Consider the following 288,358-nt stretch of genomic DNA (forward strand, 5'->3'; position numbering starts at 1 on the left):
GCTCGATTAAAACAGATTTTTTTTTTGGGAACTTCAAACAAAAAAAACATGCGCAAGATAATGTATTGACTGGCTCATTGATCATGGCATTTATATCTTATCTGTCTGGTGAATGCAAGTTTGCTGTGCATTGATCTGCTCTGCCGTGGACTGACACGGTGATGGGTGGGGAGTCAATTATCGGATACCACGTGACATGATCAGAGAGTGTCCCCTAATCAGCAGCTCCTGCTTCAGCACAAACACGAGATAAGGTTATCACAATCGCACTCCTATACCTTTAATCATGCAGTTGAGTGATTATAGGGCAAGTGTGCATATTAACTACACATTAAAACCCCACGGCGTTGCATTGGTCCTTCACTTAATCTATCTAAATTATAGCTCTGAGAGAAATAAAAAGTGACCACCGATGCAGTGTCGGCAAAGAGATCCCAGTGCATCAACTGTGTATTTAAAAAAAATACATGAGTATAATATAGAACATTCTTGATTTGAAACTTTCGTGACTGCAGGAATCCATACTCTTTGTTTTTTTCGGAAAGCATGCTTTCCCACCTGATGATGGACGCTTGTGTTGCGCTTGAAACGTCGTGATTCATTTTTTTTAATACCTACGTGACTTTACCGAAAAAACAAAGAATATAGAACATGTATCACTTTAATGACCAGTTCCAAAACTATAAAGCCTCAACATACTCTGGTATAGTGAATGCAGCATTCTGTCGATACAATATGCTCAGGGGCTTGAGGGCTCATTACATCGGTTATATTCTGTTCTTGCACCATGGCAGCAATATGTTCGGGCGTGAATTGCCAATGTCAAGGTCTGCTGTTCACAACAAGGGGGCTTCAGGAGAGAGTTTGTGTCGTGTTGCTGTTCCTCCTCTGTTGAAGCAGCGCCAGACGACCGTGGTTTACCATATGGTCCAAAGTTTGGGTTGCATGGACACAATCGCACGACTGTCACTTAGCTTTAATGTACGTCTCCGTGTATCGCTCCGAGTCCCTATAGAGCACCAATGTGACTCTTTGCGTTTCCTATACAGTTGCGCCACCGTGGCTTGCCTTGAATCTTCCAGTTGTGCAGGGGGTGTGCACATTGGCACGTTGTCCTGATGGGTATGATGGTTACACCGGTGTCTTCGTGGAGAAATGCCAAAGCCAGGAGGTTTGCGATGTTTGCGTCTCCAATGAGGTGTTTGTTAATGTGGACGTCCGCGTTGTTGGTGGGGCATGGTAGCCGGCCTCCTTCTCACGGTGGCGCCGTCTGTTATGTGTTCGTGTTACCTTAAAACAAACACCTAATAGCGGCATCTGGTTTCGTTAACTTGAATCCAGATATGATCGCTTACCTTGGTGAGCCCCCTCACCTCCAATGCTGTCGTGAAGCCCAGCGAAGGCGCATCCGAGTGCAGCCCCCTGGATTTTATTTCACGGATTAACATTCACTCTGTGCATTCCACTTGCAAATCCAGCAGATGGCACCATATTCCTTTGCTGTGAGGTTTCAATCATTCAAAACACCGAGACACCCTCTTCACAAAGTGTGAGGCCAGGAGGGTACAACAACCACAATATGTAGTATCAGAACATCTGTTTAACGAGTGCACCTTCTATTAACTGCCACGTGTCTATCGTGATGTTGGCCACACACATCGTATACATTTTTGAGATCCTCAGGCTTTCACCAACATGGCTCAAAGACTGTCAGAAGATGTGGAAGATCGCTCAAAGCCTCTCCGTTTTACAATGCGTACGCACTTAAAGAGTGTATTGCAAGACGTGCAATCACGCAGTGTAAACTGTTATTAAACACACACCAAACAATGCTAAAGACAGCCGATGGAAGATATCTGGCTTTGAAGTTCACAGCCAGCTCTTGAAAGCTCACACTACATCATATCAGCCAGCTCTGGCTTGGTTCACATCAAAATTATCCTCTGCTCTGATTGCCAATGTTTCTGGGCATCCTAAAACCTCATTTGAAATCCTCTAAACTTCCTGCTGCATTCACAGAACCTGTCTCTCTCCACTACCCCAGCAGCAGTTGCCCAGTGCGAACGACTCCCCTCTAATGTTTCTGAAAAGGTATGAAAAAGGTATGAATGCATGCTTGTTTCTGATTCTGCCTTCTGTTGCTTGTACCGACCCTTGACATTTTCACCACCACCACCACCAACCCTTGACATCTCTCCAGTCATCCCAAATAACGTCACCACCATTATTTGCAACCTACATTCTTGATTCCTCTAGCGACGCTGACTCTCTACCTGCGCTACCTCATACATCATAATAAGATCGCTTATAGCCTCCATTTCCTCTGGTACTGGTCTCAGAGCCCCCAAGACACATGCCACCACTCCCATCCCAACAGCCCCTACGATGGTCCCTCGATATTCCTGCAAATATCCATCCACCTCAAACCTCCCCCTCCTTGGAACATTTCTAAAAAGGGGTCACCGATAAAGACCTCTCTAAACACCCTCCCTCCAGTCTCCACGACCCAGTACAACCTAGTGTCCGTCAAGTCATTATGCTTAAACTAACATTCCACGTGTGCTAAATGATATTCTCTTAGCAGACCATGTCCCCCTATCAATATTAGGTCTCCTTGTTCGCTATGCCGCTTTGAAAACTCCATCTTCGTTGAGCATCTTCTGCCGAAATCCGCGGTCAATCGTTGCTCAGTGGGAAGTCGCTCTTATGTGCTGCCCCCATAATTTGGAACTGTCTACCTGGCCACTGGTCTTCTTGACTACCTGTCCCTGTCGAAGTCCAAGCTCAATACTTGGTTATTCTCCTCTGCCTATGACGATGCCAGTGTATTGCCTATTTATTCATGTGAACCCTAGATGTAGTTACACTCGATAATTATTTGAGTTAAAATAAAATACAATACTGTAAGCATAAAGGACAACGCCTTTGTAGAACTTCATAGCAACGCCTTGCACAACCATGATAGCAATGCATGAACATGGATCAACGCAGGAACTTCTACACAAACCCAGCAATTGTGAGGCCCTCGGTTATACAGCTGTTGTCACGTGAGTATACTATGCGTATGTATGTACTCACAGAGGACTGTGAGCGCTGGTTACGCTCATGACATGGAAATAGCATGCGTTTCGCATTGCTCCGTGTCAAAATGTTAATGCTTTTGACCATGAAATATGCAATAGTCAGAATTCTTTACCATGAAACATGAGTCTGGCTTCTTAGTATAAAGTGGGAATGCCTGCCATAGGTTGCAGAACATCTTGCATTTTGTCACTTGTTCATTAATCATTAGATTTTAGCTGCAAAATGGTTGTTCCATGCAATCTCAAGAATGATTCTTTCCAGAATAACCTACAATCATTAGAAGTAGACTCCTATCCCACAAAAAAATACTTTATATGAACATCTGGCCCTTTAATGATTAATTATGCTTTAATGTCTATGCTTATTCAATCTCTGTTAAGATATTGGAAATGAATCCTAATGTATGATTAAAAGTAACTGTTATAATTAATTTGATGCTGTAAAGCAATACTTTATTGGTTCGAATTAATACAACTTCAATATAAAACGTTCTTCCTAGTTCAAGAAGTAAGTAGAATACACTATGTCCATCGCAGAGTGTGTGCAATTGGCATCCCCTTGTGAGTTTATACGCGCATTACGAGTCGGCCTACCAGTCACAGTGTATGGATGTATGTTGAAATTATTTTTCACCGTGGGCAGCGAACCGTGCCAATCGGAGGTGCGGAAAATTATCTAAGGCGTGCACCATGTTGTGTGTGCTGCCTACACAGTGACTATGGAAAAGGCTGTCGTGACCCATGCGACATTGGCATGCCGTCTACGGAACATGTGAGAAACACGGAGGAGGTGCCAGCAACGTTTTAAAAAAAACATCCCTGTGCAGTCGTAGCAAGTGAGTTTGAACACAAAGATATTGTTATTGAAATTAGGCTGTCATAGTTCACATGGACTGATTCGTGTAACCTTATCAAGTTTTGGCACACCATGAAAACAAGCTTTGTTTAATGATAGGTAACTAAATAATTTATTATTACCCTGTACAAAGGAACATGGCAAAAGTAGAGAAAGGGATGCAATGGTTAACTACTATCGTCCAAATGAATCATAAAACAATATATCAGGGTCAAATGGTAATGTTTGGTGACCGTTTCCATGGGGGCTAGTGATGTTTGTTGAACTTCATTGCAAGTGTGTAAGTTCACCCAGCCTCCTGCTCTGGTGGATTAAGCAGCGCACACTTCCCACATGTCAAGCAGGTTTCAGATACTTCCGAACAAACACGATGCCATGCAAATACAGCAAATCTTGCCTTGCTACATCACAATTCATGGGCGTGCACGACTCTCACGGTTAGCGAGATGTTAAATACCTCGCCTGTCATGCAGGAGTTCGTGGGTTCGATCCCGACCCCGACGCCTGCTGTATACGTGGAGTTTTTCGCGTCTTTCTCCCCGTCGTCGCATGATTTTTATCTCAGGGTCCTCCGAGTTTTACCCTCCACATTTAGAAATATGATAAGCCACTTCGTTGAGCTATCATTTATGGCCAGGTCGCTTCTGGAAAAGAGCTATATAGCTCAGTGGACCTTACCTGGTAAAACAAAAGTGTAGTCAAAAATATAGTTTTCTAGTTTTTTATTTATTGAGAAATTGATAGCCCAATGAAGTAGCTTATCATAATGTGGACATTTATAGCAGCCAAATACTATAAACATGTTTCTAATTGTCGAGGGAAAACCGGAGGACCCGGCGATAAATCCACGCGACCACGGGGATAAAATGCAAACTCCAAATATACAGGCATCAGGGTCAGGATCGAATCCACAACCTCCTGCATACCAGGTGAGATAGTTAACATATAACCACTGTGGTGCCAATTTGCCCTTCAGCTTCATTTGACTTTGCCCTTCAGCTTAAATTGTCCACACACAGGTTTAATTGTAGCACATTTGCCGATAGAGAAACACTTGCTTTTACAGTTAAAGTATACCCACTGTCAAGCAAGTGTAGAGGTGTAATTGTGTAGATGTGTACAGGTGTAATTGTGTAGATGTATGGGCACGGATGGGAAACAAACACAAGGGGCGGAGTTAGGGCTGTACACGGAGGAGGTGCTCGCACCGACGTCCGCACCTACATCCCCCACGGGCCCCTCCCGGGGGCCGAGTGCTATAAAAGGTGGTGAGCCGGAGGGCTCGAGGTCGAGTGTTAGCTTTAACCAGCGAAGAGTGAAGACCAGCTAGAATAGGCCCCGGAGCTCCCCTGGCTCGCTGTCCTTGTCAGGACCGACCAGGGCAAGCCGGTGGCGTGGCCCCGAGAGCCCAGACTGACGTTCTTATAAGAGCCGGTCTGGAGACTCAGGGTGCCGGGATCCCAGCTTGACCAGGGCTGGGATAGGTAGCCTCCCCTAGCTCCGTAGTGGAGGACTCGGGCGTAGGTTAGCGGGGTTAGACGTTGTGTCTCCCTGATAGACGAGTGAAGGGGACGATACCCCTTCAAGAGTTGTGTGTACCCGTTACTGTACACGAGTTGGTATTAATAAATAAGTGTGCCTCCGACCCCGTCGTCAAAGCCTCCTGAATACTTACTACACAAGTTTAGGGGTCAATTAATTGTCAGTTACAGAAAACCTGTCTTGACTTTGGTTCAGCAATCCTTCAAGTCAAGACCATAGGTTGTAATGGTGTGGAGGGGTTTACAAGGCAATATACTTAAAATCGCTGTCACTGGCAAGGGCAATTATGTATGTTTACACATTTCAAAGTGTCACTCTTCTCTTCGTCACAACATATGCATTTGCAAAAGTATATTGTATAGGCACATATGTTGCCTACATGGTGTTACCTGCAGCATCATTGCCTCCCATTCCCATTTCCAACGTCACCCTGCCAATTCTAAGCTCGCTTTTACCTCAAACTGTCGGTGGCAAATTCATATAAATCCAACTACTGTATATAGTTACACAACCTCAAGTTAACGTTTTTACAATAATGTGAGAAATAACTTAGATTCTGTACAATGCGCTTTGATACGGTAATCCCGACAGGAATGGGCTAGGCTTTCGACTGGTGGTTTTGGGATACGTTATCAGAAACGGTGAGATGAAAGCTAGATCCAAGTCCAAACACACTTTGGGAAGGAAGCAAGACTTCAACAACACCGATTGTGATTCACTTCACTTGAGACACAAACATCCTTATCCTTTGTACAATCAAATACTTTTACATGTTTTGCTATTCCACTTGCACGGCTACCAGACGTATTAATCCACTTAGGTAATTTCCTCGTATTGTTTCAATGTTAAAACAGCAATAAAGTGTGCAGCTCTTCTCACCCCTCTTTGTACAACACGTGCACTTTAGTGAAATGTATTTGCTATACTGTTTCCCCGACTATGAAAGTGCCATTCCACCACAGTTACATAAAGGCCACCACTGGTGCACTGTATACAGTTTCAGCATTCCTTGACAACAAGAGAGCATCCCTACGTCCACATGTCAAATTTGGCAGTAGAGACGATTAATTTGAGTAACACGTGGCAACATTTCCCTTTGCACACCACCACATGATTCAATTGAATTTCATGAGTAAGTGCTCGAGCAGCAGCTGTGGCTTCACGATATGCATTGACCCCTCACGTTGATCTGAACGAGGTCTATAGAACACGTTGCCTCCTTCACCACCCCAAGCAGTCAAATGCACATGAGAAAGAGTGTAACCGTTGCCTGACGTCGTGATGCATACCTGGAACGTAACATCGTGGATGTGGGATTGGTGGATAATGCAGAGATGGAGCTAACACATGTGTAGTGACATCGGGGATGTCACTATATGGTGCCGGCTCGGGAGGGCCGTGGCGTGCGATATACTTACATCGCGGACAGCACCGTATGGGTTGCTGTGTAGGCTGGCTCTAGCACAGCACGGCGTGCGATGCACCGTCATCGCCTACACCCCGTGGGTGGGTGGGATAGCGCAGGCACCACGCATAGCGTGTAGTGCGGGCCCCCACAAGGGGAAGCGGGAGAGTGTCAGCCCAGGGACAGGGTTGCCCCGGGCCATGGCACTCTGGTTGATCCCGTAGACACGTGATCCGCAGTGTCCACTGAGAAGGCCCCAGGTGGGGGGGGGGGGGGCTACGGGGTGATCACGTGTCCGGGGAGAGCTCTCGAGGGGAATCGAGAGGGAGCTAGAATGCTCGAGAAGGTGGGTGGGGCCGAGGGCAGAGCGGCCTCGACCCGGGAGGATATAAGGTGGGTCCCTGAGAATCTGGAAGCTCTACATCTACAAGCTGGAAGCTCTACATCCTACAAGGCATCAGCACCTGGTCGGGGATCCGAATATGGGTCCGACCCACTCCTATGTATAGTGTAGTTAGCTGGGTAGTCACCACCCGAAGCGACCCTCCGGGAGGCGCACGGTCACCTCGCGGAGCTCCTCCAGGCTGCGGCTTTGCTCCTCATGGAGATCAATCCCACGGTCTGGATGGTGAAGGAGGGAGCGGCGATGCCGCTCAAGGACGGCGACTCTGCCGCCATTTCACAGCAGGCGGGGAAGTCGGCGGCGCAGCCCGCGCATTCGGCCGCCATTTTGTCACCGGCGCGGAGCGCGCAGCCCGCCAAAATTGAAGTCGCGCCATCAGCGCCGATGGACATCCCGGCTCTCCGACGTCGCCTACCAGTGGTGACTGGGTGGCCTTCAAGCGGCGGTTCCTCACGAACGCCGACTTGGCGGGATGGACGGAGGCAGAGGCGCTGCGGGCGTTGCCTGCCGCCCTCGACGACGATGCCCTTGCAGCGTTTCTAACCATCCCGCTGCCGTAGAGGTCCACCCTCACGCAGGCTTTCGACCAGATGGTGTCTATTTACGAGCTTCCGGTGAACACGCGTCACATTCGCTACGCGACAGAAGGGGGAAAACGAGTTGGCCCTCGCCTTCCGTAGCACGCTTTTGGCGCTAGCGAAAGCCGCCTTCCCTAAAATGGACCATGATGGAATCGACGCGTTGGTCCTCGAGAGATGGCTGCCCTTGGCGACAACCCTCCACACCATCCTTCCAGTCGAAGATGATGACGTCTTGTCTCTTAAAGTCGCTAAGTGCATCCAAGCCCAGCAACTTCTACAACAGGACAGGGTGCTGGTGACATGTGCCATGTCCCGCACGGAGCCGGGGCCCCTTTCGGCATGCACGTCGACTCGGGGTGGTGGCGACTGGGGTGATGGCGGCGCGTGACATACGGACGAGAAGCGACGGCCAAGATCGTCGTCACGTTCCAGAGGCGGCCATGTTACCTGCTACAATTGCGGCCTGCTGGGGCATGTGTCATCGGGCTGCCGCATACCACGACGGCGCCTCCCAGCATCACCGCCATCCTACGCTTCCCTACACCCTAAGGTGCTGCGCGACTGACGTCCCCTGAACGGCCGCGCATGCCAACTTTACAGGCTTCAAGCACGAAGGATCCGTCGACCCGGCCTACTGCTCTCCGTGAGGAGCCGAGTTCGGTGGAACATTTACACATTCCCCCCAGGACCTCCAGGGTGAGCGAACCCACCTCCCCTGGGGGCCCAGCATCACGGCCTCGCTCAAAGACTTGTTTTTCGTGATCCCCTTGCACACACGCTCCCACGCTGTCAGTTGCTTGTCGTGCTCGTTGAGTGATGGCGGTTATACTGGTAGGAACGAAGTGGACCAGACCACCAATAGATTATATCGTCCGACCGTTTGTCCGTCCGTCCGTCCGCGTCCGTTTGTCCGTCCGTCCGTCCGACAAGATGGCCGCCCGCTCCCCCTGCGCGTGTGTGTGTGTGTGTGCGTGTGTGTTTGCGTGCGTGCGTGTGTGTGCGTGTGTATGCGCGTGTGTGTGCGTGTGTGTGCGTGTCTGTGTGTGCGTGCGTGTGTGTATATGTGTGACTGTGTGCGTGTGTGTGCGTGCGTGTGTGCGTGTCCGGCCCACTCGAGCGGCGTGATGAATGGGCGCTATTGGGCTTCGGATCGTTATTCACGGCGAACTGGAAGCGTAGCAACACAACTTCATTACGTGTGCGTGCGTGCATGTATGTGTGTGTGCGTGCGGTGTGTGTGCGTGTGTGTGTGCGTGTGTACGTTTATGCACGTGTGTGCGCGTGTGCGTGTGTGTGCGGTCGATATCCCTGTACCGGTATTAGTATTATTCCTACCAGCCCACCCCGCAGGGTCCTGTTTGGCTGATCCTCGCCGCCATTGAGCTCACTAGCGTTGTTACACGGTGAAGGTGGGAGGTGTGGTGGTAGGGGGGATCCCGAGGTTTTACGTGGTTTGTTTGCTTGTTGATGTGTTGTTGTTATGAGTTCGCTGGTTTACACCCTTCTCCCTGTTTGGCATGTACATTTGTGGATAGTGTCATTTTTGTACAGGTGGGTTTGGGTATTTATTGCTGTTCTGTTATAGTTGCGGCACACTATGTTTTTCTTGCATTTCAATAATGTGCTAATGTAAGCAGTACGACAAGTACATCACATATCTATCAGTGCGTGAGGTGTGTTTCTCACACAACTGCAAGAACAGATTTGATTGTTTCCTCACACGAACATAAAAACAACCGTTTTAAAAATACTAATGAACTCTCCAACCCAACTTAAAAATAATCGTGAAACTTAGACAAAACTTTAATGGATAATGTAGAATTATGATTATCATTAAGTATTAGCTAACATGCTGTAAATACAGACACAATTAGTGATTGAAAAGCAAAAGTAGCTATCCTTGCTCAAGATCCAACTCATGAGGTTTCAGCACTGCCTTTTCACCTTCAGGCCTACCTGGACCCCATGCCTTAGTATAGATTGTTGTGTTGTTGGTCACGCACACATCTGCAGCATGAGTTGTGAGACTTGTGATCTCAGCTCCATGCAATATGCCACATCAGCTGTGTGATGAATTAGGATATTTTGCGTTGACTGTGGGTAACACAACAGATTCTGTTATACACTCATACTTGTAGAGCTTAAAAGGCTGTATAATGTCTGGATAAAAGGAATGTGGAAGTGTGTGGCCTCCCATATCATTGATTTTTCACCTGGTTAAACAGAATATACTTGAAACTTGATGTGAATCAAGAAGGGTCCGCATGGATATGTGAATAACAATGTTTTTTCTTTATTCAATAATACCGTGACAATAGTATCAAATTCGAAGCAAATACTTGAATTCAAGTACCAGAAATATCAAAGACCCCCCCCCCCCCGTATAGCCTTAACAGATTGTGGGGAAAAGTACTGTTAGCGAGCACCTAGAAAGGCCAGCACAGTGGGTCGCCAACAACACGCCCGAACGCCTTTGTTTCCCTAGTGGCGATGTCTACACACTGCACCAGGTACTCATTCAAAGCAGTTGACCTACGGGAGGCCCATGACCGGTTCAGCCAATCGTCTTTGGTGTTGACCGTGAGCGGCAATCAAATCCGGGTTGCCAGGTTCGTTGCGTAGCGCACTAACCGTTACACTACCGCTGTGTAGGCCACTTATTCCGTACACATTCATACATGAAACACAATCTCATTCTGTTTACAAAAAAAGCCATACTTTATTCAAAATAATGCTATATTAGAACACATGTACATTATTTACACAGCAAAAGGATTGACATAAAACAAAATTAAATGCAGTCCTCTTTTTTTAATAACACAAAAAGCAAGCACTTTGTTATTGTTGTATTGATTGGGGCAGGCTAATGAACTCAATTGATTAAAATCACACTTTTTTTTTACAAACTGCATTGTGATAATGTTTATACATATATACTTGTGCATGTGTGTGTAATTGTTATATACTCTTTAACACATTTAACTAGCTATGGTATATTTAGACTCAAATACAATAAAATCGGCATACCTTAATTCGAAATTGGAGCACATACAATCGGTATTGGCATACAAGAGTCACACGAATGAGTATGCTGATCATGAAACGCACATTAACTTTCGCACCAGAATATTGGTTTAAAACAGCAAACTGGAACGAATAAGAGCAGTACACTGCTAGTTATATTATTTCGACGAGGTGAAGATGCAGTCAGGCGGAGAAACGGGAAAATATGTCGGAGCTCAGGTTACACTGTAAATTAAGTTAATGTGTTGGCTCATACGTTGTCTGTTTCACTGAAGCCAAGATGAAGGTCTTACCAAAGAATATTTAGTTAATATTTATTTCATCTCGGTCTCCATTGAAACACACACTTCCATTCTCGACAGGATAAAAAAAAATACTGTAATCTATCATTAACCTACATCGCCTTGCACGTTGGAAATAGAGTACCTTTAAGGACCAAACAAAGCTCCATAACATACCACATTTACCTAAGTAATAATATTTTTTTCTTTTCTTAAACATCCATCGTGGTCAATGATCAACTTCTCCATATTTTCCAGAAACGTCGTAACAGCACAAATGCTATGGGTTAGTGCTCACCGCTAACATTATCCTCTTTCATCGGAAAAGTTTTAGACAATTCAATTCAACGGCAATTAAAGCTAAATGTTAAAGTATCTATTGGCAGGTTGATGAAATTGTTCTCCAGCCACGCTTATCAAGGGCATTAAGGTGTAAGGAGCTCCTGAGTCTGGCTTTGATTGGATCTCAACTTAACATCGCACGTTAAGTGTAAAACGAACAGCTTCGCAGGACTTAATTTAACATATGCAACTTAACGCTCCTACGGGTTGTGAATATTACAGATACCTTATCAACTTGTTTATATGCAAGTTGTTTTTGTATTGCAAACTATTCAAATGTAGGTTGTGCTGTGTTGTCACGTTTAACAAAAAAACGTGGCATAAAGCCTGCTGACAGTTAAAGCAGAAGACTATACGATACTATTCGGACGTAAAATTACAGGAGATGTAGGATTAGTTACATTGACTCAGAATGGACTCGACAAAAGGTTATGTTCGGTGGAAAGTCTACACAAACTAGGATGCTACCATCCGCGTAAGAAACAGATGTGTGGGTTTAGGAGGAAGTGTGCTCGTTGAAACATTCGTCTTAGGTCAGACACATTTGTCCATCAAAGAGCCAAATAACGTTTCCACTTACTACTTGATCTAAACACATTTACTTGGGAAAGTCATTACCTTCTAGGTACAATAATCAATATTCAAACTGAATAAAAGTAAAACAAATTCTAGAGAAAAACATGACTCAATTGAATAACGCACTGCAGTCAAGCAAAGATGAGCCATTACTTTCAGCTAACAAAGTCTTGTGCAAATTTGAGCAGCACTATTACTAAACCACAAACTGTCATTTGTAAAAAACGCGGAAAATGAAAATATAAAAAATGAGAACCTGAACTTGCATTATTTGTAAGTATCATGTTTTATACAATGTAATTATTCATCAGTATGTTTAGGAAACTTTAAATTAAAGCCATCAGTGGATTTGAGTCAGTTTTTGTAGACTTTCCATGGATCTGGTAATTTTCCCAACCAATACAACAAATATTAGCAATTGCCACATTAAATACACCATTTAATTCAATATGCAGCTTCAAAAAAATGCTGCAAGAAGCTTACAATTAATTTCCGATTTTTTTATTAATCATAGAACATTCCAGTAGAATTCATAATCTTGCCAAAGCAATTCCACAAAAGCCACTACTTCCTTGGCCGAATAAATCACTGTGATAAATTCATCACTTGCAGTCTAATCTGCATTTACAAAATCACTTTATTAATTACAAACCCACTCTTGTACAATGTCAGCAGCACACCCAAGGTAAGAATCTGCAAAAGCATTGCTCAGAATTTTGTACTCGCACCAAATATGCAAACATGTCAAATGCATGCATTTTAATGTCAAACACATAGCTGACAGACAGCTCATGTAAGTGTTTATTTTTGAAAGTCACATATTGGAACTGCTTTTAATGATTTGATAAAGAAAAAATTGCTGTACGATTTGTTGGAACATGTGTTATACGAGCCACGGTTACAGGATCTTATCATAAAACAGTTACTACTGCTTTTGGCAGACTCTTACCCCAGTCATTCTTCATAGACCTTATACATATTACAGTATTATGCAGTCTACCAACCACACTAGGCAGTGTACAAAATAAAACCGCACACACACTAAACGAAATACAAAATAAATGCCACACTTAAATCAAGTTGGCAGACACCACAATATGCAGAAACTTTCATAAATCGTGAACCTGTTACAAAATAATTTAACTTATAAAAATAACAATGACAAGTGGAATTGTATGACCTAAAATGTCTACATGGGGAAAAATGAGTCGTATACCCATGTAACAAAGGCTGAACGAATAGAATTGGCTCATGAATATACGAGGCGGAATCAAAATGTCACAATGTTGCCTTGCTCTTGTGGCAGGGCCTTGTGTCTCACCACAATTGCGGACCCAATTATAATTGAAAAGTCACCTAAATTAAGTGCACACTTTCCAACTGTTGGTAAATTCAATTTCTGACCATATATGTAACCAGATAATTCCATGAATGAACGTTTACAAAAAAATATATCAATGAGTATGTTAAAATGTATGTTTTCAGGACCCAGTTTGCAGTGCTTCATTAAAAAAAGGCAGAGGTTTCCCAAAATTAATTCCTCCCCCTTTACAGGCTTTATTATTTTTTTACCAATGTCCCTCGTGTGCATGGAAGATGAATTAAGATTTGAATGTAGATGTTCATTGTAGGGCAGTCCAGGGAATGAAGTTTGAGAATTTCTATACAGGTTAGGGGGGAAAACCCCAATTATAACGCATGCCATCATGTGATCAAAAACAAAGCCAAACCACAGAGCACTCGTTTATTATCCGAGGACAATTCTGTAAAGACAAAGTTTTCACCCCAAGCCCAGATGACCACGCTGTCTGCAAGATGTGCTCTCGTCGGTGAATGCACTGAAATAATGTTCTTAGTGAACCCCAGTGTAGAAAAAAAAGCACAGCATTCTAATACAGTCGAAAGACACAGCCACAATGCTTCTATTTTAATTCCAACAATCCCGCCTTTGTGGCGTGGTTATTGCCAATCTTACCTGTACATTTCCATCGCTTGTATGTGCCAAGAGACAGGAAATACAACACAATTATACAAAAAAAATGCTTGCATCATGATTATGGCTATTACAGTAACGGGAGGCAGATAATAATAGCGACCAATGCTCCACACTACACTTTATTTTATTAACTCCTGATAAATTAACCCTTGAAAGGATCTAGTACAAGCGTACATTTTGGAAGGTGTATTGGCTTTGATTGTACAATGCTCGCAATAGCACAAGACAAGAGGTCATTTTGGCAGTAACATTATTGGCAAGATTTTCCACACTTCAACTATTCCTGACTTTCTAACAGTGATTAAAAGTGCACGCAGCCGATACATTGGGGACATTATTAAAGTAATGTACAATAAAATGAAATGTCTAAATGTGTTAAAATTTGCCTTTAAAGTGTTTTATATAAACATTTAATGCGCTTTAAAAAAATCCAGATTTTTAGATCAGACATTTGCTAACATGCCTTTTGCAAGTAAAGTGCAGGAGCTTAATTATTTGACAGATACAAAACACGAGCATACATCAAAACCAAGACAAGGGGAAGTCATTGTATCAAAGATAGCTGAGCAACATTAGTGTTCTTTTTTAACTTGATGGCCAATTCACATCAAGCCAATGAATTGTAAAACATGCATTGTGATGATATCCATTGACTATATAATCTGTGATTTAATAGTATGTGGCAGTCACGAAAAGGGGTTATAAAGCTGGATATCTGTTGAAATGTCAAAGCCGTATACGTTACAATATAATTTGGTTATTACATTTGAGACTACCATAACGAATAACCGAAAACTCTCTCCTGCATTGTCACATACCAAGTAAAATTCTATAGCACTCCAAAGGCCACAACCACCACCACCACCACAAAATCATCTCATCCCTATATTCGCATGCCATAACTATGCAGTCACAGGTGGTCACAATTGGAAATTGTATGCATCATCAATTAGTCAGTGTGTTTTTTTTAATCCTGATGCAAACATAAAATATAGTGATAATCAATTATATGTTGTATGTAATTCGTTCGCATGGCCCTCCGCCGCCACTAAAGGAGATACGTTTACCACAATGTTGAAACAATAGTTTATTAAATTGGATTGTGCCCCAAAATTAGACGGGTAGCGTCTGTTATTCCTGATACAACACCAGTTTACAGGGCTTTCCAACCAAGGACAAAGCACGTGGAAGAAGAACATTGTCATATTGCACTCCAACGAGGGCAGTATTACCAAATTGTCATGCAGCCATCAAGAGCATCATTTTTGCAGTCTATGTTTTTCTTAATTCTTTAAATTACCCTACAGCTTATAAAAAACATAAATACTTTTGTGAACAATGCATGTTGTTACTATTATAATTAAGATAAATATACATGTGTTTTGTCCTCAAACAATGAAGATCAATTGTAAATGTGATACCAGACACTCATAATTCAGCACCAAAAAAAAAACAGAAATAGCTACATATGCAATTCCAACAGACACTGCACCTCACACACTTCTTTGGCTTCTAGGAATTTGCAGCTGACTGTGGAAAGGGTAGCAGTGATTAAAATAGAATGCCTATAGAAGCATAAGTGGCTTATGTCGGACGTGAAGGCACATTGGCAAAGTGTCGAAGCCACTCCTGTGGAAGCGCGGCATTTATTATTCTGTCAAGCAATCAACATAAAAGGTTTAAACATTGGTGCTCCAAACTCTAGGTGTAGAGAAATGCATAATTAAACCAACCCAATCAGCCGAATACCTCTTAAAATAAGATGCAGAGTTGAACAATCGACAATATGTTTTGGTAGCATATGCAGCTTCATTAATTACACGACTCGTGATGAGGGGAAAAACCCAAAATTTATATTTTTGTCATTGTTTATGGATCAGGCAGGTTGAAAGTGTGCATGTCAAGGCTTGCATCGGGGGGGTAGGCATTGATACCGAGCAAATAGCCCAGTGCTTTCCCTCAGATGGACGGTGCAGAAATTAAAGTCCTTAACAACACGCGACACTGAAGAAAAACAGTTGTTAACATTCAGTGCAAGAAGCAGAGGTTTTAAGGAACCACCATCCAAGCATGATCCAAAGAAATGCTGGCAGAGACCTGAGTTAGAACAGCAAATCCAGTTCAACCTGTTCCTGTCATTTCACACAGCCCAGCACAGTGTGGGTCTGCACAACTCTGCATGGCTTGATCAACTCTTCCCATTCAGTAGACAGTGTATTAATCAGACAGACAGTCTCGTGGCCTAACATCTGTTCTCTAGGGACCAGGTCCCTTGCCAATGCGAATAAAATAATTGTTGAATATTGTCTTTGGATATTTAATGTAATTTTCTCTGTTGCGATTGCTCCCAATTTGAGCATCATATCTTGTCCGTGGCGTTTCATGCTGCTTGATCCCATGCAGTCCGTTTCTGGCCATTCCAGGCATCTGACATTTGGCTCAGTGTTGCTGCTCAACGTAGTCAGACGTGAGGCCAGCTTCTTTCAGAATCTAATTCAATCCGGTCTCGTCAGGCCTGGTGCAGATTAGTCCCGGCTTGCTTCGGTCAGGCTTCCACTCCATTCTGCCGCGGCTTGAGAAATGCTTTTTCAGCGGGAATCTCATCATGCATGTAGCGCTCCCGCTTGAAAAATCCCATCTGCACGTTTGCATGTGTACGTGTGCAAACGTGTGAAGGTGTGCATGCAGGTGTGATGGTACATAGATGCAAAAGCGTGATATTTTAATTTGTGTGTTTTATGCAATGGACGGACACAAAAACAGAAACAAAAATTACGTTAAACATTGTAAAAGGAAGAAGAAATCCAATTGAATACATTTTAGTGTCAGCCACGGTTATAAGGAATTTCCTATTTTTTCCGCAACTGTTTGAAATGTCCTTTTTTACATAAAATGACGTAAATTATATTCTCAAACATCTCAACCACTTGCGGATGTATGCGACGTGTAAATGCAATGGGTGTAACCGCAATGACCCAGCCCGCCCCCTCCCTAAGGGCTGCAACTCACCTTCCACAGGGCATAGACGAGCAGGGCCAAGAGCAGCAGCCCGGCTAGCACAGCCAAGAAAATCACCCAGTAGGGCACAGGGCGCTGGAATCCCGCTTTCACAAGAACCACCGTCGTGTTCACCTGGCGACCCACAATGCACACACGATGGGAACGTCGTCGATGTCATCTCCTCCACTGTGCCATTATCTCCTATTTAAATGGGTGTCCTTCACAATAGCTTTAACAGCCGACGAGTACTACTACAATCTGGAGGCAAATCCCCAACCCAAAATGAAGGATTATGACAGCTTAGCACTTCATGTACTGAATATTTACCTGCTGCTGCTGTTTAAAACAAACTATTTACATTACAATTATTATAAATATCTTGAGCGAAGTGAAGGATTAATTCCTGTTACACAATAACCTGGGTCAGTGAAAATGGTTGGTGTTACAATATCCTTAACGTATACATAAAAGCATTACCAATTCTCAATGTTTATTTTATCAGGAAGGCCAACCATTGATAATATTGGAACATTCCTTAATGAGTATATATATCTTTTGTAATAGGCCGCACATGCCAAGCATGTCAACAAATAGGTTGGTGCTCCATTGTTAACAAGAATTTGTCTCAGTCGGCTCTCACCTGGTTGTAAATAACACGTTCTGTTCAGTCAATGCATTATTCATTCATAAGCCTGCTGCAGTGCTGCTGATACTACTTCCTTGTGGGAACTCTTTTTTACAGTTTGACAATATGCTTCAAATACGAAGACGCATATTTAATCCATTAGGCATGTGGGATTACTCTTGATGATTTTCTGGCAGATTCTATTTATGTTTGTACTCGTGCTTACCGTGCAACCCAATAACACGCACTCACTGTTAATGTTCCAGTTCTAAATTATAAAACATGGCCATTACATTGCCCACCGTGCCTGGGTTGAGCAATCAATCTGAAGGTTATTTTAAAATGGCCTTTCCCAGAGGTTCTGTGCTACGACCGCACAGTGCACTGCCTTTTAAAAGCCTCGGCATAACTAAGGACTGGGAGCCAGTAGTCAATGTAATGCAGCGCAATTGCATTCATGAAACATACCACTCTGCTTCCTGATGGGAATTCATCAGGAAGTAGTTTGTAGGGCATCTCAGTGACCCGGAAAGCAGCACTGGTTTGTAGGACGACTTGATTTTGTCCTCCCTACACAAATGGGTGCACACACACAGACACACAAGTTCAGCATTGTTCAAATCTTGGCGTGGGTATCAGTAAGTGCCACTCATTGTGGCAGGCAAAGAAAAGGGAGTAGCCAAGTGGCAAAAGCTGATCAGAGATTGTAGATTTGCTATGTTGTCCCCACCTTAAGAAGGACGCTTGTGTTGCGCCCGAAACGTCGTGATTAAATGTATTTGTTTTCATTTTTAATTTATTTTATATTTTTTACCTTTTTGACTTTACCGAAAAAACCAAAGAGTACTGATCAGAGATCCTTAATGCTGTTGAATACTTGACTTTAATCTATTTCACCAGTGTGAGGCTAACCACAATTGGCCTGATTTGCAACTACTTTCTTTATTAGAAAACAGTGCGACTGTTCCAAGGAAGTGAAAAAGCACATTATTTTAAAACTTAGAATGTAGCTTGTATAGGCCGCAAAAACATACTAAATTAATAATATGACCATCTGTGCAACCAATGTTACTACAAATGATATATTGCAAAAATAGCCACCTTGTTTAAGCTTGGAATGTACATTTCTGAAGGATATCCATCTCACGTGAATATATTCTCAATATCTAATTAATGCTAGGCAGCTTTGAGCACCTCCTGACTATCCATGTAACCCACTGGCATCCACTAGAAGTGCCATTTTAAAAAAAAATGTTAACACTTGCTGCCCTGTAAACTATACTTACACCACACAATCATCACCTCAGATTTGTAACTGGTCAATAGGCCTAACTGAAAAGCATTACACATCCACGTCAATCAATTTACTTTATTTAGTTCACTGATACTAATTCAGAGGGATTCGTAAAAACAAATTAAATAGCAAACCCTCATTAAGTGTTTTTACAATTTAGTTACAGGTAATTTTCCAGCTAAGTATTTATGTTACAGCATTAGTGTGGAGTAATCTATTGAAATAAATCAATAAATACAAATGTCGTTAATGTGCATTCCACAGCAGACATTTAGCAATCAAACTCCAAAATGCAAGATACACTCAATGACAATACCCCTGATGCAGTCACAATACTATGATGTGTCATGTTATCTTATATACTACTGCGGTTGATGGTCCTCTAATCATTCTGTAAACCTTCACACCGGATTCCAACTAGTTTTCCAGATTACCCACATTTTCCAGCAAAGCCAGGAATCCACAAGGTACAAAAGTTATCATATTTCAAATTGGTGTTCATTTCCCTGAATTTTCAGAAACAGGTGGTCCCAGCATTTAGTGCATTAACAAAACATTATATATATATATATTTTTTAAATTATTTCATGGAAAGCTGCATTCTCCCATGAGCATAACCAGACAGTGACCCACAACTATGAATTCGTGAATCATACCCAACTGTTTAGTTGGGAGTGGATTCAAATGAACTCTACATTTTCCAAGTAATTAATGTCAGCACTCAGCCAATCATTATGAACTGTAATTATACTTAGAAACGTTGTACCAAATCCAGCTGCACATATCAAACAGGTATATTATATGATGATGCATGTGATGATATCCAGGGCAATGAATTAAACATTTTTACATGGAATGCTTAAACAAACCCAAAGCCCTCATTAATTGGCTGATAACACCTGAATATACCGGAAATCAGAGCTTGGGAAATTGTATGCACCAGCTCACTGCATGGCTGCCTCTGAGCCACTCGTCGAGCGTGAGTAAAAACTGTGCATGTTACAAGTTGAAATTATTAGGAATAAATGAAGGTTAAGTTTTCATTTGTTCATGGAGTTGCATAGAAAAATCCACCGTCATGAATTTGGTTCTGTTGTACGAATTCACCTTTAAGTGTACCGTATAACCACGGCAATGAAGTATCTGAAGTCTCAAAGAATGCTTTTTAACCGTGCTTATTTTTCAAAAACATATCCACTGCCTTGTTTGAAACATCACATCAATGGGGTCCACATGAACGCAACCATGAAAAACCCTTTACTTCCAATGAGAACGACATTGGGTACAATTCCACAGTCACTACACGGCTGATTTTTTTTCTTGTCAGGAATGGAGTTGGACAGAGATCAGCTTTCCATTTGACTGGGACTGGCTTTTATTAAGGGAGTGAAACGTGAGCCTTGCGAGTGTCTGCCAAGTGTAAGGGTCTGCCCTGCAGTAAGTTGCTAATTAAATTCAAGTAGGTGCATGTGCTCAGTGTGCTTATTTGCAGAGAACACAATTGTACATCGGCATTGGCATATGCAGTTGTTATGAGACGAAGGTTTCTGTAACTAGGCTCAGTTGGTCATTTTAGGGTAGACCTATGTTATATGCCACTTTCATCGTAACACTTTTTTTTACATTTTCAATGGACACCTTTTCTGGATAACAAAAAAACCTCAAGACAGCTACAATTTTAGTTTGCACACTCCTCATTTGAGCTTGGTTCACTCGATTTGGCAGGGTACTAAATGCAGAGAAACATAAAGGAAATCCTGAGTCACCCTATGTCATACAGCTATGCACTGCAAATGAAGAGTTGGCCTTCAATGCTTTTAGGAGGGGTCAAGCGATCATTGTACAAGGCATGCATTTTCTCTTAGCAGATTCAGTAAAATTCGAGTGCATAAATCCTCCAGGGGATACTCTAGGTCACGCACCACATGTACGAACATCTGAGCACTCAAATACATCCACAAAGGACCACGTCCCAAAGGCATTTTGGAGAGCGTATAAAATGCTGGGGGCAGAAAACCTCAATCCCAAATGTGCAGCCTGACCAGGGGTGGCAGCTCCAACGAAAGAGAGTAATTGCTCTGAACAACAGCGGCAGAGCTACAAGCCAGGAGAGAAAATGGTTGCGGCTGGATGAAGACTGGGAATAGGAAGCCACGGACCTTTTATGTGTTATCATCTGCAATATCAAGAAGCCATTGGTATTGGAAGAGGGATATGGTAGGATTTTATATTTGTTTGTTGTAATATAAGTGTAGTGGCATAGAATAAGTAATGTAGCAGCATAGCGCTGGCTGCTGGCGGGGAAGGGGATCTGCGGCTTACGGCAGCCCTGACATCAGCAGGCCTCGTGACACCCCAGAGGGGGATCTAGGGGAAAGGTCACAGAAGGGGCACACCAAGAACCCGCTGTTGAGTCCTATAAAGGGGGCGTGGCCGAGGGCGGAGCCATGCCGACAGTATAAGAAGGGCCCCTGTGCAGGACCTCGTGGCTGTTGATTGTAAGTGGGATCCCGTCGTGCTGCTGCTCAAGTCCATCGTCGTCACCATTCTTCTCTCAGTTGCTGCAGTCGTCGTCGCTTAATATTGCGCTGCTATACGGTTGTTAGTTGTATCGGTCAGCGCCATTGGTGTTAGACGGCTCGTGTTGTGGAAAGGCGAGGGTGTGTGTAGCCGAGGCGACTGTATGGTGTGTTAAGGGAGATTGTGCATATAATAAAGTGCCTCCAAGAATTACTGCCTCCGAGTTGAGCCACTACATAAGTATAAAGTACACAGCCGAGCCCTAGCAAATAGCCTGGACAACCAAATGAAAATACGTTTTATGATAAAATAAAAACAAGGAAAAGCATTAAATTCTAAATTTACTTTGGTGCACTTTAAAAAAAATATTAAATAAGTACTGCAGGAACACCCTTCTGGGGCCAGGAAATTATAACAGTACCCTGCTACCTTTGATTGGCAGCAGTCAAGACCATCTACGGCAACATATTGATCATTAATAACCACTGCAGAATCCCCACAAATTATGGAGTGCATCATCCATAAGAGTCCGAATCTAAGAATAACTCAAACATAATCAGGCAATTCCACTACAGCTGCACTGAGCAGCGCCACAATTTTCAGCCGTGTTAAATAATTATCAACCACCGCCATTCCATAAATAACCCCACTTGACGCTTGACAAGAGATGGCATCTGCCATTCACTGCCACTGCAAAATCCTTCTGAAGTAAATCCAAGCATTGAACAGCTGGAAACGCTCAGGTCCCGTTGATGGATGTTCATCTGGAGAATTCGGCGTTACCTCTGAAATTCTTTAGGGAGCCTAACTTGCTGCTTCATCATCATTACACGCTGTACACTTAAGTCTAAAAGGACATTCACATTCGGCCACCTCACGGCATCAAAACAGGAGCCTGCTCAAGTGACGGTGCCTTGGCCTGCTCAGGTTCATGAGCCAATATAACGGTTATCATTATAACCTCAGAATCGTGTAATTTATTAAATAAATGCAATACAATTGAAGTGACAATACCAGAGATAAATAAATACAATTATCGAGCTCTATTTCATCATTATCTTCACCATTAAATACGTTTTAAATATTCAAACTCCTAAGTAATATTTGTTTTGACTTTCTAAGTCACAAGGGGCAACCAGACTAGCTAGCATGGCAAATATTTGCTGAGTCGTGGTAGGGCACAAGTGAAACCTAATAACTTGGTGGTAGGAGTCGTGGTTCATAGAAATGAGAGACTGTGACACTGACCTATAAAGGTAATAAGCTGCCATTGGAAAACAGTACAGAAAGTAGGTCCCTATCTGTTCTGTACAGAGCTTTAATTGTGATCCAATTTTGGTCTAATTTGTCATACCTACATTATTAACTTAATTCCCACATATTGATTCATAACACATATAAATGATGGAATACCAATGTAATTTTGCAATGTATATTACCAGATGTGTACATCATATTATCCAGCACGGTATTAAGTGGAACAACTAATATATTTCTAACCATAATGGCTCAGTACTCAGGGTGAACTTAAACCACAACCTTCAACAAGGCAGAATGTATAATTTCAAGGTTACTGGTCTAGTATGCTGAGAACAATCCACGAAATGAGAAAACAGCAATAAACTATGCTGTGATGTTCTTTGAAAAAAGGTTACATAACTTTAAATTTCGATTTAAAGCTTTCGTGACTGCAGGGATTCATCTTCTTGGTTCTTTCGGTAAAGTCACGTAGAAGGGAAGTAATAAAATAATAAAAATAAAACATATTATTTTATTTTATTATGTTTTATTTTTATTATTTTATTACTTCCCTTCTACGTGACTTTACCGAAAGAACCAAGAAGAGGGTTACATAACTTTTAAGATAGTTTTTGTAAGGATTCGTTAATACAACCAAGAGCACCGATGCTACACCATGAAATTACATTTTTAATTCCATCCCTACTGTGCGAAATTATCACCTTTCAAAATATGTTTGAAATGTATTCGCCTGTGAAAGCAACACACCTGGGCCAATATACCAGACGACTATAATAAAGAACTGCAACATCAGTATGGCATGATTGAAGAGAGACAATGACCACCCAACCATTTTTTGGCAGAGGACTAGGAAAAGTGCACAACGCTTGCAAGAACGAGGAACGGAAATAGCGAGCGTCATTTCGTGAGTCAGAGCGAGGCACACGTACATTGTGCACGGAGCAAGGACAGACGCTCAAGGTTTTTTTCCAGCTGAACTAAACCGCAGCAGCAAGTTTTCCTCGAGCTACGGAAGAGGATGCCGACTGTGCACGTGTGCAAGCATATGGACGATGAGACAAAGATTCCCCATATAGCCTTGAGAGACACTTAGGGAAAGTGCTGTTAGTGAGCACCGATGATAGCAGGTATGGCACATGAGGGGTTTGTGGGGTGACCAACACCACTCCCGACCGCCTTTGTTGACACATCGCACAAGGTACTCATTTGAGGCCAAGTAGGCATAGGGGAGGCCCAGGACCGGTTCAGATATACACGATACACACGTGGTCGTACGCGGGATATGGACACTCCAGCATCCCGCACTCAGAAAACACGCGTTCCAATATAAACGTCCACGACTCTTGGGGCTAGTATCCGACTGTTAAGCGAGGACTTTTTGCGGAGATATAAAACAATTCTATGATTTTTTTTCCAATAAATTCAAAAATCAATTATTTTTAGCAACATGGTGAATGTCGCGTATATTTAATAAACATTCATTCTTACTCGTGATTGATGCATGTATTTTCAGCTTTAGAATTAATATTAACAGATTAATAAATGCACACTTGTGATCATATGGGCTAGCATCATACCTGGCCACCTTTTTTTCTCTTGTACAAATATGAACACATGGTACCGATTTAGGCTGAGTCACTCTAGGGGAGACACGTCAGGCTCAGATACCAATCATAACTTACGTCTCTCACCACGCAAATATACATACACACGAATACATATACACACACACATCTAAAGTTACATGCAGACAATGACAAAGATCCCCCGGATAGCCTTAACAGACTGTAGGAGCAAATGCTGTTAAGCAAGCACAGCACACGAGGGGGTGGGTGCCCAGCACCACGCCCGGCCACCTTTGTCTCTCTACTGGCGATGTTTACATACTGCACCACGTACTCATTTCATGCCGAGCCGACCTAGGGGAGGCAAAGAACCGGCTAAAATAATCATCATTGGTGTTGGCCGTGAGCAGGCATCGAACTTGGGTCACAGGTTCCATAGTGCAGCGCACTAACCGCAACACTACCCCTCTCTCCCCACAATGCAGACAAGCAAATACCGACAACCACATCCTGAGGTATGGATATAAGGAGTGGGCATAGCCATGCAGAGTGTTGGGCTGAACACAGCCCTGTTCAAAGCACACCCCAAAGGACCAGACAGCAGAATCATTCCCCTGTTCCGCTCAAGGGTGGTGACGTCCCCTTCGGTGACTCCTTGCGCACGTGTTCCAGAATGGAAGGAATCCCTTCCCAGACAGTCACACACTCCCCACGGAAATGTCAAATCCTGTTTCCTTTCATTCATACCCTTGAACGCAAATCCATTGAGAACAGCATGGCGTGCATGTGCTGTGGAATGTTAAGGTCAAGAGCCAAAGCCGTGGTTGTTTTATAGCTCGCATTAAGACAAGATCTTTGATTGCTGTTGATAAAAGTTTTAAAAAAATGATGCGTCGTGAGCTCTTACCTTTCATTGTAATACCAATATTCGAATGTAAAACACATGGACGTCACATTATGTTACCTTACACATCGTAGTATATGTATGTAGACCTTCTTTCGCACCGTGCATCGTCAACTGTGCTAATCGAAGGTATAAAACGTCAGACAATTATTTGTGAATGTCAATAATTTGTAAATTTTCAGGTTTATAAATTAACCTCATGGCGGGACCCCAGGGTCCAGAATAAACGGAAGTCAAAATCGCAATTAATAAAAAAAATGTTAGCGACTCCGTCACACTGCGCATATTAATGCCATGACCCGCCTGGCGCGGATCATTTTGTTGTCGTCAAAGCGCAGCGAGGATTAATTCGCAGAAGAAACAAAACTATGAAACTTTGATTAGCGCATCGTATCGAGCTCATCGAGAGGAATATATTGCAGTGTCGTTCGCCTTCAACAGACATAAAATGACGTCGCAACGCAGTTTATGCGAGAGCCGGGGGCTTATGGGACCGCCATAAGATTTAAATATGGCCATGCTGAATATCATCAACATTGAAGTACTGTAGCAAGTATTTTCATCTACATCGACAAGTACTCTCATCACTGATAACATTTTCACTTCTAAACTGTACAATGGCAACAGATATTCCATTAAGGAGACTTTTTTTTCATAAAGTGTAATTTCACCTCATACCTCAATGGCTGCAGGCATACACTCAAATACCCACTAAACCAATCACGCCACAAAGGCCGCTCACTAAATAATATTTTAATATTTGTGTATGTATACTGAACTTATTTAGCACCGTTACGTAGCTAACTGTACTACATCATCATGCCCAGCACACAATTGACGAGCGCCGACGAAGATTTTACTAACTGTATAGGCCGCAATCAAACGTCGGGAGAAACTGCCTACGCACAACTTGCCAATTTGCAGAATTGCTTGCCAAATACGATGAAACAAGAACATTTTCCAACACGTGAATCGGGCTCAATGTGTATACAGCATTGACAAGACACACACAGAAACTGGGGTTCCTGGAAAAAAAACCTTTACACGAAGGGGAAGAAAACTTGCAATTTTTAAGTACCAGAAACGTAGTCTGTACTGCCTACTACAGGCCTTATTAATCTTTACCCTCGTTTAGGTGCCACACAAAATGTTTTTGCATCCTTGCACGATCCGCTAACGATCAAGTCAAGTACATGAAGGGACAGAGAAAGTAAACATTGCCAGAAAAAACAGGATGTTCTTTTAAGTCAATTTTTTGTTCAGTAAAAAATGTCTAGGGCCTATTTGACTGTGCCTTGTAACTGTAAAAGTACACTTTTGCTGGATTTCACCATGACCAAATAAAAACTCAAATTCACAGCTAGTTAACCCCCCTCGGGCAGCTCGTATGTGCCAAATGCTGCATTTACTTGACTGCGTCCGTGTATTCCTCAATGCGACCGAGCATGTGCCTGGTGCAGCTTCAAAAGCGGCATTAATGAATGTGATGTTTCATTTCCTCCCGGGGGCTAAAGGATCCATTCGCCATCGCAAATAGACTGAGGCCTAACAAAGCATACCACTGGATGGTGATCAACTGCCAAATGCCTTCCATTAGACATGCTGTTAAGTAGACACGACAAACAATAATATCATGGTCCACATCAGGATTTACCTTTGTTTCATTTCATCAGGATATGTTTTTTACATTAAATATGTTATTGCCTTACTCTTTGCGGGGTTTAGTGTGTCGAGACAACAGGCCTTGTCTGTCGGCTATAGTCAGTGAATGCATCCATCCATTTGCACGCATCTGGATGTTTGAGTGATGCAGTGCCAATTATACCAGACAGTGTCTGCAAAGAATGCAATGGGCTTCTGTACAGTTCTATTCCTGATTCTCGTTCATACACGTAATATACTCAAACGATTTGAAAGCGGTCCTAGATAATTTAGTGGAGTTTCAACCAATTATATAGTATTATAGTTTAGTGGCATTTTCTTTGGTTCGTTCGGTAAAGTCTACGTGACTTACCGAAAGAACCAAAGAGTATGGATTCCTGCAGTCACGAAAGCTTCAAATCAAGATTGTAGTGGCATTGTTGGACGCGATCGCCACTACTCGTAGCTGGCAGTACCGGCCCCGTGTCAACAGGGAGCAGAAGGGAGGCTGAGCCAGCTAGGTAAATGGGTCAGGCCGTTAGCCCAAGGTAATCCCTCGGGAGCATTGTGACCAGGGGTGCGGGACCCCAGACCCCATGAAGGGGGCTGAGGGGGATGACGTCACACTCCAGGTCCTTCGGGAGGATTCCAGAAGGAAGGTGTGGCTAGGGGTGGAGTGAGCTGGGACTGGGTATAAAAGCCGGGTCCCTGAACGGGCCCGGCAGTTGTCGTCCACGCGAAGACTCAAGAAGCCACCTGGAAGACCTGAAGCCAGGGGCCAGACCCAAAGACCGTGGCTCGGTTGGGTCTGAGCAGCCCCATGGATAGCACCCGAGGACCTTGGCTGGGTCGGGCCAGGTTAGCTTCCCTAGGTCCCGCTAGCCGGAGGACTCTTAGCGGACAGCTCTCCCAATGTATAGGGCGTGCGAGTTGGAGGACATACCTCCTTAGGGTATCGGGTGGAAGGGGCCGTAACCCCTTTGTGTTAGGCTGTGTTAAGCTGTATTGTTATTGAGTAATAAACGTGTTGCCTCCAAAGAAGCCTCCTCCCATTTGTACCCACTACAATAGTGTTATCCTTATACGACTGATTTGTGTGCCCAGTGTATCCGATTATTACCATGCTTGTTTAACCAGGAAAGGTTCGCCGAGTCAAAGTACTTTTTCAGGAGGGTCCTGCCAAATGTGTGCGGTAGGGGGCAATATTGCTGTATGTTATCTGAATTGGGTACAGTAATTTTTCAGCGTTGAGATGTTTGGCCAATGCCAGTTACACCGGATGCATTTGTTGCTATTGGAAAGAACCAGAGAACCCGGAGGAAAGTCCATGAAGAACAGTCTGAGAACTTATTTCGCACCATACGAAGCCAACCGTGCTAATCGGAGGTGTGGGGAAAGGAGAATAAACTAAACACAAAAGGCATTTTAAAGAAATGAGTTTTAAATTTAGATTTAAAAGAGCATAGCTCCAGTAGCTTCCTAATATCAGAGGGAAGAGCGTTCCACGTAGAAATGAACGAGAGTTGTGAATTGCTATGAACACAAGTGTAACCACTTCTCCACCCTGCCACCCAATTACAGATTGGAGACCTTTAATTTATGATGCATTTAAATTCCATGCCTTGGTCATACTGAAAAACACAGGTGATATCAATCTTGATTTGAAGCTTTCGTGACTGCAGGAATCCACACTCTCTGGATCTTTCGGTAAAGTCATGTAGTAAGGAAGGACGTCGGGTGGATGCCTGGATGGCATCTGTCTCAAATTTCTCCATGAAAATGTTCGCTACCACTGGTGATAGGGGAGAGCCCATTGGGGTACCTTCATTCTGTTTGTAGAAAGTACCATTCTAGGTGAAGTAAGCGTTGGTAAGGCAGTGCGCTTTACCAACGAAGGTACATCAGGATCCAATCTCTGTTGGCCTAGGTCTTCAATGATTGCAATAGTAACCGGTTGTCGTCGTCCTCACTCACCCACCCTGTTGTCGTCGTCCAAAGACTACTTGTACAAGTCCATTTACTTGCTAATTTCTCTCGCTCCCCCCCAGCCATGCATGCCACAAACCTTCCCCCCTCTCCACCCCTGGTGCTAGCACCCTCCCGTCCCCTGCATGCCAAAAACCCTCCCCCCTCTCCCCTGTGAACTCCTACAGCCAAACGCCTCCCCCCCCCTTCCCTCTCCCCTCCCGTGTCTATATAAAGCCACAATAGAAGATCAATGTTTTCTCACCTGAAGACGGACGCTTGTGTTGCGACCGAAACGTCGTGTTTCATTTTATTTTATTATTTTTCTATCTATCTACGTGATTTTACCGAAAGAACCAGAGAGTACAGTTTTTGTCAAAACACCAACACAGAAAGATGAAGATATTCTTAGCATTTCCACACTTGTTTATATTTGTATTCTTTAACACATTCTGGAAAGCCTCAGGATAGCATCGTTATTTACAAACCCAAATTTAATCTGGCTGCCTTGTGAGAAAATTGCAAAGCAACTCTTCTGAAAAAAAATTCAGGACAGGTCTTTTTTAATGCAATAGTTGCCAGATATTGAGTTGAGACCATTACATTGAGTATGGGTTTAAAATAGCCACTTGCTCCCAGGGCCACCTGCTAACCTGTTGTGGTCCTATATCTGACTCTTCTGTGTAGCACATGCAACAAAAACAATGTTGCAATAAATGATTGTCAAGATCAAGCAATTGCAATGAGGGTTTGCTACATGGGGAAGTGTCAAATATATTTGTTACGAGTTTGTAAATTTTCTTACACATTCCATGTCTACAGAATATAGTGTGTGCTTCAGCTTGTAACTGTTAATGCTTATGAAGGCACACTTCAAAATGTGCAATAACAACAAAAGTCAAACGGGAAGCTTAACTCGAACATGAAAATGCAATTTAGTGGATAACATTATTGTAAAGAATTAAATACGAATTGTAGCCGAGCTGAGCGCAAGCGCTGAGCAATGTTTCAAACAGGGTAATACAATTAGGTCACCATTTGTCCTCCTAGCGGCCCGGTCATCTCATTCCCCAAGGCCATTAACACATAACAGCTGTGTGATACAAATGCAATTAACACACACACTGACAGCCAAAGTCTGTTGGGGATGTACCGAGTTTTATTTAGGAACTGATATTTACCGCATTAGTAAAACAGAGAGGTCAACGTTTCCCTTCGTTGCAAGAGTAGGGTTCACAAACTCAGTGATTTTAAATATAGGTATAGGGCATGTTGACCAAATTTAAGACCTTGTGTCCCACATATTGTCTATACTCCTGCATATGATTTGCTGGTGTTGATACAGGGAATATAGAAAGTTATACACAAATATAACTCAAGCATATATATGTTAGACTTGTGCAATGACCATGTACCCTAGTGTGTAAAGGACAAAATCATCTTTGAGGATGTGAATGTCATACGGTAAATACTTTTTCTAATTAATGACAATGTTATTTGACAATAAAATGTTGTCTGTGGTAACCAGTTCATTTGGCACATGATCATTATGACTGCAGACTAAGCAACATGCAAAGCTGCATCATGAAGTGAAAATTATGCATCTCTGCAGAAAATGTAAAGTCACTCATGAAAAATGATTAAAAGTCACATGCAGTAAAACAATTCCAGACGATGCCAATTTGTTTTGTTTACTTTTAGAGGAGGCTGGAAAATGCCATCAGCCATTCAGGGGCCCATCTTCTTTGCAAATATACTGTAAATAAAGCACTTGTTTGTGTGTTTAGTTTGTTGTTGCCTCCCCCCACACCTCTGATGAGCACAGTTGGCTACGTACGGTGTGACAGAAGTTCAACATACATCCACCAGAAAAGTATTCGGTGCTCCGTTGTGAAGTCATCTCTCTCAAGGTGTCATGTATTACACAGGGGAGTGGATTTCGCACGGTGACGCGAGCATCTGTGCTGCACCTTAAGGAAGCTGGGGACCCAGAGTCGGGAGCGAAGAATAAGCACGGCGCTTGTACGTCGCGGCAGCAAACCCAGCTGGCAGGTGACATGCAGGCACTGGCTGCTGCTGCAACCCTGTGTGTGCATGCGCGCAATGCACAGGAGAGCGATAGCGTCGTGATTAGTGCGTTGCACTACGAACCTGGCGACCCGAGCTTTATTCCCGCTCATGGCCAACATCAGCGACGATTGTCTGAGCCTTTCCTGGGCCTCCCCTAGGTCAACTCGGCCTCAAATGAGTATCTGGTGCGGTAGAGTAAATATTGCCAATGGGGAGACAAAGGCGGCCGGGCGTGGTGTTGGCCACCCACACCCTCATGTGCCATGCTGGCCTTCAAAGGTGCTTGCTAACAGCACTTGCTCCAACAGTCTGTTAACACTATACAGGGGATCTTTGTTCGTCAACCTTTGTTACCATGGCAATGATGTTTGAAATCCCATAAAAATGTACGAGTTTCCTTTGCCTTATATGCGGGTTCAAGTTTGTGCGATTTAGCATAAATGCAGCGAACCCATTTATACTCAAAAATAGCTATGTGCGGTTTGAATTCACTCTATATTCAGACGTAGGGCAACATTGTGTGTGTACCGTGAGCGCTATTCAGCAGGTATCTGTGGTCTCACTTTGAGAGCCCCGTTTTTTGGAATTTATTTCATTGCATAGAGCGAGGGAAACCTGTACTTTTAGTTATGACCAAGTTGACCAGGAGGCTCCAGTTCGATTTACAATTGCCAGTGCTGTTGAGCATGATCTGGAATTGAACAGGGATACTTTTAACGGAGTGCACCAACCACTCGCTGCTCATCCACAATGTCTGTGTGTAGTGCTGGAGAGTGATGCATTACCGTTTCAATAACATCAGCCAAAAAAGGTAGGTGGTGCTGGTAATGGTGTATTTACTCAATTAGCAATTTGTAACGAGATAACCATTACTTACCGTATTTTTTTATTGTTACATTTTTTTTAGACTTTAACGTTGTTGACCTGTATTTTGTTGTATAACAATAAAAATTTAGATGTATTTGCCTCATAGCATTATACGCATCTCTATACACTGTGCAATAACAGCTATTTTATCCAACAATGCTGATGAAACATGCAAAATTAATTTTAAAAAACTTTCCAAAGTGACCTGACACACATGAGGGCATGCGACTCGTTGTAAAGTCTCAAGCGCTTAGTAATCAGACAGATCACTTTGCGAGTCAGTTTAACATGACGGCTTTCGCGACCAATATCCATAATTAAAAAAAAAATTTGGGGTTAGATCGCGGAAATATAAATGTCTCGTTAACCCGCCACCATCCAACAGAGCCAATGAGTAAGATCTTGTCACAAACATGACAAACCTTACTTCAGCAAACCGGTGTGTTGGAGAGTGTGATCCTCCCCCCAACACCATGTGGTACACATGGAGCATCTCCCCACTGTACTGTGAACGAGTGAGTGAATGAACGAGCGAGTGAGTGAATGAACGAGTGGGTGAGTGAGAGTGAGTGAATGAACGAGAGAGCGAGTGAGCGAGTGAATGAACGAGTGAGTGAGTGAGTGAGCGAGCGCAAGCTGCTCGTACCAGCACGCGTGGCGCCGGTGGTCGCTCCCCGGCCTCCCTGCGCACGATGACATGGCGAGGGTTTGGCGATGGTGCCACTGTGCTGGAATTGTCGGTCGGCTCCATTGAAGTCAAACGTGGCTGCGTCACGGAAATCCAACAGGTAACAATACAACAACAGAAAAACATGTTCGCATCCCGATCCGCTATATATTTTTTACTCATTCCTTTCATATTACCTCCTGTGCTCAGAAGACAAATCAGCTCATCTGGAAAACAAAGATCTGTTAGATTTGAGGCTTTTGTGACTGCAGGAATCCATACTCTTTGGTTCTTTCGGCAAAGTCACGTAGGTATAAAATAAAATAAATCACGGCGTTTCGGGTGCAACACAAGCGTTCGTCATCAGGTGGGAAAGCATGGTCTGCTACATGACTTTACCGAAAGAACCAAAGAGTAAAGATCTGCCAACTGAGTAATTGCAGCAGCAGCGGCAGAACCCCTGAATGTAATTTGCTATTGACAGAACATGCCAAAACTCTCATTTACACAAAACAATAATTACGCATCGAAACGCACGCAAACATGCAAGCAATAATTTCGACCAATTTGTTTACATACGGGTTTAAAAATCACAGTAACGTTATGCTGTTACACATTTGACAGTAAAAGATTGAAAATATACGTGGCAATCTAATTTATTTAAAAACCACATCCAAGTAGGATTCGAAAAAACACATGGAAACCTCTCCTAATACAGACAGATGATAACAAAAATACATTCAGGATGGACAGAACAATACAAAAGGGCATTGTTGTCAACTCAATCCAAATTGTAAAAGTAAACAAAAATTAAACAATCTTGATTTGAAGCTTTCGTGACTGCAGGAATGCATACCCTTTGGTTATTTCGGTAAAATCACGTAGACGGTCGCTTGTTGTTGCGATCGAAACGTCGTGATATTATTTTTTCTACCTACGTGACTTTACCGAAAGAACCAGAGTATAAAAATTCAACAGTTATTATGAGAGCGCGATAATGTAAAAACATTGACATGTTATTGCCGATTTGTTTTTGTCCTTTTTTGGTGTGTGTAGGGAAGAGAGTTATCATCGTGGTTAGGGTTAAAAAGCCAATCTTGGGAAATCTCTCTAAACTGCCTCATTCCATCAGCCCATAACGGTAAACAGGAAGCTGCAGTTTCCCTGTGGCAGGAAATGTCAGCCCTTACCATCGCACTGGGAGCACAGCTGAACTTCAAGGACCGTAAAGAGAGATTTGTAGCCGAAAAGCTCCCTCAACTGGAGCTTTTCGTTAATTACTTAGACTGAACTTTAACCTAAGCATTAAAATGCAAATAACCAAGTTGAATTTTATAATTATCGCATTTCTATGAGTAGGCTTGTAACAGGCTGCTCAACCCTGCAAGTCTATTCAGTCCATCTTCTCTTCATGTCAATAAAAAATACAATAGTGGCGATACAATGAACAAAAGTGGTTGTCCATTGGAAAGAATGACTCCGAGCATAGAAATGTCGAATTTTCATCCAATGGTAAATACTACCAGTGGAGATAAGCAATGCTCAAATGACCATGGAAACATTATTGGCTATGAACTCTTGCAATAACAATAAATTAGTGTTATCATCTATTGCTATGCATTAAAATATATCCACGATATTACACCGGTTAAATCATGCATAAACACAACATTTGTGCGTCATGGATTTTGGTCTAGCGTTTTGCCCTCCAATGATACGGACGACACAAAATGAAGTATCTGTGCAGATACTCTTTGGTTCTTTCGGTAAAGTCACATAGATAGAAAAAAAATTAGAATAAAGTGAATACAAAAAAACACAACGTTTTGATCGCAACACAAGCGGTCGTCACCAGGAAAAGGGAGTTAGCCTCTAAAGGCAAACTGTTTACAAAGGTTTAAAATGGGCGTAGCCCAAGTGTTAGCAGCATGGGCGGGGCAGCTGTTAATCTAAGTGATGCCCATCACTTACATTAATGATGGGCATCACTCACATTAACATTAGCTGCCCCGCTTGCGTTGCGATCGAAACGCTTTTATTTGTGTTCACTTCTATCTTCGTGACTTTACCGAAAGAACCAAAGAATACGAATCCCTGCATTCACGAAAGTTGCAAGTAAACATTTTTCTGTGCAAATATATGCAATAAAAAATATACAAGGTTTATGTAGAGTAGGTGGACTATATAAATTATGCTTCAGACATACAGCATTTAATCCAAATGGGATTTATTTTAGAGATAAAATGTTAACTTGCAATGTGATTTGAGCAATTGCACCGACCAATTTTCAAGTGTTATTTTTATCCCTCTACATCATTAATTATGGAACATTATAATTTAACATCAGCAATGTATGGTTTGACAGAACATTTTATTGTGCTCGTTAATATTAACAATTCCCCATATAAGACATTAAATGTACAAAACGTTCACTACATTTTTTTTTCAGCAAGGGAAGACTAAAATGCCACCTGTGTAACTTGATTGGAATTCATTACTGTTCATGGGCTAGTCTTGTATATGTGGGTCCAGTAAAGACAGGGAGCATAGATTTATTGTTTAGCAATACATTTTGCACTTCCCTCTGCTGCCCATAACGTAGCCCCACAGCCTTCAACATCTGTTCTGCATGGTGGTCAACCATCCAAGCATGGATCCAGGCTCAACCCAAACTTAGCTTGTGACATCTGACTAGATCGAGCACATTCTAGGTAATTTGGTCAAATTATTTATACATTTACATTCGTTTAAACTATTTGATTCATATTTGATCTCGGTTTCTCAACCGCAATGCCATTCACGTACGGACCCTTATACAGAAACCATCGTATCTCCTGAAGAAAGCCATCAAGACTTTGTTCCTGCTCACCTCTGATTTACTTCCCTCTGGATGATTCTGGAGCAAAATAATGCCGACACTCCCATCGCTCAGTCGGTATCTGCATGAGATTTGCTGGCAAGTTTGTTAATTACATTCTACAGATTCACACGTTCAAATAATTCTGTAATTTATTTGTATAAGAAAGGTTGACCAAGTATCACACCTTTTAACAGGTTCCCTGCATTGGGCTGTTTAACATTCATAAAAAAAACTAAAAAGGTATTTTCTGTTGCATTAAATGGATTTTTATAAAGACTCTCAATGGCCACAAGTGTTGAAGAAATGTAGAATTTATTTTACGATTTTCACAATTCTGCATACAAGTACTATGCTCATATGTGCTTCCTTCCTACTTTAATATCACCATATGTTATCCTGTTTCCAGCATCTAGATATGCCAATGAAGTTTGGTATGCCATAAAGCCAAGTTTTTTGGATTATGGAATGCTGTGGTGTTTGCCAGTTATTGTGTGGTATTTTTCCAGAAGCCTATAGAAGAACCACTCTTGGTACCTTTCAGCTGGCCATGCTAAATGGCCATGAGGCATTATATAGCGTAATTTCATACACAATCAATTTCAGCATACATATGTGAAAGCAATGCAATCTTATTGCTGTAATAATAAACAAAAAACACTGATAATGTATGCATTGTCCTTAAAACAGCTGGTGTGGACCAATCAGTTTCAAGGACAATGCATAAATGATGAGAATGTTGTTTTTTGTTTGAATTCTGATTGCAAGTATTGTAGTTAATGTAAACATGATTCCTTGCAAAAGGTTTCAGTTTTGTCGCCAGAAAAAAGGGGAATAACCCTATTATATTTTGGTACTGGCAAAGGAGGGCCTCATGATGTCTTATTGCTGTAGTTAATCCATCCATGTGCATCACCTTATGGAATCCACACAGCCACACACTTTGCCAAACAGTAAAATTGTACCACTCATTTCATGCATGATATATATTTTAGAGCCAGAAGAGACCATCACCACTATTGTATTTATCTTCCAATCTACACCCTGGGCCTACTTTTTCGCCAAAATTCACTTGGGGAAAAGACTGGGCAAGCCTGCTGGAGTCTCCCTTATCTCCCCCAGTTGCACTAAGTTGCACTGCATTCAGATTGGCCCAGACACCTGAATTAGTGTCATCCCCTGCACATGGCAATCTGCCTCTTCTGATCGACCACATGCTAAGAGCTCCGCCCAGATCAACTACAATGGCTGCAGAAGAGATACTGCACCTCCATGCTCTATACATTCCACTTTCTACAGAAACCACTCATTAAGATGTTTATCAGCATCATTACATTAGAGCTTTACTTATACAGTTCCGGTGGCGCCAAGCATGGGCATTTTTTTCCTGCGCTGGCTGCCGCAGGGGAAATGCAGTGTTGGGTTTGAGCAATGTGGCCGTAAAATTCTATATATTGTTATGCTACTAAGGCAGGTTTTGTGGTAAAATTTCCTTTGGAAAAATAACCTATTTGGAGAGGGAGTTCGGTGGGAAACAGTTATTAGTTTTCAATGTGCTTTTTGTTGTTGCTGAAATGTAGACCATTTATTCGAGGGTGAAAGGTCAGCCGTACAATTGTTTCCTTAAGGCACTGCCGATGGAAATGACTGCACTAGAGGGAGCTCCAAAAAAAACCGTCACGAGGGTAATTTCACCTAATCTTACACGCTGGCCAGACATCTTGGAAGAGGTGGGAATACCCACACGTTACCCTACCACACGTGACCACCTGCCTATCCACTATGTTCACTCTGGCATTTGACCTGGGTGGAGTGAAGTTGCAGAGCACATTATGGTAACATAGTTTTATTTAAGTTTTTATAGTTAAAAGTGACGTCATATTACCGTTAAAGCAGTAGCATTTTCGTTCCATAAAAACTGCATCAAGTGAAGAATTACGACGCATAGACTAATGAGCTGAAGTGATATATTGCACTGCACATGGAGTATAGCTGCCCCTCTTACTGTAATTTGAGTGTTGGCCAATTTGAGGCAATTTGGTACAGGTCAAAGTGGATTTTATTTTAACACTTAAAACAATAATAAAGTGGGTGGGGTACTCATCTGCATTGGTGGAGCTGTGCCAATTAAACCATACTCTTAGGTTTTTGCGGTAAAGTCACGTAGGTAGAAAAATAGTTTTTATTTATTTATTTTAATTTTCTACCTACGTGACTTTACCAAAAAAAACTTAAGAGTATGAATCCTTGCAGTCACGAAAGCTTCAAATCTAGAACCAATTAAACCAATTGTTGATTTTGCACAAAACGATACCACATTACAGACCCCAAAGGGATCAAAGACTGGCTTGACCCAGAGACCAGTATATTCAATCCAAATCTTGCACTCGTGAGACCACCGCTCTATCAACTGAGCTATCCTGATAGTATCACAAAGCACAAGGGAGTGCCTTTAAATAAGTTGCTACCCATTTAGAGAACTTAAGCACACGCAGTACAAGGGCAAAAGTGTGGATTTTCATCTCTTTACATATCACTTTGAAAAGATGCACGATGGATAACAGAAATAATTTTAACTTTGAAGCCACTTGTTTGCAATAGTTATAAAAAGCAGACTAAAAAAAATGTGCAAGCTCAATTTTAATTAGCAAGTATTACCAGCTGTGGATTTTCTCATTGAAAGTGAATAGGTGTTATACTATATACCAAGATACTCTGGAAGCTCTCACACATGCGCACATAATGTGAAGTTTTTTTTAATCAATTGTGCCATGCAATACTCGGTAAAAATCATTCTCTGGATTTTTATAACATGTACCACTTGTCTATTCCACACAGATTTAAGTTCTCAGCATGATGGCTTCAGTTTTTTAATGTCATTGCTCAACAGATGTCCTGTGCGTTTTCACGTCATGCCCCATGTTAATAGGGGTTTTCCCCTTTTTTCTGGCAATAAAACTGACACCTTTTGCAAGGAATCATGCTTACATTAACCACAATACTTGCAGTCAAATGCAAACAAAAAACAATACTCTGATAATTTATGTATTGTCTTTGAAACTGATTGGTCCACACCAGAGACAGCTTTCTTTAGAGCCTAGTTTCATATGGTGTTCGACCAGATGACGCCAAAAGGCGCACTGGTCGAACACCATATGAGACTAGGCTCAGTTTTGTTGCCAGAAAAAAGGGGAAAAACCCTATTAGTATATTTTGGTACTGGCAAAGGAGGTCCCATGATGCCCCATGTTGTTCGACATGTCTGAAGTTTGTATTTCCTTTAGAAGCTCCAAAAATGTGGAATAAAACATCGGACATCTTGCCAAGCAACGTGCAGAACAATAAAAAACACATCGGAGAGCTATATTGCACCATCACAAACAAAACAGAGTAGTCGCACTATGAAATATATCTTTAACACGTGATTTCAGTTTTTAAATACATTAAACCCCCACTGAAAAATGTATTATGAGCATTTTTTCAATTATAAACATGCCGCATTGTTCATTATGCTATACTCGCAAGAGTTAGCATGCCAAATGCAGATGTGTTTACATCGGGGAAGTAGGAATTACTATGCTTGCATATAACCTCTATTAATAACCAATAGCATTCGTTTATAACTGGGGCCCCTCAACACTCCCTGCACATTCCCAGAGGGCACTTCCCTATACAGCGCCCGCCCCTCACTTTACACTGGATTCCCTAAGGACACACATCACTCACACTTGCAGGCACTTAAATAACTTCAGGCAAAATGGTTTGCGGTCTAGGAATGACGTGGTGTCTCAGCAGTAAATGTAGCTATTTGGAGCCATCCTTTTGAGATGATTGATCCGATTATTTTGAAATGAGCACATCTAAACTTTAAACGTTAATTGGGACATGACAATACTGTTATAATACCATGCAAAATATCATTCACATTGGGTTTCTTTTAACAAATCTGGCCAGGTGGTCCTATGATTAGTGACAGCACTTTACACACAGTCGGAAAGTTGCAAACTCAAATCAAGGTTGTGGGTCAACTCTGCTCATCATATTTCCAGCGTCAAACAAAAACTCCTCAACTTTGTCAGAACTCAATAGTAGCAATTCTATGGGAAAATATGGCAGTAGAGAATTTACACCACTGGTGTAGAGCAAACACCAGATAATTAATGCGAAGCTAAATAAATAACTTTTGGCTTGAAATCATCAAGCGATGTTCAGCAGTGCAGGGATACTGCAAGTCCATCGAGGAGGTCATACCTGTAGATTTAACGGGTTCAAGGGCATGCTGAACGTGCAGTTGAGGGGCCCTTCGGTGGCGATCTGCAGCGGGTAGAGTAGGAAGTCGTCATCATGCTGGTGGGGCACCTTTACGTCCAACCAGCCTGCCTTCACCCAGCTCGGCCCATTGTTGTGGACCTTGGCATGTGCAGGAGGGAGGAGGTGCAGAAATGCAAAACGATGTTAAGAAAAAAACCGCCACTTTTTTCAAATTTTCTTGCTGTGGATTTCACAACTGATGATGATTGCTTGTGTTGCAGTCGAAACGTCGTGAGAATTTTATTGTTTGATATATTTTTTATTTTATTATTTCCCTTCCATGTGACTTTACCAAAAGAACCAAGAATATGAATCCCTGCAGTCACGAAAGCTTTAAATAAAAATATGTTAAGTCTGTATAAAACACGTTCAATCATTTGGCCTTTATTTAAAAATCAGGTGAAAAGCTTATATGAGGAAAAAAGTCTCAATTGCAAGTCCAGCACTTTGCCACTGCATCGTGCAACTTGGATAAACGACGTGAACAATTCCGTTATTTGAACGTGTGTCGTCAAGTGAGAGGGCTCAGAACATAAATACCTCAAATACTTGCTGGAGTGAAGGTCCGATCTCCTCCTGATAAGACATGGGTGCGGCCAATTTCCACTCTGCAGCATAGATGGCTGTTGCATCTGGTATCGACACGCTGCACAAAACACAAGAACATCCTTTTACCTGGGTGGGAGAGATGCAACTGATGGTGAACCCTAAACATTATTCACAATCAAATAATAGAAAAAACAATTACTGTATTGTTTAGCTAAGGAACATTTTACTTGTTAAATAAACTCGCCCGACAAAGCAAAGTCTAAAGTGAAATCGTTTTGAAGTTGATGTATGTATTACATAGAAATATCTGGCCTGATGGTGTAATTGGATGGCTGCGAGTTTAAATTCCAGTCAGGAGTTGGCTCGGTCTAATAAAGCCTCCAAAGTATGAACACATTATGCATAAAAGGTGCAAATCATTACTGTATTTTGTTTGCCAATTCAATAAAAAAAGACTTCAGATTATATTTGTAATTTCTTAAAGAGTAAGCCACAAGGAAATACATCTGTAAGTGTTAAAATATAATAGAGAATAGTTTTCGACCCATTTGTCAACCTCCTTCTCTGCATGAAGTCCTTTTACACTGCTATTCATGGGAATTGGTTTGATTAGAAGTGCAATATTTTAAAAATTTATCTAAAAAATCTATCAAAATTAAATCAACTAAGAGACTTAACAGGCATGTAAAATTTTGTTGGATCAATGATTTGAGAGTAAATGCAGTGAAATAGTTGAGTTGGACTAGGAGTGAGAAATCATGGGAACTTCATGATCTCAGACTTGCAGTTTCTCAGTTTAATATCTCAACCAAGCATACAGCATCTTACGGCTCAATGCCCTCAAATACCCTGTAAAAACAATGAGTGAGCCAAACAATAAGATATAGTGCCTTACATTAAGCCACCAATTTCACTCATAAACAAAAAATTTTTCCCCATAGCCACCAAATAAACAATGCATATAAGTAACATGTTAAAAGTCAGATAAAAAAAATGTCGTGAATGTAAAGGGGTGATTTATTTAAGGTTGCTCAAGGCTGCTAATTATACTACAACATGGATTTAAACCTGTAAATAGTTAGATGAAAATCCATGCAAGTGTTTGCTGTAATAAAACAAAATCACTTTTCCATACGCACTTTTACGAGAAGAACAAGTGTTCTTTTTCGGAAAAGGAGTATTTCATCTTCTTGGTTATTTCGGTAAAGTCACGTAGAAGGGAAGTAATAAAATAATAAAAATAAAACATAATAAAATAATTCTCACGACGTTTCGGCCACAACGCAAGCAGCCGTCCTCAGGTGAAGACCAGGTCTGTCGGGGAGACAGCGTCTTGCGTTGTGGCCGAAACGTCGTGAGAATGATTTTATTATGTTTTATTTTTATTATTTTATTACTTCCCTTCTACGTGACTTTACCGAAAGAACCAAGAAGATGAATCCCTGCAGTCACGAAAGCTTTAAATCGAAAAGAAGGAGTATTTGTTTAAAATTTATGGAATAACCAGAAATTTCCACACCATTTCATAGTTCAACTGATTGACACTGAATGAAGAGTTCTTGACATCCAGTGTCAGTCTTCCGAAGTCAGCTGCCTTTGTAACCCAACGTTTCAAAAGATTTATTTTAGTTGGACATTTGTTTATGATTAGGTCACCACAAATAGCATAACTGCGCATAATAGTTTTTTTTTCTATTAACTCACAAAAACACAGGGGCAGCCTAACAGCTCGGGATTTTATGCACAAACACCCGCTCACGAGGGCACGCGCTTTGTTTTAACAGCTGAGAGTTTGAAGGTGCTCATTTGTTGACATTTTTGTGGTTGTGCAATGTGCACTCCCTGTGCCTCCCCCTTCAGTTGCTGAAGTTTCTGCAAGTGCGGACTTATGACAGCTGTTTCAAATGACATGTATGTTGAACTTCTTTTGCACTGCACATAGCCAACCGTGCGTATCGAAGGTGCGGGTATAAATACATTATTGCATTTTCAATGCATACATTTATGAAGTTAATTTCTAATAAAAACAAAATTCACCAGCGAATCACCCCAAAGAGGGACTTTCAAAAATTAAATCCTCTGATACTTTCCCAGGCAAAAGCCTCAATATTTCAGTTTAGTAGTTTTCAGTGTACACATTTTTTGCAATAAACCTCGGGACAAAAGCTCATTATTCTTCCAAAAGAGTAAACCCACAAACTCACCACCACACCAGTGTGCTGTACTAATAACGAATTGGCATGTTTTGTTTACGTGACAAACCTTACTAATTGGCTGCGTCGGGTGGTAAGGGGGCTTAACAACATTTATTTTGACGAGATCTAACTCAAAAACCTCTATTATGGAAAAAAAAAACACCACTCAAGTCACAATGTGGCCCAGCACATATTGTTTGGGGAGGGTGGGGGGTCCTTCAAGAAACATCGAGTGAGGATGAGACACCTGTGTGTGGCCAGGGCCATGTATATAGTTGCGATGTTGCCATGGGAGACGACTCACCCCCGAATGTCAACCTGTGCCAAAACAGCCAGCTCGGCGCGCAGAGCGAGGGGCTGACTCTCCGGGTTGTCTTTGTTGGTGCTGAATGCAAAACAACAGCAGCAGCAGCAGCAGCCGTAGGTTCAGCTTTGAACAAAACACTTATGCATCTCCAATGTTAAGTTCAGTTTAACACAGTTTTTTCAATATTGTTTTGGTTATCGACTTTATTATTTGGAAATATGTTAAAGTACAAACCTTTTCATGTTGGCATTGAATGTGATGGATGAGCTGTCATAAGCCATGTTTTTGAAATCAAACCGGAGCCCAATCAGAAGCTACATACACACACACAAAGGTGCACCCCACATACCGACACACACACCATTCGTTATGTAAAATAAACTATACTCCAGCTTATACATTGTAATTCCATTGCGTCAGCTGTTTTTGGAGAACACGTGATGTGAAAAAGATATGAAATTAACTCCAGTGGATGCATAGCTGCCTTGCTTACATTCGTTCCAGCTTTCATTGGGTTCCCCAGGTCACAAACAACCAACCTCGTGTTGTTCTCCTCCTTCAGGGTGCAGATTGGGGCGAAGAGATTCTAAAGCAGACAAAACACGATGAGCAAAAGGACAACAACACAGGAACACGAGGTTAAATGTCAAATCCTATTTCACATTCTTACAACTCTATCCACCTTACTTCGATTTTTTGAAAGGGCATTTGGAATATGTTTGGTGTAAATGTAAAAATACAAATGTAAAACCCTTGACTATTTCCAGCTGGGTAGTACAGTAGTGGTTGAAGCACTCCACCCGTAATTGTAACCTGCAAGCTCAAATCATGGTCAAGTTTGACGCAGTACATCCTTCGCCTCGGACTGATAAAGCATTTGCATCTTTCTGGGAACACAACAGTGATAGAGCGTTATGGATAAACCGACCCCAACAGTGGAAATGTTAATTGTCCACCATTCTGAGGACCACAAACAGACACACACCTCTCCTCTTCTCGTTTGAGTACAGGATCAACCCCGAGATACTATAGATAGTATTTTCCGGCGACTGTCATTTCTTCCCATGACCCGTGCGGGTTTATGACTCACGTCGTGTACTTGCGGTCTTACAAATACGACAAGTGATATAATGAACAAATGACAACCACCACGGCCCCTCCATCATCCCCCACCAGCCAGGACGACGTACCCCATCGCTCGTTCCCAGCCCCTCGCTGCTGCGTGTGCTGCCGATGTAGTCCCCCTCGGGGGGCACGGCTACTTGCAGCTCCGCCTCGTAGGCGCCCTCGCCGTGGTTGGAGCAGTTGAGCGTGAGCGTTAGCGGGCTCGTGTCACCCATGTAGAGCTCCGTGCGCTCCCTGCGACGACACAACAAGGCCGAGGCTGGCACTGTGAGCGCGTCATCCAGAATGCGGCAGTGAACGGCAGCGGGAGGCGGTCGAGGCAACGCACGCCTGCACACTATTTTTACTTTGTTTTACCTTACCAGGTAAGACCCACTGAGATAGAGAGAGCTCTTTTTCAGAAACGACCAGGTGGTCACAAATTGCAGCTCAACGAAGTGGCTTATCGCAAGGAAACGTATAAAAACTAAATACTCTAGACGCACGTTGATTCTAAATGTGGAAGGGAAAACCAGAGAAGCCTGAGAAAAAGCCATGTGACCATGGGGAGAGAAACATGCAAACTCCAAAAATAAACCAGACGAGGTAATCAACATCTCGCCACCAGACTGTTGCACACAGCAATGCTAGCCAAGCAACTTGCACACGAGGTTGGTGGATCTTTTACGCAAGCCAGCAAAAATCAATTCCATTCGGTTTGTTCAATGGATCGACCAGTAATGCTGGTCGACCCATTTAGCAATCAAATGTTCTACCTTTGCAAGTGAGAGTTGTCTGGGCACACCAATTTATTTCAATGAAGCTACAACTTAAAAAAATAACTGATTGAACATTCTCAGCAGAATTATACGAAAAAAAACACTCATTGAGGCTTCTATTATTACTGATATTATTATAAGGAGGTGAGATAGCAATGTGATTCAAAATGTGAAGACCAAAGAAATTGCCTACTCGTATATAAAATTAGGTTTTGGTATGCACATGGATTTGAGCTATTAGTGATTACAAAAATAGGCTTACAATTGAAAACAATATCACAGCGTCATCAACATTCAAGTTAGAGCATATTTCACTATGTGATAACTCCTTGCAAAAGTTCATAAGCGGCAGTATTAACCACGTGACTCAACAGACAAAACATAACATTTACTGTCATACCATGAACAAAAGCATCCTGCAGAAAAAAGGCTCTTGGTATTTATAGTTCAGCTTTCAGTGGATTCATTATTATAATAATGTGCCTGGTGTACATTTATGGGCCCCTCATGTGTTCCAACTTTGCAGTTGATCAAATTTAAAATTGCAAAATTACGCAAAGGACAGATGTGCACACAAGTTCGTCACTCAATACCCATTTAACCCACTGGGGTGAGTGCATATGAGGATAGATCTGCATTTGCTGTAAGTTGCTCATTACTACCACTTCAGACAGACATTCCACTGCACTACAAATGGCAAGGCAAGACCACATCGGATATGATCAATTCTAGATTTGAAGTTTTCGTGACTGCAATGATTCATACTCTTTGGTTTTTTCGGTAAAGTCACGTAGGTAAAAAAATTAAATAAATTAAATCACGACGTTTCGGAGGCAACACAAGCTTCCGTCTTCAGGTGGAACCGTCACAGAAAAATTACTGTATCAAGTAAAGAGAGCTCTAAGAGACACGAGATTATATATAATATATAATCTCGGCATGCAAGCGACATGACCCAGCCAACGCAGCCTTGCCTGCCGGAGGAGCTCACCGATGTGATTTTGTCCAGATTTTTCAAGGATATGTGAACTCCTCACACAATCCAGTCTGGTTAAACCCAGGATGGATCGTAGGCAGGCCAGCCTAAATGTTTCTAACCGGCAAAGATGTTCCATTAGGGGGGTCCACGTTTCGCAAGCGTAGAGAAGGTAGGGAATGACTGTGGCCGAGAAGACCTGAAGCTTCGTGCGGAGCGACAGACCAGGTAGCTCTTCCACACTTCGTTACAAAACCGATGAAAAGATAATGCCGCTCGACTGATTCGGAGTGAGACCTCTGCTGTCAAACCGGAGCCGGTCATGAGCACACTGCCCAGGTATGGGAAACGCTCCACTCTCTCCACAACTGCCCTATCACCAATTGGGAGTTGCAGGGGTGGTTCGTCCGATGGTACAACATACCCAGGCAGGTGCTTAGTTTTGGAGGGGTTGATGGTAAGTCCCCACCTCTTAGTGGCAAGCGCCAGGTTCAGCAGCAGTGCCTTCAACTCCTCCTCTGAGTGAGCAGCAATTACCATATCATCGGCATACATAACATGGTTTAGCAATAGGGAGCCATTCCTAGACCGCACCCGAGCATCGATCAGCCTCCCATTGTATCTATACCAGATGGAAATTCCTCCGGTACAGCTATTGATTGCTTCACGAACTACGTGGTCAAAATAGATGTTAAATAATGTGGGAGCCAGAAGACATCCTTGTCGCACCCTAAAGTGAACAGGGAATGGTTCCGACTCCCAGCCACATAGTTTTACCTGGGCACGCTCACCATTATCAAGGTCCTTAATGATAGTGAGCAGCGGGTCAGGGACTCCAAAAGCATGAAGAACAACCCAGAGCCCAGGCCTACTGATGGTATCATAAGCCTTGACCAGGTCAATAAAGCAGAAATGTAGGTCTTAATGCAAACACACACACGTGTGCACACACAGTCCTATGTTGTTTCTGGCTAACAAAGGATCGGTGAAAGAACTGAGTAGGAGTAGGAAGTTTAGGCGTCTGCTCCTCCCACATTATGTACAGGATAAGCAGAGAAGCTGTGGTACTGAATTACGTTCATTCTTTCCCATCAACCAATATCTATGTTGGGCGATAGCTGCAGGCCAAGTATAGCATTTCAGACGCTGTCTCCCCGGCAGACCTGGTCTTCACCTGAGGACGGCTGCTTGCGTTGTGGCTGAAACGTCGTGAGAATTATTTTATTATGTTTTATTTTTATTATTTTATTACTTCCCTTCTACGTGACTTTACCGAAAGAACCAAGAAGATGAATCCCTGCAGTCACGAAAGCTTTAAATCGAAAAGTATAGCAGAGTTTAATTCAATGGTACTGCACAGCAAACTCCAAATAGAACATTTTTAGAAATACATGCACTCATATCAAATGGCAATTCCTGCATCTTCATTAAAATCAGTCTAATTATATTGGATGATTATTTCTCATGTGGAATTCCTGTGAGAATCCCATTTAATTAAATAGATTTAAACATGGGAATCGCCAAAAGAAAAATGAATCATCTATGGTGCAATCATGGCATTTGGATCATATCCCAGATGGAATTTCCCAGCACGACCGCTGGCGGTGATGTGCCTTTATTTATGCAAGCACGCTGTGCCGCGCGAGTGTTACGCACAGATATCCAGCGAGCTGAAGGTCTGGCATGCAGATGTTGTCTTCTCCACAGTCCAGCAAAATGTACGCCTGTAGAAGTACAATGGGAACAGTTCAAATGGAAAAGATTTAAATACTTAACGAGAAGGTCCACATCTGTGAAATATAATATTGCTTTCCTCCCCACCCCCAGGGCAGTTTTCATTATAACATTTCCCTCCATTGAAGCTGAAATAACATGGAACTCTATGTAACTTTTTTGTTCTTTGCTGAAGCAGGTAAAAGGCAGTACACGCAGGCACACCAGTATATGTTTACAATGTATAATAATACAAATATTTTTTTTTAAACTGCAAATCATTTTTAAGTGAGACATTAGTGCTCAGCATATGTCATGCCTGAACTCAGCATATGTTATGCTTACTCTTCAAAATGTCACAATAGCTTTCTGGTTCATAATGCCTAAGAGAAGCAGTGACTGTGGAAATTGAACTGTTGACCCAGCATGCATTGGCTATGGGGGAAGTGTCGACTCCCATAGCCTTAAAGATGTAATCAAGTGTGCAAACATAATGAGTTAACCCGACTATAAAGTTGCAGAGGAACGCGAAAGCTTCTTGACAAAAACAATGGTAGAATTATTAAATGTATATTGTTCGTGAGCGGTAAATAATTGACACACTCCAATGTATTACACATATACAATAACATTAAAAGTAACAAATGGTAAAATAAAACGTTTGTTTTTGTAGTCGTTGACGACGTGAAGAACACCATCTGTCTCGGTATCACAGATGGGTCAAACGTTTAGGCATTCGACCCAGAGCTTCCCTGACAGCAGCACCCATGTCTTGCCTTGCAGCACAGCCCTCATGCCACCATTTCCCCCCCCCCCCCCCGCTGTCCTCACCCCTCCACTTACAGTCACTTTCCCACACCTCCGTGACCCTCTGATTATTTACCAAGTGCATTCCCCCAGACCTACGAGTGTCCGCATCTCCACAGCCTTGCTGGTGGTTATATTACATAATTGCCCGCGATATGGGCAACACAACAAAGCTTCTTATCGTTTCTATGGCTGCCAATGCAAGTGAATATTTCACAAAGCCACATGACCAGTTTTCTCTGCCGTCAGGAATTTAACTGCATCAAGTTTGATAGAGCAGACTTTGTTCGCTTCTGAATGTCACTGGCAATGCAGGGGGATTGTGTCCCATGGAATTTGTTGTTGGAAAGCATGATTCGTGAAGTATAAAGCATGACGATCATCAATGTCGTTGGAAAAGTCTTCACAATTCACATGGCCATTGTCTACATTCATGAGTCCGAGTTGGCCAATTTGTTTCATGGTCACGAGGGGGCTTCCATAATACCATAAATATGTAAGACACCAGCAGAACACTGTTGTACTGTACTTCAAAAGTCATGGATATGAATATTAATTTTGAAATGTAACCCTCAGTAACTTTACAAGAAATGTACCGTTAGTAATTATTAATCGTTGGAATTATTGTATTTTTATTACAGGGCAAACTTGTGAATAAAGTTAACAATGTACATGGAGCATGTGATTTTCAAATGTTGTGTTGAAGTTTTTACTATTTATGGTCGAGGTTATGGAAGATAATTTTGACAAAATAAGGTTATGCTTTATAAGTAGAAACCTATTTCAAAGTTATTAAAATAGCAATCATAACCTGTTTCCAGAGCAAGATATGGAAGTAGAGACCTTGTACAACCCTAACAATTTTACCAGATCCATGAAATGCACTCGATCATTGAACCAAACAATCAACGTATACAGTGCATCAGTTCCAATTCATGTTTTGAAGTATCAATGGTCATTGCACAACACCGGTAAGCATTTGTCTAGGGGGTACCTGCTTCTGGATGTGGTCTGCCTGGTAGTGGTTAAGAATTGGCACCACAGCGCTGTGATTTGAGTTGTACTCTTCATCCAGGCTGTAGTTCAGAGACACCACGATGGGAGACAGCTTGTCCCGGAATTCACTTTCATCCTATAAAGGAGGCACACAAATAGATGAACACGTACCACATGGCTGTAACAAAGCATGTTGACTGCAGAGGAAGCTTGTGAATAACCGTGTACACGGAACATTGTATAATTTGCATGATAACGTGGTCTGGAAGCACCCGAGCTGTAAGTCCAGCATTTCTGATCTCGGATTAGTAGAGTTCCCCCTGAAGTCAACACATTGGCCTAGACAATCATGTGCGGGACTGTGAGATGTTCTGTGTTAAAGTGCCGCACAAAGGTGCATGACTTAACTGGAGGATAACTCCTCTTGATGCAAACCAATGTGGGGGTGATCTTTAAATCAGAATTAGAATCTTTATTTAGACTGGAGGAATCCCATGAGCTATGAAGCTCTATTTCACAGATGCCCAAGTCGGGGCAGTTCAGCAAGTTAGAATGAACTATGTGGATCCTATTATCAGTGGATGCTTTATTGCACTGATCCACGTGAAAGAAACCTGATAAACATTGATAAACGGGATCCGTTTTCTGTTGGACTTCCCTTACCTATTGAAATCGTGTGGATTAATAAAAGAAAATGAGTATTTCCTATCAGCAAATGCCAGAAAAAATGGGCCAATCAAGACTCGTGGATAAAATTATGAATTTGCCGAGACTACTCTCATCTGCAAAAATAATTGTGCAGATAATAAGCTGGAACGCTGAATTGCTATAGCACTGCCTTGTTGATAAAGTGTTGCTTAACATACTACTTTGAGGAGCCCATATTTTAGCTGTGATTTCTGTAGGATTTTATGACAGTCTGATGCAAAGTATTTCTCACTATTTAGTGTAAAAGTACAGGACTCCCATGATGACCTAATGCCTTCCTGGAATGCATTTGGCTGAAAGATTGAGCAGTATTAGTCAAAGAGTAAAACTAAACATTTTACGTAAATAGTATATACAAACAACATGCGTATTAAAATAGGCTGGTTTTCCACAACAGATGAGCTTTCCTTTCTTGTTGATAGACAGCCTTAAAAAAATCCACTCTCAACCTAAATTAAAGACAATTAAATCCCTAGCTGCATCAAAAATAACACTGGAGCCACAGACAAGACAGCTGAGAGGGTTGCCACAGCGGGTATATTTACGCACGTGCAACTCAAGCCCACATAGGGCCCCCTTCGCACTCAGAGCAACGCCCTCTCCTACAGCGGGGAAGGGCAAAATTAAGCCATGCCATTTGGAATCCCAGCAGATTATCTGCAAGCGTGTGTGGAAAACGGTGCCAAAACGTGCTGGCAAGAGAGCTAAGGGGTCGGGTGCGTGGATGTTTGAATGACTTTGTCGGTTCCTATACTTTAGCACAGAGCACCGTGAAGGCCCCTGGCCCCTGCCAAAAAAAACAGTGACACCATGCGAAGCACACAACATGCATAGCACGGCGTGCTGCAAGAAGCACGCCACGCTTTGCTTCAGCTTCATATCAGATCTTCCTCCGCTGGGAGTCTGTCTGTACAAACTGGAGCTGTGGCTTATTTCAGAACAACCTATAACCAGTGTAATTCCACTGACGGTTTCAAACACCAATTGATTCTTAAAGTCAGTTTTGTCATACCATTAAAAGCACACACTCTGCGTGTCCTTTACACATTTTTGCCGGAGCAATCCGATGAGCTATGCAGCTCTTTTTCACAGATGGCCAGTAGTGATGTATGTTTTTCAGATATGTACACATACAATCTGCTCACGCATAAATGGGCAGTGGTGACATGGCCGAGTGGTAGCAAGTTCGCTGCTTGTTGCATTAAACCAAATAGAACCCCTCCTGAAAAAAGTGTTTGCATCACTGTTTGTAAACGCATCCTTTTGTTTTGTTAAAACGTTGGTCCCCTCTTCCACTCTGACTACGTAAGGTGGATCTGGTGAGGATGTAGACCATTAGTGCAAGCATCCGCTTCATTACAGTATGCAATTCACTGCTGGGAAGACAAAGAGGGCATCAGCCAAAATGTTCTGCTTCCTTGACTGAATGTTGAAATAATTTCCTTAAATACGAGTTACAGATGCCACCACAACACCCTGGTGATCGCGTTGCATCTTTTTTATTTATTACAATATATCTAAATATATATTAAATTACAGAAATTATAAGTCGGTCAAAAATATTACTTTTCACTCCGTTATAATTTCTACTTTGCCAATTGCAGAAGGCGTGGTACACGAGCAGTGGAGTGTACTGCTGCACCCTTTGCTACCAACACATAACCCCCCCTCCTTCCCCAACTGCACACCTCAAATGAGTAAATAATTATATTTTTTCAAAGTCATTCTCATTTCTTCCCCACTTTCTGGGACCTGTAAAAAATATCTTTATATTAGTTGAAAAGGTTTACTCTAATAATATTGAAAAATTGCCTTCATCATTGCATTCCAGGCTAATCTACATTTACTTATAATGATTGTGGTCTCACAACCTTTCAAATTGAGTGAACATATCTTTGGAAACGTAAATGATCTCAAAAACAGTGACAGAATTGCTTAATAAGTTGACACTATTATAGCAGGGCCTCAGCCAAACCATAATGTCCCTCTACATTTAGAAACATGCGTTCAGAATATTTGGCTGCTATAAATTTCCACATAAGCCACTTCGGTTAGCTATCATTTGTGGCCAGGTATCTTCTGAAAAGAGCGATATAGCTCAGTCGGCCTTAACTGAGAAAATAAAAAAAAATTGTTTAGTTTTAGTTTATAATGTGAGGCCATGCAAAACCAGACTTCCTTTATCAGGGAAATATGGAGTCATGCGTGAAAATGTCTTGTTAAAACATGACTCCACATTCCAATTTATTTGACCTCTAGCTGCTTATTGCAAAGTTTATTTACACGTGCTTTGATTCTGAAGAGACCCACGTTTAGGCACAGGCAAAGCAGTCAGTAAGGAGGCAGCAAAATGCGGCATTTATTTAGCCGAGGGCACCGAGGGAATTACCCTTTCCTCTGAATATTCTCAAAATACTTTGTCAGAAATAACCATGGCACCGAATAAAGGCTACATTTTTAGAATAAAAAAACAATTGACTAATTGCAATACATTTTCATGTTTTGTGGTTATAATGTACACAGTGGATTATGACTTTTCTCCCAGAAGCCCATTTGCTCACCGTTCAATGAGCACAGATGGAAAGAAACGATCACACGGTCTCCTGGTCAAACTTTCGGTGGAAATTAATAACATTGCCATGAAAAATAACGGTGCATTTTCATTAACGACTAGCCTAAAATATGACTTGTGGCCCACCGAATTACAGTGGAGAGACTCGGTGGACAACTTGACCCAATATCTATCTTTGCCATTCTTATCATTCTATTACAAGCTGATGAAATAGAAAAAAACCTCTCTCAAGCAGAGCTTCCAAATCTCCAGTCTTTATAAACTATGGCAACCCAGCATTAACTTTTCACCAATCCATTGGATAAATGGTATATAAGTGGACAACATTTTAATCTATATGTGAACAGAAAACAAAGCTTCATGCAAAAAGCTGGTCTAATGTGGGGAGAGTGAGGACCAAGGCTGGCACTAAAAAAGGGGGTGCTCAGGTGGACCCCTACACTACCAAATATCCCTGTGGCCCATCCAAGTTCACTCTCCTTAGATGTGAATCACTGTTACGATTGCCCCCTATACAACAGCTCTACCGAACACCCCCCCCCCCATCCAAGAATAATTGGAACCGGGCCCTGGTAAGGACCTTCAAAAGTACAAGCGCCCCTCCAGTTGCGGTACATAATCTGGTGGGAATGACGGCATACCCACCCTGAGATACGCTGTGAGGGTTGAGCACTGCTCCTGAAGTCCTCGGCCCATCTGCAGACGCGTCCTGAAGCGCGGCGACTTGGAGTCCCGGAAGAGCACTCGACGGATGGCGCCTTTCTCCTTCAACTTGTCCAGCAGCACCTCCACCTCCATGCCTGTGACCACAGACAGAGGTGTGGACACATCATTAGACACGCCACAACCGGCGGATGGATAGCTGCCTAGCCCGATGGGTCAACTGAACTTGGATTCAATTGACAAATTTACGTGCTTTCGGGCAACAAATCCAAAAATGAACTTGTCTGCTGTGAAGTAGATACTCTGGTAAGAAACCAGTCTCTATTGGAAAACTACTCTGGACTTTGTGCAAAGTGGCACACATTTTATTGTAGAAAGATGGTGGAATGCGTGGACTTTCAACTTGGGGTTTGAACTCATTAATCTCCCAATTGAGAGTGGACTGATCTGCCACAACACCCAGCCATATATATTGTATGTATGTAGAACTTCTTTCGCACCGCATGTAGCCAACCATGCTAAATCGGAGGAAGCAGATATTAATGTTTTTGCATTATTATAATGAGGCTTTATTAATCCAACAAATAATATTTCTTCACAGGGTTCTGCATTGGAAGATTTATATATGAAAGGAAGTAGTACAAACATTACCAAAAATATCACTAATGTTTACGGCATATTTTTTTATAGTAAGACATTGTATTGAGTCGAGTACAAATTCCTAATTTTAAGATTTCAGGAGTGTTTACAATAGAGACAATTGGTGTACAGTGTATTCTCGTTTATTGTTTGTTCTGGCAAAATGGCAACTTTAATAAAAGGGAATTCCCGTAACCTTAAAATGTCTCTTCAATTGCCATTATGATCAAACATGGTATAAACACGTGTATTGATGTTAGTTTAAATATATTAGTGTTTAACCTGACTGTTGTCAGTTCTAATAAAATAAATCAGGATATGAAATGATGTCGCTTAAAAATAATCATTAAATCACACATTATCATTCATCTTCCATCAATCCAAGTTACGTGAAAGTACAGTTAATGTATTGGCATATAACCATGTGAATACGCCTTTGAGCATGCACAGACTTGCAGAAAAAAGGCATTCACAGTGCAACCCCCCAAACAAATGTTGATTTCTTAATATACAAATGTTGAATGTGTATCATGCAATTACATTAAGACATACAAGTTATATCTTCTGATTTACTCCCCCCCCCCCCCCTAATTTTTTTTTACTATATTAACCACTGTGTATTTTAAGGGGAAATATACCCCTTTTACTTAATGGACTTCTGGCGAAGTGCTGCAAAAGCAACATCTGTTAAGGCTGCCCATGGCACATGAGGTGATGTGCCCAGGGCCACGCCGAGTCACCACCAGCACTGCCAAACGCTTACAATGAAACACCACCCAGGAGCTGATTTAAAGAAATCTAGTGCAGGAATAGGACAGGTTCCGATGCAATTTGTCACGGATACGGTTCACGGCCAGCAATCGCATAATGGTCACAGAGATCATGACACTGTACACTAACTGCTTTACGCACACGTGCTCCTTCCTGAATCTATTGCATGCACACCAGCGTTATTTTTGGCCAGAGAAAAGTGACGTTTCATCTTACTAATGTTAGAACGGCAGCAATGAAGCCAGGCATAGGGCCGAAAATCAGTGCCTTCATCATCATTACCACCATTGGATGTGTTTCTTTATTTAACACACTTCCAATGAGTCTCCAGGGAATGGGTTATTCAAGGCAAATTTGGTACGCAATTTGGGAAATTTAGCCAACATTACACCTAGTTAGTATTTAAAACGCCATAGCGAATTAAAATGTTAAAAGTTGCCATCAACTTCATATATATGTCGTTAATGACTTTAAAGGAGCATGAATTGATAGCTTGTCAGATTTTTTTTTTTGCCAAAGACAGTGGTCAATATCTACTACATATATCCATTAAGAGAGTATGCAGTGCAAAGCTAATTTTAATGGAGTTATAGTTCAAAATGTATTTATGTAGAACTTATTTTGCACCATACGCAGCCAGCCGTGCTAATCAGAGGTTAGCACTGTTGGCATCGGAAAATATTCTAGTGATGTATTATTTCAGTACATGAAAACTAAAGTCTTGTCAACATCCGTTGTCATGTCAACACGCCACACTTCTTATATCCCTACTTTGGACTGAGCTGACCAAGAATGGGAACTCGTATTCATTGCAATAATTAGTCCCACGCATGTCCATGGTCAATGCATAACCAGCATTGCTGGAAGCATTCCCACTGCAGCGATTCAACATTACTGCTAAATGTTTGGTTTGATGAATATTGACACACACTGCCCCTTCAATATGTACCCCATCCCTCTTAAGCAAATCGCACTGGTACCATAATCCCTCTCAGTTCCACGATAATTGTGGTGCCATAGCGTGTTGATCAATTCGTTGGTGGGCTTAGACGGCTTTGATGAGGAGGAGTAGGTGGTGGTTGAGGGAGATGGAATGGTGTGCAGATGAAAAAGTATAGTGCAACAAAGCATACTTTTGCCGACTGTGTGACATAAATCACTGTGACAAGCAGTGGTAGGTATTCAAAATGTCCGCTATTGGCTGCTTAAGTTGCCGAATGCAATGGTTAAGTGTATTAAATAACATACAGAACTGTTTCTTAACGTCGGTAATTTCTCAATCCTTGGAAAAAGCCGATTACATTCCCGGCTAATATATGTAAATAAACGGGCACATTCGCCGTTAGCGCACAGCAGATAAAAGAGCTAGACCACATGCCGCAAAAGCCAGACGTAAAAACAGGAAAAAATATCAATGTTCTAGTCTAAGATTCATGTTTTTTCTCAACGACATGCATCATCTACAGAGGCAACTTTCAGAGCCTCGGAGGAACTAGAAAAAAACGCACGATTTGCTTCACCAAAAGTCAAATTCAATGGCTCTTGCACACAACCACAGCGAGTTGCAAGGTTTTGTTTCATTCTTGTACAATTCAAAAATATGAAACAAAGACTTGTTCTGAATGCTGCATCAGCTAATATGAGTATATGTATATCAATAAAATTTTCCAAATTTATTCCAACTGTGCCATTGGCGTCACGGGACGAAGAAACCATTCGGGAAAATATTGCAGAACAGTGCACCCCATGTGTCTGAGCAGCCCGCAAAAGAGATTTGTTACAGCACTTGTCTAAAAAAAAATCCTTCAAGTGGGCTTTTCATCCCTCATACAGTTGGGACAGTACTTTCTCATACACTCTGCCAATTGACTGTCACATGATCAAATAGATAAAAAAACATTCCCAGAGCTAGAATTGGTTTCAAAATATCATGCAAAAACAAATGTAATTGTTTCAGTTTTGTTGTGCCTTAATTGGTGACCAATCTGTGTCCAGCAACAACTAGCTACACTTGGGAACCTGCTTTAATGAGATGGTGGCTGCCTGTATTCGAACACAGGATTTCATCAGTGGCAGCTCAACGTTCTGAAGCTCCGAGTCACTTGGCCACTTCGGCAAACATATGTTTTAAGATTCACAGCGGACATATTCATCTTATTTGTCAACACAGTAAATCCTCATCAAATGTTCACTGTACCCTCGGCCTCATCTATTTGGGATCTTCGGAGAAAACTAAATCACGTTATATTGTCACTTATTGGTCAGTGTTTTTACAAAAAAAAACCCACTAAATCTGCATTGATGAAGCAACTGTCAAAGACCTGTTACAATGTTTAAACATCTTTGACATGTGCACAGCTTTGTTTCTGAGTTTTGACTAAGAAAATAGCAACAAACACCCATACACGGTTACAATTAGTCCACGCCAGCCACCTGTCACTTGTGCTTGCATCTGTATTTATACAAACTACGCCACTTTTAAAACCAAAATCAAATCTCTGAGCCTTAGTCTAACAACTGCTTTCATTCAGTGAGATGTCTTCGCAGCCTGAATGCTTAATTTTTTTTAAATATATTTATTGCCATACACCACCATCAATTTATCAACCCTCAATTTTTCGAAGTCTACATAATAGTCAAAATACTGCTAATTCTAGAAGAGACCACTTTCTGTAATAATTTCGAGTATGCAAATGTTTTCTATAAATATCTTGTTTGTCATCGAATATGAGAACTGGACTCTTTAAAACAACACCATAACCTTGAATTTTGGACGATTATTTGTCCATGATAGTATACTGTACTTAAACACACATCAAGACGAATCATCCATAAGAGGTTTTTGGGTTAGATCGCGTAAATATATAAATGTGTCGTTAAAACCCGCCACCACCCGACACAGCAAACTAGTAAGGGTTGTCACGTAAACAGAACATGCCAATTACACGTTAATAACATTTGTCCAGCAAACAGACATCTCCCTTCTGGGATTTGTATGTGGGGTCAAGAGGCTAAAGGTCAATTGCCCAGCACACAAACAGCAGCTCTGGTTTAGTTGTGAAGCAGATAGGTCAAAGGTAATAAGCCAGACAAAGTCTACAACACGATAACAATTTGGTAGAAAGCAGAGCAGAACGTGCTTGAACTAAAGCATAGACATTTAGATTACGTGGCTACTACAAATGTCCACGTGATAAGCCACTTCGTTGAACTATCATGTGTGGCCAGGTCGCTTCTGAAAAATAAGCCAATAGTTCAGTGGGCTTTATCTTAGAGAAATAAAAAATAGTAAAGTTTTATTTATTGAGAGATTTGCTTACCTTTCCATTACACTCCTGTCGTGTTTTTGTATTGTTTGTGGTTCTAACTTTATGACCCGCCCCTACGGGACATCTGTGAAAAAATAGCTTAACAGCTCATCGGATTCCTCCAAGATAAATAAAGATTCTGATTGTATTAAAAGCATATCTACAACAATACATAGCACATCAGTGTCTGCAGAATGTTGGTTTGTAGGATGCCGTGATGGCTGCCTATTTCGAGGGTCCAACGATGTTTAAGTGAGGAGGGGGGTAAGGCTGTTGACCTGAGGTTGTATAAAGAAGTGGGTTGTGGTGTTCATGTCAGTAATGTTAAGGGGAGGAGGTTGTGAGGAAGAGGACTGTTTTACACAGTGGACGGAGTGGTTATTAAAGGGCACATGTCAACTGAACAAATGAATGTATTGTAATGATCTAGTTGTATGGGCATTTTGGCAGCTTTACCAGCTATATAATGTGGCCAGAATCTCAGTTCCAGCATGACATCAGTGTGGCTGCAGGCATTCGGTGCATGCGAGCTGTGATTAATGCTCAGCAGAGACCTGAAGGCGTTTCATTTTCTGTGCAGCTTTCCTCGAAGCACACCCAGTCATTTTCCCATGTAGGACATACACATGGCTAAACTTTATGTAAACCGTGTCGGAGCAAGTTCTAAGGAATGTCTGAGTTTTATTTCAATGTCTTGACACCAAAGTAAGCCAGAAATATTTAATCAGAAGACCAAATCAGTCCATTAATTTACAGCTGCGGAACATCTGCAATTAATGTTCTCTTAAAAACAGTGCTCAGCAAAGGAGACTTTTTTCTTGAGAACGAAAAAGTATAAATGGACATTCAATAATTATTGGTCTGCAAATAAAGTTGGACACCAAAATAAAACACATTAAATAGATCTTCAATTGCAATGTCAACAAAGTCGTCACGTAAATTATTTCTGTTTGCGTTTATCTTAGAGCACGTGAAGACCTCCACTTACCTACAGTATCAGGTATTCTCTTTCCAGAAACCTTCAGGCAAAATTCCACTGAAAAGCTGAGAGAGGACAGCACAGATCACACAGGTTATAGTGTCCCCAGCCCAAATGCAACACATTGTGGCATTGACTGCACTTCCTTTTATAGGATTTCATGGTGAAAAAGACAATAAACAGCCCAAATCCTCAACAGTTGCTTGTGATGTTTTTTTTAACAATAATAATGGACTGTGTATAGTTGTGCGGGCACTTACCTATATTATTTCTACTCTCGAAATGTGTCAACTTTTCATCGATTAAAATGTCTGATGAACAAATTAATTGTGACGAAGCTTGGAAATTTTTGTGTGTAAAATGAAAGCCAGAGCACATTCCGACTAAATACAGTGACATCGGAAGAATAGCATCTTCAGGAGAAGCAAATAAACAAACCTGAAATAAGTAATTACAAAAAACAATACTTGAACAGTGAATAGTGACTGCTATAAATGTTTACCTAACATTTGCAGCTTAAAATCTGATGGCCGCAAAAGTCCCTTCCCTAAGCATGCACTTACAGACACCACCACTCTCTATTTTCATCCAACTGTCTGTTGATAAAAACTATCACGTTTCAGTCAAATAACGCCAGTGCCAAAGTGGGTCCACTCCATATTACTAAAGGAGCAATGGGTGGGTGTTCATCCCCACTCATTGGTCCTGGGCCAGTGATGGACGTTGCTCCACGCGCCTATGGGAGTAACCAGTAACTGCAAAGGACCTTCACTGTCGGGACTACACAAAGCAATACACATAGCATAAGTATTAATTCGACCATTATCCAATCTAACAGGAAGCTTTGTTCACAAAGGTGCTTTGACTCATACGTGGTTGATGTCAGCAAGTTTCAGGAGAAGGTCGCCATGAAGAATAACGCTGCTGAGTAGAGGCACGTGGACACGTTGTCTCGAGAATGTAAGGAATGTGAAAGGAAATTGCTAACAGGTGAGGGCACATTCGGTGCTGGGATGTTCATTTAATTGGTACCAAGTGGCCACACAGAACCTTTCATCCACACGTCATGAATAAAAATACAATGCCACAAGTAGAATTGTTTTCTAGATTTCAAAGCCTGTAAGTTGTCAAGATTGAGATCGTATCATTTTTCCTTAAAAAGGAGAACCATTTTCAGATATGTTTGGACTGTTTGCATGCTGGTTAGTTTGGTCACTTGCTACTGAACCTTCCAGCCCACACGTGGATGAATCCCACACGTGAATGAATCCCACTAAGTTTTTCTCAAAGGATTGATTACCCTACACTGAGCCACCAAAGTAGCAGCACACCGAATAAAAGCACAGTATAAACACCATATTTGTAAAATAAAATGTATATATATACACAAGTTTAAACAAAGGACAAAGAACAGAGAATGCACTCTCAAACTAAAATATATTCTAAGAAACTACAGCATTTCTTTGAACATAGTCAATGTTGTATGTACATCGTGTATTATGCCCATGTTTATTATGAGTTATAAGCACGGCAAGCGTAGCAGTAGCAGCAGCTACACATACACGACTAAAACAGTCAAACACTATTAACACGTGAAATTTACATCATCCATTAGTCAGTAGCAATTCCACTGACGCTCTCATTGTTCTCTTTAAGAACATTTATAAGTAATTACAACATCCAGGCCCAGCCAAGGGAGCAGGGCAGCACAGGCTGCGATGCCCACGCAAAACACAAGCCAGAATGGGGAGAGCATTAAAAATTCCTACCTCGCCACAGCCAGTGCCAACACACAACACTCTTACATTGATTTATGCCAGCATTTGCATGGCATTTCTGTTACTGCAAACTCCGGCATGTGACCCACATAGGGCAAAGGCGGTTTTGGTCATTTGTCAAATTAATTAGATTGGCCTACTTAGCCATGAAACTGCAATACAGAGCCTTTGTATGGAGATTTTTTTTTCATTGGGTGCTTTTAGTGTGCTAGAGACATGCAGAAGCTTAAATTAATAAATGAGCTATACTTAATGTAGTTAAATAATCAAAAGGAGTAGTGTGGTGGTTGTCGATAGTGCTGGCAACCCTCAGCCACAGGTGGAAATTTCACATTATTAAAGTGGGAATTAGATTTCCCAAAGACGATGACAACTTCTCACAAATGAGTAGATAATGCTCAATTTACAGACCCCAGGAGGGATAGCAAAGTGGATCGAGCTCTCACTGAGATTTTGAACTCACACCCTTCTGTGATGAACGGTCAAGAACATTCAGGCACAGTGCCACTCAACTATAATATTGCATCATGCAGTATGGATTATTTTAATCATAATAATAAGAAACAACAATCTAATTTGTGTGGTTATTTAGACCCTTGTCATATGTATATATGAATAAATATGTTCATGGAACTTAAGAAAAGTAAATCACAGGTGTTTAATTATACATTTGTCATGCTGGAACCGGCTTAGACAATGCTAAAATTCTCCATTAATGTCTAAATTGTTCCTTTGGGCCACTGATATTGCAGCATTACTATGAAGGTAATAAACCACTCATCAGCACAGAGGAGAGGGGTAATGTGCGCCTGGACTTGCTGAAGTCTAGTTGTGAAAAGTGGCAATAATAAAGCCGGCAGCAACAATGATGACGAGTGCACACGTCAGATACCCAAACGGGGCTTGTATTTGAGTTTTACTTTTGAAGCATGCTCCTGTTAAATAAAGAAATAAATGTTACCATGAGGCCTTTATCAGCAATATAAACTTAAACTTGTCAGACATGACATGCAATTCACCTGAGGACGGCTGCTTGCATTGTGGCCGAAACGTCGTGAGAATTGTTTATTATTTTATTACTTCCCTTCTACGTGACTTTACCGAAAAAACCAAGAAGATGAATCCCTGCAGTCACGAAAGCTTTAAATCGAAAAATACTGGACGATTTATTTATTTACTGCGGTTTCTATTATGCCCTCTCACTCGCTCTTTAAGTCTAGATCCTGTGGCAGATTTTGAAGCGTCAGTTTCTCTGTGCAATCCAACAAGTTGGAACCGTATCAAGAAGGGGTAAGATTCACACCCACCCACTCACTACCCACCCTTCCCAGCAGTAAGTCCATGAATTGACAATTTGTAGTTTTTAATTATCATCGAATTTGTATTGTTTGTTTTGCTGTTGTTTGTAATTTGTGTTAAGGTTTTTGCTTGCTCCTGTGAGCCTAAATTTAACACGAGCGTATCAATTTCAAGCATTGCAAAACATTCTCACATGCGAAATTTGACGCATGTTCCATATTTATAAGAATCGGCTGTGATTTATGATTCAATGCAGCATTTATTGACGAACCAAGAAGATGAATAGCAAGTGGTTTATGATATAATTTAATTCAAGTATAAAGACATGTCATTGCCATCACCAAATACTGTCATTATCACTCAAATGTTATAATCTATTCAGAGAAAACAGTATAGTATCCAGAGTTATTTTGCAGTTAACAGAGAAATTATATCTTATGTTTTATTTAAATTATTTTATTATTTCCATTCTACGTGACTTTACCGAAAGAACCAAGAAGATGAATCCCTGCAGTCACGAAAGCTTTGAATCGAAAGAGAAATTATACCTTTGAAATACCTTCTTGAAGACAATCCACTAGGAGCCAAACAAATTTAAACCATTCTTCAGATGTTGCAAATGCTCTGAAGTGTATAGAACCTTTAATAATGTAATGTGGGTTTTTGTATATCTAAATCTCTACAAATTAATTATAGGAATTAAAAGCAAATTATGAATTCCAGCACAAGCATCACATATACCTTTGAAGTCTAGAACCATAAATCATATCAGCCAGTGGAAAAGGAATTGGGTGAAAAAGTGAAATTAAAAAAATTGAGTGAGTAAATTAAGAAATATTACTGAATGCAGCTGGGCCATATAGCCTTAATTGACTTTTGGGGCAAGTGCTGTTAGCAAGCACCTCTGAAGGTCGGCACAGCAGACAAGGGGGGTGGGGTGGCCAACACCACACCCGGGCCGCTTTCGTCTCCCCAGTGGTGATGTTTACACATAACACCAGGTACTTTTTTGAAGCCGAGTCGACCTAGGGGAGGCCCAGGACCGGTTCAAATAATCGTCACCGATTTTGGCCATGAGCGGGAATGAAACTCAAGTCGCGGGTTCGTAGTGCAACGCACGAACCGATACGCTACCGCTCCCCACAGGAAGTGACAGAGACGTGTGCACACACAGGAAGAGATGAATGAGGCAAGCAGGTCAGTGCATCCAGCAAAAAACAAAGCTCACCAGGACTGCAGGGTAGTGTAACCAGTCACCATGCAGCTCCTGTTCTCAGGGTGCAGCACCATGGGGGAGACCGTGAGCTCCGCGCTGACCGTCACAACTGGGCGCGCCCTGCACACAGTCGTGCACACATCACGTTACCACCCGATTGTTCCTATCACTGCCGCCTGTGCTTTACAAGGGAGTTAAGACTCGGTACCCTTGATGCCTGGAGTGGGCATGGGTGCTTAGTGTATGACTGGCATACACGCCAAGCACTTGTGGGGTTTACTCATCATCACCATCAATCGTATAGAATTGTATTATCATCCATCTAATGTTGGGAAAACCGCCACCTCTCGCGAGGCTCCATCACTTGGTGGTGGTCAATAGTGGTTGTCGTTTACATCGATTGCTTCTTGCAATAAAACCATGGAATTCCCACCACATGTCTCTTGCAGCGGCTTTTGGATAACTATAGAACAAAGATGGTCACTGCATCGTGCACTTTCAAATGCGCTTTTGCGGCCGTCTGGAATGCTCTTCCTTCCAATAATAGGAAACCACTGGAGCTATGCACTTTCAAATCTAGGTGGAAAATGTATTTATTTAGACCTGTTTTTTGTGTTTAGTTTGTCGTCCTTCCCCCACACCTCTTATTAGTATGGTTGGCTACATACGGTGCAAAATAAGTTCAACATATATGATTACATGATCATAGTTCAAGTCACATTAGACCATAGGGACACCTTCAGATTTGACTGAACACACTCATGAAAATCAATTACTATATACTACAAACTCAATCATGAAGGTGCCCAGCTGGACAAAACATCAACTTTTTCAATCGTTCCCAGCAAGAGAAAAATAGATTGTATTATACATATTCCACACACATAACATTTACAACACCATGCTCTATGGAGATTATTTCCAGTTCTGGCAAAAAAAAGATTGCAAGACCAACAGGACTATTTCCTCACAGTCTCTAGAAAAATAATTCAGCAGTCTTGTGCAGCACATTGTGAGATATGCCTCATCACTGTCAGCTTATCTTGTCGGGGGTGGCCAGGTTTAGGGACAACAGCTATACTTGTGCCAGCACCCTCCGTAATTACACTGGTGAACAAAAAAATCATTTTTTTCTGGCCTGGACTTTTGCAGCAGTTTTAGACTAATTTCAGGGTGCTGATTCCAAATCAGATTTGCTCTATCACATCTCATTTTTATGCTATCGGCATACCCAATTTTCATAGATTTTATCCGAAATTAACTCTGTCACTTATGATTGCAAGTTGTTGCGAGTCAGTGACTGCTTTAGTGTTAAAATATGGTGCTGTATTTTTAGGATAGTGTGTTTATAATATCATTTTATGTAGATATCCACATTTATTTAATATTTTTCTTCTGCAGTTTTTATTGAAAATGCAATATTGATATCTCAAAAACCTGATGTGATAGACAAAAACTGATGCCAGATTGGGAATCAGCACCCTAAAATTACCTTAAAACCGTTGGAATACCTTATGCCAGAAAAAGTGTGTTGACCAGTGTTATCTTTCATCTCAGACATTCTCAGCCCATTGGTGCAGGCCCAGCATAAGACTCCTACCAGCCTAGTCCCCACTGAGGGCGTTTATTCTCTACAGCCAGGCAAGGGGTCATGGAATAAGACCCCCGAGGAGCCAGACTTCAGCAATGATGAACAACATTGCTGCTGTTGCCATTTCATTTTATAGGCTTTTAAGAAATAACAATATTCCAAAGTAGTAAGGGATAGGTACTCGGCTCCAGTGGTACTGCCACAAGTGGTGACATTCACATGCCTAGGCCAAGGAGCAGCAGCTCCATAATCACACAATTGATTACCACGAAGCAAGGCCATTGTTAAGTCAAGCAAAATGTTATTTATTACGTGATTATATAAATGCTATTTTAAAATACTGCAATGCACTATTATAGGATTGCACTATTTGCATATAATATTCTTAGAGTATATGGTTTGATTTGTGCCATATATACAAACATACATATAGTATACTGCATAAACTTGTATGTGTACACACATACACATGTTAACAAAATAATAATGAATAAAGATATACTTATGCATACATTTATAATATAAAGCAATATGTATATTTCTACGAATACAATAACCAAATCATCTACTACCCATTCCCTTAACACCGAATACCTCCATCGAACTAACATTATGTAGGTATGTTGAACTTACTGCACGTAGCCAACAATGATGTGTGACGCATACAAAGAGAGCGCCCCGTTGAGTACTGCGCTGCCCTGTAACCTCAGCAGCGATACAGATTGTCGCCCTGTGCATAGTTCGCCACTCGCACGACTTGGGGGATAGGCACGGGTCAACAGGAAAGACTTGAGGACGTCAATCACGCGGGCATCAAGCCGTGTCAGAAACAGAGCCCTCGTGTGCAGCCTTTGTGCGTCCTACAGCGAGGCACGGCAAATTGAACGCCAGATACGGTTATGCCGCAGCATTTGCAGATAACCTAAATGGGCCACAACATTTCTCCCAAGCACCGCACCGGTGGGTCACACAGGAACACCGCACGCCAGCATGAGCAGCGCCGGGGACTGTCGGTCTCTCCGAGCAGCTCTCCCCCCGCTGTAACGCGAGAGCACTCACCATGACCCAGCAACATCGGTGAATGCATCACCGTGACCAATGATGTTAACGCTGGCATGACTTTCCAACCACATGTTGCACACGACCGCTCTAAGTCTCAGTCCATGCTCATGGGTAATCGTAGCTGCACAAGCAGCAGATTGTGTGTCCCCGTTCAGATTTGATCTTTCTTTCCTAAGACGGGTTTTATATGAAGACACGGAGCAGCCATGCAGTCACTGCATGGCTGCTCCGTGTCGAGATGTATTTGACATTGAAATTGCACGTCAAACAAACTTAGTTTTTTTTTATACTAGGGAAGTGTGGCCATGTTTTAATGTCATTTTAAACTAGTAATTTTCCTCTTACATCAATTTAAATATGTATTGTCAAACCGAGTTTAAGGTTATTATCCTCATTTTTTTTTATCTAAACATTATGACTATTCCACAAAGGTGTATTGATGATTTCCAAAACAATGTGTTCTTTATTACACAATTAATGTGCCGAAACCTAATCGCTACGTGTATATGGGCGTTAACTAAGAGACAATCTCTTCCAATGCTCCTGCCAAAGTAATCTGCTCGTTTTCCTCATATATAAGAGGGTGTGGGGGTTAGATTCTCACCCTGAGACCCGTTTATATTCAGAGTTTGCATGTTCTCCCCGTAGTCATGTAGATTTTTCTCCAGATCCTCCGGTTTTTTTCCCTCCCCATTAAGAAACATGTGTTTAGAGTATTTGGCTGCTAGAAATGTCCACGTGATAAGCCACTTCATTGGGCTATCAGTTGTAGCCAGGTCACCTATGAAAAAGAGCTGGCAAAACAAAAATAGCGGAGGAAATAGTTTAGGTTAACAGTGCAACACTCACCTATACACAATGGCCTTGTCCACTCCGAAGGCTCCAACAATCAAATCTGTAATAAAAACAGGAGGGAAATGTACACTACATCGTTTCCTCTTGTCCATACATAGCAAAACACAACACCCATTCATATCACCCCCTATAACGTTCTGAAACAAAACCCCATTCGAGTGTCAAGCTAAACAATGACACACCCATCATCAGCGGGAACAATGTTCAATTTAACCATCATCCCTCATCGGAGATCAGCGCTGTTCACGCTTCGTGATGCTGCACATTCTGTGGCAACACTTTCATGCACTGAATAACACAGTATTTAATTAACAAGTCCATTGCATTTTTTTCTGGTAATGGATTTACAATGTGGGCATGGGGCAGCTAGGATCACAGCAATAGTTTTGTGTATTTATATGCAGTACACCCATTTAGTATGCAAACTTCAACAGTAATGTCCTATAGTTGCAAAAACATTATTTTAACCTAAACTTAAATGCAAGAGCAAAAAAACCCCTCAAATAATCAATATCAAAACTTCTTAACAAAACTAATTTGAAATGCAAAATGGTTTCAGATATCTTTAGAAGTCCAGGTGCATTGATGCAGTAAAAAAATAAGAATGACGATTGAGATTGATTGAAGCAGTAATAGTGGCCAAAGAAAGAGAGCCAAGTCAGAAATGTGTTAGTCGTGACTTGACAGAAGATGATGCATATAGCTCTCACAAAGCACCCACTGGACAGAAGGCCAAGCTCTAAAAGTGGACTATTTATATTTGGATGAAAAGCTGAACTGGAAATTGGTTTTACTCGTAGAATTCCTTTCGTTTCACCTGCTACGAAGGCGGTTCCAATTCTCTAACTTGTTGCTTATATATTTCGATTGGGTATTGATGCAGGCAGACATCATTATCTGGAAGTTCAGGATTCCCAGCAGCTGGTCAAGCAAGACTATTTGTGGTTATGCGATGCCATCCAAGCCGGATGAGAGTAAAGCTCCCCCCGCTTATTGGGAGGTGGTCATTTATTCTAATTTTGGCTGATTCCACTGAACGTTATCTGGCATCCAGAGAAGTAGGGATTGGAGAGTGGCACCGCGGCTTGGTTCTTAAAACATATTGGTCAGGACATGTTATTATTAAGTGCTTCATAAAAGTCATACTAATAATAGTATTACTCTGTATTCAGAATTGTCTTCAAATGCATGAAATATGCATCACAGTGTATAGTGTGCTGACATAACAGAAGACAATTTCTCTGAACTGTCAAAATCTCTCCCGTTTATATGAAATGCATTTTTTTTTTATCACTCTTGCAGTGGTGCTAAAATGTAATATAACTTTCACAGGACCCAATCAGGTGCTATGAGCCTGCTAATATGCTCCACATTCACAAAGAATGGAAGAAGCCAAAGGGTAGGGAAGCACTTCTATGAGAGAAACTAAAAACCGTTTTAAAAACTCCAACCGAAACCTTTTACAGGGGGAAAACAACTTTGGAGTTGTTTTCCAATGGTGCTGTAAAGTGTGCCACACTGCTTTCAATCCGAATGAACAAGAGTAAACATTTAGAAATCGCTCCTTTGATATTAAGATCTTGGCTAAGGTGTTTCTGGCTATATGCAGAGGAAGTTCTGCAAATCTCGAGGCAGCAGAAGGTGCAGAATCGGTCACTGGTATTCTTCAACTAGCGTCATGGGAAAAAAAGGGCCAAGATGGAAAATTTCGATAAAATAAATAAATTAATGTAACTCTTCAGATAATTTTCTGTTTTTTAATAAATAATATATTTTGTGTAAAAAAGCATACAATTTTCTTATTCCATCTGTAAAACTATTTGGCACAATTAGGGTTAACATATCCACACACACATTCCCCAAACACATTAACATTGGCGTGAAAAGAAAAACACGTCGTGTGTACATGCCATGTGTGGCGTTGAGCGTGTGCTGCTGGCCAGACTAACAAATGATGTGACCATGTTGATGTAGCATCTCTTGATCACACAACACTGGGAAAATTGCACACTTCCCATTGTACATTTAAAATTCCATTCAAAAAAGTCAGCAAAAGGTTGAAACTAGTTTTTCGTAAAACATTAATGTCAGTAGCAAACATTAAAAGGCAAATTAGAGTTTCTTGAGGTGCAATAAAATTAAGTGCACCCAAGAGGCAAGCGGAGTCCACACACATGCAATGTAGCCATGACACTTCTGTCCATTGCTCAGTCAATGCCCCATTCCCCCTCCCCCTTCTGAAACCGAGCACCGAGAGCCGGTGCTTCTTCTCTGCCCGCGGTACACGTGCTGCGTGTGTTGTTATAGCTCAGAGTGAGAGCCAAAACCACACGGTCTTCATTGCAGGATGTTTATAAGCCTTCGTTGTGGCTTGCACGAACCCATTGGAGGAGAAAATGACTTTGCGTTGATACTTCCATGCCTACTTGGGGTTCAGACAGAGTCGGCAGCCTTTTGTGCACAACATTAACAATTAAATAAAGGTCACTTGGTTACAATGGAAACTCACAATCAGTGGTGTGCCATTGTTTAGACCCCATGTAACCCAACAATTAATCTTTCAAAAGCAGACCGTACCACTCTGGAGCAATCGCAGTGCTGGCCCGGTTTCCTTCAAATGTTTTCCCATTTGACTCTCCCGTTTAAAACCACGCACCTATCTGCTGCCATCTTTGCAGGAAAAATAACAGTCATTATTTGGAGGCGTTTTTTTTTACCGAAAGCAGTAATTATGGGGTCATTATGCAGCCCGAATCCTGGGCCAATTAGACCTGGAGGCGACGGCAGCTCATAGGTTAACCAAAGGCCAGAGAGCTACTTGCACTGAAGCTAAAAGGGCTTACCCTTATGTTGGGGTTTGGATAACCCAGAGTAATTCACAACTGCTGCCACTTAGGGAGTCAATTGTTCGACTGTTTGCAGACCGATTGTGTTCGTAGGTACAATTGTGCGAAATAGCGTTGGGGACTAGAGCAACGTTGTAAAGTTATCTCTGAATGTGGTACAATTAATGATTTAATTTCCTCGCATTGAGGTGACAATGCATGCCTGTAATGCAGCAATTTGGAAGTAGAGGGGTCTCATGTTAATAATGATGGCAAAGATAGTGACATCATTAGCATGACACACCAACTTACAGGGCAGAGGTTCTGGAAAACGCAGTAGAGCAAGTAGGTTGTTGACCTATCAACAGAATTCACTGTTTTACACTCACATGAGTGGGGTTTCTCCAATCACTCAGTTGGTGGTTGTGTTGCTGATCACATCCCTTCATGTACCAATACTCACTAACAGCACTTACCCCAAATGCCTGTACACACAATCTGTATGCCAACATGGACGATCTGTCTTTTGCTTATGTGTGCTAATGTAGGGTCAGATGGAGGATACTGTTTTTTTTAAGCTTGCATGAGCAATTGATAAACTTCGCTAACACATTCTCTGAAATTAATCACTTTTTGCTGTAGACAATAAATAGCCTTGTTCGTTTTAGCACGTAAGAGGCCGTCCATAAATATAAATAACGTCACGCGATTTTGGACGATTTCTGACCCCCCCCGCGTCGTCACAAAAAGTCAGACCACCCCTCAAATATGACGTCACAAAGCTTTGCCCCCCCCAAAATGTTTTTTGTAAACATGCTTCAAATCGCTTTAAACGATTGCCATTGTAGTGCGTATATAATGTGGCGCTGCACTCTGATGTTGTAGGAGAAAACATTTATTAAAAAGTCTATTTAATTAAGTGGAACGTGTTGTCTATTTATTTAAAGTTGCGCATTTTGATGACGTCACATTTCTCACCCCCCCCCCCCTCGTCACACATCGTCACAAATGTCTGACCCCCCCCCCCCCCTAGGTGAGTGACGTCACGTGTAGTTGATTGGGCTCGGCGAGAGGTGTTGAGCATTCCTTCTGTCAAGCTTTCATCACCCACGGACTGCAGGCAGTTCCTCAAGATACCAAGTTGCATTGGGTTTTATACGAGAAAAAATGGCGTCCAAAATTGCGAAAATGCACCAAATTTAGTCATCCCGATTACATAAACAAAAAACTACAAAATGTTTACAGTCGATAACTTATTTCCTTCACAAGCAGTTTTCTGATTGAAGGGATAGCCAGATACTGAAGTCATATTTTCCCACCAGCTTTCAAATGACGTGCCTCAACACTGGTATCTTAATAATGTTGTTATAATTGATAAACTGGAACAACAAACCCCACATCCATTCAAGATAAAAGATCCTGAAACTGTTCTATAAGTGTAAGCACCAAATTACTTCCAGTCACAAGAATGCCAGGTCACTACTTTTTTTTGCCACATTGTAGTTGCATTAAAAAGGTTTAATTGACTAATTATATGAAACGTAACTTATCTGTATCTTTTTGATTAAACTACAAATACTCTAACAACACACGCATGTAGATATAATCACACACACAAAACACATCCACCCACTTTAACACGTAGGCTTTCACGACCAATATCATCCATAAGAGGTTTTTGGGTTAGATCGCGTAAATATATGTGTCGTTAAAACCCGCCACCACCCGACACAGCCAACTAGTAATGGTTGTCACGTAAACAGAACATGCCAATTCGTCACTCGTACAGCACACCAGTGTGTTGGAGAGCCAAGCTACAACATTTACAATCTGAGTACGACGTTTCGCCAGTAATTACAACTAGCTTCATCAGGCGGCAGCCAGATTTGTGGGAGAAGTCAAACGGTTTCGTTCCTTTTATAAAAGGCATAGATGTGTTGACCACACTTCTGCGCTCTTGCACAATGTGTGGGGGGGGGTTACTGAGGCAACATACATGATGCATGTGCATTATTCGAGCCCTTTGAACTTGTCCTTCCTGTCTATTGTGTTTATTAAAATAGCCCTACCAACATTAATCCCTATTGAAGTACGCTGCCCTTTGTAGGCATGCATTTAAATAATGTATTATTTGAGGATTCGCTTCCACGCAGCACTAAGGCGGTAGCTATCCGAACGGTTAAAGTTATTGATTTATTTCAATTTCGATAGATTCTCTAATTAGTCTTGGCCAATAGTGGCTAGTTTTGCACAAAACTTCAACATTATCAAAATCAATTGAGTGTCCTTGTTGGCACGCGTGTTCTGCTACTGCTGACAGTGGCATTTGGGAGAATTTAATATTTTTCTGATGTTCTTTGAGTCTCGTGCTGATCATTCGTCCAATTTGCCCAACATAACACTTACCACACGTGCAGTTCATCCTGTACACACCTTCTGTTTATAGCTTTCTCAATACATCTTTTGTACCAGATATTAATTTCTGTATTTTATGTACTGTGCCAAATCTGACTCGGTTTCATTTCTCCAAACATCTGGCTAGTTTATCAGTTACTCCCGCAATGTACGGTATTTTTTTATAGTTTTCATTACTTGGACAGTTTCAAAGCTCTTGTTATTTGATTTGGTTTTGGCATTCAATGCCCTGTTGATTTGTGCATCATTGTAACCGTTCATTTGCAGCACTTCTTTAACAAGATTAATTTCACTTCTCAGGCTGGCTGTCACCATCTGACACTTTCTTAGCTCGATGAATGCAAGTCTTGATAAGAGCAGATTTCTGCACGGGGCGATGGTGTGACTGCATTCAGATAGGCGTCAGTATGCGTTTTCTTTCGGTAAACACTGTGTGTTCTTTACCATTTCCAGAAATGTTAGAGTTCTGTCAGCTTCCACTTCCATGGTGAACTGGATGGATGTATTTTTCCAGTTGATATGATTTAGAAATGCGTTCAGTGTATCTTTGCCGTGTGGCCAGACCACCAATGTGTCATCCACATATGTAAACCAAGCAGATGATTTTGGTGTGCTTGAAGCTATTGCTTTTGTATCACAATCTTCCATGTACAAATACGCTATCACAGGAGACAAAGGAGAGCCCATTGCTGCGCCTTCCTTTTGTTTATAGAAGTCACCTTGCCAGAAGAAGCATCCACCCACATCAGTAACCACCACAGCTGCCTCAAAGATCCCCCGTATAGCCTCGGACTGTTCAGGCAAGTGCTGTTAAGTGAGCACCTACAGTATGAAGGCCTGCAAGGTACACGAGGGGGTGGGTGGCCAGCACCACGCCCAACCGCCTTTGACTCCAAAGTGGCGATGTTTACACATTGCACCAGGTACTCAATCGAGGCCGAATCGACCTAAGGAGGCCTAGGACCAGTTGAGATAATCGCCATTGACGGTGGCCGTGAGCCAGAATCGAACTCGGGTTGCCGAGTTCGTAGCACAGCACGCCAACCGCTACACTACCGCTCTCCATGCATGCGCGCACACACACACACATCATAAAGTTTAGGAAGAAGTACTATATTTGTATCCCCCACTAATTAAAAATCATCGCTAATCAAAATCAGGGGACCACATTAAACAGCTTCCAAAAACAGCAGCAGACATTTCTCTCCAAACAACTGTGCACGACATCGCCATGTTAGAGATGCCTCCGTAATCCCGCGGCTTGGCTTCATGCCTGCCCTTTCAACGTCCCCCTAATTGGCGCGGTGCCCATTTAAACCCGCCTCATTACACAAATTTCAAAAAGACCCAGAAAGCAATATTCATGATAGCATCCTGGCCGATTTTGTTTAAAAGCCAGATTTTTTTTTGTTGCCGTTGCAAATGGGGGTAAGCATAATTGTTGGGTTTTAGTGAATTCATTAAAAGGCTTTAATAAACTGAGAGTTGCAGCAGGAGGTCAAACAGCTGGTGGCGGTGGATGTCTGAAACTTTGCCACATCAAGCGCTGCTCGCTGTAGAATATGGACAGCTGTGACAATATGTCCCAATGCTGCCCAATCCTGCAGTTGCGACAACCCTCATTACAGGATGTTACTGCTGAAATTGGAGGCCATGTGTATAAAAAATAAGAGCTTAAATGCTGCCTCTCAATCATAGCATTCATTGCCTGCTGTACTCCAGCACCCATGAAATGTCAGATATGAATGCAATCCACTCAAGTAGAATTTCTTCCTAGTAGAGTTACTCTTGAAAGAATGTGCCTACACATTTTTTTTTACTTCATGTACAAAAAAATGTACTTATTTATTAGCATGTATCATACCAGCCATGTTTACCTGCTTGGTGTATAGTATGGCAGATATAATTATAACATTCCCAACATTTTTATTTTAACCTAACGTGACAAAAAATGGAATCAGTGGAATTATTACAAATGTCAAATAGATTATTGCCATTCCATTTACTTTTGAGAAAACAGCCAACCCCTATCATTAGGGGCCCTATTAAATTTCCAAGCAATATGTGCAACTAAACACCATACATAAATCTCTGTTAATACATAACTAACGTCTCCATTGCAGCACACCTGTTATGTATGGGCTCTCACCTGTTTATAACAGCTTTCAATAAATTATTTTAAAGTCTAAACAGTGGTATGAAAAGATGTCCGTTGCTTACTTGTGCAGATGTAATGCTATTTAAAATACGAAAAACATGTTTAATTATTCAATTTAGAGTAATTCTGATTATGGATAATATATTTATATTCTTAATAAGTCTATCACTTACCCTACAGTGGCAAAACAATTGAAATGCTACAGAGCAGTAAGCATCAAAGCAAAAACAACACAAGTTCAAAGTGAAAAGTTTATAGGGCCTCACAATCCCATCTGGAAGGGATAAAAACAACCCCAATGTCTCATCTTTAAAAAATTAGTCGTTTAAGCTTTGATAAATGTACACTTACTAGAATGAAACATTAGACCGACAATTCATATCCATAAATTAATTTACCCAGGAAAGCCTCATCAAGCCTAACGACCTTTTCAGGAGACTCGTGCATTTGCAATATTTGGCAAATTCAGACTGTGCCCATATACATGCCATGGAAGCGAATCCACAACACTCAAAGGTCAATCGACATGTTTGTGAACCTACTTTCTGTATTGGCACCATGAAGACATATAGAAGCAAATGTATACCTCACAGCACAGTCGCGGTTTGGGAGGATCAACCAAAATCTAACCCTTGCCTTCAAAGCACGCGATGACATGTGTGCCACCATGCCTGGCTGTCGCTAACAGCAGCGTGCTTACTGGACGCAGCTCAAACCACATTCGTTACACATACAGATGTAACATGTACACAGCAGACTGTGGAGGGAACATGGCAACCTGGAATACATTATACCGCAGATTCAAAGCTGCATCGCTGATGTTAACTCTCACTGTGTAATAAAATGTTGACATTATATTTGCCAAACACCCACCTACTATAAATAGTTGTATTGTGTAAACTCCATACTCAACGTAAACTGGTTTCACACACGCCAACAAGATGCACTGTGTGCGAAAGGCTGTGCAAAGAAATAATATTTAAATGAATGATATACAAAACCATCTGGATAAGTGGGGATTAGATACAACCCACCAACCAAACAATGCACGCAAGCATGAATACAAGAGGTCACCAAGCACAGCTAAACCAGAGCATGCAGGTCACCAACTCCAGCTCAGCTTGTGATCAAATACTTAATTTCAAATACCCCATTCGTTGTCAGCAATGTCGTCAGTGTAGAGGACCTCCTAAAGTAGACCATACTAAACCAACACACACAGAGACAAAGATCCCCTTTTCAATCCTGTATATACTGTGGGAAAAGTGCTGTTAACGAGCACCGGTACAACACCACACCCAGCCACCTTTGTCTTGCCAGTACTGCTGTTGATACACTCCTGCCAGCAATTACTTTATGCACAGTTGACCCAGGCATGGGCCAGAACCCACATTGCTGATTGTCACAAACGTACACAAGCAAGATGCCAACCTTGATCACTAACATCAGTGTAATGTTTTAACGATCGGTCTCCATGTAGACAAGACTTCTACCATACTTGTACATATGCAAAGCACCCAAGTACAAACATACGTGCAAACTCAACCAACAAACACCGAACGTAAAAACCTTCAACAAAAACACAAATTAACAAGTGATCACAATATGTAGAGAGCAACCGTCGGTAAACATACTACAAAGAACCACCTTGAAAAAACAGTCAAGATACATACAGCCTTGGAGAGGCATCTGTAATGGCTCACTGCTATATTCCTGTGTAGTGACATAGAATTGGTCACTTAGCAGCATAGCGCTGGTTGCTGGCAGTGAAGGGTTTCTGCAGTTGCAGCAGCCCTGACTGACAGCAGGTCACATGATAGGCCAGAGAGGGGGATGTAGGGGAGAGGTTACGAAGGGGCACATTGAGAATCTTCTAGTATGTTTCAGAAGGGGGCGTGGCCGGGGCGGTACCAGGCCACGCTGACAGTATAAGAGGGGCCCCAGGAGGGGACCACGGGGCTTAAAATGCCTTAAATGTGGTCTAAAGGTTAAAAAACAAACATGTAAACACTTGTTTAACATAAAGGCTTCATTTATCCTATGCTCAGCACCAAAGTCTACATTTGCAGAAAAATAATAAACATTTTAAGTTTACCGAGATCGATAAAAAAAGGTACAATTCAGCATAAAAAATATAAGTAATCAACCAAAATGATAGACCTTCATCTTGTAAAGAATACTGTACATATTATTTGGTTCTTTCGGTTAAGTCACGTCTAAAGATAAAATAATAAATTAAATTAAATAATAGAATACGACGTTTCGATTGCAACACAAGCAATCATCATCAGGTATAATGAAATAGCGACAAAATCTAACCAGAAAACTATAGACAGACATATTAGCAGACAGATATCACCAAGATACATAGCGGGAGCAACACAGGTAACAGAGAGGGGTGATCGTCTCTGTGGGGTGGCCTTAAATAGACAGAGGGGGGGGGGGCGGAGGCAGAGAGAGGGAGGGGGGTTAGAGAAAAAAATAGCATATCAATGAGTGGTCAACAGACGTGGTGCTGCACGGCAAGTAAGCCTGAAAATCAGGAGGACACACTAAAATTAAATAACCTAGTAAAATATCGAAATATAATGTAATACAACACAGAGGGTCGGTCAACACACAATTAACGCATAGCCTGGTTGATTACGTATTTCAAAGATTGCTAAGTTAGAATTTAAGTGTGAACATTCTAAAGAGGACACAGGCAGAGAAAACAAGTCGCCAGAGAGAGAGAAAAAAAGGTAAGCTTAAAACTTCCCCGTAGAACCACTTCTCTCTCTCTGGCGACTTGTTTTCTCTGCCTGTGTCCTCTTTAGAATGTTCACACTTAAATTCTAACTTAGCAATCTTTGAAATACGTAATCAACCAGGCTATGCGTTAATTGTGTGTTGACCGACCCTCTGTGGTATTACATTACATTTCGATATTTTACTAGGTTATTTAATTTTAGTGTGTCCTCCTGATTTTCAGGCTTACTTGCCGTGCAGCACCACGTCTGTTGACCACTCATTGATATGCTAATTTTTTCTCTAACCCCCCTCCCTCTCTCTGCCTCCGCCCCCCCCTGTCTATTTAAGGCCACCCCACAGAGACGATCACCCCTCTCTGTTACCTGTGTTGCCCCCGCTATGTACCTTGGTGATATCTGTCTGCTAATATGTCTGTCTATAGTTTTCTGGTTAGATTTTATGTCGCTATTTCATTATACCTGATGATAATTGCTTGTGTTGCAATCGAAACGTCGTATTCTATTATTTAATTTAATTTATTATTTTATCTTTAGACGTGACTTAACCGAAAGAACCAAATAATAATTCCTGCAGTCACGAAAGTTCTAAAATTAATACTGTACATAAATGTCGACAAAAAAATCATAACCAGTGGCCTCAAAGATCAGGCCCTCATAAAAGCCTGTAAAATGTATTCAGGAGCCAAATAAAATGTTTGATTCACCAACTTTTTTCTGCGAGTTAGTGCAGTAACATGCACATGGGACATCAAATTAAAATGTCAAGGCAGACTGGGGTTGTAACCCCAATAAAAAGTGGCGCTGCAGTGCTGCGACCACTTAAAACAGCCAGATGGGAAGTAACTATCGACCACGCTGAGGACACGGTGAATTAAAACTTGTGTCAATTTGAAAAAAAAAACACAACAGTGGTCTTCCTACGGAATACTGGCACCCGCCATAGGACCGTGAACATTTCAGATCAAGTTGTGGTCGTGCTCTAAGGATATTTGGAATTCCATGAAGTAGGAATGGATAAATGTTGCGAGAACACAGAAGTGAAGAAGACGCATGTCCGATAGGACGTGAATGGAATTGACCTAAAAAATTAAAAGTTGTGGTCAATAAAAGTCATGTATGTGAACGGATTCTGAGAGCGAAGGAATTCACTATGAAGATGACAAGGCAAAGAACATGGTTCTGGGGTATGGGAGATGAGCCTAGTTGGAAGACTTCCATGGATTCGCAGAGTGAACAACAAAAAATATCGGAGATAAAACTAGATACATCATTAACATGGATGTTAAAATCACGGATAATCAAGTGAAGAGAAAAAGAGACCCCACGTGGAGGTGATATAAAATGCAGGTGGATGTAAAATGAGGGCTTGGCTATAGTGAACAGTAGATGTCAGAGAGTTGGACATGGGAGAGAATGTAAAGTCGGGTTTAGAGATATTCTCCCCCCCACCCCCTTCTATCCCCTTACTTTTGTTATTCTTCCCTTATCTTCCCCTCCCCCCCCTATACATACCTGGATGGGGGCAGTGAGCCCAATTTTCTTCCCTCGTCTAAAAACCAAGAGCAGTGAGTTCGGGCTTTAGTCCACAGTTTCAATCCCTCCACCACCACCACCCCCCCCCCCCCTGTTACAATTTGTGCTTTGTGCCAGACTCTTGTTAAAAAAAAACACAGAAATTCTACCACCCATGCCAGAGGCGTGAGCACGCTAATATAGGCACTAGCTGATGGTAGTGGCAGGGGATCGGTGGGGGGGTGGGGGGGGAGTGTGGAGCTTGAGAGAGAAGGTGAAGCTCAGGGGCTACATGTCGCTTGTCGGTGAAAGAGGATGTCGACAGTGCCCTCCTCCTGCAAGAGACCGTGGGACTTGTCAGCAGGAGAAGAGCCGCACGTCACCTGGGTAGCCGTTTGAGTCGAGGTCAGTTCCCCCACGGAGTGCGAATCCGAAGCTGGCTGGGAGGCCCTGCGATGCCCAGCGTCCACGCAGCGTCTGGGATGGTATAGCCATCAGGCCCGTATCTCGCCCGTTATAAACAAACACTACACCGGTGCCATCCTCCCCTCCAAACGGCATTCCCACTGCAACGTCTGTGATGAACACAGACACGCGTGCACACAGGAGCTGTTATTCCACATCAATTGGAGGCGAGGTCACCACAGTGCTTCTACAAGACTATGTGCACTCTGAAACCATAGGTGTTATGGGTTACCCACAAGACAGAAATCCCCAGTGTTGTCTTGAACAGAGTGTGCGCTCACCACTATAAAAAGACACGCACACACACACACCCTGGACAGATTGTCAAGGTAAGTCCTGTTAGCAAGCACTAATCTAAAACAGGCATTGCCTGGCACATTAGGAATCCTATGGCCAGAATCACGCCTGGCCATCATTTTTATCTATTTTTGATTTGAACGTGCGGTGGCCAGACTCAACCGATTAGGAGGCCAATGGAAGCGGTTAAGATACTCATGCTGTGTGCAAAGTGCGTAAAATGAGAATCACTTTGTGGCAAGTACGCTATGGTAGTCCAAAGAATAGACTGGCTACCGCCATAGGAATGTAACATTTGTATAACTAACATCAGAAAAGAGTACTGCCTAATAAATGTGATTAGGTTGACACTGCAACTTTTGACTATTACCTTTTGCAGCGATTTATATTGATAACTAACGGAACATTTCACGTTGATTTCTGCAACCAACCACAGACTCTGTCTGGCTAAGCAACTCGCTTCAGAGTAGGTTTCCGTGGTTGTGCTGTAAAGTGCCGATGTTTTTGCATTCTGTAGCATGACGTCAGATGTTTCGCTCCACATGCTAGGTGGGAGCTTTTTCAATTCGGTTGCTGAGGAACCTCCCTGCACGTACAGCAAAGCATCGGGCATCTTTGCTGAACCATATGCGGGTAGTATGGCTCGAAAACACAACGGAGAGATGAACTCGCTGAACTCCATTTCACTCCAAACTATTACAACTTAACAATTTTTATTTTACCAGTTAAGGCCCACGGAGTTGTATAGCTCTTTTACAGAAGCAATCTGGGCACAAATGACAGCGCAACAAAGTGGCTCATCATGTGGAAATGTTTAGCAGCCAAAAACTCGAAACGCATCTTGATTGTAAATGTGGAGGGAAAAACCAGAGGAAACCGGGAGAAAAGTCCACTCAACCATGGGGAGAGACTGCAAACCACAAATATACTGGTGTCAGGGTTGGGATTGAACCCACGACTGCCCGTATACTAGGCAATGTAGCTAACATCTCGCCACCGTGGTGCCGAGTGTAAACACCGAATCCGCCCACCATTATATCCATCCTGGTCGAGGTCTCCAACCGGCGTTATGGCGCTGCCGTAGCGGCCATAAACGTCTCGCCCCGACAGCGTCTGTGCGGCGCCCAGGCTGAGCGGGGCCTGCTGCAGGTAAAGATAAACGCGACCCAGCTCCTCCAGGCGACCCTGGGAGCCGCGCTCCATGTAGAGTGGGGCACCCACGAGCAGGTCGTCCAGCCTGTGTGGGGGGGGGGGGGGGGGGGAACACGTGCACGGCACACGGCATACGCCACGGTGTCAAGATGTTAATTACCTCGGCTATACACGAGTTTGTGGGTTCTGTTAGCGAGCACCTGTTAAGGCCGGCACAAATATGTGGGTGGCCAGAACCGTGCCCGGCTGCCTTTGTCTCCATGGTGCTGATGTTTATACACCCCACCAGATACCCATATAAAGGCTGAGTAGACCCAGAGGAGGCACAGGACCAGTTTAGATATTCGTGACCAATGTTGGCTGTGGGCAGGGTTTGAATTCAGGCCACCAGGTTCATAGTGCAGTGTGCTAACCACTACACTACCGTGCCCCACACCAAGCACTACACCACTTTTCACACACAAAGTACCATGAACAACATTCTTCTTGATAATTGTTTTTTTTACCCTTCTATCTGGCAACAAAACTGACACTTTTTTTTACAAGGAGTCATGTTTGCATACACCACAATACCTGCAGCCATAATGCAAACAAAAAACATAACTCTGATAATATATGCACTGTCCTTGAAGTTGATTGGTCCACAGCCGAGACAGCTTTCCTTAGAGCCTAGTCTCACATGGGTTGGATCAGATGACGCCAAAAGGCGCACAACTCAAAGACAATGCACCATCAGAGTATGAGACATTCTTGTTGTTAGATCGACCAAGTGGGTATTCATAGTGAAGCCAACTGGCATTCCATAGTTAGGGTGCAACGGTGGTGATGTGCAGAGTAAACTTTGTTCAATATTCCATATTACAACGAATACACGAAGCTACAAAAACTGATGATCGATGCTTCATGCGATCATTTAAAATTATGACAGATTTTAATCACCTATTGCAGATATGTATATACTTAACTGCTCACATATCGATGCTGATTTTCTATATTCAAGAAAACAAGTGCCCCATAAAAGATGAAAATATTTAGCAATGGAATAATATAGGTGCCACTTGAGCGAGCAGAAGTAGAGGCATTTTTGGAATCAAGGAGACCTCAGAATCCATGGGGCCTTTTTTATTTTGAGAATTTGGGTGAACTTTGGTGCAGGAAAACTGAGGGAATGCATCTCACAGCGAGTCAGCTACCCAAGCCATCCATATTCACACGGCGTTCGGCCTTTCATGGTACAATGCATACCATACATTCGTGGGTACATTTAATAAAAACTATTTAATATTATATACCTCACACAAATAAAGTGGGATTTAGGTAAGGTTGATGGATATTGGCCTGAGGTTAAATAACTTTAGATGTATGTTATTACACGACCGACTAATGGCTACACATTACAACTGCCAGTCTCACTTTAATTGGCAGATATCGTACAATAAGCTCTCACTTTGACCATATATATATGGGAGCATTGCCAAAAAGTGCACGTTTGCCCAAATTAAATTTCACTCACTAAAAGAAATACAGAATACGCCACACCCAACCTTAAAAACATTCCAGCAAACTGTGCTCCTTTGTGGATTTCCATTGACCTTATGCAACAGCAATTTGCAATTGCTTGGAATGCCTTACCTACAAACCAATCCACCGAAGCTTTGAAATGCTAAGGTTTTCTGTGGTAATGGAACCAGTCAGGGCAAGCAGCCGACCTAACTCGAAATGCCCAATGCCTAGAGGCCAAGCCAACACAAGCCAAGTTCGGGTTCCAAACATTTTCCATTCCAAATGCCCAGGTATCAAGGCCATGTATTCAGAATAACGGATGGCACTTAAATTTTACACCTTGGTCTGCAGTACTCATTCCAGTTGCAATGAACTGAGCAAATAGTTTCTGTGTGGGTGGGTAGCCACTTACTGTATATCAGTAATAAGGGTGATCATACCAATGGGGAATTAATTCTCCCTTCTGCCAAACAAGAAAACAATTCACTATCATCATGTTCTTCCTTATAACATTATCACACCAATATTGAATCATTGTGTACGGTGAGGCAAATAAAAATAATAAATAATTATTTCTTAACTCAGGAAAGCTTCACTAACCCTCAAGAGTATTTTGTAGTTCTGTTTTCGATATTTGATCAAACAATTTTTGAGTTTGTGTGGTAGAATAAGTGGGAGGAGTTAGGTCACGTGGGAGAGAGGGGTGAGGTCTTAAGGGAGTGATACCGGAAGAGACGGGAGAGTGTGGGAGATGGAGTTACAGTGAGGCCACGCAGGGCGGAGGTTGAGGAGTGGCGAGATCGCCACACACGCGGAGTAAGACTCGGCACCGAGGGCCAGCGATGACCGAGCACGGAGGAACGAGGAGCAGCGGTGGAGCTGCAGTGAGGGCAGCCGGAGGACTGCACAGGGGATCTGCAGCGGAGCTGCAGGAGCGGGGAGGCTACGGGAGCGAAGGCAGCTGTGGAGTTGCCAAGCGGAGGGGCTCTGAGCGAGGGCCGTGTGGGAGAAGTGTAAGAACCCAAATAAAGGACAACGAAGACAGACCCAGTGATCGAGTCCTTTATTACACTGGTGTCAGAAGTGAAACGGCATGTCAAAACAGCTCAGAAAAAAGACGATTCCTGCGCCATCATCTGCATCTTCATCCGACGACGACGACCTTCCTCAAGCGGTGGACTTGCCTGCGATGGAAGAGGAGATCCGTGCGGGAACGAGTACGGGTCCGGGAGTCCAAGATGTCGCCGCGTCGGTGGACCCGTCTGCACCAGAGGACGCGGATTGGCGATGGAGGCAGATGGCGGCGCAGCTGGAGACGCTGAAAATCGTGCTCGCGCAATTGTGCGAGCTCGTCACGCCGAGGACGGCATTGGGGAGAGCCGATGGAGGTCCGCAGGTCCGCTGCCTTGCCTCCGATGTCGGCGCCATCGGCCACGTGGCAAGAAGACGCCATCTTGGGCGTGGCAAGAGAAGAACAGCGGTAAGCCGCCATCTTGTGCTCTCCGCGGCGAGGGGCCGCCATCTTGAACACGTTGCGATGTGACGCCATTTTGAATATGCCGCCTGGTGAGTCATCGGCTGAGGACGGTGCAACAAGGAGTCGCAGTCGTCATCTCATGACCGTTAAAGAATTCTCCATCGGGGGCGATTGGAGTGCTTACGCCTGCAGATTTTTGGCGGCGGTATGCTCAGCAAGGTGGACGGACGCTGAGGCATTGGAGGTTTAACCGACTCTTCTCGATGACGAGTCGGTGAGATTCTTCCGTTCTATAAAGGCCGAGAAGAAGAAAACATTGAGAGGAGTTTTCGACGAGATGGCAGATGCATATGAGCCACCGGATGACGCTCATCGCCGGTTTGTTCAACGTCAGCGAGCACCCGAGGAGTCGCCGGTGGCATACAGGGGTGCGGTATTGGAGTTGGCCATGGCTGCATACCCGGAGACGGAGCCTGACCTGCTCGAACCTCTCATCTTGGGTAAGATGCTCGAGCTGTCCCGGGATTTGGGGATTCCTATGCCGGTGTGTGGCCACGAAAAGCTCACATCCCGGGCGGCCGCTAAATGTCTTGATGCCCAGTTCAACCTGCGCCTTTGGAAGCAAGTCACGGCGTGGATGTGGGGGCCCATCGTCGAGGGAGGTGCCGCGGGTTGGGATCCCAAGAAGGCGGTGTACGTTCCTGAGGGGGGGGGGCCCGCAGGAGCTGACGGCCGCCTCTGCTCAGTGGTCGGCCCGCAGTAGGCCGGGGCCGCGATCTGCGCCGCCACCACGGGAGCGTCGGAACGGGGTGCCTGCGGCGTGGCGCAACCACATCGACTGCTTCCGCTGCGGCCGTAAAGGCCATTACGCCAGGGACTGCTGGGCCCGTGTCCCGGGTCCGCCCCAGCAGGAGGCCTCGACAGCGGACGTGCCACGGAAGGATCCTCCAGGACAGGCAAGTCGGTGCGCACCAGACACCCGGCAAGGCTTGACACCTCACTCATCACCGTTGTCGTGCGATCCGGGTGTTGTTAATAACGGGGGGAGGCCATCGATTGGGCCACGTCGCTCGGTAACGCAGTGGCGTAAATTGGCACGGCGGGTCGTCGCGGCCGCTACTGGTTCGTCCACTTTACCTGGTTCTATACAAGGGGTGGACGTGCGTATTTTAGTGGATTCCGGGGCGTCCGCGACCATTATATCGGATGTAATTTTCCATCTGTTGGACATCCCACCTGCGGCCGTGCGTCCGGTTTACGATTCCTGCGTCGCTGCTAACGGGGGTAGCATGGGCATTGTGGGCCAGGTGGACGCTAAAATATCTATCGGGGGAGTGTCGGCATCGGGAATTGTGTTAATTTCGAGGTCCCTCGCGGTTCCTTGCTTGTTGGGAACTGACTTCCTGGCCAAGATGCCCATTCTAATTCGAATTAATCAAAACTGCATTGAATTACCGGGTGGGCGAAAAATTACATTTCTACCGTCGCCCTGGGGGCGACCTGCTCCGGTCGCTCAGGTGCAGGCGCTGTCCGAGGTATCTGTTGATATTCCACCTGGCTCACAGATGCTTATCCCCTTGCGATATCGGAAGCCTGTACCTGGTCGTGAGGGTGCAATTGGGGTTTTGTTGTCGCCGTCCGCCACTATAACGGGCGGAGCGGCGCTCGTAATAATATAAAATTCTCACGACGTTTCGGCCACAATGCAAGCAGCCGTCCTCAGGTGAAGAAGAGGGCTGTCGGAAAGACAGCGTCCGAATGAACACCACCAAGCTTGGCAGCGTATATTTAAGCTGCGTTAGAGGAGGAGAGCGCCTTGACAAAGGAATTTACATATCAACTCAGCTTAAATATATGCTACCAATCTTGGTGGTGTTCATTCGGACGCTGTCTTTCCGACAGCCCTGTTCTTCACCTGAGGACGGCTGCTTGCGTTGTGGCCGAAACGTCGTGAGAATTTCATATTATTATGTTTATTTTTATTATTGCATTATTTCCCTTCTACGTGACTTTACCGAAAGAACCAAGAATATGAATCCCTGCAGTCACGAAAGCTTTAAATCGAAAAATTTAAAGGGGGCTGTTAAGGTACCCTCAACTAACAACCGATGATAATATTTCCTGTCAAAAATATTTGAGAACAATATTTGCTAAATTGGTTTAATCTCAGGTACCTGGTATTTGCATTCATTTAGGGAAAATAACTAATTGAGGATAGTAAAGAAGATCTGAAAATAAGATCAAATGTCAGATTGTGATAATGTTTACAATCAATGCCGACAAATAATGACGTATTTTCGTTTCTCATTGCCTCCCGATTAATCCTTTCTTGAGTCATGGGCATGAAAAAAAAGTCCGGAATAATACAACATATTTACAGAAATTATCTTTAAATAACCAGTGTTGCAAAAGGCATAATTTTTATTTGCAAGGATCCAAAAAGAAAAATATGGACCTAAATTAAAAATGTTTAAAACTGCAACAAACCTCTTTAACCATTCACATGACGACACAGTCATGTTCATTTTCTCAGAAGCACAATTGTGCATAGATAGTGGTGCCCTGGTATTTCCTTCCCTGGAAAAGGGTAAAAATTTTGCAACCGTTGCTTTAGCGCAAACAGAATGACATTTTCCCCGAACATTAAAAAGTCTGCTTACAGACACACCCACATAATCAGACCACAGTTGTCAGAGGGTTCCTCTTAAGGCTTACATATTTCACAAACCAAATAAATCAGTTAAATTGCTGGCAAAGAGCATGGAATCCTTAAATGCCGAGATGTTGACATTTCAATCCCCTGCAATTGTAGATTTACTTTCGATTCAGGGGCCTTAAAATGGTAAATTCACTGGGAGGGATGGCTTCCATATGCAATGCAGCATTCGCATATACCAACTGCCTGAGCAATGTAATTGCACCAGTTAGAAATAATTAGTGGCATGTGACTGAATGCCCATACAGTGAAAGCTTTGTTGATTCAGACTCGAGGAGACCATACTGAAGAAAATTTGATCCATGTGACACTATTTATTCCTTATTTTTTGGCCAATAAACTTTTAGGATCACTGAAATGCTAATGAAGACAAACATATATATGAATGACAAAGCACGTTTTATGTGGTCACGCTGGACTTCTGCACCAAGTTCTAATGAGAAACCAGCAGCTGTAATCAAAAACAATTGCAATCCATGTGCACATGAACACAAAATAAAAGCATAGACCAACTAACTACTCGTCGAACAGATGAGGCGTAACGAACTTAGAGATCTTGTAGGCAAGACATGTACATACACGTCTCCCCATTCACCAGGCTCTCAATCACTTGCCTCCCCACCATCACATACCTCCCCACCACTTAAACCAACATTTTTTTTTATTTTACCAGGTAAGGCCGACTGAGCTACATAGCTCTTTTTCAGAAGCTATTTGTGCATTGTGCTAAAATGACTTCCTTCACATGATGCACATCCTCCTTCCCCGTGACTTGTGTGTCCTCCTCTGGAGGCGAGCCGGCCCCCACTGAGGAGACTCACCCATCATTATTCACATCCGTGACTGCCACCGTGTAGCCGAAGTAGGAAGCCAGCTGCAGGACACAGACGCGCATACATCACACATGAGCAAAGACAAAGATCGCCCGTATAGCCCGATGGGCAGCACGACACATGAGGGCGTGGGTGGCCAGCAGCACGCCTGGCTGCCTTTGTCTCCCTAGTGGCGATGATTACACACTGCACCAGGTAGCATGCATGCACACACCACATTCTGCTGCACACAAAGGTTCAAACACACTTATGAATGGGTACACAAGCTCTGCACACAGAACGACAACATTCAACATTTGCCGATAAGTAGTGATGACGTCATTAGACCTCATTGACACAGGTTAGGTATACAGTAGAAGTTGCATGTAAGCACATACCTTAGCGTGCATCTTTATAAAATGCGATTTTATCACACTTAACCCAATCAGTGTGATGTAAGGATGTGTAACTTGGATTAGAAGTGTGCTTATACGCAGCGTTCTTATATCCAGCTTCTACTGCAACTAAGACACCATAAAGGGTGAAAAAGGCTTCATAGAAAGGAAAGAAGACAGCACTCGGGCAGTATGGGTGGATGCATGTGCACAAGCACTCACATAAACATTTAAATTCATGTGCATTCACCTTTCTATTATCCACATGTTAATTTTGTCGGTTATCCACATTTTTACATGTGTAAGGACAGTACGGGGCCTAGTGGTCGTAAATAGTAATTGAAGCGACAGGGACAGGCAGCGTCAAATGAGGAGAGAGAGAGAGTTCGGGAAAAGGGGCGTGGATGAGCCGGAGAGGGAGATAAAAGGCAGCGTGGAGCAGGGCTCGGGGCTGCTGTGGGGATTCGAAGTTGGACCGTCGTCGCTGTGGTCATCTTGGAGTGGATCATCCTCACTGTCTGGGAGCGGGTCGCCTTATCGTCTTGGAAGACCATGGGGAGATTATATATCGTCGCCGTAGCTGCTACTCCATTGGCTCCTATATAGTCAGCCAGCTATATAGGTGAACGTCATGTTGCAGCTACATAAAGTTACCCACTGTACAGTCAACTCGCGTCTACCCGTTAACATGCCATCGCGTTGGGCGGACCGGAATAGACAATAAATATAGACATACTTGAACAAGACAGTGTCTCCGAGTGCTGCATTACACATGGATAACAGGAGTAACCCAGAAGTCGGGTCACACATTAGATTATCTGTGTTTACGTGCAGATTTGACCCAACCTTAATGGACCCAGAAAGCTCTCAATAGAGTTCCAACTTTCACTCTATTATCCACCCAAAAGCATGGATAAGAGTAACCTGACAGTGGCGACACACGTATTCTATTAACCGTTTAGCTGCGCTTATCCAAGTAGCTAAGGGAAGGAAAAGATGCAAATATGTAGGACAATACAATCCACTAACAGCATCCATGTAGGACAATACAATCCACTAACAGAATCCCCTATAAGGGCTGATCAGATGATTTTCACTATAGTAATGCAAAAATAGTGACTTATTTAATGTATATACAATATCATAAAATGGCAATCATTAAAAATTTTAAATATAATGGACATGCAAACATTATGCATACGACAGCTGTCAAAAGGCAGCCAAATTGCATTTCTAAGCAGATGTAAAAAAAAAGGCAACCTTGGAACAGCCGAGTTTACAGTGTCATCAGCAAGACGTTGCCTCATAAATTAAGTGCACTTAGTCATCACGGTGCTAGAGGCATTACCCCTGCACCTGGCGGAAGGTCAAGAGACGCCCAGCGCTACCAATGGACAAACCTCTCCGACAGCACAACCCAACGCAGCCATGTGTGTATGCTTCAGTGTCCAAGATCATGTCAGAGCAGCGCATAATGCCAAAAATAATAATAATTCTTTTTTTCCAAACGTGTTACAAGTTAAAACACTTAAATTGTGACAATGTGTTACAAATATAAAAACCGTTAAGACACACATTTACTGTATGAAGTATAAAGTGCCAATATATTCATGTTATTGATAAGAAGAAGAAAAACTCTGCCCTGACAATATCCTATACTTGTCTCCATAGACGAGGGCAACATTTGGAATAAACAATAGCAACATTATTTGGTGGTGCAGATATATCCATGACCAACTGCGAATAGTACATTTAGTGGTGAATGTGCGACGTTAAGTGAACACCACATGCCTTTTATTCCGTGAATTCTGTCGACACCAAAGTAAAACTTGACTTCGTGTCAGGGTTACGTTGGTGTAATGAGTGCTCCAGAGCCCTTGACTGCCCCCCTCGTCCCCACCCTAACATTTATTTGTCTCTTCACACGTGGAAAGGAGGTGTATTTGTATACTTATTTAAGTTGTTAACCCTCATTTCACTGCCGGCTCCCTTCATACATTCTAGAGTTCAGGCTAGGAAACAAAATAGCAGCAGGTTAACTTTACACCCCGGTGGTATCGCATGAGTGGCCACTCACGTGGGACCGATGTGAACCCAGACATGGGGAGGAGCCACCTATCCCCTGCACGCACGGAAAATGTGCTGTATTGAGTTGGAGACAAACCTGCTCTCCTGTGACGTTCATGAGGGTGCTCATGTCTGTTGTGTTGAGGATGAGCACCTTTGAGAAACAGAGCAGCAAACAAGGGCTTAACATGGAACAGCACACGCGGACACTCAGGGGACTCAAGGCTACTCGCTTGATCTTCACGCAGCAGAGCTATGAAGTATGACATTTATTGAAACGACCGCTATATGCACATTGTTTTAATTGGAAGAACTTGGTTACACATTTCACTTGTGCAGCTGTATATACTTAGGTTTGTCAAAAGGCATATATAAATAAAAGTATAAAGCAGTAAAAACAAAAACGCCCAGCCCAGCAAAGACACAAGACACTTGGTTTAGCTAAAGAGACTATTGGGGAAAGTGCTGATAGCAGTTGCCGATTAAGACTAGCAGAACACATGATGTAGTTGTCGTTAAACCCGTGCATACACAGCTTAATTTGTCTCTACATTACCGACAGACACAGAATGCACAATGTGTAGGCTCACAATACAAGAAATATGCAAAAGTAATGGCTGTTAGTCGTTTGCTAAGTTTCACACAATGCAAAATAAAATTCGAAATATTTTAGCATGACAAAATCTGCCAAGCAGTTATTATTTTACTTTATTGAAACAAATTGTCTGACAATCATAATATGAATCCTATTCATTCTAAACCGTGCAGTGTGTTATACTGTCATGTGTTAGCATTTTCTGAGTTGCAAATTATAAATGGGTCATTAATTGATGAAATAATTAATGATAACTTTTCATAATCCACAAGATCAGCAATGCTCTCCACAGCATGGTGTAAAATGCATGCATTAGTCATACACATCTCAGTAAGCTATAAACTTGAGGTAATTACTTAGTCACAATCTTATGATACAGAATTTGTATAATAGATGTGGCTGTTTTTGCAAGCTTTTTCATTCTGCTTTAACTACTGAATTTATATCCCCACTTTTATTGTGCTTAGGAAAGCAATCAATGTGGAAATGAAACAACAGCTGCTATAACTGCCTTTGCTATTGCTATTCTTAGTTATAATGCTGCATTCAATTTGCCTGGCTGACTTACGACCAGAATGAAAAAGCATCAGCAGAAATGGACGTTTAGACATTGCACAGTACCTGGATTTTCGACCGAAAGCAACGCATATTTTCTCACTTGCGTTAATTGTGCGTACAAAGCAGAAGTGAGTTATTCTATTCATGAGAGCGCGCAGGCCTTTTTCCATCAGAAAAATCACAATGTTGATTTATTTCAAAACTAACAAAAATGTACTCACGTATCCAAACGTACTGGATCCTTTTGGCACACCGGTGACAAACTCTAAATCAAACACAGAGATGGACCACTCGTTAAGAGTTTGAAAAAAAGTAAATTTCCCAATTATAATAATACAAAAATATATACAAATCTTAAATTTAAAATGCAAGTTTTTTTTGCCAAATCGAAACTAGGTGCATTTTTTTTCATTCAAGAGTTCGAGTCACAAATAAGGTATGTGCATCGACAGGACTTGTGTAATGTTACCCACCAAAAACATCTGCATTGTTAAAATTAAATAACACAACTTGCCTTGCACAGAGTCTCCCGTGAATTCTCCAACAGCCACAGAATAACCTGCAAGCACAGCAAATATCACATATGTAGTCCACACGCACTGCACATTAATAAAACACATACCTAGCAAAATGAATAATTTTAATAAGCAAAGAAAGCTTAGTCAACATTTCAGTCGATTTGTGTTTCTCGTGAGGACTTGATAGCCAAATATTAAACGCTTTCCCATTCAGTGAAAATTACGATTTTGTGAACCACATTCTTTTCCAACCAGGTTCATGAGAAGGGACTTAACAACATGTTGTAAATAATAGAGGTTTTTGGGTTAGATCGCGTAAATATAGATTTAAATATCTCGCAGTTTATGTGGACATAAAATAAATGCTCAAGCAAAACTTTCATGACCAAGTGTAAAGCTGCAGCCACACGTCCTAGGCTTGGCAGGCCCATAGATCACACACACGAGCAGCCTGCCATCCCATCACTCAAGAGTCACCAAGACAGTGAAGGCAGCTTTAGTGCAAAGAAAAAGACGAAAATTCCCAGACCCACCCCGATAGCCTTAACAGACTGTTGAGGAAAGTGCTGTTAGCGAGCAAGTATGAAGACCGGCATGGCGCAAGAGGGGATTGATGGCCAGCAACCACATTGGGCCGCCTTTGTCTCCCTAGTGGCAAAGTTTACACACCGCACCATGTACTCATTTGAGGCCAAGTCGACCTAGGGGAGGCCCAGGACTGATTAAGATAATTTTCACGTGTAGGCCGTGAGTGGGAATCGAACTCTGTTAGCTGGTTTGGCAGCGCATCGTGCCAACAGCTACACTACCAATACCCGCTAATCGCCACTAAGAGACGGTAACGTCACCACAATGCCTGTCCCAGGCAGGCAAGGTGCACTACATACACCCAAGCACACACACGTACCCATGTACGTGTCATCATTGTTGGCCGGAGTCTCAGCTGTCTCCTTCTGGCCCTCCACTCGGGACAGCAGGAACCTGGATTTCTGGCGAAACACAACCTTGGAGGAGGCAGCCATGACCTGGCCTGGGGAACACATGTGCAACATTACACACATCAGTGCAATAAAACAAGCGGGGATAAAGATCCCTTGCACAAACTTATACTCTTTTGGGCAAGCGCTGTACGGGGGACGGTATTAAGGCCAGCATAGGGTACACGATGGGTCGATAGGGTCAATCTTACATACGAAGCAGCCCTCTCAGGTACTGACAAGGTAGGACAATAATGAAGCAGGCACATATTTTAGGCAGAGTTGAACTAGGGCACATTAACGCACCTAAAATCACAAATACACTGTATCCACAATGCAATACACACACAAACACAATCAACATACTGTGTGGATACAAATGTACATATCCGATTCGTGCGGTTGGCTTCATATGGTGCGAAATAAGTCCAATATAATACGTACATATACTTCTGGGTTTACAGCTGGTTGAGTGATGGTACAGTGATTAGCACACTTTGCTATGCACATGGCGATCCAAGTTCAATGTGATTCCTACAGCCGTGTTCACTCCATTAGCCTAGATGTAACATTATCACATTATGTGCATTAAATTTGCACACATTGTAAATTGTTGATATTCACACGTACGTTCTGATACGTGAATATTTAGGAATATAGGAAAGTAACCCATACTGACGCTAGCTAAAACCTGATTCCCACCACCATCCATCCCAAAATTCCCTCATCAAAACGCTACACCATAGAGCTCAATGTATATCTAACCATGAACACCTGACCAGTGAACTCAAATACATACACCAGGCTCTCAAGGCGAATTGATATTCTGACTACACAATCCGCAAAGCCATCACCCCAACTGTGAGGAAGGAGCCATCTGATGATCCAATCAAAACCATCAAATTACCTTTCATAGCAGGGAAACCAAAAATATTTCCAAAATCTTGACCAAACACAAGCTCCAGGTTCGATTTAACACCGTGCATAAAATTCGTGACCTGATCCCATCTGTAGACGCCGGCAATATGGCAATATGCCGGTGTCTACAAACAAAGCTGTATCTGCGGCAGCAATTACATTGGGGAAACCAAACGGCATGTCTCAGACCGTGTTCGTGAACATAAGGCAGATCTGAAACACGGCAGGACCAATACTTCTGCCGTGGCTGATCATTACTTTAATGCGGCTGGCTCACATGAAATTGATTTCTCTAAGACGATGGTACTTTGCAAGCCAACTGGCTATCAACAAAGATTCGTTCACGAACCTATCCATATATACAGACACAATTTCAACCGAGACGACGGTTTAAAACTCAGCAATCACTGCCGGTATTGGGGCCCTCTCCTACATTAACATTAGCTGCCCCGCCCATCTCTAAACCTTTATAAACAGCTCTTTGATTGGTGTAGACCTACTGCCGGGGCCCTCTTCTACATTAACATGAGTTGCCCCGCCCATCTCTAAACCTTTATAAACAGCTTGCCCTCAAGAGACTAACCTCCCTGTTCCTGATGACGACCGCTTGTGTTGCGATTCGAAACGTTGTCATATTTTATTATTTTTATTAACTTTATTTTCATTTTTATTATTTTATTATTATTTTTTCTTTCTATCTACGTGACTTTACCGAAAGAACCATAGAATATGAATTCCTGCAGTCACAAAAGTTTCAAGTCAAAATGTTAATATTTATTTTAGTTGAAGATTTGAAGCACTTCTACATGCCCAGTATTTGCTTTCCACATTGCAGCAGAGCACACTTTGTGCACTTTTAACATTTTCTCTCCATAGCAAACACCACACGATTTTAAACAGAGTATTTACTCTCCACTTTACTAAAGCAGGATGATTTATGCATTCTCATCAGAACTTATCAAGCAACTGGAGCAATTCCAGTGTGCATTTCATTGATGTGAACTGGTTATTTGATTAGCATCCAGTATACACACGTGATACCATGGCGTTAACATTACGTGCATAATACATTAACCTGGCATACATGAACGTAGGCCAAAACCTTAATACAATTAACATCTTAGCACATTAAATATTTAACGTGTTTGTGTACACAGGTAGTGCAGCCTAACCCATCTCAGGTTAACAGCAATGAGCTAGACATTCTTCTGGTAAATCTGGAGGCTGGGGGGGGGGATTGTGAGCAGCGGCTGAGACAGCGATGGGAGGCTGTACTTCGCCTGCCCTCCCTATGACCTGAACAACTATTCTGTGCTGCGAGCACAACAATGCAAAGCAAGCGAATATCGATTTCTGCCACATGTCTGTGCATTGAATAACCTTTGAGCATTTGCGCACCCACAAAATCGCCAGGCATAAATTGTCGGTGTTCATATTTATAGATTTAGATGTTTTTGCTTAAAAAGCAGTTGAGTTGCAATCTGTACAAGTACATGCTCAACTTCTTTAATATTCAGCAGCAATCTTACCTATAAACGTAATTTTTTGTTTGTGTCCGTCCGTCTGTCTGTGGACGCACACTTGCGAAGGAATTGGCTCGCAAACCGTGGGGTTAACGTTTAAAAAAGTAGCCAGGTACCACACCGTAAGCTAGGCCTCGGCAAGGTAAGGTAATTTACCCTTTTTACCGGGTAAAAGGGTAAAGGGTAAAGATGTCGACATGCCAAGGGGTAAGGTAAAGTGTAGGGTAAAGGTAGCTCGGAAGAATTACCCGGTAGGGTAAAGGTAGCGCGAAGTATTACCCGGTATATACAGTACCTAGTTTACCGCTAAAAGCTCCGTGGCGCAGTCCGTGGCCTCCATTTAATAAGTAATATTAAAACAAACTTTCTTAAAAACACGCTTTTATGAAATGTGCGAGTAATGACAGAACTCCACGACTCCAGGAAGTGGCCCCGAAGCTCGCCATAACTTAAGGGGCCGTGGTGATTTACAGCCAACGTGAGTTGACTGTGGACAATTAGACCCAAGCCGAAACATAACATATAAAAAAGGATTTTATGATAGAATATAGTGTTGTCATCAGTATGACATAAGTATACCAAGTTTGCAGTCGATACCACATTAGGAAGTGGGTAAAAATGTAGTTACAAGATTTGAGGATACAACAACGACAACAACAACGACGACAACAACGACAACAACGACAACAATGACAACAACAACAAGCGTGTAAAATTGGAATCATCGAGAGTATTCTATATGAATAAAGCACTCTACCTATAGCATTTACCATTATAAACCTTGTTCATGTGTAGTTCCCTAGTAATTACCCTGTAATTGGGTAATTTGTATGGGGTAAGGGTAAAAGGTAGGGTAAAAGGTAGGCTCGTTGCTTTTTACCTTTTAACTTTCACCTTACCTGCTAAAGGGTAAAAGGTAGGGTAGAGTGATTGTATTGTGGTAAGGTAAAAGGTAGGGTAAAAATAGGCTCGTTGTTTTCACCTTTTAACTTGTACCTTACCTTGCCGAGGCCTACCGTAAGCCCCGTGGTGAGCCAGCGTTATTCCATTTTCCCAACCGTGAACTTTAAAGTAGTTAAATAAAAAAGTGCTATTATTATTTAAGTATTTACTTGTGCGAAACGCTGACCGGGGTTTGCCCCCTAGCAACGCACACACGTCATCGGTGGAGGGGGATTCTCATTCGCGTTAAAAATGCATTTAAAATACCCAAAACACTGAGGTAAATTCTTCACAGTTTTATGTCCTCTTCTCCCCCCCCCACCCCAATGCGTGCAGTTACTACTATAGAGTCAGTAGATGCTACTACTATAGAGGTACATATTACTGCAGAGCGGGCAGGGAGATCGTGGGTGGAGGGAGGTAGCAGCCCAGCCCCAGCCTGCCAAAGTGCCACCTCAGCCGCCTGGGCAATCTAGGCGAGGCCGGGGGCTCTGCGCAGGACTCGGCCTCACCACGGCAATGTTAAGCAAGTACTATTTTCTTGCTTCTTTCGCTAAACTCACGTAGATAGATAACTTATATTTTAAAAATACGTTTGGAAATATTAAAATAGTAATATTTGTGTGTAGACAACTAATATTTAAAAATTAAGTTGGTACATTTTAAAATAATATTGTGAGTGTCTAAGTCCATATGTGCGTGTGAGTAAATGTGCGTGTCTGCGTCGATGTGTAAGTCGATGTGTATGTGAGAGTCGATGTGTGTGTGCGTGGCTCCATGTGAGTATGCAAGTCCATTTCTTTGTGTGTGTGTAGGTCCATGTGTGTGTGTGTGTGAGTCGATGTGTGTGTGTGTGTGTGAGTCGATGTGTGTGTGAGTCGATGTGTGTGTTTGTAAGTCGATGTATGTGTTTGTAAGTCGATATGTGTGTGTGTAGTAGACAACTAATATTTTAAAATTAAGTTAGTAAATTTTCAAATAATACCGTGTGTGTCTAAGTCCATGTGTGCGTGTGTGTCGATGTCCGTGTCTGCGTCGATGTGTGCAAGTCGATGTACGTGTGTTTGTAAGTCGATGTCCGTGTGCGAGTCGATGTGTGTGTATAAGTTGGTGTGTGTGTAAGTCCATGTGTGTGTGCGTGAGTCAATATATCTGTGTGTAAGTCGATGTGTGTGTGTGTGTGGCTCTATGTGCGTGCGAGTTGATGTGTGTGTGCGAGTCTGTGTGTGTCAGTCGATGTGTGTATGTGTGTTAGATCGTGTGTGTGTAAGTCCATTTGTGTGTGTGTAGGTCGATGTGTTTGCTTGGGTCCATGTGTTTGCGTGGGTCCATGTGTGTGTGCAAGTCCATGTGTGTGTTTTAGTCGATGTGTGTGTGTCTTAGTCGATATGTGTGTGTGTGCAACTCCGGTAGTGTAGCGGTTAGCGCGCTGTGCTATGAACCCGGTGGCCCGGGTTCGATTCCCGCTCACGGCCAACACCCAGTGACGATTATCTGAACCGGTCCTGAGCCTCCCCTAGGTCGATTCAGCCTCAAATGAGTACCTGGTGCAGTGTGTAAACATTGCCACTGGAGAGACAAAGGCGGTCGGGCGTGGTGCTGGCCACCCCCCGTGTACCGTTCCGGCCTTTATAGGTGCTCGCTAACAGCACTTGCCCCTACAGTCTGTTAAGGCTATATGGGAGGTCTTTATCTTTGTGTGCAACTCCATGTGTGTGTGTGTAAGTCGGTGTGTGTGTGTCGCTGTGTGTGTGTGTGTGATTGGAAAGCATGGGCCAGATTCAGCTCAATAATAACGGTAGGAGGCTGCTAGATTTTTGTGCAGCCCATGGGCTTGTAATTACCAACACGCTCTTCCGGCATCGGCGCATCCACACAACATCATGGATACATGCCGGGTCCAAGCAAGAACATCTGCTGGACTACATAGTGACGGACCAGCGGATGCGAGCCCATGTCCTTGACACCAGGACCTACCGTGGAGCTGATCTGCCCTCTGACCATCGACTAGTCATCTGTAAGATGCGCCTGCCATTCTTCCACTCCGGTGGTGGGTGTACACCCAGGATCCCATTCCAACCAAAAGTGGCCTGGTCTCAGTTAGCTGATGAAAGTTGCAAGCGAGAATTTCATCATCGCTTGCAGCTGGGGTTGGCATCGTCCCCCACTCCACCTGATGTCGAGGGTAAATGGGCGAGGTTTAAGACTGTGACTCATGCAGCTGCAATGGCTGCTTTGGGTACGCGGTCCAGACCTCCCCAGAAACCCTGGCTGACAGAGGAGGTGTTCAGGTTAATTGAGAAAAAGCGACAGGCCCACTCTCATCGCCTACAGCATCCCACGTCAGAGAATGAGGAGGTTTACCGCAGCCTTCGCTCGGAGGTTCGGAGAGCCGTAAGGCGCTGTAAGGATGGGTGGTGGTCGCGGGTTGCTGAGGTGATGGAGTCTGCCTCAGTGGCCCGCGATCACAAATCACTATTTAACTCCATCAAAAAGTAACCTGCAGCGCCACACCTATTACCATCATTAGAGGAAAAAACGGTGATCCAATCTCCGACCCCCAGGAACAGGTTTGCAGATTTGCTGAGCATTTCTGTGAGGTCCTGGGGGAGGGAAAACTCTCAGCCAGGAAAACATCATGGCACAAAGTGGGGATAACCCTGCTGAGGCTGCGGTGCCTCAAATATTGGAAGAGGTCACCCCCTGTGAGTGGCTGGCTGAGGTGCCAGCTGTTGAAGTACTGAGGGCGATCCGGAGTCTGAGACCAGGGAAGGCACCGGGCAGAGATGATCTCCCAAGCGAAATGCTGAGGGAGGGTGGCGTTTGTGCACAGACTGCCCTATATGACATCATAACAACAGTCTGGACCACTGTACGGGTTCCGCAGGACTGGAAGGATGCCCTGGTGGTCCCCCTCTTTAAGAAGGGGGACCATACCGATTGTAACAACTACAGGGGCATCTCACTCCTCAGTGTTCCGGGTAAGGTCCTGGCAAGGATTATTCAACATCGCCTTGCTAGGCATGCTGAGGAGAGGCTTGCGGAGCCCCAATGCGGTTTCAGGAAAGGGCGGTCCTACACAGATGCCATATTTTCTGTCCGTCTGCTACAGCAGAGGTGTAGTGAATTCCAAAAAGACCTACATCTCTGCTTTATTGACCTGGTCAAGGCCTATGATACCATCAGTAGGACTGGGCTCTGGGTTGTTCTTCGTGCTTTCGGAGTCCCTGACCCTCTGCTCACGATCATTAAGGACCTTCATGATGGTGAGCGGGCCCGGGTAAAACTACGTGGCCGGGAGTCGGAGCCTTTCCCTCTACACCTTGGGGTGCGACAGGGATGTCCTCTGGCTCCCACATTATTTAACATCTATTTCGACTGCGTAGTTCGTGAAGCCTTCAATAGCTGTACCGGGGGAATTTCCATTTGGTACAGATATAATGGGAGGCTGATCGACGCCCGGGTGCGATCAAGGGATGGCTCCCTATTGGTCAACCACGTTATGTATGCCGATGATTTGGTAATAGCTGCTCATTCGGAAGAGGAGTTGGAGACGCTGCTGCTGAGACTGGAGCGTGCCACCAAAACTAAGCACCTGCCTGGGTATTTTGTACCATCGGACACTCCACCCCCACAACTCCCAATTGGTGATGGGGCAGTTGTGGAGAGAGTGGAGAGTTTCCCATACCTGGGCAGTGTGCTTATGACCGGCTCCAGTTTATCAGCAGAGGTCTCACTCCGAATCAGTCGAGCGGCAATATTTTTTCATCGGTTGCGTAACGCTGTGTGGAAGCTACCTGGTCTGTCGCTCCACACGAAGCTTCAGGTCTTCTCGGCCATGGTCATTCCCTCCCTTCTCTACGCTTGTGAAACGTGGACCCCCCTAGTGGAGCATCTTCGCCGGTTGGAAACATTAAGGCTGGCCTGCCTACGATCCATCCTGGGTTTAACCAGGCTGGATTGTGTGAGGAGCTCACAAGTCCTTGAAAGATCTGGGCAAAGTCCCATCAGTGAGCTCCTCCGACAGGCAAGGCTGCGTTGGCTGGGTCATGTAGCCCGCATGCCCAGCCACCGCATGCCTAAACAGCTTTTGTTCGGCCGGATCGAGGGGGCTAAACGGGCGCGGCACGGGCTAGAGAAGAGATGGAGTGATGTGGTACAGGAGGACGTGGAGCTGAGTGGACTTGCCGATGACTGGTACCAGCGGTGTCAAGATCGGCCTCAGTGGAGGAGGCTCGTGAAGGACGCTACTGGGCAGTTGGAGGCAGTCGCCCTCCAACAACAACAGAGGGCGGAGGAGCGACGCTCACAACAACGAGCGGAGCGCCGGGTGGCTAAAGCACAGCAAGTTGGTACAGTAGGGGGCACAGGTGGTGCATCAGCCAGTCATCTCGGTCATCTCGGTCAGTCGACCCGTGGCACCTGGGTCTGCCCCGTGACCTCCTGCCAGCGGGCGTTCGACACTTCACGTGGCCTCAAGGTGCACATGGCCTGGCACAAGCATCGTGGTGATGTCACCGCCACTTAGTGGCGAATGGCGGTTGTTGTTGTTGTGTGTGTAAGTCCATATGTCTGTGTGAAAGTCGATGTGTTTGTGTGGGTCGATGTGTGAGTCGATGTGTGTGTGTAGGTCAATTTATGTTTGTGTACGACCGTGTGTGTGTATAAGTCGATATGTGTTTGTGCAGGTCGATGTGTGTGTGTCAGTCGATGTGTGTATGTTAGTCAATGTGTGTGCGTGGTGTGTGTGTGTAGACAACTAATATTTAAAAATTAAGTTAGTACATTTTTAAATAACAATGTGTGTCGAAGTCCATGTGTGCGTGTAAGTCGATGTGCGTGTCTGCGTCAATGTGTGTGTGCAAGTCGATCTGTGTGCATGGCTTCATGTGAGTCAGTGCAAGTCGATTTTTTGTGTGTGTGTCAGTCGATGTGTGTGTGTCAGTCGATGTGTGTGTGAGTCCATGTGTGTGTTGGTCCATGTGTGTATGAGTCTGTTTGTGTGTGTGTCGATGTGTGTGTCTAAGTCCATATGTGTGTCAGTCCATTTCTTTGTGTGTGTGTGTGTGTAGGTCCATGTGTGTGTGTGCGTCGATGTGTGTGTGTAACTCCATGTGTGTGTCTAAAGTCGAGGTCTGTGTGTGCGAGTACATGTGTGTGTGTGTAAGTCGATGTATTGCTATATGTGGGTCAAAGTCTGTGTAAGTCGATGTGTGTGTGTGTGTCTTTTTCGCCCGGGCAACGCCGGGTACTTCCCGCTAGTCCCTGATAAAAGCGAATGAGAATTACCAACATTTACCTGCTTTTGTCACGTCGATGTTAACGATGACGTGCCATTATTTATAAGTGTAGGATAATTTTCTGCTGCAACATCACAGCACAATGGACACAATTTAAAGACTAAATTTTTTGGAATAACGGTCCTTAAATTATCATCAGTTATACATATATTCCTTACAAAACAATGGACATGAATGTACTTGCACCTTCAGATATTACATTAGATGTTCAATGCTAGACATATATATTAAATGTTAAATATATAAAAATGCTGGACATCTGTGAAAAAGCTTCATAGCTCATCAGATTTTTCCAGGACAAAGAACTATTTTGATTCTGGTCACTTATGTGCGAATCTTCGGATTTAGTTGACCATTTAGGGTTTCTTTCCCAAAATCATGCAATTCACACTATTACTAAGAAGCCAAACAGACGCGAAGAAGACGAGACAGTCAATGAGACGGACACTGTACAGTCACGCACAGAAACACAGAGATGAGCACATAGACGTCTGCACATCGCGGCTTAACTGGGAGACCTCCTCCCTCAGAATATCCCAGATAAGAGCAGGCAGCACATCCGTCACGGCCATGGCATGCAGTGTCAACAGGTGGAATGCCCGAAGGCAACATCAAAAGATAAACATTCTGGGCCAACGGAAGCCCCAACAGTAACCCACCACCATCTACTCACACGCCAAACAAGCAATATCCAGAACACCGCCCTTCCTGCTACTTACAAATAACTACTGCACATCATGTGCTAATTTTACTTGGCCACGTGAACGTGGTCTTTCACTTTCAGACTGCCAAAGGACAACTTTTTGTTCGTAAATAATTATTAACGATTAACGCTTGGCTTACGACAATGAACTATTTGAATACAATGAGGGGCCAAGAGCGCTTGTTACAGAAGGCAAAGCTTTGTACGAACTATAATAACATTACACACACCACTCACTGGCAATTACACACTCTGCTTTGGAAAGCAGTAATATATGCACCCACAGCATCTGCTTCCAATGAATTTATGATTAAATAACGACAATTTATAATATTCAAACGTACACATCATTTCATTAAGGAGTCACTTGTCTCCACCCGTCTTGTCATGTTGTTTATATTAAAAGGCCATTACTTAAATTAAATATAATCATGTTACTAATATTTACCATTTTGTCCATATTACTTTTCATATTACCATGATAAAATCACAAAATGATTTTAAGAAAACATATTTTTCCATCCAGAATCGGTATCTTGCATTTATTTTGCCTTTTCTTATTCTACTAGACAACGTCTTAATGAGCTCTCACTGTGGGAAAGGTAAGAATCAATTATTCGTAGTGCTATAATGTTAAGCATATCCCATTTACTTTGCAAGATCTCCCTTAAAACATTTTGGAAGGGGTCTCACACTGCACTCCCATCTGGTTATAATGCTCTTCACTCACTCATTCAAATAAGACATTGTAATTCACTGCTCATAAAAAAATCACTTTACTTCATAAAATACACATTCAAACCAAGATCTGCTTGCATTCACTGTCAGCAGCTATAGGAGGGAGGAAACTGATGGACTTGCATGTATTTAGATTTTAATAAGTAAATGGATCTATCGACCGAGCTGCTTTGGAGAAGATCCAAACCTGAGATAATCTCCTGGAATCTTACTCCTTTGTGGCAGATGTTCCAAGTAGCCATCTCACAAAGACACATGGCAAGTATTGGCACTCAAACCCACATCCCATCCCCAATGATTAATAATAGCATGGATTAAAACAGGATGGCTTTCGTACATTTTTTTTAATTGGTCATTTACGTCCCCCACCCCTCCCCCGTCTATTGCTCCTGATCAAAATTAGTACAACAAAAATAGCTGGAAATCCCAATGTGTTGACGCGTTTTCCCATGTAGGTGGGTCAGTACATGAGTCATGTCTGTTAATCGACCATTGCAATAATTATTACAAAACGAACTTGCAGACAATGAAGAGTTTCTGATGACCCGTAACTAAATTCAGTAGCTTTCATTTAAACAGGTGACAGCCTATTGGCATTTAGTTATACCCAGTAGTATTCATTATACATACTCTTTTGTCATAGCCAACTGAGAAAACCCCCATAGTAATGTAAGACAGATATTTTGTGAAATAAAAACATGTTTGCCACTGCTGTGTTGCCAGTGGTGCACACGCACAAATAGCAGTTCCACGCAGCTAACAAACATACTCACCATGCATCAATAACACCGTCATAAAAAGGGAAAGCATTCTGTTAATTTGTTATTTGGAACTTTTTAAAATGTTGGCCTATAATAGTGGTATGAAGTATCTTTCTCTTGCTCAATGTCCCAGTCGATGAAGTCCCATTTTAGAGTACTCAGAATATTTTGGAAGTTAGTGTGTCTCTGTACTCAACCAGTATTTAGAAACGTGCGTTTACATTATTTACAATATCCATTTCCACATAAGCCACTTCGTTGAGCTACCATTTGCGATAGTCAGGTCGTAATGTAAACGCACGTTTCTAAATACTGGTTGAGTATAGAGGCCAAAACGCTTCTGCCAAAGAGCTATATAGCTCAATGGGCCTTTCCTGGTAAAAAGAAAAAAAACGTAGTTTAAATTGTATTTGGCTATCTGTTATTGGCCACAAAAGCAGAAGAGAAGATTGCAGCCCAAAAGACGAAGCCAGTCTCTGAACAGGATGACCACTGCAGAGTTCCCCAAAAAGAGTACACATTTGATCAACACTGAACAGATGACAGGCTGTATCAACCCTCAACCGGAATTTGAAGTTGTAACATTCCAACCGAGCTGAGCTTTATGGTGATAATCCCACCAGCTAGATTTGGTAACGCTCCAGAGACAATATCAAGAATTTGAAGGAATTGACCCAAGAACCCTCGATGTCACAATTGTACCGGCCGCCAGTCTGCCCATCCTTTTGCATTGGTTATCATTTGTGGCCTGCATGTACTCGATTGGAGCCAATGCTGGACACAGAGGCAGACAGCTTCATAGCTCCATGTACCCAATCTGTGCAGACAGAATCAGAATCTTTATTTATCCTGGATAAATTGGATGAGTTATGAAGCTTTTCTTCACAGATGCCCAGTAGGGGCAGGTCAGAAAGTAAAAAAAAATAACAATAAAATAATAAAACAATACAATTCTCACGACATTTCCCTTCTACGTGACTTTACCGAAAGAACCAAGAATATGAATCACTGCAGTCATGAAAGGTTTAAATCGAAATTTAAAACAATAACAAATCAAAAGGAGTTAAAATATAGAAAGGGTAAGCAAATCGCGACCAGGCAAAGCCCACTGAGCTATTGGTTATTTTTTCAGATGCGACCTGGACAAAAAGAAGAGCTCAACGATGTGGCTTATCACGTGGAAATTTACAGCAGCAAAATAGTCTGTAGCGTGCCTTTCCTCCCCCATAAAGCCATCTCCTACATTCCCCCATCAGCATCACTACCACCACAACCACCCTCCACCCAACATAAACAAACCTATGCCACCATAACGTAACCAGAGTAATTTTGTAAAATAGCTCCTCAACACATGAGGGTATTTATTCTTTTCCCTGCATTTACATAATGCAGCAATCATTGGTTGCAAGGTCTCAGACTGTGCTAAAAACATACGGCTGACAGAAGAACACAATTGCTTGTCCAACTGCCCACACCACACATGGATGCCTAAAGGCAGGTTCCATGGCCCCAGGTTAGAGCATGTATATAGAAGACCTCTGTTGTTTGTTGGCTTAGTTTTAATTAAGCGGTAGGCAGTTTATCGACCGATTTTAGTTGTTGTAACTGTATGGGGTGGTGGCACTTGTGGCCTAGTGCATGACTCATAATTGAAAGGTTCCAAGTGAACATTTCTGGAACATCATCCATGTTGATTCGATAAACATAAGTACCACTTGATGAAAAGTTGACAGTGGTTGTCTGATGGAGATACTTGCCCCTGATATGGGAATGTGGAAATTTCCTCCACTGGTTCAGAACAACCAGTAAGGGACAAATATAAACCCGATGCACATTTGATCATTAAACATTTGTTTTATCTTATTTACATACCCATGCATTTACGTGTCTGCGAGTATACACGTGTAAAAAATATATAACTGGAAGAGAACATTCATTTATTTTATCCACTCCACCCAGCCACCCTCAGACCTCCGCAAACATTACCTCACTCAGCAAGTTTCAAATAAAAAAAACACAATTCTCCTTTGGCAAATACCTGGAAGCCACCACTTCCTTCAGGACATCCTTCATCTGATGTCAAGGTTCATTAGGCTGATTATCTTTGCATTGTGCTTAAGCTGCCCGTGCCTCCTGTTCACTCTCCCTTTGTGATCACAATGTGTCTTTTAGGTTTGCTCAGCTGCGACTCCCTTAAGAGCTTAACAGTTTCCAACAAGAATATAAACTACATAATTTCATCTCACGATACAGCATCCTAAATACATACAAAAAAGTTATGCAAAGAAAAGTGGGTGTATACATTCAGATAAACATTCTGCACACACAAATAATCTGTTCCAAGAAATGTATACCTTAAGTTGAAGCAAATATCAGGCTGACTCCCCAAGCTTGTCATCACTCATCTAGTAATGTAATAATCCACCTGCCACTTGCATATGAACAGGATTTCATCAGTTCACCTTCTCTGTGGACATCCTTTCAAGTACATTCCATTCCTTGGCTTCCACTCCATCATCATTCCTGACCATCGGCCATCATCCCATGTAGTCACACATTCTGCCCAAGCCCACTTACTTTTGAAACTTTTAATTAACCTGTGCATGTTCTATCATTACACTGGTCAACAAATTTTTTTTTTTTCTGGCCTGGACTTTTGCAGCTGTTTTAGACTAAGTTCAGGGTGCTGATTCCAAATCTGATCTCAGATTTGCTCTATCACATCTCATTTTTATGCTATCGGCATACCCCATTTTCATTGATTTTACCCGAAATTAACTCTGTCACTTATGATTGCAAGTTGTTGCGAGTCAGTGACTGCTTTAGTGTTAGAATATGGTGCTGTATTTTTAGGATAGTGTGTTTATAATATAATTTTATGTAGATATCCACATTTATTTAATATTTTTCTTCTGCAGTTTTTATTGAAAATGCAATATTTGATATCAAAAACCTGATGTGATAGACAAAAACTGATGCCAGATTTGGAATCAGCACCCCAAAATTACCTTAAAACCGTTGGAATACCTTATGCCAGAAAAAGTGTGTTGACCAGTGTTATCAATGCTGTCATCTTTCCGTCTCCATGCAATTCCAAGTGCATATCTCGCCACGATTCTTTCTACACTTTTCAATGTTCGTTCATTATTTTCATTAATGACCATGCTTCTGAACCCATATGTCATAGCAGGTGATATATACGGATAAAAAACACATTCTATTTCCGGCACAGTGGTATGTTACTTTTCATTATCGAGTTCAGAATTGGAACTGCAACTGTTAATGTGCACGACCTAATTGAAAGAAGATCCGACATAAAGTGGACTTGGTTTCCTCTCCAAATACCAGCTGCTCGAGGCATCTGCTCACCCAAGTCCACACAGCTGCGTTCAGCTTCTACGGCTACCTCTGCGCCAAGTTCGCGGCACAAGAGACAATGCCACTCCGCCCACCCCCTCCAGCCTCCCTACCATAAACAGAAGGACAACGCGGTTGCAGCTCTTGGACACCACTCGGTAAACGGCTCGTGAGCTTTTAAAAAAAAAAAGCAGAGATGTATATATTTTTTTATGAACGTCTCTTGAAACTTAATGGTCATTGCAACTTATAACCGAACCATCCGGCAAGGAGGCAATCGTTGAATTCCTGGAACAGCTGGGTAATGCTGCATTAAGCATTTTTTGTTTAGTGGATAATAAAGTACCCACGACATATTTTATGAGAGTAGGTACAGGGCTAGCAAAGTGAACTCCTAATCAGCATGCCCTACATAGCGCGTGTAAAATGAAACAAAATTAACACAACTAAAATGTGCAACCCATGTAATGATTTTTTTTGTATTTTAAAACAAGACAGTTGTAACGAAATATCACAAATGCATTCGTATTCAAACATGCACAAGTTTTTTTTCTTAAAAGGCATTTTATCATCACCTATAGCGAGACTTACTAAAACGTTGCATTGTCCGCAAGTTCTCCTGAAAGGTACTTCCCTGAGCTACCAACTCCATTTCCTACTTACATGGAATGGAGGCCGATAAAAAAACAGCCTTATTACACATTTAGATTTATCGGCCATACCTTATTTTCAATAGGAACTGCTTTAATTTACTGTTACATAACACCAACTGATTTAAAGCTGTCCACTACTGAATCAGTTTGAGTAAAGTATAAACTGACACCAAGAGAAGTCAATTAAAAATGTGCATGAGCAGAGACGGACAATCTTTTTTCACATGGGACTATTTCAATGTGATTCATAAATTATTTTGGCTCAGATTGTTCAAGTAAAATGTGTGTCATAATCCCTCCTCCACCTGGTGTAACCAATTGATGAAGGCTATAATGTGAGCAAAACGTGGCAATGTCTTAACTTTGTCAGCTCGCCAGTGTGTTGCAGAGCTATTTACAGCATTCCACAATTGGGTACGACAATTAACAATTCTGGAAATTGCCCGATGATGCTGGTTGTAACTAGTTCAGCGAAATTTTGTAACCATTTGTTAAATGTTGAGAATTGGTGTGCTGAAGCAGTCCTACATTACACGTTTGCTCACATGACAACTTTATTAAATGGGCCATCAAGTGGGGGAGGGTTGACGACACATTTTACGTCGGCAATCCAACCCAAAAATGTATCAAGAATCATATTGGTCACGACAGCCAACACATGTTAAATGCTTCTTTGTGGTCAATGTTTATGTCTGCATACATACATGTGGAGAACAAAAGTAACGTGTTGTAAATATGCAGAGGTAAGAGATTTTCAAATATTTAATTTCAACCCAAGGTGTCTTCCAGAGGAACAGTCACATAGCAAAGAATTGGGGTCGAGTGGTGATGTTGTGGTCAGCACACTGCACTATGAACCTGGATACCAGTCCATGTTATGGCTACAGCCAACATCAGTGGTTCTGAGTTTCATCCCTTGTCCAACCCACCCTGGCCAACAGTAATGTAGCGTATGGTCAAAAGACCTCCACCAATAACACTGCGTGGGGAGGCCTTTAGTCACCAAGACTGCAACTTATTAAGCATTATTATAAGAAGAGAATTTGGCATTTCCGAGAATAGCCATTCACAAAATGATTCACAACGAATCATGGAATTGACATCATTGTTGATATTGTCATCTGTCATGCGAGCAGGACAAATACTGTATGAACAAAATAGACATTTATATTAGTTAGAACCAAGACAACTTCTTAAATTGCCAAGAGGCAATAATCTAACAATTGACTGGTGACAAATTATTGTGAATAGTTATAATCTGTGACTTCATAAATCTACTGCCCCCTCCAGGCACATTAATGCTCAGCGGGATATCGCAAACATGTGGCTCCATCTCTGCATTATTCACCAACCCCACCTTCGAATGCAGGCATGTGCCACAGCCAGGCTTTGTTTAAATAATCCCATTTTTCCAATGCCTCTGAAAGTTCCCCTTTCATTTATTCCCGCACTTCCAATTAGCACGGTCGGTTACGTCTGATGGAAAGAAGTTCAACATTAAGAAGTATTCCATCTCCCACAATCCACAATTTACAGGAACCTGCTGTGGCAAAATTATGGCACGTTGAATGGTTTCGTAAAACTATTTAAAACATCAATATAATATAATAATTCGCATGGGCTATTTCGTGGTTTTGACAAAGACAAATGCTGATGAATTGTGAAATTAGACTTCGGGAATATCTGCAATGGGAACACATGCAGCTAAAGTTTCAAAAGCATGGATTGTACAGTAGTTTTTCCAACCGACATCAATACCGCATGATCCAAATCCACAGGCTACACACCGAAGTACAATTAATCAGCGCTGTTGGCACGACTTACATAACTTAACTTAAATGCTTGCACACACGAGTGCTGTACAATCACAATCGTGTTGGTTTATAGGTCAAAAACTATGGGCCATTTCCCAGATTGCGTGCAACTACACTGTCAAAGTTTCTGCACAAACAGATAGGTTGGTGGGAGTCGTGTACAGTGCTGGTGTTCCCGTTCACACACACAGTGTGTGTACTGTACCACGGTGGGCTGCCAAGTCCCACGGGAGAGTCTGGGAATCGTTAGACCGCTTCCTTTTCCTCCCGTGCCACTCCCGCCCGCATTACTGCCCCGGGACTCCCTCCTCCCTCCCTCTCCTCTCCACAAATCTCTCCGTCACCCGTAATTCCACCCGTAACCCTCCTCTCTCAAGCTTCGAAAAATAATTACCGTTGTGCACACGCGAGGCAAGCTAGCCCTACTGCACCATCATGCAATTCTGCGACAGCATGCACCAAATATAATACAGACAGCAGTTCATTTCCAGGTACGGCTCTGGCATCTTGCGAACGCTGATGTCCCAAAGGGGCTCTTCAACTTAAAGGCCCCCTCCAGCCACAACCGTGAGCCACATCGGGAGCCCTCGTATACTCCAGTCTCGTGTGGGGCTTTTGTTCCGTCAGCTCACTTTATTCCTCACCTAAATTCCCACTTGCTGAGTGAGTAGGGTACCACCTTGCCCCACCATTGCAATTAAGTTTCAATCATGCTGCCATAGACCGCTCAATCATGGGCCCCAAAAAGAAGCTCATCTAGAGGACCAAATTTCGGATATGTAATCATTGTCAATATATATAAAAACAAATTTCCACAAAAGTGTCCAAGCTTCAAGTTTAATTTAGAGTTATTTAAATTTCACTACTTAATAAGACCCCCCCCCCACCGCCCACAAAAAGCAATGTATTTAGCCTTTAAATTTTACCCACATTCCTATACAAGCACAACACAATCACATTTGACATTCTTCCACATATTTGCCACCACGCTGACACACGACCCGATGAAACTTCCCAAACTCTGCAATCCGATGAAGAGATGGACTGACAGCCCCGTAATGTAGACATCAAAATATGGAAGAGCCTGAAGCGTCGCAGTGCACCGAGCCTAGCTTTGTTTAAAAAAGAACAACAATTCCTAAACTCATCGTTGAACTTTAATTGAGACAGATTGTATCGTCAAATCATTTCAACGTATTTTTATTATTTGCAAATCATATAATCTCAATGGACAACTTAAACATTAGCAATACCGATTTGTCAATGATGCTTGTATAATTTCAACCCATAGAAATAAAACAGTTTCTAACCATTTCATTGCTCGCCATGCATAACAAGTGAGCTTTTGGGACCTTTGTTAGTTCCAGAAATGGCAATGGCCAGATTGGTAGCAGTATAGGACTACCTACGTTCGGAGTTGCACATGGCAAGCTAGGTTGCAAAATGAGACAATCCCACACCTCTAATTATAAAACCCAACACACAACAGCCCACTGAGATTGTCACTTTCAAGCAAGCTCGAGTTGTCGGTCCCATACTTTATGGGTTTAGGGAACCATTTTGTAGTTTAGTTGGAGGCAGTTTTCAAATTTGGCATTTGGGTTACGACACTAGCACACAATGGGGCACTCTCTTGCAGACGGTGGGGAAAGTTTGTTACCCCACAGTATCACGTCACTACTTGCATTGCCTTCCACAGACGATACTCTTACACATAGAACTGGAAAGAGGATTTCGTTTACTGTGGCGAACATCAGTTGGCTCTCTAAATGACCGCAAATGCCATGAAGCCATCCGACCTTGCTCAGGCCCCAGGGTCTTTTGAGAGCGACTTGGCGATACGTGGAGCAGAGAACGACACTGGCAGGAAGCACATTCAGCAGGGTCCCATGAGGCCTCAAACAAACAGTAATTTATCATCACCAGGGTAGTTATGTTGTTTGCGTACACAGTCAGTGTTGGGAGAGTTACTTTTGATACGTAATCAGTCTCCGTTTACCATTTTTTGGACGTAACAATCCCAGGTTCAGCTCTTCCAAAATACTTGAACATTATCGGATTCCTTGATTTTTGTTGCGTTAACCCTGCTCAAGTGAACGTGTTTTAGGTTTATTTAACTGCAGCAATAACAATACTATGCTATGCTTGAGCGTCGTCAGGTACTCCAAATGCATTGCATTGTGCCGTCCTCACATTAACCCAAGGTGTTGACTTGACTATTTCCATTTAATTGCTTCAGATTAAAATATTTAAAGCAACCATGGAAAAGAAACCGCAATCAATACACAAGATACGAATTATTGTCAATACGGTACAAAACAAATTTGACTTCAAATAGAATTACTACAGCTTGCCTTTACCACAAGATCACGGTAATGTGTCACTTGTAGCACACTAGTCCCCGACAATGTGCAGTTTAGTTCACAATCCTGCTCATTGTCACGCCGCCAAGTCCGTGTCCAAATGCAGACACGTGTCTGTGCTGCATTAACAAATATGTCGACCGTGCTCGAGTGTTTCCTAAAGTGCAAAGTTTCCTGTTTCAGCTCGATTCATTTGTGACGTTCTCCACAAATTGTCACCACGTTTAAAGATCTGCTAAATAATGCACATTATCCCCTTTCGACAAATTTCATGCATGTTACACTGCAGAAGAACCCAGTGCGACAGTCGTGCAAAAGTTTGGATGTAATGGATGTGCTTTTACATCGGTTTCAGTAGGCACTTACAATGCCATGACACAGCTCCATCAGCTAATTTATATACTCAGGTACAGTAAACCGACCATTAGAAATGTACGTCAAGTCAGAAAACAGACACCAGGAGGATCGAGCTGACCATCTGCATCACCAATTGCAATGTTGAGTTACAAACACCCCCATTTATTTAGTAAACACAAAGGAAATATATCACTCACTGGTGAGGTCTATAACAAGGGATTGACTCGACATGTTTCTGACCATTTCTACCGCAACTCTTAGGAATAAAGCAAGGCCCCCATCTCCGCTCCACCCCCCTGCACCCAATCCTATCCCCCCCCTCTTCGTAGGCCATTGCCTGAATCACTTCATTCCGTGGGCACCAGTAGAGTTGCACAGTCTACCACTCAGCTTTCCCACTGCTTGAGATCTTCGAGAGTTTGACTGCTGTATGTATTTCAATTATATTAAATGTAACGAACAATTTAGAATTCTAACCTTGATTTGAAGCTTTCGTGACTGCAGCAATCGATACTCTTTGGTTCTTTCGGTAAAGTTACGTAGGTATAAAATAGCGCAACACAAGCGTCCGTCATCAGGTGGGAAAGCATGGTCTGCTGCTGAGGCAGACTGTTTTAAAAGGTTTGAAATGGGTGTAGCCCAAGGGTTATAGAGAAGTGGCCGGGGCTAGTGATGTTAACGTGAGAAATTAGCATGTAACTGTAAGATAGGAGAGTGGCCTCCTCGACGAAGGCACGGAAGAGGCTATGTTAATGTGAGAAATTAGCATGTAACTGTAAGGAGGAATTCTATGTTTGTGATACATGCATTGTACTGGGTGTGTAATTATCTGTCATTTGAATGTTTCACAAAGTGACTTTCCATTGCTCCTGCATCAACTAGAATCGTGACAACATCAGACTGCCATGCGGTGCAGATCCACCCACGGTTAAAAAGTACTTTCAAAATCAGTAGTTGATATAACAAAATATGAAGACAAAATATCTGACAGAGGACGTTCAAATTTACACATTAAGATATCTTTTTTCTGGCCAGGCAAGCTTCCTCACCAGAATGGATCATATATTGCTTTAGTACTTTAGTTGCCAAATTGTCATTCGAGATGTGAAATTGGTGTACGAGGACCTAATTTCGTGAAAGGTGTCACAGGGACTTTAATGTGCACATTATGGCAAAGAGTTTTTTTTTTATTCCTTGCAAAAATTACCTGCTAGCATAGGAAGGGAGCCATTAACTCAAGTGGACTGGGTGGTGAATGACCAACTACCACCCAACATATCCTCCCCCTCTTGCCCTCTTATCGATTTGAAGCAGCCATATATTCCCTACAGGAACCCAGTTATAGGGATAAGAGGTAAAGATTATAATATATTAAAAACATATCTTGCAAGACATCTTTAACGGATTGTTGCTTTCCACAGAATTGCCGTTACCAAGTTCCAGGAAATGTCAAAGGTTAATGGGAAGAATGTCATCCATGGATATGTTTTTATTTCACTACATCTTTTAAGTCAAAGAACATGTTCTTAAAGAAGTGTTGGGTAATGCTAATATGCGATTGTTGTAATGAGTAAAAGGTGTAAATTTCCCTTTCCTATTGCAGGAACACATTTCTGTCATGATCGATTTTCTTGTAAGTTACAGATTTGGATTTCAAGTGTTTTCAAAGCCAAAATAATGTTAACTTCTACTATATATAGGTACTTAATTTTTTGATACTGTAGGGATGATGGGCCAAGTCAACCCCCAAATGGTATTTGAACTCTCAACCTTCTGCTAATATGTCAAAAACACTCCTCCACAACTCCATCCAGCCAGGTCACTAAAACTTTACACTAGCAAAATATGTTCACAACCAACCCTTACAGAAATAAAGTACACCAAATGTATACTTACACTGTGTTTTGGATCACTCAGTCTCAGAGTACACAAAGGCAGGCGTAATGTCTGCCTGTCGATTTAATGGGAGTCCTAAAGCAAACCTGCAGCAGCAAACGGCTGCTACACCGCAAGGTGTCAAAACAGAACTCCAACATTATCGTACGCAGTAGCAAATGCAAAAAAGAAATAATCGACACCTGATAAAACATTTAAACCAAGCTCCACATTTCGTTTGAGAGCTTGGCACAGGGGCTTGTAAACAATACATGCCTTATCAGTATCGGCCTCCATTATCAAGGGCTGGACTGTTTTAAGCAGCCAACTGATTTTTTCAAGGCAATTACCAGACTAAAAAAGGGAGTTCCCCTCCATCAACACAAACAGTCTCACCGACACAAGCAGCCGTTATTCTCCAGGGGTTTTTTCTGTTCATGCTGAGCATTATCAGCGAGGACACGCTAACCAGAACGAACACGTGAAAAACCACAAGGAAGCTTGCTCCATCATGGTACGTAGTGCGTATTGCTCCCAACTTATCACAAAAACTACCATAACAAATGAGGGCAAAACATCTGAAAACCATTTCTTGGAAGTGTATCTTGCTATTTTTTGTTAAAATATTTTATCCACAAAAGTGGGCAGCAGTGTGCAATGCAGAAAACGACATGAACTAAAAACATTTTTTGTAACTAAACTATTTTCTATTTTACCAGGTCGGTCCCACCGAGCTATATAGCTCTTTTTCAGAAGTGAACTGGCCACAAACGCTATCTCAATGAAGTGGCTTACAATGTGGAAAAGTTTAGTAGCCAAAAACTCTAAACGCATGTCGATTCTAAAATGTGGCGGGAAAAACCGGAGGACCTTAAGAAAAATCCACGCGGCTACGAGGAGAGAGAACATGCAAACTCCAAACATATAGGTATCAGGGTCGGGATTGAACCAACGACCTGTATAATACCAGGTGAGGTAGTTGAGGCATATGGCACCCCATAGAAATCGTTTACTGTACTTCTATGCTTCCATGTCTATATCCACACCTTTATCAACCCGCACATGTCGTGAAGTAGTCAAACAACCCCCATAGACTAAGAGGACCTCGTCCAGCAGTGGATTGACAATGTAAATTCTGTTATGGATAACATGCATTTTTACATTGAAGTATTTCACATTTATTTACAATATTAAAATACGAGAGGTTATCGACGCAATGTGTTGGTGATGTAATGGAATAACAATACTAATTTACATCCATTTGTCAATCCACTATCGGATGAATGCCTCCATATGCTGTGTCAGTTATGGGGATTTGTAACCATACTTTGCCACATTGGTCAGTACAGGGACGGCTGAGGCATCAGTCACCACTGATTGCAGCTGTGGCCAGGAATCGAATGCAGATCACTAGAGATTCATTGTGTCAATCACTGCATCACCACTTCAGCCGGAGGAATGGAATGCAACCTCTGAATTACATAATTTACACTTAGGCCATTTATATCAAATTAATAAGTCCAAGAGTATGTGTTCATACTCCGTCAGACTCACCCAGCCCTCAAATTACAGCATTATATTTAACAGGTTTTATTTAACAGAAAATTGTATTTAAAAGTTATTCATCCACAATCTCGCTGAAAAAATGAAGAAGCACACCGCACATTTACCTCTGTTGTCTATGGATGCACATAAGATACAATGAGACGTGTTACACCAAGCAATAGGAAGCAATAGGAATAATGCATGAAACGAAGAATGGGGATAATGCGTACATCTGCCTATTCTCTGTGGGAATCACTAAGCAATGCAGCGATTCAAGTAAGGACATCCACGCATGGTCAACACTGGCAACTTTCCCAGAATTCTGTAGATACATAACAGGTGTGAGGCCAGCAATGTGTGCAATGAGCCTCATTGTACGTATGTTGAACTTCTTTCGCACCATACGTAGCCAACTTGCGCTAATCGGAGGTGTGCGGTTAGGACAACTAAACACAAAAAGCAGTTCTAAAGAAATTCGTTTTCAATCTCGATTTACAAGTGCATAGCTCCAGTGGCTTCCTAATACCGAGAAAGAAGAGTTCCAGATGGCCACAGAAGTGCATCTTAAAAGCACGTGATGCAGTGACCATCTTTATTCAATAGCTAAACAAAAGCCGATGCAAGGATGACCGGATTTCGCGTGATGGTTTGTGAATCTGAGATGCTAAAATAATGACATCCGCACACCATTGTACACGAGACAATTGGATCTAGCAAGACAGATTTGCAAAATCAAGTTTTTTGCAGCAAACGTTCAACTCTCTTAAATGAGTAATACTCCCATTGACAATGTCTTATTGTATTCATGTGTCAGTACAGTGGTACCGGCGTCTTAATTTTGCAAACTTTTATTCGTGCTCAAGAGGGACCATGCACTGCCACCCACAGCGATTTCAACAGCCCCTCCCGCTCCCATCCCAGCCCCAGACAAGCAAGGAAACCTCACGCGGATGAATTGCCAGAATTTTCAGCAAATGCATTTCACGTGTGAAAATACAAATCAAATACTGTAAGGTTTTTTTTTTTACTCAACGCTAAATGTCATGCAAATTTCAGATTTGGAGATTCAAGTTGGCAGTTACGAGCTCTATGGATGTGAGCAACCGTAAGATTTAACAAATAACATTTCCATAACATATGGAGATAATTTACGCAATACATTTTCATGTCATGAATAAAATAATTAGATCTTGAAATCGCAGCTTTGTATATATACAATATTTAGCAGAAAAATTTGACAATTCTTACCTTGAGCAAAGAAGCTCCCTGGGCCTCCGAGCACCACCCATCCAGCCTGGAAGACAAAATAAATAATTACTTTTAATCTTAAAAATAGCCAATTTACGTCTATAGGACAATTAACTAAACGTGTTTATTCAACAGATAATAGAGGAAAAACGCACATTCTGTGTTGAACAACAATTCTAGAGGCCATGCAATTTGGAACACTGTTCAATCAGCCATTACAAAACGTAAACACGTTACTGCAGGAAAAAAGCTGCTTAAACGAGGTTTGTAAATAATGTACATGAATTTTTTTTCTTCTGAAAGGAATATTAGTTTGAAGATTAAACAATATTCATCGGGCAAGAAGCATACATTTTTTAAATTTTACATTTTAAGAATCATTGTGGAAACAACATTATATATGTCGATGCAGCAATATCCTCTACGTCGATCAGGATTTTGCTTTTCAGTTAGGTCAACATTGTGGTTTTATCAAGATTCTCGCCATTAATATATGAATAATGATTAACATTTGTAAGGTGAATTTCATCCGTACATCCCAATGCACCGTTTATGGAAATAAATAATTTCCGTAACCTGGGTAAATGGCCAGAACTGGGGGGTAAATGCCAGTTAAAGAGGTGAGTTTTCAAGACAGAATTAAATATATGTTTTCAAGCCATAATTAAACATATCTAACGATTCTGATTATATTATTAGCAGAGGCAAAGCGCCTAAATCTTGGGAGCTGCAATGGCAAAAGCCCCGATCACCCCAGGAAATGAACCTTGACCTTAGAGTACACTTCGAAGGCAATCCCGTAGATCTCATGGACCTCAGTGTATAAAGATGGATCAGTTCTTGTAAACATTGTGGGGTGAACCCATTGAGTGCTCTGTAGCCATCAAGCACCCAAGAAGATTGTCACGTTAATAATGATTGTATTTACACAAGCAAAGCTTGTTGATGTTAAGTCTTAAGCCACCGGTGAGGAGTTTTATCGGTCAGAATTTGATCGATATATTAGCACGTGTAAATAATATATTTGTAAAGATGACAATCTTGTTAGGTGGTGGAGAGTTAACGACACACATTTTTGGCATAATACAACCATGAGGCCCAACCCAAAAGCAATTATGGATCATTCAATTGGCTACGAAATCCTACGTTATAAAAGTCTCTGTTTATTGCATTTTCCTGGGGCCTTGTAATTTGAGCCGAGTCTGCAGTGCTCCAGACCACTCATTGCTCAATGCATTTGGAAGGCTTGTTGACTGAAGTTAAGTTTCTATTTTCCACATTAAAATAGAGCTGTGTTTAAGTTTTTTTTACTTAAACCATTTTTACAGCTAACCTAGTATACATTAACAATTATGTCCTCATCATTAACAGTGTGTGCAGGGGCAGGATCCCAAATTCTCCAGTGCATTATATGACCTCCACTTTTCTGGCCCACACCCAGTCCCCTGTTGAATTCCCGAGTATGCCGCCACGCAAATGACAAAGCTGGCGAGTATTTTCTTGCAATTCCCTTTTAACACGAGTTGGATAACAAACGTCTATGCACACGGAGTCATTTGTTCAACTCTATGACGAACCGTTGCCACGTATAATACATGTATTGCTGGCAATGTGGTTTGGCAGCGGCTTGCTCTGAGTAAATGGCAGCATGATATTACCAAGCAGGCAGTTTAGGAGCTGCCCTCAAAAACTATGACGTGTTGTCATCCGGAAATTGCCAACAGCATATTCGTAGCAGGCGGGGTTGTTATTTATTCTGCAGATTGCCACCAAATACAATGAATGTTATCGGACCACAAGACCGTGCGCACATTTCCTATTTTACATTCTTATTTCTAAGCCAAAAGTTAAATGTTGCCCATCGAGGAAACAATACGAATGTATCAGATCGGGACTCGGGGGGCATGGTGTAGGGTCCACATTGTGGGATGCTGACTGCATAATCATGGGGGATGAGGGGGGGGCATTACCTTGGTAAAGTCAGCGCTAAAACCGGCTTGGCACACTCCTTGTCCATTTTGGTCACTTCTGCCTGCACACACACACATTAGAAAAAAGGTTACATGTGTGAAACACACACGCACACGTACAGAAAACGGCATGCAATCATAAACATCCATGGCTTAACATTCACAGAATATTCTTTGGGTCTTTCGGTAAAGTCACGTAGATAGGTTCAAAGAAAATAACAAGTATAACCAAAAAGTACGACGTTTCGATCGCAACGCAAGCTGTCGTCATCAGGAGGATGACGACAGCTTGCCTTGTGATCGATTGTTATTTTCTTTGAACCTATCTACGTGACTTTACCGAAAGACCCAAAGAATACGAATTCCTGCAGTCACGAAAGCTTTAAGTCAAGATTCACAGAATATAAAAGTCACAGGATGCCCTGTGCACATCTCCCGACTTCTCTGTTGTTTGCGATACTCAGAGGCAACTGTTTTGCAACTGCAGCCACTTTCATTACAATCTTTTTGTTAAGAGTCAAGTGGCTGAATTCATATAGTTGAATGTTTGTTACACAAAGCAACGGCTGCAGGGATGGAAAGACACCGTTTTAGTTCCGATTGTGTTCATAGCCCACTTTTATCTCCCCTTAAGCTGGAGTTACCAATACACAAAAGGAAAATTGCGCATGCAATCTTATGCATAGACATGTGTCTGTTTATATTGAAACAACTAGGAACTTTAAGCACATATCTTACGAAACCCATGTTGTTGAATGATGGTGAGCAGAATCTGCGTTGCAATTCCATTTGCCACGCAGAGGACCACAAGATGAAGCATATTCATGAGGAATTGTGACGTTTCTTTTGCTAAAGAAAGCCAAGCGGACACGACTTATTATTGTTAAATCTCACACACATTTTCCCACGAATCGTTCCCATCTATTACAAGGACCTTTAAATGTCAGCTGCACGCAAGACACTTGTGTAGGCCCCCCATCTCTGATAATTCATTATTAACCTCAAGCACGCGTGCTGCTGGCCAGACGAGTTTGAGAGTTGAGGTGGCACCCATGCCTCGTAAAAGCACGAGCGATTCCCAAATAATAATTGTATGGGCCAGGTGCGGTGGCCTGTAAAGCAGGCAGGGTGTGTGTGGAGCACACAAAGACAGCATAATGCGTGTCTGACCACCGCCAATACAGCTACTGAAGTGCAGCACAAAGATTTGCGATTTATTATCAGTGTAATTTTCCTTCACGTGTGGTTTTTCCCTGGGAATGCCAGGTTATCTTCTTGTTTTTTTCGGTAAAGTCTTCTACGTGACTTTACCGAAAGAACCAAGAAGATGAATCCCTGCAGTCACGAAAGCTTTAAATCGAAATGCCAGGTTACTTTATTTTATTCAATCAGCTCATCATCAGAATGGGTTTTACAGGTAAAAAACACCCCTAACATTTTCGCCACTTAACAATTTTTTATTATCTAATATCTCTCTCTCATCATCAAGGCAATGTGGGATGTTTGTAGCTACCTTACTGACAGACCAGATTATTTTCATCAACAGGGTCATCAATGTTAGTAGAGTGTATCTATGCTTAAATAAGCGTGGTGCAATTGCTCATCCCCATTGTTTGAAATTACACTTTTCTCTGGCAGGAGCAAGTTTCCTTGCAAAGGACAACAAATGTTGAGGTTGCACAAAGCAGCACTCATTTCACCTTAAAATGAATTCCATTAATAGGTGATAAAAAAGGTATAAATGACCAAAACAAAACATGGTTAAGATTCAACAAACATTATTGGTCACTAGAAATTCAAAGCAATATAGCACAGTATGTACCTTATATAAACAGTTCTGGTTCAAAAGCTCCCTTAAGGGAGGTGTGTTTAACCTCCTACAACCACTTTCACAAATGTTGCCGCTTTCGGCCAAACGAAGCCCCCACACTGAACCCTCAGGCCACCAGCACGGGTGAAGAGTTAAAACAAAGAACGGTTTTTATTTTCCAAGAATTTCAAAATAAATAAATAAACGTTTCTCTGCCACATGCACTCCGTTTTCAGAATTACAATTCACAGCCAACAAAAGCTGCTTCTATAGCATAAAAAACAGCTACACATTGTGCGTATGCTGTGAGGAACTACTGTTTTTTCAATAAAGCCTACATTATATTTATACATTTCTCTCACTTTTGTATAACTGCACTCTGTAGCACCATCACAACAAAGCCCCACACATGCTCTCTCTTCCTATATTTGTACAGAGTAACAAGGAGGGCAATATTCATCTTGGCAGAGATACAGTTGCACTTTGTCATTGCCACTGGCATGTAAACAAGTGTTGTGTCTGTCTCTAATGTTTTCCTTGATCAGGAGCTTTCCTGTAAATTAGGAGTAAAAAACGTGTTTTAATGGCTAAGGGGCCATCCATTTAGTAAGTACGCATGGAGGGGGTTAACCCAAATGCGTACGCTTGCGTATGGGGGGGATCTACTGAAAATGTACGTACGCATAGGAAACGGGGTGCGGGGGGGGGGTTCAGCCTCGATAAGAAATTGTCTACATTGGCCTTCAAATGAGTTAGATAGTCCGGCGGTGGACTGTTTGCTTAAACACGTTAATATAATTATTTCCTGATCGTTTCTGCGTGGCCGTTCTATAGGATTCGGGTTGGGGGGGTTAAGCGTAAGTACGCAGGTGGGGGGGGGGGGTAAAATGCGCGCATGCGTACAGGGAGGGGTCAAGTTGACAGATTTTTGCGTACCTACTCAATGGATGGCCACCTAATGCTGACATATGACAGAATGCGGTGACACCACAAGATTGATGTTTCAGTGGGTCAGTCATTGCTGTTGGCTATTTAAAAAACCATTTTGCTTTTCAATGGGTTCAGCATTAGGTCGGCCGACTAATTTGACACTTGCCAGACACATTCACAATCAAGCACCGATTGTTGCGGGGGTCAGGAAATGAGATGCGCGCAAGGAACCACCCCAGAGTTTACTGCCAATTTAGCAAAGTCAAAAGCAAGACCGAAGTGCCTTTTTTGTCAAGTATGAACAACTATGAAAAAATACAAATGACAAAATCGACATGGTACAATTGACATTCGCACCTCCGATTAACAGAGTTGGCTACGTAGGGTGCATACGAAGTTCAATGTACATACAGTAAGCTGTAATTTCTAGGTGGGTTTAGTTAAAATTTGGGTTTTGGGTTATGGACTTTGTGGCCTACTCTTGAAGGATATCACGTGGCCTTAAAATGTACTTTGCAGCAGATGAATGCATCCGGTTTAACTTCCTATGGAAATGTTGATCCTGGAGTGCCATTGAGTGTTAGCCCCTCGATTGCATGGGTTATCTGTCGGTACTCCCAATTCTTACTCACATACAAAACAAAGCAGGACTTCACATTTCCATGCAGGACACTACTGAAAGTCTGGAAACTAAATTGATGCTTTTTTGGATTAAATAAGAACTATTACTATATAATTTGAAGTGCCAAATCATTGCTGCAACATGGACAAACATTATCCACTTCACAGAGCCAGCATAAGGTTTAAACATTCTAAGTATCTCAATGCTCATGAGCGCAATGGGTGGAGTGGCACTCATCTCCTTTAGTTTACCCAAGCCAGTGGTGGAAATTCCTTATTCTCATGGCGAGGGACCATTCTCACCAAAAAATGATCAGTACTTATTTTCCACAAAGTGAAGCTACTTTTATGAACCCTGGGAGGGATGATTACTGGCCAAGTAAACTCCAAAACTGGGATCTGATCTTGCAGTCATCCCATTGTGAGCCAATGCTTTCTATCGACAATCTGACTGGTTCTGAACGGCCGTGCATGTTTTCCGTATTTCCCTATGGGTCAATGGGAATATCGTTTCCAAGTGCATCACCTGTGCGGCAGGGAGAGTACTCTGCTTGGCTGGAGAAGTTTCCCCTTGAGAGGAAGCAGGTCCCCACAGGCTCCTGCTCGGCCTCCTCGCTCTTGAATGTGCGCCAGCTGTACAGGGGCGCACAAGCCTGCACGGCACAACGCAGCCAGCAGCACATGACAGCGGTACCAACGCTAGCAGCGCTCCTTAATCAATTAAGCATGGGGCATTGCTCATCACCATGGTTGGCCCCGAGTCAGGAGCGGAAATTCCACATTGCTGTGGTGAGGAACCAGTATATTAATATGACAAAACAGTTGACTTCCCACAGTAAAGCCCATTGCGTTCGAACCCAAACGGAAACTTTTTATTGCAGGTTGTGTGCTCTGCCATGCTGCGACTGGCTGGTTATTTTTGCAATCGCATGTATTGCATTACTACTGGTAGAAACCTCTGGTTACACCAGCCCACAGGGGATTATTGTGTCCGTCCGTTCGTCGTGCAGGGAGGGGCTGGGTGGGGAGGGAGGGGCTGGGTGGGGTGGGGAGGGGAGGGTGGGGAGGGGCTGGGGGGTGGGGAGGGGCTGAGTGGGGAGGGTGGGGCTGGGTGGGGGGTGGGAGGGGTGGGGAGGGGCTGGGGGGTGGGGAGGGGCTGAGTGGGGAGGGTGGGGCTGGGTGGGGGGTGGGAGGGGTGGGGCTGGGTGGGGAGGGGCTGGTCACCCCGTGGTGCCCTTATAAAACTCAACGTTTAACCTACTCACGCCGGCTTGTGCCCGCCCTCACAGTCGGGCATATTTGCGGAATACACCACGCAGCCGTTGACCCTGGCCATTGACCGAGCAACCCAACGTTCCTACCAGCTCCCTCCGCAGGAATGTGTTTACTTGGGAAATGACCGAGAACATAGGTGTGTAAACAGGTTGCTCATCTGCGGTGAACAAGTAGGACTCCACTCACCAACAGAGTTTCACCATGTGTTCTGACGGTGGCTCCAAACCACTGGTGCGACTTGAACTCCATTCGCTCCGGAGGGCTTCCCAAGCGAATCTGCGTGTACCGCTCATCTGTGCACACACGCACACATTTGCAAGCGTGAGTATATGTAAGCCAAATGCTCATATATATGACATGTCAGATGTCAGAGAGGAGGAGGATTCTCAATCAAATCACACATCTTTGAAGGATCAACCATCAAAACATGATGGATATTTACTCCTCTGTTAAATGCAACCTAGTAAGGTTGTGATATTATAAAGAAAAAAAAGTATGACACTTTTGAAATTCACAATAAGCTGGGAAAAAAATTGGCCAGGGCCACTTAAATGAGTACCACTCTGGGAGGTTGCTTGTAGTTAGTCTAGATAAATATTTGCCTCCACCATGCAAATGTAGAATTTCCATAGGTTCTGGGCCCATAAAAAAGCTCATTTGACCTTTTTTACTGAACTACACCACGCTGCCAAATTTACACGAAAAAAAAGAAAACAAAACAACGCCACATTTAAGCATTAGCCTTAAACAACTTAAGGATTTCAGATTACGTTTTACGTATTTTTTGTTTAACTCTTTTCACATGGCACAGGAAGGGCAGTGGTGGTAAATAATACTCAAGCTCCCCTTTCAATGCTGGCATAAACCAGTGTAATGGCATGCCATAGATCAAGCTTGCTATTAACATCAAAAAGCTGCATTTTCCATGTTATTTCTGCCATGGAAGCCGATACAGTACCATAGATAGCAAGCAGTTGGGGGCAGGGGACATCCATATTTACACAAGTGGCTTAAGAATCAGGAACTGCCTATAATCAAAGAACCCAAAGTGCACCGAGATGTTTTGTTATCAGATGCATGCTCCACTTAGATAAACAAATCAACATCCCTCAAGCCTCGACAGCAATAAAATGCTGAAACTGGTCATTCCCAAATGAGCCATGGAAAAAAGACAGACAGCCAAAGTGCCTCCTCCCACTACTCAATCAACAATAGGACACCACTCATTTCTGTTGGCAACACTGGCGAAATTCCACATTCCCATGTCTCTCTCCATTGAACACTTGTAAGGCTTCCCATGAAGTGGCACTCATTCTATCAACAAAAAATAAATTATTTCCCGATATAAAACCTTTCAATTGTGATGCATGGATTCAAATTACAGAACTGTTTGAATGAATATGGAGAGATAAGTGGTTCTGGAATGGCAGTGGTGTCTGACAACATGTGCCACAGACACACATCTAAGTGACCTTTCATACTGTCTTGGCCATTTAGGCACTTGATAAGTGGAATTCTGCCTCTCCAGAAACTCAGCCCACCTCCCGCTTGATAGCCGATAGTGACAGGGCATATGCTAGGTTGCACCAACTTTGCGCAAGGGTTTTTGAGTAAGACTTTAGTCATGTCCACATCTCGTTTTAAGTCAAGCCTTAAATATGGCTTTGTAGAAGAGAACATTCATCCTGAACACTGTTCTAGGAACAGGTAATGTCATAGTTTTTCATGCATCACCTAGTTCATTTGCATGATTAGCAATTCAACTAAGCATGACATATTGCAGCGTATGTATATGGTACGGTTCCTTGGAGAATAATATCTAAAAGTAATTCCACTTAATGTAATTTAGTGCTGTTATAATAATTATTATTTCTACAGCCGAGCAGGCTGCCAGGTTACCCATTCAGCTTTCCATAGCAATGACAAGATCACCGCACAGCCCCGTGTTCTTAAGTTTTCCCACGGAGGCAAGAGGGGGATGACTGAGAATTAACTCTTTTTTTTGAGTGCTACTCAGACTGCTGCCCGATAGCAATCAGTCTTCCCTACCCGTGACCCCTGTCAGACTTTACTCGGAGCCACCCCATCCCCTAATGCGTGACCAAGTCTCCGAGCCACAGCACTTCAAATAGATATCAAGTCTTTATTATTTTCTTGGTTCTTTCGGTAAAGTCACGTAGAAGGGAAGTAATAAAATAATAAAAATAAAACATAATAAAACAATTCTCACGACGTTTCGGCCACAACGCAAGCAGCCATCCTCAGGCGAAGAATGAAACACCCCAAGCTTGGAGCGTATATTTAAGCTGGGTTAGAGGGGGGGGAGGTGGGAAGAAGAGCGCCTAAACAAAATAATTTGCATATCAAGAGGAATTCAGCATATGGAAAATGCGTAGGAGGTGGGCGGGGGGGGTTCCAAATCAATACTATGCCCGTGCATTATGCAGGATTAGCAGCATCAAAGGGGGGGGGGGAAGGGGGGGAGCATTAACAAAGGAAAGGAATGTTAATAGTATGTAGCTGTAGTTACTAAACAACCACGTAAAAAACTACAGTATAAACTGCATGACAAACTAAAGTATAAACTACATAGCATCATCAGTAAACTTACTATACTCTACAATAAGCTGAGTTACTAACAGTAAGTAATACATGAAAAATTCTACGTTGTAAAAAATTATATAATATGCTTCCATCTAAACTTTATTCTCTTACATCACACGCGTCTATACCGTACTATATACTTCCATAGGCAAAACCAACATTAAATTACATACTGTATTGCTATAAACCACCCTATACCTTATACATTTTTAATATAACACTATGTATTATTCTACCCACCCTAATGTGTATCAAAATGGTTTATTACGTCCTTCCAGTGATTGCTAAGCCAGAATCCATCTTCTCGGTTAAAATTGTCTCTGTGTTTGTAAATGTGGATCGCCTCATGTACGAATCTCTCATGATAGCCAGATGGCTTGCAGAGAACCTCTGTCTTGGAGAAGTCAATGTCATGTGAGCCCACTGAGTTGTAACAGTGATCTGCCACGGCTGAGGTGTTTGTCCTACAGTGTTTCAGGTCAGCTTTATGTTCACGGATGCGGTCCGAGACATGTCGTTTGGTTTCCCCAATGTAACTGCTACCACAGAGGCAACTTAGTTTGTAGACACCAGGGTACTGTATGTCTGGAACCACATCTTTTACAGACGGTACCAGATCACGGATTTTATGTACTGTGTTGAATCGGACCTGGATCTTGTGTTTAATCAGGATTTTGGAGATCTTTTTTGTGACCCCAGCAATGTAGGGTAAGGTGATGGTCTTGAAAGGCTCCTCAACAGGATCCTTCTTGGTGGTTGGAGTGATGGCTTTGCGGATTGTGTAGTCGGAGTAACCATTAGCCTTAAGAGCTTGGCGTACGTGTTTGAGTTCACTGGAAATGTGTTCATGGTCGGAGATGCATTGGGCTCTATGATATAGAGTCTTGATGAGGGAATTCTTCTGGGATGGATGGTGGTGGGAATCCGGTTTTAGATAAGCATCCGTGTGGGTGGCTTTCCTGTAGACAGAGTGGCTCATTGAACCATCAGGTCTCCTTTTGATTAGGACATCCTCCGACCATGAACACATTTCCAGTGAACTCAAACACGTACGCCAAGCTCTTAAGGCTAATGGTTACTCCGACTACACAATCCGCAAAGCCATCACTCCAACCACCAAGAAGGATCCTGTTGAGGAGCCTTTCAAGACCATCACCTTACCCTACATTGCTGGGGTCACAAAAAAGATCTCCAAAATCCTGATTAAACACAAGATCCAGGTCCGATTCAACACAGTACATAAAATCCGTGATCTGGTACCGTCTGTAAAAGATGTGGTTCCAGACATACAGTACCCTGGTGTCTACAAACTAAGTTGCCTCTGTGGTAGCAGTTACATTGGGGAAACCAAACGACATGTCTCGGACCGCATCCGTGAACATAAAGCTGACCTGAAACACTGTAGGACAAACACCTCAGCCGTGGCAGATCACTGTTACAACTCAGTGGGCTCACATGACATTGACTTCTCCAAGACAGAGGTTCTCTGCAAGCCATCTGGCTATCATGAGAGATTCGTACATGAGGCGATCCACATTTACAAACACAGAGACAATTTTAACCGAGAAGATGGATTCTGGCTTAGCAATCACTGGAAGGACGTAATAAACCATTTTGATACACATTAGGGTGGGTAGAATAATACATAGTGTTATATTAAAAATGTATAAGGTATAGGGTGGTTTATAGCAATACAGTATGTAATTTAATGTTGGTTTTGCCTATGGAAGTATATAGTACGGTATAGACGCGTGTGATGTAAGAGAATAAAGTTTAGATGGAAGCATATTATATAATTTTTTACAACGTAGAATTTTTCATGTATTACTTACTGTTAGTAACTCAGCTTATTGTAGAGTATAGTAAGTTTACTGATGATACTATGTAGTTTATACTTTAGTTTGTCATGCAGTTTATACTGTAGTTTTTTACGTGGTTGTTTAGTAACTACAGCTACATACTATTAACATTCCTTTCCTTTGTTAATGCTCCCCCCCTTCCCCCCCCCCCTTTGATGCTGCTAATCCTGCATAATGCACGGGCATAGTATTGATTTGGAACCCCCCCCGCCCACCTCCTACGCATTTTCCATATGCTGAATTCCTCTTGATATGCAAATTATTTTGTTTAGGCGCTCTTCTTCCCACCTCCCCCCCCTCTAACCCAGCTTAAATATACGCTCCAAGCTTGGGGTGTTTCATTCTTCGCCTGAGGATGGCTGCTTGCGTTGTGGCCGAAACGTCGTGAGAATTGTTTTATTATGTTTTATTTTTATTATTTTATTACTTCCCTTCTACGTGACTTTACCGAAAGAACCAAGAAGATGAATCCCTGCAGTCACGAAAGCTTTAAATCGAAATCTTTATTATTTTTTTGGCGAAATAAATGTTTACCTTCCCCCCCCCACCTTCTCCTCCCACCTACATACTCCCATTCTTTCCACACGGTTATGCACCTGAGAATAATAGTGTGACCACCTTTCAAAAGTTGCCCTTTAATTACAACAATTGATTTAAATATAATAACAAAACACTTGGACCGATGGGTTCACATATGCAGGATGCCCATCAAGGTATCATCCGTGAATAATGCATTATAATTGGACATGTTTAACGGTGTGGTATGCTGCTGGAGAGACGCGCAAAGTGAAGTACATGCGAAAAAGCACAAAAAGCTGGTGTGATTTTCAACAAAACACAAAGAGAAGTAATTAAACAATCACGCCTCAGGTGCTGGTAAACAGCTGGAACTCTCAAATTGATATGGTGCGTCGCTAATGCCATTGCGGGACATATTGAAGTTTGAAGAATACAATTAAAACAATAACATTTTCCAAGTAGGAAGTGTGGGTATATTATCAGTGTTGTCGACAGAGCACAAACTGCCGATTCATGATATTACACTTATAATAGATACCTTTATTAACCCCCTGTATTCCTAGTTTGGAGAATGCATCTCACATACATTACTATATTTCACATAATAAAAACCAAGGACTGCAGTGACCTTTAATTAGATTTCACTAAGATTTGTTTTCACTTACCTTCTCATTAAGCATACAGCACTTGAGGAATAACTAAGAAAGAGCAACGTTAATTCGCTATCTGTAAAAGGTGTTAAAGACGAACGGTGGAGTGGCAGCCAACAGAGAGAACACGGCAAAGAGAACGTTCGCCGTGGAGATTGAGTGATGGAAGCAGCTCATGTGCAGATGGATTGTTGTTCAGAAGTGACGTGCCCATAAATCATATCTCAACTAAGTGGCTTATCAAGTGGAAATTTAGACTAGCCAAATACTCTAAAAGCATGTTTCTAAATGTGGAGGGAAAAACCGGAGGAACCAGGAGAAAAATCCACGTGACTACGGGGAGAACGTGCAAACTATAAATATACAGCCGTCAGGGTTAGGATCGAACCCACGACTCCTGCATACCAGGTGAGGTAATTCACATCTTACCACAGCGGCACCCATTTTTTTTGGTTTAAATCTTGTCAAAGTGTGTCGTAAACCCACCTCCACAGACACAGCCAATTAATAAAAGTGTCACGTGAATCAGACGTGCCAAATGTATTAATGCTTCACCATATTTACATGGGTGCGGACGTTTCGCTGGAGATTACATCCAGCAAAATCTGATTCTTAACAGGAGCTCAAATCGAGGGAAAGCACTTTCTGATGCGGGTCATTAAGTGTGACGACCCAAGTTCGAGTCCCGGTCACAACAAACATCAGTGATGAGCGAGTTCAGAACCGTTCCTGGGCTGTCGAACCAGCGCACAAACCAGCACTGCCAAGACTTAATCCAGCAGTGGATTGACAAAGGCATTAAATAATCGTTTAATTTGACACTCCACAGCTAAAGTCAAAGCACACCTTTTCTGTCTGGAATTAGAATAATTGATGTCTGCTGGGTCCAAAGTGGAGTGAGCAAACCAATTAAAATCACTGCTCCACCACTTCAGTATTACTTATGACTTCCTGTAATTTGCCGACTGTGCTTTCCCTCTGCCTGCCTACTTCTTATTATCCAGTAGCATCGTAGGAGTAAAACAAAGGGGAAATGTTGTAAAGATATATTTTGTTACACGTATGACAACGTCGGCACATGCCTTGGACATATTCAAAAGTTAAATTTCCAATGCCACCTTATTCCGAGATTCCGGCTGCGCAATGCCTACCCTTCCTTTAGTAGCCCTGACAACTGCAGTTGAAAAATTCGACATTCATGTGGCAAGGACCACTGAACTTCCTCCAATATGGTACTTGTGTTATTAACCCTCGATTGGGATTTGAAATTGCATCCTTCATATTGCGAGTTGAACGCTCAAAACTGCAGCACGACCTGGTCAGATGCTTGTATGGGGCAGTGTCTCCTCATTCTCTGCCTTGCCTTTACACAGCACGGAGCAGCTTCTCCACACAGCTTTATATAATGACACCATAGAAACATAAAATCAAGTAGTCGAGTAAGGAGATAAATCAGGGTAGCAGGACGGTGAGACGAAGGCTGTTAGATAAGGCGCTTCATATCCAGACACGAGTGTGTAGCAGGCGCATGACAGCATGCAGATGGAAGAGAGGGCATTCGGTGAGAGGTGAAGCCTGGAGGGATTGGGGAGAGACTGATGAATAAAGGCTACACACAGACAGATGGATCATTTTCACATTGGTAACCCATTGTACGTTCCATCTGACATGTGGAGAGAAACTGCGGAGAGAAGTTGCGCCTGCATTTGGTGAGCAGCACGCAGCAACTAAACTCTGCGAAACATTCACTACGTGAACGAAATGCGGTGCTCACCAGATCACGAATGATTATCACGGTAATAAGCATGTAGCTTATCAAGCTAGAAACGTTCACACGAGGCAGAGCATCGTGGCATTGACAATGCCCATCTCTGCATACAGAGCCGCACGTAACATCATTGGGATGAATTCCAAGCCTTTTGTGTATGGTCTCAATTACACAACGTTATTATATTCTCTAGTGGTCAGGACTAAAAGAAATCAGCTTTCAAAGCCAATTGCCAAATAATATTTAGTTTCAAGCCAGATTAACCAGTTATACAAATCAGATTAATGATAGCAAGTTTTCTACGAGCCATCCCGACATCTTTGCTAAGTGGTGATATATAGGGAGCAGTGAAAAGCTCTCAAACAGGTGTCCAAGCGGAAGGAATGCAATAGCATTCATTGATTAACAAATTATTGGATGTATAATGGGTCACTTTTGACACCACCTTGTAGCCCGCAGTGAGTGAGGCAAACACCCAAGGAGAGGGCATGACCACTGCATGGTTTAATAACAGGCCTACAGAGCACCATAGATGATGCCTATGATCTTCCTTAAGCAATGTTTAGACACCCAAATCTATGGATTTGTGAGTCAAAGCCACAAGACATTGTAATGGTCCCCTTTTGAAAATCACCACATTCAGAAAACCCACAACTCAGAAACTAAATCGAAAACACTCGCCAAACGTGTCTCAGTGGAAGCTTCAATGAAGAAATTGATTGATCGAGTCACATATCCATTAAAAAAACCACACCATATTCTTCATGTATCACTGCCAACACAGCACCTTACATTTATGAGTCTCGCCATTGTTTATTCATCACTACACTTAAATATCTAATCACTGTATAGTTCTTACAGGACAAAGAACCACCCCTGGTATAGGGGCGCCATGGTAGAAATATTCTTTGGTTCTTTCGGTAAAGTCACGTAGAAAGAAAATAGATTAAATAATAGAATACGACGTTTCGTTTGCAACACAAGCAACCGTCATCAGGTAAGAATGAAAGAGAAAACAAACCTAGTAAACGTAGAAATATAAGGCAATACAACACAGAGAGTCGGCTAACAGTAGAAATATGTTAACTACCTCGCCTGGTATACAGAGGTTCGTTGGTTCGATCCCGACCCAAACACCACTATATTTGTAGTTTGCATGTTTTCTCCCCTCGGTCGCGTGGATTCTTCTTCGGGTCCTCTGGTTTTTCCCTCCACATTTAGAATCAACACGCGTTCAGAGTATTTGGCTACTATATATTTGCACGTGATAATAATCCACTTTGTCGAACTATCATTTGTGGCCTGGTCTCTTCTGAAAAAGAGCCATATAGCTCAGTGGGCCTTATCTGGTAAAATAACAATAGTGAATAGTTTAGTTATCCGATTTACTTATCAGAGCAAGTTCTTTCAGCAAGCACCAATTAAGCCCAGCACTGCGTATGCAGTGAAGGCGTGGCCACAGGCAGCAACCTTCATCTCCCCCTGCTGATACCGACAAACTGTAGCAGTCCTCCTTTTAGGTGGAGTCAACCTTGGGCAGTCCAAGGCCACGTTCACATACCAGGAAGCCTTGGTGCTTTGTATGGCCAGGAATGGAACACAAGCCAGCAGGATCATTGCGTAATGTGCAAAACAACGTCCACTGCTCCCCATCTAATACTTTTAGACGATCACGAGAAACCCATGTCAATTCTCAATTATGCTCTCCAAGTACCATAAAGCTGAACTTTGATAAATAGTCAATATTGCGCTCACAACTAAAAAGTGGCCGCGTGGATTTTTCTCCGGGTCCTCCGGTTTTTTCCTCCACATTTAGAAACATGCGTTTAAAAGTATTTGTTTGCTATACATTTAAACGTAATACGTTACTCTGTTGAGCTATCATTTGTGGGCAGGTTGCTTCTAAAAAAAGGAGCTATACAGCTCAGTGGGCCTTTCCTGGTAAAATAAAAAGTTTATAGTTTTCAGCCTATTACATGAACAAACACTGTATCGCGAGTGCTATCTTGGAAAAGGCTAAATAAATATATGCTACATTCACTACCTCGGAAATGTATGGCTTCACACACTACTCAGGTCCTTTCATTCAGGGCCATTACGTTATTACACATTGTGTGTGCAACACATGCAATTAACCCCCACTTCACACACGCAAACGCACACAAATCGCACGCATCCACTCATTATTCCCCCTTTACGGCTCTTGCGCAAACTCACACAACTATCACACTTGAATTGCAATCAACTGCGCACAAAAACATCACTCTCGCACGTCTGAGTCCAGTGAATAAAGCCCCATCACAAAGATAACGGTGCTCACTTTACTAGAGGCCTCCCCTTGTTGTCCTCCTGCAGCTCCTGATATGGCCAACAGTGAATTATGTGATAACTATTTGTAATGACTTGGTAATCTCATAATTCACTCTCATTAGCCATGTAAACACATATGTAGTGCTACAGTTTTGCGACCTGAGGTTTTCGCACGGTTGGCTATATACGGTGCGAAATGAAGTTCAACATACGTACATACTTTAATGTTCAATACTACCCAATGCCACCTCGGCTATCAAATGCCACTCAGCCCCCCACCCTTGACCTCTGCAACCTCCCCACCTCGGGGCAGTGAATCAATATACATCTATACAAAATATATCCTAGTGCCACATGCTCTAGATCAAGACGTTCTTGGACACAGAATATACACAACTGCCCACACAAAAGATATGATCAGTGCAACACACACACGCCACACCACTGTTACAATCCGCCGGCGCCGACTGTGATGAGGCTGGGTGGCAGGGCTTACCGGGCGGTCCCAGGGGAATGCGTGTGCAGTTCTCCTCACGCAAGAGGCACATGAAGACGGCCCCAGGCTGCGTCACGTTGGGATGCGCATCTGTGTGCGCTTTGGGGGCTCCCACCACAATGCCCTTGCTGCACACACACACACACAACACATTCCGCTGTAAGCATGGATAGACAGCAGACACAAGTGCGGTTAAATGTTGACTTAAATTGCGGTTAATGAGCTAAAATGTCTATTGAGACCAGGGCTGGCTATTTTGGACTCCATTAAAGTATAAATCGTAAGGCAACTTCGCATACATTAGTCCCAAGCAGGGTTTAAACACCATTTACTTCCAGTAACTGCGATGGCCATGGATCAAACTGGATCAACGGGATTATGGAACAATAAGCTACCACTCCAGTCTTGCTGCCATGCAGCACATGCACAAACGACAAATAAACTATGCTTACATGGCAATTTAAACGTTGATGAGAAACAGTGTTATGGACTTGATAACTCGTTTTATACATCTTTCGTCCAATGATGATGGGAGAAAGCATGCAATGTCTTGTTTTGCGTTGGGGTTTTGAATTTTAAAAAAATTGGCTTGTGAATTCATCATGCCAGCATTTTAAAATAATCAAATTCGCCGCCTACAGCTGTGGCCAAAAAGTAATCGCATGAGCCATCCACTTCCACCACGAATACAGCTGCACAATGACTTCTCCAAAACATTTTCCAGCTTTGCTTCCTCGAGCCAGTGTGCTTAGCAACCCAACCGCGAGCAACGATACAAATACTTTAGATGGATACACAGTCATAATTGGTGACTCGTACTTTCAGCGTATCACTACAACAGGAAAACCACTTATCAAACTGCCACATAAGCAAGGCGTGGAATAAGCAAGGCGTGGAATGCATCATCATAATCGGCAGCTCTTCCCACTGAAATACAAAAACAAAATCACCTTCGGCAGTGTATATTCCAAAGAAATGTGCTCATATGAGGTCACCCACACTCACACTGTCAGGCACTGTTCCGCAATTCAGGCATTGCGTTGGATAATCTCCCAGCCGTATGTCCCCACGTTTGTTGCATAGAAGTGCACGTTGTTCTTATGAAAAGGAAGTAAAATTCATAGCCAGCTTTGGTCGTCTTGTGATTTCCAGTCTGCAGACCAATTGTCTGGGCAGTAAGTAGATGGTTCTGGCTGGTCAATAATGGCTGCACTCAATGCACAGATGGGAATTCCCCCATTGCCAACCGTTACTCAACTTTCCCCACACATAGAAAAGTGGATTGGTGTTACTTAGTAAGAAAATAAGATTGTATAAATTGTACAATGTGGACAACATTAACACGGTTAATTTTAATGTGGCAGCTATGTGCGTATGTATGCAAGTCAAAGGGTCTCATTATGCGAATAATTCCACATTCTCCATGGTACAACGAAGGTTGATTTCCCATAAAACCATACTCATGTTACATACAATGGTTTGAGAGTTTCTTGGGATCTGGAGTTCAATGAGCAATGTTCGCACTGTGAATGGAGCACTTAAGCACTGTAACAGTGTCAACCAACCACAAACATGTACATAGCATAGGCAGTATTATTATTGTTGTTGCTGCAGTATAAATTAAGGTTGCGCGAGTTGAATTCCTAGTTGGGGGAATGATTCAGACCATCATCCCCCCTCTCAGATCGATACAATTACTGCCGCCTTGCAAAAAGTCAAGAGTCGTCGTCCGATGTGGAATTTCAAGCACAGACTCTCATGGCCACCAGCGAAGATAAGCGTCGCTCTACGCTCGCTACCACAGTCCCCTAGTAGAAGCACAAGGACACGAACTCGTTCTTGACTTACGAGTCGTCAAGTTACTGATAATGATAATACCGTGTTTAAAAAAAATAAACTGTAACTTCATGTAGTGGAAATAGATGCCGACACTTTTTTTGCTGTAAGACACTGTGTGTGTGTGTATCAATACGAATATTTAAAAAAACATTTAAATGTAATATAGCAAACATGCATACGATACGTAAAAATACATTTTAAAATCACCACACACACAGTGCGTCATGAAGCTGCCTACCTAGTTTGGTAAAAGCGCTTAATTAAATCATACACTTAGTACTTTTTTCCAATGTTCCAGCTCACAGCTGGCTCTCCCTTGGAATAAATCAAACATGCGAGCATGCCAGTGCTGGAACGCGCCCTGAGAGAGAGAGAGCAGGCACTGGGAAGGGGCCTCAACCGTATGGAGGCCAGATGGGACGGTGCGCCGTTTGACACCTACGCACGAGCCCATCTTCCCAAGAATTCTGTGATGAGCCCTGGGTGCATGCGTGTCAGCCCCACCTGTTATATTTTCTATTTTATACCGGTTTGGGGCACACTTGAGTGTTCGCGTTGGCCATTTTGAGAGAGCACCCACCGAGGCCAATGGCATTTGTTATTGAAGGAAAATAAATGTGTGCTATTGGACGGCCTGACAACCAAAATAATAAATTTCAATTGGAATTTATTTCGATTCCAATTTCAATTTCAATTGGAGGACGTAGGAGAACAAACAGCACCTTGGATGCGAGGTCGGTGGCTCAAGTTGAGAATGTACGAGGCACACTTCTGTAGCAGGCAGTCCAGCAATAGCTTGTCGAGTCATTGGTGTTGGATTATGGTGCGGTTATCCACTCCTACGCACAGGATTACTCCAGGAGCTCTGCTGTTATCTTACACAAAGCAAATACCTCGTGAAAAAATTGCCCAAAAATATATTGTAGGACCCTGCTGACAAGAAGCAATGGGAGTAATTTGAGGCTTCCATTAATAAACCACCAATATTATACAATTACGATTTTTTAATGCAACTGCATCTTGAGCCGCTGCACAAAAACCATGGGACATGAGCAATAAAATGGATATAAATTAGTGTATCGATGAACAATTATGAAGGTTCAAGCATTAATTATGCAAAAATAAAAGCAAAATGATAAGCGTGCAAAATAATTGTTATTAGTCATTTCCGATTAGGGTTGACATCTATCCGGGTTTTGCCGAGCCTGTCAACTCAGGGAATTTGCAGGAATTAATTATCTGTACCGAGCTCTCGTTACCGGTCTTGTGCCGAACTTTATTCCAGTCAACTGCAGTTTTGATAACGGACTCCCCGCGAATACATAGGGCCGGGTTGGTCTACAATGGGAAACAAATGTGGTTTTACCCTACGGCTGGTGTGTGTGGCCCACATCGCAGGTCACTCACGCAGCGTTCAGTGCTGCCTGGGTTGTGTGGAAGCACACTCTTAGGTTTTTTCGGTAAAGTCACGTAGGTAAAAAATAAATGATGAAAATAAGAAATAAGAAATAAATATATAGAAAAAATCATAGAAATAAAATAATAAATCACGACGTTTCGGAGGCAACACAAGCTTCCTTCATCAGGTGTAAAAATTAACCCGTAAAAACAAAGTTTTTCACTATAAATCCTTTATATGCATGGCGGCTAGAGTCATCTCGTCCTCTGGCTTGAGATGGCTGCCACCTATGGGTCAGATGATTTTCTGCCACCATTAAGCAATTGGTAAATAAATATTTTAAAAATGTTCCCTTAACAGTGTAAAATTTTGGAAAAAATGTTTCACGAAAATTAATTGTCACGCACAGCGAGTCTGTGTGCAAAATGTCAGCTCGATTGGATCACGGGAAGTGGGTTAAAAAACGACCGAAAGATTTGCACGGTCGTAAGCAAGCAAGCAAGCACGCAAGCACGCAAGCACGCAAGCAAGCAAAGCAAGTGAACTTAATAAAGGATTTTAAAAAGGAAGCATCTGACGATTGTCGCCCCCCCCTGCTGGCGAGAGCCGGCAATGAAAGAGCGCGCGTGCGTGCGCCTCCGAGCGAAACCAAAAATGAGTAGCATTGCAAATGAGAAAACTGGTGTGGGGAGAGCACACCCTCCTCCCTCCCACTAGATCAATCAAAAAACCCAAATCGATCGAGCCAGGCATTCAGAAGCTGCACGAGGGAACCCAGCAAGGAGCTCCCTGTCTCACACCGCCACCCCTTTCGGGAAAGGAAACTTTCAAGTCCAGGGATGATGCAAGTGAATATACCGATCAAAAACCAGGGCAAATTTCATTCAAACGCCATTCACCGAGGCAAGCAAGCCAGTGCGAAAGCTATTCATTCCATCTGGCCATACGACGTTACTTATACAAATGCATACCCCGGTAACTTTAAGCAAGTTTGGAACGGGTCTATCCGAACACATTTGTGTGCAAGTAAACACGCAAACGCGTTTGATATGCGGAGATGAAACGGTGCTAAAAAAGTGGGTTTTTTTGGCACCGTTTCAGCGGAACAAACGCGGTAGCCTCGCCAGGCATGCGCGAGTCGTGAACGGACGCAGAACGCGTGCTGCACACGAGTCGAGCAGGTGCTTGTGCACAACAACAACTCGAACGAGAGCAGTGTCCACGAGCAGTCAATGACCCACCCCGTCCTCTTACAACGCACGCGCACGTGATGATACCGATTTACATTGCAGCATACGGGATGTGGTGTAACGTGGTCCGTCAACCTTCACTCGGCATCCCCCGATATGATATCTCGTCCTGTGTTAAACTGTCCGCACAGACTGTTAAATCACGTACACACGCACATTAAAAAACCCAGCAACAACCAGAAACCATGCCGTACCTGGAGCTCTCTGGGCTGTAGAAATCCAACGAGTATCCAAAATAGCTGCCCTGAGGTCCAGAGAATACGTTGGGACGCGAGTCATCCAGGTTGAAGGCTGAGGTGGGTCCCAGCTGGGTGATGGAGAGTGCCACCACCACCAGCAGAAGCAACAAGAGGCTACCAGGTCCTGTGGTCGAGCAGCTCCCCCCGTGCCGTTGTAGACGATCAGTCCGCATGATGAGACGTTAAAGACCGCGCAAAAGCAGCAAGAACTCGGATCAACGCCGAGCGTACGTCCCCTATACCCGCCCCTAATTGATGGAACAAATGTGGACCCTTCCTAAAGTTGAATAAAATAAAATAAACTTAACAACGATGACAAACTAACAAAAGAAAAGAAAAGTGAATCGTGTTAACAACGAAAACAAAAAACCCGCGTATCAATTGTATCCGGCGAAGGCGAATTCTGCTTCTTTGTAGCTAGAAGCGCGGCTGGGTTTGCTGGAGAACATCAGAAGCCGGTGGGTTGCGGTGGTGGCTACAGCAGCAGCAGCACAATCACGACTGAGCGAGGGGTCCAAGGCACTCCTTCGGAGCGTTGCCTCTCGCTTTGTGCTGACGTCACCCTTAAACCGAGCGCTGCTTCCCCGGCCCAACTACCCACCCCCACCGATTGTAACGGGCGAGTAGCCACCAACACACGCGCCCCCCCCTCTCTCCCCTCCACTCGAGTGCCACCACGCCAGACTCCCACCCCCCACCACATCACTTCACCACCAAACCTCTCCCCCCCACCACCCATTCCACTACCACCAGCAACCAAACAACACCACTCATTTTCCCCTCCACCAATCCGACCAACCACACCCAAAACTCCCTCTTGCAGTTCTCCCCCTCTCCCCTCCTCTCCCCTCTCCCCAACTATTCCAGCATTGCCATGAGGCACCATTCGCCCACTCCTCTCCCCATCATCCCACACGCGGGAGGCGCAAAATGCTGAGCCCACGCGCACACAGACGCATGAGCTTCCAGGCGTTAGGTGGGGCTTGCTAAGCATGCGAACGTCATGGGATGCACATGTGCTGTTCGTGTGGGCGGGAAATGTTTCTTAAACTCCGTCCTCGCGGTTTTTACATGTGCACATTCATGAATTACTACTCGCATGCGAACTTCAAGATGTTCATTCTATTAGTGATAGTCATGCTTTCCAACCGTGTATCATTCCACTGCTAGATCTTGGTGGCTCATTGGCCATATTGTACCGCACGAGCCGGAGAGGGTTGATCTCTGATGGCCGGGTTCAGTACACAATGCGCTAACCACAACGCCGCCGCTCCTATGAATCCATTCAGGTTTGTGTAGGTGTATGCTCCGCTTAAATCAGGAAAGAGCTTCTTTGAGATAAGTTCCGTTCTTTGGTTCTTTCGGTAAAGTCACGTAGGTATGAAATATAAAATAAATTATGAAATGTATTGATTTAATTTATTGAATATTTTATACCTACGTGACTTTACCGAAAGAACCAAAGAGTATGGATCCCTGCAGTCACGAAAACTTCAAATGTAGAAAGTTCCGTTCTGTGCAGGATATGCCGTGAATGTAGTTGTGTCTAATAAGATGCTGCTATTGTCAGATTTAGGAATGTAAAACAGGTAAAGGTGTAGCCCTGAAAATATTTGCTCCCGCCACTGCTTTCGGAAGGGAACCTATACGGCTGTGACCAGGGAGCACATGTGCCTACTCTTTAGCATAATGCTATTTATGTTTTGAAAAACCACCATATGGTTTTTAATGAGCCATCATTTGAAACGGACCCTAACATGGCTTACTAAATGAAGGACGCAGTACATCGAACTCTAAATGATCTGCATCATGAAAAGACGCGATGAATTGATGTATAGAACGGAGTCTATGCGGTGCATTGGGTACAAGACTATCGCAGCTGCAAGCGATCATGGTCATTATTTTTTCAGAAATCCCACCTGAAGGAATGGCCTTCATGTTTGAAATTTGTGTAAAATGCATAACAATAACCAGCTGTCCAATTACAGTGTCCAATCACAATATTAGACAGGTCCAATGAATGTATCAATTGCAACTTGATTAAACAGGTTATGTCAGTGCTGAGCTCTAACCAAATAATTTACTTCGGAGCAAGTTGTGGTCAAAATGTTGTCACTGCAGCACATTTTCATAATAACATATGTTTATACTATTCGTGCGTTATGTTGTTTCTAAGAAAGTACATAAAGTAGCATGGTTAAATCATGGGCAACCGAATATTCTCAGAACATTGACGTTAGTGGTAAAACAAATACATGCGAATGGGTTTCGTATGGTGCTCGCAATGTGTTGAAGATGCCGTCTTCTGTGTGTACGGCTCAGCGATAGCGCCCCCACTTGGTAAACGTAACGTGAACTCACAATGATATTGTAAACGCCTGCAGCGGTATCGAGTCACTCTTTTCATATCTATAGTTTTGCCAGGTATGTCGACCACTTAATCAGTTACGTATGATACAATGTCATTATCATTCCTGTATTCTTGACTCAGCTGTTATTCCACGCCACCCTCTAAATTCACTGGTGTTTAATTAGTAACATTACTCATCTTCACTGTCACTTCTGAGTTGTAGTAATTCCACGTTCGTATGTGTTGTTGAACTTATTTCACACCATACGTAGCCAACCGTGTTACTCAGAGGCGGTAACCATATTGACGGTAGGATGACTACTGTTGGTGTCCCACCAAATGATTGACCACCAGGTGCTGATTATTTAACCGACACCAAGAGGATGATGTTGATCAGGCAGGGCGTTGGCAGGCCCCTGCCACACTATGTTTATATGATAAGCATGAGCACGTTTTTATTTTAAACGGGACAACATTTAAAAGTGACATCAAGACTGAAATTTAAAATTCCAATGTGGCCATAACTCCAAATTTAGGTCTAAGCCTCGTGGTTCTGGCTCCCTCGTTTAAATAACAACACAGCATCCTCTGCTTTAATAAAAGTGAACTCCCTTTGGCCTGAGTGGAGGGTGTCAGGGCAATATTACCCAGACAGGAATCCCCAGCTTTGAAAAAAAAGTCTGAAAAAGAAGCGAATGACACATTAGTCATCGTGGTCTCACGATGCGCAGACGGGTGGGTGCCCCGGTTAGGGCAGACGCTCGGCCGACAATAAACACTTCGCGGCGATGAGCGATGAAGAGCAGAGAGTCATCGTGCCCTCTCTGCTCTCCGGGGAGGCGTCCTCTGACCATGGCACCACGATTGCGTCCTTGTTGGTGAGTGACTCTGTGCGTGAAAGTGTTCGCGCGCTCCAATTATGGAATTCAACTGTGCAAGGTTAATGCTGGTGGAATCCCATATATTTGTTTTATTGAAAGGACATTCTGTCTCCATTTCCATTTACTGCGTCATGACCACTTGGTACATTTGCCTTGGTAACCCATTCCATGTTTTACTGTTGCTGTTGTTGCTGCCAATATTAAACGTAAAACAAAGTTAACTAAAGAACGGATCCAATTGTCAATGGTTAACAGCTGAGTCATTTCTGCTGGGATTATTATCAAGGCGTACGACTAAACAGTGGACGTTAAAGATCATAAAATAGTGCGTGCCTGTCATAGCACAAATAGTTGCAACTACAGTACTTGAAATTACTGTATATGCATTGAGTATTTTGTTCTTCATACAAATTCATAGTGGCATTAAAACACAAACGTAACTCAATAAGTTTAACATGCGTAAAGCATTGTTGAACAGCTATAGGGATTGTGTCTGGAATAAGCAGCTATGACCATAAAATCACATGTGTATTCTTCATACAGGCATTTGAAGTAATGTTTTTAATTTTACCGAGTGATCGTTATGAATAGCAGAGGCCATGGGAACAATTGAGAGCGTGCGTGCCCTCCCAGTCTGTGGCGGTAGTTTATGGTAGGGAACACACAGAGGGGCATGAAATCGGAGAGGTGAGCAGGCGCAAGCCGGTGACAGTGGTCGTGCAGTGTCAGAGGACAGCTTCCCGGGCAACGATGCGAGTTGTGGGTGCGCACGTTGATGGGAAACGAGAAAAAAAACAGCGGACGCTCTGACACACATCTGGCAGACAATAGAGGATGACGCGCCGTCATCCTGCGACTGCCAGAACAAACGCACATGTCCTACACATGCTGGGAAATTGTCACATTCTGTCCACGGTCAAAGTACAGACCAGCACTTTGTTGCTACAATGATGTACGAGAACAATGGAATTCTTGCAATTTTCGGATGAGTGCCGAATGGTATGCAAATTTTGATTGTAAAATTGTACGCCTCATCGAGGAACTAATGAGAAAAATGTTTAGATGTCTATCTACAGACTGTTGTGATAGAACAAGGACTGTGTATTCATATTAATGCTTGAGTAAGTCAGTGCTTGCATGATTTGGTGTGGGTACATGCAACTAGTGACTATAATTGGTGGGATTTATCTCTGAAGAAATCTACGAACATTTACCCCTCTGATTTGAACAAATTATTTTCCGTATAATAATTATACAATTTGATATTTTGTAGTTGGATTCTCTTCACCTTTAAAAAACAGAGAAACATGGGCTACGACTGGGAAAAATGGGGTTACATTACAAATAAGAAACCAAGACGGAACACACTTTACCGCATTATTAGCAAAGCTTGTGTTATAAATGAAATACATACTAGGCTGCTTCAGGAAATAGTCACTCTTTAGGGTAGAAAGACACTTAATGCATAAGATTTTTATTTCAATGTACTTTACTCGGTTACTTTGAGCATTATGGTTTATGATATACTATACATTTCACACTGGTCTCTGCCATAAAAATGCGGCATTTCCATCAATGACTTACGACTGCCAAAGGCGATAAGTAAGGTCCACACTTGCTTTTTTAGCGGGTTAATGTTGGGAATAAAACATTCGTGATGTTTCAGTCAAGATGTTTAGAACAGGTCCGTAAATGTGACAGAATTTCCTTAGAAAGGCAGAGGGGTTCATGGAAATTGCACCAAATAAACTCCACACTTATCATTCATCGTAGTTTTGTTTGCTGGCAGGGTTTATCTTATACAGTAATAAAGTAAAACAAATACTCGGTAACACATCTCTCTCATTTTGAAATGCAAATGAATTACATGCATATATTAATACAGCAGCCATGACACGTTTCCGCAAAATAACACTTTAACGTTTTGTAGATATTAATTGTGCACGTGAATGTCTTTGTATTTATTAAAATGTAAATATGTTCCTGAGTATCTGTGTATCACCGCAGAATAACACATTCCTGCGGAGGGAGCTGGTAGGAACGTTGTATTGCTCGGTCAATGGCCAGGGTCAACGGCGGTGTGGTGTATTCCGCAAATATGCCCGACTGTGAGGGCGGGCACAAGCCGGCGTGAGTAGGTTAAACGTTGAGTTTTATAAGGGCACCACGGGGTGACCAGCCCCTCCCCACCCAGCCCCACCCCTCCCACCCTCCCCACCCAGCCCCTCCTCACCCTCCCCACCCAGCCCCACCCCTCCCACCCCCCACCCTCCCCACCCAGCCACTCCCTGCACGACGGACGGACACAATAATCACGTTGGCTGGTGTAACCAGGAGGTTCCTACCAGTATAACTATGCTGCTTAAATTGTACAATGCTTTGTACCACTTCTGTTTTTTTTTTATCTTCGGTTTCCACTTAAGAGAGTATATCCATCGGCTCTCAAATGACACGAAGGTATGCGTTAATATATGAAACCTAATTGTATTGCCTAATATATTTAATCTGCCTCCTTACAATTGACCCGATAGGCCTACAATTAAAAGTTAATTTTAATTTGGAATTTGTACATGACTGAGAGCACTTGAATATATTTTCCAAATGCGTTTTCTTTGAGTGTATACAATGTACAGACTGTTTCAGGGATATTATCATGTATTTAGTACTTGGTAACATACACCACTTGATTTATTTACGCACCTTAAAAGGCAAGCGTTATAATACATTATTTCAGTTTGGAAAATAATTCGTTGGCTAAGAATGTTTAACCACTATTTTACCCAGTGTGCATGACCAAGTGCCACTTGGAGGTAAATAATTATGAGTTGTAAGGGCTATTTTCGTGATACATTTTTTGTTAAAGGAAATGTACCAGTGCCACTTTTAGACGCCCGTGCAGGTGTGGCTGTACTTTGTTTAAGCACACATGCACACTCTTAATGGCTGGCAATACTTGGGCCAACTTCCTTCTAAAACACATAATTTCCACGCGTAATTTTTAAAATATACAGTACCACAAGCGAACACGTTTCCAATGCAATCAAAGCTAATGTACGCTTGTATAGCATGCTCATTTAAATAATGCACATCTACCACCTGATGCTGGGAATGTTCAAGGCCTGTGGGAGATTAATGTGGGTGCTACCGTAAGTCCAGCATGAACAGCTGTTCTTTTCCAGTGCCTAATTAGAATAGGAACAATCCAGATTCAAATGTGAGTCGGCCGCAATGGGCCGGTCTACCGAAGTCCTCTTTAAGCAAATGCCACCAATATGGTACCTGAAAATGAAACCTGCAAGAATCTACAAGTACATGTTATAACATTAAGTGTCTTCAGTTAGCTTTTGTGCATTGTCTGCAGCAGTCTAATCTCACCATAAGAAAAGCACATGACCCAGACTGAAATGTATACTTAAAAAACCTCATTATCCCAACTGTGAAACAACCTTCTGCCGCAATTATCTCCACGCTGCTTTGATAACATAAAATATTTTGTTCCATTTCATTTGTCAATGTCTGGTTACCTGATCCATCTCACAGCAGGCGATATACAGGGACTAATTGGCATTTTTTCGGACATATTGGCTTAACTTAAATTTCATCTTGACATGCACTGATTAAACGTGCCAATTATTATTCTGCCATGATTATTTGCATAACTCGCAATTTTCAGACCTAAACGTAAATAAAACCATCAGAAATGTTCATCCATGAACACTGCTTTTATTAAACACAAAAGTTGCTCCACTTGTGATGGCAAAACATGTGCAAACACATTACTTAAGGACAAAAATATATATACATAAAACACAGATAAATATATGCGCTGTGGGAATTTAAATTAGCAATTAAGACGATGCAAGTCACACTTGTACCTAATTCTGGTTGCATCCTTCTGAGCAATGTTAAACACATTTCCTGGATGACGAGCTCATACTTATTTAATATTAATTTAATTTTACGGTGTCCTTGAGACTGCCCCCCACCAAGAAAATGTGGAAGTTACACCAGCTCAAAGCAACCAATGGAGATGACCCACCACCGCATCGCTCGTTTTAAGAGCAGGGAGACTTCGAGTCGTTCATATGTGCTCAGCCAAATGTAGATGATTGATTTGTAGATGATTGATTTGTAGATTGAAAAAAAATTGCGAGCAAACGAGACTGCTTGTTTATCAAGGCTTTGATGATATACAGTGCCTCTCAAATGATTCATAATAGGGTCAACATCTGTTCTGCTGAAACAAAAAAATGTGTGAAGAGTTAAGCCTGGGGGAGAACAATACTCAAATCAGTGCTGGTCACAAAACATGTATGGTTTATTGGTGAAAAAACGAAGGCTGCAGCTTAATATGCTCAAATGAGGTGACTGCACACACACTTTCTGTTAACCTCTATTGCTGTGCGACACTTACATTGTAACGAAAGCATTTTTTAAGCATTTAAAACAAGGGCAGGGAACCTTTTTCTGCCAAGGGCCATTTGGATATTTATAACATCATTCGCGGGCCATACAAAATTATCAACTTAAAAATTAGCCCGTTATATTTGGTCAAACATTTAATTAACTCACCCCTAATGCGATGGCTGGAACTGCTTGTCTTTGGTGAGGCGTGTGATGTTAGCTGGTATTGATGATGTTGCTACTCGCAACTGCTTTTCCAGGTTTGCTCCTAGATTTATTGAATTTCGAGTCCCGCCTGCGGTTGCCTTGGCAGGGCCACATCAAATGATTTTGCGGGCCTTGTACGGCCCGCGGGCCGGACGTTCCCCACCCCTGATTTTAAAACTATGTACTTGCCGTTCTAATTTTATAATGGCCTGAAATTCAAATTAATGCACAAAGTGTAATTTTAGAATATGCTTCAACTCTGTAGCCGTCAAATGCGTGTAAACACATACATTGGGCCACTATTCTCAAATCACTTGAAATACCTTCCATTTCATTGTTATTACTAAATGTATGTGTATAAACTAATACTTGCTTAAATTAAAGCAAAACATCCATTGACAAACTCAACATATAACGCCTTATTAAACCAGTTTCTTATTCAATGGGTGTTTCAGTGAAGTGTTATACTATCCCAAAATGCTTCTCATATTTTACTGATGACAGTCATTAAAGTAAGGATTTGTAACTCTGAATCGCCATACACCACCACATTCCATTTTACAGCTGCTAAAGCCAATTACGTTAAGTAAAAATACACCTGGGCCATGCCAGAAGCGAAAGGCAGGCAAAGGCATAGTTGATTTCACTGAATACACAACACCACGTGTTCATTGGGTGATAGTGTGCCTCTTCGAAAGCACAAAGCAGTGGACTCATAAAACGGTCCAACATTGCAATCACTGCTGGTTTGTTTGATAAGCTACTGAATTCACGGTGTGGTCCATATTTGTACAAGACGTCAGCAGGCTATTGACTACTTGCTTTTAACAAACAAATAAAAAAACATCCGATAGCTTGCTTACTGGTTTTCTTGTTCTTTTAGTTTTTGATACGGATTACAATTGCTCCTTCCTTTACACACACATATATAAATACATCAAATCACAAAGGGGAATGCACATGGAATATTCAAGGTATACGTGAATGCGTCAACAGCACGTGAAATAATTACAACAGAGAAGCCAATGCTTGACCCCCTCAGCAGACCACAGCGATGTGCAATCTCACTGTGGGTGAGCGTGTTGTTGCAACACATCTCCTGGGCTGTGCCTATGGCTTGATCCCAAGTCGATATGCATGACGAGCACTTGTGCTTCTCACACAACACTTTCGACCAACCCCACGTGGGGTAGCATCCCAATGACGTTCAACTATAATATAAGCCACTTTGGGTTAACGCACGACACTTGTACGCAAGGCCTCATTTCCGTTGCACACGTGGCACACAGAACAAGGCGTCTCTAGTTAAACGGACTGCAATGCAACTCGGAAATACGCTTTACTAAAATGGTCCGTTAATTTAAAAAAGGGGTATGTATTAACAGGTTTATGGCTGCAAATAGCTTAACCTATATGCATGCCTAACATGCACAAAATGCACAGGCTAAGACAAAGTGTGTTGGTACAGTTTAAATTAACTGCAACATAAAAGGCTTACTCTTGATGAAGGGGTGAAGCATTTGCAAGCAACTTATTTTGTTTTACGCTAAACTGGTATTGAAGATTTGTTTTCAAAACATGTAATTACCTTGTTTTTTGGCTATTTTTAAAAATGATTGTTAATTTCCAGGCTAAGATGGATAGGTAGTGTGGTGGACAGTGGCAGCAATTTCATCAGTGTAGTGTCAATCAAAAAAATACATGTACACATAAAAAACAGAAAATAATCCCTTCAAATTTTCAATAGTCCTGGTGATATTTTTTTCTTCTGATTAAAGCAAAATGTTCCAAAAAAACCTCTAAATAAATATTGAAGCCACATGTGGTCTTAAAACAACTGGAATATTGTTTCACTACTTATCAAGAAGGTGCTACGTTTGTGTGCCTTCAAATGGAGGGCATAATTATCCCCATCACCTGAACCCTGCCCATGAGGTAGTGGGTGATGCTGGGAGCGGACAAGGGACTGAACACGTGTGTCAAGGCCACAGTGATGGCCTGACACGGAGGCTGATCTATCGTGGAGGGAGTGGGATATTTACCAAGCGCGTCCATATGTTCTGTCCATCATAAGCAGTAAATAAAGTGGGTTAATAGCATTAGTGAGGTCAAGCATGTGCATTTACGCACATTTTTGTTTGTTTTCATTTATAATTCAAGACATTTTACTGATGTTGATGGGTGATTTGGAAGTTAACACTATTACCATGTGACATTGCTTAGCTAGTACTCCTGGAATCCTGGGATAAAATCCTGAGGCCCCCTCAGGTTCTCACGTGTGGTTTTGATGGTCTCAGCTTAGAGTTTTGCACAGCACAAGAAAGAATATTAGGGTTGTACAAGACAGACCATTGAAGATCACCGAATGAAGACCTGCAATGCCACTTGATGGTCGTAACACAGCTTACCGTAAGGTTATATTGTCACAGGGGATTCCAAAATGCCTTACTCTGTGCCGAATAAATGCTTTGTTTTGCCAATATCAACTGGTGAAGAATTCCAAATCAAAATCTTAGTGGAATAAACAGTACCTTCCTGCACTTCTCCTAAAGTTAGAGCTGTCCAAGGTCACTTCTAGGTAGGGAAACCCACTTCAAATACTGCTTTAATGCTTGATAACTCACTGGGCCACACACACACACTGGTTAGTTTAACGAGGGTGCCCGGGCTGTGGACCAGAGCAGCTCGAGATAAGGCCACTTGGTCTGCAGGCAGCTCTTGACGGGCGTGTCGTCTGTGGAGAGGCCGGCCTCATGGAAGCCCATCACCATGGCCGTGCCCTCCGTGTAGCTCACCTATAGGAGGGGAGCATGGAGGCAAAAGAGAACTGTTAAGGTTTCAGACAAATAGAGCACGTACATTTGAAGTTCAAGTGTCTCCATCTCGGATGATGCCAATGTCCAACGATGGCTCGGAGTCACTTTGTAAGAGTTCAAATACTGGTTTGGAGTTGATAGAATCAATACCGCTTTGTGGTGAATCGAACGTTGATGCAATGCCACTGATAACTCCTTAAAAAACAATATTCCACAACTCACATGCGTGGGTTAGATAAAAAATATTTACCTTCTCCTTGGGACAAGAGTGCCGCAGACCATTGTAGTGGTAAACTGTAAATGACTCAGGAATATTCACTTCCTGTAAAAGAGCAAACCTGAATCAGCATGCTGGTGCACACTAACATAATATTTCACTTGGTCGAACACAATGGATGGTAAGGCGATTAATAAAGAACATGGAAGCTACTTTTAGCTTGAATACCTAAATTCCTTGCAACTGAATAGCAGTGCACAGCATGGGATACCAGAAGCAAGACATTCTGTGGTAGCATTCTATGAAATTGCTTGTCACCTTTATTTTACCTCAAGAAATCCCATTCAGTCTTTATTGCAAGGAAAACTTTGAGGGATTATAGTAAGTGAAACACGGCAAAAGTGTACAGTTATAAGGTTTAATCTAGAATGTCATCTTTATAAAGTTTAGCTTAATTGTGAAATTATAAATGTAAATGGAATTATTTGAATCTTTCATGTAATGTTTGAGTGACTGCATTGCAGTTAAAAAAAATATCCCACAAGTTAAACAATCTGGGCAATGATTGTCAAAAAGTGGCATGTTGCTCCTACATCTTAAGAATAAACATTTTGAAATACAGAATCGTCGGTTAATGAATTAATGGGACTGATGTTTAACAGTCCCAATGTAAATTATATTCAATGGTACCTGCTCTGGAAAGAACTCCAAGATAAATGGACCCAGTAGTATCAGCCCCAGGCCCTCGGGGTCCAGCTTTGTCTTCATAATGTTGACACTGTAAATATACAAGCACAGAGAACATTTTTTTCTAGACTTGCAATTGCTTTCCAGCCTTTTCAGAAACTGAACCTAAGTCAATAAGTAAGTACATTTAAACACCATATCATGTACAATAACTATATTATTGTTCATCATAGTAAACATACAAGCACAAACAATGTAACTTTGTGTAACACTATGCAACACGATTTTTGTTCCTGGGTAGTAAGTGTTATTTTCTAATTGCTTATGCCTCAAATGTATAGAAAATGGCTATTATTCCACAAAAACTTTGCTTTTGTGACCAGGACTTTACGTGAAGGAATGACACAAATGCACACGTCTCATTGAAAATATGTACATTTCAAAATATCACTGTCCTGGTCACAAAAGCAAAGTTTGTGGGGAATAATAGCCGTTCTCTGTACTTTTGAGGCATAAGAAATTGGAAAATAACACTTACTACCAAGGAACAAAAAAATTGTTACATAGTGTATAATCAGCCAATACCAAACACAGCACCATAACTGCCATTGTTAACATATTTTTCAACACCAATATTTTTGGAATGTTATCAGTACCAATTTGTCCATGTGTTACTTTGTATGACTAAAGTAGGTACCAGTATCATCATCACGATCCATGGCCAGATAGCCCATACGTGTCCACTGCACATTCCGTCATTTTTTTCCCCCAATATGCTCAAGAATTGTTAGGTCTTCCTCTCCTTCCATGTTCCCAAACAACACACTTTACATTTTCCTGTTGTTGTCCATCCTACATATGTGCCCAAATAGTGGCAGTTTCATTTCTCATCACTGCCTGCATCAGGTCTACTATGCGCAACATTTTTCACACTTCTACATTGGTCACTCTTTGGGTTCAGTTTAGATGCAATACATTTGTAATGGCGATCTTAACTCTGTCAGTCTTTTTCAATGTTCAAGTCTTGCAGGCATACAAAATGGTACTGAACAAGCATATTCTTAAGATTATTCATTTGATTTTGTTGCTGATTCGCTTGCTTCTCCAGGTGATATTTAATCCTACCATTACTCCTTTTCCCTTTGCGATCTTCGCTCTTAGGGTCTTTCGTGAAGTTGTTGTCCCCCATGTCAGTAGACTTCCCAAGTATACAAATTCGTTTACATTGCTGCTTTCTATTACTACTTATTTTCTCAATGTCCTCCCTTTCGAACACCATCGTCTTTGTCTTTTCCACGTTAATCTTCAGTCCTGCATCCTTTCCCGACTTATTCGGCTTATGAACACTTTCCTGCAGTAGTATGCAGCTTTCTTCCATCAGATCTATGTCATCTGCGATTCTCAGGATTTGTATTCTTTCTCCTTGTGGATATTCATGTGCCGTTGACTTTGAACTTTCACCTATATCCTGCAGAATCTGTCAGTCATTTCCCTACTCTGTATAATCTTAATGCTGCCCACGTTATATTTATCTTAGTCAAAATGAATGCTGTCTGGAAATCTATGAGAGTTATAAACCAGCCTATTTCTTTCTCTTTGCTTTCTGTATGAGCTTTCACATTAAGATGTGCTGTACTGTGTTCCTATCTTTCATAAACTATGCTTGTTCATCCGCCAAATAATCCTCAGTATGCGCTTTTAATCGGTTTAATAGTCCTATCTTTAATACCTTCCCCATGTGGCATATTAGTGTGATGGTTCTGTATTATTTTTACGTAGAAGTAATTTTTTTTACAGTTTGTTGTTGTTTACGCCATCTTCCTGGGATTCTGCCCAGCAATTAGCACACATGCAATGTGGGGCAACCATGAAATTCTGTGGGATTATTATCTTGACAGCCATATGCAGATGTTTCCTTCAAACATGTACACTCACAACCTCAGAGCTTTTGCTTGTTTTCAGAAAAGCAACGCTATTGCTTATAGCATCTATTGATGGGCATGCACGAATGAACCTTGTGAATATTAATTTCTGAAGTGTAAAAAGAAAGGATGTGCTGTTAAATGCTTCTCTCTTAGCCCAACTGTTCACCAAATCACTCCAAGCCAGTTACCAAGGAGCTCACAGAGTAAACCCTGCGCTCACCTGTATGTGCGTCAATAGGAAATTGTATCACCAATTGTAGAGTAACAATATAACTTGTGCTATCACTCGCAAGAGGAAGTCTTATCGTTCCAGTGTTATAAGGGCGTTTTATACAAATGTTTTACTTGCAATGCTGACGCTCTCTAGGTGGAAATAGCAGCGCTACAGCACTGCAGAAACCAGTGTCTCCAAGTTCCCCAATCTGCAGTGCAACCGCACAATTAAACGGCATTGCCGCCTCATTTGCCAATGTCATTGTCGTTTGTACCTGCCCAGCATGGTTTAGGTACACCAGGTATTTATTTAGGTAAGCTTTTTGGTAGAGTGCTAGAGGATACAGCCAATGCATATGCTCATGAAGTCAGACCGACATAATTGTATTCACACAAATCTGCTACATTGACTTAACGTGTATTATGTTTAGTTCTATATATTGTGTGATATATGCAAATTGCATATCACAACGATGAGGAACCAGATAGGCTGGAATGCCCAAACGGTATAGTCCTCGATATATAAAGGTGTTTTCAGCCAATACATGTTTTTGCATGTGGGGGAAAAAAAGCTGGAGCACCCACTGAATACCAACGTGTGCGAGAGAGCAACACTATCTCATACAGGAGCGACAGATGATGATATTAGTCCACACTTTGCTGGAGCACATTCTCCTGACAAGCCAGAGTTATGGCACCTTGATGCCCACCATCACCTCTACATTTCTGCATTACAGGCATGCATCACCAATTAAACACATTCTAGATTTGAAGCTTTCGTGACTGCAAGGATTCATGCTCTTTGTTTTTTTCGGTAAAGTCACGTAGGTGAAAAAATAAAATAAATGAAAACTAAATTAAATCACGACGTTTCGGGTGCAACACAAGTGTCCGTCATCAGGTGGGAAAGCATAGTCTGCTGCTAATGCAGACTGTCTGCATCAACGTCGTGATTTAATTTAGTTGTTTTCATTTATTTAATTTAATTTTTTCCCCTACGTGACTTTACCGAAAAAACCAAAGAGAATTAAATACATAGTATAAACTTGTGTATTTTAACGTTAACTATTTGAATATGAACTATATTGCAAATACTAGCTTTTTGTTTACTATTAGTGCGTTTAATTATGTGTTTACTCTCATCAGCATTATCATTGGTCATAATCAATCCACTGCTGAAAGAATGTATCCACAAGACATTGCAGTTTCTCATCGAATGCCGGCACACAATCCGATCACTCCATCTCCTTGGTGGACGTTCACCTCATCTCAGCAGTGTTGGTATGCTCTGATAAAGTTACTCAACTGGTTTTTCCAGTGACATCGATCTTGCTGTTTCCCTTCGAGACGCGAGTTTTTGGCGCTTAAGGGGAACTGGACAATGCTTTTATTTATAGCCTCAATCGTGAATGGGAAAAATCCCAGAAACCAAAACTAACAACTGGTCTCATATCATTACAGTATTCCAGATAACCCTTGATAAGGCAATAAGGAATTCCAATAGACCCTCAAGTTGTGACACGTGCTCTATTGTACCTTGAATGTGAGAAGGAATCTTGATTATTGCATGTGCTAAATCTAAAAATATGTCTCGACTGTTAGGTTACCTATAATAATTCCATGAGAACTTTATTTAAAAGTAATGTTTTTTCTTCACATGTATATAACCGAATCCACTTTTTATCTTGGTCACGACGTGGCTCGGCTGCAAACAGTGAATGTAATTGTGTTCTAGAATGCTGCACTTGCTGCCTGAAATAATTATCAGATGAGGTCACTCACCCCAGTGTCCAGAAGAGTTTATATTTACTGTATCTGGAGGGGAACCACGAGTGTAAACATTATCTGTGCGCAGGTCCTGCAAGGAGCCCCAAGTAATGCTACTTTTACACTCTACAATTGCAAATGAGAACTAAAAACATTCTGGTTTCCATGCTACATTTCACATAGTGGATGACACGTTTTTTTCTTTTCAGGAAGACAGTTTTAAAACTCAGGCTTCCCCACGAGGAAACGGGGCAGATTTGCAGCCATGCAGATTCAAAGAGCCATCTCTGCTGTACTGGAAACCCACCATCTAGTCGGCTGCATCTCACTCTTTTTGCTTCCCTGCTGTGCAGCATAGAAACAATATTCAAGATGCACTTGCAGCCTAATCTACCTAAAGACTTTAATGGAATCACTTCTCGCGTGCAGCAGAGCATGGCCACGCAGGTATGACATTTGGAAACAAAGCATCTGTCAACTCTTAAAATAGCACAGGGCTATGGATGATTACATAACATGTGAATGTGTGACCACCTACAGTAGACTCAAATAATGTGGTTGAAAATTGTAGTGAGATGAGATAAGCGCGTAAAGTTTATAAGTAGCATGGGTGTGGCCATGAACCCAAATATTTACATCCGCAATGGAGCTCTTGGAATGCACTATTCGAGGGGGAATAGTTGTTCAGAAATGCAAAAAATGGCAAAGTTTGTTGTTAAAAGTTTTACTATGTTAGTATAAAAATATCATTATTTATGTCTTCTTTATTTGCCTGTAATTGTGGTATTATTCCAAAATGCAAAAAATAAGATTTTTACTTTTAAAATGTTGCAGTTGAGGATTATTTAAAAGTGTTTCTCTTCATGTCTACAGATAAGTGTTAGGAACAGCTTCATATATATACACCACCTTACATGGGCTTTACACGTGGGTTTAAAATTAATATAGAAGTAACTGTTAAAATATGTTTCAACCCACTTGTTAATCAACAAACGGACGAATGGCATGTTGGTCTCAGGGGTTGTTTGACCATACTTCACCATGCTCGTCAAGTGTGGCTTGCTGGCCCCAAGACTACATAAGTACAATTAATTTCTGTCCATCGTGTTCACGTGATCCCAGGTTGAGATGCCCCATCTTATGAATGTGGACGTGTAAAATTACATTTGTTATCCAAAATCAACTATTGCCACTATGTAATACTTCAATTTCAAATGATCAGCCAAGTCTTACTTTGAATAGACTGCAAATAAATAAAAATGTCTCAGGAAATAACATGTCTGGTGAAGAAACTTTCATAATAAATACAGGAAACACCCATGACTTGCCCCAGAAACCTCAGGGTTAAAACGTGCTCATTGTGTTTCTGAATTGCTAGGATAAATCTGCCAGCAACTGCTTGATGAATTAAAAAATTTAGTAGTCATAGGTTCGAGGCTCAAAGTTTAACCTCACCACATGCATGAACTGAGTCATGAAATATTTTGTTGATTTCGAAATAACTGGTTTCTAAACGCCAATGCTAATTTTACACAACAACGTTTTACAAAGTTAAATGAAAAACATTCCCAAGACTGCCATGGTACTGTTTTTAGATATTTGTATCGTAGCTAACCGGCCTTAACAAATTATTCAAGACATAAATCACACGCGACTAGCTTGATTGATAATATAAAATTAGAATGGAGAGGTAAGTAATGCGTTTCAATCACTGTAATTGATCCAAACACACCCTTGTTTTGTACCTGACAGCACAATCAGGTCATTCACATTGGTAGAAAAAGCATTGTTGGCTCAACCATTTGGCATCAATTGGCAAGCCCACCTGTGTTAACAAAATCCTCTGTATGGAAGTCACTTACTACTCAGGGTCGGCAAAGAGATCCAGGGTTTTCATAAGATCCTCAAGCATAGAGTCCAGGATGAAGCCATTGTCTAAGCGGATTCAAGACACACATCCCAAACAGCATCTTGTTAGGCAAGTAACTATTGGAAAAGTGCAGTGTTAATCAAACATTCAGTATATCTCCCAAATACAGTTGTTGGTAAATGACTAGAGAAAAATAGTCAAGGGTGAATTGACCGAAGATACAGGGTGTTTCGGTAGTTTTTGTGGGAAACAGACACCAATAACGATTACAAATGTACGTGGGTAAACATTAAAACTAGTTGCTAAAATATTAGTTTTGATGTCATGCACCATGAAATGAGACAAACTTGCTTGTTCCAGCTATGCTATTATGCCCTTATTGAAAACCACCAATACTTTTTATTTATCCCATAGATTTAACAACATTCACATAAATGTATTCTCGATGTTTTATACCTAACTGGACTTGTTTTTTCTACCCAAAATCAAAACAAGCCAAAGTTAATTAACTTTTGTTGCAATGCGCACCCAATCTCAGATATTCTTTTTGAAAACACTGGAATAAAAATACTTCACTGAAATGGGAAAAATATGCTTTGTTAAGTCAATATCCCTCATTAAAACCAAACAAATGTGACTTTTTGATTGATGCCCACACACATGCACAAATCAAACACATTAAAAAATCTAAGATCAAGCTTGTTTGCACTTTTGAATCCAATGGAGTTTGGATTAGTAGTTTTACTATAGGCTCAATCTGCTGTAGCCTCAAACACAACAGTCATATTTCGATTTAAAGCTTTCGTGACTGCAGGGATTCATCTTCTTGGTTCTTTCGGTAAAGTCACAAATGTAAATACAATAGTGAGAATTGTATTTTATTTTGTTTTATTATTATTTTATTATTTCCCTTCTACGTGACTTTACCGAAAGAACGAAGAAGACACAACAGTCATGTTTTTGTGCTTCTAGTGCATAATGGATCAATATTAGCAGTGTTTATATATATTAAATTGTGTTTTTACGTACATTTATTCCATTTTACAACAATGCACGTATCAGCACAACACACCACTCGAGATGTATGCTTACACAATGGCAAGTCTAGACTTAGTACTTGAACAACTGCATCAAGTAATGGGCAAGGAATTGTCTTTACCACTAAAGTGACTGGCAATGGTGTTAAATTGGACTGAAAATACCTTGAATGGCTTCCTTAAAAAACATTGGTAATGTGAAAGAATATCGCAAAAAACTTTATCAGAACGAAAAAATTGTGCTTAAAATGTTTTGGCAATCAGAAGAACTCATATTTTACAGCACATGCAAAAACATGTGTGTAACATTTACACTAGATATATAATTACAAGCAATCTATTTATAACTTTTCCAACCAATCACAATTACTTAAAACATTTAATTTATTCTAGCGTTTGTTACTAAACGGCTTCATGAAATATTCCCTTTGCTATGTTGATCCTGGGGGCTCTTATGCCCATACTTTATGCAAGGGGCCTGGGATCAGGACAATTCAGTTTGATTCTTATCAATAGAAATTGGGTTCATGTGTGCTCACCATTGTTCAACCCCAAATACATTGCATGCAGCATAAATTCTAATTGGCCATCAGGAAAAAAGAACGTCAATTAGGAGTGCACTGCTGTCGTAGTTCTTGCTGTGGTTGTCCCACCTGATGACAATTGCTTGTGTTGCGATCGAAACGTCGTGATCTATTATTTTTCTACCTACGTCACTTTACCGAAAGAACCAAAGAGTATGGATTCCTGCAGTCACGAAAGCTTCAAATCAAGATAGGAGAGAGTGTGTTTTACAGCACATGCACACACAAATCTAGTGTTTCCTTGCACAATGAGATCACCAGCTTTAAACGCTGATATAGGATACAAACTAGATTTGTCATATGCTCCACAGGTCCATGACAAAAAGGCGATCTCTTCACAATGAAAATCAAAGCACGCAGGGTCAGCTTACATTGCAGCAAATTGCTCTGACGGATACTGTTTAACTTGTGCTCAGGGGTAACGCAAATGCCACCTCTGATTGCACCTCCATGCTTCATATCCTTTGACATACTGACATCAGCTGATTGGCTCATCGCAAGTAGAAAGCCAGATGTTTTGGATTGCCCACAGTAAGACATCTAAATGCCATTTAGTGAGAAGAAAAAACAGGAATTACACTGGATTACATGAATTAAAAATGCTGTATGAAAAGCTTGAAACTGTATCACTATGATCTGTGTATTAGTGGGAATTATTTAATGAAAAAAAATCACAAGGCAATGAGAGAGAACATCGATATTCATTCATAAACTAGGTGAAAGGCAACTCAAGATAAACAACTGTTGTCGCAAGCGAAGCGTGAAAATATTATTTCAATAAAAAATGACAATTTGGTTGCAGAACTTTAAAACGTTTAATTTGGAAAGTGGCAGGGTTGAACAACCACCAAGCTCTACAGCTACGTTTTAAATCACTCTTATCTGGCATCTATTTGACTGTGACCAATCTTGACAGCATTTTTAGGGATGGCGCATGACAACGTCTCACTTGGGACTGTAGTCCGTTCATGTCAAAGGTTAAAGTTATACGACTAAAACATTTCATTTGAATATGTGTCACCCATGATCCCTACAGCCATGTTGGGGAACTGTGACATGATATTTAACTTTATACACCCACTGTCTTGCTGGGGAATTATTTTAAAATAATAGATGAATAGTAAAAGTGGATTCTACAAAGATGCATTTAAATAAGTTATTACTGGTAATAATTCAGTAAAGTAGCAAATAATTACCCATGACGATAACATACCATTATATTGACATATATTCTTACTATATATCATGCACTGTACACCTTGGGATATTGTTTGAGGATGCATTGGAATCAAAATGCTGAAGCAGAGAAAAGCAGAGTAGGTTTGAGCACTTGTGGAAATCTGGGTTTGTTTTTATGTTGACTTAAAGCTTTCATCACTGCATGAATTCATACTCTTTGGGTCTTTTGGTAAAGTCACGTAGATAGAAAAATAATATTTATTAGCTGGTAGAATAATATTTATTATAATATTTATAATTATAATAATACTAGCTGTACTACCCGGCTTCGCCCAGGACTTGGATCCACCACACCCTTTGTCTCCCCAGTGGCGATGTTCACACACCACAGTAGTTACTCGTTTTGAGGCTGAGTCGACCTAGGGGAGGCCCAGAACCGGTTGAAATAATCGTGACCGGTGGTGGCCATGAGCTGGGATCGAACTCGGGTCGCCGGGTTCGTAGCGCAGCGCGCTAACCACTACACTACGCTTCCACATGCGCGGGTCACGTGACAGATTTGACGTCACAGCTCACTTGCCGTGCAAAAAATATATGCATTATTGAGCTCCCCCCCCCCCCCCCCCAAAAAAGTGTATTTTCATAATTTCTGCATGGTTTACAGTCTGGAAAGTACCCACATAGCAAATTTCAAGTTTGTTGCATGTCGGGAAGTATGCTAAACATTTTGAACAGACATACATATTCACAACTTTGCCTTTTATATATATGGAGATTTATAATATATATTTATTATTTTTCTATCTATTTGAGTAATAAGTAAATATATTCTATCTATGTGACTTTACCGAAAGACCCAAAAAGTTTGTATATATGTGTTAAATGAACATACAAGTACGCATTATTTATTTAATAATGGATAGGCACAATATTACGAGCAGCATTTAATAATGTGAGCAATTACACTGGGTAGAGTATGAATAATAAAAATGCTAAAAATAGACACCATTACGAACAGTGAAAGTGTATATTTTGGCATCATGAGAGCTTTATAAGAACCAATTTTGTAAAATCTGAGGTGAACCTTTGTCATTCTTAAGCAATGAGTGTGGTTGTTTGTAGTCTACTGAACGCACGCCTGCCGCACAGCTCCATCTCAAACTTAATTTTGAGCTTTCGTGCATGCAGGAATTACTCTTTGATTCTTTCGGTAAAGTCACGTATAAAGAGAAAATAATAAAGTATTTAATTTATTTAATTTATTATTTTCTCTTTATACGTGACTTTACCGAAAGAACCAAAGAATAGCTCCATCTCACTTTAATGCATGTTAGCCTATGGCCAGAGACTCACTTGTAACCACTGTTGAGAGGACCACACAGGTAGCTTTGTTGGCAATTAAGCGTGAAGTTACAGACTGCGCTCTACATACATACCACAGCAGTGTAAACTGCCCGACCAGCTGCACACAACGCCAATGCACTTAAAACATGAAACATGTCTGATCCCAATCGCAATGAACAGCAGCAGCACAACCTGTTAAACAGAGACCCTGGAGTTTTCTTGGAATGAGCATGTCTCATTATGGTTATCTGAAAATCTTTAGGCTCTGTGGTCTGCAACTTGCCTTACTTATCAGGAAAAATTGGGCAATTACCATGCCAAAATCACCTCTCACACTACTTCAACCAGGCTTTCAGAACATATGATAAATATTAACTAATATTTGCCACTAGCAGGTGAAAGCCGATGCTTCTTTGCTGCTGTCTGTGCTCCAACAAGTATTATGCTTCTATGGGCCATCGTAAATAGACCACAATAGCTAAAGAATTGCATTCTAAATGTTTTGTTTATAATTGATACACTGGTATGTACATGACAATATAGGCAAGAACCTCAAACCAATGTTAGCAAGTTAATGACCCACATACCCTACCATTTATACCTACAAGTCACTTATTGTGAGCTCTTTCATGCTTTTGAGCATGGCTGATTTGTCCTTTGAAATAGGACCCAGGTCAAAGCCAGTAAACAGTCTTGGTGCCCAAAATGGCCAACGCGAACACTCAAGTGTCCCCCAAACTGGTTTAAAATAGAAAATATAACAGTTGGGCTGACACGCATGCACCCAGGGCTCGTCACAGTGGGAAGAAAGCTCACTCACCTTCCGGGTCAAAGCTCTTGAAGACCCTGCGCGCATGTTCAGTGGGCGACTCGGACGCGACCACGGACAATTCCTGTGAGAGCAAGCAGACGGCAGTGGTCAGCACATTCATACCACTGCCAAGCAAATAACCGGCATTGTGAAACTACTATATACAGCACCTCCTCTCCATTAACACATCCCCCCCCATTGAAAGAATGTACTCAGCGAGGAGTCAGGTTTGAGAGTGTGAAGGCACGTCATGTGTGGGTAGCTGCTATTGTAGGCAAGGTAAACGAAGACGGCTGGCCGAAGATAGAGGCCAGCCTGAAAAAAACACACATGCACGCAGACCGAGAAACATCTGATGCCGATTGCCATAATAAGCAGAGCACAATTGAAAATGTATGTATCTATTATCCACTTATATCACTATATTGATCGATGGAGCGTAGCAATACAATTTCAGTGGACATCTTCTCGGGCATGTCCACTATTTTGGCTGCCACTCCATCGTAAGTCCTCACCATTGACCATCATCCCTCCTCACGATTTGTCCTGCCCAAGCCCGCTTATTTTTTATTATAATTGTTTTTTTTTAACAGTCCATCACGCCCCTTATGCTAGCTTAAAAGAAAAAAAATATTACTGGCAAGAATCCGTCAACTTTTGGAAGGAAACATGTCTGTGCCATATGCTTGGTTCTTTCGGTAAAGTGACGTAGAAGGGAAATAATATTATTTATTATTATTACTTCCCTTCTACGTGACTTTACCGAAAGAACCAAGAATATGAATCCCTGCAGTCACGAAAGCTTTAAATCAAAATGTCTGTGCCACTTGTTGGTTGAAGGTAGTTTTTGCCAAGAACCAACAATGAAGTTCAACATACATAGGTTAAAACTTGAAATGGTGGCAGCTGCTGCAGACATTATATGAAAGTCAAGAAATTATATAACATACAGTTGTGGCAATGGCTGCATACAGGTCTACACAAGTGTTGGGATACTGATGTATTCCATTTGAGGCTCAATCTTGATCAAGTGTAGAATACAGTGTAGTAACACACCAGAGCCGACAGGCTACTGAACCCTTTTTTCAAAATTTATTCTGCATGGTATCCATGCCACACAACCACGTGCCCCTGACCCACGGGATGAGAACCTCTGCGTTAGGCTAGAAATTCAATCAAAACACCACTCCCGAAACCTGCCAGGTGGTGCGTAATGTCTGAACCCTTGACAACTCATCAACATGAGTCACCTTTCTGAAGCAGATGGCAGCCCCTCTGTTAAGACTACCATCAGTATTGACGTTGTGCTCTAGTAACATGCAAAGGCTAAGCATGACTCTCCTAGCATGCACCGTTTGCGTGTGAGTGGGCAGGCACTGCAAAGGGCATATTAATCAAGAAACAGGAGAGCGCCTGCACCTGCTCCAGACGTCACTTTTTGGCATCTGCTACCATCTGTGTGCCTGTGTAGGAGGCCCCTGCAGCAATGCAATGGCCCTTTAGGTCACACATTCTTAAGTGTCGGCGACGTAGGCTGCCGTGCAGGGATACACCCACAGATTTAACCGAACGGGATAACAACATTTGTCATAGCAGATTAATAGGTTGTCCATTCCTTATATGTTTGTTCAGTGAATAAATACACAAAGAAAGTCAGAGTACAGACTCATTTATAATTTCACAATGTTTTTATAAATCCCCGTTGAGAAATTAGGTGTAACAGTGGGATATCGCTGCTGCAAGAGTTAGGGGCCTTACCAAAATAATCATCTAAAGGTTTGTACAGTAACATGTTGGCTGGAAAAATAAAATAAGTTTAAAGAATTGCACAGAAGTATTCATGATATATTACTCAGTTGTCCTACGTTAATTCATTATGTTCAAAATGCACTTATAAAAGATAAATAATCCACTGACATGTAATCCACTTTGATAAAAATAAAATCAATAAGAAAAATACATGCTAAGGGATTGGCCAGGCATTATATTACAGGACTTTTCTGACAGTTGAGACTAAAAACAGCTTTCCTGAATAAAATAAAATTATTCATATTTTTAAAAAACTATTTGTTTACTTATAGCCATTAATTCAACAGATAAGTACACACTGATATGTTTAGAGTAAAATAAATAAATCCTAACATTTTCTGTATTCTTCATGTGTCCCATTAAATGCTTTTATGGGAATACATCTATATATAAATCTACTTTTTAGTGGAACAAAGTCCAATTTTATTTGAAAACAAATGCCAAGATGGTTCAAAGGCTAGGTTATTTGTAAAGAAATGGTAACTCAATACAAATTGGTAGCCAGGAAAAATCAATGATTAAGGTCTCCTCCCATCATTATCAGATTATTATAATTTCTGAACAAGGAAGCAAAGGTAGTTGGCGTCCCGTTTTTAAAGGTGCGGTCTTTGCAATACATCATTGTTCTTAAGGTGAAAAATGCTTGTTTATTATTGTTCCTGCTATACAGTGATACCTCGGTTCACGAACTTAATTCGTGAACTGACTCTGGTCGCGAACCGAATTGGTCGTGAACCGAGGCACATTTTCCCATAGGGTTCAATGCAAATCCGGTTAATCCGTTCTGACCTTTTTTTTTGGTTTTTGAAGCACAAAAATATGAAACAAATTACAATACACATTAGTACTGTACAGTATAGTAATGTATAAAAAGAGAACACTAACCTTGCTTGAGATGACTTCAGTAAGCACTCAAACGGGTGAACTGTACATTACAGTAAGTACAGTATTGTACAGTACAGTAGTACAGTACAGTACTGTATGTGCTAAAAAGCACACCAAAAAGCAAAAAGTCACTGAAAGTGTCTTCACAGTACTTCTTTCTGTGTCTCTTCTTCTCTCCACGATCTTCCTACAGGAAGTCACGACCATGTGACAGCCTGGAAATAGCATTAAAATGGCCGCGGCTCCTGTTCGTGAACCGAAGCGGAGTTCATGAACCGGAGCATATTTTTATGAACTTTTCTGTTCGTGAACCGAGTTGTTCGTGAACAGAAGCGTTCGTGAACCGAGGTATCACTGTAGATGGTGACTGGAAGTGATGCATTTACTTAACGGCTCCTAAAATATGGATGAGTTTACATTGAATTCTTCAGCAAGAAAATGTTTTCATGCCTTCAAGACTTTACTTAAAGTCTAAATTTATAAAGACAAACCTTCACATGGCTTAGTTACATACTTGTGCTATTTCGATAGTAATGTTAACTTCTCTGTGTCTTTTCAACATCATTTAACAGACATACATCAATTACCATAACCAGTGCCAGTGAATTGGGTATAGACCTTAGAGGGGCAAGAAATCAGAAAAATAGTGGTGGCCTGAAAAAGTCATTCTGGAAGCTAGCACATGATTAGACATGGCAAGAATGCTACAACACTAAGAGACACAGTGCCCCCCCAGAAGTCGAAAACCCCAGAACCCTGTTCACAGCTTCAAGTGCTAATTCAAGAATGCGCAACAACTCCAGGCCTGTGTGTGCAACAATGATGTGTTGTTTTCATGAACTCTCTGCACAAAGGCCGAGTGTTGTACACAAAAAGACAGTGCAAGGGACGGGGACGGATAGAAGCAAAGTCTGCGCACAACACACGTGACCCAAGTCTGAAACAAAAAGCAGGAGTCATTTAATTAGCCGAATGTGTCTCTTGAGCGTGACAAGGCTCTGAAACGCACATTTGTCCTGGGGTGTGGGTGCCTGACCCGTCCAGCTGGGGGTCTAGGGAATGGGATTTATCAGTGAGATAGTAATGGTGGGGTAGCCTTAGGAGGGACAGTCCCGTATGAGTGGGTGCGAGACCTCAGTCAGCCCTGCAGCAAAGCGAGAGACTGAAATGCACAAGCCTTTGTTCCCACACACGGCAGGGGCTGTCTAGCCGCGCTGTCAGGTTTTGGTTGGGATCGTTGGAGGGGGGGAAAGATTGGGCCGCCCTCTTGGTATGACCTCATTACTTCTGGCTTACTGCATAAATACACACCAGAGGAGGGGAAACGTATACCATTATATTGGCCATAATTTCATTTGCCCTTTGACAAAAAGGGGGCAAAAATAATACTGAGCATACTTTTTGGACACCTTTCCAGCATCAATGAAGATAATACATGCATATGGACCTGAAATGGAGGAAATAAGGGCTTTATTTTAAGCTGCTATCAGTACGAATTTAACCTTATTTTCTCAAATATGGTTGTTATATAAAATGGTTTTAAAAAAACAAGCGTGATTCTCATGTTAAGATGCATGATTTTTGTGGCATGTTGACAGATTAAGAGGGCTAATCTCCATAAGGTCACAGATGACCCAGTATTTTTTTCTTAGAATTTACCGACAAGTGGCAACAAAGTAAGGCAAGCCATAAAACGTACGAGTTGCTAATACAGTAAAACCTTGGATTGCGAGCATAATTCGTTCCGGAAACGTGTTTGTAATCCAAAGCACTCGTATATCAAAGCACTCGTATATCAGTTGTGATCACGTAACGCTCGGCAGACAAAGCGTATACGTACTACTCGTATTGCAAGACCTCGCTCGTTTATCAAATTAATATTTATTTACAATTTTTGCTCGTCTTGCAAAACACTCGCAGACCAAGTTACTTGCAATCCAAGGTTTTACTGTACTGGTTAGGGGCATGTTAGGACACCTGTTTGCAACAATACAAAAGCTCCTTGGTTCTTTCGGTAACGTCACGTGACTTTACCGAAAGAACAAAAGGGTAATTCCTGCAGTCACGAAAGCTTCAAATCAAACACAAAAGCTACTGTTTGTTTTAATTAAGCAATAAAGCTAACAAGCCAACATTTTCACGAATAACTCTAAATAATCAGGCAGAGAACAGAAGTAACACAGTAAACACACTTATATCATACATATGTCCCTCCAAATACAAACAAGTATTTTTTTACACAACCCATTAGCCTCACAGCCTTCGGGGAGTGCATAATTTCAGCAGCATTAATTCAATGCGAGCAAATTCTGGAACGTTTTGACCAAGTGGCTCACCATTGTTATCCACAACAACACTCATGGTTATTTTAATTCTCACAATATCCACTGGTGGTGCAATGTACGACGTTGACATCATAGGCACATTTCTTTTAAATCGGAGTCAGCTATGAAACAAATAGTCTGCCTCTCACAATGCCATTCCGCTATTATTGTGCTGCTCTTTAAAGCACACTTGACAGTTTCTGGATTAGAATACATCTTTAAAAGTAATAACTAGCAGTAACTTGCAAAGAAAATCAAAGATTAACTTACAGTTACATGCTAATTTCTCACTTTAACATCATGCTAATCTCTCACATTATCATAGCTACTTCCGTGCCCAGTTACATGCTAATTTCTCACTTTAACATCATGCTAATCTGACATTAACATAACCACTTCCGTACCCAGTTACATGCTAATTTCTCACATTTCACATCACTAGACCCAGCCACTCCTTTATAACCCTTGGGCTACACCCATTTCAAACCTTTAAAACAGTCTGCATCAGCAGCAGGCCATGCTTTCCCACCTGATGATGGACGCTTGTGTTGAGCCCAAAACGTCGTGATTTATTTTTATTTTTATATCTACGTGACTTTACCGAAAGAACCAAAGAGTATGGATTCCTGCAGTCACGAAAGCTTCAAATCAAGATTACACATTTAGATAAACTACTGCAAAAATCAAGCATCATAAACAATTACATGTGATTTAGCAAGAACCAGTTGATATGCAAGTCATTGATTCCAGTGGTAGTAAAGTGTCATATGACATGGTTCTGGATTTCTAAAAACAAAACTGGAGGTGAGCTATAGTTGAATGGAATTCTATTGGTACTTGTATATAAATGTGTAAGCACTGCCTTATAAGGACAAACTTAAACATAAATGGCAAAACAAAAATGACAATGTGCCATAAAACTGAGTCCCATATGTGCAGAACACATCCACTCACCCGCCACCACAGGAAGGGCAAAACCTACTACCGTGTGATGAAAATGCTTAACCTTGTGGTCTTTATGGGTCCTGAATGTTTGGCTTCGCTTTATTAAGACAGCACTGTCACTGAACCATGAAATTGAACCCAAAAGAGAAGAAGGGTTGTTTTGTAATCTCTTAACTGTAGAAACGAAAGACATTTTTTTCTCATTTGATACGTACAAAAATAATTTAACAACTGACTGTCATTGATTGAACCAAGTGATGGCCCACTGGCATTTCATAAACCAGCAAAGCTAAGTGTGGATATTTAATAGTAATATTTACAATGAGTGAACAGAATATGTAATGATGACATCTGGGAAACATGTTATAACACTGGCACAGTATACTAACAGAATCATTAACATTAAATTAACAATAACGCTAAAACAGAGCTGGGGAAAAATTAGTGCTCAACGTATACACATAGGCACATGAGCTGAAATGTCAAACAGTTAGTAAGTGGTGTCACCATATGGATATTTAAAAAATATGCAATTATTTTCTGTATTAAAAAGTTGAAATGGCAAGTGGATACAGATGGAAATATGATTTATGATGCGTTACTCTTCTCGTACAAATAACAAAGGCAACTTATACTGTAAACAATACATGTTGAATTATTTGACACGGTGAGGTACAGCGCTAAATTAAGGCGACTCTTCACTAAGCTCTAGTCACCGTTAGAAATGAGATTGATAAAAAAAAACTGGTGAATAAGTGTTAATCAATTAAATGCTGCAGAAACAATTGGCAGGGGAGCAAGCAGTGGCTACACCGGGAGAGGCATCGGCAACAAACAGCAACTTCCGCTCAGTAATGAGCAGCGGGGAAGCAGGGCTCCGTAAACGCTTCCTTTGGTCGGAGATGCCTTGGCCAGCGCGTGCCGCCACCCCATTAACAGTGCTGGTCACATGGACCTAGAGAGCTGCATGGAATGACCTCTCGGCGACACCCACACTTGTGCCCTACACGTCCACAGGGCCTTCTTTGAATAGAAGAAAGCGCTAGTCGGGAACTAAGAGTCTTGGACTAGCACTCAATGCTGGGTGGAAAAATGTCATTGCCTTCCGGCATGATGCGATTAGTCAACAGACAGCTTGTTGCCTCTAACCCGACAGTGCAAACATTGTGGGGATTTGTGGATGATAAGAGTGTTATACAATTATTTAAATGCAAGAAAAGCCACAGTACCAATAGAAATGTTCACTTGCCAATCAAATTGTCCTCCTCAATGAAGCCAGCTTTTCTATAGTGTCCACGTTGTTGTCTAAATGGAGATGTTTTACTTACTTACGTTGGTGGATCAGAGATCATGACTTGTGCATGAAACATGAAACACATTACATCGACAATTGCTATACTACCTGCATGATTGTGTGAGTGTTATTTATATATATATATGCATGGGTTTTCCTCGGTACACATGGAAACTTAATACTTAAACAAAAAGGACCAAACATCTCAAACAGGACCTTTCTTAACACATAGGTTATCACAGCCAATATCATGATTTATAACACTTTTTGGTTGAGGCCACGTAGTGACCTGACCAAATCTGTGCCATTAGGAACCCTTCACCACCCAACACAGCTGAACAAATTCATCGTCACGTATACAAGTATTTAAGGCACCAATTATATGTTTCAGCTCAATGTTCGGTTGAACAATCCTCACAACCAAATGTAGCAATCAGATACGATGCTTTATTTAAAATGCATCAAACAGTATCAGGACAAGATCCAGAATGTCAGTCCATGAAGTCAAGGGACCATTCTGATAAAAAAAAAGTATTGCTTTCCTTGGTAAAGAAACTACTATTAATTATATTTTTTTCGAAACACAATGCACAACTGCTGTTTTATCCTTGATACAATGTAAAGTTTCAACATTGTTTAAGGTTTTTAACACATGAATGGGAACTGAGCCATGGCACATAAATAAATCGGAACCCCTGACTAAAGAAAATGTAAAAATAAAATAACTGTTCCCACAGGCCCTGAGCCAGAATTTTACGGCATATTTGTCTTATACAGTGCACACACAATGCATCTCAATCACCCCTTAATGATAACTAAAATTGTGATAACATTTGCAAGACAAACATCGATATTGAAATGGTCATTCAACTACCAAAAATTGACCCTTACATCACATGAGAGGAATTACATTCTTGAGTCTCAATGAATAAGCAGGCCCTGTGCAAAAAAGTGGTACAACCAACGCCATTCATGCACTCTCAGCCCCAGGAATCTGATAACCCAGGAGGTCAGTGCCTTGGATTCTTTCAGACGGACACAGGCTACACACAAAACAGTTAATCGTGTCAGCCTCCATGGGAAGACGTATGATCAGCAAATGGCTACAATGAATGTGATGGATCACAGACGTGTGGTGCACACAACGATTGGCACACTTGGGCAAACTGCACGATATAAATGGTAGTAGCAATGCTGGCCAAAGCGGAAGACAAGCCCAAGAGAATTAGTCACTTATTTATAAGAAATGATATGTTGGTTGTGGTTTTGGCATCTGTGTCTAGACAGAGACATTCTGTCGCAGATCCTCCTGCAACGGAAGCTAAAGAGATAGATATAGAACATGTTCGTCATAAGCATTAGCCTGAGATCCTTCAATGACCTATCTTATATGGACATAGCTCTCTTCCAAGCATAAGCCACACCTAGTCCAATATTTTCTTTATTCAAACAAATCCTACGAGAGTATACCTCCAGAACGCCCATTGGTGGAGTTATTTTCTTTTTGACTCAAATGCCTTATTTTAAAACAAGGCATAACAAATGTTCATCACACAAACGGGTGGCACAGAGGATGATGCAGCCAATGGCTATGTTTGTATTGCCTACAATCTACCAGAGGCAGTGCTGAACTATATTGGTTGTGCACTTCTCCTAGGCTATGGAGATGAAATGTTGTTTTTACCTATCTATACAATGAATCCTGATAGTGGACCCGTACTGTAATGTTTTCTTTATAAAACCCACAAGAACAAATATGATATTCAAATGCATTAAACAAGAAAATGTATTTACTTTGGGTGGCTATCTGTAATTCAGACACCTGTGCGACGTTTCGATGACCAATGGAAATCAGGGTCTTGCTGGTCTAAGCATGGTTCACTTGCATTTTAGGAATGGGAGCAGGGATAATAAGCCACGAGTGTGTACTTGGTCTCTCTCCATGCCCCTTCACATCCATACCCTCTGCAACGGAGGGTTGAGGGTCAAGAATTGGTCTGAATAAAGTATCTTAAAAGGTTAAACTCAGGTTTTGCTCAAGTTACTTCGACAAATCTATCTCGTCTTGTAATATTTTTTTACAGAGACGACACAAACGACGTGTTCCACATCTACATTAATTCTCTGATGTTACACCTGGTTCTATGCTCAGCCCAGGTAATAGTGTGTGATTCACATATAAAAGCTCCTAGGCTTAAAGGAAGCTTCATGAGCCAATTTTATGTCAGGTCAGCCTGGTAAGGTGGCTGCGATAGGAATATGGCCTAAGCTTGTGAGCCCAGTTCACGAATTGACCAATGACGCTTCTGAATAGTTTTGGAAACACATGTTAGATATCAGTGGTGCCCATCCAGTGCTCTTAATGCATATAAACCCTTCAACCACCTCTGTTATTCAGTACTTCTAAAAGATGAGTCGGGTGATGTCAGCCTCTTAGAAAAAACAACACAGTGGAAGCAGCAATTCTGCAGCAGGGTGCTCTCTGGGTTGTAAAGTGAGGTAGTACTGGTCACAAATATGCATCTGCATATGCAGCGGCTTTTGGCTAGCCATCGAACAAAGACGGTCACTGCATCGCACGCTTCCAGATGCACTTCTCCGACCATCTGGAACACTCTTCCTTCAGTTATTAGGAAACCACTGGCGCTACGCACTTTTAAATCTTTCTTGAAAACTAATTTCTTTAGAACTGCTTTTTGTGTTTAGGTTGTTGTCCTTCCCCTGCATCTCTGATAACAGCGATTGGCTATATACGGTGTGAAAGAGGTTCAACACACATACATACATACTGTACATGCAAAGCAATTTGTCATTGCGATCAAAACAAAAACTACTTACCAAGTAGGCTTATTATGAACTAGCTTTACTACCTGGCTTCGCCCGGGACTTGGATTCACCACGCCCGGCCACCTTTGTCCCCTCCAGTGGCGATGTTCACACACCACACCAGTTACTCGTTTGAAGCTGAGTCAACCTAGGGAAGGCCCAGGACCGGTTCAAATAATCGTCACCGGTGGTGGCCGTGAGCGGGAACCGAACTTGGGTCGCCGGGTTCGTAGCGCAGCGCGCTAACCACTACACTACTGCTCCCCCCACATACACGCGCGTCCATAGGTACACATACACGCGCTTGCTGCAGACACACACAACTTTGAGGGTGCGTACGGCAGTCAAAAACTGAAATAATAAAGCAATGCTGCACGAAGAACGCCTTAGACCTGCAACACATTTGTATTTGACTTTACCCGCGATCAGCAGGCACACTCAATGCATTATTGCGCCCCCCCCCCCCAAAAAAGTATATTTTTATAATTTTTGCATGGTGTACAGTCTGGTAAGTACCCACATGGCAAATTTCAAGTTTGTTGCATGTCGGGAAGTACGCTAAACATTTTGAACAGACACGCATTCACAAATTTCCCTTTTTTTTTAGAAAACAGAGGCCCTTTTAACGCAAATATGCAAAAAAGTGCCTTGTAAAGAAAACAAATTGAAAATAATTCTGCTCTGGAAATACAGCAACTATTTCTGAATTTAATTTAAAGGGTCCATACCTACAGACTCTGGGAGCAGTTGAACGTTGTAACGCATTCCAAGCCAAATATATACAACCCAATGCTGTCAATGTCATCAAAAACAGAAGGCAAGCCGGTGGCTGGGGCAGCAGTCAACTTGTTTTCATCAGAGCAACTGGCTCCTCTGTCTCCTCCCACATCTGCACACTGCGAGCTTAATAGCAGTCCAAGCGTATTGCCACAATTCACCACCAGGGCAGGGCAGGCACTTAATCTGAATCCCTCACATTGAATACAACATAGATTGAGTGGAAGGCTGGAAGGTGGAAATAATAAATGCATTTGCATACATGACACAGAAATGCAATGGTAAGTGATTCAAAAATAGACACTAAGCAGTAGATTAGTTATACCACTGACTCAACCCAAATTGTAGATGATGTTTCAGTGCCATTATACACAATGCATACACTGGGGGCCTAACACATCTTTGTAAGTGCACATAAGCATGTTTGCTAATTCTGTATCATTTAAATTCAACTACTTTAAATTGTGGTCTGGAATAAAACATATAAACGTTTAAACGTGCTATCTGTTGCCTAAGTATGTTTAAAAATGCAGAGGTAAATACTAGACGGTCAGAAATAATCATTCTTAATTAGATTCAGCAGCAAACATTGTATTAGTGTTACAATTATTAAAATAATATCCTAAATCACATTATAAGTTACTTTATAATACCATATTACATTCATTGATATCACAAAAAACCATGAAGATGACAGAATGTTGAATTCATGAAAAAGCAGATTTCTAGCAAGAAGATACCTTGTAACTCATATAAACAATGCACTGCTGAAATTGTGGGGTATTTTTTTCCCTACATCTCCAGCGCATAGCAAAAAAACTAGAGAGTAATTCTACTGAGAGGCTTCTGATGGCCAAGGTCAGAGCAGAACACTTTACGAGCATCCAGCTGCCAGGTGGTGCTCTGTGCAAGTCACAAGAGAATTATTCAAACGTGTGTCCAGCCAGCATTTATTATTTAACCCATCAGCCAGCATTTATCATTTAACCCATCAGCCAGCAGTTATTATTTAACCCATCAGCCAGCATTTATGATTTAACCCATCATCCAGCAGTTATGATTTAACCCATCAGCCAGCATTTATGATTTAACCCATCAGCCAGCATTTATGATTTAACCCATCAGCCAGCAGTTATGATTTAACCCATCAGCCAGCATTTATGATTTAACCCATCATCCAGCAGTTATGATTTAACCCATCAGCCAGCATTTATGATTTAACCCATCAGCCAGCATTTATGATTTAACCCATCAGCCAGCAGTTATGATTTAACCCATCAGCCAGCAGTTATGATTTAACCCATCAGCCAGCCGTTATGATTTAACCCATCAGCCAGCAGTTATGATTTAACCCATCAGCCAGCAGTTATGATTTAACCCATCAGCCAGCAGTTATGATTTAACCCATCAGCCAGCATTTATCATTTAACCCATCAGCCAGCAGTTATCATTTAACTCATCAGCCAGCAGATATGATTTAATCTATCAGTCAGCATTTGTTATTTAACCCATCATCCAGCAGTTATGATTTAACCCATCAGCCAGCAGTTATTATTAATAACCCATGCACGGACTACACTGTGCTCTATTGATGCAAAACAAAAGCAGAACTCACACTTAGACAACTAATGGAAAGTCTGTTTATATTTGCAACAACCAGAATTATACTACTCAATCTGGCGTCTAAAATAACTGCACAAGTCCAGTGAAATAATGCATGCTTTTGCAAAGGTGACTTTGGTGCTGTTATTTTAATCCAATTAAGTTGCAAGTGGAGTATGAGCTATGACACTGGAACACACTGGTATGCGTATGAGTAGGTTTGAGATGCAATTAATTTATTAAATAGGTGACAGCTGGTGATTATCCAATTGTGGATATCAAACGATCACTTTCTTAGGTCACTGGCTCGGCAGTGAGCTCTGTGATGAGGTAGCATAGCCTCTTACATACTTTGTGCTTGATGGTGTGCATGGCCTACAATGTTCAACAGCAAAGGGACATATAAACTGTGCTAAAAAAAATAAACGCTAACCGTATGGCCGAGTTCCACAGCTGCATCTGCCCACATTTAAAATTGTCTGCTACAGCTACAGTAGCTTTGGTTTACAACTCAATCTATTCACAACAGACCCAGTACCTATCCACACGGCTAACGTGCCATTCCATTCTGGCAATAAATTCGACAGTGCCATGCCACATTTGAAAAAAAAGTGGACAATCCAAACACTCGGGGAACATAAAACAATTAAAAGGAATCCCTGGAGCACAGAGTGGGGTTGTGTGGGAGCATCAGAGAAATGACTCTGGCTGTGTTTGGATCAGTCACGCTACATTAGTATCCCTCTGAAGGGGGGGGGTGGGGTGCTGGGTGCACATTTAAGGGGTCACCCAGACGAGCAGTCCAACTGGGCTGGGCAGGAACAAAGCACCGACAGCTGTGCATACAGTCAAACCGCACACGCTCGTGTGTGCACCTTTTAGCATTTGGGTGCAGCCATACAATGACGGCCATGAAACACACACAGCCATATACACTGCATAAGAACACATATCATGCAATGCTATTGTACTCGACAAGTCCACAAACACATGGTATATAGTGGAAATTCATTTCTGGAAATACATTTTTAAAAAGAAATGCCTAAGAAGAGCAAGAAATTGGTCTCCAAAATAACACAGGTTACCCTCACCCGCACAAATGAATCGTGGCAGTTTTAACATCAGAGCACACGGCATACTTTTTAATTACTCGGAAAACTCTAGAAGGAAGCGTGGCAGGAATGAGACGTTTACTACTTGCAAAGCAACTCAGTGGCAAGCGCACCGACTGCTTGGCAATGCAACCACTACGCTTGGCTGTGACGGCAAATATGTACCAACAGCGGCCACACACGCAGACACACGCACGTAAAGTGAACACAGGGAATGTGCTGGTGCTGCCAAGCTACTGCGGAACACCGACACCTTTGAAAATGCAGCAGGCAGTGTGTCCCTTAAAATCTCTCACCATCACTTGTGTTCCTGAGCCCTGGATATTTTACAGAGGCAATTATGAAGGTAATTTGTTGAACGTGCCCAATTGTGCTTTGCTCGTGCATGTTTTATTGATGTACATACTATTCAAGATGCAGTAACCGTGATGAAGTATGACCTATGGTCAAACAAAAACGGTGGGCCACTATATCAGATGCTATTGCACTTCTTAAGGTTCAATTATTGTGAGGTTCAAAATCAACGACAAAATGTCAGTAACAATATTCGTGGATATGTTTTAAATTCAACAATGGAAAACAGAAAATGTTGTAATTAAAAAGTCTTCACTGTTTGAAGCAGTAAAATAAGTGGGTCAAAGCAAATTTGGGAAGCATTTTAAGCATTCAACAAGTAGTAATTTTGGCTGTGAATTATTCAATGACAAAATTAACCATAAAACCTATACTGTACTCCCCACGTGTAAGTTTAAGATTGTAAATGTGTTTAAATGATCACAGGCCCATCCATGGTGGCTGTTAGCAGGAAATATTTTTTCAAGGCAACCGATTGGGGCAGACAAATCAGATTCAGGAAACTGGCCTGCAGGTGTCTGGAGACTTTCTGGCTGGATGCCAAGATCAACCAATATTTAATGTCCAAAACGAACAAAAAAACTACCTGCTCATGAATCAGATATGTATATTTTCCTCTCTGAACCAAGGTGTGGGAGTGCCTCACGTGACTGGATTAGCATTTAACATGTAGGCTTTCGCAAACAATATTATTTATAACAAAGGTTTTTTTGGGTTAAATTGCGTAAATATAAATGTGTCGTTAACCCACCACCACCCAACACGGCTAATTAGTAAGCATTGTTAGGGAAACAAAACGTGCCAATTAGTTATTACTACTTCAGCCCAACGGTGTGTTTACGTGACAAACCTTACAAATAGGCTGTGTCGGGTGGTGGTGAGTTAACAACACATTTGTATTTATGCGATCTACCCCAAAAAAAACTTTCTGAATGAACATTTTTGTTTCAAATGTAAGATAAATTATAAAAATATATATATTGAAGTTCAAGGAGTCAGCAACAGACACTAAAGGTCATCAAAGAGTTTTGACCAACGGTAAAGTTGAACGTTGGATTAATCACAATCATTCATCTTGTGTCTGGATGTCAGATCAATTTCCTCCAAAAGGCATCACATGGCCTTTCAGATGAAAGGTCATATTTGTCACTTAAAAAGTAGGTCTCCAAATGCAATGGCAATGAATTTAATCTTCTCAGGTCTGCCCACACATGGTCAAAATCTAAAATGAGCTGTCGTGTTTTTTTTCAGGGCAAACATAATGTTCCACACGAAGACAGAAAGAGGAATCAACGGCTAACACCTTGCATTCAAAAAACACTTTACGTGCACTGTAGACTTTTATTATTACAACCATTTCTAAGGTTCAAGCTTTTAAACTAATTGTAAACAAAAATGCATTAATAGGAGAGACACAATGCCATTACTTGCCAGGGTATGAGATAGCATATATAACAGGAACTACACTGAATGTATAAAGATCTCAGTGGGAAGTGGCTGTATAAACCATCTTTGTGTCCTGACCTGACCTGTGAGGAGGGACTCCTGAAATAATGGGAGCACAAGCTATTAAGCATTTTCCACAGGGGCAACAATATCCTCTAATAAGCCAGCGATTATGATCGGCAAACATTATTTTGAAGTAAATGCTACGAGCACGTAACTTATCTTGGTGTTTCTGCATTTATATAAATGGTCCACAGCACATAAAGGGACACTTTTATTTGGTTTACAGCCCTTGTTCAATCCACCGCTGCATTAATGGCTCCCCGTGTCGTTTTTTTTTACCATACTTCAAGTTGGCTTGTTGTGCAGATAACGTGAAGTGCTGAGAAATGGTTCAGACATTAGTTGCCACTGATGTGAGATCTGGCAGGGAATCAAACCGAGGTTGGCAGGTTCATAGCACAGTGCACGAGGCACTGCCCTGTCGCTCCATCAAATTAAGTAACATGCATATATTTTGTATTTGCTTGTAACCACCTTTATAAATATGATGGCTGGATAGTCATAAATAGGAATGGTTTGATTGTTGTAGCTGTCCAATAATTTATGTGGTAAGGTATTGTGTAATCTATCTGTAAAATACACAAACAAGTCCATAGGAAATATTTACAAGAGTAGGCCACTGTATCCTAATGTTACAGCCCAAACTGCAATTTATAACTTCATTGTAACTAACCTGAATACTATCGTAACTAAACTTGCAAAGTTACCTGGATCCATTTTCAAGAGACAATGAATCTCAATGAGCTCTCACCTGTTAAAATAGAGGAAACTGCATTGAAATACATATACTCTTGGTAAAATATTTCATGTTTTTGCCGTTGTGTAAAATTACTTTCCCACTATGTTTGGATGACTTTTACAGTATGTTTGGCTATTGATATAGGCCGCCAATAATTTGCGCACCTTTGCTTTGGGCAGGTGAATACCAGCCACATGTGGTAAACCCTGAGAGTACAGCATGCAGGCCAAGCCATCTATTTCATCTATTGGCATTCATATGGAGCTGCATGTGCACAGCATGGTACCAGCTTCATTCCCACAGGCTTTTTATTTAATGTCTTGTTTTGAATGGGGAGGGGAGAGCAGATTTACAACATTTTTGCGATAAGGAACAATAATAGTTGGGAATTTACCATGTAAAAATATGACTATGCACACAACCAAAACAAATCCTTAAACCCTTTATAGAATGTTGGGGCAAGTGCTGATAGTGAGTAACTATTAAGGCTGATACATATGAAGTGGTGTTATTTCACGCGGACAACTTCTTCCCGTACACTCTGCTAGCTTCTCCACTGCTAGCCTATTACTATACGCTCTGCTAGATTCCCTACTGCTAGCCGTTTCACTCACACTTGGGATTCCGTTAGCCTCTCTACTGCTAGCCTTCGCACACTCACACTTTGGATTCTGCTAGCCTCTCCACTGCTAGCCTGTCTACCCTCACTCATCCATCCTCGCCCTTGCCTCCAGCGGGGGATCAGCCAACACCGTTGGAGAGGAGGAGGGGTGAGGAAAGCAGGGTCCCACTTCTCTTGAATTCTCTCTTCTCTTCACCCCCCCCCCCCGTCTCACACGTTCCTCTTTTATCCTCCTCCTCATTAAGTGCCCTCAGGTGGCCCTCGTTAAGGCAGCGTCGTCCCGACGCCTCGCGCGCATGCCCTCCCCCTTATTGCCTCTGAATTGGTCGCCTTTCTTCGATTGCTCTCTCTCTGCACCTGTTTGCCCTGACGAGACTTCATTGGCAGCCGCTCACATATGCGTGGACACTGTTTGCGAAACCCCGCGCGCGTTTCTTCACTACACATACAACGGGGTTATGAGGCCTACACCATGTCCACTCACTTTTGCCTCACGAGTGCTAAGAGCTAACACAGTGCCAGGTACTTGTTTGAAGCAGAGTCAATTGAAGGCTCAAGCCAGGTTCAGATTTAAATTGTCACTGGTATTAGGCATCGCCAGAGATTGAACTTGGGCAACTGAGATGGAAATGAATTGTATAAAGCACTACAAAGACAAAGATCCCCCGTATAGCCTTAACAGACTGTAGGGGCAAGTGCTGTTAGCGAGCACCTATGAAGGCCGGAACGGTACACGAGGGGGTGGGTGGCCAGCACCACCCCCGACCGCCTTTGTCTCCCCAGTGGCGATGTTTACACACCGCACCAGGTACTCATTTCAGGCTGAGTCGGCCTAGGGGAGGCCCAAGACCGGTTCAGATAATCGTCACTGGCGTTGGCCGTGAGCGGGAATCGAACCCGGGTCGCCAGGTTCATAGCGCAGCGCACTAACCGCTACACTACCGCTCCCCACTACACCATATAATACACATACATGTGTCAGTATATACATGCAAAAAAAAATATTAAGTATGCGAAAGTCGTAATAACATCATGCAAAGAGTCAATTGTTATCCAGAAATTATAACGATAGTTTGGTATTAATTGGAATTATAAATGTTGAACAATAAAATTATCCGTGGCTAAATTACAGATACATGTTATACAATATATACTTCTTTAATGAAGACCAGAACGACAAGAACAATATTCTCAAATGCATTCACATGCACTACCATCTTCAGCCATCTCAGCTGTGTTTGTTTGATTCAAAATTTTGCTTGTTAATAGATTAAATCGTTTAATTTACACACAACTCAAACATTTCCTTTAAAACCTTTAAAACTTAACAGAAATGTTTCCCATGTGTTTCTTTTTCAGGCTAAAAACTATTTTTTACCGTGATTTACAAACATGTATTTTGTGATGTTCACCCATTAAATCACAACTGTGCTGTTCGACCCCTATAAAGGCAGAGAAAACTGTGAAAATGTTGGATGCTCTCTAAACTAAAGCAAAACACTTTAGATTGTGTGATGACTTGGAGTAAGAGTTTAGGTGTTTAACTTATACCCTGCAAAAATATTCTTATTTACACAGTACACTAAGCAAGCAGCACACTTCTGCCCGTATGTTCAGTCTCATGGCAAAATGCATGCATTTAAATTTTGTCATTCTGCAGAGATAAAAAAAAAGCCTTTTAGTATTACCCGATTTGGACATTGACAATATTTTGTGACCACTGGCATCATTAAAATGGCTAAAATCGGCAAAACTAAAAGTGTGATTAATTTGCCAAATGCACAGATCTTGCATGCTCCTACATACCAGCATAGTTAGAATATAAATGTGCCAAGGTTATAGTTCACACGTATATTTTCTCACAAGGAATGTACGGCCCATTGCCAAAATTTGTCCACATGTGCAGGCGTTTGTGAAATAAATACTGTTTGTGAGGACATATTTAGGTAAGTATGGCGCATAATGTGGTGACTGGATCAGCACAACATGCGACCACGTTTTTTGCCAAGATTGATAACATTTAACACAGTTAAACAGGCGCTATATTTATGCTCAGCTAATCAAGGCCAGACAAGAGGCTTCATGAACACCTGGTGTATGGGTGGGTAACACACATTGATCGCTGGGAATAGGGGGCAAATCACAACCACCACTTCACCACTAGCCATACAAAGACAAAGATCCCCCATGTAGCCTTAACAGACTGAAGGCCAGCACGGCACACGAGTGGGTAGAAGGGGCGAGCACCACGCCCGACCATCGTTGTCTCCCTAGTGGGAATATTTACTCACTTCGCCAGGTACTCATTTGAGGCTAATTCGATCTAGGGGAAGCCCAGGACCAGTTCAGATGAACGCAGGAATCTAACTCAGGATACTAGGTTCATAGCGCAGCGCGCTAACCACTACTCCGCTGCTCCCCACTTGTCATGCACAAAAACAAAGGCATAGCTCCCCCGCATAATCTTAACAGACTGTAGGAGCAAGTGCTATTAGCGAGCACCTATGAAGGCCAGCACGGCACACAAGGGGGTGGGTGGCCAGCACCACACCCGGCTGCCTTTCTATCCCGAGTGGCAATGTTTTACACATCGCACCAGGTACTCATTTGAGGCTGTCGACCAAGGGGAGGCCCAGCACCGGTTCAGGTAATCATCACTGGTGTTGGCCGTGAGCGGAAATCGAACTCGGGTCGCCGGGTTCGTAGCGCAGCACGCTAACCGTTACACTACTGCTCACCATTCGTCATACACACACAGGCAACACTAAGCACGAACAAGCAGAAACCTACATGCTAACAACAGTGCAAGCGTATAGACACAAACACGTGTTGCGTGCACACGCAGATGGGTCACACGCCAGGCCTGCCCCACCCAGGGACCCGTCTGCTCACAAAGGAAGCCCGCAATTCCGTGCAGTCCACACAAGCCTTCACAGCAGCGCCGCTCTAAGGGCTCGGCAGTGCAGGAACATGTGTGCAGGTACTGCCCGACAGTGGAGTCCTGTGTACGGGGTGGTGCATTTCAACACCGAATTACTGCCAAATGCACACGACTGGATATTTCCGTCGAGATTTTTTTCGTCTCCAAAAGAGAAATGAATAGTGCTATATTTTTTTCCCTTTCATAAGTTGCATGTGCATTCCCCCCCCCCCCATGAGATGCAACCTGTATGTTGTTTTTTGTGTGAAATGAATGTTGTATTCCACTTGGCTGGATTGGTTGTAAAATGGGCTGTGTGGACTCTTTGATTTTCTTTATATTAAAATGAATCAACCAACGGTTTAGAATTTCTGAAAATGTATTAAATTATTAGAAAACTTTAACCTTTTAAGCACATGAATTCAGCCAAATCAATATTATTTGGAACATTTACAGCACATTCCAAAACGTTTGTATACACACTATTATGAAAATGAATAACAAGAGAATACAAAACAATTAACGCAAAATTAATCAACTATTTTTTCAAGTCAGAGTGTATTTTAGAACAATATAATACCCTGTTTATGAACATTTGTATTCCATTAGTCCTACTTTTATATTTTGTCAATGAACAAATCAGTCAATGTACCACACTAAACCATGATCTCATCAGGATTCGGTATGGACAGTGTTTTGATGGGTAACCATCATGTTGCATAATAGGTGTTATAGGCTTCAGGATTATCATGTGGGCCGCAGAGGGAAGAGAAGCAGATCCATTGTGGTGCTGTGCTTCCATGCTTCCGCCACGATACCCGATTCACTAACCCACACTGGCCAGTGTGATGGTGAATCAATAACCATGACCTCCAGTGTGGGGTGGTGTTCTCATTCAGCAGTGGATTTAAAGGGCTGTACATGTATGTACCTATAATAGAGTTCTTTTGGGGTTAGATCACGTAAATATATAAATGTGTCGTTAAAACCTGCCACCACCAGACACAGCCAACTAGTAAAGGTTGTCACGAAAACAGAACATGCCAATTCGTCACTAGTACAGCACACCGTTGTGTACATGCCAATTCGTCACTAGTACTAGTGAATGAATAGTACTGGTGACGAATTGCCATGTTCTGTTTACGTGACAACCCTGACTAGTTGGCCGTGTCGGGTGGTGGCGGGTTTTAACGACACATTTATATATTTACGTGATCTAACCCAAAAACCTCTATTATGGATGATATTGGTCGCAAAAGCCTACGTGTTAAATTGTATGTACCTACTTTATATAGACAATTGACTTTTCTCATCAAAAAGAGCATGATTATTAGAAAATAATGTTTGTCATGTTCATCACTATCATCACCATCAAAATTATCAATATCCCATTTATAATTTAAAATGTTTTACGTGCTAGTTGCAGTGACGTGACTTCTGGTCTTAACATGATTATGTACTGCAACTTGTAAATAGTTGTTATCAAAACCAAAGTTGGAAAGTAACTCCTTTCTTAGTAATGAATTCTAAAGTGTAATAAATAGACCACTGTGATGAAGGAGTTGCTCACAATGACTTTTTTTCTTTTTGCTAAGAGTACAACCCCTCTAATGTTCAAACCCTCCCTCGCCTCCGAAGCAAGAGCACAGAGCTCAGAGTCTGCAGCATCATGTCACTAAACCTCATGGAACACAAAGATGCAAGAGATTGCATTTGCAACAGGAAGTGCACATCCTTTATGCAAAGTGATAGTATTTCAACATAACGTGTTGGAACTTGCATCCATATTGATAGTATTTAACCGACAGTAGAGCATAATTGAAAAACAGCTTCTATGTAAGCAAACAATGTTTTTTTGCAGTATTACGCAGCCTGGAATCTGCTTTCTGAGGATACTTATCTTTTTGTATTCCTCCATTTTAACGCTGATTTTTCCTGGTGATTGGCTGGTCGTGGTATCAAGATTGTCTACTTGAACATATCATTTAGGGATGGTAGGGAAGCTCATGTAACGGCTGGACATTTGAATCCCAATGCATCATTAAGCCATGTGTTGAAGAGTGTGCTGTGCATCTGGGAAACAAACTTCCACACCAAGTATGGATTCACAACCAAAAACATTATTTAGCAAATAAATGCCTTTCCTGCCCTAAGTCGATAGGTTCCAAGATTATTGACAAATCAACGGTTCAACGGTTATCTAGTTAAACTGGTCAGACAGCAATGAACACAGCACTTTGTTTATAATAAAGATCAGAAAGCACTACATCATTCACGTCGCTGATCGCTGAAGAGCATTACAAAAGGAACTAAAAATCTTGGCTTTTGCTGCCGCCATCTGAAAATGGAAACATCAAAGGCGACGTTATCTGAGATCAGATGCCCAATAATTGGTCGTGGAGGTTAAGCAAGGGAGGGGCATGGGAGGCGAGGGAACAATTCCCACGAAGACCACAAGGCAGTGCTGGCCAGATGAAAGAGACAGGTGTGAAGAGACCAGCCCCTGTAATAACACAGGTGTTTTGAGCATTTATCCCACCGACAACCATATGACAGAGCCGCGTATGCCCTCTGAAGTGCACTGATGAACGCAGTGGTTCACACCCGCATCCCTGTGCAATGCAGTAATTGAAAACAAACGTATAAATGTGCTGTGTGTCACTTGGATATCTACACAAAATCATAACACAGAGTAGCCTTTCTGTAAACTGTATGTAAATAGATATATAGATAATTTATACAACATTTTTAGTAAAATAAGTAATAAAAAAGACAATTAAAAGTAAATCAACTTAATCTATGTATGTATGTATGAGAAAAGGTGACACCGAATAATCACGTGGTTGAAGGCAAAACTATTAAATATGAATGAATACATAATTTAAAAAAAGTAGGACAATTTGCAGACTGGTGTATATTTGTAAACGTAAGTGGGCTTGGTGCAGGACACGCTGAAAGGGCTGATAAACCGTGGTCGTGACCAATAACAGAGAGCCAACCAAGGGATTGAACATGTCTGACAGGATACCCACAGCGAAGATGGAATGATGAGATGAGCTCATGTGCACGTGGTAGTTGTATTGTTGCATCGCAAGACCGTGAGAAATGGGCAAAACTTGAGGAGGCCTTCATTCAGGTGTCAACTGACCATGCCTGTGACGTTAGTGACGTATGATGTCATGTACATTGACATAGTTTGATTAGGAATAAAAAGTCCCGTCAGGGCAATGTCTGCTTTATGGAGCTGCCTCGTATTTCAACGTTACCATTATCTGTAGTGAGACTTGAGCTTTGACCACACACTCGCACGTAAACCCAATACTCCTTTCGTTTTCCATAATATTCTGCAGATGACTCCACAACAGTAAACATGTCCCTACAAGTGCACAACCGCAAAATACAAAAGACCAATAACTTCTCAATTTAACGAGGTTCCATATATATTCCTGAAACTGCAGCCGGCCGTTAAAAAGTACATCACCAGTCATGAAATAACTGAAAAATGTAAGAGACCATTTTTTACTCAGTAGCCCTCCAAGTATCATAATGTTGCATTTAAAAATGCATTTGGCACAATAAAAAAGATTTTGTTTCGCACCTTTGAAAGGGGTCAATGTGGAACATGTGCAACCTACAACTGCTTCGACAAACTTAACACCATTTCTGTTCTCTGTAACACCATTAATGCAGCAACTGCCGCATACGATTAGAAAACCCCCTGGTACAACATGCAAAATCAAAAGCAGGTGGTTCTTCAGTATGTATACGGGTGGAGGCAGGCCAGCCATATTCTACTCACTTCTCTAATAGTGATACAAAAGGCACCCTTGTACTGGGCTGACAGAACACCTAGAGCCACGTGTACGTGCACTGCTTGCAACAATAAACGGGCCCCCACGCACGGAAGGTCCACTTTCATAGCTCGCCGAAACATTGCACGGCTTTGGAAAACTAAGCACCTACATTGAGGGGTGGGGGGGGAAATACATGATCTCCAATCTGTTATTTTTGTCTTTCTGTGTCATCTTAAGTTAACTAAAGTCAAACGACTGTTAGGTGTTTATCCGTACTCACGTGCCTATGTACGTGACGTTCTCATGTCACCTAACCAATCCATCAGTTGGTTCCCTTTATTTTATCAGGTGAGAGAACACACTAAGACCATGCTTTTACAAGAGAGACCTTTCAACCAATGAAAAATATAACCAATGTTAATATATTTAGCATTATATTTTAAGCAAAATTGACACTACATTTCTTACATAATCACAAGGTTAGTTTGGATTTGTGACAATAAGCCTGAAAAAGCTGCTCTGTAAAAAACCTACCTTTATAAACAAACTACACTAAGATTGTTTACAATGATGGTGCATTCAACAAAAGGAGAGGTATGCAAACGTCTTAAACATAACACCGCCTACAGATTCTGCCATGAACGTTGACAATGTCAATAATTTCACTGACTTTTTGTTGCTCAAACTGCCCCCTACCGGTTTGCACTGCTGACGTACTTGCTGCATACCTACTATAATCACCCAGGAATGTCTGGCCTTAACGCTCATGACGTCACTCCACATCGACCAGCCCCCCTCATTAATATTCAAATGCAGGTGACGTCCTCCAAATGGACACCCCCCCCATCCCCATTCATAATAATTAGCGGCTGATGTCACTCCACATGGGGGGCCGAGGCGACTCCTCCCCCTTCCTCGGCGTCAACTTACAACCCTCACTACAAAGGCAGAACCCTCACGTCACGCGATCTCCGTAACGCTATTGAGACATCAAAGTATAAAAGACGTCATGATGAACAAGGGATTATAACCTTAAACTAAAATGCGTCTGTGTCACCGCGCCCTTACAAATTGTACACCAATTGATGCAATGAATATCACGTCACGGTCTGCTTTTCGCTTGCAAGTTTCAGATTTACTGAAATACACCCGTCCTTGGACGGGCAAAAGGCTATTTATATATTTGTGAAGCTATGCAGTGAGCTCCCGACCAAATGATATGGTCTGAACCCAAAAAATAACCAGCTGCTTCTCTGGATTAGTGCTTTGCTAAACAACTAAATTCTTTGGCGCAAAAAGAGGTAAAAAAAAACGTGACAAAGGAAGGTACAGGCTGATCAGTAATGGATTGTGCCCAGTAGACAGTATTCACCACCGGCCAATGCTCTGCTAAAATGTATTTAATCCAATTTCCATACTGGAGTCAAATACAGATGTTTCGCAGCATAGCCTACCCAACCAAGGCCAACAACAAAACGTACAGAGTAGCATCAGTACTTGCCCTTGTGGTCACACAAACCACAGGTTCAGATGGTGCTAGGCACATTGAATCTAAAACCTGTGCATTACAACTGTGATAAGGATGCAGTGGCAGCTATATTCATGATAAAACTACTGTCATTCCTCTTTAATTTTACTTGTCATAGTTTTGTTGAAAATGTGTTGTTAAGCTATTGATTCAACTATTGCAGAACTCTTAGCCATGACCCTATTATCCACTGTTATCCACGGCAGCTGGAGAGTCCGCAAAAACTCCTATTAGCCATGGCCCTATTCTTTATATTATTCACAATTAGCCCTGACTTTTTGTATAAGTCTTTGTGGAATGACATACTATCCATCACATTTTTCGTGAATAAGAGTCAACAACAACAACCGCCATTCGCCACTAAGCAGCGGTGACATCACGACGACGCTTGTCCCAGGCTATGTGCACGTTGAGGCCACATGAAGTGTTGGGGCAGACCCAGGTACCACGGGTCGACTGACTGAGATGACTAGCTGATGCACCACCTGTGCTCCCTACTGTGCCAACTTGCTGTGCTTTAGCCACCCGGTGCTCCGCTAGTTGTTGTGAGCGTCGCTCCTCTGTCCTCTGTTGTTGTTGGAGGGCAACTGCCTCCAACTGCCCAGTAGCGTCCTTCACGAGCCTCCTCCACAGAGGCCGATTGTGACACCGCTGGTACCAGTTATCGGCTAGTCCACTCAGCTCCACATCCTCCTGTACCACATCACTCCATCTCTGCTCTAGACTGTGCCGCGCCCATTTAGCCCCCTCTATCCAGCCGAACAAAAGCTGTTTAGGCATGCGGTGACTGGGCTGCGGGCTAAATGACCCAACACAGCCTTGCCTGCCGGAGGAGCTCACCGATGGGACTTTGTCCAGATTTTTCAAGAATTTGTGAGCTCCTCACACAATCCAGCCTGGTTAAATCCAGGATGGATTGTAGGCAGGCCAGCCTAAATGTTTCTAACCGGCGAAGATGTTCCATTAGGGGGGTCCATGTTTCGCAAGCGTAAAGTAGGGAGGGAATGACTGTGGCCAAGAAGACCTGAAGCTTCGTGCGGAGCGGCAAATAGCTTCCACACAGCGTTACGCAACCGATGAAAAGATAATGCCGCTCGACTGATTCGGAGTGAGACCTCTGCTGTCAAACCGGAGCCAGTCATGAGCACACTGCCCAGGTATAGGAAACTCTCCACTCTCTCCACAACTGCCCTATCTCAAATTGGGAGTTGTGAGGGTGGAGTGTCCGATGGTACAAAATACCCAGGCAGGTGCTTAGTTTTGGTGGGGCTGATGGTAAGGCCCCACCTCTTAGTGGCACGCTCCAGGTTGAGCAGCAGCGCCTCCAACTCCTCCTCTAAGGGAGCGGCAATTACCAAATCATCGGCATACATAACGTGGTTGACCAATAGGGAGCCATCCCCTGACCGCACCCGGGCATCGATCAGCCTCCCATTGCATCTGTACCAGATGGAAATTCCTCCGGTACAGTCATCGAAGGCTTCACGAACTACGTGGTCGAAAAAGATGTTAAATAATGTGGGAGCCAGAGGACATCCCTGTCACACCACAAGGTGAACAGAGAATGGCTCCGACTCCTGGCCACGTAGTTTTACCCGGGCCCGCTCACCATCATGAAGGTCCTTAATGATTGTGAGCAGAGGGTCAGGGACTCTGAAAGCAGGAAAAATAACCCAGAGCCCAGGCCTACTGATGGTATCATAGGCCTTCACCAGGTCAATAAAACAGAGATGAAGGTCTTGTTGGAATTCCCTCCACCTCTGCTGGAGCAGACGGACAGAAAATATGGCATCTGTGCAGGACCGCCCTTTCCTGAAACCGCAAACCTCTCCTCAGCGTGCCTGGCAAGGCAATATTGAATAATCCTTGCCAGGACCTTTTCCGGCACACTGAGGAGGGAGATGACCCTGTAGTTGTTACAGTCTGTGCGTTCCCCCTTCTTAAAGAGGGGGGACCACCAGGGCACCCTTCCAATCCTGCAGAAACCATCCAGTGGTCCAGACTGTTGTTATGATGTCATGTAGGGCAGGCTGTGCACAAACGCCACCCTCCCTCAGCATTTCGCTTGGGAGATCATCTCTGCCCGGTGCCTTTCCTGGTCGCCTTTAGTATTTCCTCAACAGATGGCACCTCAGCCAGCTACTCACAGGGGGTGACTTCTTTTTCCAATATTTGAGACAGCATTGTTTTTTTTAATTTTGAACATGAATAAATAATTATTCTCCCCGTCCCCACCGATCGCGTGTGCGTTGCTAAGAGCAACGACCACGAGACAGCGTTTTCGCGCATGCGCAGATGCGTGCTTTGGCGCCGCTCGTAGTAATAAAACAATAAATAGATTATTTAACTACTTTAAAGTTGACGGATGGGAAATACGAATAGCGCTTTTTCGTCTCGGGGCTTCGCGTGGTATCTGGGTAGTTTTTTTTTTTATATGTAAACCCCACAGTTTGTCAGTTAAAAGCGTTACAAGGTACGCGCGCAGACAGACAGAGACACAGACAGACACACAGACAGACAGATAAAAGTGACTTTTATAGGTAAGATAATTAGTCTTAGAAAATATCGTAATTTTGTGTAACTATTCCTATCAAACAATAGTAATTTTCATCGTATAATAGCAGTTACCACAGTAGTTAACTCTAATTCTAGTATGAATGGAACAGATAATTGCTAAAGGAATTATTATTTCAAGAGTCAAGGGCAACTGTAGTCATGCTAGTAGTACTTTCTGTGATGCTGGGCTGAAGTCAGTGTTTTTGAAAAAGTAACCACTGCCCTTAACAGTATGAAAAAAGGGAAAGTTATTGGGCCAGATATAATAACCATGGATATCAAAGAAAAGGAACCAATTGTTGGTTAAAAGTATTAGCATTTGCCTTAATAGTCTATTATCATCAGGTATATAAATTGTGCACATATCAGACAGTTGAATATTCGACAATGTAGAGGGATACCAACTATATAAGCAGGCCTGTTTCAAATAACGTTTTCCTGACCACACCCATCCTGTCAATCATCAAACTATATTGTAAAAAAACTGTTAATCAAAAGCAATGTTGTGTGTTGGTGGTAGTAATAATGCCAAGTGCCATATAAACTAATTGTTTTACCTTTGTGAAGAAGATGGTCAAGTGAGTCTCACTTCCCAACACCCAAATGGGGACTTGAGGTGACTTAAGAAAGCTCCCAACCTGGCACAAATAAGGTTTTTACTTCACGACCAGCACAAAACCAACATGGATTGGGAAGATTTGTAGATATTCCTTAAAATTAACCGGTAACATTCAAGTAGTTGTAAAGAAAATGTATATATTGTTACAGTTATGTAAAATGAACATTCAATATGTATAATTAAATTGAAAATGTGCATTTAAGCCACATATTCAGCACACAATGCTGAACAGTTGAGAAATTACATGACAAGTGTTAATTTGCAAGTGCTAACTTATTGCCAACTCTTAACACATGTTATGATATTCTTGGTTATTTCCCTTCTACGTGACTTAACCAAAAGAACCAAGAATATGAATCCCTGCAGTCACGAAAGCTTTAAATCAAAACATGTTATGATGTTATGTTTCTCTTGACTAAATTTAATCACCTAACCAAGTGTTAAAAACTGGGTTCTGTACACTCATATAAACACAACGTCTACATATTTACTAATTATTTCAATATTATGTAAACACTTACCAACGATCTTAAATTAGATATAGAACGACAGATGAGTACAATTAGTATATAAAACTTTAAAATGTAATAAATGTGAACAAGAACACACATTTCCACATCTGGGAAATGTGGTTAAATATGCAGTTTAAACACATGTGATAGTGTGCTTGCATGCGTGACTAAATAAAGGTTGTGCTAATAATCATGCATGGAAGGATAATATATATTTTTTGTTCAAGTCATACTTGTGGACAAAGATATGTTTTCGTTCGGTTAACAGTCGTTCATGAGCAAAGGCTTTATCGGCAGGGAAGATTACAACAGCAATGGCGTTCGTGCAGCGGCAACCTGCCTTACCACGGTTGGCTACGTACGGTGCGAAAGAAGTTCAACATATATACAACCAGAAACCCACAGACACCCAGACCCATAGAGATCCACAGAACAGCACGGTTGGCTACGTACGGTGCGAAAGAAGTTCAACATACATACAACCAGAAACCCACAGACACCCAGACCCATAGAGACCCACAGAATAGCAGTTGGCTACGTACGGTGCGAAAGAAGTTCAACATATATACAACCTACCTGGCAAAGGCGAAATGATTCCATGAGTGTGAGAAAGCCAATGGTGGCTTGCTCACGCATTCCAAAGAGTCCTGCAAAGTAGTATGAAATAAAGTTTCCGTTAAAACACCAGGCATAAAATATAGTCTTTTACAAAGAATAAATCATATCCAAGCACTTAACTTAAATTAAGCCAATTTAGAAAATCTCAGCACAGGCAAACATTCAAACTCTGATGGCCCATAGTCTAGACTAAAGGTACTTTTGTATAACTGGTAAATGAGCTATATTGCCCCACTATGCTGATGAAGGGCAAAAGCAACCAGAGTTATGGTGCGTAAAAGGTCAGAAAACCAACAGCCTAGAATGCTTTTAATTTATGTGGAGATGCACAGCAACAATTTGGTTTATTACCCAGAATGCTCCACGACAGCCGTAATAAAGTTTTTTTTTACAAAAACGTATACACGAGCTAAAAGGCAAAAGCACAGCCCTACAATGTCTTGCTCAGGAGACTGTTGGCAGAAGGGCCTCCACAAAAAGGAGCTGTAGAGAGAGACCTGAGAGGATAGTTGGTCTACTCTTTCTACACTGGCCAGACATCATAGAAGATGTGCCAATTGACTAACTGTGGTGTAGCCATGTATACTGCGGGGTGGAGAGGCACGGGATTTAATAAACTCTCCCATTGCTTCCACTCCCATGCCAGGAGACCAAACTCCTGATTTCTGGAATGCAAATCCAATGGGCTATAATCATTACATCAAGGTGGCATCCCAATAAATAAATAACTTTAAATCAAGCTGTATAGCTTTGTATCGCTTCATATTTCCAAACAGTTAATGTTGCATCATGATATCAGAAAAGTATGTAATACAACAGAAGAGGTGTGATATAAACTACCAAAAGAAAAGTTAATATTTCAAAAGGCTGTGAGCAGGTTTTACACACATTTCATATGACCCAAAGGTACCATTGCTTAGCATTTGAGTGGCCAAAAAGCATCAACAGTCTGCCGTCAGTAGCCGAAAATCCTTTCAACTAAATGTCAAACCACAAAGTCGCTTCATGTTTACCCCTGGTAAAAGGTGATATTACTTTCCTTCAGCAATATAAAGTGCTCACAGAATGACACCAACTCATCTGGAATCACCTCCTGCCCATGAACGCTGGACAGGGATGTTTGTGACAGTGAAAACAGAGCAACTGCCTATCGGGTACTCACTCATGCCAGAGCATTCCTTCTCTCCGTCCCAGACGTTGGACACGGCCTGACCAGTCAGTAACAAGTTTATTAGACTCTGGCTGGGAAAGAAAGTCACACAGCTAATGTTTCAGAAAGATCACAAACATCAATCATATTTAAACACTCAATAAAAAAAGTTATATTCATGACATGCATTTTATGAGATATATATGGTTACAAATTTCCTAAAAGAAAATAAACATACAAATATTCCATTACAATAAACTGGCTATAGTGAAGAATAATGAGGATTACCATTGCCCCAATATATTCCATGCTCACCTGCCATGGCCATAAGTAGGGTCAATCAGAGGTATGTTGGGATCTTCGGTCTCATTCTTGATATTCTCCATTCCCTGTTACCAAAACAAATGAAAAAGTCAATAGAACGGCCTGCTCTTTAAAATACATAAAACATTAGTAGACACAGAAGGGTCCTCATTCAAACTCGCACAGGTTCCACATTGCATCTCGTGCCTCCAGTTACTCAGATTACTTATGTATCAAATGTAAAAACTATTTCAAATTTAAGTCATTAAAACATATCACATTGTCTCGCTCCTAATGGCAGCAGTTTAAACAATCGCAAGTGGCATACATACGTACTACGAAGCAATGTTCCACATTTAGCTATAAAGGCAATATGTACAAAGTCAAACTTACCTTGGTGAGAATGAGCGAGTAGAGGAAAAGTAGGACACCAAAGTTACCCATGAAGTCAGGGACCAGCTCTGTGACGGCAGCTCGCAACTCACTTGGATTAGCAACACATTCCCTGCTGCACAGAAACAGGGACACACAAATACAGATATTCAAAGTCAGGACCTACACTCATCTAACCCAACACAGACAGAGGATAGCCTCATGCATGACTCAAAATCTCAAAAAGCCTTTGAAGTAGCATTTAAAAAGATACTCATCTTTAAGCAATGTTGCAAGTTATACAAGCGGTATGCCTCTTCATGTTATCGGCAGGGCCACAGAACAGAAGCTAACCTACCATTTGGTTAATGAGTGATCGAGTTCAAAAGCTAAGCATGCATATCAGTAGATAAGTATGAAGACCAAGTAGCTAAGACATAATGTATCTTTCTTTATTAAGCAGCTCTTGTTATTTGCAATGTTAGTTATTTAATGTAAGTACATAAAATCCACATTTGTTTTTGCAGCTTACGGCAGTGCAATTGCAAGGGTATTGCTTTTGAGACTACTTTAACTTAGCCACTAAATCTGTAAACCAGGTGCCACTTTGCTAAAAGGTCACACTACACTGCATAAGGTCAGGCCCTAAAATTAATTAAACCCCACACACGAGCATGGATGAAACGCCACTTTCATATCTCTTACCATCACCAAGGCGAAAGAGGTGCCAAGGGTGGCTATAGCGTCGGAGTCGAGAAGAGGGATGTTATTAAAAGCAAAAGAGACAAATATGAATGGCAATGTAACATATGTTCAAAATGTATGTTGTCCTATTGTCATGGTTTGTGGATAAAATAATTGACAAGGCAGATATTATTTCAGTACCATACAAAGGGGAGAAAAACTAATATTTATATTGTCCTCCATATGACATTTAAAAAAATTCAGTCGATGATTCAAATACCCAGTTTAATGGTGCACAAAGACTGCTCAGCTTTAGATGTCAACCAGCAGCCTGTCATTCACTGATGACACACAAATTCCGGCAATGTAAGTTCATTTTATAATCGGAACGGGTCCAAGTCTCACATTATGATGATTTATGTTACGTAGTCAAACCAATTATGTGAATGACACCATTACTCACAGGAAATGGCAAACACATTATGGTATTAAAAATGTTCATGGACTAGGTTTTAAAAAATATTTCATAACATATCCCCTTTTGTGAATACTTACTGTATAAGGTTGTGAAATCGCTCAAAGGTGATTTCATCCGATGAAGGGTCATCTGTGGACATAACAATTTGTTACAACAAACTCATGAGACTCACTGAGGCTTTCCCAGACAAAAAGGGTCAACAAAGATTAGTTCATGAAGCCATCCATATATATAGACAAAGACACAATTTCAACCGAGATGGGTACAAACTGAGCAATCATTGGAAGGACGTTATCAACCAGTTTAAGTCATAATTGGCTATGTTCCCATCCTACCACCTTCCGATGTTAGTTGTGCTTTACACCCATTTCAACTTGCGCTTTCTGTCACTTCGCACACCACCCCCCTTGGTTGCGGCTCTGCGATCTTCCATTAACATGGTAATCTCTCTTTAACCTGCTAATTTTCACCTGGCAGTCCTATGATTGGTGGAAAACCAACCACCATTGGGTTGGCTGCCCACCACTTACATTATCATTGGCTGCTGACATTTGGGCTATGCCCATTTCAAACCCTTATAAACAGTTTGCCTTGGAAGCTAACCCCCCTTTTCCTGAAGACGACCACTTGTGTTGCGATCGAAACGTCGTAGTTTTTTTTGTTATTTTAGTTATTTCTTTGAACCTATCTATGTGACTTTACCGAAAGACCCAAGGATATGAATTCCTGCAGTCACGAAAGCTTTAAGTCAAGACTTAATCTGGTTTTAAAAAAAAATATCCACAATGAGAAAATAAGACACGACTGATTTACAGATCGACTTGCAAAAGTTAATTTTGACACCGACAGGAACCAAAAACAAACACTTAAAAATATTTTACCAAGTTCGGTCAACAATTTTTACTTTTTTTCTCTCCCAATTCATTCAAATCGCGCTACCAGCAGTCATAAGAATAATAATTAATTTTATCTCACAGCATGTCCCAATTGTCAGAGAATGGACTGTGGAAAATAATTATTTTAGAACATCTCCTGCAAAATCCTTCAGGTGGCCTTATCCTTTGCAGGTGCGGAGGCAAGCTTTGCCAAGTGCTCTCCAAGGAGATTGTCCAATAATTCTCAGAGCTGAAATTGAGCTAAATAAGATGAAAGACACATTTTAAATGCTTTTGGTGCAATAACTAGTGAACTGTTTGAGAACATCAATTCACCAACACACAGGAAGCCAATTTAATCACATCCAGCTGCCTGGATTCAAACCCAGTGGCTTGCTAAGCAGTCGGATGTCTGAGCAACGCAGTCACTTCTACTTGGCGGTTTTTGGAAATGCTGACGCAAATGCAACTTACAGTTGGTTTACAAAAATGCCCTTGGTAAGGCATGTTCTGTGACTTAAATTATCTTCAACAAAGCGCATCCAGATGTCTTCCCTCGTGACTATGCATGTGTGAAATTATGAACATTCAGCAGAGTCGATTCCAAAATTATTGGCCAGATGTACACGCACACATTAAATGAACACATGGATGCATGTGCTTGGATCCAGGATTGTTTGCTATGGTAGCCCACCTCAATCAAATCTCTTGGAGATGCAACTAGTTAACTATAGTGTCTGCAAGATCCTAACCAGTGGCCAAGACACATATAATTGTTTTAACTCACCAAGCATGGAAAAACTTAATTTGCATCATTATCCATACACCAACTGATCGCATTTGTTTGCTCGCCAATATCTGTTAAGGAAATGTGATTGCTTAAGTAAGCTAGAGTATTAAAAATGAAAACAAAATAGCAAAACTGCCCTTAGTTTACCATTTTAATATACACGTCAGCTGTGAAATATTTTGAGTCTTATAGGATTAAACGAAAATGTGCCTTGCAGAAGCCGTGAATTTAATAAGAAAGGCAATGCCTTTATTAGGAAATGTGAATTCTTTTTGACAAGCTGCCGCAAGCGCCAACTTGCATCAATAAATATCCCTCTCAATGTGTTTGGAGTGACCCCTGTGCAAACTGCCATCTTCAATAACATTTACAGAGTGCTTATTGTAAAATAGAAATGCGAATTATTATACATAGCTCTTAATTAAATTAAACATATAAACATTATTTAAAGTCATCTAACCATAATTGTAACTGTTTGCCCTGTTGTCTTCCTGAAACCTGTTTTCACTTCCACTGAGGGCATTGGCAGTTGATGATGTTACCACCCTGTAATAGCATGACCACAAATGGACATTATGAAACAAAAACCAGCTAAGTCACTGTGCTGGCCTATCATGGCTAGTGTAAATGTCAACAGCTCTTTAACATGCGCCCTCCTTCCCTATCATTATTCTATCCCATTCTAAGCATGTGTCGCATATGACCTGATCTCATAGTGACTGATCAGCCCTAGGGCCTGCCTACTCCTACATTACCGACACAATAATACATTATTTTACACATATGGTCATCACAGAGGTACAACTTCCAAACTATGTGATATGCGCTTCTATGTCCATAAAATAAGCAGCATACAAGCACAAGTGATAATGACTGAGATCTGCACCATCAGTATGTTGCGAATGAATCCTAACCGATGAAATGTGAACAAAAAGTAAAGTGCACGAACCACAAGGCCACCGGGCAACCATTACAAATATTAAAATATTAAACTATCTCACGTCATCAGACACTCAACACCCAAACAGTCTAAATTTTCCATAGAAACCAGATACTACTTACATTTTTAGGTATCGTTTTCAATGAAAGACTGAAAATAATGTGCAATCTAGTTTTTATCTTACAATTAATCAGAATCTTTACGATGAGCTTTGCAGCTCTTTTTCACAGATGTCCAGTGGGAATCACATGTACTGTATGGAATTATGATTCATGATTCCATACAGTACATATGTGATTCCATAAAGTATATACAATGTACTGTATGGAATCACATATATGCTAATAAGACACACTTTTAAAATCTTCTAACACTGAACATGAGAATATCATTGTTAAATAAAAAGTTAATGATGCATCACACTTAAGCTCCACTTTCACTAACAGGTCATTAGCTACATGGAGAGAAAAGTCGAGATCCCAAAAGAAAATCCATACACATTAATTTATAACATTGAAGAGTAACACATGCAGGTCAATAACCCACTAGCATCCCCAGACAGGAATATCGAACCCAGGGCATTTTACATGATTTTAAATATGGTTACTTTTACCAACATTCCTAATGCTTACAGCCACGTTTCCGTTATAGGAAAAAAAAAACTGTCACAAAGTTAAAACTGTATGTTCTTTCCATGTGGCCCTTGTATTTTGGCTGCAGTAACACCACTGAGTAAGAGGTTGGGCAGACTACACATGGGCTGTGATGATTCACATCCCTAGAGAAGGCAGCCAACTCACACCCGGCTTAACAACACTTTTAACCCATTCCTAACTGCTAACATTCACCAAATTTGCACACTGCAACCTGAGCACAACTATAATAAACTAAGAATTCATAATACAGACAGAGCAATAATGAGTAAAATGTGCAATATTATGCATGTCATTAACCAATGACCTTTCTTTGGCATTAGGTGGGAGTATATTAAGACATCTATGACCAAATCACCCATTGAGAGCCCGATCCTGACATATCTTAGAAGTAAAGTAGATTGTCATAGGCAGATTGCAGTGCTATGTTAGGTGGTGGGCAGGAAAAAGTCCTTAATACAAATCCATTCCTGCACTGGCTGTTTATGCTCCCATATCCTTGCATGTGCCCTCACTAACCCACACTGACAAGTATAAAATATGGTGAAATTACCCTCAAAATCCACACAGTGTGAGGAAGCCATCATCCAGCAGTGGTTCAAGACTAATTAAAAGCAATCACCAACAATCACTTCAGATTGGACTGGTTAGTGCTTTAAAAGGACAAGCCAATTGAGCATGTTTTATGATACTTAATGCTACAGTGCCACCTAAAGGACAAGACAAAAACTTTCTTGTGTGAGAATAAAAGAAAACGAAAGTAGCAACTAATTATAATGAAGACACATTGATACATTTATAACTATGTGCATAACACAATTCACCACATGGTATGCTTATTTGGAGGTGGTGGTGGTGGTAGTAGTGGTGGGAGCACGAATTGATGGCCAAAAGAGGTGGTGATGGTGAAGAAGACATGGTGGTGCAAATGAGGATGGAGACAGTGATAGTGGTGGTGTGGTGATGGTAAAGACAATGGTGATGGTATGAGTGATGGTAGTGATGTTGGATATATTAGTGGTGATCCTGGTAGTAATTTGTCAATGTTTCAATAGATGTAGCCGGGAAAAAAAACACACCAGTGTGTGCGGCTGAACTGGGGCCACGTGTACTAGGGGCACTGTTGGGTGCTCCCTGATCCTGTTCATCATCCTCCCCCGGCAGTTGCTCCTTGCCCTTCGCCCAGCGAACCAGGCAGAGGGAGGAAGCATGTGGAGGTTGAGCCTTCTCCAGGATCTCGCACAGTCCGTGGCACAGCAGTAGTCGCCGCTCATCCTCTACACGGTCCACCACCACCACACGAGTGTTATATAATTGTTAGCTTCTAAAACGTGTTTCCCAATACAGTAAAACCTCAGATTGCGAGTAACTTGGTCTGCGAGTGTTTTGCAAGACGAGCAAAAAATTTGAACAAATATTAATTTGATAAACGAGTGAGGTCTTGCAATACGAGTAGTACGTATACGCTTTGTCTGCCGAGCGTCACGTGATCACAACTGATATACGAGTGCTTTGGATTACAAACACGTTTCCGGAACGAATTATGCTCGCAATCCAAGGTTTTACTGGAATGCAATCCAATATACAGTGTAAATGCATTATCAGTTACAAAGCAAGGGGAACATCTTTTCCCAGATAGTCCTCCATTTCATATTTACAAAATATTTGTTTCTTGAATGAGTTTCGAAAACGTTTAGAAAATTTGCTCATTTTAATGCTCTGAACCAATCATGGAAATGTTCTGTGCATACTGTACTGATTCAGGAAAATCGTTTAATTTCCAATCATGGGTGCAGATAAATGCATGTTTAATAAGGTATGAATAAGCTAGTGCAGAGAAAAGTTACACATCACAAAGGCATAATGAACTAATACTTTAAATATGATTCCTGCAATATAACTTACAACTATTGCCTGTTACTGTTCTGGCAATATTTTATTGCGCAATGAACAAATATTTAAATGACGAAAGAGCTACATGTCAGTCAATAGCTTAAAAAGGGCGGATATACCAGTCAAAGTGACCTGCACATGTCAACGACAAAAGTAATATGACTCGAACAGAATTGGCTATCACATCCCATTAGCCCATACAGGTTTCCATCGTTTTATTCTGCAGATGATAAAAAAAGGGGCACACAAAGCAAAACCGCACTTGACGGCTGCTTGCCGAGTACAACATACTGCAAAACACAGTTGTTCCAAGTCCGACTGCCGGACCGTATTTGAGTAAATTGACACCTTATTGCGAAGTTAGCCGCATATATGCGAATAGCAAAAATCAAACCTGCACAAAGTGAGGGTAACCTGTACTCAGACATGCCCCAGGTTTCTCAGGATCTCTATCCACAGCCCAACTGTTTGCACTTGCAATCAGAGTTCACACTAAAATGGAATTTAGAACACATTGGAAGGGCCTCAAAAATGTACAACAGTGGGAATAACTAACAATAGCAGACTGCAATGGGCTACGTGCCTTGAGCAACAAACTTAAGCAACTTGGTCTCTGAGGCATTTGCATGGATGTGGAAGTTGGTGCATGCCTGGATTTGTGCAATCCAATTTAAAATGGTATGCAACAAGACAAAAATCAGGCCATATTTTACATTCGCTTAAATCATATTTGCATGGGTCACGCTGCCCCTTTAGTGATTGTGTTTTAGGCTGAGGTTTCAGATAAAAATTTAATGTTGGCCATGAACAATGTTAACGCACTGAATCCCAAATTGAAGCAGATCAAATATTTTGAATACTTACACATATCTTGCTCAGTATTTTTTTTTTTACTATTAAGAGAAATGTTAAAGAATAAACAAATTGTATATTTTTCCAACATATAATTTTAGCACAACTACTAAACATTTGCTAAAACAAATCATGCTGTAAAAACTGTAAGGCCTGGCTTGCACTGTTTATATCCATAAATCATGAAATCACTCCCTCAAGGAGGAGAATATATACGAAATCTCTGGTCTCCTGGCAGCACATCATCCATATCAAACCTCCTAAACGGTTAATATATCAGCAATGAGGGCCAGGTGACAGCTTGCCAATGCAACACTACGCACAATGTGGCATACAAGAGGATATGCCGGCGTCTTTGTACCTGAACACTCTTTCCAGTTTATGTTCTCGCTGCCAAAAAGTGCATTCTTCAGCAGAAATGCCTGTGAAAAGCAAAATATTTGCTTAAATTTTATGCACTTACAAAACATATATTTGCGTTTTATATTTCTGTTTCCGAAAGAAAAAATGCTTTGCAATGTATAATACATAGAGAACGTGTAACTTTAATATTTATTGCAACCTATTTTTCCATACTAAATATTTGAATGTAAAAACAGATATCTACGCATGGCATTTGACTTAAAATAAAATAGAAAAATCAAACGAACATTGAAGATTCTTCCAAGCCATGTCAACATTGTTCTGATTTCCAATGAGCAAGAACAGCAGTGGGTAGCAGCAGAATTTGGTTAGAATGATGAAATGTGCTTTACAAAGTAGAAATACTGCATGTTATTGCACAATTTGAAACAAATTTAAGTAAACAAAGATTCCCACACAGCCATTTTTATTTGTTTTACATTTTTCCCTTATTTTATCATGATTGTGCTTCCGGCATCAGTCATGAGACAAAGTATACACTCAGATCTCTCACACAGCAGTGCAAAGTTCATGGTAGAAAATGGTCTATGAAAAAGATACTACAGAGCTACCTCTGAGATCCCTTCAAGTGACCTCTGGTTCACACAGTAGAGGAGAGCAGTTTCTTACCAAATACAAATGGCAGTAATGTTCAACACATGACAGTAAACAGATTAACACGTAGGCTTTTGCAACCAATATCATCCATAAGAGGTTTTTGGGTTAGATCGCGTAAATATATGTGTCGTTAAAACCCGCCACCACCCGACACAGCCAACTAGTAAGGGTTGTCACGTAAACAGAACGTGCCAATTCGTCACTCGTTCAGCACACCGGTGTGTTGGAGAGCCAAACCACAACATTTACCAACGGAGTACGACGTTTCGCCAGTAATTACAACTAGCTTCATCAGGCGACGAAATGTCGTATTCAGTTTGTAAATGTTGTGGCTTGGCTCTCCAACACACCGGTGTGCTGTACTCGTGACGAATTGGAATGTTCTGATTACGTGACAACCCTTACTAGTTGGCTGTTTCGGGTGCTGGCGGGTTTTAACTACACATTTATATATTTACGCGATCTAACCCAAAAACCTCTATTATAGTAAAACAGATGTTTTAATTTTAAGATCTGGAATTTAAAAAAATTGAGCACAGTAGCAAATTTCATTTGATGGTTATTTTGTTGAGTCATTGGTGACTGAGCTGAGACCTTAAACTCACTGCACAAATCCAGAATATCAATAATCATCCGGCCACCTCTGCAACACAGCCAATCTCTAAAGTATTCGGACTGTTCGTAAATGGAATTTGCAGCACCTATCTTGAAATATTTTTTTATGGTTTGACTCAAGTGCCATAAAAATCGATACGATATAGTAAATCAGATGGGTCACTGGCCAGCTGACTTCCCATATGCTGCCCACAAATTGGGCTTGTCCATAATGTGTTCCACACAGGCTTTCATCTGTTAACCAAGTGTGGCAACTGCAGCAGCACAAAGCTCACCTGCACAGGGACGATGACCGCACATGGTCCCCCTTCAAACTGCTCCAATGCAGTGGGCTCATCTTCGCTGAACACGAAACCTTCACAATTTACAACACATCACAGACATTACAAAGTCACTTCAATTGTTGAGAAAAAGCACAACGTCCACAATGAGAACCCCACCACAAACTTCTGCCCCACACCCACATGTCCAACCCACAAACCATAAATCACTATCAGTGTTTCTGTTTTGGATAAATGTAATTAATGCCGTGGACTGGTACATGACAAGGGTAATAATGTATTTTCTGGGCACTTTCAAGAGTAAAACCCAATTATACCGTTTAAAACATATCCATGTATTTTCATTCAAAGTGTGTATTCAAATGCAATGTGTTTTATTGACTTGGTAATTATAGAGAATAGCAACTCATAAAAAATATATAGAGGTATACAAATATTTAATTTTGCAATGTTTCACATTTGCGAGAGACCAAAGGTTAACATTTATCACAGTCCAATGGAAATTACCACATCATCCTATCCAAAGATAATCAGTTGAGTGTTTCAGTCAGGCTATTAATAGTCAAAGAAAAATAGACACCACTGGCACACTGTCACGTTGGGCGATTACAACTTACACTGATGCAAACTCCTAATTGAAACAGCAAATACTGATTAAGTGTACATGTCATTACACTTACAGGTCAACATCTGTGATAACTGTACAACAGCCTCCAGCTTATGCCATTCTCAAACAGCAATAAATAGCCATCATATTTTACAAGTTAATTCCCCTACACTTTAATTTTATTTCAACATGCTTACTAAATAAATGCAGTTTACTTTAATAGTGTTCCATGATATTTTTAAGAAACTGTGGTTTCTCGGTTTTATAATGTGTAGAATCTTGAATGATGATGCCCACTAAACCTTGAGTGGTGTAAAATAAGACAGGCATGATTAAGAAATTGGAGAAATATATGGTCATGCTCAAGAATAATGGTCATCAGGACATTGGTTTTCTACATCACGCTCAATACTTCCTAGAAAAACGAGCCAGACCCTGACGTTTTATGTGGAAAAATGGTGTTTCAGTGACTGCGTCAAAATGCTACCATTCTTTGTGTCAGTTACATGTGTAAATTACATTAACAATTTGAAACACTCCAATAGCTTCTACATCATGGGACCTCCTTTGCCAGTACCAAAATATGAGAATACAGTTTTCCCCTTTTATCTGGCAACAAAACAGGTGTTAAGTTGTTAAAACACCAAACTGAAACCTTTTACAATGAATCATGTCTACATTAACCACAATACTTGTGGTCAAAATGCAAGTATTGTGGTTAATGTATTGTGGTTAATGCAGACATGATTCCTTGTAAAAGGTTTCAGTTTGGTGTTTTAACAACTTTAACACCTGTTTTGTTGCCAGATAAAAGGGGAAACCCCTATTCTCATTCCAATAGCTTCACTTCACCAACAAAATTGCCATTACTATTTATAAATCAATACATTATATCTTCATTTCATGAACACACTGCCACTTTTTTTGTAAGACATGGCATTAGACATTTATCAGCTAAATTCTTTGAAAGATATCCCTTTGGAGTTTTTGCCCTACTTGGGCATATCTAGCCTTCGACTGTATACGTCTGAAAGCCTTTGGTTATACTTTAAGGCTTTATAAAATCTAAACTTAAAATATACCTTTTGCTTCATCTTTGGAGATCAGTATCGAATAGGGGATAGTTTCAGGGGTACTGCATAAATTCAATGCACTGTAGACTGCCATATATAGTATGATGCAGGTGTAAAATCATAGTGAAAGTGGAACACTTTATACACTTCACATATCATGGATGCCACCCCATGCGGACACAATTACCTTTGGGCAATACCACCGTCGTCTTTCATTATTGTGCTCTAAATTGTTCCTTGCTTACTTGATCATCTCCTCAAGCATGCTTCTTACGGATGCTTTGAATATTCTTAACCAAACCGGATTTTTAGTCTATCAGATGTTATAAGTTGCTGGAAGGAATCATTAATATTCTCTAAAGCAAATATTACATTCTGATAAATTTGCACCGCTTCGTAGTATAAGGTAATTGCTTTTGGCAGAGCAAATTGAATTCAGAGCTGTACCATAATATAAAATGTACAGAAATATGCATTTTAATGTCTACACAGGACTGATCCTGCTTAAAATCAAATGAGGGCTCGACACGCTTCTCGGCGCGCCTTGTATGACATTTCAGCCAACACATTGATGAGGTCACTGAAAACATCTGACTCATCTGACTTGCATGCATCCAGCAATGAATGTTAAGCTTCGGTGGGGACTTCCCACCATTCCAGGCCTCCTGTTGACAGATTGGGAGGCGAGCCCACATGAGGCTGGGAGTGGGAGCCAAGGTTGCCCACACCTCACCGTCACGTTCCCAGACGCCCTATATGGTTTTTGTTTAAAAGAGCATATCCCTGTTGTCTTCGGCGCCACGGTGGCGATATGTTAACTACCTCGCCAGGAATACAGGTCCTGGGTTCGATCCCGATGCCTGTATATTTGGAGTTTGCATGTTCTCCCCGTGGTCCTCGGGTTTTTACCTCCACAATTAGAAGCATGCGTTTTTGTATTTGGCTATACATTTCCACATAAGCCACATCGTTGGGCTTTCATTTGTGACTTGGTCACTTATGATAAAGAGCTATATAGTTCACTGGGCCTTACCTGATAAAATAAATATGTTTAGATTATACATTACTTTCTTTCCCAATTACTCTTCACCCATCGTGGTATAAGAGCTAGAACCAGTGCACCAGACTTTCTCTACTCCAGAGGCCTAGGCCGGTGCCTATCCTGCTCCAGACGCAAGGGGTCCTCTACTACCCACACAACACTCAAAATATTCACAATAACACCCAGGCACAGTCAATGTGGTCACACAACGCACACAAAACCACAACACGTTCATTTATACGCACAACTCTCTCACACAAAACGCGCAGATACCAATCACTATCGTACGCCCACACAAACACAATGAGTCAGATGAGCGGCCCAAAGGGAGTGTAGTCATTGTTGCAATGGCTCAATACGCCCATACACCTGCCCTAGCTCCGTGGTAAACAAAGGGCCATTGCCCGAAACGTCGCCGAACCAAAATACCAAAGCCGCGTCAACCGTGGCACAAACAGCGCCTACACGGGAACCCAGCGCGTCCCGAACCCGGCCGGGCTATTCAGGAAAGCCGGTATGCCTGGAGGTCAGCTAGGCCTCAAGCGGCCAAGCTCGGACGGGGTTTCACTGCATTGTGAAAGCCGACCTCGGGCGAACCCCCGCAGCAATTCTCACCTTGCGTCCACCTCCGAAACACAGCGTCTGCAACCCTGGCCCCGCCAGAGCCCCACAAAAGGTCGGCGACTTCACGCAAGTCCGCCATGGCGGCGCCGAGACCGCGCCGCGTAGGATTCGCAACAGCAACGCCTCCTATTGGTCGCCCGGGTTCCCACGTGACCTCGCGACGAAACCAAGTGGAGGCGACGAGTGGGTAGGGAATTTTGGACGAGCCCACCTCATGGGATGCGATGCATGGGGGAGGGGGGGGGACTTGAGGCCGATTCCACTAATTAATGCGTGTCACCCACTAGGTGGTAGTGGGGGCATTATGGAGTGCCTTCATGGGAGTGTACGAAATATAAAGATATTCACACGTGCTACTAAAAAACATTGTTTGAAACATCGCCTATGCTTTCTTTCAGTCGTGTTTTCAACGAATGTAGTGAGCTTTTATTTGTGCCAACGCAGTCACAAAAACGATTGGTCTAGGACTGGTACCCAACATCCCTGGACCCAAACTTAAACTACTTTAAAGGCACTGTAAAATGTTCATTTGAAATGCCGTTAAAACTAATTAGATTTTTGAGTCGACGAAATAGTTGTGAAATTGGCAAATTCTGCAAAACAGTTTAAAACTGCTAAATCCCTTCACCCTCAGCTGTATCACTCAATTCATTGGCCAGTGATGATCAAAATACCTCGGCTTCTGCCGATGACGAATGCTGTTATTTCTGCTGCCGAGGAAGTCGTTGCTAAAAATTATAGCAACGTTGCTATAATTGTTTCCTCCTACACGCTTCAGCGAGGCTGCTTGATAAACAAAAATACAGCAACAGCAGTAATAGCAATGACAAGAATGTTGACATTATTTCGCAACATACGTAGCCAACCATGCTAATGGGGGGTGCAGGGGAAGGACAAACTAAACATAAAAAGCAATACTAAGAAATCAGTTTTCAGTTTAGATTTAAAAGTGCATAGCTCCAGTGGCTTTTTAATATCGGAAGAATTCCAGACAGCCATAGAAGCACATCTCAAAGTGCGAGATGCAGTGACCATCTTTGTTCGATGGTTCACCAAAAGCTGCTGCGAGGATGAAAATCAGCAGCAACACCAACAGGATCATCCTCAGTCGGCATCATCACACAGTGGGAGAATGCGCACAGCATCTCATAACATCATCTTCAGGGTGCAAGATTATCACCCATCATCATGGTCATCGTTTTCAACAATGTATACTGTAATTTGAGGGCTCGGGACTTGATAAATGTAACGATTTATGAGAAAATAAATTGCACATAATGCAAGCATTGCACATGACACATTTATGGCTATGAACAAAGTGTAACTTTTTAATTACTTGTGATATGCAGTCTTGAGATCATCCTACAATTACCCTTTTATGTTTAAATACAATACACACGTAAATATAGTATTACATTTTATTATTCAATTATGTACAATGCTGAGGTTATGTTTGCAAGGTACACCAAATGTGGTGCTGTATTTAAAATGCCAAAACTGAGCAAGTGGCGTTAAAAAATAAACACATTGATATCAAGACTAAAAGGTTTCTAAACGACGCACGCACAGGAGATATAGATGGCAATGGTAGTCAAGGATCTCTCAAAATCCAATGAGACAAAGGGAACAACTCAAACAATAAATGAAAAAAAATCTGCCATGTAATTACATACACGTCAAAAGTAATTTTGTAAAACATTGAATTACATTCACTTTCAAATTTACATACATTCCCCAAACCACACCCGAAATTATAAGTTACCCAATGATGTCAAATACGTTTCAACAATGATTTACCACAAAACCATAGGATAAGCCCTCTTTTGTGTCAAAAACTATGAAAACAAACCGTCTTTCCGAAACAGAAATACTTTTTTAGGTTTCCTCCCCCTGACATTTGTTTTACTCATAGTGAATAACATCGCAACTCAACAGTTACTTTGATGTGCTAAAGGTTTTGTATGCTCTCAGCTATTGAGCTCTTTATAATTGTTTTCGATCGCTGCAGTTCACACAATGATGAGCCATATTGCTTGTACAGTCACTTGATATTGGCATTGGTTTTAGTTGGTCCACCCTGCTTGATGCTCTTACCAGATCCACCCTGCATTTTCCTCACATTGCCACCTGCCTTGTTCAATACAGAGTTCTCTAGGAGCGATCGGATCTTGCTCAGTGTCTCTCCTGATTTCATTCTTCCACGTCCCTTTGTGTTGTTACTCTGCAGCTGGCTGGACATCACAGCAGTCAGGCCCCAGGGCCTGGTCTTTGGGCTGCTTTGCTCTTCCTGATGCTGAAGCTGCCACACGCTGTTGCGAGCCAGCTGCACAAAGCGCTCCAGCTGTGACACGTTTACATTCTTGCTGATGTTAAGGTGTTGCTCAAATGGGTTGACGATATACAGAGGGCTGCTCTCAGGCTTGTTCTGCTCGGAGCCCTGAAATGCATGCGTATATTTACAGTCCAGATAAAGATTATATTTATATTTTAGAATACATTTAGATTATATATTCCATATTCAAGATGAAAGAAAATGTTCGCTAAATGCTACCACAATACAATGTCGCACATCTGACTCACTGGGGAATGAGGTATAGGAGGATATGTAAAAAGTTTAGATATTGAGCATATCTAAAACGTGACAGTTACACCATACACTAATAGGGTACTGGAGAAAGATAAAGTGCAGACATTTAAATATGTAATTGTACTTTGGCAGTAAATTAACACTAGATTAAGAATATAGTACTGTATGTGAAAAGGTCACATTTGTGAAAGTCTATACGAGTTACATCATGCCCAAATACTGCTCTGGGTGTGGGTGTTTAATTGGTCAGGGCGGATCTGTGAAAGAGGTGTAGTGTGTGAAATAGTTTTGAAGTTGTATTTAACAATATCTATAACTTTATATACATTTTCCATACATCAGTGGAGTTCTATTTTTGTCTAATTTGAAGATTATTTTGTCTCAGTAGGACATTACTTGGTGAATACTTGTTTTTATGTCAATGTAGAAATTAAGAATGCATCCAGAACTTACCTTCCATATGTTTATTGAATGCTTACTGAAGGAAAAACTTCCATAGAAGTTGAAAAACTCCACCAGCAGTTCATCTAAAATAAGTAATGGTAAAATGCATATACATATTTGGTTGTAGTTAATGTCATACAAATATCTTGTAGAGGTCACATTTAAATCAGCATTGTACTGGACCACATTCTACAACACAAAACCTGCAAATAAGATTGTAATCAGTTAAAAGACAATATAATACATGTCATGAAATTGGACAAAAAATCTTGACAAAAATCCACACTTTCCCAAAACTGAATAAAATATGTAATATAAAAAAAATACATTAAGCCGACAAAGATGATGGGAAAATACTGACCTAAAGTTTCAGTGTTTTGAGAAGATGTTATTTTTTCCAAATTGCTCACGATAGTGCAGTCATGTCCTTCCACGATCTGTACATCCTCAGGATCTGTAAATGGTCATATAAACAAGTGCTTATTGGATGCATGACAAATGCATCACAATTGTCCAGAAATATTTACTTAAGCATCATAATGTAATTTACCAAGAAAAGCCTCAGGAGCCACCTACATTTGTATGTTTGGTCAATGCATCAAGGTAAGAATCCAGAGAATCTAGATAAGCCATGCATATGAGGGGATCTCTCTCTCTCTCTCTTGTTCGTCCATCATAGTCGATGATGACCATGGCACGTTTGTCATTTTGTTGACTGAACAGGCCAATCCGAGCCCGGAATTCTCTGTGGCACACAGCCATGCATACGAGGGGATAAAACTCAGTGGTCATACACAGCGGGGTTCACAAATCCATTTGCTGCACTTCCATCTGGCCACCTCTCAACCTAACAGTTTATCGAAATCCACAAACCCTTGCCTCTAAAGCAATGCATTAGAGGAATGTTAAAGACAGTAGAAAGGCGCTTCTCAGATTGTAAGAGACGCCTTGGAAAAGTGCGTGGCTTGGGGGCCACGAGTTGAAGTATTCGGACCTGCAAGTTTCCGCAGCTGCTCCAGCGTAGGAACAATGGGTGGACTTCGTTTCTGCAGGAAGAATAGCACCATGGTGGTGAGCGCGAAGTTGGTGATCCAGGCACCCGAGATGCTGCTGGTGAGGCCGTGTGAGCGTGCCCAGCTTCGCACAGCGAACACGAGTTGCCGCACACGCTCGTCCACCTGCCCATATATGTACAGCATCTCTGTGCTCTTCAGTGCTATCCTTGCAGTGCCGAGATGGGGGAAGGAGAGAAAACACAAGATTAACTGAAGGGGAAAAGGGACTGTTTGATATCACGGATATTTAATTTAAAAAATTATAACGGAAATACTGTAGCCTGAGCAGTGGCATCTCACAATGCAAGGGTTAGGTTTGGCAGCACAAAATCTAAATCGCAAATTAATCTACAATTTGTGAAATCAGACTTATCACGTGAACAATATAAATGCTAAGACCCATATTTAACAATATGCGATCCCTATAATAGCACTATATATAATAAACCCCTGGTAGTTATGGAGTCATGGTATTTTTATGATTTGGTTGTAGATTTGGAATTAGTAAAATGTGTGAAGGCAAAGACATTTTTAAATCAGTTAGACACCAGTTGTAGTGTATTCAACTGAGTCGCAGTCGTACTCTTTGGAGGCAACACATTAATTTATACCAACACACTTAACACAAAGGGGTAACTACCCCTTTACCAGATAACAACCTATGGTGGTGGACCACCAGGCTAACTACACTAGTTACACTGGGAGTAGCTACAACGGACCGGACCCCAACTTGGGTCCAGGTCCACATGTTGGCCACTTCTTCTTGGATGTAGAACATAGATCTTCAGATGACAACAGCAACGCAGAACCCCGGTCCCTCTCGGGGACCCGGTTTATATGCTCGCTGGCCGTGGCTGGCCCCGCCCTTGGCCATGACCACCTTCTCGAACACTCTAGCAGGATCTAGCCCCGGCACGTGACCACCCCCAGCCCCTACTTGGGGCCCCTGTGTAGATCTTACTTATCGTGCCTTCCGGGGTCAACGAGTGCCATGGCCCGGGGTAACCTCATCCCATCGCTGACACTCTCACACTCCCTCCTGTAGGAGTCAGCACTGCACGCCACACGTGGTACCACTGAGCGCTATGACCCAGCGCTCACAGAGCCCCCTCTAGGGCTGATACTACACCCACATATACAGAGTGTCCGCGATGGTAATACATCGCACGCCATGCCTCGCTCGAGCCGACATTACCCAGTGACACCCACGATGTCGCTACATACGTGATGTCCGCGTTATAAGTGCATCACACGCCGTGCCTCTCTAGGGCCGGCACCACACAGTGACATCCGCATTTTTGTATGATAATATCCAATAGTATAGTTGTAAAAACATGAACATTTCAAAAACAGTTTTAAATCTATTTTACTTCCGTTCATCAACAGATTGAGGTAATGCAGTGTGATGAATGGTAAAAACATATATAACCGATATGGCATGGTGGGGGCCTTAATTCACCAGAGGATTGAGAATACCTGTAATCTACTTGTTTTCATTAATGTATTGATAGTGTAAAGTGATGATAACCGATGCACATGGGCAGAAACACTGAAATATCACGGCCTATGATGCCAGAGGCTGAGTAAAGAGGCCACCTGTTGTTGGCAGTGAAGTCGCACTGCAAACTTGAAGGCTGGTGTGAGAAGCGGACAAGTGGGCAGCGTGCCTGCAGGATCTTCTGCACGCCAACACAGCCTGGGCTGAAGTAGTCCAGACACTCCCCCATCACCGATAGCACGCTCTGTGTCACGGAACGCTCTGACGACAGCATCTTCACCTGGTAATCCAGCTCAAAGTTGTTCTTCACCACCTGGGCCAGCACATTGTGTAAAATGGGCAGGGTTTGTGGGTTAATGGGCTAGGTGGCACTGTGGTTAGAACTCTTGATTCACAATCAGAAAGACGCAAGTTCAAATACCAGTCGGGGCACAACTTAATCTATCATTCAGTGGTCTTCCTATGGAGACAACCACCTCTGATAACGGGTATGTGAAATCCCATTTCTTGATCAGGAACAACATAAACACCACACCTTAGTCCTTTGCCTCCTTGAGCACGGATATTCTCCAATTAGACGGAGCATTATTGTATTGCAACTTCTTTGTTCCGGGAACTACCTGTGCATACAAGTTGCACATTTTTTTGGATACGTATTTTTATGGAACATTTTAGTTTCTTTTGAATTTTGTACCTTGCAAAAAACAATTCTAGTATTTCATCTCAGATCTTCCTTGCAAAAGATACTTTAAATGACCATGAGCTCTTACATGTCTGAGTGAAAGTATGGTGCGAAAAGAAGTTCAACATATTTACGACGGAAATCACTATACTTCTGTGAGAATTTGTGAAATTCGTGCAAATTAGCCCAGTGGCTATTGCCTCCAACAAGGTTACACACAAGTACCAACAAGGAGCATAAGCAGCAGAACCCACATGTCTCTTGTTTCCGAACAGCACGCCGTCCAGGTCGAGCAGCATGTCAAGGTCACAGCCGGTGTGCCCAAATGAGTTGATGCTGGAGCCGAAGGGGCGCACGAGCGTGCCGGGGAAGATAGTGGCGCACATGTCCTGCAGCAGCGAGCAAACCATGAAGCGCAGGCGCACATCTGCATCTGTCAGTTGCTGCATATCCACTAGAGTGCGCAGCTGTTGCTCCGTCTGCAAGCACACACATGCACCCACGCACAGGCACATACATGAAGAGGCAAACACGCATGTGTCCTCAGATGCAAGAATGTACATGCATGCACACAAACACAGCACTTCCGAAACTAAGACTTTAGAGAGCATCTGGAAGTGGTGTTCAAGGGCTGCCAATGGAACTTACACAATGGGTAATCCTCATCATTGTTGCATTTTTCTGTTTAATACTGGAACGTTTCATTATTTGAATCAGCTTGGTTTTTATTTTAAGCACATTAGATACACAATATTTGTTGATATAAAACTTCAACGAGGGAATGTATGCAAATGTAAATAATTGCCAAATGTTTTCAAAACACAAAATTGCAATATTACATCTCAAACTGTATTGTCAGTCAACATATTCTGGTTGTTGCCTCTGTCAACTATATAGGGAGGGCAAGTGTGCAAACACCAAACCTAACCCAAGCATATATTTTAATGTGTGACATTGTATAAATTAAGCCTTGATAACTCACACTTTCCAGGCTGTTGAGCCTGCTAATAATGTCTTTGTTCGACACTGGCTCTCTGTTGATGATGTGGATGTCGGTCTCGGGCATCGTTGAAGTCGGTTGTGCAGACGCAGCATTGGGAAACATCCGGGGCCGAATGGCCAGAACGCGTGAGCGGAAGGGCATCGGGAACTCCCCTTTCGTGTGTGGGATGCAACCAGCATCGCAAAGGGCCTGAGCTCCATTCTTGTCTGCAAACTCCACCAGCATGTACATACCCTGTCCCCACAGCATCAGCAATAAGGATAGACATAACAAGAGTTTTTTTCCATTTCTGTAGATTTTTTTAATTGCTTACACATACAGTAGCATATTTATCACCAATTAACACATTTTAAAAAAACCATTCATTCTATAACTCTTAAATACAGCAGAAGTGAATAGAAATAGGGAAAGCCCTGAAGTAGACATCATGGAACATACAATATTACAATTAAACACCATGTCAGATGGTGTTCAATAATTATGTGAATACAACTGCTCTTTTATAATCTATTAACTGTTTTTATCTATAAAATCTGGCACAGGTTGAATGTGAAGCAAAGTTTTGTTTGTTTTACGAGCAGTCACTGGTAAAGGAGTTGAGGCGATCAATGATTTATCGAATGTGGGGTCCCAAGCCTAGGCATGTGGGCTGTTCCTTGGACAGAACTCAATCCCCAGTGTCTCTCTCTCTGTGTCTGTGTTTGTCTCTCTCTCACACTTAACTTCAAATTTAGCAATCTTTGCATTACATTTTTTAAGTTTACTAAGTTTGTTTTCTCATTCATTCATACCTGATGACGGTTGCTTGTGTTGCTATCGAAACGTCGTATTCTATTATTTATTTTATTTATACGTGACTTTACCGAAACAACCAAAGAGTTATTCCCTATGCAGTATATTAAAAACAAGCTACTCACATACGATTCGTAGAAGAAGTAATTATTAATGTGTCCATGGTTGGACAGGAACTGCAGCAGGTTGCTCTTGGCAATGCTCTTGGGGCAGCTGATGAGAACACTCCGATCCGCTTGCTGCATGCGCTTCTCCTGTATTTCCACGAAGGTACTCCTCGCTCCATTGGAGCTTCTGACAGGCACATGTTCTGCAAAGACAATAATAATTATCCTCATAGCCTTAAGATACTTTTAGGGCAAGTGGTGTTAGCGAGCACCTATTAAGGCCAGAACAGCACATGAGGGGCTGGTGTGGCCAGGACCATGCCCAGCCGCATTTGGGTTAGATCGCGTAAATATATAAATGTGTCGTTAAAACCCACCACCACCCGACATAGGCAATTAGTAAGGGTTGTCACGTAAACAGACCATGCCAAGTCGTCACTAGTACAGCACTAGTTTGGGTTAGATCCCGTAAATATGTGTCACTGATATTGGAATCAAACTCGGGTTGCTGGGTTCATAGCGCAGCGTGCTCACCACTATCGCTTCCCATATTTTATATTGTCTGCACGCACACATGTACAAGTATGTTAAAACACACAGACGACATTAGAACGATTTCGCAATGGGATATGAACGTTTGGTACAGTAAAGCAATTAAAAACACTGCTTGTTGAAATAATTTGGGTTCTGAAATTTTTATTTTAAAAACTGGCGTACTTCTAATACGTATATACAAGTTTAACACGTCGGCTTTCGCGACCAATATTATGCAAAATATATTTTTTGGCCATAATAGTTTTTTTTGGTTTAGATCGCGTAAATATATAAATGTGTCGTTAAAACCCACCACCACCCGACACAGGCAATTAGTAAGGGTTGTCACGTAAACAGACCATGCCAAGTCGTCACTAGTACAGCACTAGTTTGGGTTAGATCCCGTAAATATAAATGTTTTTGTTCCTCACAGAAAACAGGTACTGCGATTTTCGTGCACGTACAAAAGGCAGGATGTACAAGCATAATGTGCATGCATAATGTATGTTGATTACCCTATGAATAACCTAACCGGTAATTCTCATACATTTAAATTTTAATGCATGCATTAACCCCAACCTCTGGCCTTCGCATCTCATTGCCTCACAGGCGACGACATCACATTTATCCCTCTAATTAATAACAAGAGGATTTATCCACAAGTCTGGCTGTCGCCTGATGATGCTAGTTATAATTACTGGCGAAACGTCGTACTCGAATTGTAAATATTGTGAATTTACTCTCCAACACACCGGTGTGCTGTACTAGTAATGAATGACCGTGTTCTGTTTACTAATTGGCTGTGTCGAGGTGGCGATCGGTTTAACGACACATTTATATTTACGCGATCTAACCCAAAAAAAAACTCTTATGAACCGTGTTCAGTTGCCTGTATAACTATGTGCCTCTGCTCTGTCACTAAGTGCCCTATATGACGACTGCATGTGCACCTCAGTGGCCTTGTGTATGTCTCACCTTAGTACCTGACAGAGGTGGGACAAAGTCATTGTTATGCAAGTCCAAGTCGAGTCGCAAGTCATCAAATTCATGACTCGAGTCTGACTCGAGTCCAAGTCACATGACTCGAGTCCACATCTCATAGGTGGGACAAAGTCATTGTTATGCAAGTCCAAGTCGAGTCGCAAGTCATCAAATTCATGACTCGAGTCTGACTCGAGTCCAAGTCACATGACTCGAGTCCACACCTCTGGTACCTGAACGGTCTGTACTGTATCACGATGCTCGTCTCTGTGCACATGTCCTGTCTCTGAACACCGTGTCTGCACAGGGTCCCGCGTAACGTTGAGACATCTCTGTGACCAGTTGCCTCCTCGCTTATCAACTCCTTTCACCCACCACGAGTCCCATGCCCCGGAGTTTCCCCCCGCACACGTGCCCGGCAACGCCGGCTAACCCCACCGCGCCAACCCCTCACCTCCGGCACATCTGCTGTCGTCCGGCGCCTCGGAGAGGCTCGCGGCGCTGGAGGAGCCCAGCGAGAAGGCGGCCTTGACCAGGAGGCCGTGACAAGAGGAGCAGGAGGAGGAGAGCGCCTTGCTGAGACGTGAGGGCGAACGCCGCACGAGCAGCGAGCATAAGGAGGCCGCCATCTTCCAGCGCGAGCGCATCGCCTCTGACCTATGACCCCCTGCGCGTCAGCGACCTTTAACTATCAAAATGTACGCACTGTTTGTAAATATTGTTGTTTGTTATTTTCTTTGAACCTATCTACGTGGCTTTACCGAAAGACCCAAGAATATGTTTATGAGGAGTTAATTAAATATTGGAGGCTGCGCGATTTGCATAAGGGGAGGGGCCGGAACCCGGGCTCGGGTCGTTACGTCATATCCGGTATATGCACCCGCTGCTGCCATCTTACCCAGGGGTGTCGCGTCGACTCACCCCCCCCATCATCGCCAACAACGCTGCCTGAGAATAGGCGACGTTTCGGGCGATGCCCCTTTCTTAGGAGTGCGTGTGCAACGCTGCCAACGCGGCGAGCCGCGTGCATTTGTTGAACCACGCTTTTACTTTCAAGCATTGCATACTTTTTTTTTTAATGACTTCAACAATGACGTTCCAACCACAAGTGTAACATCGACTCCCGTAGTTTATCCAACTCCAGTCCCGAGCGCTCTTAAGTCTTGACACGTGGACCGTGAACCTCTCCCGGTGCGTCAGGGTTACCAAAATGTTCGGCTCACACGGGGAGCTTTGTTTAACACAAAACGGCAATGTCAATGCCATAAGATCATGTTTGCATTTTAGATTTGAAGCTTTCGTGATTGCAAGGATTCATACTCTTTGGTTTTTTCGGTAAAGTCACGTAGGTAAAAAATAATAAAAGTAATAATAAATGAAAATAAATCAATTAAATCACGACGTTTCGGAGGCAACACAAGCTTCCTTCATCAGGTGTAAAAAAGGGCACAGCAAAATAACTAGCTACAGTGATTTAATTGATTTATTTTCATTTATTATTTTATTATTGTTTTTTTCGGTAAAGTCGCGTAGGTAAAAAATCTAAATAAATGAAAACAACTACCATCACCATTACCACACATTGTTTTCAGCTTGCGCAATTTACCCCCCCCCCCCCCAGCAGCATAACAAAAGGCTGCTTAATCTTAGCTTCCTTATCTACTTCCGCCCCCGGCATCACAAAGCTTCAGTTTGAACTCCGTACGTTGCGCCCACCCCGCTCCTCACATCGTTTTCCTCCCAGTCCACAGCCCGCCCACACACTCACCAATCGTTGCGCCCGAAACGTCGTGATTTAATTTAGTTTTCATTTATTTTATTTTTTACCTACGTGACTTTACCGAAAAAAACAAATAGCATATTTGCATGTTCACAAATACGTGTGGTTAATACAATAACTTAGATTCCTTACAAAAGGTTTCTATTTGTTGTTTAAACATCTTAACACCTGTTTTATTGCCAGAACGGGTCAAACCTATTCTTATTTTTTCATACTTTGATACTTGGAAAAAAATATCCCGTTTTGTTAACACGTCGGCTTTCGCGGCCAATATCCATACAAGGTTTGTTTTTGGGTAAAACAGCCACCACCCGACACAGCCAATTAGTAAGGTTTGTCACGTAAACAAAATTAAGTGTTGTAATTAGTAACGTTTGTCCACGTGACACTAACCTTACTAACTGAATGTGGCGAAGTTTAAAGAGACTTATATTTAAGAGAGCTAACCCCAAAATGAACCCTCTCGATTATGGACAACGCAGAGTAAAGCTATAGCCCCTCCCTGTCCAATTCAATATAGCCCCGCCCCCTGCTCGCGCCGGCCCCGCCCACTCCTCAACAAACCCCGCCCATTGTCCAGGTAGCCGCTCCACCTGATTGCACTTGACAACGAGTTCAAACATTAAGTTAATCGAAGCATTTAAAAAAGAAACCCAAGGACACCGTGTGCCGATATTTAACTATCTTTAAAGGTGCATTGGAAATGTTTTATACTGCTACTGATACTCCTGCTGTTATGGAGGGACTCATGCTGCCAGCTATGGCTGCACAGTTTGGTCGTACATCAGTACATGTTATGTATATCGTTTATTGTTAAATTTGAATCACAGTTCCTATGATCACTATTATATTGTTTTTATAGCTTTATTTTGGTGGTTTCGAAAACGTTTGGTTTAGCCATATTTGTTGAAGTACAGAGTTCGCCTGATAACTTTAATCTAAATTGTCTTATGGTTGTTATTGTTTGACTTGTATCCCACTGGGATTTTTGCACACAGCATTGAAATACGGTGTTTTTTCTGGAAGACTTTGCTGTTTTTTCATGGATTTTGTTCTTTGTTCATTTTGTTTGTCGCGGTTGCACTCGAGTCAAGAGCTGCATGGTTGATCGGGCTATACCTAATAAATGAAGCTGAAAAAACTGGAAAAAAAACTACGGCTTTGAGATACCGGAACAGCATTTCTAAGACGTTTGCTGACCCGGTCAAAACAGGAAGTTTGGTCGATTTGCCAGTACTGAGCCTTCACTCTTAATCTTTGAAAGTGCTTGATTATGTTACAAATGGCTGAACCCAATAATGACACAATCCCTCGTTGCTTATCGTAAAACACTGATGGAAGGCAATCACTAACAGATACTTTTCCAATAATTTCCACGGGATGTGAGCCAGTTCTTAGAGTTCGATGCAGGTCTGTGAAATATGAATATAACTAGAAGAAAACCGTGCAACTTCAACAACATTCGTGACATTGATGTGGATTGCGTTGGCAAGAGTAGTGGAAATATAAAACACGTTAAACGCACTGGAATTTTCTTGCAGGTTTAATGATGGCTGTGATTTTGTACAACAAATTCAAAATACACCAAATCTCAAAAGGCCCAACTGCATCAATAAAATATGTTGATTTATGACAGCAGGAGTTTACAACATTATTCATGGAAAACATGGAAATAAACAAAGCTTCTGGTATTTGTGTATTAAATATTGTTTTACATATTGTTGCTCTATTATCTCGACTGGTATATAAAAGTGCACTGCAGATTCAAAACAAATCTTTGTTTTATACTCACAGCCAAGTCCACACCGATTTTAAGTGACACAAAATACATTTTCAATTAACTTCATTTTTGTATAAGTGCTGTTTACGTAGTAGAAAAACGTTGTTGAAAAACTATAGGACACATACAAAATATATGCAACTGTAAGCAAATATATTAAGGCTGCAGTGTGTATGTTTTTAAGTAAACACAAATTAGAATTTCACTGAGGTTTAATTACAGTCAATACATTACTGGAAATACAATGCACAAAAGCAATCATTACATGACTCCAAAAGTGGATTTTAAGAGAAGACAATTCCACGATGTAAAATGTTACAAAAATATACAAATACTCCCTAACCTCGGTGAGCATACTGGCAGTCTATAATGTAGACTATAGCCTGGTTCTTATCCTCGGTGAGTGAACTGGATGGATTCTCGAATTAGTCTTGGCCAGATCTCGAAAGATGATGAGGTTCATCAATGATGGCGTCATCCTGCACTATTTAAGACCGGAAGCAGGTAGATGGCTTCACTATTCTGGCAAATCGCCTGAAGATGCTGGATGTAATTACCAGCGAAACGTCGTACTCAAATTCTAAATGTTGTGGATTCACTCTTCAAATACACCAGTGGGCTGAAGAAGTAACTAATTGGTGTTTTGTTAACGTGACACATTTTATACTGATTGGCCGTGTCGGGTGGTTGCGATATTCATAATAACGCGATCTAACCCAAAAACCTTTATTATGAATAATACTGGTCGCGAAAGCCTATGTGTTAAACTGAAAATACAAATACATTTTGACTTAAATAAGCCAAGTCATTCCTCCCACCTATTGGAAACCAAATTACAGTATGATTATTATTCTTTGGTTCTATTGTCTCCAACGTCATATTTTGAAATCAGAAATTAACTCTTAACATTGCTTGCAGCATATCGGTGATTATGTATTGGTCTGTTGACCAGGCCATGTGAACCCATGCCTTTTTATCAGGCTGTCATTCTAATTGATGCTCCATAACATCCAGGACTGGCCTCAAGGCTATTGAAATATTAGAAACGTAGGGTGGCTGCTTTATTAAAAGATCTGAATCCTGTGATTTTCGCGGTCGCAGACAACAATGTCCCCCGCGTGCAGCGCCAGGCCCTCCAGCCCCTTCATCTGCCCATCCTCGCTGCCCCAGCTCCCGAACGCATGTAGGAAAGTCCCGTCGGGCCGGAACACCTGCACGCGATTATTGCCGCTGTCCGCAACCACGATGTTCCCAGAGCGATCCACTGCCACGCCGCGTGGATACCGCATCTGCCCGGGCCCAGAGCCCGAGCCCGAGCTATCGCCCAGCTTGCTGATGTAGCGGCCATATCGGTCAAATATCTGCACGCGGTGGTTCCCACAGTCACTCACGGCTACACGGCCCTGGGGCGTGACGGCGAGGTAGTGCGGGTGGTCAAGGCGGCCTTCGCCACTGCCTGGGCCACCGAAGCCTCGCACGAACACACCGTCCGGCGAGAACACCTGCGGACCGTATGTTGGGAGAAAGTCTTTGGAGAACAGTGGTAGAACGTTTAGGCAGTTGGTAGTTGTGGTAAACCACTCTAATGACAGTGAGAAGGTTGCGATTTCCAATCGCATTAAAAAGGGTCAACTTGGCGATCAGCATCCAAGCATGGTCAATAATATGGGAAATCAAAAGTACTATATGAATATGGAATATCAATCATTGCCTTCGGGTCATAAACAGACACGCGCGCCACACAACGGTAATTTTAATAGAGTAATTTTGCATTTTTTGGAGTAATGTCATGAGATAAAGAATCTGCCTTTCAAATGTTCAGTTAGCAGACTATATTATATCAGACACAAACTATAAAAGGTACCGTTTTCTAAATGCAGTCACTTCAATGGACCTCTGTTAACTAAAACTAAATGGTGTTATTTTCACACCCTCTCTTTAATATTAATTGGTGTGCCACATAACAAGTATCAATTGTGTACGAACATTTTTTTTTGTATAGCTGGGATAGCATTAGCCTTTTAAGCCGCCAATCTACCACAACAAACGTTTTTATTTCCCAAGCATTATCCACACAATCTCTTCAATTCTAAACTTCTCTGGTTCCAAAACAAAAATTTATCGAGTTCAAGATCTGACACTGACCTGCACACGATGATTGTCCTTGTCACAGACATACACGAGGCCCGAAGAGTCACTCGCCACACCCCACGGGTAGCTGAGCTGTCCACGTCCTGCACCCTCCCTGCCGAATGCCCGCAGGAATCGGCCTGTGCGGTCGAAGATCTGCACACGGTGGTTGTAGCGGTCAGCCACGAGGATGAGGCCCAGTTGAGCGTTGACTGTTACGCCCGAGAGGCAGTCAAATTGGCCATCACCCGAGCCGTGCGAGCCGATGGCCCGGATGAACCTTCCACTCCAGTCGAACACCTGCCAGGAGCCAGACAAGGAGCAGACCGTAGAATGCAATAGGCGGCTGGATAGCCATATGGTGGGACTCCTCGGCTGAACAAAGTGAGCACCCATCAGCATTCATGATAATAACAACACTAATCGTTAATTAGTGGACATTTTTTCAAAGGGGTTCTGCATGACGATGTTTGGATATTCTTTATTTGTGTGAATAAATCAGAGTATTGACAGAACACCGATATAAAGGTAACAACAATTTTTAGCTAAATCTGCTTTCCACATCCTATATGTTTGGTATTAGAGTAATATGATTTGAGCAAGTATGTATGGTATTAATTGGCATATTTGACCACCATTCTTTAAGCGCTGTGAAATGCAAAAAGACCGCTGGCTTCCTTGCAATGATTTATGCCAGTACACATTTCCTGAGTGGGGCCCTCTCGAGAGATATTTGAGTAGTGCTGAAGTGTTACCTTAACCTCTTGTTTTGTTGGAGGATTTGTTAACACTGAACACTTGCTTCTGCTATGTGTGACCATGGAAACATAACAATATGACCTTGGAGCTGTAGTGTGCTCCCATGCACGTGAACTTGAGCCATAACCTTCACACCTGTATTATTCACGAGCTGGTAATTAAAATTTGGACACCTTCGGTCTGCCACTCTCAATAGTTAATGTGGCTCTACACAAACATCAGACAACCTTTAGATTTTCTTTGATTCTTGAGTGAAATGTAAGCACCTGTTGTTCACACTGGCTTAGCAACAGAATTTATTTTTCATGACTAACTTGTCGCTGGTATCTTGTTCACAGCAATAAGTAATTGCACAAGATAAGTGGCTTTATATTTATATATCTTTTGTTACGTGCAATATCGCTAACATTAATGTTTGTTGAACCTTACATTGTCTGGCACTTAAGTTTAAAGCAAATCTAATCTCAGATTGTCTGGTGACGCCGTCACTATTACGTCCAATTTAAATGGACTGCAGAAAATGTTAAAATAACTTAATAAGGCAAGGCTGCAAAGTTAGTCTTGGAATAATTACGAGCAAAAAGAAAGCTCATGCACAACAAGTTTGCTATACAATTGGAGATATCTGTCCAATAGACAAAACTGGAAAATACAGTATCGTGTATACCTAAGACACCTATTAAAGGCAGACCGAAATCAACACGATGCAATAAAGAGGTGAACGAGAGCAAGTTTTGTTTTGAAAAGCTGATATTGGTAGTGAAAAGTAGCATACCTATGCGAATAAAGTGTCACGTTTTTTTAATCAGTTCATACAAACTGCTATCAAATGTATTTGATTAATTATACAGGAGAGCCACACTGAGTCGTGAGACTCTTTTTCAAGAGGGTCCTGCTATTTTGGGTCTTTACTTTAAGATGTTTTCAGCCAATTAATGATGAGTGTTTGCATAAATATGTGTATAAAGTGGGAGGAAACTGGAGCACCCGGAGAAAACCTATGCATGCGAGAAGGGATGATGATGCCCGATTGTCAAGAATAATAATGGGGTTGCAGCACAAGGAATGAAGTACAGGCAAGAGGACATGTACCAAGGAAATGGAGTGATTAAATCAGATTGTGTGCAGGTGCGAGGTGGATTATTGCATCACAGGATTGTGAGATGCAAGTTGGCTTGGGGAGGCCTTCATCCAGTAGTGGATTGACTATGGCTGCTGATGATGGTAAAATATATGAGCAATAATGAAGTAAAGATGCTTGTTGGCTCATTCATTGTTATGATGCCTCTTTGAGGTTACTGAAAATGTTAAAAAACGTGTTATATGACGGACAAGTATTTCTTTGGGCTTTTAGTGTCTTTAATCCATATTATTTACATTGTTAACTGCATAATCTTGATGATTGACTATTACACTCTTTGGCTTGATGCAAATACAAAAAAAAAATTATTAACCGATGAGAAGCAAAGTGTTATTGTGTCTTAAATGTTTTACTTAGTGTAGTTTGTACACGACTGTATCTTTACAGCGACATTAAATGGCCTATTTCATTTCATTTCAAGAGCCCATTCAATTTACCTCACTCGTGTTACAGCCTGACTGACAATTGAAGAGATAATTCTAAAATAAATGTTTTCACTTGAGATCCGTGAACTCTCATGTGCAAAAGACAAATATCCCCCATATATCCTTAACAGACTGTTGGGACAAGTGCTGTTAGCGAACACCTTTGAAGCCAAGCACAGCACACGAGGGAGTGGGTGGCCAGCACCACGCCTGGTTACCTTTATCCCCTAGTCGCGTTGTTTTCACACCACACCACATACTCATTTGATGCTGAGTCGACACATAAACACCAATGGTGTTGCCCATGAGCGGGAATCGGACTCGTGTCGCTGGGTTCGTAGTGCAGTGCGCTAACCGGTGCACCACTGCACTGCCCGCTCTCAAGGACAGAGCAGGTGGCACCTATAATGCGATTATCGTCCACTTAGAGGCCCTTCAAAGTGCTACCGTAGCTTTTTCAAAGTTTCACATATTTGAAGTAATTTCACTAGTGGAACGACAAACATTACACTTTGGTCACTTGCATCTTAAAGGTTCTTGTAGAATTATTTTTAGAAAAAAATAAACTTCAATGCCATCAGCACTGTATGAGAAACATGCACTTTTTCCACTTGGTATGTTAGATGAGTTTTGCTATATTTATTGTTTATTATGTTAGTTCTAATTAGGTGGATGTTAAATATGTATATTTTAAAAAAGAAATGTAAATCGTTGGCAGTATCCATTATATCACCTACAAGATCACACTAAGGTCCATGTCTTATTTTACCTTTATTGGTTTCAGAATTCTACATACAGGGTGTTTTAAAAAGATGGACCCAATTTCAAAAATGCCCTATGTCCCCTCCACCTGCAGACAACATCGAGACGATAGTTGAATTTGTCCCAAACGCCTCTCTTCTCACGTTTTCCTCAAATTGTCGGTACCAACGACGAATGCTCTTTGACATTGGCGGATCAATGCCAAAACGCCATTGAAACGCACGCTGCACCGCAATTACGGATTCAATCTTGCTGAACTGCAGAACGCAAAACGCCTTGTGTTGTGGGGTCACCATCTTGCGAATGACTGAGGCTAGGGACTGTTTGTGCGCTGGGAGAGGCATCTAGCGGTAATCATTTGAAACTCTATGCCCCGCCCTTTCAAGTGGTAAGAGTTTCATTCATGGGCGGTTCGTGGTTGCAGAGATATAGCGATTTCAAATCGGGTCAATATTTTTTTAAACACCCTGTATTATGAAGTCAACTGTTTTGAAAACTCAGCAAACAAATATACAAATACTTCATGCTCATAGTTTGTTTTAATATACATAATTAACAATGACCATTTCATCTCCACTACACATTTTCATCAGATGTGTATACACTTAATATATTCATCAGATGTCTGTATTATTGTGCAAGATTATCCCAAGAAGTGATGACAACTATAGACAGACCCTCAAGTATTTTTTTTTTACATAAAACCACATGGAGTTAACCAACTTTAAAGGTTACAAAAAATTCCATGATGTCCCTTAAACTCAAAATGTCAAGTCATCCAATGGATCAGTATTGCAACTGTATAGATGATGTGCTTTGATAATCGCTGACTATTACCATTCATGGTTCCTACTCGTTGGAATAATTCGCTCATTCGTGCATGCGTGCGTTCTTTGCACTAGATCGTGCCTCTGGCAGTTCGGACGATGCAGGGGAGCTGTAATCCGAGTGTGGAGCGTGCATTCACCTGCAGACGGTGGTTGCTGCTGTCGGCGACAATGAGATGCCCCTCAGGCGTAACGGCCAGGCCTCGGGGCCATGTGAAGCGGCCCTCCTCGGTCCCCTTGCAGCCGAACCGGAGGCGCGGCTGTCCCTTCTGCTGGTAGTGCTGGAGGAGACGGCGTCCGCTCGGCCACAAAGAGCTGCCGTCCTCCTGGACACACGACACCTGCTGCCCATTTGCCCCGCATGTTAGTGCTGGCTGCTTGCTCTAATCGCCGTTCACTACCTGGTAGACATTTGCAACATTCAAAAAGCATTGGGTGGTGTTCATTTTGGTAACTCTAAGTCAGTGGTGCACAATGTGAACTTATGCAAAGGGGGGCTAGTTTATCCATAGCTGACCAGGATATCCAAAGTAGGATGGGCTGAGCCAAGTGTTGGAATTTCCACATTTTGAAGTAGGAGCCCATCTCTCAATATAACAACCACGTTTTGATTCTTACAAAGTGATATTCATTTTCTTGACTATAAAAAGATGATGGGCGGAGGTGAATCCTGACAAGTATTTGAATGAGCAAGTTTGTTCTAACACAGCACCACCCAGGCAAATAAAGTCTGCTTAAACTTAGCTGCGCGTTATGTTCCATACCCGTGTGCTGTCTTGTCTTTCCACGTCGACTCCGTTGTAGATGTGAACGCCACGGCTGTCAGTCCTCTGGTTTAGTGGCCCCCTTCGTGTCGCCCTCACTGGAGGCAAGGAATTCAGCCTTCTCACCGCCGGATTCAGTGAATTCTGGGAGTCCCTGGACACTACCAGCGTGGGCAAAAACGCATCAAGGTCGGACATTAAGGAGCCTGCGCTGTCACTGTGATGCCCATCGGCTTGACCCCCTACGGTCACGTGCCCAAAGCTGTCGATGTTGGACAGCAGCTGCGTGACGTTCTGCAAAGAACACGTGATGACCTGGGTCGGGACAGAGCAGCCCTGATGCTGTACAAGGGTCGACAATTCCCGCAGCTGCTTGTGCAGCTTGAAGAGCTCTTCCTCGGCCAGGGGAGCGCCGCTGGTCCCGTCCAGCTTGCCCTCGGCCACGTCGCAGTAGGACAGCATCGCGGCCAACTTGGATTCCAAGTTGCGCTTCTTCTGCTGCAGCGAATGCACCTCGGAGCTGACGAGCGCCTCCACGCTGTTGAGGAGGGCTTTCTCGCGGTCTCGCAGTCTCCCCAAGCACGTTTGCACGGCCGCCGCAACGTCCGACCTAGCCGTCTCGCCCTCCCGCCGCACGTCCGTGCAGCGCTCCTCCAGGGTCCCGACAGCGTCGCTCAGCACCTGGCCACTTCCCCGTAGCCGCAGGACGTCCTTGTGCATCTCCTGCCTGATCTGGTGCGAGTGGGACAGTCGGCACAACCCGCAGAGGTGCCAGTCGCAGTGGTAGCACAGCGACAGGCCAACACTGCCCTTCACCTCCCCGCAGCACTTGCACGCTCGGGACGCGGGGTCATCGGCCGTCCTCACATTGACCTCACGGTCGCCCCTTTCCACCAACGACGACGACCTTGCCGTCACAGGCTGCTGCTGCTGATCCTGTTGCGGCCGCTGCATCAGTGGGACATCCAGGAATCCCGTGATGGTGCGGTTGGAGGGGAAGCCGTGGACACCAGCTCGGGGCAGGGTGTGGGTGGCACGGCACTCGGGGCAGCGCACACTGCGTCCCGTCGTGTCCACCAACCCCTGCAGGCATGGCTCTGCGCAGAATGTGTGCTGGCACGGCAGCAGCAGGGGCCGGCGGTAGCGCTCCAGGCACACGGCGCACGTCAGCAGCTGCTCGATGAGCTGGCTCATCGTGCCCACGAGCCAAGCACGTGTGGCTCGAGCCTGTGTGGTTCACACGTGGCAGCGATGCACACCTGAGTCATCCAGCGGTTTAGAGGGAGCGGTTGGGGGATCACACAGAGAGCATTATTGTAATCATGATCATCAATTGCTGTGAGACTCGAAAACTCACTGGGCTGTGAGGTAGTCAGATGGCAGTCAGAATAAATTGGTTTCTGACCCATTTGTGTTGACTTTAAGGTGCTATCCCATCATATGCATGGGTTTTATCTAGGTACTGCCAAGTATCAAATACAAAACACGGAGTTCAATTAACTGGCTCAATGTTCCGATATGGCTACCTCATAACAAATATGTATATAAACTCTGTTAACCCGTGACTACACTTCTGGTCACCACCGTTATTATAATCATCTGGCCTAATGGTACTATGGCAGAAAGTACAACAAACAATCGGAAGTTAACGAATTCATATCATGCTTTAGGATTGATTCAGGGCAACACCTATCTAATGTCAATTCTGTGAAAGTACCGATCTATGAAAAGTCATGAGTATTTGTTCTATGGACAACTGGACCCCACTATTATACACATGACTTTTTACATCATCATAAGCTTCACAACTTTATTTCAAACCATGTGAGACCAAATATATATTTTCTTCTTGGTTCTTTCGGTAAAGTCACGTAGAATGGAAATAATAAAATAATAAAAATAAAACATAATAAAATAATTCTCACGACGTTTCGGCCACAACGCAAGCAGCCGTGCATTGTGGCCGAAACGTCGTGAGAATTATTTTATTATGTTTTATTTTTATTATTTTATTATTTCCATTCTACGTGACTTTACCGAAAGAACCAAGAAGATGAATCCCTGCAGTCATGAAAGCTTTAAATCGAAATCAAATATATGTTATCCAATGAAGCCTTGGGAATTTTTTTAGGAGTTTAGAAAAAAGAATAATGTATTCTTCCTTGCAAATACTAAACTAGTTTAACACTGAGAATCTAGCAGGTCCTTGAAGAATGTTTGGGAAATGTCTACCATGTCCTTTATGTGACATTTGGCAATTTTACGCAGCTGTATATGAGGATATCCATTATATATTTTTTGTAAATAGATCACAGAAATAATGCTATTTTAAAACACAGTCTTGCAGTTGAAAAATACGTAGAGGAAATGTATTGCCTTTAACACCATCATAAATCAGGTGCTTGCACATACTGTATATCATTTAAATGACAAACGATTCCTATAAACAAAAAACTAAGTGGCTAGCTGCATTAGTTTGCATGGCTGTGACCAGCATATAAATAGGGCATTGCCGTCACAGTATTAAGCCAGCCAATTGAGCAATGCAAACCAAACACGAATCATGCAATAGTGTGTCATAGTACTCGATATAACAAGAGCGTTTGTCGGCACATTGACAGCTGGAGCACAGTAACACAACCTGTCTTTAACCCCACGGTGCATTCATTAAGCATGCAGTGCAATTTCAAATGCAAATTCTTTAGTTATTTCGGTAAAGTCACGTAGGTATAAAATATTATTTTATTTTATATATTATTCTCTTTTATACCTACGTGACTTTACCGAAAGAACCAAAGAGTATGGATCCCTACAGTCACGAAAACTTTAAATCAAATGCAAAGTTAATCTGAGGAGTATTAAATATTATTACAGTATTTTTTATACAATACTAAACGTTTTTAATGCTCATGCAGTATACATTAGTTATGCTATGGACAATCGAATGGCAAGCTATAAGCTTCCATACTATAGGTTTTTTTGGGATAGATCGCGATCTAACCCATAAAAAAACTATATTATGGATGATGCTGGTTGCGGAAGCCTATCTGTTAAGCTATAAGCATGTTTGCAAATTCGGTAACTGCAAAGGTGTTGCTATTGAAACTGACTTTCTGAGGTTCATTCAATACCAATGAATGGTTAAGAATACTCATACCTTCTCCTGTACACTATTAGTAAATGTACTCTATATTTCAACTACCGTACTTAATTGGGTAGAACCAGGGAGCAACATTGCCCCCTACTGGCAGACTTCATCTGCCAGTGAAACGTGAAGCCTTCGTAATAGATATGTGTGGTACGAATGGCTCGAATACTAAATTGGCAATCCGAGCTAGTGTTCTCAGAAGATGTAATCCATACATTTTAATGCCAGATTGTCGAATAAAAGAAACTGTATCACGCCATTGGGAATATAACTGGCTACTCTTCACGTATGCTTGCTTATTCGTACCTCCGGTTAACACGGTTGACTACGCACAGTACCAAATAAGTTCAACATACATACATACATGGACATTTATTTAGCAGTAATTGAAAGGGTTAAGGCCTACAAAATGCACTACTCGTGAGAATCCTTGTTTGATCTTGGCTGGAGCCTGAGATTTGAATGTAGGGCCCATCAGTGTCGGCCAATTGCTTTAACACAAGCATATCGCTTCACCCTCCTTAGCCACCTCCAGCCTCGCTCCATTATTCATTGGTGAGCAAGTTCTGTTACCGGGCAAGCTCAATGGATGACGAGCACGTGAAACATGCCACAGTCGCTTTGCACTGTTGTAATCATAGCAGGTACCACCACAGTCACTATGCACTGCTGTAATCATAGCAGGTACCACCACAGTCAGTATGCACTGCTGTTAGATTTTTTATAATAGTTTTGAAAAAAAAAATTGGCCCGGGTATATAAGCTAGTATGCATATTTTTATTTTAATCATTTTCTCTTTAGCCAGATGAAAGCCCATTCAGTTTCAGATAAATGGTGCTAGGCACTGTAATGGTAAAAGTATAATAGTTTCTGTATCAGTAGATGCATAATGTAATACACAATAATATAACGAAAATATTACAATACTAAACGGTTTATAACACCATTCAAAGACAAAGATCACTCGTATAGCCTTAACTCACCATATTGGGGCAAGTGCTGCTAGCGAGCACCTATGAAGGCCGGCACGGCACACGAGGGGTTTGTGACCAGCACCACGCCCGACCGCCTTTGTCTCCCGAGTGGCGATATTTACACACCATGCCAGGTACTCATTTGAGGCTGAGTCGACCTAAGGGAGGCCCAGGACCGGTTCAAATAATCGTCACTGATGTTGGCCGTGAGCGGGAATCTAACTCGAGTCGCCGGGTTCATAGCGCAGTGCGCTAACCGCTACACTACCGCTCCCTTATATTATAACACCATATGCAGGTAGCCACGGTAAATCAATTATACATTGCATAACATTAAGTGACTAAATACACCAAAAATTGTCTAATGCATTTCGAAAATGTAATACCACCTCTGTGTGACATTTAATCAAATAACAATGTGAGTAAGGCTATGTAACGACAGGTGAATTGCACATGTGGTCTTTAATTATGTTACAAACGTAATGTTTCCAAACCTGTAATTGTTGCAATACCTGGCAGCTCCTTGCTGTGGCTTAAATCCAACGCCAAATGGCTCTGCTCCAACACCTCCAGGAGAACAAACTCTATGTAAACGCGAATATAATGGTCCAACTATGTTAATTATACATATTGCATGCCTCGACCGTGCAGATTTACAGCACTGCAAATGACACAGAGGACCGTGTGTGGTCGTCGGCGTGTTACCGCAGAGCCTTACTGGTAACGAGTAGCAGCAGAAACAGGAGAAGAGCGAGACAAAGAGTTGAAAGAGAGGGTGAGGAAAAGAGGCACATGGGAAACGGGGAGGGAGAGGGCGTGGATCGAGAGAGGCGTTGAGGGGGAGAGAACGGGGATCGGCAGAGCAAGCAAAATAAGAATTATTTATTCATACTGGAGAAAGCCGACGAGCTATGACGCTCTTTTTCACATATTGTCCAGTACATCTGGACGTGCATGGCATCGGTACCAATATTAGGCACCAAAGTGCATGCATTGGTGGCTTTCGAGGCTCAATACACTCTCCAAATAACTCGCATTGCTTTCCCGGCACCTCCGATTCGCATGGTCGGCTACATATGGTGCGAAAGAAGTTCAACATGCATACATTTGCATGATTTTCATGGAAAAGTGTTTCATACGCAAGTGTATTTGTATTTATGAGCGAGGAGCACATGCTGTATGTTTTTTTTGTCTATTGCCCAATGCCATCCTTATTGTCCCCAATGCATAATATGGAGCCCCACTCGGTGTTTGGAGAAGATGATAAAATTATTTTGGCTTATTCTCAATTGTGTTTCCCGTTCTGCCGTATGTGGCCGGCAAGGGTTTGTTCATTGCGCTTTGTTCATGCGGGATAAATATAAGCACACAATCCATGCCCACGGTGATGCAACATTGTCCTATTCTCTGCTGTTCAGGAGAAGAGTTTGCGTTCAATTTCAGGGTAAAAGTTGCACTTATTAAGTCTATCAGGGAGCCCTATTCCTTTATGATTCTTTCAACTAAAGATGATTGTGATCTTCCACGTCGAGTGCTCTCACCACAGTGCCACCAACCAGTGAAATGAGATTTATCCAAATTCCATTTGTATGTAAAAATGAAGATGCACACAATGTTGTCAAGGGTTTCCTCACTACATCACATGTGTTCAAATAAGAAGCAGACAAAAAGAAACGGGACAAAGGAAGTAAATACGGACCAAACACACCTAATCAATTACAGGAGTACATGTTAATGCTGGGAAGTATTTAGGTTGTATCGCTTGTTGGGAACAATCCACGTTTTCTAAAAGGACTGGCAAAGGGTGAGAATGCAGACACCTTTATACGGTGCCGCCACATTGCTCATCAACTATGTTGCAGCGCGTCGTCTTTAGTTTAGGCAAGTTTCGAATGGACTTGCTGGAAAACAAAATCAACAGGACTTGTTTTATAATTTGAACAACAAACCCACGTGACTATTTAGAGAAGTCGGAGCCAACTCTTGCGCAGACACACTCCGTTTGTAAGTGTATTCATTTGTTAAGGTTACACATGTGTGCATATTTAAAATCCTGACAACACGAGTGTGATGGATTAATAAATTATTAGGCCTTGAAACTAGACGGTGCCACTGCTAACGCTCGTTCCTGATTCAAAGTGTTTTCATCTGAGCAAACAGTCCTTTGTCAATGAGAAATGTAAATGCTGCCAATGACATTTCTGGCATAAGCACCACCTCAAATGTTTGTTATTTGGACAGTGGTTCATATTTGCAAGTCTCTTCAAATACAGTATACAAACTCCAATTGTGCAATGAGCATATTGGCACATTTTATTTACCCCAGATCTATGACAGGTTGAGTTGACATTCAACCAGGATTTTACCTTTTAAATGGAAGCCAGTCGGTCTGCCACAGTGCCACCCGTACAGAGATGTTTTTTACACTATACAACACAATGAATAAACACCGTAAATATTGTACGTTGAATAAAAGGGTGATAAAAAAGAATACGTTTCCTTACACGATCAATTGGTGGTGTTCATCCTCCGTGGCAACCCTGAGCAATTTCTGACAGTCCACATTACTATGGTTGGGACCACTTTTTGCCTCGAATAACAAACAATAAATTCACATAATTTCCTTTTTTTATGAATTTCGTTAAAATAAAGTGCAGACCTTTGTGAATTCACTGCCAGATGAAGGCCTCCTGATGCCACATCAGTTATTGGGTTTGTTTGACCATACTTCCACATGCTGCGCAGATCAGGTTGGTACAAGGAAGGAGCTTACCAGGACCGTTTCATATATCACCCACCGTTGACGGTAGCCGTGGCCAGGAATTAAAGTCAAGTTACCGGATTTATACTGCAGTGTGCCACCACTCAATACTATTAAATAAAATGCGGTTCAAACGAAAACCTGAGCCAGGTGTAAAGGTTTGTGGTCGGTTGCGTACAAAATGTGGCGTGATGTTTCCTCTTCGCTTGTAATGTAAATTAGTTTTTTTTTAAAAGGTGAAAATTCACTTCAGGAACGTTATGCAATGATTGCCGGGCTTCAACAAGGCATATCGTTAAACACCACTTCTATTCTCACCTGGGGAGAACATCACGGTGAAATGAAAGCTTTTAACAGCGCATGGATCACCACGTCACTACGTGTACAAACAAATAACACATTCCTGCGGAGGGAGCTGGTAGGAACGTTGGGTTGCTCGTTCAATGGGCAGGGTCAACGGCGGCGTGGTGTATTCCGCAAATATGGCCGACTGTGAAGGCGGGCACAAGCCGGTGTGACCAACCTCTCCCCACCCAGCCCCACCCAGCTTCTCACCACACTCCCCATCCAGTCTCTCCCCACCCTCCCCACCCAGCCCCTCTCCACCCTCCCCTCTCCACCCAGCCCCAACCCTCCCATTTTTTGATGCACGACGGACGGACACAATAATCCCCTGTGGGCTGGTGTAACCAGGAGGTTCCTACCAGTAAAACCACACAAGAGTAACCTGACGTCCGTGCAACAATTCTGAGTATGTACGTTCATAGCTAACCAGTAGGAGTCACTGTTGTACCTTGTGGACATAACTGCTTTATACATACTGTAATAAACATTCCGAGTGGTCGAAAGGTGGTGCGATTTTAGCCTTGTTAAGCTATTGTGCTCTAACCACCTTCCATGTGTAATCCAGGTTTGCTGGAAAATACGTTGCCTTTAGTATATACTGTACACAGTTTACAATGGATGACATTGGGTTTTTTTCGTGGGAAATGACTCACTCGGTATGAAGCTTAAGTGGCAGTAAAAAACGTAGCAGAACGACTTGGGGGCCTGACAGTAGCTGGCGTGGCCAATACTGAGTCAGTTTACTTGGGGTGAGTTGAATGTTAAATTTTTTCAGAAATAAAATTTTCAGATTTTTAGGCCAAATTTCGAATTTTATTCAGTATTATAATATTTCATAATTTGAGTTTGTGAAATTGTTATAATGCTGTCATTATTTTCTCTTGCTACATTTGTGTCTCTTTCCGCCTCTCGGTTTAATTTCCATTGTACGTCACTTTTTGTGCTTCTTTCTTCGTCAGCTTTCCGGTTTTAATCAATTTTGTTTGTCAGTATCCATGTTTTGTTCATGTAATAGCAGGAGATAGGCACTGATTGAAACCATTCCTCTTGGGCACATTGGTATGTTGCTTTTCATTATCAAATACAATTTTACAAAAACGCTTACACTTTCTCCCACTTTCTCTCGCTCACCTCTTTATTGAATAACTTAGGTCCAAGGCCACCTTCAATAATTGTCCTCGGCCCCTGTTAGTATAGTTCTCACCGCTGATGTTAGTTGTGACCAGAAATCAGACTTAGCTGATCGGGTTTACAGCACAGTCTGCGAACTACTGCCCCACCGCTCCACCCCTGTGAACAGTTGGAAGATACTTTTTGAGCAATTGCAATTTCCTATTCCATGTAAACAAAATAATAATTTTGTATTATATATGTACATGTCAGAGAATTTAGTGTTTTCTTCAAGATTGAAGTTGATGGTGCTAAACCACATAACCTAGATACACTCTCATGGTAGAGATGTTGTAAATTAACCACTCTATTACATTGTAGTTAATATTATTGAAACTCAGGATCTTAGGCGGATGCCAAAAAAGCATTGAATATTTCCTCAAAATAATTTCCATAGTACTTTAATGCGTGTGGCTGTATTTTCAGATATTCTTGAATTTGAATAGAAGTGCAGTTTTCTTGAGAATTTGAGCATTACGATATTAGCGCTTGAGTACATTCACATTTTATTTTGCCTTTATATTATTTTCAACGCAACAAAGGGTGGAATTGCCCAAACATGAATAAGTTGTGGATTAATTTTAATGGCTGCTACCGGAACAATCACATTGGTCATCAAACACATGTCGGACGGTCATTTTTTTCCCGTGAGAAAGGAAAGAGACGATGTAAAAAAAAACAGTGTACCAAAGCGGTTACGGCGTGCCCTTGGAATGTCCTATCAGCCGAGTGAGCTAATGATAGCGTGGGCCTGCACTGATAGGGCCTGGACGAGTTCCATACAATCATCCCTAGCCTGGGAGTGGAGCAACAAACTCGGCGCACAAAGCACACCCACACATTTCGATTTAAAGCTTTCGTGACTGCAGGGATTCATCTTCTTGGTTCTTTCGGTAAAGTCACGTAGAATGGAAGTAATACAATAATAAAAATATTAGGATCTTAGAAGGGAAGTAATAAAAGAATAAAAATATTATTTTATTATTTTTATTATTTTATTACTTCCCTTCTACGTGACTTTTCCGAAAGAACCAAGAAGACACACCCACACAGCGATGAAGAGCAACAGACTTCTTATGGAAATAAATTGAGTGAGTTTGAGTCAGTTTAACACATACATTGAGTATTGGCATATTCAAACAAGCATGTGTGTGGTGCTCATCTCAGTTATCATTCTTGTGTCAGTACAGTAGTTGAAGTTATACATTGCTATGCTGGGAACCAGTGTATCCACGGGTCAGGCACTTCTGACTGTCCAACATGGTGTACTAATTTTAACACATTCCTGCGGAGAGAACTGGTAGGAACGTTGGGTTGCTCGGTCAATGGCCAGGGTCAACGGCGGCGTGGTGTATTCCGCTAATATGGCCGACTGTGAAGGCGGGCACAAGCTGGCGTGAGTAGGTTAAACGTTGAGTTTTATAAGGGCACCACGGGTGACCAGCCCCTCCCCACCCAGCCCCACCCCTCCCTCCCACCCAGCCCCACCCTCCCCACCCAGCCCCTCCCCACCCTCCCCTCTCCACCCAGCCCACCCTTCCCATTTTTGGATGCACGACGGACGGACACAATAATCTTCTGTGGGCTGGTGGAACCAGGTGGTTCCTACCAGTATTACCCCTGCAGGATAAGAGACTGTAGAGCCTTGGCCAGAACATAGACCTTACAATTGTCTGGCACTTCTGTCACTGAGCAACGCGCACTGTTTGTGTAAGATGTGTGGTTTTGTCTGCGCCTCCGTTATGATGCCTCACAACTTGACAGATGATTCTCCCTTGAATGCGACTGCCCCATGAAGGGAAATTGAATGAATGTGGCAGCCTAAATGGGGGAAAAGACTGACTGTAGAGTTCCTTCTTCTGCTGTAGAGACGCGACGCATGCCCTCTCTTTGCTCCCTCAAACCTCCTGAACATCATGCTAGATTTGAAGATCGATGGCTATTGGGCTAGATAAAATATTTTTGTCATTACTCTAGCAATAAAGGCACAAAGGAAGGTGTGACCAGATTGTTTCGAAACCTATTGATACGTAATACATTTAGAATAAACATAGCATTTAATAACTTATCAAAGGCATTCAATACTACTGTACAATGTGCATAATTAATCAAAAACTGAGGGATTTTACGAATTGCCTTGTCAGAAATATACTCATGAATTGGTACTCAACTTCAATAGAGGTTGTGATGTCCCTTCTCAGCATAGGTACTGTATGCTCCAACATACTCTAATAGACAATCATCACAATATTATTACAACGGCCTGGAGTGGAAATTCCTCATCATCTTGACAGGTGCCATTTTCTGTTGTTTTCCAACAATATATATATTAATTCATTTAAAGTGGTAATCATTGTTGGCTGAGACAATCTCCGACCATTCTTTGAACTCCGACCCTTCTGGTAGTTGGTCAAGTGCTCAATCAACTTCCTGGGACTACTAAATATTATCATGTGGTTTGTTTTAAATATCATCATGTGGGTTACTTTTAATTAGAGCCGTGAGATGAAAATATAATATCATGGACGCGTGTGTGGGCAATGTGTTTAAAATATAAAATCTCATATATCATGCATGTGTGTCCATTAGAGGACTTAGAATTCCCACTGGAGTTTGTGGTATTTCTATTCGTTCATAGGTTACATGTGATTTCCCCCTACCGTGCATTTAAAAGCTGGATCGGATTTTGACGCGTGTACAGCGCACATAACGTGTTCCTCATTACACCGTCCGCTGTGTTTATACAAAGTGCAAAAGTGAAACAAAGAGCATTCTGCTTTCATTTCGTTACTGAAGTTTATCAAGCTACATTCTGTGTTACTGTTTGAGCGCACCCTGTCCTTTGCCCCAGAGAAGGCACCCTCCATAATTCATTTCAGGAACTTTAGGCAATGCACATGTTTTTCCAATTCTGCTACTTATGGGCAGTGCAGGGACGATAGTGAGGGCATAGCCGCTACGGACACACAAGCCAAGCCAGGAGGCAAGCGGGGGTTGGCAGGAAACTGCTGCCACTTTGTTTTTGCTTCTCAGTGGTCACCACCAGCTGCCCCCGAGGCTGTGATCTCAGAGCATGATAGTGTACAGGGCAGAATGGACATCCAAGCACATTCCACCGCCCCTCAAAGTCTTGTCGCCAGACACAAGTTCTGTCCAGAGTACTCGGACGCTTACTGGCCTCTCGTGTATTTTTCCTTGACTCTGATCCAACGCATTTTTTAAATTTTCAGTTAAGTAAAATATTCAGCCAGATAGTGTTGTGATAATCGCTCTCAAATAAATAACAGCAGGGTGCAAAATGAGGTTCTGGTTGGAGGTCCGCTCGGGCCAACATCTCTTTGAGGGTCGATTAAATGATTGTTTTTGTGGGAAGTAAATAGAAGATAAATAGGGGTTGTCCTATGAAATAAAAGTCCCTCAATGTAGGACTGTCGAACGTTTACTGCCTCAGGATCACCAGCAGAGATGTGCACTGCCCCATGACTGTTTGAGCAAAAAGACGTTGACCTTTTTTGAAAGTATGTATGTATGTTGCACTTCTTTCTCACCGTACGTAGCCAACCACCCTAATCGGAGGTGCAGGGGAAAGAAAACAAACTAAACACCGTTTTTTATGTATATCTATCATGAGGTAATAACATAAATACATGTATTCATTCAATCTTTGTGATCTGAATCGGGGTACCATGGTGGCAATATGTTAACTACCTCGCCTGGTATACAGGAGGTCGTAGGCCCGATCCTTATCAGTGTGTTTTTTGTTTGCATTTTGACTGCAAGTATTGTGGTTAATGCAGACATGAATCCTCGTAAAAAGGTTTCAGTTTTGTTGCCAGAAATAAAACAGGGGAAAAACCCTATTATTATATTTTGGTACTGGCAAAGGAGGTCAAATGATGGGTATCAGTTGTTAAAATGTAGAGCGTGGTGAAAATATATCAAAGAAAGCACGTAGTTTATCATAGTGACAACTTAATTCTCACATCATTCCTAATTGTAAGTAAACTAAGGACAATTGACATATGTACGTTAAATATCGGCTGACATTATGTATAACTTAAGCACTGGTTGAACACAAATAGTGTTTGTCAACTTGACGTGGCGTTTGGGAGGCGAAGGGTATATTTAGAGGGGGAGTGGTGGTGCAGTGGTTAGTGTTACACTGTTCTCCGAACCTGGTGACCCGAGTTCCATTCCCGCTCACGGCCAACACCAATGATGATTATCTGAACAGGACCTGGGCATCCTCTAGATCGACTCAGCCTCAAATGAGTACCTGGTAAGGCGTGTAAACATCGCCACTGGGGAGACAAAGGCGGCCGGGCGTGGTACTGGCCACCCACCCCTCGTGTGCTGTGCTGGCCTTTATAGGTGCTCGCTAGCTGCACTTGTCCCAACAGTTTGCTAAGGTTATACGGGGGATCTTATTCCTTGTCTTTGTTATTTAGACTCCTGGTTGACACTCGCAGCCACGCAGGGCAGCATGGCCATTTGTCACTGAGTATAGCAGAGGGGGTGTATGTGTGTTGGGGGGAGTGGTAGTGTAGTGGTTAGCTGCATTGTGCCCTGAACCCGGCGACCCGATTTCGATTGCCGTTTGGGACCAATAACAGTGGTGAATGTTTGAACCGGTCTTGGGCCTCCCCTAGGTCGACTCACTCTTAAATGATGACCCAGTGCTGTGTGTAAACACCAGATGTAGTGCTGGCCACCTCACTCCCTTGTGTGCCTACCCCAATAGTCTGCAAAGGCTATCTTAGTCTTTGTATTTGGTGATCCTGTTCAGCAATGGAGAATAGATGGTTAAACACATAACCTTTCTGAATCCATAGAAAGGTTATATTCCTATACACACACCACAAAATGTAGCAGTTTTTGCCTCTTGTTTTTGGCACATTTTCGATATATATCTCACAATGGACAAAGTTGTAAGTTGAAACGTGTGTATAGTTTGTTATGGGGGAGTGATGGCACAACTGGTTGGTGCACTATTAACTGAGCTATCTGGGTTCAATTCCCAGGAAAGGATTCCAAAATGAATGCCACTTCGTGGGAAATCCACAGTAGGTGTCCTTGGTCATGAGGAGTAAATAGAGATTAACTTATTTTACAAAAGGGACTGGATAAAAAAAGCTATATGCGGATATACATGTTTCATAATTTGTTGTAATTTAGTGCAATTAATATTCAGAACATTTTATGTAAAATCAGGCCACTTCGTGAATTACATTACATTCACTCCACAATCCACGGACTAATTTGGTGAAATTTCTGGGTGGACTGGTATTCAAAACATCGATAACAGTGCGCTGCACCCGAAACTCAAGCCGTAGATACTGACAGAGTAATGTCCCTTAAGTTGTTCCTGATGGAAAGAACTCGGGAGGCCATTTACCAAGCAAGATCCCCACACCTCAGACATCTGAGTCCAGCAGCATTGTTCAATTCTGCTTCATCACACTTAATATTTCGTAGCTGGAGGAAGTGGGGAGTTTAATGAATTGACATACCTTTATTATAAAACCACCTTGAAGTCATTTGGAGAAAGTTACTCAAATAAACTCGATAGCAATGCTGTCCTTTCTGCGGTTAACAATATAATTATAGCAAACCGGGAAAACAAATCCGTTCCAATGGCACTTGGGAATTCCATGAGCTCAAATTTAATAGGGGTGGAACTCCAACTGGAATGCAGTTTTCACAAATGGAAGCATTGAACACACGACCAGTGACAATGCGGTAAAGTGGCAGCAACTGAACGCCACACAGGAGTATTTATATTTTTATATGTTTAAAAATGACCGTAATGAATAATTAACTTAACTGGTATATGGAGAACTGATTACACAGTATTCTTCTTCTTTTTCGTAGGGCTGATGTTGACGTGGAGCAACAATTGTAATTTCACATTGAAATTATACTTGTTTCCAGATAATGGTGCCAAGATTAACGGAGTGTGTCACAGTGATACATCCTTCATATTTGTTAATCAACCATTGAGTCGTTGTACGTTCCATGGTATGTTCTGGGTGACCACAGTCGCAAACAGGATGATATTAAAAAAATGTATTTCCCATTTGTCCATCAAGTATCCGCATCCACTGCCATGGTTTGTGCGGATGGAATTTAGGATTGTGGCCCATAAGCTCTGCAGAATATCGAAGCCAAGGACCCTTCTGTCGGGCCTTTCACGAGATGTCTGAAAATTAGTGGATTACCAGCACATGTTTTTGGTACCCCTTGATTACAGTCAGCCATTGCTCCGCGGCACCAACCATACAGTGAGGGAAAAAAGTATTTGATCCCCTGCTGATTTTGTACGTTTGCCCACTGACAAAGAAATGATCAGTCTATAATTTTAATGGTAGGTTTATTTGAACAGTGAGAGGCAGAATAACAACAACAAAATCCAGAAAAACGCATGTCAAAAATGTTATAAATTGATTTGCATTTTAATGAGGGAAATAAGTATTTGACCCCCTCTCAATCATAAAGATTTCTGGCTCCCAGGTGTCTTTTATACAGGTAACGAGCTGAGATTAGGAGCACACTCTTAAAGGGAGTGCTCATAATCTCAGCTTGTTACCTATATAAAAGACACCTGTTCACAGAAGCACTCAATCAATCAGATTCCAAACTCTCCACCATGGCCAAGATCAAAGAGCTCTCCAAGGATGTCAGGGACAAGATTGTAGATCTACACAAGGCTGGAATGGGCTACAAGACCATCGCCAAGCAGCTTGGTGAGAAGGTGACAACAGTTGGTGCGATTATTCGCAAATGGAAGAAACACAAAAGAACTGTCAATTTCCCTCGGCCTGGGGCTCCATGCAAGATCTCACCTCGTGGAGTTGCAATGATCATGAGAACGGTGAGGAATCAGCCCAAAACTACACGAGAGGATCTTGTCAATGATCTCAAGGCAGCTGGGACCATAGTCACCAAGAAAACAGTTGGTAACACACTACGCCGTGAAGGACTGAAATCCTGCAGCGCCCGCAAGGTCCCCCTGCTCAAGAACGCACATATACATGCCCGTCTGAAGTTTGCCAATGAATATCTGAATGATTAAGAAGACAACTGGGTGAAAGTGTTGTGGTCAGATGAGACCAAAATGGAGCTCTTTGGCATCAACTCAACTCGCCGTGTTTGGAGGAGGAATGCTGCCTATGACCCCAAGAACACCATCCCCACCGTCAAACATGGAGGTGGAAACATTATGCTTTGGGGGTGTTTTTCTGCTAAGGGGAAAGGACAACTTCACCGCATCAAAGGGACGATGGACGAGGCCATGTACCGTCAAATCTTGGGTGAGAACCTCCTTCCCTCAGCCAGGGCATTGAAAATGGGTCGGGGATGGGTATTCCAGCATGACAATGACTCAAAACACACGGCCAATGCAACAAAGGAGTGGCTCAAGAAGAAGCACATTAAGGTCCTGGAGTGGCCAGTCTCCAGACCTTAATCCCATAGACAATCTGTGGAGGGAGCTGAAGGTTCGAGTTGCCAAACGTCAGCCTCGAAACCTTAATGACTTGGAGAAGATCTGCAAAGAGGAGTGGGACAAAATCCCTCCTGAGATGTGTGCAAACCTGGTGGCCAACTACAAGAAACGTCTGACCTCTGTGATTGCCAACAAGGGTTTTGCCACCAAGTACTAAGTCATGTTTTGCAGAGGGGTCAAATACTTATTTCCCTCATTAAAATGCAAATCAATTTATAACATTTTTGACATGCGTTTTTCTGGATTTTGTTGTTGTTATTCTGTCTCTCACTGTTCAAATAAACCTACCATTAAAATTATAGACTGATCATTTCTTTGTCAGTGGGCAAACGTACAAAATCAGCAAGGGATCAAATACTTTCTTCCCTCACTGTACACGGCGCACTGGAGGCCCGGTTGGAGACGGGGAGCGGGCGGTGCAGGGTGCCGGGAAGGTGATGGTGGTGGTGACGAAGACAAGGGGGGCCAATGGCGTTGGAATGACAAGCTTCCCATTAACATTCTTACAGCTGCGTTTAGCGTTTGCCTGCAGGCGGCTGTCACCGCAAGCACCGCTAGCATCACCCGCTCAACAAGAAACCAAACATGTGCTTTGCATCACATGTCAACGCTTTAAGAAAAATCGAAGGGGGGAGGGAAAAAGCTGGCCGTTAAAATTCAACTCCTACATTTGTAAAATTCTAAACACGGGTATCTTTTAAATGTAAAACCCTAATCATGCGCATTTTTAAACGGACATTGTCATTAAGTTAAGGTATGTAACCAAATTAAAATAATATGCTCATTCGGAACGGTGTTTAAACTGACTGTGCAGGAAGTTATTGCTTTTGCGATGTTGCATGATTTTCTGTTTATTTTCATAGGGTATATCACAAAATATTATTTATTGTTATATTGAAATGTTCTTTATGTGCTTCGTGCATTTTGTGCATGTGTTCTTGAGAATATGTGTGTCAATGTACTCTTAAAGGCTTTCTTTTAAATGTGTATGCTAATTTAGGCTGGAAAGGCAGCAGTCTATGGTTGTTATCATTAACAAGTGCATTTTTTTAAAATACATGTTTTGATCAAAAGCCACTCTTAGAAGAGGGAAACGTTGATCGCAAACATGTGTAAAATATTCCACCTACAAGTCACAATGTAGTGTCTCGAAAAGACTGACATTTTGTAAAAACAGTTGCTATATATGAAAATATACGCCATCCATTTGTCAATACACATCTGGATTAAGGCCTCCCTACAGTCTGACAGTCATAAGGGTTGTTTCAACACACTACACCACACTGGTCGGTGTAGGGAATATCACAAAACATTATTTAGTTGGTTCAAATTTTACTCGCCACTGGTTAGGCAACGGGTGAGCAGTCATCTAATTTGTGGTTCTGAGCCTTCATCCATGACCTATCCACCGCTGGATGATGAAGACATCTCCAAGCCATTGCCATCTCTCATAGGCTTGGGATGCAAACATCAATGTAGCACCTGCATAAGCTGATTTATTCACTCCATCACTGTTGTGACCATCCTCTCAGGAGTCTTTCTTTGGCTGAAATGTCAGGGTTAATTTCGACCATCATCCTTCATAGTGCCGTGTCCTGCCCGAGCCTACTTAATGTTATTCACAGCCCATATGATGTCTCTAATTGGCACATGTTCTCCAATCACGTGTTCCTCTCGGTTTTTAATAGTCTAATTCCAAGTACACACCTGTCCGTGGCTTCTTTGTGCACTTTCCAGCTTTTGTTCGATTTTTGTTTGTCAATATCCATGGTCCTCATCCATGCGTCACAGCGGGGAAATATGCAATGGCAAATCGATACGTTCCTTTTCATCAGTGAGTTAAAATGTATCAAGCCATTGCATCTGCATGCCCAGTAGCGTGAATGTGTAACTATGCATGAGCGATGTAGTGTGTGAGAGGTCCATTTGTCTACACGCGTGTGATTGCGCGTGCCTATACCTGTGCATGAGAGTGTGCATGCATGCTTGTTCATGTTGGTGTGCGTGTGCACGTGAGTGAGTGTGCGTTCTTCCTTGTGGGGAGCGATGGTGTAACGGTTAGCGCGCTGCGCTACGAACCTGGCGACCCGGGTTTGATTCCCGTTCACGGCCAACACCAATGGCGACTTATCTGAACTGGTCCTGGGCCTCCCCTAGGTCGACTCAGCCTCAAATGAGTACCTGGTGCGATGTGTAAACATCGCCACTAGGGAGACGAAGGCGGCCGGGCGTGATGTTTCTGGAAAATGTTATTGTTTTTGTAGGGGATGTTTCAATTTGCGTACAGAACATTTTAAATGTATCTTGTAATTGAATTGTTTGTTGCGGTTTCACCCGAATCAAGAGCCGAATGGCTCACAGGGTTATTCCAAATAAATGTAACTGAACTGAAACTGAATGTTAGCCACCCACCCCCTTGTGTGCCGTGTCAGCCTTCATAGGTGCTCGCTCACAGCACTTGTCTCAACAGTCTGTTAAGGCTATATGGAGGATCTTTGTTCTTCCTGGTATGCAGCTTTTGAGCACCTGGGACGTCTGGCGAAACCCCAGGAAGATTTATTGGCAACCCCTACAGGTAGTCAAATTTTTTTTTTTACAAAACTGACATTTAACGGTATATAAAAAAAGAGGTACGGATCTAGAGTGCATTATTTTGAATAAAAACAAAAGAAGACTAAACGAGAAAATCCGTTTAGCCTTAGGTGAGTTCGCAAGTGGCACGTAAGTCACGTGTACTCTGCAAGCGATGATTCAAAAAATGCAACCACAGGCACCACTCTTATGACCGTACTTGTTTGCATCTGTCACACGAAAAAGCACGCTTTAATGTTTTATCCTGGCGTGCCTCCAAGTTATACAGATTAACGGGAAGAACACAATGAACCTCACAACAGAGCTAAGCTAAACAACACACTACCATGTTAAGGTACAGATAGAAATACCAATAAAACACAAGATTGGTGGGTAAAATGCAGTTCGAGATGGATGTTATTTATGTTACTATTTACGTATTTATTTATGTTACTATTTACGATTAATTTGCTGTTGTGGCTGATTTGATTACAACAGTGGCTTATTGTTTGATTTTAACACATTTATAGTTTTCACTCTTTAAAAGTCATATATATTTATCTATAAAACAACATTTTCAGCGGCCAAGCTGGTCCAGTATCAGTCTGTCATCTCCACAGACAGCATGATAGCCACATATTAAGGGCTTAGCATGGAACCCAAGTAAAAGCACCTTTCTTAGTGAGCCTGGAGCTATTTTACTCGGTGTGTTTTGGGCCATTTACCCGGAAAGCAATGATCATACAGATACTTTTTCCCACAACCCACTGCTCTCTTGCTTTCTCCATTTTACACTCATACGCACTTGTTTCTATTTGAACTCTTTAAAAAAAATCTGCTGATGGCCTTCATAAATGTAAAAATACACGTACTTGACATCGTGTTATTGTGTTGGCAACTGCCAATGATATTGCGTAAATTTGCTGGCTATCCTTGCTCTGCCATTTGTCATGTGCTGTGTACCACCAGTGGGATAGATTGTTCAGTAACGTGAGGAACAAGGACAAACATCTCCCATAAAATATGGCTGGGTGTCTCTGTTACAGGGCTCTACTTATAATCAGGTGGTTATGGTTTAAAATCTAGATGGGAGTTGATTTAACCCATCATCTCTTCAGGGTCTTTAAAATGAGCATCACTTTGTGGGAAGTTAACAGTGGTTGGCATACAGAAAGAATGGCACGTCTATGCAAATATAAAATTGCCTCCACTGCTTAGGGGCGCCAATGTCCGCTGCCCGAAAAGTGGAGTTGAACGGGGAGATGGTTTGACTAAGCTTTGATCTAAAAAAAATATTTTCTTAAGCAACGCGCAGACATTTTTAAGTCTCACATTTTCTATGTCATCCAAAACAAGTGCCCAGTAACCACAAAAAAACGTGGCTTCTATGCCAAATAAATGTAGCTGTGGGTCAGCCCTGAGCTACGTCTGGCTTTTTAAACCCCTGGTAAAGTGGAGGCAGCTTGCAAGTGTTTGTCTCTATCCAGGTGTTGAACTCCAGGGCACCAACAGCAAAGTTACAATGCCATCAGTTGTTTCCTGTTTCACAAACACAAAAATTATAACGAAACATCTGGCCAAAGCTCATGCTAATAATGAGTTCATAAAAGCGTTATTTAAATACAATCTACGGGACTGGATCTGTGTACAAAATAGGCAGTCTACGTGTTTTCACAGTTTAAAAAAAAGTCAATCAAGCTTGGGCTGTTCTCATGTCTCCCGATGGTCCCGAGCCAGTGATGTAAATGCCACATTCCTATGGCAGGGACAGGTTTTTCCATAGCAGATTTCTTAAAGAGTGGTATTTGTGGATACATGTTACATTTTGGCCATAATCATTATAATATTAATACAAATGCAACTGCCTCGTCTTACAAATGCTTTAAACATCTGTTTTAAAGCCTACTCTCAACTCTTTTCACAATTCAAAACATTATTGGGGTAATGTGTTTTGCTAAATTGTTTAACTTTAGTTATGCCTACTGTTGCTTTGAAATATGTTATCGCTTCTCTCAAGTCCACGCTCTCCATCCCCTTTGACACTGCCAAAATCTCGAACTTGTAGGTCGTGACCTGCTCTACAGGGTGCTTCAAAATAATGTTAACACTTATATAGGACTATCGTTTTTAATGGAAAAAGAACGGATACAATGCTATAACGTAATAACAAATGTATGTTAATAACTTTAAAAAGTCAAAGAGTTTCCACTCGTTCGCCATCATTGTCAACGCATGCCTGGAATCTGCTCCAGGTGGTCTCCAGAGGCCGGAGGCACATTTCTTGTGGTGTTGTTGCAAATTCTCAGAAGTGTTAACGTTTTTTTTAAGCACCCTGTATTTGCACAGTGCAACCTAGCATTGTGACATGTCATTACAGCCATGGGCGCCTTTTTCACCGCTGAAATAATCATTATATATATTTTAAACACAACAAAACAATTTATAGAAAAGTAATTTTTTATTAGAAAAATAATTTCTCATCTCCAGCATGCACACGTACACATATGTAGTGAGTCCAACTCCGAGTCGCAGACGTTGTTCCTTTAAGAGGCACCACTTTTATTTGTAACACCGTAACACCATAACACAAAGGGGTAACTGCCCCTTCACCAGACTACAGCGAGTTACTGCTACGAAGGGTCGATCCCTCACTCGGGTCTCCGACCACGTGGTTGCCTCGTAAGATGGAGAGCTTCAGCTTGAGACGAAGAGCTTCCCGCTTGTAGATGTTGAGCTTCCAGCTTGTAGAATGCAGCGACCCCGGTCCCTCTCAGTGACCCGCCTTATATCCCTCTCCGGTCGGGGCCGCTCCGCCCTCGGCCCCGCCCGCCTTCCCGAACATTCTCGTTCCCTTTCCATCCATCTCAAGAGCTCTCGCTGGACACGTGATCACCCCCGAGTCCCCCCACCTGGAGCGCCCTGTGTGGACACTCCAGATCACGTGTCTACGGGGTCAACCAGAGTGCCATGGCCCGGGGCAACCCTGCCCCTGGGCTGACACTCACCCCCTCCCCCTCGGGGGAGCCCCCACCACACGCTGTGCGTGGTGCCCGCACTATCCCAGTGCTCGCCAAGCCCGGCTAGGGCTGGTATTACACACAGCCACCCACACGGTGTTGTCCACGATGTAGGAACATCGAACGGCACGACCCTTCCGGGCCGGCACCATACAGTGACATCCCCGATGTCACTACACATACACAAGCACGTTTGAGCGTGTGCCCATCTCATCTTGTCATTCAAAACGACTGCATTGCGTTCTTATCATGATATCCTGGTGGAACTTACATTTTAACAATTATGTAACACAGTTACATTGGCAGGACACCCTTAAATGCAGTGTGTTCACCTTCAAATATACATCTCTCATTCCAAACGAGGAAACCACAATATCTGCACTGTGCGACAGAGAGTTTGACACTTTATCTAATACAGGAATGCTAAAATCACATGATGCTTCATGTGGATTTCAAAGATTCCCACGATGTTATTTGCAAGGGCAGGTCACTGTGACCCTGCCTGCAGAATTTGCTCGATAGACAGGACGACACACACAATGGTGTCCCTTCAACGTATTCAGTGGTAAATTTCTCCATGCGGTTTTATGGCAATGACATACGAAAAATACAGAAACATTGCAAAAGAGGTTACCGACTGTAATGTGAATCTCATGGTCTGTGTTTATTACGAGGGAAGTTTTCGATGGACAAGTGCCTGTGACAATTTTAACAATTGGACAGTTCATGTGAGTATTCTTCCAGGGTGACCAAGTGAAACGACGGGGCCGATTCACGTCGTGTTTGTTTTCACACCTTTGTAGAATTCCAACGTTATCTGGAATTTCTGCAATCGAGATTCCGTCTAGTTCAAAAGATGTTTTTTTTTTATCCCCCCCCCCCCCGCCAATTACCGTGTGGCATGAGTGAAGCCCCATTCTGCAAAGAAAAAAAAGAAATCCCACACGAGGTCATTGACCGCGTAAGTGTCAATGGTAACAGGGGCTAGACTTGCTGATGTTAAAGCAACTCGCCTGCAGATCGACAGAGTTGACCGATCAGGCTTCCGTCTGCCTCACACACTAATAAAGATCCTCCCCCCCCCCCCGTATATCCTTAACAGACGTTTGGGGTGGTGCTGTTAGCAAGGAGCGCCTATTAAGGTCGGCACTGCACACGAAGAGGTGGGTGGTCAGCACCATGCCCGGCCGCCCTTGTCTCCCTACTGGCGATGTTTGCACACCACACGAGATATTCATTTGATACTGAGTCGACCTAGGGGAGGCCCAGAACCGGTTCAGATATCCGTCACTGGTTTTGGCCGTGAACAGGAATCAAACTCGGGTCGATGGGTTCATAGCGCAGTGCGCTAACCGCTGTACGACCGCTCCCACACACTAAAACGCAGGTACACACACACACACAGTGTGAATAAGTGTAAGACGTGCTCCACCATCTGCCGAGGTGAAGAATGTAGTGCTTAGCCAAAGACAGATAAATGCTGCTAAACAACAATGTAAAAATGTATGGAAATTACAATGATTGTGATACTGGTGATATTAAAGATGATAATTATAATCAACGAACATTCTTTTGAGGATGCTAATCCGCACCTCCGATTATCATGGTTGGCTACATATAGTGCGACAAATTTAACATACATGCAAATTAAGGGGATGAGAAATAATTACAAATTAAGATAATGACGAAAACAATGACACTGCTGCTGCAACTACTGATGATCCACCTACTCCACATCCCCCAACCCTTGCCTCAATAACGTACCCCACACCAGGCACTCATTTCAGACTGCGCTTCCTGGAGGGAGGCTCATGACGGGCACCACATATATTAGCTATGGCAGGGAATTGAACTCACGTTGCTAGATTCAGAGCGCAACACGACGAAGACAATATGAACTGCGATCTCAACTTCACCCCATTGTTGAAAATCACATTCACTGTGTAAATACGCATCCATGAAATGCCCTACGTTGTGCCTAGAACTGTGGTGCTCTTTCTCTTAATTCAACACAAACGAGGTGTGTCTGTGTCAGAGCATTGGGTTGAAACAGGGCACCTAACACAGAGCAGTTTTAAGAAAATTATGCCAAAGCCGTATGGATAATGGCACAGGTTTGTAACCCGGTACGCACGACACGCCGCCAGCACCCAATACCTGTTCCATGCGCCTAATTGGCTGAGGCGTGTGGTTTCACATTGTTACAGGATCCACATGTGGCACATGCCTGCAGCACACAGTTGGGCAACGTCTACACAGGCCCTTAAAATGCACATTTCCCCCAAAGTTCACTTTATTGGACCGATTTTAAGCAGTTTTAGTGCGGGAATCAAAACTAACCTTGCGTGTGGTGTCCATACATCGACACTGGAGAGGTAAGGGTGGCCCAGGTGTTGGTATTGGCCAGACCACCACCTCATGTGCATGCTGACTTCAGTAGGTGCTAACAATGTTTGCTTCCAATCTCGATCATGCTTAACGAGGGACGGGGTGGGATATCAGTGTGCATAATATATGGGAGAAGTTGGTACAGTGATTAATGCATGGTGCTACATTCCCACTAAACCTGGGTGCGATTCTCAGACATGCTATTCAGTGGCCTAAAATGAAATAAAATGTTTCGCTCCGGATGACCGCTGCAAAGTATTATCTGTGTTTTGATTTAGTGTGCTGATCTTAAAGGTGCATTGAAAAATGTGATACTCCGACTGATGCTCCTGATGTTGTGGAGTGACTCATGCAGCCAGCTATGGCTGCAGGGTTTGGTGTTACATGTTGTTTATGTCGTTCATTGTGAAAATTCGGTCACAGTTCCTATGATCACTGTTACATTGCTTATGGCTTTATGTTGGTGATTTTGAAAAGTTTTTTGGTTTGGCCATGTCATTGCCTCACTTGATGCAGCTAATCTGGCTGTGACGGTCCCACCTGATGACGGAGACTTGTGTTGCCTCCGAAACGTCGTGATTTTTGTTTTTATTTTATTTTATTTTCATTAATTTTGATGTTTTACCTACGTGACTTTACCGAAAAAACCTAAGAATATGATTCCTTGCAGTCACGAAAGCTTCAAATCTAGAATTGGCCATGTTTGTTTGTTGTAGTACGGAGTTAGACTGATGGTCTTAATTTAAGTTGTCTTGTTAAATTTCGATTCAAAGCTTTCGTGACTGCAGGGATTCATCTTCTTGGTTCTTTCGGTAAAGTCACGTAGAAGGGAAGTAATAAAATAATAAAAATAAAACATAATTAAATCATTCTCACGACGTTTCGGCCACAACGCATGCAGCCGTCTTCACATGAGGACGGCTGCTTGCGTTGTGGCCGAAACGTCGTGAGAATTATTTTGTTATGTTTTATTTTTATTATTTTATTATTTCCCTTCTACGTGACTTTACCGAAAGAACCAAGAAGAGGTTGTATTGTCGTTGTTGTTGTTTGACTTGCATCCCACTGGCATTTTTACACACAGCGTTGGTGTAAACGTGCTTTTTTCTGGAATTTTTGCTCTTTCTTCCCCTGGATTTTCAGTTTGCACATAGTCACATAGTCACTTTAAGATGTTTTCTTCTTCATGTTTTTGTTTTTTGTTTGTTGCGTTGTTGCGGTTGCACCCGATTCAAGAGCCGAATGGCCCACAGGGCTATACCTAATCAAATAACTTGAACTTGTGGTGATGGCTGTTATGATAAGTACCTGGAGTGGTGTGTAAAACAACATCATTGGGGAAACAAATGTGGGGGTGGAGGGGGGGCGTGATATTAACCACAATATCCTCCTACTAACAGTACTTTTCGCTCCCATCTGCCCTCTGTGTTTTGTACGTACAATTGCCATTACTCAGATGTGTATCCTGGCGTTGGTACACAACAACATTGGCAATGAGAATATTAACTTGGCCTGGACTTCTTTATCAGCTCAGTCTTACATACGTATGGCTGACGGTCGCTATTTCTTTCAAACGCACCATGTACTCCCACCCCCTCCCTCCACATGACCTGGAATTAATGTAAAAACATCTTTCCAGTGTCGAAGTGGATGTGGACTTCCCACAGCTGATCTCTGTCCCTGTTCTCTCCCCCCAAACCAAACCGTTGGAGATAAGAGAATGAATACCACCGTGATAACACAATCGACGAGAATGGTTGAAACAATCTGAAATATACTTGTTAAGTTTGGACGGATCATGTTAATTTTATTGTTGTTTGTATTTTGTAACACATCTTTTAAATATGTAAATAACATTTGCAAAGAAGCACGGAGAGGTGCACAGTTTTAATTATACTCGGAGACAGAAAGAGGAACGCATGGATTAGGGAACATACACAAACTATTGACCGCTCATGAACGGAAGTGGGCTTGGGCAGGACATGCTGCTAGGACGGATGATGTACGTATGTATGTTGACCTTCTTTCGCACCGTACGTAGCCAACCGTGCTAAATCAGAAGTGCGGGGGAAGGACAACAAACCAAACACAAAAAAGCAGTTCTAAAAAAATGATGGCCGGTGGACAAAACTAATGATGGAGTCGAGTGATCAGATCAGCTCGCCTACAAGAGCTCAATGGATCGTTTGCATTACTAGACTGTGAGCAATGGTGATAACTATCCAGCAGTGAATAAATTATGCATAATTATGACTACTGCATATTGCACAGTGGTAAGCAAGTTTTATGTTTCCTGGAAAGGGCGCTAAATAAATCCGAAAGAGAATAGAATGTGGGATATGGGCAGAAAAAAGCCTTCTTTCGTTCTGTAACTCCCGGTGAAGATCAGAATATTGATTTAGACTGGAGGAATCCGATGATCTATGAAGCTCTTCTTCACAGATATCCAGTAGGGGCGGGTATGTCAGGTGAATTGCTGTCCTCTGAATTAGCAGCATCATGTCAAGTGGTGATTCGAGCATACAGTAAACACAGGGGCACCATATCTAATTTGGGAGGGCACATGTGTCCACGCAGCACCTGGCAGAACGAATGAAGCATTCGGACCCTCCCTAGTCATTCTGAGGAGCCAAATGAGGTGGGTGCATTGGAGGGCAATGCTGTTCATTCGTACCAGTCCACACCCGAATATAATCTATAGATCGTGTGCCCCTATTAAATTACCACCTGACCCAGCATGCCTCAAAATGTTTAAAAGTAAATAAAAAAATCTGAAATTAAAACATAATACAGTTACAACCCGAATAATTGTCTGCCATCTGTCAAGCTGTAGGTACAATTTAGTGCTGTATTTTTAATGCATTCGTGCTTACTGGAACAATACAAAAAAACCTCACTCTTCCACCCTATCTCCCCTCGTAAACAATACTTTTTGCATTTTTTTAAAACGTATCTCACTCTGCAAATGTGTGTGAATGTTGTAACACACCCAAATGTGCTTGCATGTATGTGCATGACTGATGTGTGCGTTTGTTGTGCTTGGTGTCGAGATGTATGAGCAAATTACGTGTAACGGATGGTCTCGTGGTTTGTGTGGCTATCCGGGTTCGTTCCTGACCACTGGCAATCAAAATCTGAATTTGGCTCAATGTGCTAATGTCCTGATCCATATTCCTCATTCAACATCAAAAGCAATTATAATGGTTAAAAGTACCTTCGCTATTATGGTTATGTGTCTCTCCCTGAAACATGAATGAATGACTCTCAATGGGACCTCACCCGGTTAACTTAAGACACTGCATTAAACAAAACTACGTTTGTTTAACACGTAGGCTTTATTAAACAAAACTAAGTGTCATGGCACTTGGTCTAAATTTAAGACAGCACTAACTATGACTCCCTCTATATTGAGGCCTAAAATATTTTTTTCTACTTTTAACAATTGTTCTCTTTCGCATAAGCTTGTAATATTAATGAAATGTCACTTATGTATTTAAACAAGTTAACATTGCGATACATTACAACATATTCATACAAATACAGCATAATATAATACCATTTATATATTGCAAGCAGAACACCGCTTTGTCAAGTTCTGTTATAGGAAATTATGCCTGCCGAGTAATATAATTTCCCAATAAACAATATCCATAATATTCACTAATACTGGTAGGAACCTCCTGGTTACACCAGCCCACAGGGGATTATTATGTCCGTCCATCCGTCCGTCGTGCAGGGAGGGGCTGGGTGGTGAGGGAGGGGCTGAGTGGGGAGGGAGGGGCTGGGTGGGGAGGGGAGGGGAGGATGGGGAGGGGCTGGGTGGGGAGGGTGGGGAGGGGCTGGGTGGGGAGGGGCTGGGTGGGGAGGGTGGGGCTGGGCTGGGTGGGGAGGGTGGGGTTGGGTGGGATGGGTGGGGCTGGGTGGGGAGGGGCTGGTCACCCCGTGGTGCCCTTATAAAACTCAACGTTTAACCTACTCACGCCGGCTTTTGACCGCCCTCACAGTCGGGCATATTTGCGGAATACACCACGCCGCCGTTGACCCTGGCCATTGACCGAGCAACCCAACGTTCCTACCAGCTCCCTCCGCAGGAATGTGTTCTAAATACCATATTTTAGGGAGTGCATGTATACAACATATTTCATTTTAAAAGCAGCCAATGGACACCGAGATGAAATCTGAAAATATATTAATCTCACCGTACCATACGGTACAATCTCCCTTGTGTCTCAGCCACATGAAAGGCGTTTGGAAAACAAAACACATTCCTGCAGAGGGAGCTGGTAGGAACGTTGGGTTGCTCGGTCAATGGCCAGGGTCAACGGCGGCGTGGTGTATTCCGCAAATATGGCCGACTGGGAGGGCGGGCACAAGCCGGCGTGAGTAGGTTAAACGTTGGGTTTTATAAGGGCACTATGGGGTGACCAGCCCCCCCCCCACCCAGCCCCACCCTCCCCACCCAGCCCCTCCCTCCCCTCCCCACCCAGCCCCTCCCCACCCAGCTCCTCCCCACCCTCCCCTCTCCACCCAGCCCCACCCCTCCCATTTTTGGATGCACGCGACGGACGGACACAATAATCCCATGTGGGCTGGTGTAACCAGGAGGTTCCAACCAGTACAAACTGCTTCATTGTCTAGTAGATCACGAACTCGATTCGCAAGGAATGTGCTTTACAACAGCATATGTAGTACCCTTCGAAAGACCCCACGAGCATTTTTTTCTGGAACATTTTAAATACCTTCTTTGTTGAGGCACCCATCATCATGGCACGTTTTATATGAAATCTTGAGTATAATGAGGTAATGCATAACTCTACCATAGGGGCCTTTCATGAGACACCATGTTATTATTTTTTTATTATAAATATCACTGTATTCAATTCCAACTTCTTTATTAAAATGGGCGGGAGCCCACGGAGATGCATTATTATTTTTAAAAAGGAGGCTGAGTAACCTTATTTTGAGTTCAAAATGTGTTCAATTCTGTTTGCAATCCTGGACCACGGATGGAAATTCCACATGTCTATTGTGAGATCAGCCTTTTCAAATGAAAATCGCTGTTGACTTCCAATAAAGTAATACTTTATTTTATTGACCATCTTCCAAGATTTGTGTTTGCTACTTTCTGATTGAAAAAATAGCACTCAGAAACAACACCACCTGGACTATTGGCACCATGCATTGGCTTGCTATTGTGAATATCATCATCATCATCATCATGTGTTATGCTTGATTCGAAAGTTGTATGTATGTACATATGTTGAACTTAATATTATTTGGCTCTTTCGGTAAAGTCACGTAGATAAGTTCAAAGAAAGTAACAAATATATGTTGAACTTCTTTCGCACCGTACGTAGCCAACCATGTGATGTCATTCATGTCAAATACTTGCTATTCTTTTCATTGTTTACTCCATTATAGCATTTTATTTCAAAACATATATCCACATCCTTCTCGAAATTCATCTTGCCTTGTTGCCCTTGTCACCACCAAGAACTTCCTATTGATACTCATAGCACGTGGCCTGCCACATCTAGTTTTTATTGGTAAACTCTTCCAAGCACCACCTTGTCGGTAGCTCTGCCGATGATGTCACCTGGGTCTTTAACAGCCACTGTGCAGCAGAAAGGATGCTCTCTTAAAACATCATCATCGCCATCATAATCACGGAGTAATCGAGGACCGTTGCGTCCAACCGGATGGGTGATCTTGTATGACGGCGGTACTGCAGGCTGTGACGAGCTCCAAGCCGTTGTCTTGGCAAATTTGTCGCACCCATGTGTCCTTGGGCCGGCTAACAGGGTGACCCCATGAAGGGGGATGGAGGAAAACTCCGCCCGGCCTTGATATACCCACAAACATTGAGTTGGGCCATGATTTAAACTATCATATGTTTAGCCAAGCTCAGCGGTGCATGCGTTGACCACTACACTTACCAAGCCACACATGATGAGTCTAAAAGGTAATGTTAAAGTTGCAGCTCTGCAATTACTTGCTCATGCCACTGCTGACGCAGGGCCTCTACTTCGGGGAACACCAGAGACTCCCCCCCCTATCCCTCTAGAGGATTCTTTGGCCGACTCTTAACACTGGTTTGGCAACTAGGAAGAGGGAGGAATATCGATATTGTACCCCTCTACATGCTGTGACCTGCCAAATGACTCTGTGTGGCGCACCCATTTATCCTGCTGAATGGATAGAGGCGATGGGATTTTAAAATGCAGCACCTTGTTTCAACTGCGATGTCTGCAAATAGCACCGGTAAATTTTAGATTGCAAGTCCAGTGTGCAAAACATAACATCAAGGCAACATTCTTAGGCTATTCAGCAGCCGATTATCTTCAGTAAAAGAGAATTAAGAATACACAATCTAGAACTGCATGACAAAAGACGGTTACATAATACATAGAGTGCCACTAAGAGAAATGTCTTTGCAGTTGCTGTAAATTTTCTCAGCCAGGCCTTATACAACAATTTTTTTTACACGCAGTCACTGATGTTGAGCCAGCAGTTCGTTGTGGCTTTATGGAATATACACTTACTTCCCAGCTCTCCCAGAGAGGGCTTCCGATGGTGCCTTTGAAGTCTCGTGTAGAAATGGGAAACTTCAGTAAATTATATGCAAGAATAAAACAATTCCTGGTAATTGAAACAGGCTGCAGATTGGGATAAACAGAACCATACAACAAACTATGTTTTTTTCACGACACTTAACCCTCCCACAATTGCAGTGTTGCTAATAATCAGCAATGTGGGATGTGGGGGTGGACAAAGTGGGTTAGGGTGGGTGGATGTAATGTTTGGGGAATGCAAAATGAACCTCTAATATAAATTAATGACATATGTTGGAATAAACGTCCATATGCACGCTCATCAAAAAGAACGTACACGTAGACACAGGCAGGCATACACACAGAGATACACATTTATTATTCAGATTTATTGACTGTAGGAGCAAATACTAGTTGCAAACACCCATTAATGTCAACACGAGGCAAGTAGGAATAGTGTTGTCACAGAAATCCCTGAAAAAACTTCATTTTTCCAATGTTAAAGTTTGCATACTGCACAAAACAATACATTTAAGCTGAATCGACCCAAGATAAACATCTTCAAATGCAACTGATTGTATGGCCAGGAATTTTAGGTACTGTACGTGTGTGGACGCACACATGAATACGAAACAAAGACAAAGATCCCCCGTATAGCCTTTAACAGACTGTTGGGGCACGTGTTGTTAGAGAGCACCTATGGAGGCCTAACAGTGCACAATGAGAAGGTGGGTGGCAAACACCATGTCCGGCCGCCTTTGTCTCCCTCGTGGAGATGTTTACACACCGCATTAGGTACTCATTTGAGGCTGAATCGACCAAGGGGAAGCCCAGGACCGGTTCAGATAATCGTCACTGGTGATGGCCGTGAGCGGGAATCGAACTCGAATCGCCGGGTTCGTAGCGCAGCACGCTAACTGCTGCACCACCGCTCCCCCCACACACACACACACATGCGCACACACACAGATGCAGAAAACACAAACATTAGACCACAAGGAAACAATATAACTTTCAATCCTGGAACATGAGCACAGTGATACTCCAAAAATAATAATCAAGGTTTTTGAAAAATATTATTGTAAAATGACAAGCAGGAAAAAAAAAGTGTAAAAATTCCAACACACATTATATCTCTGCATGCATTGCAATGTTCATGATGTGAAGCATGGGAAATATAAATTATTCTGCGTTCAAACACTGACAAATCCAACAGATTTGTTCGTTGTTGCACCCACGAGTCCAGCGCTGGACACCCGAGTGGCAATGATTAAACACCGCACCAGGTACTCATTTGAGGCCGAGTCGACCTAGGGGAGGCCCAGGACCGGCTCAGATAATCGTAACTGGTAGTTGGCCGTGAGCGGGAATTGAACTCTGGTCACCGAGTTCGTAGTGCAGTGCGATAAATGCTACGCCACCACTCTAAGCATACATAGACACGCACACCCACATATATACACACACATGTGCATGCACGCAAAAATACAAAGGCAAAGATTATCTACTTACAGACTGTTGGAGCAAGTGACAGCTGTGAATCTGTACCTATTAAGGTCAGCACAGCACACCAGAGTGTGGTGGGTGGGTCCAGCACATATTTGTCTCTCACACTGACATTTATCTTGCTGTGCGGATATTAACCACACCACACCAAATACTCAGTTTCGGCTTAGTTGACCGAAAGGCTGACACAATTCCAACTAACAAATATGGTGAACCCAAGTCGCTAAGATTGTGGTGTGGTGTGCCAATGAACAAAACACTCTGCTCTACGCACACACACAAACCCTCTTAAATTATAAAAAAAAAACCTCCAAGCTCAAAATAGACTCACGTCTTTCACTGTGGGCACACACATTGGCTTCGAAGTCAAGACCAGGCTTTAATTTTGCCTGCACATGCCAGCAGGATTAAGAGCACTCTGCGCGCAATGGAGTGCAGCACCTGCGCGCATACGGCATGGCGATTGGCCTGCAATTACAGGCGCGCTTTGCCAGATGTTACCGTTGAGGCGTCTCAGGCGGGAGTCACGTTAACACCGCGACGGTGTGCTGGGTCAACGACAGACAACACCGAGCACAATCTACCGAACAGAACTCTCACTCACACTGACCCTGACAACAAACGTTTTGACCAGAAGAAGGCACACATGGCCATCGCTCAGCTGGAATATGGACTTATTCGCAGTTTCCCAGCCTCTGTAGTGCATGCAGCGCGCTGGGTCGCGCCATGAGTTTGGCGAAACTGCAGTGCTTGTCTTCGTGCTGTACGCCTTTTGGCGTCCTCTGGTCTAACACCTTTTGAGACTAGGCTCCAAAGAAAGCTGTCTCTGGTGTGGACCAATCAGTTTCAAAGACAATGCCATATATTATCAGAGTATGTTTTTTGTTTGCATTTTGACCATAAGTATTGTGGTTAATGCAGACATGATTCTTTGTAAAAGGTTTCAGTTTGGTATTTTAACATCTTAACACCTGTTTTGTTGCCAGAAAAAAGGGGAAACCCTATTCTCATATTTTGGTACTGGCAAAGGAGGTCCCATGATGTAGGCAAGGGATGTTGACCTCATAAAGATCCCCTCCCTGATATGGGTATGGCTGACGGAGGATAGGGCCCACTATAAAATATTTGAGGTATACCAACTCCTACTTCCGGGCCCTACCGAGGTGAGACAAAAGACCAGGGTGCTTTGTGATTTGGCACAACCCTTGGCAAGGTCTAAGATCCATCCCTCTCAGGATGATTCAATTTAAGTTCCTTCATGGCACATAGCTCACTAACCAACGGAGCGCTAAACTCTCCCAGACCATATCCCCAGACTGCCCTTGGTGCCCCTGGGCACCGTCCAAACGCAGATTCACGCCTTCTGGGACTGTCCCACGATCAGGACATTCTACGATAAAATAACCGATCTGTACAACGTGATGTCTGGCACCGAGATACTACCTAGCATTGAATCCTCCATCCCGGGCCTTAAACCCCAATATATCACCAGGCACCAACACACCCTTCTCCAAGAATTTAACATTTCGGTTAGAAAGATCATCCTGAGCTCCTGGAAGAATCATTGGGCCCCTCGTTCACCCTCTGGCATAATTCCCTATTCGCTCTTGCAGCTTTAGAACACCTGAATCTGAAACTGAGGAATTGGGAAGGGGAGTTCACCTAGATCAGGGGCCCTCTCGTGAATGCCACTCCAGAGACCCTAAGTTTACTTGATTAAACTTTAAATGAGACTGACTCCCCCCTTTTCCCCCCCTTCCTACTCCCAAGAAAAGGGATCTGATGAACATACCACATAATGCTACACGTCCGCATTGGTTGTCTGTCCGAGTCGCCTATCCCTTTATGCACCACTCACCTATCCAGATAGTTGTACCCCCCCCCCCTCCCGTGGTTGGATCAATAAAAGAATGACGTAAAAAACCCACGATATATCATACCAGAACAAAAGGTTGGACTATACAGTATTTAGTGATCTCCAACTTCGCGTATTTCACATTTACAATCGAGCGATACAGACATTTGTATTTTCAGTCGTTTGTATGTGCAGTACTGAATATGGTAAGCATTGCAGTGACAATTTCCAAGACTTATGCCACTGTCCAATGAGCACCATTTTGATGGACGGCACTGGTGGTGGTCCTGCAGATAAACTGGTACCCATCACAGGAATGTGGAATTTCTACCACTGATGAAAACCTGTAATGATCATGAGCACGTCCTTAAACTCATTTGAGCAGAGAGACAATTTCATTTCGTGTATGTTCAAATATATCTGAACATTTATAATAAATACAATTGCACACTGAGACTAATAAAATGTGGAGCTGTATGTGAATGTATGTTGTTGCATTGCTTTCCAATACGTGTTTCTGAAAAAACTCTGAGAACGTGGAGTGGAACGTTGGACAGCATGCTGAAAGACACTCAGTCCAATCCGAAATCACATAGGGGAGCTGTACAGGATAACCATGAACACTTTGCTGTTACATTACAAGTATGCTCGAAAAGATTAACTGTATCCAATTTCTCATTCAGTAACTCGTACAAGGTCCAGGATTTGTGATGTTTAGTAAAACACCAGCTGAAAACATGAAATCTCAAGGCCTCTCAGATGGTGTTTTAAATATAATCTCCTCTCTGGGATGAAAAACAACCCCCCCTTATATAAGTCCTTGTTTCATAACACCACCAGTGTTTGTGGCGGCGATAATGTAATTGACCGAGGCAGTATGATTTGTTTTAGATATTCAAATCAAGGCATTTTAATTCTGATGAGCAGCAAAGATGTAACTCCTCAAAATCCATCCTTTGGATGAACAATAAACTGTAACTTGAAAGTTTGATATCCATTGCAAATATAAATTTTCTGAAAATTGTACTTGTTGGAACATCCTAAAATGGTACTCGGTAGACGTAGCCAGAGCCAATAAAATCATAACTCTTTTCTTGATTTCTTAAACAAAATGGTGCTTATTCGGCTTATATATCAAGGGTCAAAGTTGGTTTGGGCTCGAACAAATTTTGAGCGGTGCTCATTCCTTTTTGGCAGTCGTGAACGAACTGTGGACAAGTCAGGTTGACAATTCAGATTGACAAGTCAGATTGCTATGGTAGGCGTTCGTCTCTCCATGGGGCAACCATTGTTGATGTCCTAAAAATTGGTACTTGTTTTATTAACCCTAAAGAGATGATGGGCTTATTCAACCATGAACTGTAAATGCAACTTATGGACTTGTGATTTTTAGTCAAAGCCCTCTGGCACAGCACTAAATGACCAGATGGTATTCATATATCAACATAATATTGTACAGAATATATGTCAGCCATATTAATATACCATGATTAAAAAAATACATGTGTTGTTTTTTTTATCCTTCAAGATCAAAATCTCTAGATAATATAAATACTCCGACTCGACTAATGATGGATGGGAAATCATTTATGAATTCATTTATGCTGAAGCAAAATATAATCCAAAATCAACTTCCCAATCCGGCACAATTGTTTTCGTAAATATTTCACTCAAACACAAGAATGTTGTAATACTGTACACTCAACTACCACACACTGCTGACATGACCCAGTTTTGAGTGCCAATCAGGATATTTGCCACTTCATTCGGGCACATGAAAAATGCACTGTGCTTAGTTTTGGTGCACAGTAAATCACAAAATCGCGGCAAGTTATAACCATGAAAGAAAAGACACAGCCTTTAACTGCATTCAAATCTGTCCACGAACAGCCAGATAGATCTCCTATTCACACTGCTGAGTTCGGTCTCAATTAGAATATCAGTCGTTGATATGTTGCAGTCGGTTCCCTATCGTCTGCAAGGGGTTGCAAGTGTAGTGCCATTGTTAGGCTGTATGTATATTCATCATTGACCCTTACCTGCAGTAGCAGATATGTGTCAATAGGAGGTGGGAGACAGGCTAGGTGAGATGAGTCGGGCCCTTGGGCCACGAGGGACCCCAGACCCCAAGAGGGGGGCTGGGGAGATGCCGTCATGTTCCAGGGCCCCCTAGAGAGTTCCAAAAGGAAGGTGTGGCTAGGGGCGGAGAGACTCTGGAGCGAGTATAAAAGCCGGAGCCCTGAACGGGTCCGGCAGTCCTAGTCCACCTGAAGACCTAAAGACCCGAAGAGCCACCCTGAAGACCTTTAGAGAAGAGCCCATTGGGCAGAACCCGAACCCCTGGCTAGGGTCGGGTTCAGAACATAACCAGTATAGGGTTAGCGCTATAACCAGAGTGAGGACACATTAGTCCAGAGGGGCTACCTCCTTAGGGTATCGGGTGTAAGGGGCCGTTACCCCTTTGTGTTATGTACCCATAGTTTGTAATAAACGTGGTGCCTCTAAAGAACCGTTTCTCCTCGTATTGGACTCAGTACACAAGTACTGTTTGCGATATTGCTCTGAATGCACGCATGTTGAACTTCTTTTGCATCGTACGTAGCATGGTTGGCTACCGTTCGTAGACAAACGGTGCTGTGTGGAGCTATTACATACACCTAGCTCCCTCTTCATTGTTTCACCATTGACAAAGATATGTCATAATCTGCATCCTAATTATAAACCATTATACATCCACTGCTGTATGAAAACCTTCCCAAGCCATCGCCATCTCTAATGGCCTTCATATAGCATCTGCATTTGACCTTATTTCATCGCTCCACCGCTGTGGTGATAATCGTCTTGGGAATTTTCCCTCCTGTGGCTGACAGTGCATTGTTAGCGTTGATCATCGTCCATCTGTTATCGTGACATGTCGTGTCCAGGCTGACTCAAATTTATTAACAGTCCATACGATGTCCCTAACTTGCATCTGTTCTTTAATCTAGGTGATATACACTGATAAAAAAATAAACCTCAATTCAGAATCAGAATATGTATGTATACTGGAGGAATTGGATGAGCTATAAGCTCTTTTTCACAGATATCCAGTAGAGGCGGGTCAGAACGTTACAACAAACAAAATAAAACACATTAGGGGTGCAAAGTATAGGAAAGGTAGGCAAATCACAAAAATAACGAAACTGTTTTTTTTCTTCATTTTACCAATGAAAGCCCACTGAGTGATGAGCTTTTTCAGAAGCGACCTGGCCACAAATGATAGGTCAACGAAGTGGCTTATCATGTGGACATTTATAGCAGCCAAATAATCTAAATAATTTAAATGATTCCGCATGCAGCTTTATGAGCGTATATTTCCTTGAGCTTCTATTTGGAAACATCAAACACACAAGTCCAAAACAATACTTCGGGTATCGCATTTGTGTGACTCTATAACTTGATCCTGCTCACCTGCACTCTTTCCATTACAGAAGCCAATTAAGGCACGGCAGGGTTACACTTAAACATACTTACAGGCTTGCCAGTGAGCAGCACTAATAAAACCTGAGGTCTTGCATATAGCTGGGTTCACTGCAGTGATTGGTATGTTGCCCGAATGCAGTGTTTCAGCCATTTCAAAGCACACACACACAGCAAATACATTGCAGATGTGATGTGTCTCGGGTCAACTAAGGTCTCATAGGAGCTGTCGATCATCAAGAAACACTACTCCATCTCAAGATGCTGATTATGAGTGCCGAACATCGTGATGGAATTAGCATACGACAGACCCTGGGGGCAAAGCAGATATCGACAGCTAAAAACACAAAGCCTCAATTGTATTGGTGAATGAGTGAGTGATAATAAAACTCAGGGAAAAACATTGGCTACATTTTCATCCAGAATCATGTTTCCTTGCTGCACGCGATTCTGTTTTTCCCTCCAATATTAATTGAGCACATGGAATATATATTCAATGTACTAATCTCAGGCACATTTAATATGCAATGTGCTCTTCCACATTCATGCACGTTTATACCATATTTATTTGTAGGATTACGTGATGCTGCTATGTAATTAATGTCATTATATCATAACTATTGTTATTAATTATATTTTCAAACCATGTGTTGGATATTTGGTTTAATAAAAGCTGTGCACTGTTTAACCCATGGTGTATTAAAATAAACAAACACCAGACTTCCTTTGCGAACCTATATTTAGCAGCCTGGACTGTTATATATCATCTTGTCAGATTCCTCCCATTCCGAGACAGGACGCTTAAATTGTGTTGGTTTAATTTGCATCAGCGTTTTATTCAATTGTCCGGAATATCCTGTTTTTTTTTCCTAGCCACAATTATCTGCAAATGCATTCTCTGCACAATGTTTTTACTTTACAGCTGAAAACGAAGAAAGCATGTTTCTGGATACAGACCTTCTTATGGTTGAGAGGTATTTATCTGAAGGTAAAATAAATTATTGCAAACCTTTGATACTTTGTGTTTGTATATTACTAATCATATATACTGTAGTAGATGTAACTAAGGGAAGATTACCTATTTTTCATTGAATGTGCCATGGTGACTTAAGTTTGACATGGCATCAAGTGATATCCCATTTTATCTTCATTGTACATCCTTATTAACGTTTGGGGACAAGCACTTTACTTAATATGCAACCTCTTATTATCACATTCATTATAAAATGTTTAACACGTAGGCTTTCGCGACCAATATTATTCATAATCAACGTTTTTGGGTTAGATCGCGTTATTTATAAATGTGTCGTAACCCTCCACCACCCGACACGGCCAATCAGCAAAAAAGTGTCACGTTGACAAAAGACAAATAGTTCACTGCTTTAGCCAGAATTGCCCGATGATGCTGAATGCAATTACCAGCGAAACATCGTACTCAAGTATTGTAAATGTTGTGGTTTCACGCTTCAACACACCGGTGGGCTAAAGCAGTGAACTATTTGTCTTTTGTCAACGTGACACTTTTTTGCTGATTGGCCGTGTCGGGTGGTGGAGGGTTACGACACATTTATAAATAACGCGATCTAACCCAAAAACGTTGATTATGAATAAAATGTTTGTGCATACGAAATATCTCTGATTCTATCAGCATTATATGGTCGTCGGTTAACGAACTAGTGTTTGTGTGTGTGGAATTAAACTCATTTGCACGCGTTCTGGCCTTATTCAAACAAGTGCTCCCTTATACAAAGGGGAAAAGCACTCTCAGGAAATGACTGAGTCTCCAGTTGTCGGGACAGGTGGACCACGGCGACAATGAGCCTAACGAGAAAGTTTAGAGTGGGCATCTTCCCACTCATACCAAACTCTTTGACCCCAGTAATGTAGACTACACCTTTTTTTTTACCAGGTAAGGCCCACTGAATATGTAGCTCGTTTTTCGTAGTGACCTGGCCACAAATGATAGTGAAACGAAGTGGCTTATCACGTGGACATTTATAGGAGCGGCAAAATATTCAATACGTATGTTAATGTGGAGGGAAAAACCGGAATACCCTGAGAAAAAAGTCACACGACCACAGGGAGAGCTTGCAAACTCCATATATACAGGCGTCAAGATCGGGATCGAACCCACGACCTTCTCTATACCAGGCTAGGGAGTTAACATCTCGCCACCGCAGCACCAATATCCCTTTTTTTCATGGGTCCCTTTTTACTCTCTAAATTTTCATCGTTGTCGAGTGCTGTCTTCTTTCCAGAAGGTTGGCGACAACTAATGCCTCCTGCCACTTCTCTCTGTCATCTGCCAATCTCGCTGAGTAGAGTGCATTTTATAGGAACAAACACACACACACACAGTTGTGAGCAATAAAAATTGGTAATATACCACCATATACCACCAATATACATAAAAAAGTATTTTTAAAACCACCAGGGTTCTGTGAGCACAAGTAAATTTCAACGTGAGATGTTAACTGCCTCGCCTGGTATACAGGAGGTCGTTGGTTCGATCCCAACCCTGATGCCTTTATATTTGGAGTTTGCATGTTCTCCTCGTGGTCACGTGGATTTCTCTCCGAATCTTCGGGGTTCTCTCTCCACATTTAGAAACGTGCATTTAGAGTATCGCTGCTTTACATTTCCACGTGATAAGCCACTTCGCTGAGCTACCGTTTGTAGGCAGGTGGCTTCTAATAAAGAGCTATATAGTTCAGTGGGCTTTACCTGGTAAAATAAAAAAGAGTTTATAGTTTTAAACACGCATTATGCATTCAAAAAATACTAATAATTGATTCTCAGGTACACCTGGGCAATTATGTTCTTGTCCGCTTCATCCAGGAAAGACAACTGAGTCGAAAGCTACCACACACAACTGCGTACTTTACATGACAGCATTTTCATAAAACTTCAAGGTGCTGCAGAAGACAGGGAGGAATGCATTCAACTTGCTTCCATCGTGCTGACTTAAATGACAACAATTACAGTATGTGAATTCCACAGCAAGGAAAAACATAGTTGCATTAGTGTGTTCAGGAGAATCTACATCAGCGATCAATGTTTCTCTCATAAAAATGTAAAAAGAGCATTGGGGTAATTGTGAGCTGCCTGGGCCGTGGTGGTATACAGTGAGGAAAAAAAGTATTTGATCCCCTACTGATTTTGTACGTTTGCCCATTGACAAAGAAATGATCAGTCTATCATTTTAATGGTAGGTTTATTTGAACAGTGAGAGATAGAATAACAACAACAAAATCCAAAAAAAGGCATGTCAAAAATGTTATAAATTGATTTGCATTTTAATGAGGGAAATAAGTATTTGATCCCCTCTCAATCAGAAAGATTTCTGGCTCCCAGGTGCTCCTAATCTCAGCTTGTTACCTGTATAAAAGACACCGGTTCACAGAAGAAATCAATCAATCAAATTCCAAACTCTCCACCATGGCCAAGACCAAAGAGCTCTCCAAGGATGTCAGGGACAAGATTGTAGACCAACACAAAGCTGGAATGGGCTACAAGACCATCGCCAAGCAGCTTGGTGAGAAGGTGACAACAGTTGGTTGCGATTATTCGCAAATGTAAGAAACACAAAAGAACTGTCAATCCCCCTCGGCCTGGGGCTCCATGTAAGATCTCACCTCGTGGAGTTGCAATGATCATGAGAACGGTGAGGAATCAGCCCAGAACTACACGGGAGGATCTTGACAATGATCTAAAGGCAGCTGGGACCATAGTCACCAAGAAAACAGTTGGTAACACACTACGCCGTGAAGGACTGAAATCCTGCAGCGCCCGCAAGGTCCCCCTGCTCAAGAAAGCACATATACATGCCCGTCTGAAGTTTGCCAATGAACATCTGAATGATTCAGAGGACAACTGGGTGAAAGTGTTGTGGTCAGATGAGACCAAAATGGAGCTCTTTGGCATCAACTAAACTCGCTGTGTTTGGAGGAGGAGGAATGCTGCCTATGACCCCAAGAACACCATCCCCACCGTAAAACATGGAGGTGGAAACATTATGCTTTGGGGGTGTTTTCTGCTAACTTCACCGCATCAAATGGACGATGGACGGGGCCATGTACCGTCAAATCTTGGGTGAGAACCTCCTTCCCTCAGCCAGGGCATTGAAAATGGGTCGGGGATGGGTATTCCAGCATGACAATGACCCAAAACACACGGCCAAGGCAACAAAGGAGTGGCTCAAGAAGAAGCACATTAAGGTCCTGGAGTGGCCTAGCCAGTCTCCAGACCTTAATCCCATAGACAATCTGTGGAGGGAGCTGAAGGTTAGAGTTGCCAAACGTCAGCCTCGAAACCTTAATGACTTGGAGAAGATTTGCAAAGAGTAGTGGGACAAAATCCCTCCTGAGATGTGTGCAAACCTGGTGGCCAACTACAAGAAACGTCTGACCTCTGTGATTGCCAACAAGGATTTTGCCACCAAGTACTAAGTCATGTTTTGCAGAGGGGTCAAATACTTATTTCCCTCATTAAAATGCAAATCAATTTATAACATTTTTGACATGCGTTTTTCTGGATTTTGTTGTTGTTATTCTGTCTCTCACTTTTCAAATAAACCTACCATTAAAATTATAGACTGATCATTTATTTGTCAGTGGGCAAACGTACAAAATCAGCATTGGATTAAATACTTTTTTCCCTCACTGTATAGTCCCCAGACCTTAAGCCTAAGCTGTGGTCAAGAACCATTTAAAAGTCACGAATCTTGACCTCAGGGCAACAAAACCTTGGCATCACACATCAAGATTTTCTTCTTGACCTTGAGCATCAAGGTCTTAGCCTTGGCCTCTTTACACGGAGGCCATCAACAAGTATCCTTAAATCAGATGAAAATATATTCTCAACAGGATAAACCTCTTCATCAGACCTCTAAACACTGGTCGACATCCATACCTATCTACCAGACCTCCAGACTCCTAAATTACATCAAATCTCTGACCTCACTATACGATACTGATCTTGTGCCCCTTGGAATTATAGACACCTCAATGAAATCTGCATATCCTTATCCATTTTCCATTCACTTCCATTAGACTCTCAAACCACTTTATCAGACCTCTATATCAGTTCATTAGACCTCATCACTCCTTCAATGGACCTCCAGACACCCTCAGAAATGTAATCTACCAACCATTGAAGCCACCTCATCAGATGTCCCCGATGGGCAGAATCACGCCCCACAAATGTGCAGAGCAGGAATCTGACACAGGGCCCTATCATTTTCTCTGTTTCTCACGGCTGTCGGTGGCGGGGTGGGGGTGGGGGCTGGCAGAGTCAGTCAAGAGAATGTGCAATCCAGTGACAAGAAAGCGAGATATCCCCCGCCGTAACGAGCGCTGCTAATAACAGGCCAGCTCAGCGAGACACAACGCAACCGGTCTGGTTCCACTGGCGTCACGGATTCTGCAATGTTCCAGCGGCATGCGTCAACGTCAAAACATTTGTGAAAGCAGCACTTGCAGCAGCACTCTACGCTGTGTTGACGTGCAAGGAAAAAAAAAGAATGTAAATCCGCGCGCGCGCGCACACACACATGCGCTGCAACAAACATCGGATGTGGCATTGAAATTTTAGTTAAAGTCCGGGTTACTGCTGGGTGAGTGCGTCCAGTGGTGATACTGATCTTGAACATTCCAAGTGTAATGCATCCCGCGGCATGAGTATTTTATCTGCTTTTATATGTCGCATACTACATGTGTTCACAATGCAGTGCGAGAGAGGCATATACGGTGTTTAAATAAAGTAGGCAAATACGCGTGGAGGGATGTACGCTCGGAAGTCAAATCAGAAATTTGGAAAGAGGAACACGTGGAATGGGGAACACATTAAAAATGATGACTATAAAAGTGAGTGTTAAATAAGATAAGTGTACAGAGCCTAATTTTCTCCCTTTAAATCAAGGAGCACAGATTTCTAAACCTATGTCCGCGGAGTTTCTGTACACCCCCCCCCCCCCGTGTCGCGGTTCGTGCTCTGTACCGGGCTCCTACTGAAATTTAAAAACAAAAAAATAAGATAAGTGGACTGGACACTTAGCGAGAATGACAAAAAAAACCACACCAGAGAACAGCCACTGTGGAGATGGAGCAAAGAGATCAGTTCAGCTACAGGGAGTCAATGATCGGGGCATCAAAGGAGCATGAGGGATGGCAATTGCATGGGGAGGCCTTAATCCAGAAATGGATTGTCCTGAGGATAGTCTGGACCCTGCACGAAAAATGTGGAATTTCATTAAAATAAAATGAAAATAATTATAATTTCCACTACTGGTTTTCAATGAAGCCCGAGTACTTTTCCAGTGCTCTTGAGCATGGATACATTGGGAATTATTCCTGGATGTGAGGCAAAAAACACCTTGGCTCTTGAACTTAATTGGCCTCAAAATAAGCTTCCTCTGATGGCTATTAGTTGGTTAGGCCTTGGTGGACAATGATTGGAATATATTTGGTCCAGACTTGTGCTTATCAGGGAATGATTGCAATGCCATTCATTATAATATCAGTCCCATGGGAAACCAATTACTTCGGTATTATATCCTTACTAGCCTTTTGCCCGTCCAAGCACGGGTATATTGCAGTAAATCTGAAACTTGCAAGCGAAAAGCAGACCGCGACGTGATATTCATTGCATCCATTCGTGTGCAATTTGTAAGGTCGCGGTGACACACTTATTTTATTTAAAGGTTATAATCCCTCGTTCATCATGACGTCCTTTTTACTTCTATGTCTCAATAGCGTTATGGAGATCACGTGATGTGAGAGTTCTGCCTTTGTAGTGAGGGTTGTAAGTTGACGCCGAGGAGGGGGGAGGAGGCGCCTTGCCCTCCCCCCCATGTGGAGTGACGTCACCCGCTAATTATTATTAATGTCGGGGGGATGTCCATTTGGAGGACGTCACCTGTTCATGATTATTAATGAGGGGGGCTGGTCGACGTGGAGTGACGTCACGCACGGGACACACAGACATTCTTGGCTCATAGTAGTAAATTATATCTAGTATACAAGTCAAATTTGGCATTTTGAGAGCATAGTCGATGTGCCACTAACACCAATGTGTAATATGGAGTGAAGGGCTGTCGTGTATTCCGAGTTCTTCTTTAACTTAACATGTTGAATAATCATATTTTGCTGCATGTTAAGATTACCAAACAAAACTTTAAAGCAACTCGTGAAAAACAAGCTCTAAAAAACCCTGCGCTTGTGTAGGAGACACTAAAACACCGAGATAGCGCTTCACCTTAACGGCCTGCTTTTAACAATGTTTCATTGTTTTCTGTTAAATTCTTGATGTTCATGTCCTTTATCCCCAATACCTTACACAGCATGAGTTTTGTTTGCTCTGGGATCCCATAGGCTTATTTTATATTGAATGGCTGCTGTCTAGAGCAGGAGACTAAACAGGTATGACACCACAAGGATAATATCTCATACCATACACAACCCTTGTACTCATACGAAGATGAAACTTCAACCCCATGCTCAGCACTCCAAATATGGAAATCATTTGCTAAAAGTTTTGCTTTTTTTTGGAAGCCTATTTCATCTTTGCCCAAGTGGTTCTCTGCAACACAAGTATGATTGCCTGCTACAGTTTAAATGTTACCACAAGGTTTAAGATTTGCATGCCACAACATATATACAGTGCCTTACGTGCACACACACATACGCACACACCTACACACACTATATATATCTGAAATACGGTGCCGATTTATATGAAAGGAATATTGAATTTACCCATAAGCATGGTGCTGGGGCTGAGCGCATGGATCACGATTGAAAGCCCATGAGTTTGAATCCTGGGCTGAGGTCCCTTCATTCAATTCACTCTCCGGTTGATGCAAGGAGAACGTCTTTGTGGGAAGGGAACTGTCGTTTTCCTATGGATGCATTGCTTCCCACCATGGCAATGTGTAACTACAGCCTCTGGCTTCAAAGGCACCAGCATACTTGAATGTCACCCCATTGCAACATATTTTGGTGCATCAAATGTACCTGAGCATTGCAGCAATCCACCAAATTAAATTACAATTAGTTGAACAATATTGACTCGTGCTTTGTGTGCACGTATTATTTTGTCTGCATGCTTAAAGGACGTAGTTAAGGCTGCTGATACAAATGGCACGCTATGCGGATAAACTACGAGCTCATTTGTGCATGTGTAAAGTAAATTAATCGATGAGAAGCCACCGAATTCATCCTGCAATAACATAACATCTATGTTTGCCCAGCTGTCGGTGAGCCTTCACCCCGTTATGTGAGCTCATTGTGCACCTATCCTGGCACAGTGGACTTGATTAAATCAGTGAACTGCATTTACTATTGCTTTACAGTCACGAAGGTGTGTGTGGAGTGGGGGAGTGGTGGTGTTCGGGGGGGGGGACTTACAGGTTCATGTTGTCGTCCGTGTTCTCCTCCTATTCTATCACAATGAATTTAAGACAAGCTGAAGGCAATTCACACCTCGTTACAAGCCACGTGTGCGGACTGAGCGATTTAGGTGCGCGGCATTCCCTCATCATTTGCCACTTGTTCTGGCGGCCCCAGTGGCCTCTGCGGGGTCGACCTTGTTCATTTCCATTTGCTCCACGCGACTTCTCGAATTCTAACGCTCTTACGTTTCCCTGGTAAAATCTTTCCGTGAAGATCAAACAGCACACGAGTGGTGGTTGTTGTGCATAAAAATACCCCCCTCCTGCCCTCCCACGTATTTATTGGCCAGGAAAGTTTAATTAGATGAAAGGCATTCCCCTCCACATCTTTGTGTTATTTTCTCATTTCCACTCCCCCTTGTCCCATGCACCAACATTTTCCGTCTCAACCTTGCACACTCCCCCCGTTTCCGTATTACCACTCATGTCATGCACATTAAATGCTTAACGTCTTTTAAACATGTGGCTTAACTTTTCTCGTGTGTATTTCCCCCCCCCCCTAGCCCTCCTCTGTACGATTTACTTTTATCTTGATCTTTCATAGCAAAAGCAGAAAGTTGAAAGACAGTCAACCAGGGAACAGCAACACGCAGCTCTAAGCCTTCGATCTCTCCGTGGCCCTGGCCGGCTGTCTCAGGGCAAGGAAAGTTCCACTGCTTGATGCGGCCTACACAGGAATGAAAATGGAGGGTTTATGAGAATCACCAGATCAAACATGAATTGTGCCTGATAATATCTTAAGTGTCTCTCCAGCATGTTTATAGAGCTGGCAATAAAGGCTTGGTATGCTGCTTGGTCCTGTGACCTTTGTGTAAAATAGCTTTGAAGAGCCCACAATTTGTGGCGGTGTGTGTAAATATGTAGAGATATCTGTATATATCACATGGGAGACTTACATCTCCCATGCGATGGATTTCCACTGGGGGCTGAACAATTTGCGAAAAATATCTAATTACGATTTTTCTGACAGATTTTGCAATTGCGATTTGATTTGCAATGAAAAAAATAGTAAGCCAAGCTTCAGCTCAATATTCACTGTGTAATAGATTTAAAAACATGTGTAGTGATTCCAACTGAGTCACAGACGTTGTTCTTTAGAGGCAACACTTTTATTGTAACATCAACCCGTTAACACAAAGGGGTAACTGCCCCTTCACCAGATACATCATAGGGTGGTGACCACCCAGCTAACTACTATATACGTAGGAGTTACAGCTACGAAGGGTCAGACCCTCACTCGGGTCCCTGACCACGTGTTGATGCCTCGTAGGACGTAGAGCTTCCAGCTTGTAGACGTGGAGCTTCCAGCTTGTAGAATGCAGCGACCCCGGACCCTCTCAGGGACCCACCTTATATCGTCGTGGGTCGGGGCCGGCTCCGCCCTCGGCCCCGCCCACCTTCGCGAGCATTCTAGCTCCCTCTCGATCCCTCTCAAGAGCTCTCCCCGGACACGTGATCACCCCCTAGCCCCCCCAGCTGGGGCCCTCTCTGTGGACACTCCGGATCACGTGTCTACGGGGTCAACCAGAGTGCCATGGCCCGGGGCAACCCTGCCCCTGGGCTGACACTTTCTCCCTACCCCTTGTGGGAGCCCGCACTACACGCTATGCATGGTGCCCGCGCTATCCCAGCACTCACCAAGCCCCGCTAGGGCTGGTACTACACCCACCTACGGGGTGTACGCGATGACAGTGCATCGCACGCCGTGCTGTGCTAGAGCCGGCCTCACACAGCAACCCACCCGTTGTTGTCCGCGATGTAGGGACATCGCATGCCACGGCCCTCTCGGGCCAGCACCATAGAGTGCCTACATCATCCCCCCCTTCGTGGCATTCAGCCGTCCCGGCTGTCAACTCCCCCCTCCAAATGAACAATTAAGTGAAATGCAAGGAAAAAACATAGTGTGCCTCAACAACAACAAGAACAAAAATAAATACCCTAACCCACCTGTACAAAAATTACACTATCCACAAATTTACAAACCAACACCAACAGAAGGGTGTAATCCAACGAACCCATAATAACACCACATCAACAAGCAATATATAAAAAACAAACACGTGAACCCTCGGGATCCCCCCTACCATCACACCTCCCACCTTCACCGTGTAACAACGCTTGTGAACTCAATTGCGGCCAGGATGAGCCAATAACCGCCACAACACAGCGAGCGCAACAAGCAACTGACATGTGTGTGTGCAAGGGCATCACGTAAAACTAGCATTTGAGCGAGTGCATGATGCCGGGCCCCCAGGGAAGGTGGGCTCGCTCACCCTGGAGGTCCCGGGGGGAATGTGCAAATGTTTCACTGAACCCAGCTCCTCTCAGAGAACAGTAGGCCAGGTTGATGGATCCTCCGTGCTCGAAGTCCGCGAAGCCGGCATGCGCAGCTGCGCAGGGGACGTCAGTGGTGCAGCACCTGGGAGCGGAACAAAATCGCTTCACCTGGGATTAACCGCTGTGGGCACACATCCCGGGTCACCGGACACACTCGACACGTGGCCCCAGCGATGTGGAGATGAAACGAATTCGCGTGGTGCGATAACTGGCGAAATGGATGATCCACATCCCGGGAACGTTGTATGCAAGGCTCTGCCCCTTTCCGGACGTGCCGGCGATGCATGAGCCAACACAATACTCTCCTGGATGACCGAGGTGTTCAACCCAGCATTAAGAACCTGAATAAAAGGTTCCTGGTCAATAGACACTAACGTATGAGCTACAATTCCGTACCCCGTAGCACCCAAATTGAGTGGCTTCCTCAAGCTGAGGGGAACAAAGATCTGTGCGCCGGAAGGGATTCCCACCAATCGGCGCTCGAGCACCTGCACCGTAGCGTTTGGCGCACACAACCAGGTAAGGGAAGGCAAAAATGCCACGCAACGTCCGGATGGCAATTCCAAACAGCCGCGGTCAATGCAGAATTTCAACTGCATCCTACAAAGGAAATTTGTTCCAAGTAAACATGGAACAGCCAGTGGCGTGGAGACAAGAATGTATCCTGACAATTTAACGTCCGCGATGTGCACCTCAGCCATTATCCGACCGATGATACCCAATGAGCCGCTGTCAGCGGCAAAACACGGCACATCGACAGGGTCTAGAACCCAACACTTAGGGGCAAAATATTGAAAATCAGCTCCGAAATTATAGTTGCCGACGCACCCATGTCGACTAGCATCCATATTTCCATACCCTCAATGGACCCAAGCATGGCAGATGAACCCACGGTCGCAGCCACCACTCGATGTGCCAGCTCCGACCACTGATCCGATCAGTGCTAACGAACCTCACGATTTTGCGTAGGACTCCCCCGTACCGACGCTCGATCAGGCCACGAACCAGGGGTCGAGTGTGGAGTGCATCGTGATTCACCTTAGGGTGTAGGAAAGCGTAGGGTGACGGTGATGCTGGAAGGCGCCGTCGTGGGACGTGGCAGCCTGATGACACGTGCCCCGGCATGCCGCAATTGTAGCAGGTAACACGGCCGCCTCTGGAACGAGACGATGATCTTGGCCACTGCTGCTCGTCCGTCCGTCGCACGCTAACGTCACCCTGGTCGCCACCATCCCGAGTTGACGTGCATGCTGCAAGGGGCTTCACTCCATTCGGTGGCCCTGGCTCCGTGCGGGACACGGCAAAAGTCACCAGCGCCCTGTCCCATTGTAGAAGTTGCTGAGCTTGGATGCACTTGGTGACTTTAAGAGATGAGCCGTCATCATCTTCAGCTGGAAGGATGGTGTGGAGGGTTTTCGCCAAAGCCAGCAGTCTCTCGAGGAACAACGCATCGATCCCATCGTGGTCCATCTTAGGGAAGGCGGCTTTCGCCAGCGCCAACAACGTGCTATGCAAGGCGAGGGCCAATTCATTCTCACCCTTCCTTCGTGTGGCGAATCTGTGGCACCATCTGGTCAAAAGCCTGCATGAGGGTGGACCTCTCCGGCGGCGGGATGGCGAGAAACGCTGCAAGGGTGTCATCATCGAGGGTGGCAGGTAGCGCCCGCGGCACCTCTGTCTCTGTCAACCCCGCCAAGCCGGCGTTCATGAGGAATCGCCGCTTGAAGGCCACCCAGTAGCCACTGGTAGCCGCAAACTTTTTAACAAAGGGAGGCCGACGTCAGAGAGCCGGGATGTTCCTCGGTGCCGACGGCGCGTCTTCAATTTTGGCGGGCTGCGCGCTTCCTGCCGGCGACAAAATGGCGACCGAATGAGCGGGCTGCACCACCGAGTATCACACCTGCTGCGACATGGCGGCGGATTCGTCGTCCACGAGCAGCATCGCCACTCCCTCCTTCACTGGCGAGACCCTGGGACTGAACTCCGCGAGGAGCGAAGTCGCAGCATGGAGGAGTTCCACGAGGCGATCGTGAGCCTCCCGGAGGGTTGCCTCCGACGACGGCGAAGCGTTGAGCACCTGGATGGCACCCTGCTCCACTGGCAGCGTCACCCCCGCATCCTCCAAAGCTGTAGGCAGCACGGGGTCCTCGCCCTCGCCGTTCGACGTCCTGGTACGTGGTCTGCGATGCATAGACATAGTCTACAGCTAGGTGTATAAACTAGTGTGTTGGCCACTTCTAACACCAGTTGTAGTGAGTCCAACTGAGTCGCAAACGTTGTTCTTTAGAGGCAACACTTTTATTGTAACATCAACCGGTTAACACAAAGGGGTAACTGCCCCTTCACCAGATACAGCCTAGGGTGTTGACCACCCAGCTAACTACTCTATACATAGGAGTTACAGCTATGAAGGGTCAGACTCTCATTCGGTTTCCCGACCACGTGTTGATGCGTCGTAGGACGTAGAGCTTCCAGCTTGTAGATGTGGAGCTTCCAGCTTGTAGAATGCAGCGACCCCGGTCCCTCTCAGGGACCCACCTTATATCATCCTGGGTCGGGGCCGGCTCCGCCCTCGGCCCCGCCCACCTTCGCGAGCATTCTAGCCCCCTCTTGAGAGCTCTCCCCGGACACTTGATCACCCCTTAGCCCCCCCAGCTGGGGCCCTCTCTGTGGACACTCCGGATCACGTGTCTATGGGGTCAACCAGAGTGCCATGACCTGGGGCAACCCTGCCCCTGGGCTGACACTTTCCCACTCCCCCTTGTGGGAGCCCGCACTACACGCTATGCATGGTGCCCACGCTATCCCAGCGCTCTCCAGGCCCCGCTAGGGCTGGTACTACACCCACCTACGAGGTGTACGCGATGATGGTGCATCGCACGCCGTGCTGTGCTAGAGCCGGCCTCACACAGCAACCCACCCGGTGCTGTCCACGATGTAGGGACATCACGCGCCACGGCCCTCTCAGGCCGGCACCATACAGTGACATCCCTGATGTTACTACACATGTGATGGAGCATTACCACATGATACCATCAAAATATGAACTGCTCTATATATTGTAATGCAAGGGTGAGAATTTAAAAGATATGAATTGCTTCAAATATTTATTAATTAAAATGTTTTAATTGAAATAAAACAATCTAACATATAACAATTGTTCATTTAAATAAATAACGCTATAATAATAATAATAAAAAAATGAAACAATTCCAATACGAAAGCAATAGGACTTCTCAAATTGCAAAAAATTGCAGCCTTTGCGATTTGCTAATCACATTGTTTCAAATTGTGATTTTGATTTGAAATCGATTCATCGTTCAGTCCTAATTCCACTTGAGGCAAATAAAACATCATCTTGCATATTATTATATGAATAACGTGTTTTGCAATTGAATTCTTCTCAACGTTTGCAAAAACTACACAAAGTGTAAACCATAAATGTGTTTTTTTTGTAATTATGTTATTTTTAGTCAATTACGGTAGTATAACACTAAATCTCTCTGAGCTTTACTGTTTTAGTAACACTGGCGGTATAATTCTTTGAAGGATGTAATATGATCGAACTTGAGCTTTGTTAAACCATTACAAAATAAATATAAAATACACAACAGGGACTTACAAATAAAATCGTTGACTGCTGTCATCTTACGATTCAGGCAAAATGGCCTTACACTGTCGCTTCGTACCAACACCACCTCGTAATGCGTAATTCTTCATCCGACGCATAAGAAACGTGAAGATGAAAAACATTCAGAAAGCTACAAATTTGGACTTGGAAAATCAACACGAGTAAAACAACCTCCCGCAACAACGAGTTTGTTCAACAAAATAAAATATACCATAGCCAAACAACGGAAAACATAGAATATGTTCAACAAGGTCACCATTAAAGGCAGATGGTGATCAAATTGGTGAAATAATGAGAGCAAGAGCAGGATTAAGTTATTTTGAGAAATAGATCTTGAAAATCAAAAGCAGCAAAGCAATGTACCTGAAGTAAAAACGTGTTCAATCAGTGCATATTGCCGGCTCTGACGTGGAGCAGATACATGGACATCGACTATGAAAATGAAAAAAAATTTCAAAGTGCGCAGCAAAGCATACAGAATGTACGTTCAACAGGACATTGACATGACCAGTGATGATGGCAGCAAAGAAGACAATGTTCCCTGGAGGACTACACTGGAGATAGAGTAATGAGATCAGTATATGTGCAGAATCTGATGGATCGTGGCATTGCATGACTATTTATTGACGACAGCAGCTGATATACAATAGCTGCTGGCAAGCATTACACTATCTCCCAAAAGAGTAGTGTCTGACACACACACACAGAATCAAAGTACAAGTCTATGTACTCTTTGGTTCTTTCGGTAAAGTCACGTATAAATATAAAGTAATAAATTAAATAATAGCATACGACGTTTCGATTGCAACACAAGCAATCATCATCAGGTATAAATGAAATAGCAACAAAAATCTAACCAGAAAACTATAGACAGACATATAAGCAGACAGATATCACCAAGATACATAGAGAGAGAGCAACACATAGGCACAGAGAGAGAGAACGTCTCTGTGACGAGGCCTTAAATAGAGAGAGGGGGCGGGGGCGGAGAGAGGGAGGGGGTTAGAGAAAAAATAAGCATGTCAATGGGTAGGAAGACGGGTGGTAAAGTATGCAAGCTTGAAAATTAGGAGAACGGGAGATAGACACATTAAATTAAATAACCTAGCAAAATATCGAAATGTAATGTAATACAACACAGAAAGTCGGTCAACACACAATTAACGCATTGCCTGGTCGATTACGTATTTCAAAGATTGCTAAGTTAGAATTTAAGTGTGAAAATTCCAAAGCGAGACAAAACACAAAACACGAAAGTACGCAAGCTTGAAAATTAGGAGAACGGGAGATAGACACATTAAATTAAATAACCTAGCAAAATATCGAAATGTAATGTAATGCAACACAGAGAGTCGGTCAACACACAATTAACGCATAGCCTGGTCGATTACGTATTTCAAATATTGCTAAGTTAGAATTTAAGTGTGAACATTCCAAAGAGAGACAACACACAAAACACAAGGAACGGAGACACACAGACAGAGCAGAACATAAGAACAACACAAAAAACGAGTAGAGACAGAAAAAGTGCACTGAATACACAGGCAGAGAGAGAAAACAAAAAACCCAGAGAGAGAGAAAAAGATGAACTTAAAACTTCCCCGTAGAAGTGGTTCAATCTTAATTTGGAGCTTTCGTGACTGCAGGAATTACTCTTTGGTTCTTTCGGTAAAGTCACGTATAAAGATAAAATAATAAATTAAATAATAGCATACGACGTTTCGATTGCAACACAAGCAATCATCATCAGGTATAAATGAAATAGCATCAAAAACTCTAACCAGAAAATTATAGACAGACATATAAGCAGACAGATATCACCAAGATACGCATCAAAAACTCTAACCAGAAAATTATAGACAGACATATAAGCAGACAGATATCACCAAGATACATAGAGAGAGAGCAACACATAGGCACAGAGAGAGAGAACATCTCTGAGACGAGGTCTTAAATAGAGAGAGGGGGCGGGGGCGGAGAGAGGGAGGGGGTTAGAGAAAAAATAAGCATGTCATTGGGTAAGAAGACGGGTGGTAAAGTACGCAAGCTTGAAAATTAGGAGAACGGGAGATAGACACATTAAATTAAATAACCGAGCAAAATATCGAAATGTAATGTAATGCAACACAGAAAGTCGGTCAACACACAATTAACGCATAGCCTGGTATTTTCTCTCTCTGCCTGTGTATTTAGTGTACTTTTTCTGTCTCCACTCGTTTTTTGTTGCCTTGGCCGTGTGTTTTGGGTCATTGTCATGCTGGAATACCCATCCACAACCCATTTTCAATGCCCTGGCTGAGGGAAGGAGGTTCTCACCAAAGATTTGACGGTACATGGCCCCGTCCATCGTCCCTTTGATGCGGTGAAGTTGTCCTGCCCCCTTAGCAGAAAAACACCCCCAAAGCATAATGTTTCCACCTCCATGTTTGACGGTGGGGATGGTGTTCTTGGGGTCATAGGCAGCATTCCTCCTCCTCCAAACACGGCGAGTTGAGTTGATGCCAAAGAACTCAATTTTGGTCTCATCTGACCACAACACTTTCACCCAGTTGTCCTCTGAATCATTCAGATGTTCATTGACAAACTTCAGACGGGCATGTATATGTGTTTTCTTGAGCAAGGAAACCTTGCCGGCGCTGCAGGATTTCAGTCCTTCACGGCGTAGTGTGTTACCAACTGTTTTCTTGGTGACTGGTCCCAGCTGCCTTGAGATCATTGACAAGATCCTCCCGTGTAGTTCTGGGCTGATTCCTCACCGTTATCATGATCATTGCAACTCCATGAGGTGAGATCTTGCATGGAGCCCCAGGCCGAGGGAGATTGAAAGTTCTTTTGTGTTTCTTCCATTTGCGAATAATCGCACCAACTATTGTCATTTTCTCACCAAGCTGCTTGGCGATGGTCTTGTAGCCTATTCCAGCCTTGTGTAGGTCTACAATCTTGTCCCTGACATCCTTGGAGAGCTCTTTGGTCTTGGCCATGGTGGAGAGTTTGGAATCTGATTGATTGATTGCTTCTGTGAACAGGTGTATTTTATGCAGGTAATACGCTGAGATTAGGAGCACTCACTTTAAGAGTGTGCTCCTAATCTCAGCTCGTTACCTGTTTAAAGACACCTGGGAGCCAGAAATCTTTCTGATCGATTTTGTTGTTGTTATTCTGTCTCTCAATGTTCAAATAAACCTACCATGAAAATTATAGACTGATCATTTTTTTGTCAGTGGGCAAACGTACAAAATCAGCAGGGGATCAAATACTTTTTTCCCTCACTGTAGATAGAAAAATAATAAAAATAATAACAATATCACGACGTTTCGATCGCAACACAAGCAATCGTCATCAGGTGAAAAATATAGCGGGCGAGCTGCTGAGGCAGGAAATAATATATGTCGGGAGCGCTGCTAAGGCAGGGAGTTATAAAGATTTGAGATGGGTGTAGCCCACGGGTCAGTGTGCGGGGCTAGAGATGAAATTTGCATGTAAATGTAAGATTGGGTAAATGTTGACAAACAAAGCTGTGGGGCGGCCATTGTATTGTGAGAGATTAGCATGTCAATGTAAGAAATTTGTTTGTAAATGTCAGCTCGGAGAGAGCTCGGAAAGAGCCATTGCCACATGGAGGTGGAAAAGGATGGCAAGCCGCCATTTACTATCACAGCTAACGGTGGCTGTGTTAGTAAATGTAACTCAGAGAGTCGAAAATAACTGCCCACATAGGTAGGTAGGAAGGGAACAACACAGCCAGTTATGACCAAAGCTGGTTAATAACGTCCTTCCAATGATTGCTCAGTTTGTACCCATCTTCTCGGTTGAAATTGTGTATGTGTTTATATATCTGGATGGCTTCATGAACGAATCTTTGCTGATAGCCAGTGGGTTTGCAGAGTACCTTCGTCTTGGCAAAATCAATTTCGTGTGCCCACCGCATTAAATAATGATCAGCCACGGCTGAGGTATTGGTCCTACCGTGTTTCAAATCTGCCTTATGCTCATGGACCCGGTCCGAGACATGTTGCTTAGTTTCCGCAATGTAACTGCTGCCGCAGACACAGCCTACTTTGTAGACACTGGGTTATTGCATGTCAGGGATCACATCCTTCACAGATGGGATCAAATCACGAATTGTATGTACTGTGTTGAATCGTCTCCAAAAGCTATGTTGTATCAGCCACCTTTATTGAGAAAGCCCGCATGGTTTTGTGTGATTGAGCAAGATATGGTGATAACACCATCTCTCACTCAATAACAGTAGCATTGTTTTGTCGTCTGAGTCTATGCCAACAAATACATATTATTGTATTAAAACATTTAAAAATGCAATTTTAAATATTTTAAATCGTTGTTTTATCTTTACCTACTTGTATCCATGGTTCGAGTTGTGGGCCAAAGCTGTTATAGAGCTTGACTAAAGCCATAGCTATCCATGGCAACACTATGACATAAAAAATGGCATCAGTACAAAAACAAGACTTTTGACTGCCAATGCTCAAATCACCATGATTGCACCTCATCTCCTCAGACCTCAGGATGTGTAGACTTTTATAGACTATCTCTTGGGCTGTGAGGTGCCCTGGAAATGGTTGTACGGAAATGAATTCTTGAATCTCTATGTGTGGAGCATCAAGTATTAATCTCCCCTATATACGTGGGGCTTCTTCAGGTACTCTTCCTCCCACAGGCCATAGCACTCATAACATAGAATTATCCAAAATTCTAATAAAGAACCCACTTGAAGAAGAGTATATAGATTCAGTGTGGCTTCACTAGGTAAAGAAAGGGAACATGAAAAAGAGTCGGTAAAAATATAACATGTTTACAATCACCGGTAGCATATAACCACTTTATATGTTCTTCATAGTGACAACAGTGTATTTTATGAACCATGCAATCATCACATAGATTCCTGGCTGAATCGGTGCACATCACCGAGAAAATTTAAAACGCTCTAGTGTGCGACCACGGTCATCCAAAACAGACCAATCACCATATAACGACGCAGTGTCCGATCCACAAATACAAAGGAGACATCACAGCGATACACTCCGCTGTCCCTGGCGCGGTTATCTAGCTTGACCACCTAAATGTGAAATTAAAGCTGTTGCTCTACATCTACATCAGCCGTACAAAAGAAAAAAGAACCTAGGTTTCGACTCAGCCTCAGAGGTTAATGGAGCTTGAATGACGAGACGCTTCCTCCTCTGCTCCCTCCTTTCCCTATTGCCACAGAATCTCCCCTACTCATTCTCCCTCTGCACCACAAGCCACGCTCCCCTCTCTCTATTTATCATTTCTCTACCTACCCACCTCCCATTCACAATTCCCGACCGTTCCTTCCTCCGCCCGCATCCTACCATCTCCCTCTCAAGTTCGCCTCGCCCACAAACCCAGGGTGGAGGCTGACTGTCACTGCTGGGAGACGGATAGGCTGTTACATGACTCTGCTGATCCTGGAATGCAGACGCTGTTGACCTTGGTCCCTAACGTTATCCATACACTCTGCATTCTGCAGCATGGCTCTGCTCCGCAGCCTTCATACATATTTTGTTCCCCCCACCCGCCCTGGGTTAAATGGCTAGTATGTTTTGTTTGCTCTAGACTTTGACTAAAAGGATTGGCTAATCGGCTCACAAGGCACCCAGCTAGAACGGCAGTGTATTGGCGTGACCCAGCAGGGCTTTATCGTGTGTGTTTAATGCAGACTTTAAGGTCCACATGAGTATAAAACTCATGTAAGGGAGTAGGGGGCATTTAACAGAGCTGCATGCACAATGCGGCTTTAAGATCGTAGTCAGGAAGGTTTAAATCGAGGTGGACAACTGCGTTAATTGGGTATAAGGTGCAGTCCTACAATGAAATGCCCATGTAACTACTCATGGGTGGGCCTCCAAGATCGGGAGCTCTAGAGAGCCCCTCTAGAGGGTATTTGGCCTACTCTTACACACTTGCCAGGTGTCTTAGCAGAGGTGTGAGTACCCCAAATTGTATGCTAGTAGACGCGGCCTGCCCATCGTTTGACTTTGGTGTACCTGTTCATACGGCTGTACTGTATGTACGTTGAACTTCTTTCGCACCGTACGCAGCCAACCGTGCTAATCGGAGGTGCGGACAGAGGTGGGGGGGGGGGCAGATTAAAAATAAACTTGTCTCATTGTTTTAAATGCCCCACCAGGAGATTGAACGGGAAAACTCTACTTCGCAAGCACAGCAGCATATGGTTCTCGAGTGATTTTGTCACTCTCCTCTCTAGAGCTAGTTCAAATCATAGTAAACAACACATACAATCATCGTCTTGGCTGCCTTTTCCAGTAAACGCAATGCAGTATGTACTGTTTTACAGGGCCAGGAAGTGTTGCCATAACCATCGGAGCATGCAATCATCATACAACAGTGGCGGCTGAAGACGCTGGTGGTGACGCATTAATTCGTGCTACATTCACAGTCTTAAGTGTCTCAAGTCTCATATGGGGTTTATGCAGCACTGATATTTACTGGACACCCTGAGCTAGTGGTGGGAATTTTACATTCTCGTTTTTCGGTTTCCAGAGAATGCCCGGAAAATATATTTTCCACAAGACTTTCCCCCTCCCAACCCCCCCCCCCCCCCGTTTTACTCTTTACGCATTCGAACACTTTATACAAAGGTTTCTGTGCTTCATTGGTGACGGAGCTAAAACCATGAACTCACTACAGCTGAGAACCTGGTTTAATCACGAGTGGCTGCCCGGAACTGAACCCAGGATCTTGGCAGCGCTGGCTCAGTGCTCTGACCTCAGTCGATGTTAAATAACTTTAAACAAATGTTGACCATACGAATTTCGAAGGGTGGCTGAAGCCTTTAACACGGGGGCAGGGCACAGCACCCTGCTGCCCCCCCACCATCACCCCCCTGATGCTATGGGGCTGCCTCCGTGCCACGTTTTTGTCTTAGCAAAATTCCATATTCTTATGACAAAAGCCAGTGTTGTTGACCTCATATGAGGTGACTTTAGTTTTTCTTCTCAGTTTTAAATGTAATTTATATCAGGCCCCATCATGTAAAGTGCATTCTCCAACTATCATTAACTCAGTCTCTCTGGCCATTTAATTTGTGTGCTATGAGCTAGTACCATTGCCCAAAACATCACCAATTACTGTGTATGGTTTTTCCCCCTTTAAGGCCACAGTGTTATTGACGAATGTATTGAGTTTATTTGTTATGCGTGTGCTTCTGCACCAACTGCCAACACATTTTCAACAAATAATTCATCGAAATTGGTACCAAATTAATCAACCTCAGAGGGATGATGGAATCAATCGACCCTGCCCTTCCACGACTCTCTCAAGTTTCCACTGTATTATAATAAGCAATACGTACGCATGTGTGATGAAACCAGCCTAACCGCCCATAACCAAACTCACAACATGAGAGAAGTGACACACAGAACACTGCCGCCTGATACCAATGCCTGATAGCTTTGTCGTTTGTGCTGAAACAGGTTGTAGCAGGTGAAGCCGATTGGGCATCGGAGCTCACAGCCTGGACACAGGCAGACACGAGATAGGCATCCACGATGCCGCCACTCTGGCATGCACGCAACTGTATGGGGCAGATAAACGTGTAATGTGAAACCCGCCTCGACTTCATTTGACATTTTGCCGAAAACACCTGATTAGCAAGTCGTGACGGCTCTGGTTTTTGAACGGTAAACTTTTGGCACGCGTTTTGGTGGAAGGCTGTCAAACGCTATATTGGGTTTCTCGCCGAAGGATGAACACTAAGCTATGCTTTTTTATGGGGACATTTGTTGGGCTGGAGTCATGTCTCATTCTTCCGTAAGGGGTGAGACCACACAGCTGATATGATCTGCACCATGTCTGGTCAGTGATGCAACAAACTGGAGATCAAGCTGGTGATGTGTATTTCCCAGCAGAGATTATCACCTTTGATGGTGGACAATAAGCAGCCAGTCTGCAGGTGGATGCCATTAACAGAAGCTGCCACGGTGTAATGGTGAAGCGCAGAAGCCTTGCAATCAAGAAAACGGCGGTTTTATTCAATCTCCCGGTGTGGCAGTTGAATTTATGGGAACGCCTATTCAGAATCTTAATTTATACGGGAAGAATCCGATGAGCTATAAAGCATATTAAACCCCCCGTCTCTGCATACGACACTATAGTTAGTCGATCGACAGGTCGTGCATGGTGGGGGTAACGTGTGGATACTCCATCCTCTTCCAAGATGTGTAGTCTGCTTCTCCATGCGGGATAATGTGGTTGATGACTCATAATGAGGAGGTGTGATTTGTACCCACGCTTTGCACATCGCAAGCAAATAATTCAACGAGCATGCTGCCGTGCAGTGCTTCTCAACCCCTTCACTCCACGGCACACTTTCGAACTTGCTCGATCTTTGTAGTACACCGAACCAAAAAAATCGGTCCAACTAATTACCACAAAGTACCACAAATGACCACGAAAGGCAACTCCCCCCCCCATCCGCAGCCTACCCGCCCCCGCCCCCTCCCCCCAGGTGCGGGGGAGCTCAACCTGCAGTTGGGGACATTAGTGGGGGGCTGGTTAGACTAGTTGTGGGGTAGGGGTCTGTGTAGATAAGTTGTGGGGTGGGAAGCTGTGTAGAGAAGTTGTGGAGTGGGGGGCTGTGTAGAGAGGTTGTGGGGTGGGGGCTGTGTAGAGAAGTTGTGGGGTGGGGGGCTGTGTAGAGAGGTTTTGGGGGGCTGCGTAGGGAGGTTGTGGGTTGGGGGCTGTGTAGAGAGGTTGGGGGTGGGGAGCTGTGTAGGGAGGTTGTGGGGTGGGGGGCGTGGGTTGGGGAGAGCTATGAAAGTTTGTGCAAGGGAGGGTAGGAAGCATCGGGTTGGCGGGGCGCTTTGTGGTACTCTGCTGTAAGTTTATGGTAGTTTGTGGCTACGAACAGGACTCCCATAACTCATTGTGGGCCCGGGATGGATGGATGGGATCGTAGAGGGGACATAATTCACAATCCCTTATACTGATTTCATTGAGAGCAAACCATTGCCCAAGTGAATGCATTTGTGTCTGTGTGAGTGTTTGTATATGCGTGTCTTCGTGTCTGTGTATGTGTCTCCATTCCTCTGTGTATCTGTGTGTCTCTGTATGAATCTCCATGTCTCTGTTTATGCCTTTGCCACAATCTTACAAAATACAATCTAGTTATTTTTAAATATAGATTTAAAACTAATTTCTTTACAACTGATTGTAGTGTTGGTTACATACGGTGTGACAGAAGTTCAACATACAAATGCAGTGTAATATCGCCGTCTGCAACTGCGGTGGACGAGGAGTACACACGCCGGTGAGCATATACACGGGTGTGTCGGCAGGACGGAGGAACTGGGGCAAGGGTCATGGAAAACCCCATCTGGAAGCCCCTGGAACTCGCTACTGGGTTCCAGAAGGGAGGCGTGCCCAGGGTGGAGCCAGGCCGCGCCAGGTAGCATAAAAGCAGTGGAGAGCGAGAGTTTGTGGCTACCGGTTCTGGGAGTGGACTCGTCTCATCGTCGCTGTCGTCTTCACCGCGTTCTTCGCAGCCGTCTTTGCCAGATATTGCGCGGCTGGATAGTTGATGGCTGTCTTGGTCGGCGCCGTCGGTGTAACATGGTCAGGGTTGTGTTAAGGCTAGGCTAGACGACTTGAGAGAAGCGAGGGCGAACCTATGAACCTGAAGTGTGGAATAAAGAAGGTGCCTCCTCAAGAACCTTGTCTCCCGCTCTGCTGACACTACACAAGCATAAGATGGTGGAACCAACCAACTAAGCTCATGCTGGAGGCTCCTGGGGGATAGGCGATTATGAGACCTTCTCACCAAACCCCATTTGGCGTAGACAAATTGAACCTTCCTCTTTCGGGGTTCCTCCAGGAAGAGGAGACTACTGCATTTCGCCATGTGAAATGTTCAAATTCTCGCTGCAGAGGATAGGCTACCATTCCTTTGTCGGTAGGTGGACCTGTACTGCCTGAATCTATGTAGAATGCACGAGGTCTGTTTCTGGCTACACTAACCATGAGAGGTAGACAATCTCCCACTCGGGGCAAAAAGATCTGCCAAACAACAGGACGTGACATTGCTTCTCAACAAAAGAATGAAGGCATTGTGGGAGCATAGAGGAGAGGTGTGGGAAGCTGTGAGTTCCAGGCTGATGTAGGCTCGCCTCCAGATCAACAAGAGCCGAGGAATAGTGGTGGTTGTTGTTTACGACCCCACCGAAGGTGAACATCAGTGGAGGGATGCAGACAAGGTCAAGTTGCCTTCTATAACCTCCTGTCCCAGGTGCTAGCTAAAGTTGTCCATCGGGATAGAGACGTTAATGCCTGAGTCGGTCATGATGCAGACACCTATGTGGGAGTAATTGGAAGGCATGGGCTAGATCATCTCAATAATAACTGTAGGGGCCGCTAGACTTCTGTGCAGCCGATGGGCTTGTGATTGTAGTGACATCGGGGATGTCACTGTATGGTGCCGGCCTGGGAGGGCCGTGGTGTGCGATGTCCCTACATCGCGGACAGTACCGGGTGGGTTGCTGTGTGAGGCCGGCTCTAGCACAGCACGGCGTGCGATGCACCGTCATCGCGTACGCCCCTTAGGCGGGTGTAGTACCAGCCCTCGCGGGGCTTGGTGAGCGCTGGAATAGCGCGGGCACCACACATAGCGAGTAGTGCAGGCTCCCACAAGGGGGAGTGGGAGAGTGTCAGCCCAGGGTTGCCCCGACCATGGCACTCTGGTTGACCCCATAGACACGTGATCTGGAGTGTCCACAGAGAAGGCCCCAGGTGGGGGGGCTCGGGGGTGATCACGTGTCTGGGGAGAGCTCACAAGAGAGGGATCGAGAGGGAGCTAGAACCTTCGAGAAGGCGGGTGAGGCCTGGGCGGAGCCAGCGCCGACCCGAAAAACATATATATAACCTCTTGCCACGGCAGCTCTCCCGCCTACCTCAGCATTTTCTTGCTGTGGGTGTTCCACCTGATGAGGATCGCTTGTGCTGCGATCGAAACATCGTGATTTATTTTATTTCTACCTACGTGACTTTACCGAAAGAACCAAAGAATATGGATTCCTGCAGTCACGAAAACTTCAAATCAAGATTGAACTTCGGATTCAAATCTAGATTGAACTTCGATTTAACACCACTACTATATATGTAGTCGTGGTGTTAAATCGAAGACTGGTATCCGAGGTGTCAAGATCGGCCTCTATAGATGAGGTTTATGAAGGACACTACTGGACAGTTCGAAGCAAGTCGCCGTATAAGAACAACAGGAGGCATAGAAGCGATGCTCACAATGAGCAGAGCACCGTGCGGCTAAAATATAGCAAGTTGGCACAGGAGGGGATATAGGTGGTGCATCTGTCAGCCATCTCAGTCAGTCAACCCATGGCACCTGAGTCTGTCATGTGACCTGTCAGCGAGCCTTCACAATTTCACATGGCCTTGGGGTGCACCTGGCCTGGCACAAGTGACGTGGTGATGTCACCGCCGCTTAGCGGCAAATGACGGCTGTTGTTGTTGTGTATGTCTCCACGTCTGCGTGCCTGTTTACCCACCTGCACATGCGCCACTGAGGGTGTTGAGAGAGCCGTCTTTAGGGGCTGACGGCTGTCTGCCATACACCTGGGACCTAGACGTGGCACACCGGTTGAGAAGCACTGCTGTAGTGTCCCCAGTTTAATTACCTGTGCAATGGCAGATTAGGGAACCTTCCAGCATGTGTAGCTGCTTGACACAACATTGACATGCAGAAGTAAAAAAAGAGTAACATAATATATTTTTTATTGTGTTTCATTGAACAGTTAGTCCCCAATTAGCGGTGGGGACAATTCACGTGTCAGACACACCACGAGCAGGAATTAGAATCTGAACCTGGATTGGGCCTCTCTGAGGTTGATTCAGTCTAACAGTGAGTAAGTACCGCGATGCAGTCCGTCAACAGCAGCACTGGGGGAAACACATATTTGTTTGGTATGTGCAGCACTGACGCTAGTATCCTCTCTCGTGCTTTAGGCAGCAATAGTTTTGATTGCAGGTGTGGATATGTTGCGCACTATTCGATTTAATAGAGAAAAAAGTGGTTAAAAGATTAGAGAATGGGCCATTTATAAGCGCTATTTCAGTTTCTGGATATATATATCATGTTCAAGTGGTCCTAGACAGCATCCCAAATGAGTCCTTAAACCAAATACCTGCCCCACAGTTTGATGTAAGTAATTCCGCCACTAAAACGCTGCGCACGGGTGAACTTTTGAGGAGCAGCACAAGAGGCGCTTTATGACTTTTGTTCGAAACTGAAAAAAAGCAGGGCTTTTCATGGCCTGTGGTGCCCTTGTTGTGTCAGGGTGGGCAAAAGCTGCATATAATAATGGGAAACGTGCTGCAGCCAATTATAATAGTTAAAGAGAATACGAGACGACTGCTGATGGGGCTCTGCTCTGAGGCACCCATTCACCCAGGCCTGGGAAACGGTGAGGGTAATTACCCTCTCAACAAGATAACTAGCCTGGCGTCTGTATAAAGATTGCTATTATATTTTGTATGACTTTTAATGAAAAAAATACAACCTCAGCAGTTGCTCTACATCAGAGCGGAGAGTGTACTTTCATGTGGCTGCTGATTTCTTTACTTTTTTTAAAGATGAAAAGATCCTTTTTGAAAACAAGCTTCAGATCGTGTAACCCTATGATTACTGTCAGAGAAACAATGCGGTGAATGCAAGCCATCAAGTTACTTACAGTCAACAAATGTTACTATTTATTATCATATATTTTAAAGCCTCACCCCGCTGTACTAATCGTACCCAATTTAGTAATGGTATCCCTTAAAATCAATTGATAGTTTGACTTTGATGTATACTGCATACGCCAATAAAATAACAAGTATATATTTATATTTGTTTAATGCGAATACCCTATTATTAAATGTGGCATCTCCAAATGTGTATGTAAAATATCAATGTATTTATGTATACTCTTTGGCTCTTTCGGTAAAGTCACGTAGGTATAAAATAAAATATTTATGTATACCTTTACACTTGCCAGTTTGGGCCTTCACCAATGGTTGGGATAACTGCTTGTATTGTTTACTCGAAACATAATTTTTGATGTGAAATCAATGTTGATCAATTGTATGCGCAGGCTTTGACATTATTATACTTCATAATTGGTTTCTTTCGTGTTATGAATCAAGTGTGGTTAGTATTGTATCATTTAATGGCCCTGAGCCAGCCATATCAATTGTATATCAGGATAGTGAAGGCCAATCATCCGTAGGATGGCAATTGCAGTGTATATGCCAGTTTCAAAACGATGCAGTTTATAAGGTAACAAATGTATAATTTACTTAGTCAGTCTGCATAAGATGTATGCATTGTAGATATTCATTTGAAAAACAGAGTGACTTACCTGTATAGTTTA

At 42.6% G+C, this 288,358-nt stretch overlaps 4 protein-coding genes across 5 annotated transcripts; all 4 read right to left on the bottom strand.

The window, feature by feature from the left end:
* Nucleotides 1-10,569: 10,569 nt before the first annotated feature.
* On the bottom strand, nucleotides 10,570-137,906 carry LOC144720554 (integrin alpha-8-like). Its single transcript, XM_078597350.1, has 30 exons — nucleotides 137,286-137,906; nucleotides 132,604-132,731; nucleotides 122,584-122,690; nucleotides 121,649-121,775; nucleotides 117,762-117,823; nucleotides 115,792-115,837; nucleotides 91,625-91,747; nucleotides 90,714-90,758; nucleotides 90,421-90,464; nucleotides 89,144-89,200; nucleotides 86,594-86,646; nucleotides 79,956-80,161; nucleotides 78,546-78,737; nucleotides 66,497-66,542; nucleotides 63,007-63,114; nucleotides 58,711-58,766; nucleotides 52,987-53,141; nucleotides 49,060-49,197; nucleotides 47,202-47,269; nucleotides 43,877-44,045; nucleotides 43,180-43,272; nucleotides 42,921-43,000; nucleotides 42,684-42,764; nucleotides 40,176-40,281; nucleotides 39,576-39,734; nucleotides 32,447-32,566; nucleotides 30,834-30,947; nucleotides 18,183-18,284; nucleotides 17,099-17,221; nucleotides 10,570-16,727 (listed from the first exon to the last, which is right to left on the bottom strand). The coding sequence occupies exons 1-30, from the start codon at nucleotides 137,501-137,503 to the stop codon at nucleotides 16,635-16,637; spliced, it is 3,219 nt and encodes a 1,072-aa protein (XP_078453476.1). The 5' UTR covers nucleotides 137,504-137,906; the 3' UTR covers nucleotides 10,570-16,634.
* Nucleotides 137,907-146,035: 8,129 nt separating this feature from the next.
* Nucleotides 146,036-203,362, bottom strand: MINDY3 (MINDY lysine 48 deubiquitinase 3). Of its 2 annotated transcripts, XM_078597364.1 has the most exons (15): nucleotides 203,211-203,362; nucleotides 199,868-199,947; nucleotides 198,319-198,379; nucleotides 196,292-196,489; nucleotides 192,032-192,083; nucleotides 190,814-190,928; nucleotides 190,433-190,506; nucleotides 190,130-190,209; nucleotides 188,926-188,996; nucleotides 187,776-187,856; nucleotides 159,632-159,704; nucleotides 154,660-154,732; nucleotides 148,896-148,983; nucleotides 148,239-148,310; nucleotides 146,036-147,967 (listed from the first exon to the last, which is right to left on the bottom strand). In XM_078597364.1, exons 1-15 carry the CDS (start codon nucleotides 203,296-203,298, stop codon nucleotides 147,818-147,820), a joined length of 1,356 nt encoding a protein of 451 aa, XP_078453490.1. In that variant the 5' UTR covers nucleotides 203,299-203,362; the 3' UTR covers nucleotides 146,036-147,817. The 2 variants fall into 2 exon arrangements, with proteins under 2 accessions (XP_078453490.1, XP_078453499.1); XM_078597373.1 differs by lacking the exon at nucleotides 187,776-187,856 and having other exon boundaries at nucleotides 146,931-147,967.
* Nucleotides 203,363-204,527: 1,165 nt separating this feature from the next.
* MTPAP (mitochondrial poly(A) polymerase) lies at nucleotides 204,528-213,549 on the bottom strand. The gene is made up of 9 exons (XM_078597387.1): nucleotides 213,357-213,549; nucleotides 211,406-211,590; nucleotides 210,468-210,722; nucleotides 209,740-209,964; nucleotides 208,902-209,116; nucleotides 207,245-207,471; nucleotides 206,612-206,704; nucleotides 206,260-206,333; nucleotides 204,528-205,656 (listed from the first exon to the last, which is right to left on the bottom strand). Exons 1-9 carry the CDS (start codon nucleotides 213,547-213,549, stop codon nucleotides 205,261-205,263), a joined length of 1,863 nt encoding a protein of 620 aa, XP_078453513.1. The 3' UTR covers nucleotides 204,528-205,260.
* A 2,669-nt stretch (nucleotides 213,550-216,218) lies between these two features.
* On the bottom strand, nucleotides 216,219-224,522 carry LOC144734445 (tripartite motif-containing protein 3-like). The gene is made up of 4 exons (XM_078617032.1): nucleotides 223,271-224,522; nucleotides 222,647-222,850; nucleotides 218,593-218,892; nucleotides 216,219-217,964 (listed from the first exon to the last, which is right to left on the bottom strand). Exons 1-4 carry the CDS (start codon nucleotides 224,462-224,464, stop codon nucleotides 217,527-217,529), a joined length of 2,136 nt encoding a protein of 711 aa, XP_078473158.1. The 5' UTR covers nucleotides 224,465-224,522; the 3' UTR covers nucleotides 216,219-217,526.
* Between the last annotated feature and the right edge of the window lie 63,836 nt (nucleotides 224,523-288,358).

This window comes from Lampetra planeri, chromosome 1 (assembly GCF_965212315.1).
Source record: "Lampetra planeri chromosome 1, kcLamPlan1.2.h2, whole genome shotgun sequence".
In the NCBI taxonomy this organism is placed as follows: Eukaryota; Metazoa; Chordata; class Hyperoartia; order Petromyzontiformes; family Petromyzontidae; genus Lampetra; species Lampetra planeri.

What these genes read in the sequence shown, in the direction of transcription:
- MTPAP (XM_078597387.1), bottom strand. Translation starts at nt 213,549, where the DNA reads ATGCGCTCGCGCTGGAAGATGGCGGCCTCCTTATGCTCGCTGCTCGTG. An exon ending in ACTTCTTCTACGAATCGTAT is followed by an intron (nt 210,723 to 211,405) that starts GTGAGTAGCTTG and finishes CTGTGGGGACAG; the next exon opens with GGTATGTACATGCTGGTGGA. An exon ending in TCAAAACACTGAAACTTTAG is followed by an intron (nt 206,334 to 206,611) that starts GTCAGTATTTTC and finishes TACTTATTTTAG; the next exon opens with ATGAACTGCTGGTGGAGTTT.
- MINDY3 (XM_078597364.1), bottom strand. Translation starts at nt 203,298, where the DNA reads ATGGCGGACTTGCGTGAAGTCGCCGACCTTTTGTGGGGCTCTGGCGGG. An exon ending in CAGTTCAGCCGCACACACTG is followed by an intron (nt 192,084 to 196,291) that starts GTGTGTTTTTTT and finishes TTATGTCCACAG; the next exon opens with ATGACCCTTCATCGGATGAA. An exon ending in TGACCATCTTCTTCACAAAG is followed by an intron (nt 159,705 to 187,775) that starts GTAAAACAATTA and finishes TTGCTCTCACAG; the next exon opens with GAATTGTCCGTGGTCGCGTC.
- LOC144734445 (XM_078617032.1), bottom strand. Translation starts at nt 224,464, where the DNA reads ATGAGCCAGCTCATCGAGCAGCTGCTGACGTGCGCCGTGTGCCTGGAG. An exon ending in AAAGACAAGACAGCACACGG is followed by an intron (nt 222,851 to 223,270) that starts GTATGGAACATA and finishes GCAAATGGGCAG; the next exon opens with CAGGTGTCGTGTGTCCAGGA. An exon ending in GCAGCAACCACCGTCTGCAG is followed by an intron (nt 218,893 to 222,646) that starts GTGAATGCACGC and finishes GGCTCCTGGCAG; the next exon opens with GTGTTCGACTGGAGTGGAAG.
- LOC144720554 (XM_078597350.1), bottom strand. Translation starts at nt 137,503, where the DNA reads ATGCGGACTGATCGTCTACAACGGCACGGGGGGAGCTGCTCGACCACA. An exon ending in GAGAATACCTGATACTGTAG is followed by an intron (nt 53,142 to 58,710) that starts GTAAGTGGAGGT and finishes CTGTGGTCACAG; the next exon opens with GCATGGAGGTGGAGGTGCTG. An exon ending in CACCGGCGCCACGCGTGCTG is followed by an intron (nt 30,948 to 32,446) that starts GTACGAGCAGCT and finishes ATGCACACACAG; the next exon opens with GGTTGCAGCAGCAGCCAGTG.